General features: G+C 39.0%; 3 protein-coding genes and 4 long non-coding RNA genes across 8 annotated transcripts; 4 read left to right on the forward strand and 3 right to left on the reverse strand.

Moving 5' to 3' along the window:
- Positions 1-3,571: 3,571 nt before the first annotated feature.
- On the reverse strand, positions 3,572-38,863 carry slc39a13 (solute carrier family 39 member 13). Its single transcript, XM_064335728.1, has 10 exons — positions 38,680-38,863; positions 35,398-35,772; positions 29,426-29,533; positions 28,748-28,875; positions 19,597-19,743; positions 16,754-16,843; positions 15,667-15,717; positions 11,008-11,140; positions 5,686-5,785; positions 3,572-5,252 (listed from the first exon to the last, which is right to left on the reverse strand). The coding sequence occupies exons 2-10, from the start codon at positions 35,723-35,725 to the stop codon at positions 5,177-5,179; spliced, it is 1,161 nt and encodes a 386-aa protein (XP_064191798.1). The 5' UTR covers positions 35,726-35,772; positions 38,680-38,863; the 3' UTR covers positions 3,572-5,176.
- LOC135255042 (uncharacterized) lies at positions 36,646-152,937 on the forward strand. Its single transcript, XR_010330054.1, has 2 exons — positions 36,646-36,835; positions 151,070-152,937. It is a non-coding gene; the product is annotated as an uncharacterized LOC135255042 (long non-coding RNA).
- Positions 52,894-58,492, reverse strand: LOC135255036 (uncharacterized). Its single transcript, XR_010330052.1, has 5 exons — positions 57,722-58,492; positions 57,213-57,324; positions 56,944-57,051; positions 55,874-56,839; positions 52,894-55,752 (listed from the first exon to the last, which is right to left on the reverse strand). It is a non-coding gene; the product is annotated as an uncharacterized LOC135255036 (long non-coding RNA).
- On the forward strand, positions 97,478-101,798 carry LOC135255037 (uncharacterized). Its single transcript, XR_010330053.1, has 2 exons — positions 97,478-97,804; positions 100,250-101,798. It is a non-coding gene; the product is annotated as an uncharacterized LOC135255037 (long non-coding RNA).
- Positions 140,449-152,937, forward strand: LOC135255041 (transcription factor PU.1-like). 2 transcript variants are annotated; one of them, XM_064335730.1, is made up of 5 exons: positions 140,449-140,942; positions 141,551-141,644; positions 143,004-143,191; positions 149,599-149,755; positions 150,144-152,937. In XM_064335730.1, the coding sequence occupies exons 1-5, from the start codon at positions 140,901-140,903 to the stop codon at positions 150,494-150,496; spliced, it is 834 nt and encodes a 277-aa protein (XP_064191800.1). In that variant the 5' UTR covers positions 140,449-140,900; the 3' UTR covers positions 150,497-152,937. The 2 variants fall into 2 exon arrangements, with proteins under 2 accessions (XP_064191800.1, XP_064191801.1); XM_064335731.1 differs by having other exon boundaries at positions 140,453-140,942; positions 150,177-152,937.
- Positions 152,938-162,164: 9,227 nt separating this feature from the next.
- Positions 162,165-231,342, forward strand: mybpc3 (myosin binding protein C3). Its single transcript, XM_064335732.1, has 32 exons — positions 162,165-162,306; positions 171,049-171,318; positions 174,670-175,098; positions 175,534-175,620; positions 177,623-177,771; positions 178,022-178,139; positions 178,443-178,491; positions 183,356-183,400; positions 186,376-186,435; positions 189,356-189,546; positions 189,764-189,896; positions 190,332-190,334; positions 191,414-191,538; positions 192,152-192,257; positions 193,510-193,676; positions 196,971-197,136; positions 198,200-198,306; positions 198,479-198,508; positions 198,846-198,985; positions 204,654-204,728; positions 206,529-206,688; positions 209,870-209,974; positions 210,123-210,311; positions 217,359-217,493; positions 219,895-220,062; positions 221,989-222,077; positions 222,790-222,985; positions 225,449-225,588; positions 227,774-227,933; positions 228,337-228,473; positions 228,839-229,025; positions 230,916-231,342. The coding sequence occupies exons 1-32, from the start codon at positions 162,282-162,284 to the stop codon at positions 230,945-230,947; spliced, it is 4,173 nt and encodes a 1,390-aa protein (XP_064191802.1). The 5' UTR covers positions 162,165-162,281; the 3' UTR covers positions 230,948-231,342.
- A 16,702-nt stretch (positions 231,343-248,044) lies between these two features.
- LOC135256112 (uncharacterized) lies at positions 248,045-248,637 on the reverse strand. Its single transcript, XR_010330383.1, has 2 exons — positions 248,390-248,637; positions 248,045-248,339 (listed from the first exon to the last, which is right to left on the reverse strand). It is a non-coding gene; the product is annotated as an uncharacterized LOC135256112 (long non-coding RNA).
- Positions 248,638-253,803: the final 5,166 nt, after the last annotated feature.

Here is a 253,803-nt window from a genome sequence, read left to right on the forward strand (position 1 = left end):
CCACATCTGAAGACGCCAAATAACATGTGCACCGGGGAGGGCACTCCGAGCCTGACATTGCTTCGCTCAAGAGGGAATGCAGAAGAATGCCCATTGCTGCCATGAGGAGATGAATGCCAGCCATTTCTTATCTCAGTGCTAGTTGATAATGTTAAACCAGGAGGGCACTGAGGCTCTCCAAGTCTCAGCACTGACATCAGTGTGAATGCAACCTTTCACTTATCCCTTAAGCAAGCTCATAGCATTTTGCCTCTGTAAACAACCATTAAACTTAATGTATTTTCTTCTCTCACACTAAGTCTGTCCGAACTTTCTAGCAACAATAGTAGAGCGCATTAAATCACACTATTCTGAAACAATGTTTTCAGAACAGGCAATGACTCTCCTTGGGTTCACAGGAAAATAGTCATGTGGAAATGTCCGGAATAGAATGAGGCAAGTACCAGATGCTGTCTGAGCAAATAGTGCTACAATGGTCTTGACAATTTGTGAGAACAGCAAAGACTACTCACAAAAGGCAATGAGCTGAAGTGCTAGTGAAATTTGTTCAGCAGCAGAGAGCAGCGTCATCTCAGTCCTTTACAATATGAGATGAATTTAATGCTTTTTTCTTGGTCTGGAATGTAAATATTCTGTCGACTTCCTAACTGAACAGCATCCTGACACATTTATCTTTTTGAAATAAGAATCTCTGAGGTGATTTCTCTTCATGGCCTTTTAGAGGCATTACAATTACAGTGAGAGTAGTCACATCAAAAAGGAGTTCATAGACTACAGCAATAATGTCCAAATGAAAAGTAATAACACTTACAAAACATGAATATCAGGGATGATAGCAAATCTAACCATTTGCTATCATCTATATCTAAGCATGGCAAAAAGGAAGCAGTACAAAGCACACGAGTATAAAAGCTTTACATTTCTACATGTGGCTAAGTCAGTGGGTTTCAAACAGACCATTGCTGATGCGTTGTATTGAAATGTTAACCTTAATAAATATCCAGTGGAACCCAGATCATGCAAAAATAAGCGCTGTGAGGTGCCACAGCTGTGTCTAACGAGCAAATAAATACAAACATAAAGAATGAAAAATTAAATACATTTAGAATCTATATAACCTAAATTGTGGGGGAGATCAAAATCTCATTTTTCATGCACCGCTGTCATAGGACTTTGTGACCCCATAGTCGTGAATCATATCTTAATCACATTGTACATTTGTATGCAGATCTTTGCAGAAATAATTTAAAAATACTAATTTGCATAAGAATACCTGCAGGTGCTATATTTACTACCTAATACACTGCAAATCAGAAACTGCTTAAAGCTCATTGTTTTATTTGCTTATTTGCTGTTTACATGACCTGCTTGGTTCACAGAGGTGCTGTCCACTGAATCAAACCAGTCTTTATCTTGAGACAGTGTATGCTCCCATTACCATTTCTCTTGTCTGAAGTTCCCATAATTCCTATTATGTCTATGGGGTGCATGTGAAACGCAAGACAAACAAGCATAACAGAATTATAAAAGCAAAAATGACTCAAACTACATTTGATGGGGACAGATTTATCTACTGTTTATCCACTGACTAGGCGAGGACTACATGAGGGTTGGTTGTAGCCTAATATGTAAAACAATAAACCTGAAAGAGGGTGCACTTTCTCTTTCATATCACTGCGTGAGTACCACAATAAATGTAACATGTATTTAACAAAATGGGCCAAATTTGTCCTTAATATCTGAACAAAAATTAACCGCTTAAGTCGCAACGGCCTGTATTCGGGCCAGAGTGGGTTCATTTGCGTCAATTCAGTTTTGGTCACATGATACCCGATTTTAAAGTGTTAAAACCCACGGTTCTATTGCTATAATTTATTTTACAATTCCATTGTCACAACGGTTCCTTATTTTGTAATGTGTGGTGGCAGAATAAGCTTGGGGGCTCCTCCCTTTCTTTGCATTTTGGAAATCCACAAACGACACAAATCACAATAAAGTTGGTATGCTTGTTATGGTAAGAATCCAGCAAACAAAATCCAAAGTAATTTTTAGTCCCAAAAATCTGGCAACTTGGAGAAATCTTGGTAGAATGTCCATGGTTTACTTAAAAAATTCTCCAGAGGAGAATTGCTGTCTGTTTTGCCACTGGATGTATTGTGTGCAAAATTATGTTAATGCCGGTTTGTATAGATTCTCTGGAATAAAACAAGCCCACCTAATAGCTTCTTAGACCAGCACTGGCCAAGCAGTCCCTCAGTATATCTTATGGGACCTGATACGACTCAACATTAACAGTATAACTTGATGGCACAGAAGAATCTTAGATAATTAAATTATATTTCTAATTATGTATTGGTTGTTCAACTTGCATAAAAGGACACATAATTTTGCCAGCATAAACAAACCATAACTTTTTTAGTGGGCATACTTTGACATGTTGATGAGGGTATTTGACAAAGAATTAAATCAATGCACCTCAATCATTTGATTAGTAAACTAGACATCTAATGTATTTATTTGCTACAATCTTCCAGACCAGCATGTCTCCAATCAAAAAATAATGATCTTTTAGATAAGAAAAAACTTCCTCTTCTACAACTGTTTGAGCTTCTGTTACTTTGTTTCAGAACTATTTGGAGTATTCTAGGGAAAACAAACTCCCAAGGGTTACCGTTCAGAAGAGACCAGGATTATGCCTGTAGTCAGAAGGGTTCAAGAACAGTAACCATTTTATTTTGGGTGTCATTTTCCAGCTTGTGTTAAAAAAGGGTGTGCTACAGAACATGTTAAACAAATGGTTTACTTTTAAGGTGTGGAGGGGCATTATTAAAGGGAAAGCAGAGAGAGATATTAATTTGGGCCGCATCAGGTGTAGTCTACAGTAAGGACATCATGGGCTGTGCAGGTTACATGGACAACCCACAATATAGTGGGTTGCTCCAGAACAGATGACTAAGGAAGGCAACCTGCAGGGGAGTCGTTATGGCAACAGCAGGCTGCCAAGCCGACTGCATCGAAATTGGGCAAGTGTGAACCCACATTACATGCCCCCACTGGTTCCCATATGACATATCAGGTTTAAAATTCAGCTCTGGGAAATGTAGAATAAATGCATCTACTTTGTACGATACAACCGTGCAGTTCTTTTCCACTGTGGTCTGTTCCTTGAGAAAGGAAGAAGAAAAAAAACACTTTGCATTTTAAACATTATTTGAACAAGCAGCTGCAATTAAACAACACTATAAATGGCAATGAGCCAGTGAGAGGCTCCCAGAAAGTAATGACTGTACCACTGCTTTATTGCAATACAAAAAGGATACGGTAATCCTGCAAAGTTGCATATCTTTAATAGAAGCTGCTGTCTCTGCTATTTTTTGGATAGTTGTACTTGCAAAAAAGTAAGTTACATAGTCATTACAGTTAATCTTGGTAAAGTGAGGAATAAGCAAATAGTGTGAAGCACAGAATAAGCAGCCACAGATTAAGAACTGGTCATATAAACAAAAGAAGTGATCTAACACATCACAAAAGAAAATGACAATATAAAGTGAAATAATATCATCAGACATGGTAAGATCATGGAAACATAATTTATTAAAATGTACCTGTTCAAATCTTTGACATTTATTTCTACTCATGCTCATATAAAAATATGTCAAAGATAAACTGTATTTAAATATACATCTTTATTAACCAAACAGGATAAAGATGTGAAACAAATACATTTTTCATAATTTTAAGCATTTGTTGAGAAATAAAGAAAAGGAAATACAATTAAGGTGCAAACTTCCTTAGGTGAAATGTTTAAATGCCCACTCAGAAGAGAGTAAGGGCCAGGAGCAGCCATTAATATCCATTAAATAAACCATAAATATTGCTCCATGAATTGCTTATCAACAGAAAAATGAACCAAGTACCAAGAACTTTCACCTACATGAAAATCATTTATTGAAACCAGTGCTTTTCATATACTGTAGCGAGCGTTACTAGGATGATACAAAATCAATAACACAAGAAGGGTGTAACTGGGCATGTCAATCATACTTGCTGAGTTTTAAATCAAATGAAAGGAAATGTGTGCAAGGTATGCAATTTTGGAAATGTCAAACACATTCAAAAAAATAAACTGTAACAGGAATATGTCATTACAAATAGGACAAGCCAATAAGACTAGTTTACTTCACAAGATACACATTTAATTTGGTGTATACACATCATTACAAGAGATAACATTTTCTTGCGTATTGACCGTATGCTAAAGGCACATGATTTCCGATCTTGGTTGTCAAACATTTTAATAGATTGGACTGTATGCTATGATAGTTCCTTGTGCTATTCCTTTGAGGATACATGTGTTAAACCCAGGTAAGGACAATATGCCCATAACTGACAAAACAAAAAGATTGCAAAACAGCATAAGCTGCTGTTAATATTTGCAACTATATGACTGAATGCGATGGCAAAACTTGTACAAATGTGTTTGTTTTGTGCATATGTGTGTGCATGTATGTGCGTGAGAGTAAGAGAGCGAGTGAGCAAGCCAAAGAAAGATGGAAGGTAGGTCAAGGGAGAGTCAGACTGAAAAAGGAAGAGTAAGAGAGGCAAAAAAAGAAAACAGGAGCGACAGTGGCAGAAGAGAGGGAAACAGGGTGATAGAGACAGGAAGATAGAAATTTCATATAGAACCTTTGTGTACGTGTATGAGTGAAAGTACTATATGGAGACATAGATTAGTAGAGTGGTGGATCCTTTTTTCCTTTTTGTTTGCGCATTCAGAAGCTGCCCTGTGGGGCTATATGCCACGTTTCATTATTTCAAATTAGTGAGAGGAAATACAATGGCTTTTTGCATTTACCACATGCTACTTCCTCCATCTGGTGCCCCCCAGCCATTTTGTACAACTTGAAGGAGATGGGGCCTGAAATACTGCAGATTAGATCTGTGGAATGAACCAACAAGCCAGGCTCAGGTCCTCTTTCAGCCTCCGACTGTCAGTTCATTTCAATTTCGATGTTGCGGCTTCAACTGTTCCTGAGCCTGAAAGATCCACCCTGTAGTGGAATAACAGTTTCCAGAAACCACTGTCCTGTTGAAGTTATTAAAGCCAAGGATCCATTTTGTCCACAGTGGATGACCCTCAAATGGGAAGAGGTCGTCCCTTTGACCCTTTTTGAAGTTAATCCACAATTGCCGACATGAGGGCCATGACTGCAATTCCAGAACATAGCAGCAGGATCTGCAAGAGGGAGTGTCTGGAAACAAACAGCAAAAGCATTCCTGTAAAAAGAAACTAGGACAGTCCTCTGTCCTGAAATTCCAACAGTGTTTTATTCTCCTTGTGGCATTAGAGCAGGGGTGTCCAATCTTATCCAAAAAGGGCCAAGGTTTTTGTTCTAGCTCTGCACTATGACACCCGACTCAACTAATTAATTTATAGTCTTCAATCAACACCGTGATGAGTAGAATCAGGTGGCCTAAGGCTAGGCTATAACAAAAACATGCACCCACACTGGCCATTTTCAGATAGGTTCGGACACCCCTGTTTAATAAGACGTGGTGCATGCCTTAACCCTGGCAAAGATGGACTACAGTATGGTGCCATGCATACTTTCTGGAGGGCTGCTATATAGACACAATTATTTACGTTCAGACAAGTGTCAATATATGGCTGAAGTAGGCAGTTACCTGGGGTTGGTTTCCTCCAAAAGATCTGGAACAACACTGACCAGAGCAATATAGAGAAAGCCACCTGATGAGAATGGTAGGATCCAGGCAGTTGAATCTTCTGCAAGGATAAGGAAAGGAAACACAGTAACACCTGGGCACTGCATTGCTTGTTACTAGCCCTGTTATCTCTGCATGATTCATTGCATGCTACAAGCCTTTCTCCACTTCACTCCTAGACTGTATCATTGTCACTAGATGAGCATTACTGTTCACTCTGTGAATTTTAAAAATCTGATATGCCACTGCCACCACCCCTACCCCCAGAAGATTTTATTTTATTTATTGTCTGCCGGGACAGTACAAAAATTAAAAAGGCTCATTCTTCTATCTTAACTTCTAATAGTAAACATGCTGTCCCATATGATGCAATGTTGTCGCCTCCTCAAGTTCATTTGGGTGGGGGACAATTATCTGATGCCTAACTTTGGTAGTATGAATACCGTTAAAGGTCCAGAAAGCTAAAATGAGTGAATTCTTGAATCCTGATTGTCACATCAGTGCCCAACCTCACTAATGGTCTTCTGGCTGAATGGAAGAATCCCTGCAGCAATGCTCCAACATCCAGTATAAAGCCTTCCCAGAAGAGTGTAGTTTGATATAGCAGCAATAGGGTGGAAACTACATATTAATGGCCATCATTTTGGATGAGATGTTGGACATCAGGTGTCCACATACTTTTGGCCATGTAGTATATGTACACTGACTACAGGATATCATGCATATCTAAGTACTATTTATACTTTTCAGATTATTGTTAATTGTTAAACTTTATAACGCCTGCGATGACAAACAACACTGATGGAATGGTCTGTACATTCAGAGTACTAAAGTGCTTATATTAATTTAGAAACGTCAATGTTAAATACAGAATGTTGAAGCGCTGTAAATACACTTTTATTTACCCTTAGTTTATTTTTCAATTTTAATGACAAAATACAGGTATTGACTGAGATAATTGCAGATCCCTGCACCATGCTCCTGGTTTAACCTGAACACCAGCTTGCCTGTAACAAGCTGAAGTTGTGACATATTAGCAAAGAATGACAGAATGTTTAAAAATCCACCATGGAATTTTACATGACTTCTGGAAGGGCTGAATAGCACCAGCTAACAACATTACAGACCGGCGTGTAAAAGATGCCACAAGTGAGGCATCAGTGCAAGTTAACTATACCAAAAAATATTTAAAAATATATACATTAACCCCTTAGCGCACATGCCAAATCTTGCCAATCCTTGCCCATTTAGGGGGTACCCTATTTAAAGCTTTATAACTCCAGATGTGAACACCACAGAGACTTGAAAAATTGCTTAAATGAAGCAAGACATTTGTACAATTTACAATACTAATGCAGATTAGTTTATATTCATAATTTTGGAAGAAATAAAGTGCCACAAATGCATTTGTCTAGACAAAAAAAATCAAAAATGAATTTGCACTTTAGTTTGCAATGAAATACTGAGAGATTGCATATATACAGCATGTTAAACTATACACGGGCTGGATCAAAAACTTCTTGACCACAAGTTCATAAAATCTAAGGGTGGATATGTACAACTACTATAGATGTATGAAGCAAAAACTAAGCAGTGTACCCAGCGTCTCCACATCTATCCAAAATGTCTAAATTATGCATTGCTGTAAATCACAACATAGTCACGTATTTAACTACAAATCAACTGTTTTGACTCAAGAAACTCACTTCTGCATCATTTTCAAGTGGGAATTACTAGCTTTCAGTCAGTACAGTGGTCTAAAATATCTAGGGGTCCAGAAACATATCCAAAATCTCTCCAAAAATGAATAAAATGCTTTTTGTCCATTATAAAGCATACAAATGAGCCCCTTATGAAGGTGTAAGATGAAACATTGCTATCAGATTAAAAAATGTGGTACAGTATTACGGTATGTGTAATAATTAACTCTTGTATGTATTTCTATACTCTGTACTAGAGCCCGACCGATATATCGGTTTGGCCGATATATCGGCCATTATTTGACTTTAACGACATCGGGATCGGCAGTTATGCAGCCGATGTGTCCCGATTTTTAAATAAGTATAATAAACAAAAAAAAAACATTGATTATTTATCTGTACTTGTCTGTTCGAACGTTGTAATTGCTGTTTACTAGAATTATCCAGTAGAGGGAGCTCTAATACAAGTGTGAACTGCAGCAGCTGACGCGCTACTTCTGTAATAAGACGTTTGTCACTCGTGCCTCATCCAATATTCTCCACTGCAAGACTTGTCTGCACAGATTCGATTGCCGCAATAAAGTTATGTTTATTTAGTGAACGTTTTTAATTAAATGCGTCTATACGACCACTATGTTTATCAATCCTCATTATCAAGCGAGCGAGCTAGCTAACATATTTGGTTCACTTTAGCAAGCTAGCTGGCTACCAAGCCTTTATGAAGTGGCAGTGAGCACATATGCAGCGTAGGATCTACATTTCCAGAGGACATCGCTGTATTCTCAAATAAATGACCAGCCAAAATAAAATGGTGATTGAATGCATCACACGTTTGTTTTTTTATCTGAGATAATGATATTAGCTACTATATGATGCTGTGTCAATAGCCAACGCGTTATTGCAAGCGAGTGTGTCATCTAGTCACGCGTCATCGTAGCAAGCTAACCAGACAGTAAAAACGCAGATAAAACACTTCTAATGTGGATCATTTTAAGCCATGTTATCTAGCTTTGTCGTGATAACAGGAGAGAAGGATTGCTGTTGGAGAAGTGAATCAACCAACAGTTAGCGTGGGTAACCTGCACGAAAGCGCATTGTAGTTTTTTCCACCACCGAATTCTTATGGACAAGCCTCACATTACGTATTTCATCCAGTCAATTTAGTTTCATCTAACGTTACACTTGATTCACTCATTAGCTTCGCTAGATAAAGTCTTACTCTTTGAGATCATGTAGTAGGAATAAAATAAGAAAATATAATTCATTTAACTTACTGAGATTAAATAATAAGAAATAATGAGGCTATGTCAACAGCTAATGCGTTATTGCAAGTGAGTGTGTGTCATCTAGTCACGCGTCAGAGCGCAATGTAGTTTTTTTCACCGCCAAATTCTTATGGACAGCGAAGATAGATAAAGTCTTACTCTTTGAGATCATGTAGTAGGAATAAAATAAGAAAATATAATTCATTTAACTTACTGAGATTAAATAATAAGAAATAATGAGGCTATGTCAACAGCTAATGCGTTATTGCAAGTGAGTGTGTGTCATCTAGTCACGCGTCAGAGCGCAATGTAGTTTTTTTCACCGCCAAATTCTTATGGACAGGGAAGATAGATAAAGTTTTACTCTTTGAGATCATGTAGTAGGAATAAAATAAGAAAATATAATTCATTTACTGAGAACAGATACTAAGAAATAATAATAACAAATTAACAACAACAACAACAATAATAATAATATTCATAAAAATACATGTTTGAAACTGGAAAACTGATTTTTTTAAATTAATTTTTTTATAGATGGCTGGAAAAGAGAGGAATAAAAGCAACGTGTGGAGTTATTTTGAATTCACACCACTTGAAGATGGTGTTAATATATATATTTAATTTAATATCATCTTTTACATTTTTTTTATCTATCAAAAAGTTCTTTGTGTGTTTATTTTTATTTATTTGTTTGCTTATAAGTTAAATGTTCCCAAATATAGATAACCTTTGATAAAATATAAGTTTTTCAAATTGATTTGAAAATGTTGCACTTTGACAAAATATTGGTCAAAACATCGGTAATCGGTGGGCTAGGACTCTCCAAAATCGGGATCGGCATTGGACCCAAAACATCGGTCGGGCTCTACACTGTACTCTCGTATGTTTTCTTGTTTGGGGATGGGACGACATGAAAACAATTTTCAAACATCCACCACGTAATGTTCCAACTCTCACGTCATCACTGTTGCATGCTTCACAAAAACTATTACACTATTAACTAACGCTTACATTACAGTGTGAAATATCCACATTATATAATACCACTAACCTATTTAAAGACACTCAATTTCAAAAATAACGTATATAACCGAAATATTTTGAGCAGTAATACTTACATAGCAATGATTAAATCTTATCTATGTTCAGTAGATGGAAACAAAGACAGTAAATCAATGATACTGTTCTATTCACTTCTGTTTTGCTCCAGAAAATGATGTCAGCTAGGTCTATCAGCAAACATATGCCTTAGCTATGCCCAGAAGTCTTCAATAATATTAGTATAATATAGTATTTCCCAAGAAATTACGAAAAATTGTTGACCACGTTTCGTTAGGTGCAACATCTTTTACTGCTACCAAGAAGTGAATGCGTAAGTGAATGCGATAAGAAAATTTTCGGTTACGCGGACCTATAAAACGCTATTCCAAAAGCAAAATTAGATATGCTACACATCGTTAGAAAGCTTATACTCTCACCTACTGAATAAATGAATTGTCAATCATGCCAGCCTGTACTAAAAAGGGTGACAATGCCGTAAACAACACCTGTGGTATTACGCACAGCTATTGTGGAAGGTACCCAGGCGTCACAAATACGCATATATTTCACAAACAGATTGTCCAAAACAATATATGACCACTCAGACTCAAAAGCTACATCTCTATGCGTAAAACCAATGGTAAGGTTGTATATTTATTCAATATTTAGTCCCAGATATTGACTGTAGAATGACATGGTATCATTTTTAAAAACTTTTTTCTTGTTTAATAACAAAAATGTTAATAACTCCCAAGCACTTTGTGTTTGGACCCCTAATAAATAAATGGCCATTGATATTCATTGTACATAAACAAATCTACTAACTAGTGCAAGGAATGGTCCTTGCACTGCCAGAAGGTATTAGAGAGAGACATGGTATCAGCAAGGGAACACTGAAAGGGGACTAGCGGTTGGCCAACCACTACTTAAAATGCTCCTATTTATGTACAAATGCAGCTGCTAATGCAGTAAACAAGGTATAACATGCAACTCTTAAGGTGTCAAACACTGTGATTGTCGATTAACCCAGAGATGTACAAGTTAAAGGGGTTACACGTGATTCCTGCATAGCTGATCTTGCTTTGCGGAAATGCCTTTTTAAGCAAGCTAGGTTCAAGCTGGGGCCCAACCTGCAGTGGCATCTGTGGTGGCAAAGATGTACAAATTCTTCCTAAATGGGCCCTTTAACATGCTTTGCAAAATCAGATTAGGGGAAGAAAGGGCTGATGGGAAGGAAAGTAAGAACTGTGCAGCCCTCGTCTGCAATGGCTCACCTGCTCCTTTGGGCGACTGTGCGCAGAGGGCAAAGCAGGCACCCAGTACCCCGCCCAGGGCAGTGGACAGCTGCATTTTGGCAGCACTCCACCGGTCAAAGCCAGCCCTCAGTAGAATGGCAAAATCCCCGACCTGAAATCCAAAATAATTTGGATATGACACAAATACAGTGGATATGACAGGTTGGATAGTACCGTTACTAATACTATCAATGTTATTAAGCTACTCTTTGATTAAATAAAAAAATGTGGAGGACTGACAAGTTTTTCAGGGTTTGCAGCCATTGCCACTGAAGAAAATGCCTTTTTTACACACACTGTTATATTTTGCATACCTCCACCAGTACAGCTTTTAAGTCAATTTTGCTATACAAAAATTCCTATAGGGAAAACAAATCTACATTTTCACAGCGGTAAGCCTGGGGCATGCAGTTCAAATACAAGTACAACTTATGTGCTTCTCCCTTAATGCTCCTTTAAATTTCTAGTTCTTTCACTTCTGGCAATGTTAACACCAAATAGAACCTAAACTGAATAACAGAAGAATGTGCATAATTTTGTTAGACCTCTTATCAAGGTCAAGCTCAAAGCTTATTGGCCAGTTGTGATTAATAAATTGGAATTCTTGTAACAAATTTTCATTAAAAAAAAATATTCAAAAATATGTAAAGACGTAGTGAAATAAAGATATAGAGTCTGTAAATGTAACTTCAGAGTACAAGATTAAAATGAATAGATAAAAGTGCCATCAGTCATTAAAAAGACACACAGCATTTGGATAAAACTGTTTCTGAACCACCTTGACTGGGTTTTATGGCTGAGAGACAGAAGGGGTCTTTTTTTAAGAGCCTTACTGCAGCACCTGCTAGTATAAATATTCTACTGACTGCAAGCCAGCATCCCAGCTATCTTCTATGCTGTTCCAACAATCTTCTGAATAGCTTTACAGCCTGTGCAATTAAATTACTGCACTAGGCGGTGACGTATCCAGTCAATATGCGCTACTCTGCAATGATAAAGTAAAAAAAAATCTGGAGAAAGTTAAGAAGATGCCGTGCCTTAATTGCAATAGTCTAGTGTTAGGTGGGTAGACTGAACGATTAGTCAAGTTGGTGAGTGCTAAAATTCCACAGTTAAGGTTATGTAGGCTTGAGTGATGCTATGCTTGAGTGAAGCTAGGCTTCATAAAAAGAAGCAGTAGCTATCTTGTAGACTGGCACACATGGCAACAATACAACTGGTAGCCATTATGCGTAAAAAGAAAAATAATAATACAAACGTCGTTGCACACCCCCACTACTGTTTTGGGGCATCCCTTATATGAACATTTAAGATTGGTTGATGATCTCAATCACTACACCACTAATAATCATCCAGTCATAGGGGAATGATTGGCTCTATACTATGCATGATTGACTCTATCCCTGAAATCAATGATAATTTCATTGGTCTTGCGGCTGACATGAAGAGCAAGATTACTGACAGTGCACCACACATTTAAGTCACAAACCTACACACAAATGTTTAGCTACACTGTCATGAGTAAATGAGAGCATATTAACTAAGCACACAGCCCTGGGGGACACCGATTATAAATAAATAAATAAATAAATAAATAAATAAATAAACAAATAAACAAATAAATAAATAAATAATCAGTTCATTCATCATCTGCTTCCTGCTTGTTAAAACAAAAAAAATGCAAGTATAGTGACATGGCTGTATGACAGGTTTGTTGGTAACAGTGTTGACAGCAGGAACAATAATCAATTAATCACAAAAACTATGTTTTAGTGAAATGTTTGCTTTGCTGAAAGCCTCAAAAGACAGAAAAAAAAATTGATCAGTCATAACGATAACATCAGCAACCTCTCCATCAAGGTGAATCAGCACACATCATAGACAACTACTACAGCCCTGTATATAGCCGCGTTTCCACCAAAATTACCTGGAACTTTCAGTCCCAGGAACTACTTTACCAGGAACTAAAAGGTTCCTTCAGCCAATGGTTGTCTGCGTTTCCACCGGGGTCTAAAGTCCCGCGAAGATTAGGCAAATTAGCCCACTGACGTATGAAAAAGCGACGTTGTCGTCGGTCCATCTGTCATATGATTTCTTCTGTAACCCCATACTACCACCAAAGTAGCCTACATTATTTTCTAATAACCGGGACAGCCCGGAGGGGTTTATTCCACTTATATACAACGGGTTACCAACAATGACTATATATGGTTACTTTTGTATTTATTGATTTTTATCGATTTAATCACATGGAATTTAAATATTCTTCTGCAGCCGTTTGGGCATATTTTACCGTTGTCAAGCAAAACTGTCGTTGGTAGTTGAACTTGGACCGTTATGCAACAAATAGGATATAACAGACCAATAGTCAGATTGTAACTGTTTTATATATCCTCTCAAACACATTCATTATGTTTTTATGCGAACATTCGCTTTCATGTCTTGACATCCAAAGCGACAGAATGCATTCACATTTCCAATATAACTGGCAACAACAGCAGAAAACATGCACACGTTGTAAACAATTTGCTGTTTGATTACTTTCTCATCATCAATTCTATATAGGCTAATCGCAAAATGACAAGAATAGAACGAAAACTCGGACTTGCGTGAAAATTTAAATTAGTATTGGTACAGCCACCGTTTGTTTTCCTTCGAAGTTACTGCTAGCCGAGCAGCGAAGTGTGCCCTCCAGATGCGAACGATGCACCATAAATTAGTCCATAGTCTTCCTGGTCTTTTTGTGGAATTGAAGAATGGCAGAGTAAAATTACGGCAGTCTGAAAAAGCTAAAGGTACGATTACTAGAATTAACCTGTTATTTTACCCTGACAAAAAGTGCGGAAGGTGATTTCCAGTTTGCTTTTACTGTATCACCAATGTGAATTACGCAGAACTACCGCATACCTCACATAACTGTATCAAACGTTTAGAGTCAATTACAACGGGCTAACAAAGAAAATCCGGAAGAAAATATTCAGCAACCGAATTAATCCGTTTGAATGTTTTAGTACGTAATATGCTGTCCCAGCACGAATGCTTAGCATTTTATAAAACGAATACTAAAGCAAGAAGCAAGAACAGAAGAGCACACGTTATAATTCCAAGACGTTGGCAGGCTATAACCAAAAGTAGGCTACTGCGCCGCATAACATACAAGTTTGATTTGAAGTTATTATGAAAATAAATCGGTTTGCGCCTGCATATTTTTAAACATGGCGCCTGAAGATAGACACAAAAAAATGCTGCGAGTACTCGACCAGTCAGAAATGTTCAGCGCTGCAAGCTCCACCCAAAAGGTTCCTGTACTTTCGGAAAGTACTACCCCCTGAGCAGGAACCTTTTGGGGGGTAAAACAAAGCCCCCGGAACTAAATTTAGACCCTAGTTCCTGCGGTGGAAACGCACTGAGTTCCTCAAAAGGTTCCTAGTTCCGGGGTATAGTTCCTGCGGTGGAAAGTCTACTGTAGATCAATCAACATGTACTCACCTCTGGGTAGACTGCTTAAGACCAATTTAACACAATTTAAACATACAAAACAAATTGTGAAAGAGAATTTATTAGCCAATGTTCGTCGTTAGCGCTAGCTGCCCGTATCAAATTAGTTATGACAGCTAGCTAGCTAGGGATGATAGTTGCCACAAAGATCCTACTAAAAAGATAATGCTAGTCACCACAGCTGTAATTATTTAGATAACAGATAGCAAAGACAATGCAATACCTAAGATTAATAGAACTGGATAGATACATGGTTTCACTCTTGCTTTACTGGATCCGACACGTTATCATCGACTGCTTGCCACTTCAGACAGTCAGTGAATGACTGACTGCCCATCTGCTGTCTGTGTTCACTAGACATAACGGCCTCCTGTTGTTTTCATGTCATGTTCGTTTAGAACTTTTGAACAATAGAATTATTCAAATTACCTTTGTGTCTCCCCATGTTAAGTCTATCAACAATTCATTGTCAAAATTTTGAAATTTCGAAGTCTCATTCAAATTCAATAAAGTCTACAGCCATGGAAGTATAAAAAAACATGCAGGTCTCAAAATGATTGACAAAATAAGTGGTGCTGTGTCAGGATCTGCTGGATTTAAATTCAGCTATGTTTTCGCAAAATAGTTAATGGTGATTACTGTCCACCAGAGAACTGGCTACCGCGCTCAGTGTAATGAATAACATTCTTTAAATGTTCCAAACCAGTGTGTCGGGCCAAGAAAATAGTGTCATCAACAGATAAATTAGAATGGTAACTGATATGGACCTACAATTTCTGGAATGTTACATTTTAAGGCATTTCATTATTACATACGAGAGCCACTGGGTAGTAATCTTTTAAGCACATCGCCTTGGATTTCTTTGGCAGTGGCACAATGGAACCTTGGTAAATTTAGGAACAACAGACAAACTCAATGATATATTATCAGCAAAAACAGGTGCTAGTTGATCAGAGAATAATTACGAACATGGGCCACACCGTCTGGCCACACGCCAGTCCCTTTACGAGCTTTCCCCTTCTAAACGGCTTCACTCATGTCAGCCTCACAGTACCCAAACAAGAGTGTCCTCTGAATTGCGTCCAGGACATAAATGCAGTCTGTAGTTACCTTTCAAGAGACGTCCCGGCATTTACTCACCTCGTGAGGAATTTCGTGGAGGAGAATGGCAAAGGTTGTTAGGAAACCTACCTGGCAGGGTAAGATGGAGAGAAACCAAATCAGCGTCGATTTATATGGGATCTGTCCCAGCCAGACACAACGTTGCCATGGCAACAGTTGACGAAAGGGCAGACTCAAAGCGCGTCTCGTGTCCCAGTGAGTCTGTGTACTTAACCGTAACCAAGGGAAGGTGATGCATCAATCCCCCTCTTCTCCATGGTGCTGCACACTATTTCCAGCAACGGTGGCTGCCATGGCAAGTTTGTGTCCAACATTGATCAACACAACACCAACGTCAGGCCCCATCTGGTGCAACGCATATAAGATGGCAAATTATCTTTATTACCCATATAATGCATTCCCTGGGCATTTGTGCGGTTTGCCTGCAGCTTGAAAAAATAGCGTATCTCTACGTATCTCTATATTCACTGCTCAAGCGTCCAGCGTTACAGTCCTGCCGTAACTTTCCAGCCCCATTGCCACCATTGAATGAGAAGATAAAACAGCCCATTGATATTAATAAATAAGTCTGACCTCCAACATTTCACAACCCCAAGTCACTTATAGAACTTTGACCATGACTTGTTAGGTTAATAATAATCCCAACCCTAACTTATTCCCACCCCACTACACCACCACCATACATAATATCACCAATACCACCATAAGCTTATTCACATGCACACGTATGTAGGTGTATGTTGGCATATGAATATGTATATGTATGTATGTATGTGTGAATATATATATCTATGTATATGTGTACGCATGGATTATGTATATATGTATGTGCACTTAAGTATCTACATGTATTCCTTATTATGTTCTCTTTTTCAAAACAACACTTATTAGCCCCAAATGGGGGGAAATATTAAAATAAATGAATAAATAAAACCACTGGAATGAGAGAGCAGAGTGGAGGGCACAGATTTAAAAAAATAATAATAATTTTAAAAAAACAAATGAGCAGATAAGGTAGTGAGAACATGACTTGTGCTCAGCTTTCCATGAGCATGAGACTGATCCAAGCAGAGCCTGTTCTTTTACATCCTCCGGCATCACTTACTTTTCTGCTAACCAGGAAGCTGCCAGTCACTGCCAGTCCATGAGTGAAGTTGTCAATGCAGTTTGCCAGGAGGTTCAAATATCCACTGGTCTGCCAACATCAATCAATCATATCAGTCAACATTTACAAACATCTATGCATGTACATTTTTTTTTTTGTGAAGTTCTTTTTATTCACATTCTTATATTTCCATAAGAATACATAAACGTGGGAGTGGTTGGTGGGTGAAAAAAATAAATAGACAGCATCACACATGATCACTACAAAGCAGAAATATGGCAATGTTATAATGAAAAGCATCATTTTAAAAGGTTCCTATTAACATGCTTGCATGACATGTCGTTAATGTGTTAATACAAGCTTGGTGTAACATTGCTGTGCACTTCTCCAAGACGCACATATCTCAATAATAATGTAACAAAGCATATGTCCATGAAAACCCAGGGTCTACCCAACCCTTCAAGATTCTTGACAGCAGCCAATCCCACCAAAAAAGCATGCATTTTTTGTTTATTGCGTACAATATTCGAATCAACAATCCAGGAAACATAGGAATCTGCACATTCAGAATATCTGCAAGTGTCAATACCACATCATTTTTGAAAATTGTTTGTTGGTACACACTCCCACCATATATGTAGGTATGTACCAACTGCTCCTGATGAACAATTTTTACCAAGATATGTGTCCAATATTTTTATTCAAAATCTACGGTAGGGAGTAATATAGAATCTGTGCACCAACTTTAAATGAAACAATAAATTTGGTAAACCAGATTTTTGGAGGACTTAAAAATATTGCCTCAGATTGAACCCCAGTCTACAATAACACCCAAGTTCTCTGCTCCAAATAGAAGAAAAGGTTAGAGCATTAATGTCATGATTTACAAGCTTGTTATACCAGGATGAAACAAGGCCTGGAGTGGAATCTAGGGAATAAAGTTACTGTGGATGTGTTGGGAGGGTCCTATTCCATGGAACTCCACATGTATGGAGGGCTGCGGGGATCCCAAGATACAGAAAATATGAAAAATCTGGAATTTAGTAGATTTCCTTAGTATTCTGGAACATACCCAGACCTCATCAAAAATAGCACTCAATACATGCACGTTCCTGCTAATACATGGGGGTAAATATAAATAGGGGTGACCTATCTGCACCAGAGAGCTAATTTCCACACTTGTGTAAGTCATTCTATAAATTCTGGAATACAAAATTGGCCATTACATTGCATCTTCTTTTAAAGCATGGTTTCATCTTAAATGTACCCCCATTCTTTTCCTCTTAAAATGCACAAATTAGTTGTGATCTCATAAAAATAACAGTGTAGGATATGTGTAATGCTTAGATTTTGGCCTTAGAGAGGGAAACAGTGAATAAGAATGTGGCCTGGCCTCCCCATCACAAGCATCAAAGCAAATGTGATTGGGGCAATTTTAAATTCCACTGATACCCTAATCTAGGCTGACAATCTATGGGTCTCACCTCCTCAGAAGAGACAAACCATATGACACAGGACACCATATGGGGGGTTGGAGACCCTATATGCCTAACATTTCCCATTACTTTTAGTTTGAATGCAATCTTTAGGTAGGCCAGTCATTGCCATAAATTAATCTGACCCCCCTTCCCTTCTCTCCTAAACCTTAAGCCAGCATCACCCAATCAGGGCAAACATCCTCAAGTCATGCTGGGTAAGGTATTTAAGATGGCTATAGGAGAAAGTTGTGTGTTGTGTTTGGTTTCAGATCCTGGAAGAAGAAGAGTTATCCTCTTTTAATTTTGGTGGTGGTTCCTTGGTTGTGTGCTTGTAGCTGGTTTCCTTTCATCCTGTGGCGCTTATACTGGAAGTGGGTGATACTTTGGCAAGGTCTGGCTTATCCCTCTCTCTAGTGAACTTTGATTTCTTGGTGTATTGTTTTTTATGTGATGTAAGGTATGTAATATCAGTGGTGTGTTGTGTGTAGAAATAAAGGATGGATAAAAAAATTAAAAAAAAATTAAAAACTCTCTTTCTCTCTCTTATGCAGAGCGATGTACAACAAAGTGTATAAACATAACCAGGAACACAGTCCAGAAACACCTAGAGAAAGTTACCGCCAAGGTGGCAGGGTAACAGACCGCATAGATTCAACTTGGCCCTGAGCGTTCAACTGCATATATCTACTTAACCCATATACGAGAACAGCACAACGCAGTTATGCAAAAATAAAGCCAGGTTATTCTAGATCAGTTGTTTAATGTTTTGTAATTCTTCTGTTGTAATTTATAAGTGCCTCACATTCATAAGAGAATGCATGTTTTCAATTGCATTTATATAATTGACTGCTTCTATAGTTGAATTCAATTATTAATCTTAAAACCTGGCACAGGGCTGAATTTGATTGTTGGTTGATCACCACGTTCTTTCTTGAGACTGACCGATCAGCGAATGTTGACGAAATTTAATTGATAATTCTCATTTTCAAATAAAATGTATTAGATTAAAATAAGCATACAAATATATTTTACTTTAGGTTAAGTGGAGGGTTTCTGCTGACTGTCACAATGTTATGTATCAGAATCGATACTGAACATATTTAACAAGGCAGTTGACATGTAAACGCTAGAATTCGGAGAAAATAAACATATTCTTAATTAATCCTTACTTGCCCGACAACAGCACAAATAACAGCAACTGCTTTAGTCATATGTGAAGGCCAGCATGATCAACAATGCAAACTTTTTGTCATCTCAGGTTGGCAATTTTAAGATGCAGCAGGGTTGAACTTGAAAAATCTACTTTAATCAATATTTTGTTAACAGGGCAGGCTAATAAAATACACAATTATTCATTCTACTCACCTTAATTTTCCCCGTCTCTTGATGTGAAGGGATCTTTGGTTTTTCAGTCGAGTGACCATTGCTGCAGGCCAGCCACATCTCTTGAGGACTGCTCATCTGTCCACAGCTGGTCTTTGAATGTGTATTTACTACTGTGCATGCAGAGATCTAGGGGGTGGGATAGAGACAGGGAAAGATATCACCACATTTGCGTGAGCATTGGTTATACAATATTTTTGTCATGTTCATTTGCAATTTCAAACCAGTAGCTACTATTTGTAGCTTTTCAAATTTTATATTTAGGGTAATCTTCACCAAACTGTTAGCCAATGTAATAAAACCAACTGAATACATTCACAGCCAAATACTGTGCTACTAAACTGAGCTGTGAAAGTATGTTTACATTGTTTTTATATTGTTCAGAATTGCTTGCAGACCATAGCTAGGATAGCACAAAAAATGAATACACACAAAACTACACATACATGAACACAGCTGCGTAGATTTTAATGTAAAAACAGACCATTTTTGAATGTTGATGCAATTCATAGTATTAGTACATTGTAATGTGTACATATTACATTAATTTACCAAACATTCTTACAAAGAGCAAGTATACATGCAACATATGACACCGTCGTAGATGTTCATTAAAAACAAACTACCGTAGAAAATGCAACATCTACTTGCAGTTTGTAAATGCAGTTTCACACCCGTCAATAGAACAGTCAATCCATAACTGAGGTTTGAATCTCTGATGCTTTACAGTAAATTTACTTCAGCGTGACAAGTAATAGCTTATGTCATCTCAAGATTCTGCTACAGGAAAAAGATGATAACCAAAAGTTGCTTGATGATTATTTTTCTGTAAAAAGCAAATATGAAACATGTATTACTTTGATTTTTCAAACATGATGCCAGGGTATTCCAAATACTGAAGCTATGTATATTATTTTCATTTTTATATTTTAGGCATTTAGCAGATGTATGTACATCCACACAATCTGTACATACAATCCATGTTTAGTATTTACTGAAGGCTAAGTACCTTGCTCATAGGTACAACGGCAGTACCTTACCTGGGACCCAAAGCTATTTGTGCAAGGAGGCCAAAGTTTATGCTGCTGCTACTCCTTTGTTTCACTTTAAAGAATGACTCATGTACTCATGTACTTTGTCAATACAACTGACCAAAAAGATACAGATTGTTGTACTGCATTAAATATATACTAGATAAAATACTTATATAAGGTTATGTACTCATATAAAGTTATGTTTTTCAACTTAGTGAATATGTAATTGTACATACGTTTATGAGGCTGTATGCTCTTCTTTATGTTATCGTAATTATGGAAGATTTAATCAAACACAACATTCTACTGGTGACGGATTATTCCTGATAGAGAGAGCATCCTTGTCATTTACCCTGAAATACACAGAGACCTCATTGTCAATTCACACCTACTGTCAATTCTAAATACTTTTGATTCAACACAGTTGTGCCACTGTTAGATCTGAATTTAGACATCTTATGGTGATGTAGATGTCTCAAGATGAACAGAAATTTGCTTTAATAAATAAAAATGTAGATGATTCATTGTCATTAAAAAATGACATAGCCCAGGTGGGCACAGCTATTGCATCCTTGAGAAAGGCGTTTACTCTGAATTGCTTCAATAAATATCTATAAGTATAAATGACAGTATCTACAAAGAATGTAAGCCATACAAATTGCTCTGGATTACGAGCATCTTCTAAATGTCTAAAATGTAAATACAGACATGGTATAGAGGGTCCAAGAAACCACCTTCAAAGGCAAATGCATCCATTTCCTTTTCTCCAGTGGCACCAAGGCCACAGCATATGCTGAGAGCTGGGCTTTGTTTGTTCTCTACTGTAAACGATTACTTCTTTTACTTCTGTCCTTTTAGCTGTTTTTTTCTCGTGTAACACCTGAGAGTATAAGTTGGAACATTACCTTTATTATCATTAACAACAATTACAATTTATTAAAATCCAGTAAAATAACAGGAATACACACACACACACTCACGCACGGACACACGCACATGCACACACTGCATATATATGGTGAGTGCCATAGTGTCTAGGTTTGTAATCAAAATATTTATAATATGGTCAGAGTGTCATAATGTTTAGAACAAATAGCGTCACAGGTATTTCTGATGATTCAGGTGTGTTCAATTGCTTCCTTAGTACAGGTATAAGAGAACTTTCAGTATCTAGTCTTGATTCTAGGCTTTTGATTGCCTTTGGAGTCTGTTACTGGTGTTTGTCAACATAAAGACCAGTGATGTTCCAATGAAAGGCAAGGAAGCCATTACGAGACTGAGAAATAATGGTTTAAAAAAATTTAAATAAATTTTTAAAAAACAGTCGGAGACATGGGCTAAACCTTAGGCTTACCCAAATCAACTGTTTGGAATATTATTAAGAATAAAGAGAGCACTGGTGAGCTCAGAAATCATAGTAAGCCAAGGAAGACCTCTGCGGAGAATATAATGAATTTGAAGGCATTGGTTGAACTTCAGCAGATAAGATGCTTCAGTACACTTCAGAATTCATTCTGTTACTGCTGGTACATCAGGAGGTACATCATCAATTTGGCGCATTTTCAACTATTTTATCCAATGGTGAAAGCAGATGTTTGATGCTGTTTGTTTATTCCGCCACCTGGTGGTCACTGTTCAACATTTCATCACCACTAAAGACAAAAACAAAAAAGAAAAACTATAAAACAATTTTTTTTAAAACAACAACGCAAATATGTTGTCCTTCTTTTACTGAAACCCCCTCATTTACATATTGGACTGGTGATTATTATCCCCTCATGTTGCTCTTATTGTGGCTGAGAATTTATACACACACATGCATGTCTGCGAAATACTAATGGAAAATTGTTCACACAAATATGTCCTTTGACTTGAAAGCAATCACAGCAATTTATTCACACTTCCCATTCTCATGATTAAATCCTGCAGATAAATCCTGCAGTCTCGTTTAATTTAACCACAAAGAGATTTGCTCCGAGATAAAAATATGACTTGAGGAAGCATAATTTTATTTATCAGTAGCACTAGGAGTGAGTATACTCATTTTTGTACTTGTCTTAAATCAGTTGAGTAAGTACCAAAAGGTTAACAGTGTTTTTATTCAAATATACAGACATATAAAAATGCCTTTTAAAGCCATTTAACAGCAAGAGAAAGGCTGCTTTATATTTTAAAAGGCTGCTTTTTATTTTTGTATGACTTTGTAATACAGCAAGGAAAAAGGGGTTTATTCATGTGACTCAGAAATTCTGTATTAAGATGGGAAAAGGGGAAGTGCTACGATCCAGAAGGTTTGACATTTCTTTAAATAACTGGTCCAAGAATTACTCAGCCACATGATTATATGGATCAACAACTACAATCATTAAGGGCTGGACACAAACCAGAACCAGCTGGGATCACAACCACAAGGACCGCAGGTACCACACCTTCTACAGCACAAATCTTGAATGTCAAAGGGACAAACGCTCTTCAGTGGAGGCAAGACAGACTCCCCCGCCCCTAAAACATAATTTTCCTGAATGATCCAATGATTACAACACTACTGATAAGGTACAAACAATTTCATACTAAGCCATATGTTGCTCAATGCTGGCTGTATCTACATGCTTAATCATCCTGCATTCTAATGAATGTTACATAAAAAATGAACTGACAAGGGCACATTGGTTGCAGGAAGAGGGATGCACAAACAAACACTTCTTGTAGTGTTCCTTCAAGGAGAATACTATTTTCTGTAGGCTATTTATGTTTCCAGGGTAGCCCAGTCATGGCAAAAATAAAAAAAAATGAATAATAAGAAAACTCAGAGACAGTGCACAAGTATTTGCGATCGCATTTTGCAATACACACATGCACACAAACACATACGCGTACACATGCACACACACGTACGCATACACACACACAAACACACACACAGATGGCACAATACAGTTTCATGCGTATGAGCTAGATCACATGTCATTTTTGGAGGAGTGCCATCCTGAAAACATTATACATTTAAAATCATGTCTTAGCTACAACAGATTCATAAAATAACAATAAGGCATGTGTGGTTTGGACTTCCCAGATAAAGCACATACGCATAAATAGCATAAACAGGGCCGTTGCTTGGAATTCTGGGCCCCCTGAAAGAATATTGGTGTGGGCCCACGCCCCCCGCCTTTTCATCGCCAAAGATCAATTTTACACAACTTTTTTCTTATACTATGTATTACCATTTTTTCTTTATTTTTCTGTTCCTCTATGTTCTTGACAGTGCCTGATGCAATACACCCAATTAGTTTTCTTTTTCTCAATTAACCACTCAACAAAGAGTCACTGGGTATTATTATGTAAAAATCAAGCACCTGGTGCAACACACCCAAACTCACATTATACTGGCTCAAGATGCTCCACAGGGTGGAGCTGTTAGTACTCAAATCACCAAGGTAGGCAGCTATGTAACATCTCTATTAGAATGTCTTGCAAAATAAAAAGAGAGAACATAATAGGCTACTTTCTTGTAAAATGTATTGTCAAATCTGGCTTGACTGACAATTAATTTATTCAGTAAGTGAGAGTATAAGGTTATACACTTTGTTGTACGTCGCTATGGATAAGAGCGTCTGCCAAATGCCTGTAATGTAATGTAATGTATAAGCTTTCTAACAATGTATAACATGTCTAATTTTGCTTTTGGAATCACGTTTTTATATGGTCAGCGTAACCAAAACTTTTCTTATCATCGCATTCACTTACTCGCATTCACTCTGTGATAGCAGTAAAAGACACTGCACCTAACGAAACGTGGTCAACAATTTTTCGTAATTTCTTGGGAAATACTATTATTATTGAAGACTTCTGCTAAGTCTGCATAGCTAAGGCATAGGTTTGCTGATAGACCTAGCTGACATCGTTTTCTGGAACAAAACAGAAGCGAATAGAACAGTATCATTGATTTACTGTCTCTGTCTCCATCTACTGAACATAGATAAGACTTAATCACTGCTATCTAAGTATTACTGTTCAAAATATTTTGGTTATACACATTATTTTTGAAATTGAGAGTCTTTAAATAGGTTAGTGGTATTATATAATGTGTATATTTCACAATGTAATGTAAGCGTTAGTAGTGTAATCGTTTTTGTGATGCATTCAGCAGTGATGAGGAGAGTGTTGGAACATTGCCAAATCGCGGTGGACGGTTGAAAATTGTTTTCATATCGTTCCATTTCTATACAAGAAAACATATGAGAGTACATACAAGAGTTAATTATTACACATTTAGGTACTGTACAGCATTGTGTGACAATATTTTTGCATTATTTTTAAATCTTATATCAATGTTTCAACTTAAACCTTCACAAGGGGCTCATCTATATGCATTACAATGGACAAAAAGCATTACATTCCTTTTTGGAGAGATTTTGGGTATGTTTCTAGCTATTTTAGACCACCGTACTGACAGAAAGCTTGTAATTACCACTTGAAAATGATGCGACAGTTTCTTGAGTAAAAACGGTTGGCTAAGCCGTACCCACAGGGCACCTGTACAGCTAGCTTAATACTCTCACCTTTCTTCGGAAAAAAAAAAAAATATTCTGGGCTCCTGATCTGCTCCTGGCCTCTCTTTCCTTCTTCTCCACTCTTTTTCGGCGTCCCGATTTACGTTTCTGTTTCGGCAGTGCGCTTCTCTATTAATAACCTGTTGGCTGATGCTGCAGTTCAGGAGCAATAACGTTACGCGCAAATTCTCAGAAGAGGAGGGAACCATGGACCTAACCATTTTTTTAAAGAAGGGGGTTATTGCTCAGAAAACAGAAACTTTTTTCATCAATATTGCATGATCTTATGGCTTTGTTTTAACTCTTATGCATTAGTATGAATATTAGTTAGGTCTATGCATAATAATTTAGTCATAGAAAGGGGGGCCTACATAATAGGCTACTGGGGTTTTTGTGGGCCCCCCCAAGGGCTGTAGGCCCCTACAATTCTCATCACCATTCACCCCTAAATGACAGCCCTGAGCATAAAGTCAAAAGAACTGGGATAAGCTGTAATCTTAGGCCAAACATGGCTATTAAAATGTATGGCAAAAACAGATAGTGGGTGGAGTGGGTATTTTTCCAGATGTCAAATATTCATCGGGTTAAGTTGAGAACACAGGCCAGCCACTGACTTCGATCTGTCTATTGCAGCAGGAGCTTGAATACTGGCTCTATAAATAGCCCTCAAGGGTATGAATCTGGATGCCTATATTCATCAACACCTGGACACTGGTGCGAGACACAGGCTCATTTCACCATTCTATCGAAGCTAAGTTGCCTTTCAGTCGTTCAGGGCCTCTGATGGGAGCAGGCGAGATTTATGATGTTAGGCGTGAACATTTTTAAAGAAACACTATCCTTTTCAAACAAAGAGGTCACACAAGGTAAACATTGGGTTGTGACTGGTCCGTAACAAAGCACATCACTGTTGACAAACTACATTGCAGTGGGAGGGTCCAGAGATTTGTTAATATTTATCGCTGTGTTTGGTCTGGGAAGTTCAAACAAATTTGTTGTCAATTCCAGCAAACGGTAGCTCTTATTTTGCTTTTAGCCACCCACTTAATATATTGTTCTGTTTTAATCAGAGACACCAACAACATAATTTAGTCTGGTGAAGAACTATAAAAGAAGTTTGCCTGCTGTGGGAGCAGGTTTATTTTGGTTTCCTAAATTAACCTGCTCCCTTTAACCTATTTAGGTTTCCCCTTTGATACTTTGTTGGGAAAATGCCTCCCTGGCCCACCCGCCAAAAATAAAATAAACTACACTTCCTGCGTGCACACACTAATTCACTGGGCTTTTACAGATGCCTCTTTAATGGTCTAGCAAACATATATGGACACGGTGCAAAGCAGTGCTTCCATTTCCGTAAATGTTTTTATTTGGCAGCTGTAATCTTCAAAGTCTAAACTTAATATTCTAAACTAATATCCACTGCAAATCTCAGCTAATATAATATAACAAAATACAGCTTGCTGGTCTGTGAAAAAGAATGAGAGAGGTTTAGTATCCACGGAGGGAATTTGAAGGTACCCTAATCTAAAGTGTGTCTGACATGTAAAGATACTCCGAGCAAAGCCAAACAAGTCATGGCAGGCTGGTTTTTGAATGCACCACAAATAGCACATATTTCTTCATGCAAAACTCTGCCACCTCACTGAGTTTGTGCTACTTAATTGTAGGAGTGTACTTTACAGGTTGAACTCCTGGAGGGCAGAGTTTTTGAGTTACCAGAGAGATGTCTGGTTACACAGTCTCACTTTCAGAGATTTCAGACGATGAATGAGAAATGAACAAGGCAGGCAGGAAGGACACAGGCCAGCTGAACAGACGCCAAGGGAAAAATAGGTCATCTGGGCGGGAAGTCTTCACCAAGCATGTGGCTATATAAAAAACTCCAGCGCTACAACAAATACACTCCTGCACTGAGCAGACAGTACCACATTCCAAACAGTAGACCCTCCGTAGAAACTACAGATTTGAAATGAATTGACAGGGTGAGAAGAGCCAAAGACCCAGAACGATTCTCCCAACACTGAGAGGCAGACATGAAGGTACAAGAATTCTTAGACTTACATAGGATTCGGTACGGGGATGAACCCACAACCTTCCCATGAACTTCACAGAAACTTCACAGCCTACTGCAACCATATACTCAAATGCCAAAAGTAGAAGCATTCAGCTTCTCAGACAACCTCAAAAAGTTTCAAGTTTCATTTAAGAGCATAATGAGGAAAGTGAGGTCAAATCGCAATGGAAAATTGCTTTGGCCCTCCATGCAACTATGCCCGTCTTTCTTATTACCTGCCCAATATAAACTGTCCCAAATGATCCTGATTAAACAATATGCTTCGTATTGCCTTTAGGGTGAGGCTGCTTACTTGCATACAAGGAGGAGGTATGGGGCCTAAGGGTCCATTCATTGCCACCTTGCCTTCAGCGTTCCCCCCAAAAATGCCATTTCTGCCCTGACTATGCTAGCGTGCCACCCAGTGTAGGAGGCGAAAGGGAGGCGGTTTCCTTTTTTAAAGCTAGGTTGTGAATCACCATCCTGCAAAATGGACCAATATACTGAACCAGTATTCCCTGAATATTTGTCAGGAGTTTTTTGTTTAAAGGAAATTATTTACTGTGGCTCAAGAGGGGTGTAGTGATGGGCACTGTTAATTCTGCAAAGGCAAATCGATGGTGTACATTTAAAAAATGAAAACTATGTTATGCAACAACCCCTTATTCAGCTTATCAACATCAACCCATCCGAGTCAGCGATAAACAGACATGGGCAAGTCCTCACCAAGGTATTTTGACAACAGGATTCACTGTAGGTGAGCTCCTCATTTTGACAGATTGGCACAAAAGCAAATGTCAGAAATAATTTTGACAGCAAACAGATTTGAAAGCAAATATTTAGTGTCTTACGATTTATTGTGAATCAATTAGCAATATAATTAATATACCTGCAAGAGATTATACCACCTAATTTAACAGATAAAACAGCACATTAGAGTAATGTGTGGTATAACTCTTAAACCATGGACAACCCATTTCCATAGCAAAATGTGCAGGACGTCTGTCTGACATTTTTGGTCACATGGACAAATGCATAACTGATGAACCCATTTGTTATCTACAGGTTATATAAAATAAACATACTGATGTAATAAATAAATTAATGAAATAAGCCCACTACTCATGTGATATATCGGTCGGTCTCTAATTTCAACATCTCCAAAGGTGGCAAAAGTTCAGAATAGGCTGATGACATTCCTGATCTGGGACACACTTTCCACTCTGCACTGACAGTATGCTGTTAGACTTTTTGGGGATACAGATGTTCAGAAGCAAGCACGTTCCGAAGGCCTTGTTTGTGTGTACAAACATTCCTGAAGTCACCCCTCAAAAAAAATAAAAAAAGATTTTGAGAATCTTGTGAAGCGCCAACGTCTATAAGGTACCACCTAATTGTGAAGCAGGGTTTTTATGGCAATCTGCATTATACCGAATGACCACAAAATATATTTCCTTTCAACAGGCATAAAGATGATGGATTGCTGTAAGACTCACAGAGGAGCACTGGGTCCTGGCATCATCCTGGCGATCCTCATCTGGGAACATCTTCTCGAGAATTAGGAAGGACAGCATGCCCAGGATCACCCACAGACCTTGGGTCTTGTGATGCTGATGGCTCCCCCCTGACAGGCAGAGTCAGAAAAAAGTCCCTATAGCAGAGTCGATATCCTTCTACAAAACAGCTACAGCATAAAACATTTTCTGGGATGAATAACAGTCAGGAAAAATCTTCTTTTTCTTTTTTCAATAGAAAGAGATATCACAAATATGTGATATCCCAAGTGCTATATTTTCATTTCACTTTTTCTAAGAGCTGTGCAAAATAAAAGAAACGTACATATACATAGAATATAATAGAACGATAATAGACTACCAAAAGGAAGGTTTAATCAGTTATCAGATACCTGAATAAAGTTCACACATTAGTAAAATTGGCTACTAGTAAGGGTAATACATACCCTTCAAGGTCAATCAATGCAGTAACAGGGTTAAGCTGACAAGATTAAGCACAGAATACTGAACACACACAGCACTGTATGGACGTATGATTGTTTGAAATGTATAGTCAAACATCAAAAATGGATTTGTAAAGAATGGTCCAAAAAGCAAAAAATGAAAGAGTGATATAAATGAATGGATGGATTTCTATGTGAAGAAAAGATGGGCACAAACCTGGTTTGCAGGAGTAGGCCCAGGCCTCAGGAAGGAGGTGAAGGAAGACATCTCCCAGAAGACCACCAATGGCAAAACTCAGGAGCTGCTTCAACCTCCGGCACCCAGCTGGGGACGCACAAAACACTAATCAGCACAGTCGTGTCTTCTTTTGCCTCTTTGTATTCTAATTCAGTTGCTTTAATAATGTATTTGAAACCAACTCGCCCTGAATATCTTAGACTCCTGATAAGAATTTTGTCCAAGACTAAATTACTCATATGGACAAGATCATTCTTGGAACAGTCATTTTGGGGATTTTTAGGCCAATTTATGTCAGGGGCCTGTAAACATCCCCATGTCTAATTTTTTACAATGAACATAACACAATTAAAAGCTAGCATACGTTAAATGCTAGAGTAACTTAAATAGCCTCATAAGAGTAAAATATATTTTTAAACGCCTCGACTGTACTACTTGCATAGAAAGCAATCTGCAAATTTAAATTCAAGACTCAATAGTTGGAGTAAATTATTGATGGTGCCATTGTGAAAAAGGGTCTGTTCAGGCATGCAATACTAATTCTAGAATGAGATGTGCATTTAATGATAATTGAAGCACAAGCAAAAAATTCAGGAATTTCATCACATAGCTTCTGCACTTAAGTGACAAAAGGTATGCAAGTCCATACGGATGCACACAATAACCAACTCTGTTAGGGCAAGTCCACACGCACGTATACAGGTCGTCCATTCACATTTAAGACTAACGGTTCAGTCTCTTCTGCCATTAGATTCCTATTTTTGTACCCTAGGATGAGCACATTTAAGACAAATCTGACCTTTTCATACACTTCAGGTACAGGTAAAATTTAAAAACACTCCTGCAGATCCTTGAAATGAAATCAATATCAGCCATAAGTATGTCTCAAGTCTTAACTTCCAAATTATAATTCCAGGTAATATCAGGCAAGTCCCAAGTTACAGTACTCAGTGACAAACACATAGCCTATAATCCAAACCAAAGGAAAGGAAGCACTCAAAATAGCAGGGTCAGTTGGGGGTAGATGGCAGGATGCATGCATTCTTTCCAGTCCGGTTTGGTTAAAATGACAAAGTTTGACAGTCAACACCGGCAGATCTTTTTTCTTTTTTTTTTGAGTGGTACACATTTGCATTTCCTTTCTGGCCCCAACACATTCTCTGAAACTGAACCTGCATAAAAAGCGCTGCAATTTCTACATCGTAAAATCAAAATGCATAAAAAATACCCTTCATGAAAGCTGAGAACCTGCACTTGAATTGTTTGATTACAAGTTGAAAATTGTTGAGTACGAAAACAAATCAAGAAAAAAAGTTTTACAATATGGAGCTCGCTATTTTTGGCCTATTCACAGCTAATCAGCTCTTTTCACGGATTGGAGATGAAACATTTTGGGTTTTGGCAGATCTTACTGGAATTTCATGTTTAGTGCAGGATTACTTTGGCCTTTGTTGACTGGCAATCCATTGGGGCTCTGGCCTTACAAAAAAGCAGTAGTATTCTGTAAATGCTCAACTAGCATAGGATCTGGTTTAAGAAAATACTGATATATGGATTACATTGGTGTTACCACTGCAAAACTACTGATCTGTAGAGGGGGGTGTTGAAAATTTTAATGGTGCTCTTCACTGCAGGAAATAAATACTTTTACATGGAATGAAGATGATCACTCACTACTTTTCATTATGATGTCAATCTTCCATTTTAAAGGTATCAGTGCACTCAGTCCAAGTCAGGAAAATGTGCCACACATCATTTTGGAACTGCCAGAGCCATTGACTGCTGGAATACTACACCATTTCCATTTTATGTTCTCTACTGGTAGCTAATTAGCAAAACTTGTGAGCTACTGGACTGATGTAATGCAAAGCAACATAATTATTATTATTTTCAGGTAGTGAAAAAAGCTGTTTTGTATGCAGTATGAACAAGCAATAAGGAGTCAAATAAGCTGTGCATACACATTTAAAGTGTTTTAGTGTGTGAGTTTAAATTTTAATGGATGAAGAAAGGTTTCCCAAAATGTTTCAATTTAAACTCACTTCAATAGCAATTATTTTATAACAAAGTAGTGGACAGAACAAAACACAATGATTAAGGACACAGACAACATTTATTATCAAGTAGGCCTGGGCCATACAAGCCCTATAAAGACACAAAAAACCCCAAAATTTTACAAAGGTAGCTGGTTTCTGTTGATAATCACATCCATAGCAGACGCCTGCATGTCACACAATTTCGTCGGCACTCGCTCTCTTATTTTATGCAATTAAGTGGATTCTACTGTAGTTAATTTAGTGTGTCTAAGGTTGCATGTAAACTTGAAAGCAGTCAAAACTTTAAACTTAGTAACCCGTCACGCAAGACCAAATTTTACCTATAGATGCACAGACCATTTCTAATTGTTTTTTGTTTTTGTTTGTTTTTGCACAATTTCTCCGAAGGGCAGCTTAAAAAAACTTTTCGGCAGCCCGCCTAAGACATTTTAATGCAGGAAAAACCCCGACTTATAGACTTGTATGTGTGAGTAACCTGCCATTTTTGTATGTTGAAAACATGCTATTGTCGACATAAATATTACTGCAAGCCCTGTAAAGAACCCCCTCTGAGCTGTATCTTCCATTGAACACTACAGCCTACTCCCATGTGTAGCTATAGCTGGCCTGAACCAGGCCAGGGCAACAGATGGTCTGACCCCAAGAGGAATAAGAGGCACCTTCAATAAGAGCATGAGACGTATTAGGTTAGAGAGTATGTCTTTCAGAATAAATAAAAAAACACCATGCGTATTAAACAAATTATTAATCAGACATGTTATTCATTCTTAAGTACCTATTGGCTTGAATGACCATATGTGTTTGACACCTCCATTGTAAGCATATCAAAGTTATTCACAGTCCTTCCACTCAAAAGTACCTACAGTGAAGTGGATAACAACCTTTAAATCCATTTTGTGTGGTGAACTGACTTTAAAACCGTTCCACACCTCCAGTGCTGAAGCACTGAACTCCACCCCCCACCCCCTTTACAAGTCTTATTTACATAAAGTTATTGATGTTGGTTTGGATCCAATGTTTACTGTAGGTCAGCTGTGTATAGAATGCAGCAATCAACATTTAACATATTCAACACTCATAGCCACGCACCTTTAAATAGCTCAACTTAATAAGGCCTAGCAGTGAAGGAGGAACATTCTATTTGTGACATGCAGAGGCTGGAAAATATTTTGCAGCAATAACAAATGTGTGTCTGGGCAAATTATTTTGCCCTGATATTAAATCTGGTACAGAGCTTAAGGAAGTGAACTCTGGACATGAGATCTATACACTGATCAGACATTCACCATTATTCACCTCTGCTGAGGTTGTTAAAAGTAAGTGTTAAATTAACCCAGGTAAAGATTACAGTGTGATCTTTTCTCCCTCCTAAAGGATAATTACTGTGATCATAATCCTTTATCTTTTAAAGAGTAAACTGAGGTTAATGTAAAAGCGAATTGCACAATTTCATCAATTTTAATTATAATCTTCTCAACTCTGGTTGATGAAAAGGAAAACTCAAAAATTGAGTCAAACCATTATAGGTCTAAAAAACCAGCTGATAAGCGCAATATTTACCCAAAAAAAATCACACACTGCATCCAACCATCCATCCATACATTCATTTTGCCACATTTTCTACACAAAGTGCTACATGCACCCTTTGTGACTGAATGAGTGTGGGACTTTTTTTCTCTAGTTGTCAAAAGAAAGCAATTAGTGAAAAATAAATCAGTAACGCATTACATTTATTTTAGTATTCCTTTGATATCGGTAATAGATATGTTTTGGACAGCAGCCAACAAGGGGAACATAGCCTAATTTGTGTTGGAATCTAAACTGATTTAACATCTGGACTCATTGCCAATCTGAAAGCCAATGATTTGGATTACCAAGCCGTCTGGCAGTTTTGTAGGAGTAACTAAAATCTGTCATAAAACAAGTAAGACTGCTGCTATTTAATAAACTAAATTTGGTAGTCAATATGAATAAGCATTTTTTCAGCCCAAAATAATTAGCTAGCTGGGTTACCCAGTGGTCGCACCAAACGTCAGCTCTGACTGAATAAATTAGGCTAATACAACCGCAATGCTTACAACACAGCTGATGTAAGCTAGCAGAGTGGATGCACTAATTTCTTCAGTCAAATCTGAAGAGTGTATTCCTAGTTAGCAAAGTTGGGAAATGTACTTGTTTAATTACAGATGGTCATTTTGACAATATAAGATGCCTACTCTGCCTAAATTAAAGCTTATTTTTCCCTTGTCAACTGAGATCAACTTGACTTTACTCTTAATTTTACCTCTGGAAGTTGGTACAGTTTTGTCAAGCAGACGCCCTTACTAGCATCCAAGATAATGATGTAAACATCCTTTTAAAGCTTTAAAGTATTCTAATCTTAATAAATATAATTATGAACTGACCGTTATGAACAATATACTGTAAGCAATGCTAATATGATGTCATATTTTGACTGCACGAGAAAACAATCCGTATAACATTAACTGTTCCACCTTGTCCCACCATATATGAACAGAATGACCAAACCTCATTGCAAAACAAACAAACAAATATATAAATAAATATATTTATTAATTACTTAATTAATTAAAAGAGGTGAAACAACTTAAGAAGGGAACAGTATAATACTAAAACTTCTCTTAACCAAAATCGCAAGAAACACATTTTTTGTGGTCACTCCATCAATATTAAGAGATAAGTATCTAATCATAGAAATGCAGCCACACCGATCAGTATGTGTAACTGACCTCATTTCCAAAACTGTCATGAACAATGCAGTAAGCCTCTCAAGTTTCTGCATGTGGCAAGAACTAGCCTATATCAATTAAAAGAACATAACACTAACAAATGTTTCTGCAAATTAGCACTTTTTGTCATAATTAAGACATAGGATTTTCATTATTTTATGTAAATGTAATGTTATGTACGTAAATACCGGAACTTGAACTTTTTGACTCCAGGAGAGGTCAAAAATTAATAAATAAATAAAAAGATACAAGTAAAAGGTGATGTAGTCTATACTCAATTTTTACAGCTATTCATAGACAAAAAATGTTATTAGCCTAAGCGTATCTAATTTTGCTAAGGACAATATGCCTACACCTGTGAACTGCGTTCAGGACCAATTATTATTTATATTAATTGACCTGTGACAATTGTTTATTCCTCAAAACCAAGCAATCTGATTCAATCTCATGAAATGGCTACATCATCATCACATTGCAAGACATACAGAGCGTAAGACAGCTGAAAAATCAATAGTCAAGCTAAGAGTCACAAACACAAAAATGTGTTGTTGGTGGTGTACACTGCTATCTTCATAATACTTTACTGACAAAACTAATTAAAAGGTGGGCAGTATTGGACACAGTCTTAAAGCGGTTTGAGGTAACCAAATCCCCTAAAATAAGGATATCAGAGTGTAATGTTATGATGTTATGTCAGGGGGACAAAAACCTTACATTATTAAGTGCTGACTGGCTACGGCAAATGCAAGCTCATTTAAGTTTGCACCTGGTCTCATTGTATCAAGTCAGTTCACAGTTAATGTATAGTTCACTATACAGCTTTCAATCATGTTTTTACCCTTTCACCAAGCTTTTCAATTGAAAAGCATACTTGTCTAGCTCTGCCTAAAACAACCTGCACCCAGTCTACTTTTTCTCTCTCCTGATACACTTCTTGGCACTGTGCCACCCTCATGTAAGGTTCTGTTCAATGATATTACTGTTCTCTTAGTACAGGAACAAAGGGACTGCATTCCTTGTGTCTGATCATGAGGACTCAAAATCACTAAATGTATCTGGCCTCTGAAACCTCTGATCTGCTTGTACTGCATTTGACATAAAGGATGGAGAGCTAGGGAAGATGGAGCAGACGTTTGGACATTACCTTCTGTTTTCAGGGCAGCCCCAGCTTCGATGGGGATGACAAGCAGGGGGAAGATCCCACTGAGCCCCACGATGATGGAGCCTACGAGGGAGAAGAGCCAGATGTCGGCCCTCTCCCACACAAAGAGCTCTGAGAGCACCCGGAAGCTCAAAAGCTCTTCCGTGCACCAGGTCCCTGTTCTCGCTGCTGCGGCCTGCATCACAGTGGCCTGAGACATCTTTTTGGCGTTGGGTCTGTGGCTGGAAACCCCAGAGGACACATACAGCAGGGCCGTGCCACTGAGCAACACAGCTAAACCCCAACCGGGCCTCCAAGCTCGCACTCTCATCTCTCTTCCAGGCTGTGCAGAGATCGCAACCAAGGCAGGCCAGGACACTGTAGCATGGGAAAAGACCAGTAACAGTGTAAAGCAAAATAATAATAAGAATTATTATTATTATTATTATTATTATTATTATTAATAATAATGATAATAATAAGAATAAGAATAATAACAACTTTCATTTTTATCATTACTGCAATTAGCATTAATGTTTGCAGAAATACATGCATGTGGGAAATAGTTCACTTATCAGCTTGGCTCTGTGGTGGAAATTCTACCTACATCCACCAGCAGTGAGAAGAGTCAAAAGACTTGCACACAATATTCAATTCAAGCTTTACTGTTTGCAAACATAAGCTTATCCTGAGAAGACTCTTACCTAGTACTCTGAGGCACAGCCCAAAGACTTCCTTTTTTTATAGCATAACCAGCAACAGGCTGTCATTAAAAACTGATAAACAGGATACATGTGCATATTCAGTTATATTAATTTTCCAGCAATACATAGAAATTACATTTTGGTAGATGTGTGCGGAGGTGGCTTGTCTGTCTCTTGACGCAGACCTCTTTTGCACACCCACACTTGCCAAAATGTAGACATATGACACACATATCTTTTTACCAACACAGCTCCATAACCGGTTTCCAACCGAAGATAGATAACAAATGTTCATATAACATTTAATGAGCCTAATTCAACTTCATCTGTCTGTGCAAACTTCGGACATCAACCACTGAAACAAAATGGGAAGTGACAGGAAAAGAGAAACAGTTGTATGCTCCTGTTTTTCCACATGTTAGTTTGTCATTTTTGCTAACAAATTCCAGATGTCAGACTTGAGTTCTGACATATTGGAGGAGCAATTAAGTACCCTGTATCAGTGACAATCACGCTTTCATCACATGGAAAATGATATTGACGACATAGCTCAGGAGGCAAGACCGATTGTCTGGCAGTCGGAGGGTTGCCGGTTCAAACTCCGCCCTGGGCTTGTCGAAGTGTCCTTGAGCAAGACACCTAACCCCTAACTGCTCTGGCGAATGAGAGGCATCAATTGTAAAGCGCTTTGGATAAAAGCGCTATATAAATGCAGTCCATTTACCATTTACCATATTGTCCTGCTAGCTACCTGTGACTGCTTTTTGACTCAAGGACAAGTGCTCTTTGGATCAGATACATTACTGATATATTGAGGTGACAACACATGCTGAAAGTGATACGATAGTGTACTGATATTTGTAAAAAGTCTAGTTATATTGTTACATGTTCTAGCCTACTTTTTAATGAGCTGAATGGGCACACGTTGTAATGAATGGTGTGAGTGCAGTTTCATGTAATTGCTAAGCAATGGAAGTTCACTCACAAACATTACAATTATTACAATATCTGCATGTACACATTAATCCAAAGACAACACATTTTGTTATTTCAGCAAATACTAATGAGAAGAGTGCAGGAACTGCTGCCAATATGTGAAGTTTGAAACTGAACTGAACTACAGTGAGAGAGAAAAGGAAATGGTTGTGAGACTCACAAGTGATACTAAAATTGGAACAGCGGTCAGATTAGACTAGGCTATAGGCCTAAATCTTCTTTCTTGACTTGTACAGCAGTTACCCTATAATGGGCAGTAGGCCTAATGAAGGTTATTTAGAATTTAATTTTATTCTGGTGTTTTCTGTTTCCTTATCCTATCTGCTTATATTTTTATGAACATGTATGGTTAAATGCAACGAAGACCTTAAGATCATTTTTTTATAGGCGTGAGTACGTTTTGCAGAAAACAAAGCACTTATGGGGTAAAATATAGGCCTAGCCCTATTTATTTTTCATAAAACGTGCGATTTTGCTATCATGCGTATTATGATTCTGAGTATTATGATCATTATATGCTATTCAGTACATTTATACGATGGTCTATAGCCAGTATAGTCATTGAAATTTGCCGATATTCATATTCATGGAAACTTTCAGAATAATTGATGCTTGAAAGGGTAATCTATGCTAAAGCAACCATCGACTACAATGACGTCACAGGCGCGGCCGCGAAACTACACGAAGCACTGATTTAACCAGCTTGCTAGAAAAGAGCAGCTTAGGCTATTAGTTGCCCGAAGTTATAACAACATTGATTTCAACTGTGAGTTTAACGTTAGCTGGAGAATACCCATTTGGCAGGGTCAGTTAGGGCAGCACATCAAAGTCATACTGATAAGATCGTCTCGTTTTCCGTTAACTGTGCAGCTTGCTAGCTACACCGATCAAATGAGCCACATTGTAAGTAGGCTAACGATTCCTTCAGCGATTTAAATAAAAACTAGGCTATTTCGAAATATGAAATTGATCCAAGTCACTGGGCTCTAGCTCCTTAGGCAGCAAGTACATTTGCGTGAGAGCCTATTTTAGAAGGCAGTCAACACCGTAAAAAAATGCACAGTACAAGCGTTTAATGAGAACAGTAGCTAGAAAGTTAGAAAGTGGCTAGCTAACCCGCTAACAAGAGTGAGCTTCCACAATACAAGCTACGTTGTGCAGGAAGGGAATGGAGCGTTCGCTTGCATTAGTTACATTAACGTTGGGACGCTCCGAAAGCTCGAGAAAACGACGGTCCATTACGTGTTCTACACGAAGACACAGAAAGTAGTTTGCAGACACCTAATCAATAACGGTAGCACCACAATCACATCTAAAAGTAATCTGACAAAATCCAGACCAGAATACATAAGGAATACTTAAAAATGTCTCTCGCTAGTCAGCGTTTAGATATTAGGCATTCCAATTAGTAAGAATCACTACATGCGTCTTCAGTCGTTACGTCACTGGAGCTAGCTATTTCTACATAGCTCGCAAGAAATAATCCAAATCTAAACAGCTAGATAACTGACAAGTTAATTTCTTTTAATTTGCTAAAAGCTATAATTCGCCAAAGAAATATAAATACAAAAATCGTATAACTTACCCAGCGGAGATCCCTGCAGTTTTTACTCCAGACAGTCCCTGCCATCCAGCCCCGAGTTTCAGCGCAGCTGAGCTGGACGCTTCAGCTGATGCGGCAGAGAGGTTTTACACGTACATCCCACAGTGGCCACGTCTCACGTCTCATCGGCCGAAAGCGCATTAGGCTTGTTTGAGATGACTTTCGGTTCGCCTCGAAAACAGGCGAGAGTAGCCGATTGCAGTCGGGGGAGGAGTCAAAAAGTCGGACACTTCTCGGTTGACTAGCCTGCCCGCCTCGTCTAGCAATGGCAGATAATGCGTTCGCGTTTTGTTGCCGATTAAGTGGATGCAGTAGAAATTACATTACATTACATTACATTACAGGCATTTGGCAGACGCTCTTATCCAGAGCGACGTACAACAAACTGTATAACCATAACCAGGAACAAGTATGACGAAACGCCTAGAGAGAAGTACCGGTCCAAGTGCAGGGAACAACCGCATAGTTCAACTTGGACCCTGAAGGTTAAACTGATTAACACTAAACAACGAGAACGGCAACAACGCAGTCTATGGAAAAAATACAAGCAGTAGTTAAGACAGTTAATGCACCTAAGTCACCTACGAAACAGCTGCCTAGTTACAACCCTAAGCTTACAGTCATTTACAGGGGGGTAGGGAGGGATGGGGAGAGGTGCAGCCTGAAGAGGTGAGTCTTCAGTCGTCGTTTGAAATGGGTCAGTGTCTCAGCTGTTCTGACATTCCACCATCGTGGGGCCAGAACAGACAGGAGATGTGTTCTGGAAGTGCAGGTGTGAAGATGGGGGGGTGCTAGGCGTCCTGAGGTAGCAGAACGGAGGGATCTGGCTGGCATGTGGGGTTTGAATATCTTTTGGAGGTATGCTGGGGCTGATCCCTTGACTGCCTGGTATGCTAGGACCAATGTTTTAAATTTGATGCGAGCTATGACAGGCAGCCAGTGGAGGGTAGTGAGCAGGGGAGTGACGTGGGAGTGTCTGGGGAGGTTGAAGACCAGACGAGCCGCAGCATTTTGAATGAGTTGCAGGGGTCTGGTGGCAGATGCCGGTAGTCCAGCCAGAAGAGAGTTGCAGTAGTCCAGGCGGGATAGAACCATTGCTTGGACCAGGAGCTGGGTTGAGTAGGTGGTGAGAAAGGGGCAGATTCTGCGGATGTTATACAGGAAAAATCTGCCTGCCCGGCTTACTGCTGCGATGTTCTTGGGAGAAATCCCACTACTATTACATGAAGATGGGCATCTGGCAATTTCGGGACCATTGATAATGTTTGGCCAGCTAATTATTATTATGTGGGGGGTATATGAGAACAGCTAGAAATACAATAACACTCACTACAAATTGATGTGAATCAAGTCTTCATGTATTCTTCTTCTTCTTCTTCTTCTTCTTCTTCTTCTTCTTCTTCTTCTTCTTCTTCTTCTTCTTCTTCTTCTTCTTCTTCTTCTTCTTCTTCTTCTTCTTCTTCTTCTTCTTCTTCTTCTTCTTCTCCTTCTTTTCTTCTACTTCTTTTCTTCACTTTTTCTTTTCTTCTTTCCTTCTTCCTCTTCTTCTTCCTCTTCTTCTTCTTCTTCTTCTTTTCTTCTCTCTTCTCTCTTCTTATCCCTCTTTCTTCTTCATTTCTTTCTTTCCTTCTTCTTCTTGTGTTTCTTCTTTCTCTTTTTCTTCTTCTTTTCTTTCTTCTTCTTCTTCTTCTTCTTCTTCTTCTTCTTCTTCTTCTTCTTCTTCTTCTTCTTCTTCTTCTTCTTCTTCTTCTTCTTCTTCTTCTTCTTCTTCTTCTTTCTTCTTCTTCTGCTTCTTCTTCTTCTTCTTCTTCTTCTTCTTCTTCTTCTTCATTATTATTATTATTAGGGGTCCAAGCAGCGAAGCTGGTGGAACCCTATTGTATCTGTTAGGATTATTATTAGGGGCCCAGGTGGACATAAATTACCGCTTAATGTGTTTTTATATTTTTACTACATTACATTAAACAAAAATGCTTGTTCTGCCTTTTTGTCACTGGTGTTACCTATGTTTTAGATGAGAATTCAGGCTTTCTAGGATGTAATTTGACTGTTTAATTTGCATATATAATCAAAGACAGAAAAGGTTAATTATATTATTAAGAAATTGTTTTGATTAGTAATAATTTACTTTTAACATGTATGTGTAAAGTTCTATTGTGTGACATTTTTCCATTTCTACTATTCAGTTTTTTCTGTAACATTAGAGATAATGGATATTGAGTCATCAAAATTGAAATATCCTTAAAATGTTTACTAATGAATGTAGCAACAGTTAGATAGATACAAAAACCATATTCAATTAAATTGGGCAGCTCTGATGCCAGAATACCAATATGCCATATGGTAATACCAGTGACGCGCTGGAACACCAGTGACACAATGTGAAGGAAATGACAAAACATAAGATTGTTTCAAACAAATGTTATAAATTTATTAGTAATATTTTTCACTACAAATAATTTCAGGTTTTATGTGATATGTTGATTCAATATGAACAATAAAATGAAGGTTATTGGTCAAAGATTTAGACCAAAAGATGAAGCCTATTGACTAAAATGTGTCTTTCATAACACAACATTGTTATACAAACACATGAAATATGTCCACTAGAACATTAGAAACACTAACAATTGAACGCAAACTAAAACTGCCACTTTCACACAGTCAGGTGCTCCTCCAAGTACTTCCAGATACTGTGGCAAATTTGCACTGATCTTTTGTTCACTGGCAGCTGCTCTGGCATCAGACAAACAATCTGGTCATCCCCATACCAGTTAATATCAGCTCTTAGGCTTGGCCAGTAGAACTTGTTTACTCCATTTTTGTGCATGCACTTCACTTTGACATTATGTTCTTCGACCAGTATAATGCCAGGGTATGGTTGTTCGTCGTAGTTCAGGATGCACCACTGTCCACTGTGGTGAGACTCAATGACATCTGGACGAAGTGGAGCTGAGGTATCCAGGTTGATGACATCTGGTTGATGTGGAGGTGAGAGATCATGGCCATTAGCTGGCACTGTCAGGAGAGTGACTACTTGGAGTCCATAACATGGGCAATCCCACACGCCTTCTGCTGCTTGGCAGAGACAACTTATGTCTCTATATTTTAGGATGCCAGGTGTGTTATTTAAAACCTGGTGCATTCGCATGGTCCCTTTTATAGTTACCAGAGGTACCCCAGGCATCCTCTGTGCCTTTCTTTCCACCTCTTCCTCGCTGATATAATACAACTGTATTTGACTGCCAGAGTTCCTCAACTCCTGGTAGAAAGACATTGCATCTGTTATGTCTCTCCCGTGGCAGACCAAGAGGTCGGCTGACCTCTTTAATGAACCCCCCACTCCATCCGGAGCACCTTTTCCATGACTGGCCTCAAAAAAGTTCCACGTAGTCCCCTGGAAGCCCTTCTTGTAAGGTTCCGTGCAAACCATGTAAAAGTTGCCCTTCTGTTTATATTGTGAGGTAGGGCCATCACTGAAAAAATGAAGGTGTTGCACGGCAGGGTACTGGTGTTTTATCATGTCCAGGATGGGGTCCAGATGAGCCCATATGGCTGCTGGATCATGCCTTCTGCTGGGTGAGATAGTGCAGAAGGAGATGGGGGTCTCCTCTGCTACATAGAGGACACCAGTGTGGAGTGTCACTTGCTTGTGTGACCCCCCGAAGTGGACTGACTGTATCTCTGAAGCGTACTTGCAAGTGAAGTTCTCACTAAAGTCTATATGGATCAAGCAATCATTGGTCAGGTTTTCTCTAAGGGTCTTATAGATATTGCACTGCCATCTGATGTTGAACAGATGTCTCCTGAATTGAAAGAGTCTATCTTGAAATTGGGTCACCAGCTCTTCTTCTGTTATGGCTATATCCTTCTTCACAGTGATTAAGCTACTTTTCTCTTGTTCTTCATTTGCTTTGTTGGGCGCTATCTTCTCCAGGCACCACTGGGTGAGCAACACCTCTTTGTTGGTTTGCTGTCTGGTTGTTGGTACAGTGGAGTGTTCACATTCTTGGCATTCACCATAGGCACATGTCTTTAAATTGTTACAGACTGTGCCATCTGCCATCTCCTCAAGATTGCTGGAATGTGAAAGACCAAGGCTGCGTTTCCCAGAGTCTCCTTAGCGCTACGTGCGTCGTAAGGTATCCCTTAAGCTCTTCCTTTAGCTCTCGAGCTGTTTCCCAGCGTCTCCTTAGTTAAGGTATACCTTAATTAAGGTATACCTTTAAAAGGGTGGTCTGAGGCACTCGTAAGCTGTCCCTTAGCGATGCGCTCCACGGTTTCAGCCTTATTATGCCAACATTTTGCTTGTCAAATCGACAGTTGTACTACAGTGCGTATCTAGTAGCACATCTGCATGCGAAAATTACATAGATAGTTTAATATTAACTTTACGAAAATTAATTATCCTATCAACGTTTCTGTGCATAGCACGTCGTGAGAATGTTGTCGTTTTACCTGTCTATCCCCATCATGATGGTAATTAAGTATAGGGCCTATCCATGATACTAATCCAATTTGTGAAAAGAAAAAAAAGTTTTTTTTAATTTATACGTAGTGGCGCTAACTTAGGATATGGCTTTTCTGACTGCATACCCTGTAGAAATTAGTTCGTTTGTGTGTGAGTCAATGATCACACTGACTTGGAACAAACCGCCGGTCTATTAAGAATATAAAACCTGTGTGTGCAAAACAACGTTGAGTTAGTCTACTTGCATGACCGAACTAGAGCACGTTGATTGGCCTAGCCATAAACACACATACAGGTACAGTGGCTCATAATGGACAAACATAGCCAAATGATCTACATCCCCTTCCTTTAGCTCACACCTCCTATATATAACAAAATAGCACTGGGTAAATATCAACATTGCAGAACATTTTTCTTATCATGTTGTTTTACGATTTTTGGTAAACAACCCAATAATGATATTCTTGGTTAAACTTAAGATTATCCAACAGCAAATTAAGGTGGATGAACAAATCACTTTAACAGGTAGACCTATTCATAAGGCAAAATTCATCATGGTCAATTTCCACAGACGCGCTTTTGCCTTTCATCTACGATCATTTTTGCATTGCAGAGAAAAGTTCGCGGGAATCAGTGCAGTGCAGTGATATGCTGCTACAGTTGTCTATATATTGTGTGACAGAAACAAATTAACATTAGACCTTTGTTTCAATAAGAACAAAATAATTCACCCATATGTAGCCTATATCCTTTTCCCTGGTCTTCCACGAAGTCCCAGACTATGGCTTATATGTCCCGATTGATGCTTTTTTTATTTTATCCTTTGTAGCCTATATGTACGTATTTATTGAAACTATCACAACGTCTCGTCTTAACGGACTCTTAAAGAGATTAGCAGATGATCTCTAGTAGGCATAGCTTCCTCTTCTGCAATATTAGATTGATGTAAAATGATTATGACAACACTTGTTATATGAAAACGTCATTCACAAGCCTTTACAAGTGAGACAATCGATTCGCTTGGCATCGATTGATAAACTTTTCAGCACCACAGAGAAGGCCAGCTCCAACTTACGATGTATCTTTAAGCTGTCCCTTAAGAGTTGCCTTAAGGTATAGTCTGGGAAACACTCGTAAAAAAGCGGTTTCCCTTAAGAAGGTATACATTAAGAACCTTCGTAAAACGTTAAGGTACATCGAAACTCGGAAACGCAGCCCAAGTTTGTGCATTTTATCCAACATAAACTGTAAGTTCTCATGAGTCTCGCACTGGCAAGTTTCTCGGTCTCTCTCCTTCTGTGTCACCACCCAAAATGGTCTCTCCCTGCAGAAGAAGGCATATGAAATGTTTTGCCCATGCTCAGCAACAAATTTCCTGTGGAGGTTTTTCCAGGAATCACAAAGAAGCCTCCTCTGTTTCTTAATTTTTCTTAGTGTGATAGTGTTTTTCTTGCCAGGGGTTTGCCTGCTGACATCATCTCTTAGGTAGAACTGTCTTACAGCTCTCTTGTTTATTTTGGCCAAGCTTATTTGTCGAACTCTGTTTTGTGGCTTCCAGGCTTTGTATGAAAAACCAATGCTCTGCTCGCACAACTTTCTGAATTTGTATTTCTTTATCAGCTTTCCTGTCAGTATATTTACAAACCCCTGTTTGGCTTTGTCTGCTTTGGCTGATTTGTACTTTGCTCTTAGATCCCCCAAGAGAGCATAGTGGAAGTTTAGAGTTCTACTAATTGATGAAGAGGCAGGACAGCCTTGTAGAGTACTTCTTGTCTTCGTTCTTGGACTTTCAAGGTCTTTATTTTTACCCTGCAGACGTTGACAACGTTTTTTGTATTTGTGGTGTAGTCTTTTGTGCCTTTCCAAGTTCTCCTGCAACTCCTGACGTTTTCTTCGACCTATCTGTGCTTCTCTTCTGCGCACTCTCCGCCCTTGGATTTTTTGTCTGTAAAACAAAAAGATGTAATATAATGTACCATTGTATTAGATTTCTAGTGTAAGATACATGCAACATATTATGAAGATGAAATCCTACTCTGTCATGCCTATCCACAAAACTGCGTAGCTTGTTACAACAATATATATAAATTCTCGTGCCATGTGACAAATATTGTGTAGGCCTTCTTAAAGGGATAGTTCATCCAAATTACAAAATTACATATTGGTTTCTTTGCAGCGTAAGCAGTCTATGGACACGGTATGAAAGTGATCCATGCTTTGGTTTTGCGCCACGAATGCTAAAAAAATTGCATTTGAAACATTGGCCAGGTAAACAAAAGCATGGCTTGCTGTGGGTAAGCTATCCCTTTAAGTAACTCTGTAAATAAGAACTTACGTCTTCCTACAGACATATTGTCTTAATTCTGACCTTGTAGTTCTGAGTTCACTGTCTGGAGTGGATGGGGGGGTCAACACTGTCGTTCCTGCTCTCAATGTCTCTCTGTGTTTTGCCTGTCTGACCCGCCATTTCCTTCGCTCCTGTCTTTTTTCCCTTTCTGTGAGATCCTTCACTCTCTTTCTTTTTTGACTCTCTAAATCATTTAAGTAAGTTTGGTGTTTTTTCTTAAGGTAGGCTGCTCTGCGGTCTGGGTCAGCATCCCTGCGCTGTCTGTACAGTTTTTGCTTTTCAGCAGCACTTAATTTCGCCATATCTATCAAAAGGAAAGACATATTATGTGGTTACAATATTGACACAGTAATAAAATGCTAATAAGTCTGTTTTAATATAATTGTTGAAGCTTTTATGAAACCTTACTTTGGGGAAAAAGGTAGTGGTGTTATTGATTGTCACTAGTGTTATCCTCATGTCACTGGTGTTACCAACTGGAACAGTAACACCAGTGACGATAACACCAGTGACAAATCTGCAGACAAGATAGCATATCCAAAATGGTGGCCACTGTAGGTCAAACCACACTTCTTAAATTGTAAATAAATCACTTAATCATGCAATTTGATCAATTATTTTAATCAAATTTTCTTTCCCCTTACTATAAACTGTATAACACCAGTGACGCATCTTAAGTCCTCGCATGAAATTACTGATTTATGCATAAAATTGTTAATATATGAAGAGAAAGTGCACACTCACCTTGTGCTTTTCAAAACAGCCCCGCCTCCAATGAACCTTTGACCCAGGAAGAAGTTGGCAAGGATGTTGCATTTTTTCAAAGTGGTGGTTTTTAGAAATGGTAACACCAGTGACATGAAATCAAGGGACAGCTATTCCCTATAAATTATTTTTAATATTTAGTTGATATTTTAGTTTTTTAAGTAGTCTACTAAATAACTATAATACTTTCCTTTGTATTATGACATTTAAAGGGGGATAAAAACATATATTTTAGCTCAAAATATGTCACTAAACCATGACTCCTTACCCGAAGGACAAGCCAATTTCATGGCACTGACCATGCTCTACAGTATATTAAAAAAATGGTTTGCAATATAACTGTGAGGTGGTAGCACCTCTCTCTCTGATTTCTGTGGGTTAATTGACCCTGACGAGGGGCAGGTGTATGAGTTCTATGGTGAGGTGATAGCACCTCACAGGTATTTGTTTGAGCTAATTATCCCTGATGAGGGTCAGGTGTAGGAGGCCTATATGTAGCCCCTGATTTCGGGGGTTCAGCGCAGACTCATTGTTTGTCAGACTCTTAGTGTGTAGGGGTGTGAGAATCGGCAGAAGTTACGTGTTGATCCTATCTGCCTGTTTGATCACCGTTTAGTTCTTCTCGAGTTGTTATCTCTCTGCGCTGTGGAGGACATTTGCCCTCGTTCTTAGTTTTCTTTTGTTTTCTACCCGCCGGGCTGCGAATATCCTTTTCTTTTGTAAGTGACCCCACTCTGTTTTTTTCTAGTGGGGTTTTCTTTTTGGGCAGCTACGCTGCGGCGGTGTTTAATTTCTTTTAGTTTTCTGAGCCCGCTGACAGAAGTTTCAGTGAGTGGAGAGAGCGATTACTTCGCTCTTTATTATTTGGTTTTTCCCCTTCCCTTTCTATCGCTCAGCGATTTGGTGGTTATCCCTCAGGGTTAACTTTTAGATCCCCTTGGTCCGCAATTGCGTCCCACCCTCCTCAACCGTGACAATAACTGTCTTACATATGTTTTATTAACAACAAAACACTTAAATTAAAACAAAAAATGTATATTTTGTCTGACACTTTTGAGTGTTTTTCCTGGTGAATAAGGCCGGGACAGGAAAGCCACCATTTTCATAGAATGACCCAGGTAGCATGGATGGCGAGTTGCTATTTCATTTTTGCTACTAAAAGTTTGTTAGTAAAAGCTTTTTGAGAGGATGAATCATTACTGTTCTTTGGCATGGATCCATTTGAAGACAATATCGGGTGAGTTTGTTTAGTCTTTAAATCCGTCATTATGCTGAGAGAAATCGTATTCTCAATTTAATCTCTAAATTGACTGTAATCTTAGGGTTGTAACTAGGTAGCTGTTTCGTAGGTGACTTAATGCACTCTTCTTAACTATTGCTTGAATTTTTTGCATAGATTGCGTTGTTGCTGTTCTTGTTTGTGTTAGTGTTAATTAGTTTAACCTACAGGGTCCAAGTTGAACTAGCGGTTGTTCCCTGCACTTGGAACGGTATTTCTCTCTAGGGTTTTCGACACACTTGTTCCTGGTTATGGTTATACACTTTGTTGTGCGTCGCTCTGTATAAGAGCGTCTGCCAAATGCCTGTAATGTAATGTAATGTAATATTCCGTAGCAAGAAGATAAACCCGACATTAACCCTAAAATATGCTAATACAGCAGTGAAAACGCTGCTCACTGAATAACGAAATAAGCGAGGCTAAGTTTTTTTAAATTATACCATATCATTCTACAGTCAATATCTGGGACTAAACATTGAATAAATATACAATCTTACCACTGGTTTTATGTGTAGAGATGTCCCTTTTGCGACTGAGTGGTCATATATTGTCTTGGACAATATATGCGCATTGTGTGATCCCTGGGTAGGCTACCTTCAAAAATAGCTGTGCGTAATACCACACCTGTTGCTTACGGCGTTGTCGCCCTTTTTAGTACAGCCTGGCTTGATTGACAATTCATTCAGTAGGTGAGAGTATAAGCTTTCTAATGATGTATAACATGTCTGATTTTGCTTTTGGAATAGCGTTTTATCGGTCAGCGTAACGGAAAATTTTCTTATCATCGCATTCACTTACGCACTCACTGTGGCGTAGCATTAAAGACGATGCACCTAACGATTTTCATAATTTCTTGGAGAGTACTATTATTATTCAGGACTTCGGGGCATAGCTAAGCCATATCTTTGCTGACAGACCTATCTGACATCGTTTTCTGACGCAAAACAGAAGCGGATAGGACTTTGTCATTGATTTTCTGTCTCTATAGGCTACTACTAAACACAGATAAAATGTCATATTGCGATGTAAGTATTACTGCTCAAAATATTTCGGTTATATACGTTATTTATATAATGTGGATATTTCACACTGCAATGTAAGCGTTAGTGTAGTAGTTTTTGTGACGCATGGAACAGTGATGGCGAGTGTTGGAGGGTTGCTAAAACGTGGTGGACGGTTGAAAATTATTTTCGTCCCATCCCCATCCGTCATTATGCTGAGAAATAGATAAACCATTTTTATTGATATTAATTGAGTTTCTCTGCAAACGGGCGAAAACACGCTGGTATAATAAAACAATGACGGTAAATATCAAATCAAATCAAATCAAATTTTATTTATATAGCGTATTTTACAACAGTTGTCACAATACGCTTTACAGACAGCCCTAGCCTAAACCCCCACAGGAGCAAGCCTAAGGCAACAGTGGCAAGGAAAAACTCCCTGTGGCAGATGGGGAGAAACCTTGGAAGGAACCAGGCTCAAGGGGGAAACCCATCCTCCTCTGGTCGGCTCAGGGTGCCGACTGGTGACCAGCATGTCAGCCAGTTTATGCAGAAGATATGATAAGTGATGTGGCTCAGATGATGGGTGGGGCCAGGTGGCGGTGATGGGGAACAGCAGGTGGCGGCAGATGTGGGCAGGGTGGAGGCAATGACGAAGGAGGGGCTGGACCGCAGAGGTGGGGGAGACCAGACGACTCTCGAAGCACTCTCGAGGGTTGGGGCAAGAGCCCCGCCGGCAGCGTGGGGAAGAGGGTGGAAACAGCAGTTAAGGGATTTGCAATATACCAGACGGTGAGTAAGTGCCAGTGCTATGTATTGTGGGACGCCGCCAGGAGTAGAATATGGCTGCATATCTACTAGGACAGGGATGGAGAGCCCATGCAGTCATGAGGGGTAGACAACCATACCCGCCTATCAAGAGCCAGCCCATGTAAAGTCGGGTCACAGCTGATTGACAGGTGACAGTAAGGAAAGGATTGCCACCTAGAAAGCTCTATGACTACAGGCTTCTCGCACCCTGTCTCCAGACTATAACTGATTGTAAGCTTGAGCATAGAGGTGCGTTTTTAATCTAGATTTAAATATTGAGACTGTGTCTGACTCCTTTATAAATAATGGAAGCTGGTTCCACAGTAGTGGGGCCCTGTAGGAGAAAGCCCTACCACCTTTTAGGTTCTTGGAAATTCTTGGGACTACCAAGTAGCCTGCGTCTTGAGATCGGAGTGACCTTGTGGGCTTATAAGGTAGGAGCAGGTTCGATATGTACACAGGTGCACGTCCATGCAGAGCTTTAAAAGTCAGGAGCAAAACCTTGAAGTCTATCCTATACTTAATGGGTAGCCAGTGAAGCGACGCTAGTACTGGTGTAATGTGCTCATACTTCTTAGTTCTGCTCAGGATACGAGCAGCTGCATTCTGCACAAGCTGGAGACTCTTTAACGAGTTATTAGGGCAGCCAGAAAGCAGGGCGTTACAGTAGTCTAACCTAGACGTAACAAATGCATGGATCAATTTTTCAGCATCCTCGACTGACAGGAAATGTCTAATTTTAGCTATGTTGCGCAGCTGAAAGAAGGCAATTCTGGATGTGTTTTTTATATGGGTGTCAAAAGATAGATCAGGATCAATGGTGACACCAAGGTCTTTAACGACCATATTAGGTTCAGCCGAACAACCATCACAGTTTAAGGTGAGAGTAGACAATTTCTCCCTTAATATTTTGGGACCTAAAACCAACATTTCAGTCTTGTCTGAATTTAGGAGCAGAAAATTTGAAAGCATCCAAACCTTGATATCTACAATACAGGCCTCTAACCGTGAAAGCGGCAGTGCTTCGCCAGGTTTCATTGAAATATAAATCTGGGTATCGTCCGCATAACAGTGGAACTCTACGCCATGTCCCCGGATAATATTGCCAAGTGGTAGCATATATAGCGAGAAGAGTACTGGTCCTAGTACTGATCCTTGTGGAATACCGTATTTCATTATTGAGGAGCTGGACTCATCTTCTTTTAATTTGACAAACTGTTTCCTGTCACAGAGGTATGAACCAAACCATGCAAGTGCCTGTTCATGAAGTCCAACACAGGCCTGGAGTCTGTCCAGGAGTATTCCATGGTCAATTGTATCAAAAGCTGCACTCAGGTCGAGGAGCACAAGAACCGACACAGAGTTACGGTCGGCTGACAGTAGTAAATCATTTGTAACCTTGATAAGTGCGGTTTCTGTGCTGTGGTGGGGTCTAAACCCAGATTGGAATACCTCATGGATACCGTTAGAGCTAAGGTATGCACTTAGTTGCTTAGCAACAATTTTCTCCAATAATTTTGAAAGAAATGGAAGGTTTGAAATAGGTCTATAATTTTCCAATTTATCGGGTTCTAAGTTTGGTTTCTTCAATAATGGCTTAATGACTGCCACTTTTAGTGACTCAGGTACGTATCCTGTGACTAGGGATGTATTAACGATTTTTAGGATATGCTGGCCTAGTACTGGAAATAGTTCTTTAATCCAGTTTGAAGGAATAGGATCGAGTACACAAGTCGTCGGTTTTGAAGACATAACTAATTCGGATAACTCAATCATGCTAATGGGCATAAAACAGCTCAGTACTGCTGTCTGTAAATCTTCCTGTTGTAACCAGGTGCGGGGCTGTTTATTAGCAAGAACAGGAATAGTGCATGATGGAGACAGTTTGGAAATCTGGTCTCTAATAGCCTCAATTTTCTGATCGAAGAAGTTCATGAAGGCATTGCTGCTAAGGTTGGAAGGATAAGATGAAAACTCTGATGATTGTTTTTAGTTAATTTATCCACAGTGCTAAATAGGAATTTTGGGTTATGTCTATTTTGTTCAATAAGTTTTGAGAAAAAGGCAGATCTAGCAGAAGCAAGAGCTTGCTTATACTGAAGAAAGCTGTTTTTCCATGCAAGATGAAATACTTCTAGCTTTGTTGATCGCCATTTTCGCTCTAATTTTCTAGTAGACTGCTTCAGGGCCCGGGTGGTATCGTTATACCACGGAGTGTGCTTTTTCTGACTAGGGTTTCTTCTTTTAAGGGGGGCAACGGCATCAAGAGTGTTCCTGAGGGTAAAGGTTAGCTGGTTGGTCAATTGGTCCAGATCGGCTTCATCAGCATTTTCATCAGTCTTTTCTTCTATGGAGAGGAATGACTCCGGAAGCATATTTAAAAACTTTGGAATAACCTCAGGGTTTATTGAGCGGCTGTAGTAATATCTAGGCTGTGATACAGGAGGATTTGATGCCTTAATATTGAACGTAATAAGGAAATGATCTGACAGTATAGGGTTATGAGGTGCGATGGTAAGATTTACCACACTAATACCATGTGACAGAACTAAGTCTAAGGTATGGCCACGGTAGTGAGTAGGCTCACAAACATTCTGGACAAAACCAATGGAATCAATAATAGAGGCAAAAGCTGTTCCTAGGGGGTCACCATTTTTATCCACATGTATGTTGAAGTCACCAACAATTATGACCTTATCTGCTGAAATTGCAAGGTGTGATAAAACTCAGCGAATTCCCTTAAGAAATCAGAATAAGGCCCAGGTGGCCTGTAAACAGACACAAGAAAAAAGGACTGCCGGCTAGCACTTTCATTAGCTAGATCGGGCTGTACACAATTTGTAATAAGAGCTTCAAAAGAGGAGAACATATAGCCATGCTTAGGCGCTAGACTCAATAAGGACTGGTAAATAACTGCAACGCCTCCCCCTCTCCCTGATGGACGTGACACCTGAGTACCTATGAAACCCACAGGAGACGCTTCATTAATCGCAACATATTCATCAGGTCTTAGCCAAGTTTCAGTCAGACATAGTACACTCAGATTATGGTCTATTATCAATTCGTTGACAAGATCTGCTTTTGGAGTGAGTGATCTAACATTTAATAGTCCAATTTTTAAGGATGGTTCACTATGAATAATAGCAGCGTGCCGTGTTTTAATGACAATTAAGTTATCCTCATCAATTCCACGGTTAGCTTTATGTTTGGCATAGATGCGTGGAACAGACACAGTCTCAATATAACAGATATCAGATTCTAGTTTAAGAGTATTAATTAAAGGGGCTTTTGAAATACTATTTCTATGAACTAACTCTGAAACGCACCTTGCAGACAGAGGCGTGGGGCCATAAGTCTGGGACACAGGTATAAAGAAACGAGCAGGCAAAAACATAAGGTTAGAAGCCTGCGGCCTGGCCAAATATAGCCTATATATGAGTCAGGAGCAGCCCCGCGCTGCCTCCCGCCACCTAACAATGTTTTTTTTTTCCTCCAGGAACCCACCCACCACCAGGAGATCAGGACAAGGCAGGTAAAAGGGAAACTTTTATTTAATGGTTAATTCATAAAAACAGAGCACGCCACAATCTCGCACCAACCCCACCCTTCCTTCCTGCCCCCGGCTTCCTCTAGCACTCTCCCACTCTGGCCCTCCCCTTCCCTTCCACGAAGCCCCGACGCAGGTAGGAGCAACACCCCTCACACACCACACACTTTTAAGCCGCTGGGGTTCCCCTCACACGTGCCCACACTCAGCAGAAAAACAGTGTACCCACTCTGGCCCCCCTGCGCCTCAGCCCCGCTACCGGAGGGGGAAGACGTTATTGAAGTCCCACTGTTTGCCACACAGAGTCCCTGCTGCGCCCTGCAGCTGGAGAGCGAGTTGGCGCCGGCTCCGGTCCTGGTCCGTGCTGTAAAGTCTCACAGAGTGGGAGACTCGCTGTTCCTCCGCCCTCGTCAGGGCTTGTCTAGAGTCTCCCCTTGCGGCGTTGGTCCTTGCCGAAGTAGCGCAGTGTCCTTGCCACAGGGCCAGTGCGGCTCTGCTCAGCGCCGCTCCTCCCCGAATCCCACCACGTTTTCCACTTGGTCCGGGCGCAGCTCGCTCCTTGTGGCACCAGTGCAGCGTCCGGGACCGCCAGCCAGCCACCACCAGGACGGGAGACAGCTCATACAAAAGAAGGAAACAGAAATAACAATAGCAAAAGGAAAGCAAACCCAACCTCAACAAAAACTAAACTAACTTAAAACAAAAAAAGGACAAATCCTCATCTGAGGAACCCAACATTCATCCCTGGCGTCTCTCGCGTTCTCCCTCTCACCTGCCTCTTTAACCCTGCAAGCTTGTTAGGGCAAACACGAAACAGCTGCGCCACGCCCCCAACTCCCGCGACCGGTGAATCGGCTTACACCCCGATCTGCATGTGCACCCAGACTCCAATAATCCATCCCCCAGTGAATCCGGCACAGCTGTGTCAGGCTACCTCCTGCCATATGTAGTCTGCTTCATTCCGTTGCTACCATAATATAACAAACTTTCTTGTGTCTACAGCTGCAGTTTCTCGCTGCAATTACTATTGAATATAAACAAAAGACGCAAATGCTGTAGTCTGCCAATGTCAAAATAAATAATAAGGTACTCTTCGCGCAGCACGCATGCTAGCAGGGATGTCGAGTTGATATTTCGTTTTTTGTTTCATTTTTTTAAATGTCGTATTTATTAGGCTATATGAACTATGTATTATTATCCTATCTGTCTCTGAGGCGCTCTGAAATGTGCATTCTCTGCTAAACTGAGCAATGGATTGGAATATGTGTCTGACGTAGTGTTGCACGGTATACCGAAACTTCAGCACTTTTTTGGTATTTAAAAAAAAAAAAAGAAACGGTTCGGTATTAGAATTTTCTGACATTCGGTAGTTTTGTGTCAAATGTAAAAGCCAGGGAAATGTGTCTCCCGCATTACTGATTGAGAGGATGAAAAGTGTAATTTGTCAGAATCTTCGCTAGATGGCAGTAGCAACTAAGGTTGCCAAGTGAGTTGACTTACGCTTGTGCACTCACTCGTTGATACAGCGCAAGCGTCGACTCAGTTCACCTCAGTGGCAATAGGTGTTCCAATTTGGAAATATTTTATTATAGGAAGATGCTGTATTGTTATTAAAATATGCTATTTTTAGATCTATGTAAAACTGAAAGACCTGTATAAAGATTATTTAGTTTAAAACTGTTTAATTTTTTAAATATATTTAATATATTTTTCTATTGTTTAGTGTTGTAACACTATAGGCCTATGCTTATTAATATGTTGAACAGGTTTCAACTTAAAGGTTGTTAATAAACCAGGTTTTTAATAAACTATGAATTCGAAAATGAGGTCAACCCTTGTGGACATTACGTTTCTGATCTATTAAGGTAATTTCAGTATCATTATGTACCGAGTATTGAATCAGTATCGTTTCAGTATTGAGTATCGTGATACTAAACGTGGTATTGGTATCAAAGTCAAAATTTTGGTATCATGACAACACTAATCTGATGCTTTCTTTAGTTGCGGCATGGACGCGCTGCAGCTTTACATACACGCCAGGCCATCTAAGTGTTATGACATGCCATCTAAGTGTTACGACATAGTAAAGGCCTTTACGGGAAGCGACCAGGACACATCCATGGTGACGCAACCAAGTCATCCGACAGCGTCTCTTAGCACAAAATTGTCCATAAGTCATCAATATTTTACTATGTCAGACACATATTCCTATCCATTTCTCTTCATGATATTCAGCAGATATGTTGGGTGAAGGTATATGATCATGAGGACAAAGCCATTTAAAAATTGCTCCATGGGGACGCGATAGTGCCAATGCTTGGACCCCTCCCAACGCCGCTTGCGGCTTTAATTATTATTATTATTATTATTATTATTGGATAAAGGAGTTTGTGTACCTAGAGCTTCTACTAATTACTTTCTCATTATATTTTATTCAGGGGTTTTGATAGTTATTTCGATATGAACTCCATTGCAGAGATGTTTAGTAAGACAGCATTTATGAGTAATGTGTAAAGCATTCAACTGTGAATGTCAGTACTCTGATAAAAATCATTTGGTGTCTGTCTGACAGTTCATTAAGTTTATCTTGGAATAATGATGGATAAGATAGAAGTCTCATAACTTCCTTGTGGGTGGTGACAGCTTTTCTGAGCCAATAGGCACTTCGCTCAAACCAGAGCAAGTCGTTTCCCATCATGCATGAAGTTGTGCAGTCGGTGGAGAGCAACTGCGTCGCCTAGCCCTGAAAACTGCCACAAGACAACCTGCCTGCAGCAAGCTGGGGAATCTCCACCAGGAGAATCTCCACGGAGAGGACCGGAAGCACGTGACCTCCATGTAGAGGACCCAATGAAAAAGCAGAAGGACCGGAAATTGCGTAACCTCCACACCCCGAATCTACCAGGAGCATCTCCACCATCGATCTCTACGGAGAGGACAGGAAGCACGTGACCTCCATGTTAAGGACCCAATGAAGAAAGTGGAAGGACATGGAAATTGCGTAACCTGCACACCACGAATTCAAGTCACCTGACCTCCTTTATTTAGGAAACGAGTTGTTTTGTAAGATGTTACCACTTGTATATTCGAGTCGTTTTAATTAGCGGTCGATAAGTCTCTGGTTACAACGCAGCACTTAGCTCCGTTAACACCCTTAGTGCTCCGTACTAGGCTAATAATAAGCCGGGCATAATGCTGGCTTCATGTATAAATTATATATAATGCATATTTTAATTAGTTTATTTAAATGTACATGTATTCACTGTAGCCTTACAGTAGGCCTATAATTAGTTTTAGAAGTGTCTCGATATGCTATGACTATGATACCCTCGCATCTACGATACCATGTTTACCTTAAAAGGGAGTTGTCTCTTCTCTGGAGACACACCTGTTTATGTGCATTTATGAGTCTGGTGTTTCTCAGGGAATACAACTGATAACGTCTAATGATTAATCAGTTCATGAAAATTTAATTATTAATGTATAATGAGAATATTTTTGATTAAACTCATTTTAATCTTACCGAAGTCTCCCGAGTATAAATCTCACTCCTGGATTAGATGCACCAACGCTATTTAAATATACGCTTTCATGTCGCCGAAAAGCGGATGACGATTCACCATTCAAACATCGAGTCATAACTGTGGACACTTAAATCTCAGATGTAGTTGTACACCAAAGAATCATAATTCCTCAGGAAATTATGCAGCAATGAGACATGTCAAAATTTGAATAGGCTTAATAAAATGAGACAAAAACCACTTGTTACAATAGACTTTTCTTTAATCAAACATCCAAAATAAATACAATCAAGACTATCACATTTATTCAGCCTTTAATGGTGAAATCCGCTGGCCATGGCAAATTCTGCCCGATAGCAGCTGAAGCCCTCATTCTTTTTCAAGATCCTGATGATTACCTTTAAAACAGAAAACACAAGTCACTAGTCCCCTTTACACATCACTGTTATTGTTTGTCATGTAACCAATATCAGTCAGCAATAACTCAGCATTCACATCTTACCTCTTGAAGTATGACATCAAAGAGGTAGCCCATCATGTTGATTTCACCTCTGTCAATTTTTTCTTGCACACTGGTAGCAGATGCTATCAGCTTCATGAGCTTGACAGTCTAAAGATTTAATACATTTACATATTTAAACAATCTGACATAACTTATTTTGTATTGCACTTTTCAAAACCCTGGTCACAAGTGCTTTACATTTATATAATATTAAAGAGCATTGTCAAGCTTTTCAAGAACAGAGTAAAACAAATGCTGGATTAATTTACCTGACTACACAGAGTTTTTGGTGATTTGCTCTGAAAGTGGCGGAGGTAGGTATCTGCTCTGACAAGAGGATTGTCTCAGCTAACATGCAGGAAGGGGTCAGGTAGAAGCAAACTGCAAACACAGAATGCATATCAGGCCAGTGCCATATGTACCACAATTAAACCATCAGTGAAAGCCCAGGATATATGGGTATATTTATAAATCAATGACAAACTATGTTCTACAGCATATCCATCAATTTACCCACCCAGATATAATTTCTGGTTAACAATGTTGGACATTTTCAGCTCTCATAAAATGGCAATAGTACAGATTCTGATGTAGTCAGCTGAAAGGAACTTCTTAGCTTACAAAGGAGATGTACAGTAGAACGGGCACCAGTTTGAACAGACTAGGCAGAATTGGTGTCATTTCAAATAGACAGGAATATGGGTTTAACGTCAGCATATCTTTGAAATGCACAGCATTTTTTTGTATGTGATTTCACATGCCTCTGAATATTTGTCACCTTTGATGGTTCAAAGATTGGGCTCAGTGGGCAGTGGAATAAGCGTTGGCAGCACGTGTTGCATTCTTTCATTGATGGAGAGCCAGCATTCCAGAAGGATATATACACATCTAAAACAGATACAGATTAAAATTTTATTTCAAGTAACATTTATGTGTTCCAAATTGCAATTAAAAGGACAGTGGTCTTGATTTCACTTCACAGCAAGGGGTTAATAATTTGTTTAGATAGTAAAAATACACTTGCTAGCTTTAAGTTTGGATTAAAACCACTAATTCATAACCAGGGGTATATGCACCACCCAGCGACTACATATGATAATCAAATATATTGGGAAACTATTGCAGAATAAAGGATATTGCTTCCAACTAGTGTATCGCCAAACAATGGCACTGTGGTGCAACAAACATATAGCCAATGTAAACAAAAAAAAACGGTTTAAGGAAACAATATTTTGGCATCATAAATGGATGACCACTTATAAGGGCATTAAAGGTTTTCGGGGGAGAGGCTGCAAAATTCATATACAGAACATCTAGCTAACCTTATGATAGTCTTCAACATGTCATATATTCGCCCGCATTCAATAATAATTTGCGCAAGTGACACCGAGTAGCAATGACCAAGGCTAACACACGTAGCAAACATTTGCGTAAGTTTCTACAGACAGTATCCCCTCACCAAACCATTACAATAGCTTCCTTGTTAATAAGTTATATTTTAATTATTGAAAGTAATACAACACTGATATATCTCGGCTTTAGCTTCGTATGTTCAAGAAACCTACCTCCATCAATGTCGCTTTAAAAAGTTCTGTTGTTTACTCCGTTCTCTTCTCGTCGTAGCACTGAGATAACTTGACTCCAGCGAAATGTATGAGAACCAAGCGGCCAAAACCAGACTTCGTTTTTAAAACTCATTTCCTGGTGTTGTAGTTCCTGGTTGCTCACTAGCGCCACTACGGATGGCTCCAGTATAGGTGTTTTCATATCCGGTTTCCATGTAAGTCTACGGTACAAATGCGATCAAAATACAAAGTCAATAATTTTTTCTCACAAGAACAAATAGTCATAATAGGTGTATTTTATTCGTCTTATGACTGTCCATGGGTCGATTTCATGATTTATTGCATCATTTGGGCACAGTGCCAATATTTGTTCTGGACCAATGAGGTACAGCTTGCGTCACTTCCGGATTACTGCGGAGGACTGAGCTACAGTAGGGGCTACAATCTGTGGTCACTGGGGTGGGAGGTGGCGTCTCTTGGCCTTGACATTGCGGCTCCGACCACGGTCCACCTGTGCGAAGTCAGAAAATGCAGGCATCCCATTTTGTAGTGGTTTCATTATAGCGTGTGCTATTTACAGCTGCACTAGACGACCATAAAATAATCCTCCTCTGAAGTTTTGCGGTAGCCAAGTCATTTTTACTATTTCCTTTAGCCCACTTAACCAAATAATTAGTTGGCAGAATGCTTAATCAGCTAACGCTTATTTGCTATATGTGGTAGTCCAGTAGCCTATGCTAAAACAGTTCGCAACTTCGGCTACCAAGCCATTTGACTAGCTAGCTAACCCTAACCGGCAAATATTCCATCTGTCAAACGTGTTTGACGGCTTGTCAGTCGTGTACATCCCGTAAATGTCTACCTGGGCTATGCTGCAAGAATGTGACAAAGCTAGAAGCTAGCAAGAAAATAATAATAATTAGAAATTCAATGTACATTATTTTTGTCTTTATGCAACAGGTGGAAAACTTGCTCTTCAAAGTGCGTTGTCATATTTACACGCCTGTAAATCAGTTATTAAAATACTTGGTAGATTTGTTAATCACCGCTGACAGTGTTAATTTTTATTCGGTAAAAAGTGACTTGCGAACGATCGGTCAGCTAGCGTCACCCAGCAAGTAAACACCACAAACGGCGAAGGAGTAGTAGCAGTCAATGGCTCATTAACTGACTGTGGCGAAACCCTACGACGATAACTTGCTTGGTTAACAGCAGGTCTACCAGACAGTTATATGAAAATTAGCCTAGTCAAATCACCAGTAGTCTACACATCTCTGATTGATTGACCATCAGTGCAGTCGATATTCCTCCCCTGTAGTTCATATTGCTAATGCGTGAGCTAACCACGGATAGCTTACCTAGCTCACTAGCAAGCTGATATGCTAGCTAAGCATATTCGTTTTTCCGAGAAACATAAATTGAAGATAACTGAACATAATTGTATTATTAATGTCATACATACAACGTGATTACATGACACAGTACAGTCACGGATGGAAATTAAATTCCGTAAACATTTGATCATATATTTTAAAACATAACGGCAGACAGTCAGCTAGCCTCAAGTTCGTTCTGCAATCGTTCGTTCAGGTTGATGGGCTTTTCCGCACCGGACTGTCAATCACATTGTAAAAATCACAAGACCGCTTAACTCTATGGTTTTGGCTCCAAATCGAGAACATGGCCGCGCCCGCCATTGAGCTTCAAAACGTGTTTTACAGACCCACGGAGAGGCAATGGGTGACGTCACAGTAGCTTTGTCCATATTTTTTACAGTCTCTGATGAGAACACTTTATTTGGGTCACGTGAGTTCCGTTTGTGGCGTAGACATTACGCAATTTCCGGTCCTTCCACACTTTTTCATTGGGTCCGCTACATGGAGGTCACGTGCTCCCGGTCCTCTCCGGGGAGATTCTCCTGGTGGAGATTCCCCAGCTTGCTACAGGCAGACCCTTCTCAAAACTGCGAGCGCCTCGCTCCCGTGAGATTTCGCCGACTGGCGCAGTCGGATTTCCAGAGCAAATCGGACAACATTCTAACCGTCATACAATGCGTTTGGCAAGGCGGTGGTCAAAACTGCGCATGCCTAGCTAATCTGAAACAAGCCTATTGAGCTTGTAAATCAAATTGCCTCCAGGGGGCGTCTGGTTCGTGACGTCTCAGCACAATGTTAAAATCCTATTGACTTTTAAAAAATCATTGATTGTAAAATATCTATAGCGATTAAAAATAAAAAATTTCTCACGTTTTTTTGGGACCGTCATTCTCTGCCGTAGCACGTGCTTGGTTCTATTTATTTCAATCTCTGGAGGGAAAAATAACGGATTTATGTCGATTTACGAAGTGTTGGTGGTCCTGAACTACACTAAAATCAAAGTCGCACGATATACGTCACAACCACGTGTGCTTGTAAGTCTGCCCGCCAAGTGCGGTGCATTGGCTGCCCCTAACTGCTGGTCTGGGATCAGATTTCCCTTCCCAGGTCCTAACTTTAACCATTAGTAGGAGAAGAAAATAACTGACTCTGGACCAGCAGATAGGGCCAACTGCACCCAACACCGGTGGCTAGCTAGCTATACCCATGACAAATGTGGTGTCACTGGTTAGCTTAATGCATTTTTTCAATGGTCAGGACAATAATGTTAAGAAGGGAGAAAATCATTCCAAATCCAACCATGTAGAGCAGGTCATATACAGCCAGAGTAGATTAGCGGGTCTGTTAGTGCCAGCATGAAAGATATTGTTTATAAAGTTTCGGTTAGATAACGTTAACGTTAGGAATGACTGTATCAGCAGGTAGCTAGCTAGCTGTCAAAGTCAGGTTTATTTGTCATTTCATACCATATGCTGTACAGTACACGATGTAACGAAACTTCGTTTCGCAAGGCTTCGGTGTGACATAGACTCACAGCACTTACAAAGGAATACACACATTGTGAAAATCAGAATCACAGTGCACTTACACAAGACAGGCTTCCAGCTCGTAGGAGCGATGAGGTCTACAGTAGGCTATCTTCGCTAAATCTCTGGCTGTCGGAGTGGTGCTCATCTAGTGACATAGGCTTTATTAACAATTGGCCTGATTTCTGGGGAAGGCCTGGCCTATTGAAGAGAGACGGACTCCACCCGAGCTGGAGAGGTTCTCGTGTCCTATCGAACAACATAGCTGCTAGTCTTAATAAGGCCAGATCCTGACACTCCATCAGGGCACCGGCCAGGCCGCAAGCTTCTAACCTTATGTTTTTGCCTGCTCGTTTCTTTATACCTGTGTCCCAGACATATGGCCCTACGCCTCTGTCTGCAAGGTGTGTTTCAGAGCTAGCTAACAGAAATAGTATTTCAAAAGCCCCTTTAATTAATACTCTTAAACTAGAATCTGATATCTGCTATATTGAGACTGTGTCTGTTCCACACATCTATGCCAAACGTAAAGCTAACCGTGGAATTGATGTGGATAACTTAATTGTCATTAAAACACGGCACGCTGCTATTATTCATAGTGAACCATCCTTAAAAATTGGACTATTAAATGTTAGATCACTCACTCCAAAAGCAGATCTTGTCAACGAATTGATAATAGACCATAATCTCAGTGTATTATGTCTGACTGAAACTTGGCTAAGACCTGATGAATATGTTGCGATTAATGAAGCGTCTCCTGTGGGTTTCATAGGTACTCAGGTGTCACGTCCATCAGGCAGAGGGGGAGGCGTTGCAGCTATTTATCAGTCCTTATTGAGTCTAGCACCTAAGCATGGATATATGTTCTCCTCTTTTGAAGTTCTTATTACTAACTGTGTACAGCCCGATCTAGCTAATAAAAGTGCTAGCGGGCAGTCCTTTCTTCTTGTGTCTGTTTACAGGCCACCTGGGCCTTATTCTGATTTCTTAAGGGAATTTGCTGAGTTTTTATCACACCTTGCAGTTTCAGCAGATAAGGTCATAATTGTTGGTGATTTCAACATACATGTGGATAAAAATGGTGACCCCCTAGGAACAGCTTTTGCCTCTATTATTGATTCCATTGGTTTTGAACAGAATGTTTGTGAGCCTACTCACTACCGTGGCCATACCTTAGACTTAGTTTTGTCCCATGGTATTAGTGTGGTAAATCTTACCATCGCACCTCATAACCCTATACTATCAGATCATTTCCTTATTACATTCAATATTAAGGCATCAAATCCTCCTGTATCAGAGCCTAGACATTACTACAGCCGCTCAGTAAACCCTGAGGTTATTCCAAAAATTTTAAATATGCTTCCGGAGTCATTCCTCTCCACAGAAGAAAAGGCTGATGAAAATGCTGATGAAGCAGCTCTGGACCAATTGACTAACCAGCTAACCCTTACCCTCAGGAACACTCTTGATGTTGTTGCCCCCCTTAAAAGAAGAAACCCTAGTCAGAAAAAGCACACTCCATGGTATAACGATACCACCCGGGCCCTGAAGCAGTCTACTAGAAAATTAGAGCGAAAATGGCGGTCAACAAAGCTAGAAGTATTTCATCTTGCATGGAAAAACAGCTTTCTTCAGTATAAGCAAGCTCTTGCTTCGGCTAGATCTGCCTTTTTCTCAAAACTTATTGAACAAAATAGACATAACCCAAAATTTCTATTTAGCACTGTGGATAAATTAACTAAAAAACAATCATCAGAGTTTTCATCTTATCCCTCCAATCTTAGCAGCAATGACTTCATGAACTTCTTCGATCAGAAAATCGAGGCTATTAGAGACCAGATTTCCAAATTGTCTCCATCATCCACTATTTCTGTTCATGTTAATAAACAGCCCCGCACCTGGTTACAACAGGAAGATTTACAGACAGCGGTACTAAGCTGTTTTATGCCCATTAGCATGGTTGAGTTATCTGAATTAGTTATGTCTTCAAAACCGACGACCTGTATACTCGATCCTATTCCTTCAAACTGGATTAAAGAACTATTTCCAGTACTAAGCCAGCATATACTAAAAATTGTTAACACATCCCTAGTCACAGGATACGTACCTGAGTCACTAAAAATGGCAGTCATTAAGCCATTATTGAAGAAACCAAACCTAGAACCCGATAAATTGGAAAACTATAGACCTATTTCAAACCTTCCATTTCTTTCAAAATTATTGGAGAAAACTGTTGCTAAGCAACTAAGTGCATACCTTAGCTCTAACGGTATCCATGAAGTATTCCAATCTGGGTTTAGACCCCACCACAGCACAGAAACCGCACTTATCAAGGTTACAAATGATTTACTACTGTAACTCTGTGTCGGTTCTTGTGCTCCTTGACCTGAGTGCAGCTTTTGACACAACTGACCATGGAATTCTACTGGACAGACTCCAGGCCTGTGTTGGACTTCATGGACAGGCACTCGCATGGTTTGGATCATACCTATGTGACAGGAAACAGTTTGTCAAATTAAAAGAAGAAGAGTCCAGTTCCTCAATAATGAAATACGGTATTCCACAAGGATCAGTACTAGGACCAGTACTCTTCTCGCTATATATGCTACCACTTGGCAATATCATCCGGGCACATGGCGTAGAGTTCCACTGTTATGCGGACGATACCCAGATTTATATTTCAATGAAACCTGGCGAAGCACTGCCGCTTTCGCGGTTAGAGGCCTGTATTGTAGATATCAAGGTTTGGATGCTTTCAAATTGTCTGCTCCTAAATTCAGACAAGACTGAAATGTTGGTTTTAGGTCCCAAAATATTAAAGGAGAAATTGTCTACTCTCACCTTATACTGTGATGGTTGTTTGGCTAAACCTAATATGGTCGTTAAAGACCTTGGTGTCACCATTGATCCTGATCTATCTTTTGACACCCATATAAAAAACATATCCAGAATTGCCTTCTTTCAGCTGCACAACATAGCTAAAATTAGACATTTCCTGTCAGTCGGGGACGCTGAAAAATTGATCCATGCATTTGTTACGTCTAGGTTAGATTACTGTAATGCCCTGCTTTCTGGCTGCCCTAATAACTCGTTAAAGAGTCTCCAGCTTGTGCAGAATGCAGCTGCTCGTATCTTGACCAGAACTAAGAAGTATGAGCACATTACACCAGTACTACTGTCGCTTCACTGGCTACCCATTAAGCATAGGATAGACTTCAAGGTTTTGCTCCTGACTTTTAAAGCTCTGCATGGACGTGCACCTGTGTACATATCTAACCTGCTCCTACCTTATAAGCCCACAAGGTCACTCTGATCCCAAGACGCAGGCTACTTGGTAGTCCCAAGAATTTCCAAAAACCTAAAAGGTGATAGGGCTTTCTCCTACAGGGCCCCACTACTGTGGAACCAGCTTCCAAAATTTATAAAGGAGTCAGACACAGTCTCAATATTTAAATCTAGATTAAAAACGCACCTCTATGCTCAGGCTTACAATCAGTTGTAGTCTGGAGACAGGGTGCGAGAAGCCTGTAGTCATATAGCATTGTAGGTGGCAATCCTTTCCTTACTGTCACCTGTCAATCAGCTGTGACCCGACTTTACATGGGCTGGCTCTTGATAGGCGGGTATGGTTGTCTACCCCTCATGACTGCATGGGCTCTCCATCCCTGTCCTAGTAGATATGCAGCCATATTCTACTCCTGGCGGGGTCTCCTCAATACATTTCACTGGCACTTTACTCACTGTCTGTTATATTGCAAATTTCCTAATTGCCGTTTCCACCTTCTTCCCCACGCTGCCGGCGGGGCTCTTACCCCAACCCTCAAGAATGCTTTGAGAGTCGTCTGGTCTCCCCCACCTCTGCGGTCCAGCCCCTCCTTCGTCATTGCCTCCACCCTGCCCACATCTGCCGCCACCTGCTGTTCCCCATCACCGCCACCCGGCCCCACCCATCATCTGAGCCACATCACATATCATATCTTGTGCATAAACTGGCTGACATGCTGGTCACCAGTCGGCACCCTGAGCCGACCAGAGGAGGATGGGTTTCCCCCTTGAGCCTGGTTCCTTCCAAGGTTTCTCCCCATCTGCCACAGGGAATTTTTCCTTGCCACTGTTGCCTTAGGCTTGCTCCTGTGGGGGTTTGGGCTAGGGTTCTCTTTAAAGCGTATTGTGACAACTGTTGTAAAATACGCTATATAAATAAAAGTTGATTTGATTGAGGTGCAGTAGGCAAGAGATAGACAATTTCTAATAAATTGTTTTATTAAAACATAGTAAGTAGTAAATATATTGTCGGTAATTTATCGAAAACCATGCTGGCTAGCTATATTGCTGTTGTGTTGTGATAAAAATATATATGACGTTATATTCCATTTGAAATTACGTCTTAAATTAGTTATGTTATGTTGTACTCTTTTGTACGGTCTATGGTTGTACTTTATAGATCCCTGAAAGGAAATCTTGTTGTCATCACGACCGTACAATTATGATGTGAAATAAACAATATAACTTAATAGTAACAAATCTGTTATTTCCAGTAATTTTAAATTGAAATACGATATCAGTGACACTAGAAGTAGAAGGGCGCAAGCGTGTTCCAGCTGAGCCGTGACGATATAAGCGTGCGTCGTGAGCACAGTACCGGTATGTGTAGTTCCTAAGCGTACTAAACGTACACAACGTTGTACCTTGTACTTCTCATGGGTCAATCGTGCTGCTGATATTATATTTCATGAGTCATATATGTCATGAGTACCGCATACCAATAACTAACTGGTTCCCGACTTGTAACTAAAAATATCGCTTATTGAAAATTGCCCCATTCATTTTCCCATTGACAAATTTGCGGGAAAACGAGGGGAGTGGCTTGGTGACGTTTACACTTACAAGCTCCGTGAAGCTGGCAATTTTTGCTGGCAACTTTTGCTGACAACAACTGGAAACTTCCGGTTAGAGGATTTCAAACTAAAAGCTCGGTAAATGCAATGATTTCTTAAGTGCGATTTTGTCGTTTTTCTTTTTGTACAGTTGGATATAATTACACATTATATATTCATATACAGTCCTTAAACCCATACGCAGTCCTTTCTGAAAAATCATGTTCCCAGCAATTGTTGCTGGTGTTTAAGTGTAGCCCAGCCATGCATTTCTATACACTCTCAGTTCAGTACTGGCTCATTGTTTACCAGATTACTGCCAAAACTAAAAATTGTTACCAAATGAAAGGGGGTACACATTTATCTACAGATCCATATCTTCAAGATTATGCAATAATTCTTTTTGAAATCACATTCCCAGCAATTGTTGCTGGTGTTTTAGTATAGCCTGGCCATGCATTGCTATACACTGTCAGTTCAGTACTGGCTCATTTTCATACCAGTTTACTGCTAAAACTAAAAATTGTTACCAAATAAAAGGGGGTATATATTTACTCTACAGACCCATACCTATAACATTATGTAGTCATTTCTGTGAAATCATGTTCCCAGCAATTGTTGCTGGTGTTTTAGTGTAGCCCAGCCATGCATTTCTATACACTGTTAGTTCAGTACTGGCTCATTGTTTACCATATTACTGCTAAAACTAAAAATTGTTACCAAATGAAAGGGGGCATACATTGACTCAACAAACCCATACCTATAACATTATGTAGTCATTTCTGAGAAATCATGTTTCCAGCAATTGTTGCTGGTGTTTTAGTGTAACCCAGCCATGCATTTCTATACACTGTCAGTTAAGTACATTACATTCTGGAAGTTCCCTGAAGGCCAGGCCATTCAGGGGTGAAAGGAGAGAACAGTTAGGTGAGCAATTACAACATGTGAAGTCAAATTATTTAATTAATTATTGGGCAAGTCAAACCCAAATTGTTTAGTGGCATTTAACAGAACTGGTGTTGGCGCCAGTACACCTGTATGAAGAAAAATTAAATCAGAATATAAAAAGAAAGGCTTGGTAGATAAAGATGAAATTGCAGTACTACAAAAATTAAGAAAGAAATTTGAAATAGAAGATAATGCAAGCCCAAATTTAAAGGGATTTATTTGTGTCATTCAGGCAGTACCACTTAAGGTAATTTGTTTTACAGAGGGTGGGGTAAGACTGTGGCATGAACTAACGCGTAGTAGTCCAGCTTTTTGGGATGCCACTGGTGGATTTATTACATCACAACAAAACACCAAAAGGATTTTATTCTATGAAATCTCAGTATGTACACCGCCACCAGCCCAAATTTCTTGCCCAATTGCATTTATGATCAGTGAAGAGCACACCCAAAGTGCAGTTTAACAGCTACTCACTGCATTTAGAGATTATGAAAAAAAAATCACAATTTTTAATACTTTCAATACAATTAATTTGATTAGTGATCGGTCTTTAGTTCTCCTTCTGGCGTCCATGCGAATATTTCATTATGAAACCATGGAACGTTATTTGCAGCGCTGCTGATATCAAAGATGATAAAATCTGCATTATAAGGCTGTGTAAGTCGAATCTAATGAAACAGGCATGTGGAGTTTGCACAAAGCAATATAGTGGAAAAAATGAAAAATATAAATTGGCAATGTACATGTTTAGCCTTCTTGTGAATTCGCAAATGCTAGGAGATGGTCAATGGCATTTTTTATGATGTGTGCGTCATTTTAGGAAGTAAATTCAACACAGGTTTGCTTTAAAAATGTCTTGTTCAGATACAACAGAGAATAAAAAAGCTGAACAAAGATACAACAGGAGACGAGCAGATTGATGCATCAAATTCAAATGGCAGTCCACAAGATGATTACTTTGAAAGCATATCTACGGTTAAATCGCCCCTTTTTAACAAATTTTCAAAAAATTAAAGCAAATTCAATGTCAACAGGACAAATCTACAAAGACCTGTGTTGCAATGAATACTATAGCCCAATGTTATTAGATAAGCTATTAGATTACTTTGTCCCTGTAATTCCAGTGTGGTCCAATTTAATGACAGCATATTTGGATAAACAGAACAAACTAAATGTAATTCCTCATCTTCTTGATAAGACTATGTGAAGCCAGTTTTAAAAACACAAAAAAATACAGAATCAATGCATGTGTAGATAATGTAGAGTTCCTGCGGCGTTGCATGCGTGCGGTGCGCGTAGAGTTCCTGTGGCGTTGCATGCGTGCGGCGCACGTAGAGTCCCTGCAGCATCGCATGCGTGCGGCGCGCGTAGAGTTCCTGCGGCGTCGCATGCGTGCGGCGCACGTAGAGTTCCTGCTGCGTCACATGCGTGCGACGCGCGTAGAGTTCCTGCAGCGTTTCTCTCTGTCTGTCTACCCTTGTTTGTTTCCCCATGTTCTCTTTGTTTTGGGGACTGGTGTCCCCAGCTGGTGGTGGGGGTGTTACGTCCCTCCGCCTCAGGTGGGAGCGCTGGCCGTTTGGACACATGCGTTTGTCTTGTTACAGGAAATTGCGAGCACCTGTGGCGGTGCCCTTTTAAGAAGCCTGGAGTCGGCTTCTCAAGAGATGGGGGCTTTTTCTCCTCACCTCTCGACCACAGCCGGGTCTTGGTTTTATCTTGTGTTTTGCAGCTATTTTGGTATCTCTTATGTGTAGTTGAATAAAGTTATTAGTTGTTTTTGGGAAGCCTTGGTTTTAGCTTTGTTGTGTTTGCGGGGGCTTGAGAGCAACCGTAACAACATTGTATAAGGCTAGAGAGAGAGAACTTTGTGATATAGTAAGATTGAGTGTTCTAAAAGAGAAAAGAAAATTTCAACGACCAGAGGAACGGTGGAACAAAAAGAAAAGAAAGTGCTTATAACTTTCAGAAAGCACCAATTAAAAGTGACACAATGTTTTCACTAAATGAGGAGTCTCCAAAAAAACAATCAAAAGAACAATCGGCTTTAATGAATTGCAGTTCCAATTTTCCGCCTAATTTTGGCAAGTGTGGGACATCTGATGCAGTTGCATTTGCAAAAACTTAATGGAATGCATTGCTTCCAGAGCAAAAAAAATCATTTCAAAAAAATTTCTAAAGGAAAACACATCGACTATCAACAACATTCCCAGACAAATTCTGTCCGAGATACAATTTGCGCTTTTGAAAATGTACAGATGAACTGCTGGTTTAATGCCTCGATACAGTGTTTTCTGAACTTAAGCATTGTTAAAAGAACATCAGCAAAAAAAACGGAAACAATGTTACATTCCACTGCATCAATACCCATGTCATTGGCAAAATTACTGGTAACAGCAGTACAGAACCCTGGATGTGTTTTCAAAGCATCCAACATAAGGCCTCTTTTAAAAGAGTTGACTGCAGCCATACCCCAACTACCATTTGGTGAGAGAAATGACCCCATTGATTTCATTTTATCATTTATGTCTTGGTTGCACAGAGCAAACATACATGTCAATGTTCTGGTAACAAATACAGACACATGCGCAATAATAAATGTATATTTATATAGCGCTTTTCAAGAACTCAAAGATGCTTTACAATGAGTGGGACATACATATATACATACATACAATGAAACATACAATTCAGAGCCAAAAAAGGGGGGGGGGGGAGACAAACATCAAGGGAAAGCTAGGGAAAAGAGGTGGGTTTTAATACGTGATTTGAAGGAGGTGAGTGAGTCAGAGGTACGGATGTCAGGGGGGAGGGCATTCCAGAGTTTGGGGGAGGCAACTGAGAAGGCGTGGTCGCCAAAAGAATGGCGCTGAGAGGGGATGGTGGTGAGGAGGCCAGCAGTGGATGAACGTAACTGTCTGGGTGGCTGGTAGGGGAGCAGGAGATCAGAGAGGTAAGTGGGTGCGAGGCCATTTAGGGATTTGTAAACTAGGAGGAGGAGTTTGAATGTGATGCGTGATGTGATTGGGAGCCAGTGTAAATCTTTCAAGATAGGGGTGATGTAAGACCGGGAGGATGTGCGGGACAGTATTCTTGCGACCGAGTTCTGAACCAGTTGCAGTTTGTGTAGGAGACGGGAGGGAAGACCAGCGAGGAGTGCTCGGGATGGGTGAGAGAGGGTCTGAGTCTGGAGATATTGCGTAGGTGAAAAAATGAAACCTTGACAGTGTTGTTGATGTGCTTTTCAAAGGAAAGGGATGGATCGAGTATGACACTGAGGTTGCGGACCAGGGGGGAGGGGGAGACAGGGGTACCGTCAATGGTGAGGGAGAAGTTGTGTAGTTTTGTGAGCTGGGGTTTTGGTCCGATGAGAATGATTTCAGTTTTTTCACAGTTGAGTTTAAGAAAATTGTGTTGCATCCAGGATTTGACGTGTGTCAGACAGGTTTCAATGATGGCAGTGGGTGGCTGATTTGTGGATGTAGAGCTGATATAGATTTGGGTGTCATCTGCATAGAAGTGGAAATTGAGACCAAAGCTGCGGAGGATGGGGCCAAGAGGAAGCATATAGATGGTGAAAAGGAGCGGACCAAGAACAGAACCTTGTGGGACACCCTGTGTGACAGTAGCAAGATCGAAGGTGTGACGGATAGATATGAATTCTGACCTATTTGTGAGGTATGAGTGAAACCAGTTGAGAGATGGGCCAGTGATGCCTAGGTGAGACAGACGGGTGAGGAGGATGTTGTGGTTGACTGTGTCAAAAGCGGCAGAGAGATCCAGGAGGATGAGTATGCTATATGCACCAGAGTCAGAGGATAGGGGGAGGTCATTTACCACTTTGGTGAGGGCTGTTTCAGTACTGTGATGGGGTTGGAAGCTGGACTGAAGGGGCTCAAAGAGGTTATTGTCGGACATGTATGAATGGAGTTGGGAAGCAATAACTTTTTCCAGAAGTTTGGACTTGAATGGGAGGTTGGAGATGGGGCAGTAGTTGGAGAGGGTGTTTGGGTCCAGGCCAGGTTTTTTAAGGATTGGGGTTAGGGTTAGGGTTAGGGTTAGGGTAGCAGTCCTGAAGATGGAGGGGACAGCACAGTGGGTCAGGGACAGGTTAATGAGCTTGGTGAAGTAAGGGCAGAGAGTAGGGAGGCAGGCTTTAATCAGGGCAGTAGGGGCGGGATCTAACGAGCAGGTGGTGGATCTGGCAAAGGAAATGAGTTTGGTGAGTGAAGCACTGTCAATCTGGGTAAAGGTAAAACCAGGGGGGGGGAGAAGTTGTGGTGGCAACAGTAGTACAGAGTAGTTCATCTAAAGGGGGTGTGGATGAGGTGAGAGTTTGGTGTATGTTGGTGATTTTGGTGTGGAAGAACTCTAGGAAGGAGTTGCAGAGTGATGGGGAGCCATATGTAGTATTATTTACAGGGGGGTTGAGAAGTTTGTTAACAGTGGAGAAGAGGGTGCGGGGGTTTCCGTTGGAGTATTGGATTATGTTGGAATAGTGAGAGGATCGGGCAGCGATAAAGGCATTTCTGTATGTCTAAATGTGGAGTTGGTGGGCTTGGTCATGGACAGTGAGACCAGTTTTTTTGTGGAGGCGCTCCAGGCGACGACCGGTCTGTTTCATGGCACGGAGTTCGGGGGTAAACCAGGGGGATGGAGTGGCAAAAGTGACCAGCTTAGTTTTGAGGGGGGCAAAAGAGTTAAGGGTACTGGATAGTGTGATGGACAGCTGAATTGCGAACTCTTCAGGGGAGTGCGGTCAAGTGGTAGGGCAGATGTGATTGAAGCAGCAAAGTGGGCAGGGTTTATGGAGTTGGTGGTCCTGAAGGATATGGTTCGCGACTGTTTGGGCTGAGGGGCAGGGGTGGACAAGAGAAAATTAATCAGTCTGTGATCTGTGCTTCTACGAGAAGCAAGTGATCTTACATGGTACATCAGAGGAAAATCTAGAACAAATAAGGGAGGTGGAGGCCAATAAAAACCAACAATTGCCTGCACAATAGGTTTCTGGAAAATATGAATTAAATCAATCACAATTTAGTATTTTATTTTTCTTAGTGACAGCAAAGCAATTCAACTAGAAAGAGCTATTAAAAATCTTGACCAAAAAATATATGAACCCACTAGCATGCGACATACTGCTGTGGCTTCATTTTCAGAATTAGTTCAGTTAATCCACTTGTTTGTGAACTAAACAATGTGCACATGTTTCCTTGCAAAGGATCTGCTCTGCACTAAAGTAATATGCACTGTAATATGTAAATATGGAGAAATGCAAAAAACTAAGAATACAAAATTTATCACAATAAATTCATCTGATTTAATCCAAGAAGCAATAGAAAATGTGTTATATTCTGAATCTGGAAGTCAAATTAACAACTCATGCGAATGTGGAAATTCAGGTCACGATTTTGACCAACACTGAGTGATTGTTCATCTTCAAAAAACACTTTTTGTACCATGTAATCCAGTCCCGTCTGAGGTATATCCTAATGTTATCCTTAGATCTGCATTTAAAGAAAATAAGTATACTTTAGTAGCTATACTAATTGGATTAGATTCTTATCCATATTTGATTATATTTAAAAAGGAGACTAAATGGAAACGACACTGTGGGGCTTCTGAACAAATTGAGTACACTTTTGATTTAATAAAGAAAATAATTAAGAAGTCTTCATTTATCATATGTGTCTTTGACTGCATATCTTCAATAGAACAAACAGCACAATGTAAATTAGAGGTTGCTCACATACATTCTGCCCAATGTGTGTCTAAGCTTTCTTACCCTAATCAACGTATTAGCTTGAAAACAAATGTATCTATTAACTTTGAATCACAGGATGTAGTAATCCTTCAAAGACAAGATTGGCTAAACAATTAAATTATAGACACATACCTTTCATTTTTAACCTGCACAGTACCAGAAAAACACATTCTTACAGTACCCTCTATATTTGTTAGCCAAGAGTTGTATAGCTTGTATTGGGACAACATTGGAAATCTTGCCAAAATTACCCAATTTGAAACGAAATTGGTGGAAATTTAAAGCAATAATTGTTCCAGTAAATATACGTTCCTCACATTGGACCATGATTTCCATTACTATGGAGAATAGTAAAGTATTGGAGGGAAAAATATTTTTAAAAGCTCTATTGATGGATTCTTTAAAAAGCAAGGAACCTTCATTATTAAATGTTCTTGATCGGCTGTCATTGTATTTGTCCATGCAGTACTTTGAAATTACAGGCAAAGTACATCGAATTAATTTCCTTGTTGAATATGCTCACAAATGTCCGAATTTTCCTGCTCAGATAGATGGTAGCAGCTGTGGACTTTATGTATATTTGTTTTCTAAAACTATAATATTCAATAATAATTACTTAAATTACAGTCCAAACAAAATGCAAAAAGTTGTTCTAGTTGATTTACAAAATTAAGCAAAGGGAAACTAAATGTAGTTTCTATCCTGAGGTTGTGTGGGGGAAATATTAGGGGGTAAATATCCTAATCTGTTACCCCAAACATGAAAAATCACAACTGTGCCCCTGCTTATTTCCCACTGCTCTTCCCTATTTGCCTGGGGGTTACCCTTGTCTCCCTCATGCACTGGTGGGGCACCTGCCCTGAGTCCCAAGTGTTCTGTAGTGCTGAGACAACGGATCAGTACAACCCGCATATTGCCCTTGGACCGACACCTCCTGCACTTGCACTCAACCAGTCCTACACCCCTTCCATTCCAGCTACCAGATTATTCAGAATTTATTGTGGATGGTTTGATATGATGTGTTGCTCAGTGCCAGTCAGAAAAAGATGGGCTCCCTGGTTCCTCCTATGATTTATTCCTTCCCCACCTAGGAGTTTTTCCTTACCACCGTCGCCATATAATATAAAGTGTATTGTGATAAACTTCCTATGAATTGCACCAGAAAAAAAAAAGTAATTTTATGTAAATTAAATGTAATAAATAAATGTAAATTAAATAAATAATTTAAATAAAATTCAGGAATTGAAGGCATTTTTATTTGTATTTGGTTGAAGCCTGGGTCTATATATTACATGTACTGTATACCCCCTTTCATGGCAATGCATGGCCGGGCTGCACTAAAACACCAGCAACAATTGCTGGGAACATGATTTCACAGAAATGACTACATAATGTTATAGTGATGGGTCTGTAGAGTAAATGCATACCCCCCTTTCATTTGGTAACAATTTTTAGTTTTGGCAGTAATCTGGTAAACAATGAGCCAGTACTGAACTGAGAGTGTATAGAAATGCATGGCTGGTCTACACTAAAACACCAGCAACAATTGCTGGGAATGTGATTTCACAGAAATGACTAAATAATGTTATAGGTATGGGTCTGTGGAGTAAATGTATACCCCTTTCATTTGGTAACAATTTTTTAGTTTTAGCAGTAACCTGGCATGCAAATGAGCCAGTACTGAACTGAGAGTGTATGGCAATGCATGGCCGGGCTACACTAAAACACCAGCAACAATAGCTGGGAATGTGATTTCAAAGAAATTATTGCATAATAAAAAAATATATATACATACAAAGTAATATTCTAGGCTTAATTTAAACCATCCAAACAGCAATAGCTAGTAATTTATACCAGCCAAATAGCAAGGACGTAGCTAGTCATTTAAACCAGCCAAATAGCAAGCTAGAAGCTAGCTAGTGATTGTGTACAAATTGTATCTGAAATAAGGTAAGTCTCTATCAAAACTCAGAAACCGTGGTTACTGTAATGTTATTCTTCGTGACTAATTAACGCTATTAACGTTAATACTGTACTTGTATTTTGATGGAAACTCACTTGACCGGAAGTTACATACAGGAAGTCTAATTGTTGCTAGCTTCACGGACTCGGAGCGAGCTGAACTCATTTCGGTAACCCTAGGGACTGAATAAATTGGAAACACATATCCGGTGAAGAGAGCGCGTTTTGGAGTGGGATCAATTCTTCGTGTAAGCAGATTGTGTTTTCTGACTATTCAAATAGGCAGATGTAAATGTAAATAATTTGTTGCCTTCCCGAACTTTCGCTGTGTAAAGTCTGAGAGTAGCCCACCATCAGAAAAAAATAGCAGCTAAGCGATACTTGTAGCCTAGTCTGATACGGATAACATAACGCTCCCTTGTGCAACATGAAGCAATATTATCTGGTTAACTTCTTGCAATGCATTTGAGCAGGCAGCTGTAAAGTTTATGGAGACTAAATTAGGCATTGATTGCAGTGAACTTGCAGTGTACAACGCTGTCTTTAAAATTGTGGTTACACTTCTACGTGCACGTTTGTGTTTGTTTACTCTTGTACTGATTAGCATTTATAGTTGTTATTCATTATTTATTGGGATGGCAGGTATGCCATCCCGCCAAGTTACGCCTTGGCGGGGGCATGCCCCATACCTATACAGCACTGGCACTTTTCAGGGTTCCCCACAGAAATAACCACAACAGCCACAGACACTCAGCCCTTAAAAACATTAAATTCTGTACATTCTGACCCCATTTCAACAGACAGATTTCATAAACAACTTCACGTGTCCACACAATAAAGCCCCGAACTAAGGGGATTTTGCGTTTTCTCCTTCTTCTTCTCTTTCTTCTTCTTCTTCTTCTTCTTCTTCTTCTTCTTCTCATTCTTATTTTTCCTGCCGCCTATCCCACTAATAACATGTCTCCCCATTGGACATTTTACCGACACCCGCCAAATCTTCATCTACACGACCCAATGAAAAACTCGCATACACACGCAAAATACCCATACCTTTTTACTCTGAAACATTTTCCGTGCAAACAGCTAGTCCGCCTGTGGCCTAGTGGGTGAGGTTACAGTCTTGGGAACCCAGGGTCTGAGGTTCAAGCCCAGCTAGGAACGCGTTTCTTTAACCTGCTTTTACCCTCACTAATAATTGTCTACTACTTCTCAATTATTGCTTTTGCACCATATCTACCCGCCGTTCACCGAACGCATACACTGAATTATGACGTACCGTCTGCACGTTCAGTTATTAACCGGCTACAATATTGCAAAGCCATATGGATTCAATGGGAGCCCTTCTGTGCTTACTGGTCTGTGTTCTTTAAAACCACGGACAGGTTTGCTAATGATATTTCACGCATTGCATAGCTATGTCATGGTGCTGCACTAACAAAGTCACAGACTGGTAAACCTCCGGTTGAAGGATTGAATACCGCCTCGCCCTCAGGCAGATAGCTAATTCCCTCTTTTACACTAACATTTTCTTACGCTTTTATATTTTCTTTACCAAAACTCACTCACGGCCACCCATATGCATTTCATGACAGCAAATGTATTCCTTTTATTAAAAAGTTACACCAGTTCACCACCCAATCAAAAACTTGCATACACAGGCAAAATACCCATACTTTCTTACTCTGAAACATTTCCAATTTAAATAGCTAATCTGCTTGTGGCATAGTGGGTAAGGTTACAGTCTTGGGAACACGGGATCTTAGGTTCAAACCCAGCTAGGAACACGTTTCTTTAACCTGCTTTCACCCTCACTAATAATTGTCTACTACTTCTCAATTATTGCTTTTGCACCATATCTACCCGCCGTTCACCGAACGTATACGCTGAATTTTGACGTACCGTCTGCACGTTCAGTTATTAACCGGCTACAATATTGCAAAGCCATATGGATTCAACGGGAGCTCTTCTGTGCTTACTGGCCTGTGTTCTTTAAAACCACGGACAGGTTTGCTAATGATATTTCACGCATTGCATAGCTATGTCATGGTGCTGCACTAACAAAGTCACAGACTGGTAAACCTCCGGTTGAAGGATTGAATCCCGCCTCGTCCTCAGGCAGATAATTCCCTCTTTTACACTAACGTTCTCTTACGCTTATATTTGCTTTACCAAAACTCACTCATGGCCACCCATATGCATTTCATGACGACAAATGTATTCATTTTATTAAAAAGTTACACCAGTTCACAGCTGTGCCATTTCTACTAACTACATTTCTTCACTTGGCTACTGTACAAAACCTTCTTATCAGAAAACGCCACGTTTCTACATTCATGTTACTTCGCCCTGTTCTCTATCTAGCCACATACAAACAATTACTACGTATGTACGTTCTGCAACTCCCCATTAAAACATTACATTTAAAAACATGATTCACTCATAATTATAACTACTAGTACTGAACATGAAAAAAACAGCAGTGCAATGGATTTCACACGTTACTTACCCCTCCACTTTAATAGCTAGCACTTCATAGCGACTGTTATATATACCGTTCGATAAGGAATATAAGCTCGCTCATGGTCACTCCATTTACTTCGCACTATACTCCCTGATCATGTCAATGTTCACCTACATGCCCATTCTGCTAAAAACATATTGTTTCAACTACGCAATTTCATAATTTCATCCTAATTTCTCTCACACTGTTGCTATTTTCTCATATGCAAAGCCTGCTGGGACATATGCGTCTGCTCCTATTCTCCACTATCATGTTTTCCGGTTCTAGTTTAGCAAAACAGCGAAGAGGATTCCTACCTGAAGATAAGCCTATCAAAATGCCTTACAAACCTTACAAACACTAAAAGTGCATCTCCACGAAATAACAGACAACGGAGCAGGACAGAAGGCTACACAAGTTGCGACCTAGGGAGTTACAATTCTACGGGCTTGCTGATTCTTTTGTCAGTCAAGGCTCGTTGGATGGACGTCAAATCCGTGAGTACATACACTGGCCATATTTCATATGCGTTTCTGATACGTTTTACATTTATACGCCACCGCACCCTTTGTCACAGCCACTGTTTTACATATATAGCAAACCGAAACTGCTAAACAGTACACGCTCATCAGACTGTACAAATTCACACAAGGATAGCCATAATCCACAACCGTTTCTTACAGGGTCACTTCGCATTTCTCACTCTCATAATAAAATGCTTTGCAAAAAGAAATGATATCTCATAAAAAATACGTTTTCAACATACAAAAATGCCAAGTTACTCAAAAGTATTGATATCAAAATTACGCCAAGTTACGGTACTACAAACAATATAGGCTATCTTGCCTCACCGAAATGACATAAGCTGTATTTCAAAGCAATGCTACCCAATATTTCCTCAATTCTTTCAAGTCACTTGGCCCTGTGTTTTGTAATCTTACCATTTAACAATATCATGCAAACTTTGTGTCAGATCAAAGAGTCAAATATTTCGAATTGCCTCATGGAACACATTGAAATTAATGTACAAAACTGCTGCTGAGTAACTACAGGAAGCATATTTCTCCAGAAAACATGTTTGTACTTGCTTCTGAACTGAATTTGAGTACATGTGCAAGTTATTGTATAGTTGCTACGTACAATAAATACTGCATGCAAAATACATATTGTACATACATACATAGAGAACTTCTTCATCCCCATGGGGACATTTCCCTCGCAGCATGTTACATTCACATTTACGAACACACACTTATACCAAGAAACATACTATCATTCACGCAACAGAAAGGCTGGGCAGCGAAATACATACATACCAATACAAATTGGACATATACACGCCTATTCAACCAATCTTGACTGTGAGAGAGCCATCCACACATATGTTTGGCCTGTCCATGTAGTGCATGCTTATACACACAGGGCCAAGTGACTTGAAAGAATTGAGGAAATATTGGGTAGCATTGCTTTGAAATACATCTTATGTCATTTCGGTGAGGCAAGATAGCCTATATTGTTTGTAGTACCGTAACTTGGCGTCATTTTGATATCAATACTTTTGAGTAACTTGGCATTTTTGTACGTTGAAAACTTGTTTTTTATGAGATAATTACTTACGTTTCACAAGTCTTGAATACAATCTCGTTTAAGACACCCATAGTGCAAGCATGAGAAATGTCTGTACACACACACAAAGAAAATCCCTGGAAAATGATCTAAAATTTTTAAATATCTCCATTCTGTTTTTGGCTGTGTTTGAAACTATACTAGCACACCTACTATGTGGCTACATCCTACGTTAGTATGTATGACAGTACATACTAAGACCGTATGAATAGCTGGTACGTGTATGTTTTGCTTACTTAACCGCGCCACGGACGTGCGGGCATCAGTAGCATATTTAGAATACGTTTAAACACCTTTTTAGATTTACAACAATTCCCTAAATATTTGTGAATTTATTCATTTGTGTATTTTTTTTATGTATGACCAGAATTAGTGAAAATAATGATATTGTGGTGAAACTGCTTCATGCACCATCCGTTGGCTGGCTAGTGCCTTTAGCACTACATTTATGTTAGGCCTACAGTATGAACCACTGGATAATTTTCTATTTAATGTCATTGCTCTCAGTCTTTGTCTAAACATTCCACTTTTGGTCATTAGTGCCTTCATTAATGTATATTTTTTTAATGTAATGTAAGAGTACCAAGATGGAGTTAGATTTTTGGTTTGCAGGTGCACGAATAGCTTACCAAGTCAATAAGTTATTTAAAATCAATTTGACCTTATTATGGGCATTTAAATAAGTCTATCCCCAAATAATTACAACCCCCCTCCCCCCCCCCAGAAATGGTCTTGGATTCTCCCAGCTCCGATTTGCAATTCCGGGTCTAAAACAGGAACGGTAAAGTGCGGGAGACAGAGAGGTAACAAACATTGCTCATTTTGATTGTACAACATACTGTCAATAAATAACTCTAGAAAAATATTTATTATTTAATTAATTATTTCTCTCTCATTTGTTTTAAATGTGACAATCACAAAATGAATAAATATGCCTTGTGCACTGCTAGATCGCTTGCAAATGATGATTTTGCACTTTTAAAATCGGTAGACCTCCCGACCAAACAATAGTCTGCAGGGATTGACAATCAATAGTGGTTCGTGCTTAGTCATTTACCCTATACACGAAAGCAATTAGCAAACATTTCCTTATGCCAGCATGATATTATAAGTAGAAATGAATACCAATGCCGGTGTGTATGAAGGTTCGTGCATCTTACTCTACAGGGCACGGTGTAGCCCCGTGACATTTCCCCCTCCCTCTGGAGACGACACCTGTGGCGTCCTGGAGAGGTAGTCTGCTGTACAGTTCTCTTTCCCTTTCTTATACAGGACCTCGAAGTCGAAAGGTTGCATGGCGAGGAACCACCTTGTGATTCGGGAGTTGGTGTCTCTCATGTTCCCCAGCCAGGACAGTGCCCGATGGTCCGTCTCCAGGGTGAATTTCCTTTCCAACGGGTAGTACCGCAGAGAGTCCAGTGCCCACTTAATGGCAAGACACTCCTTCTCCACGATGGAATACCTGACTTCATGAGAGTTGAGTTTCCTGCTGATGTAAGCAATGGGCTGGAGGTTTCCTAGTTTCCCTTGCAACAAGGCTGCTCCAATACCCAGATCCAATGCATCCGTTTGGACTGTGAATGACTGCTCAAAATCAGGGCTCTTCAGAAGAGGCTCATTGCACAGTGAGGTTTTCAAACCCTGGAAGACTTCTTCACACTCCTCAGTCCACTGCACCTTGTTGGGCTCGTTCTTCCTTGTGAGGTTTGTGAGAGGCACAGAAACAGTTTAGAAATTGGGCATGAAACGCCTGTACCAGCCAACTAAACCCAGGAAGGACTTGACCTGAGTCTTGGTCGTGGGTCTCTCAGCTGACTTGATAGCTTCGACCTTCCCCACCTGTAGCCGGATCACCCCCTTTCCTAACACAAAACCCAAGTACATGGACTCCTGCTTAGCCAGAGAGCACTTGTCAGGGCGAATGGTCAGGCCTGCTCCCTTGATCCTTTGCAAGACCTCCTTGAGATGATCCCGATGATCTTCCCAGCTGTTGCTGAACACTATTATGTCATCCAGGTAAGCAGCGACAAAAGACTCTGTGCCTGTCAAGACCTTATCCATCATCCTTTGGAATGTTGCCGGTGCTCCATGGAGGCCAAAAGGAAGGACTGTGAACTGGAAATGCCCGAAGGGGGTTCGGAAAGCAGTCATCTCTTTGCTCTCAGCCGTTTGTTTGAATATATGAATATAGGAAAGACTTTGGTAAATACTAAGGTTGTAGCTTTCAGTATTTTGTGCCCGCATTCAGAATTTGTGGTTTGTTTGATTTTTTAACGTTTTGTTCGTGAGTTATTGAAGCTGGAATCCGAATATCCCAATATAAAACTAGCCTTACTAATAGAATTAAATACAAAAGCTCCCCTACCTCAGACATCTAGCTTCCTAACATAATTAGTTAGCTAAAAGTATCGTTGCTTACAGGTCCAACAGAAAACAGGCCTACTCTGCATAGCTTTTCATCCCCTTGGTGAACTTCAGCTGATGCCGCCAAGGAAAAGCAATCCCAAGTTATTGAGCAAGCCCTGTCAGCTTGTCTTTTTGCTTCACTGTATCTAGGTTTTTAGCATCCGTCATTTCAGCAGCTAATAAGGAACAAACACAGGCTCTGTAGCCACACCCACCCACACACTCAGAAACATCCCAAACACATTTTAGAATAACAAATACAGGTGAAAGGTGCAGGAATTTGGTGAAACGAAGTAAAGACATAGATTGCCAGTGTGTCATGGATATGCGTTAGCATGGTTATTTTATAATATTTTCAAGTAAAAAATCCTGCATAGTCTGCCTTTAAGTTTGTTGACTGTGTGGAAACCATGCTGAACTGGTTAGCCAGTGGCACTCCTCATGAAATTCATGTTCTTGCTGGCATCTTTTCCACCTCAGAATTTTCAGTTTACAGTGTCATTTTTCTGATTTTTAGAGTTAGTTGTGCCCCTGATTCCACAAACATGCTATGTCCATTATACCGTTCAAGTTTGTGATTATGCATACGTGTGAATTGCTAATAACAGGTGATTCATCGCTCTTATTAACAGGCTACCTGATGTATCAATTCATATGTTCATTTTGAGAATTAATACTATGATCAAACTGGTGTCTGACTGCATATAATGATCTACTAATATGTTTTGTTTGTCACTAATGTTAAAAGAGCCTGTTGAGCAGATGCCAAATCTGGCTATTCCTCGCCCATTTAGGTAGTTCTATTTAAGGCTTTATAACTGTGTACGTGAGCATTACAGAGACTTGGCTTAAATGAAGCAAGACACTTGTACCATTTACAATACTACCATTTACTAAATGAAAACTAGATTAGAATATATTCATGATTTAGGTAGAAATAACATGCTGCAAGAGCAATTAATTTTGTGAAAATGCAAAAATGTAGTTCTTCTTCAGTTGTAAATGAAATACTGAGAGATCACGTATATGTATCCTGGATCATACAGTCCTTGTCCACAAAATCTGAGGGTAATATGCAGAACTACTAAGGATCTATGAAGCAAAATGTAAACACTCTGGTGTAGGGCGACATGCAGAACTACTAAGCATCTATGAAGCAAAATGTAAACACCCTGGTGTCCATTAGTGTCTCCAAATCTATCCAACACTTCTAAATTGTGCATTGCTGTAAATCATGACAATCATATCGAATGAAGATGCTTCCATACAGGTGTACTGCATGATAAAATTTACATCCTATCATGCTCTGTGGCATGAATAAAAATGCTAAGCAGGCCAAGTTGACCTTGATTTTGGATGAAGATGGCAAGAGAAAAAGATCTATAAGTGACTTTGAAAGAGGGTTCATTATTGGGGCTCGGATGACAGGAGCTTTAGTCACAAAGACTGCTCATCTGGCTTAGAAAAGTGACTAAACAGTGACTACAGAATTTAGATCTGAATTTAGATCTATGGGAAATACATTCAATGACTGTGAAGCTTATGCATTAGAGCAGTATGTAAGGAAAAATAGAAGATCAACTCTTCCTCTGGTGACTGAGAAGGTCAATGGGGGATGTGATCAGATTTTCAGCAAGAACAGTCCATCAACAACTACATAGAGAGGGATATTATAATAGAGTTGCAGTGTATAAACCCTCATTACAAATATGAATGCACATTTGAGTGTTGAGTGGTGCAAAAATCATAGGCACTGGTCTACAGAGATGTGGAAAAGGTGATATGGTCAGATGAGTCATCCTTCTCGACAAGTGGGTGAGTACATGCGTGGCGTATTCCAAGAGAATGGTATAAGCCTGAATAATTGACCCCTATAGTGAGGGGATCCAGCAGCTATGTTATGCTGTTGGGGGCATTTTCCTGGCATGGTTTGGGTCCACTTGTCCCCTTAGATGGAAGGGTCACTGCAAATCAGTACAATCAGTTATTCTGAATGGTCACGTGAATCCTATGATGAAACATTTCTGTTCTGATGGGAGTGGTCTCTTTGAGGATAACAACACCCCATCCACTGCACGAGGGGTCGCTGAAAGGTTTAATGAGTATGAAAATGATACAACTATGGGAGATTTTGGACTGACGTGACAGCACTCTCCACCACCATCATCAAAACACCAAATAGGGAATATCTTTTGGAAGAATGGTGCTCTATCCCACCTGTGGAATTCCAGAGACTATGCCAAGGTGCATTGAAGCTGTTCTGGTGGCTCGTGGTCGCCCAACACCTTACTAAGACACTTTATGTTGGTTTTTCCTTTGTCACCCGTCTGTATATAGGCTTTGTGTTGTAATACTTACTTAATATTTTTCAGGAATTAAAAATGTAGGCCATATCAAATGAAACATAAGTCAGTTTTAGCATGTACTCAATGATGGGAATATGAACATGTCACTCAGGACTCGAGATTAGCTGAAAATCAGCAGATATGCAACTCTACTGCACATTGCAATTATGTTTTCCTAAACTTAATAAATCCACATTAGAACTCAGTGATTAAAAAAACAGTGTAACTAAATACTGCAACTCTGTAGAAATAGGTGTGAAATAGCTCTGTAATCATCCATTGGGCTTCTGCCCTAAAATATACAGTGTACAAAAAATACAACTACTTTCTAGTCTCCTCAAGGGGGCAGCAAGTCATTTAGAGGTTTTTGCGATTGGGCTTAAAAGACAATGTACAACTGAAAAATAGAAGCTACAACCAAGTCAGGAGCTACAACCAATAGATGGAGCTGTGAATGACCTAAAAAAAACAAAAAAAAACAAGCAGTGAAATATATCAGATCACCTAGACTGAATATGAAGAGCAGTGTGCCCTGAAAATAAGGCTGCAGCAACCAATATTCTTTTCAAGCAAGATCCACGCAGTCAGTCTATGAGAATTAACATCATTAATTTGCATCATAATTAACCCTGATTGGCTATGCACCTGAGGTATAGGATCACATGGACTGAAAGTGTGAAATCTCAGGCTTATTAGGTGATTTTTCTGTTGCTTTGGGACATACCCATTGCATTGTACACACCCTGCTATTGTATTATGTCATCCTGTTTATTTCTGAAATTAAGATTTGAAGAGAAATATAACATTCCCTGCCTCCTGCCAATCACACACTACCTCAGTGAAATACAACTCACTATGTCACCTTGGTAAAATAATGGGCACATAAACTGAATGTCTCTGCTACTAGTCCTCTACCACAGCAGGTTTTCTATTATAGTTATCTTGCTCCAGCCACATATACTTCAGTTATTCCTTCTGGAGGACTGGGAGTAGAAGATTCAGGCTGAGAGGGCCCAGTAGGGGAAGAGCCAAGTTGAGAGGGCACAGTAGGGGAAGAGCCAGGTTGAGAGGGGCCGGGAGGGGAAGAGTCAAGCTGAGAGGGGCCGGGAGGGGAAGAGCCAGGCTGAGAGGGGCTGGGAGGGGAAGAGACAAGCTGAGAGGGGCCGGGAGGGGAAGAGCCAGGCTGAGAGGGGCTGGGAGGGGAAGAGCCAGGCTGAGAGGGCCCAGTAGGGGAAGAGCCAGGCTGAGAGGGCCCAGTAGGGGAAGAGCCAGGCTGAGAGGAGCCTGGAGGGGAAGAGCCAGGCTGAGAGGAGCCGCGAGGGGAAGAGCCAGACTGAGAGGAGCCTGGAGGGGAAGAGCCAGGTTGAGAGGGGCCGGGAGGGGAAGAGCCAGGCTGAGAGGAGCCGAGAGGGGAAGAGCCAGACTGAGAGGAGCCTGGAGGGGAAGAGCCAGGTTGAGAGGAGCCTGGAGGGGAAGAGCCAGGTTGAGAGGGGCCAGGAGGGGAAGAGCCAGACTGAGAAGATTAAGCCACCATCTGGACATGCAGTGGGAATTTTTCCACAAAAATACATCAACTCCACTGCCATGTGATTTGTTATTGATGTGCCAGTAATGCCTTTCTATTTCTTCTACTTCCGGTTCCCCTAGAATGTTATTTACAGTGTTTCAATGGTGCAGCCCACATCATCATGGAAAACATAACAACATTGGTTTATAATTTGTTGATATATTACCTAGAAAAGTCAAAATTTTGAGGCAATAACACTTTAGGAGTATTGTGTGTGTGTGTGTGTGTGTGTGTGTGTGTGTGTGTGTGTGAGAGAGAGCGAGAGAGAGAGACAGACAGACAGACAGACAGGAACAGAGAGAGATCGTTTTGACAAGCCAATGAACAGGGAGCGTTAATTGAGCAACATTTATCTCCATGCTGGCCCAGGGCTGTCTAAAGGCCTGCATACCTCTCCAACTCCCCCTTCCCACTGATCCAGGCCTACAGCCCCCTCTCCCATCTTTGCCAGCCCTCTACTGTTCCCGCTCTTGTGGGTCCTGTGGCTGGGCAAGGGCAGGAAGTGTGCTTTGTTTGATAAAGGCCTGCAGCCGAGCCAGACCCACGAACTGTTAAACAACACAGGTCGACCTGCACCACACCACGTTTGATGTGGTCAGTCTCGTGTGTCTGGGGCTGCTGAGGCAAAGTGTGCATGCGAGCAAATGTGTGTACGTGTGTGTGTGATGTGTGAGTGTATGTGCCAGTGTGTTTGTGCCTGTGTGTGTGTTTATCAGACATTTATAGTGCCGTATAATATGGGTTTTCATTGCAGCACATGCAGCACATTCTGGTTTCAAAATATTGCTCCATTATTGAACCACTGCTCCAGTAGAATTTTCTTGTTCTTTCTCCATCGCTTTTGAAATAACAGCATGTTGTGAATAATGGTTTCCCAGTTTATATGAATGTCTTGATTAACTGCTAAATGATAACATGGGGAGACAATAAACAGTATAGAGTGATAATGCCCAGCTTCTTGTGTCTGTGAAATGTTATGTCAAAGAAAAAAAGGAATTCTTTGAGGACCTGTTGGGTGTAACAGCACGCAAAACTTACACAAGAAATAGGAGAGGATGAGTAAGGCCATAAAAGAGATTATAACAAAAAGGGGGATTGATCTGAAGTCAGTGGTCTCCATCACCACAGATGGTGCTCCAGATATGATAGGAAGTGAGAAGGGAGTGGTTACACGTATCGCCGTATCATCCACCAGTCTGTTTTGTGTGCTAGTCTGGGAAAGGAGTATGCTGAAATAATGGCAACAATGATGAAACTGATCTCAGCCCTTCAGCACCGTCTACTAGGAGAGCTTCTGAAAGAAGTCAATGCTAATGCAGACCATTTACTGCTCCATTACAATGGAAGATGGCGGAGCAAAGGCGATGCTTTTAGGCCATTCGGGAAGAAATCAAGCTTTTCGAGCAGAACAAAAGAGTCAGAAGGCAACTCTGCTCACAATGTTTTAGCAAAGTGAGAATTGTTGCTTTTTTGGCAGACATTACTTCACATCTTTATGCCAAGTTGCTGGGAAAGAACAACTCAGTGTGTGATTTGATAACTGTTGTCCATGCTTTGTAAAAGAAATAGGAAATTTCAAGGTTGATCTTCAGGGAGAATGTGTGCACTTCCCAAAACTAAAACAACAATTCCAGGGACAGAAAGATATCTCTCACCAGGCTGACTTCATACAGAAGCTGGTTGACAACTTCAAGGCCCATTTTGACAACTTCACCCTTGGAAAGCAACTTATCCTGTTCATTCAGAATCCACTCCTCATCAAAACTGTTTTTAGAGGAAGCCAAACAGACCTTCAAGTGGGTAAATGTTGTATTCTTCCAGATGGACTTGATTAATCTGTAAGCAAATATGGCATTAAAAGAGCAGATTGGAGTTTGTGACCAATTTAGTTTCTGGATACATCAAGTTCCTGAAATTGGTTTGCTTGCTCTTACAAAAGTGGCGATATATATTCTGACCATGTTTGGCTCCACGTACAACTGCAATTAGCGTTCTCAACAATGAACATCATCAAGTATTGTCATACTAGGCTCACCAATGATCGCCTGCAAATTTTTGGAGTCAGTGGAATTCAAAATATTGGCAGGACAAAGAAAGTCTTTCTCCCATTAAACGGGAGAGGGAAAGTTAAAGAGAGAAAGGGATTTTGAGGAAAAGGCATCACATCAGAATATGTGCCTTTTAATTTTTTAATTATTATTTTATTGAGACTATTAGAGAAAACTTTGTTCAATAGACTAATTCCAAATTGTGACTTTTATGTTTTTGCGAAGAGAAACCATTTCTTTTTGAAATACTTATTGTTGTGGCAATTTCTTTTTGAATAGAAAGTTCATAATTCATTGAAACATATTTAACTGGTTTCATTTAATTCTTCTAATATCCAACGTATTATTAATAATATGGATAATTGTAAATGTATTAAAAAGTCAATAATCTGGATCTTTGTTATTTATTAAATTTGTGTGATTGGACCATCTCAAATTCTAGTTGAATACCCCTTTATGGTGTCAAAAGATGCAGAAAGATTCTAGTTTACTGAAATGCTTCAGAGAAGGGCACTCTCAGTGGACTGACCATCCTTGAAGCCAGACTGTAAGTGGTTGGAAACTAGTATTTTCTGTTTGACATTGTTATTTAAGATGTTTATTGATGTTTATTGATCAATGTACATTTTCTTATGGAATAACATAATAAACCATAATACCATACTATAAAAATATTGAAATATTCTGTGAATATTATATTGAAATAAGAAGTAAGAGGTGGTAAGATGCTGCATGTTCCAGGGTTTTGAAAATAAATTACTAAATGTGCCACAGTGGCCTTATTCATCTCATCATTTGCTTTATGGATTGTTTGAAAATTCACTCTGTGTACTTTCAGCAGAGAAAGACTGAACAGTGCTGCAAAAAAAGCATTTAAATGGCCGCTTTAGAGAAAGTTCCACACAGGAGACATCTTGGTCATTCCAATCTACTCACAGCCAGTGTTTGCAACTGCTCATTTCTGTGCTTCATTTTGAGTTGTGTTCTGCACCCCACTTGCCTTTTCTACTTTCCTTGCTACTTCTCAAAACTACCAAACCCAAAAATGCAGGGCTCACAACAAATCAGTTATTGTTATCGTGTCTATCATACACTCAATAAAATCCAAAAATAAAAAGAAGTCCCATGCTTGCATTAGCTTTCTTTCATATTGATCACCGCTGGCCACTATCCTCACAAAAATGTGCTTTTTGGGTGGCAAATATTTGTATGAATAATCAGAAACATGGGAAATTAGCATATGCTATAGATCCTGTGATACGTTGCATTGGATATGTTTGACAATAATCTATGTTTAAATGTATCTGTCCCTATCAAATAAACATTAAATAAATAAATACAGTACTGGCTTAATCGAAGTTTCAACCTTAATTTGTATAAATTCTACAAATTCACAACTCAGTGAGATCTCTAGCTGTTGAATGAAATCTGCTTTGGAGTGAAAACCTACAGGACAGTGGATCTCCAGGAACAGGGTTGGACAGCCCCAAATTATACAGAACTTCAGACATTTTAAACAGTACTAGATCTTTTTATACTTTACCTTTATCTTGTTTGTAAAATATTTTTCAATTGCCCCAATCTGTTTGTAATAAATGTTTCAAAATGAAATTCTTGAAAAGATTTTTTAGTTCTGAATGTTAAGCCAGTGTTTGGTTAGAGCATATCAGACACTGCAGATCACAAGGTCACTGTATAAAATCTGGGTAAGATGTTGAATTTTAAATATATTCAATTTAATGACAGAACTGTGTCTGTAATGTTTTTGAGCAGACATATTTGGCTCACTGAAGGCTTTGCTTGTGATTGGAGCTCATGATCTTTGCTCACAGCAATATCATTTAAATGATCATTCAATTCCAACACCAGCCACAAGGTGGCAGAGTTGATCATAAAACACAATGCTGTTCTCACTCAAATAATTTGTCATGCTGAGGCAGAGTGTGCTACTGAATTAACCTTTTCAAGTCCATCAAAAGTATGTGTGTCAGACTTGGGGAGGTAATTAGCATGATATACACTCAAAGGCCTATATCTTTACTTTGCAGAGAAAGCACTCTGTAGAGCTGCACAATTACACATCCATGAATGGACAGGGTTGAATAGAAAATTGTTCAGATTGACATATGACCCAACCTACAAGCCAAAGTCCTCCTTTTTGTGTCTGCCTTTTTTGCTGTTGATAACATTCATAGACTGCAACAATGTGACACAGCTTGGTTTGGAAATCTTTGCCTAGTATAGGTGGTGCAGGGGTTAAAACAATGCACAAACAAGACAAAAAACTGGCTAATGTGAGTCATCTTCAGACTGACTTAGGCAATGAATATAGAAAAGGGAACTTCTGGTCAGGAGCTGAAGGGACACATGGACTTCAGAGAATGTTCTCGTGTGTGTGTGTGTGTGTGTGGGTGGGCGTGTGTGTTTGTGTGTCCATATCCCTTTAGATCAATGCCTGAGCCTGTTTGACCAGGACTGAATAAATATTGTAGGGGGGCTTAAACTTAACTTGTGAGGGACTTAATTTGTTCCAGGGCTGTCAATAAGCCAAACTGCAGTTTTCACATGAGTTTAACCTCAATGCTGACAGAACAAGTATGAAAACAGTTAATACTGCAACTGTCATGCTTACAAAGGATTATGGAACGAGCACACAGTTTCCTGCTATCGGGTGGTTACAATTTTTCTTTGTGTTAAGGAGCTGCTGATGGATCCTGGGGTTAATGAATTTATTTCTATTGCATGTACTTGTGTACCACATCATTAATGCCAGAGCCCACAAAAAACTTAATAAATGAATAAAATAACGAATAATAATAACGCATTAGCTTCAATTTGCAACTGAACGTCAAACAAAAACTATGAGTAGATTGATCTCATTCAAGACCTCAGTCCTGAGAGATGCTTTGTACATGTGTTAAGCATAATGTTTTTGAAACTGCACAGATTGCAAAGTAAGCAAAATCCCATTTCCTCTTGGATGTCCATGACATAACGTAGAAATGGTTTAATTTACATCTCCAATTCAGTTTCCCAGCACTTTTAACAATTGCTTTGCCTTCAGGCACTGGTTTAAATTTCTGAAATGTATTTTGTCAGGAATAAATACCTCCAACCAATGTGTTTACAAGGGAATCTGTTTCATCATTGTCAGTCTAGCTTTTATGACCCCCCCACCTTGAGAACTTGGTATCATGTGACCACAGTGTTTTTTTGATCACCTCAGAGCCAGCGCACCTCAAAGCCACAGCCCACAACCTGACTGTAGGCTTTTGTATGGGCAGCGACACTATTCCCTTGTTTTCTGCTTGTCTTCTAGTGTTGATAAAACACAGCTGAAGTCTAATTTACAAAAGGTTGCCATACTAAAGTGTGGTGAAATTCCTTGAAAGATAATGGCCAGGATACAGTTCAGTTGTTATCCATATGTAATTTGGCTCTGGGGACGACTATATCTCTGTAAATATGCTGTAGGTGTAAAGCAATCTTCTCCACCTCTTCCTCTGTGGTGCAAGCCAACACATTACAATCATTTTTTTCTTCCGTTTTAAGCAATCCACAGTCTGAGTCATAGCAGCATAATGTTTGGTCCTTGTTTGTTTTCTGTTGCATCTCCTTGCAATTCAAAACAATTCTTGTCTCTTATAGCTTAGTTGCAAGTACTTAGGTTTAAATTCCAGACAGTGTACACATGAAATGAGCTATTTCACCAATTTTAAAATATTCAGAGGATAAATTATAAAATATAAACAAAAAAACGTATCACCCCTGAAGGAATGTGTCATATTTTCAAATAAAAGTATATACAACTGAATTTACATGAAAACAGTATGAAACTGAACACTACTAGCCTAACTGCCTGACAATGACAGAATTAAGTGGTATTTATCCTTGTGTACACTGTCACTATGAGCTTGTCAGACTACTGGAAATTCCCTTGGGTCAAGCATGTGACAAACCTTGTTCTCTTGTATATTGTGTGTGCACGCCTGTTTGTGTGTGGGTTGGGGTGGCTTGAGAAACCAAAGCAGCTGTCACTCAGAGAGTGGACCTTGTCCAAACTTTTCTGGCCTGGCAGCTGAGTAGTACTCAGAGATATAGAGACAGCTGTTAGTGGTGTTTTGGACAGGCTGTGTTTGAAGGCTATATAGCCATATTTTGGATGCTTGTGAAATATGATGCTGCTTGTCCTGTTGTGACACATGAGCATCCTGCCACGTTTGTCCATGCCTGCTAGCACTGTTCAAAACTGATGTCTGGCAAACTTTGCTTCTGCCATTTTGGTTACTAATCATTCTCTTGCCAGCTTGAGGTCGATCATGAGTGATGCGCAAAAAAAAGCTTCAAGTGGGAGAGATGTCCCTCATCAGATTCCCCCGACCTCTTGCAAGTGAAAGAAACAGGGAAGCTGCACTACCAAAGATGGTGATTCAGACATACAAAAGAGTTGTTTTGTCTATATGACCAAAAATGGGTTCACGCTAATTTGTCTCAGCATTTAACCTTCTTCAGAATGGACTGACCAAATAGAAAATAGCCCAAAAAATAAAAATAAACCAAGGACTTTATTTTAGTCAGTAATACAAAGTAAATTCAAGTAGGATTCAAGGAGTTTAGAACAGCAAGTTTATTGAATCAAAGTTAAAAACTGAAGAGTTCTGAGGATGAAAAAAAAAACATTCTACAACTAGATAGGGCACACAATAACAACAGAATAAGCAATTCCAGAGTTGCACATTTTCTAGAGGCATTATGGTTTTAATTTTGTACCTGATTAAAAAGTTTTAAAACACCATTTTATTTCAATTTTTTAAATACATTTAGTGATACAAGTGAATCTTGGTTTCATCTGTCCAGATCTTTTTCCAAAATTCTGCAGGCTCATTTAGGTACTTCTTGGCAAACTGTAACCTGGCCATCCTGTTTTCGCAGTTTACTAGTCATTTGCGTCTTGATGTGTAGCCTCTGTAGTTCTGCTCTTGAAGGACAATAGTCACTGACACATCCATGCCTGCCACCTGAAGAGTGTTTCTTATCTGTCAGACAGGTGTTTGAGAATTTTTCTTCTTATGATGAGAATTCTTCGTACATCAGCTGTAGAGCTCTTCTGTGGTCTACCAGGCTCTTTGCGATAACTCTGATGATATTCCGAACAGTTGATTTTCTTAAGCTCAATGTTTGGCTTATGCCTCTAATTTTCTTTCTTATTCTCAGCCTAATAATGGCTTCCTTTACTTTCATAGGCACAACTCTGGTACTTATGTTGACAAACGCCAGTAACAAGCAATGAAAGGCAGAAAGGCAATCAAAAGTCTAGAACCAAGGCTAGATACTAAAAGATGTCTTATACCTGCACTAAGGAAGCAAGTGAACACACCTGAATCGCCAGTAAAGCCATTTGTCCCTTATATTAAGTGCCCTGAAATGGGGGTAATATGTATAATCAGTGCTGTAATTTCTATTGGGTATAACCAAAATGTATAAAAATACCTTTAAATAAAAGCAGAGAATTTGCACTTTAATCGCATTTGAGTCCAGAGCCAAATCAAGAAAAATGTCTTTGTCCAAACAGTGGATGGATCTCACAGTATATATAGGGATTTTAAGCTAGTTTAAGATGGTTCAAGCTGCATTTTTTACTTTTAGCTGGTCATAGCTGGTTTGTGTCTGGTCAAAGATGGTGTGTAGCTAGAGAGAGATGATTTTGAAGTCAATTGAACAGGGAGCGTTAATTGGGCAACATTTATCTCCATGCTGGCCCAGGGCTGTCTAAAGGCCTGCATACCTCTCCACCTTCCCACTGATCCAGGCCAACAACCCCCTCTCCCATCTTTGCCAGCCCTCTACTGTTCCCGTTCTTGCGGGTCCTGTGGCTGGGCAAGGGCAGGAAGTGTGCTCTGTTTGATAAAGGCCTGCAGCCGAGCCAGACCCACGAACTGTTAAACAACACAGGTCGACCTGCACCACACCACATTTGATGTGGTCAGTCTCGTGTCTCTGGGGCTGCTGAGGCAAAGTGTGCGTGCAAGCAAATGTGTGTACGTGTGTGTGCGTGTGTGTGCGTGTGTGTGTGTCCATGCCTGTGTGTGTGCCCGTGCCTGTGTGTGCCTGTGTGTATGTGTGTGTGTATTTGCTTTCACAATAGCCATGTGTAACGTGTACATTTCAATATGGATTCAAAAAAATATTGAACTGCAGTATTAAATTACAAATGATTAACTGTTTCTTATTACATCCATCACCAATTTATTGCTAGCTATTCTTGTGTAGCACCACAATCCTGTAGTTGAGTTTTCAGTTCTTTAAAAGAAGACAGGAAATGTTAGTCAATCCTAAAACTGATACTGTTGCATAAAATATGGAGTTTTCATCATTGGCTAAATGTATCTTTCAGTTTACAATAATTTGGGTGCCCATCACAAGGTATGTAATAATTGTATATGTAAAAAGTGGTGTTATAAGTAAGGAATTAGTCCAAGCTGGACATCTGAGCTTATGTGGGTTCCCCTGTAGGTCAAACTGGCTAAAAGTAAACTACTGAATTCACAAAATAGAAAATTGTCATAATTATAGAACCATTTTAAAGTTTTCCAGCAAGTCTTCTGCTTTTAACTAAAACAGTTGCCTTTGCAGGTTTACCAAAATCCTTACCTTAAACTATCTAACCTAACATACAGCTTGCTAGCTGGCAAGGTTATTTTAAGATTGGCTGCTGCCATATTGAAATGTAAGTTTTTTCAGTCTCCTCAGATAGGCTAGTGCAACTATCAGTCTACAAATTACACTGCAGATGAATACCATTTCAATATTTCCTATTCCGAAAACATCACCTGCATAATCATACTTTCCACTCAAGTATAACATTGTTATCTTACAAAGTAATAATATTAGTTTAAAGGACAGGAAGAATAGCATTTAAAATTATGCTTCACAATGTCTGATCATCCTATGGAGATGTCATCCAGGTCAGTGGTTTGGAGATTTTCTCAATACATTTTGGGACAGATTTGCACATGGCAATCAGATTTACCTTGGAAACACAATCAGTTTTACTTCTGTGCAAAACATCCACAATAAGTATCATGAAAAGTGGTGTCATGCCCGACATTTTGTAGCCAGTGACCATTTAATAATTCACAGATGACAATGGACAACATGTTTTGCAAATGATAAATGATATAATTTTATAAAAATGTATTTTTTATGAGCACAGTGCAAAACTATTTCCATTTGGTATGGCACACAAAACTGGGAATCAACATTATAAAGCTGCATAAATGTAAATCTAATGAAAAAGTAGCTACTATTGAACATCCTCACAATAGGCATAGGTAGGTGCATACGTGTTTCTCCTCTCTACTGTGAGATCAGTCTACAGCAGAAGCAGAAAAGGAGAAGGGAATGGGCCACTCTGAATCACGAAGCCATCTCATCAACACCTGTCTGACAAGTTCAGTTCTTTACCTGGATCTGATCTTCAATGGTCAGTGGGATGTTCTGAAGCCCACGCCGAAATACATGTTGAATAGGACAAAATGAGGAATCGGGAATAAGAAGTGAGAAGTTTGGATCCCCAGAAGATGTTTTTTCAGACACCTATCTGTGTCATTGTGAAAGAGACAGATTGCCACAGAAACCTACCATAAGCCAATATGCAGGAAACAAGAACCTTCTCTGTGGGTGTAAGCCTTTGTTTTCAAACCCATGATATTCCCGACAGACTTGGGATTTGAGAGTTCTGGTGATCTAGTTATATATCTGACAGGACTGAATTTACTGTCCTTAATCATATGTGTATAACTGTGTGTACATATAAATGTACAAATTTAAAATGTCCATCAACAAATATGTTTTGTTGAATGCACCACAACTGCATACCAGTCCTGTCTTGCTTTATTGTGTGATGTTGAATGAATGTTATATAAAATTTTACACATTTTTTACAATTGATCAGTTTCAAAAATTATGTCCTGCATATCACAGCTAAAAAAAGCATTGTATTGCTATTAGTCAACTTTTGTAACTTGTGGAGTTTTCCTGTTCTCCTAGTGTCTGTGTGGGTTTCCTCCAGGCACTCTGGTTTCCTCCCAAAGGCCAAAGACATGCAGGTAGACTAACTGGAGACTCTAAATTAACCATACAGTAGGTATGAGTGTGTGAGTGAATGGTGAGTGAATGGTGTGTGGCCTGCAATAGACTGGCAACCTGTCCAGGGTGTATTCCTGCCTCTTGCCCAATGCACGCTGGGATAGGCCCCAGCACCCCCCGCAACTCTGACCAGGATAAGCAGGTATACAGTAGATAATGGATGGATAATATTATTTATTTACATTTGTTTTCATGTATTACAGTTAGATGTTCTATTTATCCTGAATGAATGGATATGCTAATGTGAATCTAATACAGATAACACTAATTCCTATAGATAATCCTCTTGGCGGTGACCTGCATACTGAAGAATGTGCTTGCTTTGTCAGAAATCCTTAATATTGCACTTCAATTTTTAAATATTTATAGTGCATTATTGTTCTCTTTCCTATTATTTTATATACTCTGTCTGCTCAAAGCTCATCTATAACAGAGATATATAATCTCAGAGTGACTTGCTGAATAAATAAATGATAAATAAAATAAATAAATACTGCTACTGTATTAATGGCAAAAACAGGTGTACAACCACACATCTTTGGACCCCAGGCCATTGAAAATTGCCGTAGAAATAATAGCTGCCCCCTATCCGATATTTTCAATCTAACTGAAATAAGTAAAACAATCCCTAAAATATGGTAGTCAGCCTATGTTCTTCCCCTAATGGGGAGAACCCTGCATACTAAAATAGCTGTTTCCAAATTTGTCCACTCTTGCTTAGGTTTTTGAGAACCTGACGAACCCTCAGTTAAAGGTTTATTTAAATAGTAACATTTTCCTTCAGCTACATAAATGTCATAAATGACACTGCGTATGCATTAGTCAAGAAACAGCATTGTCTGCCTGTTCATTGACTTTTTGGTGAAGCAGCACCTTGATAATCTAGTTAAAATATTCAATTAAAGTTACATTTTCTTTCAAAATAAGCATATATTATTATATATAATATATATATTTCACCAGGATTGGGCCCTCACAACCTTGGATCTTTATTGAAAACTAGATAAATTGGTTTCTGTCAATGTATTAAAAAACCAGTTAAATGGTAATTTTGTGGAAGAATGCAAGTGTTTCTCAGATTTTTCCCACTTTGAATTTAATATTTAGATTTTTTATTTCCTTTACAACATGCATTGCTTTGTTGTGTAAACTGATATATGCTGTGCAAACTGTATTTCTCCATGTCTTTCCAGGTCTCTTTTCTGAAATATTTTAATCTCAACAACCTGGTTAAATAGTTTAGATAAAAATTACACACACGCATGTACACATAGATAGAGATTCACACACACACAGACAAACAATAAATCTAAAAGCATTAATGGAAATCAAATGTCAGAAAATCAGGGAGTAAAGAGTTGGCCCCATTTGCAAGGGATAAGAGTTGTGAACTGAACCTTTTCATCAAGGTCTTGGCCTAGTTCTCCATATTGTATCAGCTTGTATACTCCTAACCAAAAACTTTATTTCTTGCATGAGACGTGCAGCGAGTTCTAGTGTATCTGTTTTGTGCAATCTGTTACTTGGTGCTCCCTAATAAATTACCCTTGCTCACTTCAGCCAATCACAACAATTAAACAGTTAATATTGGCCCCATTACAATTTATTAAATATGGATCAATTATATTGTTTGAATTTGGTTCAATTTTTCTAGGTTAGCAAAATTCAAAAAGTGGCCCAAAACTACACAACACAACACGACTCTAAACCCCTCTGACTCAGTTCATATCACCGTGATTCCTTCCCTTCCGTCTGCCGTAAATCAATGTGCACTTTTGGGGAAGTCTGTGAGTTATGGTCTGGTTCCTATCAACGAAGAAGAAAACCTTCTAATACCAACCAGAAAGAGTAAATAAAGGAAGTTTTAGGTTGATTTACGACGGCCCTGATTTGCTTCTCTGTTGCAACTTGGCTTAAAGAGGTTGTCTCAGCCCAGCTTAGAGGATGTTGAGCTTGTCTCCCGCACGCTGTGTGTGAGGTACCTGATCTCTGGGCTGAATTGTGTGCTGTGTGTCCCTGTGAGTAAATATGCTTGAAATTGGAGAAAGATCTAGCCTTTTGCATGGCTACATGTCGCACAGAACATGGAACTACAGCAACCTGAAAATGAGAGAGCCATTTTAAAATGCAACACTGAATCAGGAAGTGTTGACTTGAAGAATGGAATGGAGTGACATCACTGGGGTATCCCAGTCACATTTGGAAGGTAAGCTTACATATAAAAGGAAATAATAAACAAACAAAAATTATTTGGCACGCAAGACCATTGATTTACCTGACTTGACCTAGACAAAACGGGATTCTGCATTGAAACTCATTTGTATTTTTTAAATTACTTGTCATGTTTATCTGTTTTGATCTAATGGCTGTAAATGCAAAGCTGGAAAACATTCATTTTGCACATAATAAAAAAACTAAGCAGTCTGTGAATGTTACTGATATTAGGTTATGTTCTGTGGAATCCATAAATTAACCATAAGATGTTCTCTGGTCATTTTGAATTGAGACTTTTGAGATGACATGAGACATCATTTTGACATCAATCTGCAATAGCACGGTTTTTTTTTTTTTTTTTTAAACAGGCAAAAATGTGCAAGGTTTCCTGTTGAGGTTCTTTCTGTTTCCTGTTTTCTCCTGTGGGTGGGCACACTGGCCAGAGCTTGCAACTGTGCTTTAGATGTGAGAGGTGTCTCAATGTGACACAGCCAGAGGGTCAGCCTCATGACTATCTTGTGAAAGGCACAATGAATAATTTGGATGTGCCATTTTCATGTGTACAAACTCAGTCGGGAGGATTATGAATAACTAGGGGCGACTGCTGAGCTGAAAAACAAGGGGGCAAAAAACTTCCCCTTAAACTGATTATTGGTTGTGGCAAGTTTCCCAATGATCTGAATAGTCCACTGGCAAGTAAACACACAGCTTCTTTCTTCACGCCATGTTAAGGAGATTAAATAGTAAATTCAATTTATAAAAATCTATTTTATTCACTAAGTACACTTTAAAAAAGAGAAACGACTCAGTTAACTACCTTGTGAGTGTTCAGCGCAACCTGAAATAAATGCTAACTTGCACATCAACATCATTTACTGTAAATGAAAAAATATGCATATTGCTGATCTTTGCCATGAATATTCTTGTATCCACACATATCCAAAATTTTTAATAATGTCAATTGAAATGTGCACAAAGGGTTTTATTTTGAGAACTAGTTATATCTGATGGTATTGAATATTCTGTGACTTAATCATTGTACTGTTAATCAAGGAGAATGACTTAAAGCAGGCCGAGACCAGTTAATGAACCCTTGCAATATAAATACTTTTTCTATCAAAATTGAGATACATGTGGCACATAGTTGTTTGACACCCTCCTTTCATAATAAAGTTGTCTCGCAGGGGGCAAAAATGCTGTTTTGCCCTTTTTTTAAACTTTCAAAATTCCACTCGCGTGGAAGAACCGTTTATATCCAACACTGAAAATGGAGGACAGAGCAGCGCGTCTGTCCATGTCCGACATTAACCGGCTTAATGTAGGCAAAAAAATAAAATAATTATTAAGGACTGGAAGGATCACCAGCGGAAGACTGCAGGGGACGCATGGATACCCTACATGAAAAGAAAAGGCGAAGATAAGCTGGGGGGAAAAGCCCCTAAAGATGTATGTTGTGGTTTGTGGAAGAACAGTATGTAACGCAACGTCGTTATATTAAGTACATAGTCAGACAGCTGCAGCTTACGTAACGGTAATGTTACGTTTACGTGAAGAAAATGAACTGTAATGTGAATCTGTACTGTGCCGTTTAGATGCCCACTTCACTGTTTTGAAGACTGGTCAGCATAACGTAAGCTAGCTAGCTAACGTTAACTAAAGTAGGGTAAGCTAAAGCTCCGGTTGATAACAACCTGGTGTATCGTGCCTGCTATTAGTGAATGCTAACATTGTTTTACATTATCGATAACGTTAACGTCAGCTGTTATTGACTGTCTTGACATTAGCTACTTATGTTGTCAATACGTTAGCTCACAGATCTGTTTCATTCTGTTTTGTTGACAAGGGGAAAGCATGTACCGGTTCATGAAAGAAAGATTGCAGCAATATCACGGAGGAGAGGAAACTGCAGTTCTTCACCGAGTTTTATGCGGTGTTTCATGGAGATGTACTGTTCTTCCACATTATAGAAATTAAAACATCAATAAAAATGTTTTAAAAATTAAATCAAAAGAAATAATCAATGTAATAAACATTAGGCAATACCTAAATATGTTTCAACTGTGGATTCAATTAATAATCAGTCTAAGAGGAAGTTTTCTGCCTCGTCAATTTTTAGCTCAGTAACTGTCACTGCGAATGACCACTCCTCATTTGCTTTTTAACCATTCTGTACAGCTCCACAAACAACAGTGAAAAATCACCTGAAAATCAACAGAACCGTGAATAGACATGTTTGTGTTGTGTACAATTCCTTATTGTTAGCTTCAGTTAATCATCGCCTTGAATGATAGTGTGCAGGTTAATAGTGATAAATAAATAATGTGATGATATGTACTAATAAGAAAAGGACACGTTGATGTCATGTAATATGGATCTGAATTAACTAGTATTTATCATCCTTGCATTCTGCTAGTTTCTCACAGTTATCTTCATGCAGGACCCTGAACGGATGGGAGGTTTGCTCCGGGGGGTACTTCCTGTCAATGGGGTCAGGTGGCTGACGGGGGAGTAGAAGCACTTCCTGTACATGCATGAGGGCCTCTTCTCCAAGACTGTGAAATAGAAACAGGTGCATTTTGGGTTATGAATAACCATTGATTTTAAAAATAAATGAATATAGACTTTATCAGCTGTTTAAAGTGTCCTTCAGCAATCTTTCCTATGTTAAATAAATACAGTTAACTAACACAACTGATCTGTGTATATTGAGCAGGATGTATGTTTAAAGTTGTTTGCATTGTCATTGTTACTTAGAAGTAATTTGTGTAAGAATGTTCATGGCACTGTGGAGGTCATCTCTGTTGCAGCTTTAATTTAATGTTCTGCCCAAGACACTCCAAATACCAATCGTGTGTGCAATTAAAAACATGAAAATCTACACACAGTTAATACTGTAATGGAACCTTTTTACAAAATAAATAGATTAATGCAATTCTGTTCATGGCACTTCAGTTTTGAATTTTGTAGACTTGATTGTATTTAATTATAATAGTTAATTTGAAGGTTAAAGTGGAAAATGATTAGAATCAGTGAATTGGTACTGGCATAAATGTGAATATCATCTTTGCAAGTACTTGCTGACAAACAACATGTTCCAAACATTAGACATTTTTGTCTTTATTTAGGTATATTGTTCATAAAAATAAATCCTCTGAGAGGAAATACCATTGCTGAGAACTGAGTTAATAAATATCTTGCATATTAGCAGTTGTATTTACTGAAGACTACATTTAATATATCATGTTGATCTGAAAACAAGCGCGATACAAAAATATAATAATGTAATTACACAATTTGGAGAGCACATGCACACACACACACAGACACACTCTTGCACACACCCACACAGACACACACACACTGCACTAGTGTACACAATGCAACAGAGAGGCACACAAAAAATGGGGAACTAGGAAACTCTCTTTCAGATTCAGTTCCCCATCGGGGGCCTGTGAATGACTGTTGTGGGTCTGTGCACTTGACACGAATATTAGGCCTTGCCAAGCACAGAGACGCCATGGGGAGGGGAGAGGGTTCGCCTAGCTTCCCAGAGAAAATAACAGATCTTCTTCAGAGAACAGGGAGGAAAACGCTTTGGTCAGCACCACACATAACTGTCCTTTACCCAGACAGGAGCAAAACACTGATATAGTCGCTGGGGCCTAGTGGACTGAGAAACACGTGTGTGTTTACAACAGAAGCAATCTAAGAGATAAATGAAGGAGAAAGTAATTTTAAAAATATCTCGAAACCACCTGAAACAGGATACAGATTCATGTTTTTGTGTTTTCTTTTCCAGTTTTGGATTTTGAAATAGTTTTTAAGCTCATTATGTTTAATATACTGTTTCCACAGTAGAATTATTGTAGTCTTGCGGGCTGATTCTTTTAGAAATAAAAAAATGGACAGAATGTACAGTGCTTGAGCACTTTTTAATATCCTACTTTACAATATTAAATAAAATTATTTTGAATTAGAAAATCAAATGTTTGTCCTCTTGTTCTTTTTTACAGATAGCATTGTTTGTACATGACACAGCATCAATATTAAAAGAACATTCAATGCTGGTTAATCACACACCCCTTAGGAGGAAGCACTGCATGCACTGCAGTAGCAAATAATGCAAGAACATACAATAATGGATCCCACTACTGCACACACTGCTCCAGAGCATTCGAGAGGTGCTTTGCTGAGGATACTGATTGGATTACACACACGGCCCCAACCAGGAAAGTCTGATTGCACATTCCTGATTCTCAGCACAAATATGAGAGCACTACTTGCACAACTTATGGCATCTGTGGGTGTATTGTGGTGCAGTCATGAGATTAACGCTGTCTTCTGTCATGCTGTGCTTTAACGTCCACCCTTTGTGAAGTCCATAGTATAACACCTAAACCCATGAATGAGCCATCCTCTCTCGCAAAGTGGATAGCATTTCTTCCAGGGATTGATTGCTAAACATACAGTAGCAATACCTCAATTTGTGACCGGCCAGTTTTGTTGGAATTTCTGTGTGCTCAGGCACAACATCATTAGCACCACAAATTGTTTATTAATTCTTCACAAACCTCATATACATATTCAACTCTCATGTGCCTTCTGTCCTCTCTTCAGAACAGTAGATTTGGTTGGTGACAGAGGTTATCAATACACAACATTCATCGCCACAATATTGTCCTTGGTTATGCACCTTTTCAGAAGTTTTGGATTAAGTGGTAGATAGGCCAAACCCAATGCTAGAAATGTATAGCTGCTATCTGATGTATCTAAAGTTTTAACTCTAAACCAATGACAGAATGCCCTGATACCACTGAATGTGAGTTAGTCCATGGGGTAGTTAGTAATGTGAGTGTCTATGGGGATAAAAAGGGGTCTCTGTAGCAATTTGGTGATCAAGCTGTTTTGACAGAACATCTCAATTTGCTCTGGGATTTTGCTCTGGGATGGTTGTTATCAGTCTACAGAGGACAAAATGGTGTCTGGCAGGTTTGGACATTGGCCATTTCTAAACTCATTCATCCACTTCCTTTCTATCTTGTCACAACCACAGTCTTATAAATTCTTGCTTTTTTCATACAAATAGCCTTATCCAATAAAATTCTATAGAATCCAGGACCTGCAATTATTTAAAGACTAGTCCCATTAAATTTTATTAAAACAAAAATTAAACAAAGACTAATTTTCACATAATCAGAAAATACACTACACGGACAAAAGTATGTGGACACCTGACATCCCACAACACATTAAACATTATGGGCATTAATATGAAGTTGGTCCACTCTTAGCTGCTATAACAAACTCTCTTCTGGGTAGACTTTATACTCAGTGTTGCTGTAGGGATTTGCTTCCATTCAGCCAGAAGAGCATTAGTGAGGTTGGGCACTCATTTGGTGATTAGGCCTGGCTTGTTGGTTTTCCAATTGATACCAAAGGTGCTGGATGGGCTTGAGGTCGGGGCTCTGTGCAGGGCAGTGAAGTTCTTCCACACCGTACCAAAATCATTTCTATATGGACCTCACTGTGAGCCCGGGGACATTGTCATGCTGAATCAGGCCTTCCCCAAACTGTTGATGAAGCACAGAATCTTCTAGAATGTGATTTTATACTGTTTTTTATGCATAAACATTTGCCTTCAATAGAACTAATGAGCCTAGCTCTAACCATGAAAAACCCCAGGCGTGGGGTGTCCAGATACCTTTGGTCATAGTGTATATTACTTGGGCATAAAGGCATTCTGCACTATAGCATGGCCATTGTGTCACCAGAGGGAGGGTGTGTGTTAGCAGGCAACAGTGCCTCCTCTGGTTCATAGGGCACATACGATCTGCCCGTGGCAGCTGTGCGTATGAGGCCCATCCCCCGACACAATGGCTGCTCAAGTGGAAAGAAGCAGCAGCTGGCTACGTGCATTTTGGAGAGTGTGCATTTATACTCTCATTGATTGAGACATTTGCAGAGTGATGGGATAGGCCAGCAAATATTATTAGGCATTCCAAATTTGGAGAAAAATGGGAGCTGAAAGGATCACAAAAAAAACAAGAAAATAAAGCATTTTTTTGCTTATTTAATTTGATCTCGCTTTTTGGTGAGAGAATTCATTCCTTGCAACAGGCCAGTAATTTAGCTTTCAGAGATAATATGGGATGAATTGAATTGGCAGCAAGAGCGGCTGGTTTTATATGAAAAGGCAGTCATCTGAGCAAAAGAGAAAGTGGTTCCAACATGCTTTGTAGAGGGGAGAGTTATTGCAAACTTAATGCTATATGTAATGTGTGCCTATTCTCGCATTTTCCCAACAGTGTGTTGCAGTGTCTTTCCTGTCACCTCAGGAAGTCCGTTACATCTGCAGATGCACTGTCTCTTACACAACTGCTCATAGGACCTTTTGAGCTTCAACTGCCTCAGCTAAATCCATTCTAGTAGCAAAGCATGTTACACAGATGGTAGAAATGTTATCCATTTATTGATTTCTGAAAATGGTTTTCCAAAAAACACAGCATAATATTAACCAGTCTTTAGTCTTTAGCTGACAACTTCTCACAAAAAATACTGGAATGGAATTCATGTTAATTCATGTTGCGACATGGGGATAATTGGGTTTAACACTTCAACTTTCAGGCATAGAACAGAACAGAACAGAACAGAATGGAATATAACATTTTTCCGAGGGGGAACTTCAAGCATTAACACAAAAAATCAAATACACAACATAAATATAAATAAACTGCATTAAGAAATAAAATGTTAAAAATAACATTTAGAGATTCTTAAAGTTACAATCTCGAAGTTTTCAGTTTCGTTCTCTTTGGCGGTACCAATGGCGAGAAGTGGTAATTGCAGGTGTGTTTTTGGACCTCACTTCCCATAGATCCAACCGGATCCAACCAGTGTCGCCTGTGTGACGTAAAAAATGGTTGTTATACAAGTAACATTATGTACATACCAGAGACTGTAAAAAATATGGACAAAGCTACTGTGACGTCACCCATTGCCTCTCCGTGGGTCTGTAAAACACGTTTTGAAGCTCAATGGCGGGCGCGGCCATGTTCTCGATTTGGAGCCAAAACCATAGAGTTAAGCGGTCTTGTGATTTTTACAATGTGATTGACAGTCCGGTGCGGAAAAGCCCATCAACCTGAACGAACGATTGCAGAACGAACTTGAGGCTAGCTGACTGTCTGCCGTTATGTTTTAAAATATATGATCAAATGTTTACGGAGTTTAATTTCCATCCGTGACTGTACTGTGTCATGTAATCACGTTATATGTATGACATTAATAATACAATTATGTTCAGTTATCTTCAATTTATGTTTCTCGGCAAAACGAATATGCTTAGCTAGCATATCAGCTTGCCAGTGAGCTAGGTAAGCTATCCGTGGTTAGCTCACGCATTAGCAATATGAACTACAGGGGAACATCGACTGCACTGATGGTCAATCAATCAGAGATGTGTAGACTACTGGTGATTTGACTAGGCTAATTTTTATATAACTGTCTGGTAGACCTGCTGTTAACCAAGCAAGTTATCGTCGTAGGTTTTCGCCATAGTCAGTCAATGAGCCATTAACTGCTACTACTCCATCGCCGTTTGTGGTGTTTACTTGCTGGGTGACGCTAGCTGACCGATCGTTCGCAAGTCACTTTTTACCGAATAAAAATTAACACTGTCAGCTCTGATTAACAAATCTACCAAGTATTTTAATAACTGATTTACAGGCGTGTAAATATGACAACGCACTTTGAAGAGCAAGTTTTCCACCTGTTGCATAAAGACAAAAATAATGTACATTGAATTTCTAATTATTATTATTTTCTTGCTAGCTTCTAGCTTTGTCACATTCGTGCAGCATAGCCCAGGTAGACATTTACGGAATGTACACGACTGACAAGCCGTCAAACACGTTTGACAGATGGAATATTTGCCGGTTAGGGTTAGCTAGCTAGTCAAATGGCTTGGTAGCCGAAGTTGCGAACTGTTTTAGCATAGGCTACTGGACTACCACATATAGCAAATAAGCGTTAGCTGATTACGCTTTCTGCCAACTAATTATTTGGTTAAGTAGGCTAAAGGAAATAGTAAAATGACTCGGCTACCGAAAAACTTAGAGGAGGATTATTTTATGGTCGTCTAGTGCAGCTGTAAATAGCACACGCCATAATGAAATCACCACGAAATGGGATGCCTGCATTTTCTGACTTCGCACAGGTGGACCGTGGCCGGAGCCGCAATGTCAAGGCCAAGAAGCGCCACCGCCCACCCCAGTGACCATAGACTGTTGCCCCTACTGTAGCTCAGTCCGCCGCAGTAATACGGAAGTGACGCAAGCTGTACCTCATTGGTCCAGAACAAATATTGGCACTGTGCCCAAATGACGCAATAAATCATGAAATCGACCCATGGACAGTCATAAGACGAATAAAATACACCTATTATGACTATTTGTTCTTGTGAGAAAAAATTATTGACTTTGTATTTTGATCGCATTTGTACCGTAGACTTACATGGAAACCGGATATGAAAACACCTATACTGGAGCCATCCGTAGTGGCGCTAGTGAGCAACCAGGAACTACAACACCAGGAAATGAGCTTCAAAAACGAAGTCTGGTTTTGGCCGCTTGGTACATACTCATTCATTGTTTAACATAAGGCTAACTTAAGCTGTCTTTACACTGCCGAGCCAGGTTAAAATGCTGTAGCAGACCTGGGGTAGAATTAATGATGATCAATTTCCACAAACGTTTTTTATCCACCTTTTGCTCGGTATGAACATCTTTACAGTGCAGAGAAGAATTTGCGGGATTCGCTGTGGCTCGTGCAATGATGTATCTCGTGCATCATCATCGTGAATGATTGTTGTGTGATATTTTTGAAACAACTGCCTTGTTTCTGGTTTTGCTAGCTAAACTGTTCGAGAATAAAGCTGAGCTGGGTGTTAAATTAGCAATCATAATAAGAAGAATAAAACGAAAACAAAGGAGATTTCATCAAAAAAGGGCATTAAGGCTGAAGGAACATATGAGGAAGCGTAATAAAATAATAACAACGCTAATCCATACTGCCGTATTCTTTTATTTAGTTTTCTCTGGCTTGACACGTTTACACAGAAATCAGACCCGGCTCTGCTCCACCTATACCCCGGCTTATATATTGATGAACTCGATAGCAATGTAAATAACGGTAACGTTAAGGCCAGTTAAGATCAATGATTCGCAACGAGACGAAACGGTTTTAGAATGTTGCAGAGAAAATTGCAGCGGTGTGAACTGGTTAGTTGCAGAGCCTCTGAAGCCGTTGCCGTTGTCAAATCGCCAAGTGCAGTTTTAGAACGTTTACAATCAGACGTCTTGGAATTTTGCAAGTTGCACCCAGTCTCGTTGCGAATCATTTATCTGAACTGGCCTTTAGTTAGCTACATTGCAACAAGGTAGCATTGCATTCAAGAGACGGTTTGCGAGGTCGGTACCGGTCGGTAGTGTTAGCTAGCGTTTTTTCTAATTGTTAGCTGACATTAGATTGTGTTAATTACATTAGCTAGCTAGCTAACGCAACGTTACCTGATATGAGAGATGGATACTGTGCGCAACGTTGTCTAAACTAATGTTGCCTTTATTGACATGGTCCGGTAGCTAGCGTTAGCTGTGCAAATAGCTATGTAATTTAGTAACGTTACATTGTCATCAAATGTAATACGAAATCTACATCAACAAATTCAGGATATGTGAGAGGAAGGACCATTACTGTATGTGTTCTCCTTTCTTCACTGTCCACTCCTCATGAGTTGTTTCATGGTGCTTTGTAGTCTCCCTATGATCTTACTGCTCAGTTTGTCAGACGTTATTTAGAGAGTCAAACTATGCTGTTAGGCTGAAGGCCAATGCTGATTCAATGAAGCAGGTGTAAAATGCTGCTTGACAACTGACTGACAATCAATTTTCTGAGTTTGCAAAGGAAGAACAGTCTTGATTGACATTTGGCATAAAGTTGATGACAGTTGGCTCCAAAGGCTAGTTTATCTTCAATAATGATGCCCAGATATTTAAATTGCTGAACTATTTCTATTTTTTTTTACATCGTATGGTATGGTATGTTGGAGGGACAATGTTCTTCTGAAGTCCATCACCATGTCCTTTGTCTAAAAATCACACCATTATTAGAACTGGTTGATAGTAGTTTGGAGCATTTCCCCAAAGTTGGAGGTGTCCACTGTGTCATCTGAATACACAGAATAGATTAATCATGTTGAATGCACTACAGAAATCAAACACCAATCTGTAGTAATGTAGTAATGTTAATGTAGTAGTAAGGCATGATGGAGAATTCCCCACATATTGTTCCTTTATGTTGTTTAGTGCTTCTGCCAATTAATGAAAGTGTCACAACTATCTGTGGAAGTCTTTTTAGAAACTTATGCTGGCAATTAGTTATGGAGTCTCACTCTTGGAGTCTGGGTTTTAACATGACATAAACATGGTCTGGGACTGGACATAAATCGTGGTCTTGCCACTCAAAATCTTGAACTGGATCTCAGAGTATGGCCACAGACAAAATTATTATTAACTATATTCCACCCATAGTCTGCACCCTAATGTTGCCACCATGGAAAATTCACGGTTTACAATGCTCACATCTTTCAACTGTGGAATACTGATATGAGCTTGTCAACTTACAACAAGTGCATTTATCATGGAATGTGAATACCACTGGATCCACACTCAAATCAGAGCAATGTTTAAGTTCATTCCTCAATACTTTTCATCTTTCTTGTGGAGGTTACCACGTAGCAAGTTCTCCTAAGCAAGGTAACCTTACTTACAGGTCCAACAGAAAACAAATTCTCATATGTCCTTTGCCTTATGACCATCAGTCCTAAGGATGCCAAATGCAAATTTTGGACCGAAATTCAAATTTTCAAATTATTTGACAGGTGTGATTTGTGGTCCTGACCAGACAATATAAATGTCCAGTCTGAACAATTGATTAAAATGAACACAAAGCAATATGTAATGCTGGCCATCAGTTAGGTTAGTATTTTCTGTAAAGACAAGTTTTATTCATGTCTATTGCATCTTTTAAGGTAGTGGGATGTTGTCTTGTCTTTAATAAATGGTAAATATAAAATGGCATTTAAAATATTAATTGATAATCAGGGTTCATACACTTTTTCATCAATGATTTTCAATGAGTTTTCCATGACTTCTCCACAACCTTTAACTGAATTTCCATGACCAAAACAAATGACTTTATCTCAGCGGGACGATTTAAAATTATTTATAAAAAGCTCCAACTACCCTGTACCCTCCAACAGACCCTGAATGGTCTTGATATCTGGGTAGAGGAGCACAAAATGAAACTCAACCCAAAGAAATGTAAAGTTTTACATGTCACCCACATGAGGCATCCACCCGCCCTGCCGACTCTCTCCATTGACCAGAACATCCTGGAAGTCTGTGACACTGTCAAGGTCCTAGGGGTCACCATCCAGAGTAATTTGTGTTGGGACAGTCAGATGGACCACATGCTGACCTCAGTGAACAGGAAGCTTTTTGCTCTGCATCGCCTGAAGAAATTTGGTGTCCGAGACCCAGAACTGGTTTCCATCTACACAGGCTACGTACGCCCGGTGCTGGAGTATGCAGTCCCCGTCAGGCACAGTTCCCTGACTACAGACCAGGCTAAAAGGCTGGAAAGCATGCAGAAACGGGCTTGTAAAATCATACTAGGCCAGAGATACTCAGGGTACCCAGAGGCTCTCTGCACTCTCGGATTGTGCACTCTATCAGAGAGACGCACTAAACTGTGTCTCGGCTTTGCCAGAAAGCTGCTAAAGTCCAACTCAGTGACTGGCTATCCCCCCTCAGGGAGGAGCTCACAGGTCATCAGACAAGGAACTCAAAGAAACTGGCCATCCAAAGATGTCGAACTGAGAGATACAGGAGATCACCAATCCCCTATATGTGCAGACTCCTAAATGACAGCGGATTTTAAATTTAAATTTGGGATCCGAGATTAGATCTCAGCTTAGATAATTGCAATATTTAAAATTTTTTGTCTACTTAGTATTGATGTTCTATTGTAACAGCAAAATAATTCAGTGTTTTCAATGACAACTGTCTTTATGAACCTGTAATAATGCTGAAAGGTCAATAAATAAATAAATAACACTAAGTAAAATTAGGTCTGCATCTGAAACATATGGTGCCTCTCTAAAACAAATAAACACCAGACAGACACACTTAGATACATTCTCTCATATTTTAATTCGAATAGTTTAACATTTTTGTCAATGTCTCAAACAGGGCTCGAAATTGCGACCATTTTGGTCGCATATGCTCCCGAAATTTAATCTGTGCGACCTCGAAATATAATTGGGAGCATTTGTGCGAGTGCAAATAATTGTTCTGGTGCGACCTTTTTTTTCTTCTTCTTTTTCCAGTCGAACGTCTCTTTCTCTGTACATTCGCTAGTTAGTACACTCAGCATGTCCCTTGTGAGCTGACGGTGACCCTTCTAACCAATCGCGAGCTTGACATTCTTACCTTTAATGCTTATTTTAAATTGGTTATTATTAGCCTTCAATCACTCCCTTTCGCTGCACTCCACTGTCACGCGACACAGAGAGCTAACGCGTTAACTAATGTTACCTGAAGACAAAAGTTTATGTTCAACTTATTAGCGTTATCGAAAGCTGAAAAGTTGAAGCGGACGTTTTGTGTAGCGACCCGGTTGGAACAGCTAATTTCTCCGATGCAGTTTACTGGCGGTTGATTTAATTAGCGGTATTAATGTGACGAGAAGCGCTTTGTCGTTTGAATGCATAACACGCAATTCCCTGAAGAGTTGACACATTTTATGCCTGACAGTTTAACTGTTTCTTGTAAACCATACTGTTATATTGTCGTTTTTTATCAATAAAATATCTATTGCATATATTGTTGGTGCTCCTTACATTTCGGTGGGTGATCCTAAGTTTTTGAAGTTGGGAGCACCAGTGCTACCAAGTAAAAAAGTTAATTTCGAGCCCTGATATATTATTGAAGCTGCACTTCCCTGGCATATTGTCGGCACAGTAGGGCCTACGTTTACTAACTGCTACATCAGCAGAGGCGTGCCTGTAAACAGACTGAGCCGGACCGAATTAACTTCTCACACCACCAAAATACCACGAAGATTACGTGCCAATTTACGTTTATTACTATACATACTATTTTTACGATTGGATTAATTAGTAATTATATTTGATGCAACTTTAGCTATATTTCCATTACTTTTCCAAAACTTTTCAAAAAATATTATTTTCCATAACTTTTCCAGGGCCTGGAAATTGCATTTTAAATTTCAATGACTTTTCCAGGTTTTTCATGACCGTACGAACCCTGGATAATTCATCAGTTAAATCTTCACTTTTAGGGCACAAAACAGGAGTTTATCCAAGATTATTGGTTGGATTAAAATATAGTCATTGAACTGCAAATGAAAAACTTTAAGACTATTCTTTAGTTTAGTTTAATATTAAGGCATCAAATCCTCCTGTACCAGAGCCTAGACATTACTACAGCCGATCAGTAAACCCTGAGGTTATTCCAAAGTTTTTAAATATGCTTCCGGAGTCATTCCTCTCCACAGAAGAAAAGGCTGATGAAAATGCTGATGAAGCTGCACTGGGCCAATTGACTAACCAGCTAACCCTTACCCTCAGGAACACTCTTGATGTTGTTGCCCCCCTTAAAAGAAGAAACCCCAGTCGGAAAAAGCACACTCCATGGTACAACGATACCACCCGGGCCCTGAAGCAGTCTACTAGAAAATTAGAGCGAAAATGGCGGTCAACAAAGCTAGAAGTATTTCATCTTGCATGGAAAAACAGCTTTCTTCAGTATAAGCAAGCTCTTGCTTCTGCTAGATCTGCCTTTTTCTCAAAACTAATTGAACAAAACAGACATAACCCAAAATTTCTATTTAGTACTGTGGATAAAGTAACTAAAAAACAATCATCAGAGTTTTCAACTTATCCCTCCAATCTTAGCAGCATTGACTTCATGAACTTTTTTGATCAGAAAATTGAGGCTATTAGAGACCAGATTTCCAAACTGTCTCCATCACGCACTCTTTCTGTTCATGTTAATAATCAGCCCTGCACCTGGTTAAAACAGGTAGATTTACAGACAGCGGTACTAAACTGTTTTACGCCCATTAGCATGGTCGAGTTATCCGAGTTAGTTATGTCTTCAAAACCGACAACCTGTCTACTCAATCCTATTCCTTCAAATAGGATTAAAGAACTATTTCCAGTACTAGGCCAGCATATACTAAAAATCATTAACACATCCCTAGTCACAGGATACGTACCTGAGTCACTAAAAGTGGCAGTCATTAAGCCATTATTGAAGAAACCAAACCTAGAACCTGATAAATTGGAAAATTATAGACCTATTTCAAACCATCCATTTTTATCAAAATTATTGGAGAAAACTGTTGCTAAGCAACTAAGTGCATACCTTAGCTCTAACGGTATCCATGAAGTATTCCAATCTGGGTTTATACCCCACCACAGCACAGAAACCGCACTTATCAAGGTTACAAATGATTTACTACTGTAACTCTGTATCGGTTCTTGTGCTCCTTGACCTGAGTGCTGCTTTTGACACAACTGACCATGGAATTCTACTGGACAGACTCCAGGGCTGTGTTGGACTTCATGGACAGGCACTCGCATGGTTTGGATCATACCTATGTGACAGGAAACAGTTTGTCAAATTAAAAGAAGAAGAGTCCAGTTCCTCAATAATGAAATACGGTATTCCACAAGGATCAGTACTAGGACAAGTACTCTTCTCGCTATATATGCTACCACTTGGCAATATCATCCGGGCACATGGCGTAGAGTTCCACTGTTATGCGGACGATACCCAGATTTATATTTCAATGAAACCTGGCGAAGCACTGCCGCTTTCGCGGTTAGAGGCCTGTATTGTAGATATCAAGGTTTGGATGCTTTCAAATTGTCTGCTCCTAAATTCAGACAAAACTGAAATGTTGGTTTTAGGTCCCAAAATATTAAGGGAGAAATTGTCTACTCTCACCTTAAACTGTGATGGTTGTTTGGCTAAACCTAATATGGTCGTTAAAGACCTTGGTGTCACCATTGATCCTGATCTATCTTTTGACACCCATATAAAAAACATATCCAGAATTGCCTTCTTTCAGCTGCACAACATAGCTAAAATGAGACATTTCCTGTCAGTCGGGGACGCTGAAAAATTGATCCATGCATTTGTTACGTCTTGGTTAGATTACTGTAACGCCCTGCTTTCTGGCTGCCCTAATAACTTGTTAAAGAGTCTCCAGCTTGTGCAGAATGCAGCTGCTCGTATCTTGACCAGAACTAAGAAGTATGAGCACATTACACCAGTACTACCGTCGCTTCACTGGCTACCCATTAAGCATAAGATAGACTTCAAGGTTTTGCTCCTGACTTTTAAAGCTCTGCATGGACGTGCACCTGTGTACATATCTAACCTGCTCCTACCTTATAAACCCACAAGGTCACTCTGATCCCAAGACGCAGGCTACTTGGTAGTCCCAAGAATTTCCAAAAACCTAAAAGGTGGTAGGGCTTTCTCCTACAGGGCCCCACTACTGTGGAACCAGCTTCCAAAATTTATAAAGGAGTCAGACATAGTCTCAATATTTAAATCTAGATTAAAAACGCACCTCTATGCTCAGGCTTACAATCAGTTGTAGTCTGGAGACAGGGTGCGAGAAGCCTGTAGTCATAGAGCTTTGTCGGTGGCAATCCTTTCCTTACTGTCACCTGTCAATCAGCTGTGACCCGACTTTACATGGGCTGGCTCTTGATAGGCGGGTATGGTTGTCTACCCCTCATGACTGCATGGGTTCTCCATCCCTATCCTAGTAGATATGCAGCCATATTCTACTCCTGGCGGGGTCCCCCCAATACATACCACTGCCACCTTACTCACTGTCTGCTATATTGCAATTTCCCTAATTGCCTTTCTACCCTCTTCCCCACGCTGCTGGCGGGGCTCTTGCCCCAACCCTCGAGAGTGCTTTGAGAGTCGTCTGGTCTCCCCCACCTCTGCGGTCCAGCCCCCCCCTTCGTCATTGCCTCCACCCTGCCCACATCTGTCGCCACCTGCTGTTCCCCATCACCGCCACCCAGCCCCACCCATCATCTGAGCCACATCACATATCTTATAAAACTGGCTGACATGCTGGTCACCAGTCAGCACCCTGAGCCGACCAGAGGAGGATGGGTTTCCCCTTTGAGCCTGGTTCCTTCCAAGGTTTCTGCCCATCTGCCACAGGGAGTTTTTCCTTGCCACTGTTGCCTTAGGCTTGCTCCTGTGGGGGTTTAGGCCAGGGTTGTCTATAAAGCGTATTGTGACAACTGCTGTCAAATACGCTATACAAATGAAATTTGATTTGATTTGATTTGATATTCTGATTAGCAACATAAAACGCAACAAGATGGGAGGTTTACAGTAAATAATTCTGTAAATCCTCAATGAAAATGATAATTTATGCTAAAACACTAGTTAATAACATAGAAAATGAAGCGTATATTAGTGGGAGTTTGTGTAGATTGCAATGTGTAGTATTATATGGCAGTATTCAAGGGGCCATTGTTAACTTTTGGCATGAAGAGGAACCATGGACGGTTCTATGCAAAAATCTGTTCCAAGGAAATGGTGGTCTCTTGTCAAAATTATTTTTCTTTGTTGTCTTGTTAAGAAGCTTTGCCCCCACTGGCAAAAGCTCAGACAAGTACATGAGGCAAAGGTTGCTGAAGTACACTATCCAGGTGGAATCATGACAATCAATCTGAAAAGAGACTACAACTCAGCACAACACTGTTACTGTCAGCTTAGTGCAAAGACAAAATGTGTCTTTCTGTAAGTGAATGGGTTGAGGGAGTTGGCTGTTATCTATGAGCAAACCCCATAGGAAAGCAAAATCCAAGAAGAGATCTCACAGTTGTTTCTTTCATTTCTCCTAGACACAAATGAGCTATTTTTAATACTAAGGTGAGACCAAAGGCTTTTTCTCCTACTTCTCAAATTCAACTCAGGAGAAACAACCACATATAATCTCATTTATGTCTTACTCTGATCAAAACAAGATCTAAATGATCTTAAATAAGTCTAATGTAAGTCTCCTGAACATGGGACCAAAGATCAGAGAAAGAGCTCAAAGAAAACTCAGCTATGGCTCCTAGGATCTCATGACAAATGTCTCATTTGTGTCTCAGTTTTCTTATTTGTGTCTCAGTTTTCTTATAGTGACCTCATGAGAAACAACCGCATCTCAATTCAATATCCATTCGTCTTACTGAAATCTCAAATCCATCCTCTCATTACCTCATCTTTTCTCCTGGGGGTTTTAGGAGCAAAAATTCAGATTGAAGTGATCTTAAAAAGATGTACAACTGAGATCTTACTACTTTCTTAAGAGTTAAAGAAAATACTATTCTGAGCAAAAGATTTTTCCTCTGGGAACCTCCTGTCAACCCCCCAGCTGGAGTTCTATTACCTGGAGGGGGGAACCTTTTCATGTGGCAGATGGCTGACTCAGGAACAACTAGCATAAGACTGTCCCACAGATCGATTAAAGGGAGTGCTTTTTGACACAATTCGCATCCTTCAGCTTCAACAGGTTAAACAGCCCATAGTATTTTAAAGGCAAACTATGCTGGTTTTTTTTTTTTTGCCTTGTTGTGGTCCTGTGTATAAACTCAAAGTCCTCCTCTCTGTCTTCAATCCCGCCCACTCCCCCTGAGTACCTAATTTTGGTCATCTAGCTACCGAACATAGCTAGGTAGACAGCTAGAGGTAACTTGTCTGACAGAAAACAGGCCAACTCCACACCACTATTCACCCCCTTGGCAAACGTCAGCTGATGCCACTGAGGAAAAGCAATTCCATGGTTAACTCTAATTCTTGAACGAGCCCTGTTGGCTTGTCTTGGGCTTTGTCACCTCCGCCATTGCAGCAGCTAGTTAGCTAGCTAGCAACAAATACTCTGCTGAAATCTGATCCCAAACCGTGGGCTCCCTGCATAGAAAACAGTGCCATGCCCAGAAACGTCCCTTACACATTTTATAATAATAAACACAGATAAAAGCATAAATTTGGCGATCATGCATAAACCCAGAGATTGCCAGTGCATCACAGATATACCTTAACATGGTTATTTTATCATATATTCAAGCTAAAAAATCCTGCATAGCATGCCTTTAAACTGCTTGGTCCCATCACCATCACCACCAGTCGTCATTAGCTGAGGTAATATGTGGAGCTCTTTGGAGGTGTATAAATGTATGGTAGTTGCTTTGAAAGGCTCTGACTGCTCTTGAAGGAAATTTACTGTTTCTCCTTCTTTTCTGTCTTTCCTTCAAGGGGTATGTATTTGTTAGTCTTGAATAGTCTGAATAATTGTAATTCATTGATTCAATCCTTGTCTAATTTCTCCAAACATTGCCACTGCTAAAGGCGGTTTGAATCACTGATGCTGATGTTTGTTGATTTTGTAGTGTTATGTTGACGCAACTCCTCAATGATTAAAGTCAATCTTAGTCGTGGATGCCCTTACTCTTATTCTACAATAAAAGTTGTAATGACTGCAGTATCTGAATGTTGGGGATTTTCCTGTGTAACTTGAGTTTACCTATTTATGGATGCAGCTAATGTTCCAAAAAGTTCATGTATTTTCAGGGTACCAGAATTGGTGAGTTCAGATGTTTCAAGGCCTTGCCTCCTATATGGTTGTTGGAGAGAGTAGGGGCAAGTTCAAATTCAAATTATTCAAACCCCCAATCGACAAATGTATACTTTAATCTCATAAAAAACACGTTTTCAACGTACAAAAATGCCAAGTTACTCACGCATACAAGACATACACCGTCTATAACTCATTCATTCAGACTGCCAAAATCCAGGCCTGCCATTAAAAGTATTGATATCAAAATGACGCCAAGTTACGGTACTACAAACAATATAGGCTATCTTGCCTCACCGAAATTAAATAAGATGTATTCCAAAGCAATGCTACCCAATATTTCCTAAATTCTTTCAAGTCACTTGGCCCTGTGTGTATAAGCATGCAGTACATGGACAGGCCAAACATATGTGTGGATGGCTTTCTCACAGTCAAGGTTGATTGAATATGCGTCTATATGAGCAATTTGTATTGGTATATATGTATTTTGCTGCCCAGCCTTTCTGTTGCATGAATGATTGTATGTTTCTTGGTATAAATGTCTGTTCGTAAATGTGAAGGTAACACGCTGCGAGGGAAATGTCCCCATGGGGATAAAGAAGTTGTCTATGTATGTATGTACAATATGTATTTTACATGCAGTATTTATTGTACGTAGCAAATATACAAGAACTTGTACATGTACTGAAATTCAGTTCAGAAGCAAGTATAAAAATATGTTTTCTGGAGAAACATGCTTCCTGTAGTTACTGACCAGCAGTTTTCTACATGAATTTCAATGTGTTCCATGAGGCAATTCGAAATATTTGACACTTTGATCTGACACAAAGTTTGCATGACATTGTAAAATGGTAAGATTACAAAACACAGGGCCAAGTGACTTGAAAGAATTTAGGAAATATTGGGTAGCATTGCTTTGGAATACATCTTATTTAATTTCGGTGAGGCAAGATAGCCTATATTGTTTGTAGTACCGTAACTTGGCGTCATTTTGATATCAATACTTTTAATGGCAGGCCTGGATTTTGGCTGTCTGAATGAATGAGTTATAGATGGTGTATGTCTTGTATGCGTGAGTAACTTGGCATTTTTGTACATTGAAAATGTGTTGTTTATGAGATATCATTTCTTTTTGCAAAGCGTTTTATTATGAGTGAGAAATGCGAAGTGACCCTGTAAGAAATGGTTGTGGATTATGGCTATCCTTGTGTGACATTGTACAGTCCGATGAGCATGTACCATTTAGCAGTTTCGGTTTGCTATATATGTAAAACAGTGGCTGTGAGAAAGGGTGCGATGGCGTAGGTGTAAACGCATCAGAAACGCAGGTGAAATATGGCCAGTGTATGTACTCACAGATTTGACGGCCATCCAACGAGCCTTGATTGACAAAAGAATCAGCAAGCCCGTAGAATTAGAGCTCCCTAGGTCGCAACTTGTGTACCCTTCTGTCCTACTCCGTTGTCTGTTATTTCGTGGAGATGCACTTTTAGTGTTTGTAAGGTTTATAAGGCATTTTGATAGAATTATCTGCAGGTAGGAATCCTCTTCGCTGTTCTGCTAAGCTAGAACCGGAAAACTTGATAGTGGAGAATAGGAGCAGACGCATATGTCCCAGCAGGCTTTGCATATGAGAAAATAACAACAGTGTGAGACAAATGAGGAGAAATGATAAAATTGCATAGTTGAAACAATGTTTTTAGCAGAATGGGCATGTAGATGAAGGTTGACATGATCACAGACTATAGTGCGAAGTAAATGAAGCGACCATGAGCGAACTTAGTTTCCTTATCGAACGGTATATATAACAGTCTGTATAAAGCATTAGTTGTTAAAATGGAGGGTTAAGTAACGTGTGAAATCTATTGCACTGATATGCTTTTCTCATGTTCGCAGGAGTAGTTATAATTATGAGTGAGTCATGATTTAAAATGTAATGTTTTAATGGGGAGTTGCAGAACATACATACGTAGTAATTGTTTGTATGTGGCTAGATAGAGAACAGGGCGAGGTAACATGAATGTAGAAACGTGGCGTTTGCTGATAAGAAGGTTTTGTACGGTAGCCAAGTGAAGAAATATAGTTAGTAGAAATGGCACAGTGGTGAACTGGTGTAACCTTTTAATAAAAGGAATACATTTGCCGTCTCGAAATGCATATAGGTGGCCATGAGTGAGTTTTGGTAAAGCAAATATAAGCGTAAGAAAACGTTAGTGTAAAAGAGGAAAATTATCTGCCTGAGGGCGAGGCGGGATTCAATCCTTCAACCGGAGGTTTACCAGTCTGTGACTTTGTTAGTGCAGCACCATGACATAGCTATGCAATGCATGAAATATCATTAGCAAACCTGTCCGTGGTTTTAAAGAACACAGGCCAGTAAGCACAGAAGAGCTCCCGTTGAATCCATATGGCTTTGCAATATTGTAGCCGGTTAATAACTGAACGTGCAGACGGTACGTCATAATGCAGTGTATACGTTCGGTGAACGGCGGATAGATATGGTGCAAAAGCAATAATTGAGAGGTAGTAGACAATTATTAGTGAGGGTAAAAGCAGGTTAAAGAAACGTGTTCCTAGCTGGGCTTGATTCTAAGACCCCATGTTCTGAAGACTGCAACCTTGCCCACTAGGCCACAGGCAGGCTAGCTGTTTAAACTGGAAATGTTTCAGAGTAAAAAGGTATGGGTATTTTGTATGTAAGTTTTTGATTGGGTCGTCTAGGTGAAGATTTGGCTGGTGTCGGTAAAATGTCCAATGGGGAGACATGTTGTTAGTGGGATAGGCGGCAGGAAAAATAAGAATGAGAAGAAGAAGAAGGAGAAAACGCAAAATCCCCTTAGTTTGGGGCTTTATTGTGTGGACATGTGAAGTTGTTTATGAAATCTGTCTGTTGAAATGGGGTCAGAATGTACAGAATTTAATGTTGTTAAGGGCTGAGTGTCTGTGGCTGTTGTGGTTATTTCTGTGGGGAACCCTGAAAAGTGCCAAACTCTCGGTGCTGTATAGGTATGGGGCATGCCCCCGCCAAGGCGTAACTTGGCGGGGGCATACCCAAGAATCATATTTCGACATTATGGCCAATCACAGGATTTGATATACTGTCAAAATCTGTCTTGGCCATTTTATTCCATACATAAGAATGTGATAACTGCTTATCAATTGAAGCCATTCAACACATTGATAATGATAAGCTTTTTTGTAACACTTTTAGCATAGCCTGCACTATAAAATCCCTCATTGTAGGTTTAATTGTCTAGGTAGCTATCTTGCAAACATTATTAAACATATTACTATGGCATTATTAAAGTAAAAAAAACCTATAATGATCAACTTTACAACATTAATGATTAGTTCTCTGTGTATTTTAAGCATTTTTTGCATATCTTAGGGCCTCTCTAAACTGAGGACAAGCAATCTGCTCACTTAGTCTAAATACAAATGGATATGGTTCAAGTCACCTTTGTCTGTTCCAGTTTAATTCAGTTTCCTGTGGCCCTTTGCCTGGAGAAAACAACTCCCTTTTCTGTAGCTCTATTCATTAAAAGGCAGAAGTGAAAGTCATCTCTTTTTTATGGGTGCACACAATGTTGCTTGTTTTTGGGCCCTGACCGTTCCACAGCCACTGTGGACGAATGCTTATGTAGGGCTTACTGATTACCCTGGATCAGGGATTTCTTCCCTAGCAACCTGCAGCAGCTATAACAGCTTCATCCTCAAGAGATCAGGGGAAAAATTCCCATCCCAATGCAATTCCTACCTTAAGCCAATTTTAGGAGGTGCCTGTCAAAAAAGATGAGCAAGTACTAGCAGGAAAGAGTGCGGAGGTGAAGGTTGTAAATAATAAGTCAGAAGTAATCTAGCATGATACTCTCTGATGGTGGAGCCCTCGATGTTCAAGAATCAACATTTTCCTTAAATTTGGCATTAAAGCTTCTTTACATAAATATTATGATTTTTTAAATGTAAATGCCGATTAAACCTTTTTCAATTCTATTGTTAGTTCACTAATAGTGTATGCATCCACCTAATAATCTTATAAAGACATTTCCAAATGCACATAAACATTGCTATTAACATTCAGAAAGTAAAAAACTCAAAACCCTTGCGTGATTAATGTGACTAATTTGAATACAAAATCACCAGCAAACACACTGAGAGATTTTTAATGATTACATTTGTGCAGAGTGGAAACATATTGTAGTCTAGTTTTACATCTCATTCCATAGATGGTATAAAGCCTAGCATTCTGTACAAGTCCTTTCATCCTGATGAAGACCTACATGAGGGCACAACACATTGGTGTTGCTTTTTAATTTTTTTCAACGCAATTCATTAAAGGCCTTTTTACTTTCAAAAAAAGAAGTGCCTTGGACTCGTTTCTTTTTAATGTATTGAAATATAATTTGAACTCCAGGAAATCTGCCTGTTCTGTGATAAACAGCAGTTTTCCAGAAGAGACGGTCAAAAAATGTGGCCCTGTTTCTTGCTTTGCTTTAAATAGAAAACTCTGCTGAGGCGCGTAAAACACTTGCTGTATAAATACACTCGGAAAACATTAAATGTCATCAGTTTTGCCTGTGCACAGACAGCTATGATTAACACAGCAGCCGCAATGCAAACCATGTGGTTTCATATCAGCACTTGCATTAAAATGGTGTTGGGCATTCACAGCTCAATAAATGCTTCAGCTCAAAACTGCTGGGCAATTTATGACTTGGGGTGATGGTATGAAAGTTCTCACTAATCATTTACTGCCAAAACACATCAAAAGGTCATGAAGACTGAACACCCAATCGTCATTACAAATTACATGGAATACATGGTCTGTATTCATAAAAAAGCAAAAATTCAGAAAAGGTTCTTGTGAACTGGATACATTTCCCAGAATGAGCCTTGTTCTTTAAAAATGTAAATATATGTCTTTGAGTTATGGCTTCCTGGAATTCAGCATGCAGACAAAAGGCAAAGGGAACATGGGAAGAATTAAAAATGATGTAGTACGTTTGTGAAGTCATGTACACTTTATCACCATTTATTCATATTTCTCATTAAAGTACAAATCTCAAGACACTAACAGAAAAGCATTCAGAATAAGTAAAACAGATTACCAATGGGCCTTTAGTTTATAGATTACCCTGTCTGTGTCTATGTTTTTGTTGTCTTTCTGTTTGGCTGTGTGTTTCCAGTGTGAGTATAGGGCATATGATGTGATAGATAGGGCAAATACCTCTTTGCCTCCTCTATGTTCCTGAAATTTGGGTGCAAATCCATGTGCATAAACACAGAACATATTTATCCAAATGGATATTATAACCTGCTGCACAGTGTCGTAAAGAAAACAATATGGATGGTGGAACATGTGCCCTAATTCCCTGCTATTAAAAAGACACTTCACAAAGCTTTTTTCTGACTCTGCTGCATCTGGGTGGGGCAGGCCCAGTGGCTCAGGCAGTGGTACGGTGTCAGGTGGAGCCATCATGCAGAGTAATGATTAGGGAAAAGAGACACCCAAAATGAAAGGGAGCAGTTCAGTGCTAGTAAACAAGTAAATAATTCAGTTTCTCAGAGGAACCATCTCAAGTCTGGGAACTTGAAACTTGAAAAATTAAAAGAAGAAAGGTTTAAGGCTGGAGGGTTGAGGAGAGCTGAAAAAGTGGCAGTACTCTAACCAGGTCTCTCCTTCAGACACAACAGCCTGCACCTTTATAACAGGTATGAAGTTACAGTTACAATCTCGAAGATTTCTGTTTCGTTCTCTTTGGCGGTACCAATGGCGAAAAGCAGTAATTGCAGGTGTGTTTTTGGACCTCACTTCCCAGAGATCCAACCGGATCCAACCAGTGTCACCTGTGTGACGTCAATCAGTTGGCACCTGGGCCACGCCAACTATAACACTTACTATTTACTGAATAAAAAATGGTTGTTAGAAAAGTAACGTTATGTACACACTCATTCATTGTCTAACGTTAGGCTAACTTAAGCTGCCTTTACACTGCCAAGCTGTAGCAGACCTGGGGTAGAATGATTGTTGTGTGATATTTTTGAAACAACGGCCTTGCAAAAATGTTACCACTGGTGTTTCTGGTTTTGCTAGCAAACTGTTCGAGAATAAAGCGGAGCTGGGTGTTAAATTAGCAATCAGAACAAGAATAATAAAACAAAAACAAAGGATATTTCATCAAAAAAGGGCAAGGCTGAAGGACCATATGAGGAAGCGTAATAAAATAATAACGCTAATCCATACTGCTGTATTCTTTTATTTAGTTTTCCCCGGTTTGACATCTTTACACTGAAACCAGACCCGGCTCTGCTCCACCTATACCCCTGGTTAATGCTCTGTGTAAAGACGGCTTTATTCCGATCATTATAATATATTGATTAACTTGATGGCAATGTAAATAACGGTAACGTTAAGGCCAATTCAGATCGATTCGCAACGAGACGAAACGGTTTTAGAATGTTGCAGAGAAAATTGCAGCGGTGTGAACTGGTTAGTTGCAGAGTGTCTGAAGCCGTTGCCTGGGGTCTCAAAAGACCCACCTTGTCAAATCGCCAAGTGCAGTTAGAACGTTTACAATCAGACGTCTTGGAATTTTACAAGTTGCATCCATTGTCGTTGCAAATCACTGATCTGAACTGATCTTTAGTTAGCTACATTGCAACGTTGCAACAAGGTAGCATTGCATTCGAGAGACGTTTTGCGAGGTTGGTACCAGTCGGCAGCATTAGCTAGCGTTTTTTCTCATTGTTAGCTGACATTAAATTGTGTTAATTACATTAGCTAGCTAGCTAGCTAACGCAACATTACCTGATATGAGAGATGGATACTGTGCACGACGTTGTCTAAACTAATGTTGCCTTTCTTGACATGGTCCGGTAGCTAGCGTTAGCTGTGCAAATAGCTAGGCTATGTAATTTAGTAACGTTACATTATCATCAAATGTAATACGAAATCTACATCAACAAATAATATGAGCTCTCATGTTACACAAAAACTTTTTAGGGTTCCATAACCCCCCCCCCCGTAAAAAACAGTACACCACACACACAAGTGAGTTGAAGAGCGAGCCTGTTGCGTTAGCTCCGTCTACCCTCTCTGCCGGACCAACCACTGATGGGTGATGGAAAACGCGTCACTAACTATGCGCTGCTTGTGATTTTTTCCGGGAATGTCGCCACAGACACCCGGTTCTTTAATCATAAATTATTATATTAATAATAATATAAATTAATATAATAATAGGCTCAATCACCATTGTGTTACCTAATTCGGCGATAGATAGTGACTTAACAGACATTTATTTTAATGAAAATCTTCGAGATTATTACTTTAATAGGCAACACGTGAACAGACTGCTCATTCGCCTCAGGTGAGTAATGAAGATGCAGAGAGGAGGTCCCTAGCACCATGGAAAAGATCATCATAGTTAGAACTGGTGGACCTACAATGAGGTGTGTTGATGTCAGGCAGCCCAAGGCATAGAGGGGGGCTGGAAGGCCCACTAAATAGTGACAAGGAGACCCTTGGCAGACCTGGCAGTGAGGTGATCCTGACAGGCCTTCTGAGTAAAGGTCAAGGTGACTCACAGCAGGCCTTTTGGTTAAGGTGGCGAGGCCCCATCTGGGAGGCTCGCAGAAATGAGACAGTGCTGACCCGCATGTCAGACAAGCATAGCTGCATCGGGACAGCCAGAGGTGGCAGGTAGCATGATGTGCTATGTAGCTGGCTTGCAGAGGCAGGCAGTGAATGGGGCTTCTGGCTGGTTGTCTGGACTGAAGAACAAGACGTCACATTCACAGGCATTTTAGATGACAACAAAAGTGTTGCAATGAAATATCTTCAAAATAGCTATTTATATGTTCAGTCAAGTACACAGAGAGTTTAGAAACGACGGTCCTTTCCTGTCTCATCTATAATGCATGTCTATCTGTCTTTTTTTGTGACTTAAAATATGTATTTTTAAATTGCCCATCCATCTGGTGCTGTGCACCGCCCTCCAAACGTATAGGAATAGTAGAATTACTTCTTTTTTTTTGCTATGTACTTCAGGCATTTGTATTTTAAATCAAAAAAAGAACATGAGAAAAAAGTACAAACAATCAGCTTTTATTTCATGATTTACACGTGTATACATGTTTTACCATATTACAGAATGTGCTGTTTTTGTGTTGAGCAACCATCTTTAGCTGTGCAAAAGTAAGGTTCAACTGAAACCCAGAGACAACCACAAAGGAACTGGTGAAGGTGTTGGAGGCATCAGGGACCAAAGTATCTACATCCACCATTCACAGAATCCAACGTCGCCATGGCCTGAAAGGCAGTCGCGCAAGGAAGAAGCCCCTACTCCAAGACCAGCATAAAAAAACCAGAATGAATTTGGCAGGTGATCACCAGGACGAAGATCTAGCGTTTTGGAGTAGTGTTATCTAGTCAGATGAAACAGAAATTGAACTGTTTGGTCATAGTGATCAGCGCTATGTATGGAGGAACAAGGATATTTCTTTTAATCTGAAGAACATCATCCCAACTTTGAAGCATGGGGGTAGCAGCATCATGTTATGGGGGTATTTTGCTGGAAAACGGATTGGTGCACTTCAGAAAATAGATGTCATCATGAGGAAGGAGGATTATCTAGAAATACTGAAGCAACACCTCAAGACATCAGCTAGAAAGTTGGTCGCAACTGGGAGGCCCACAACCAGCAGGACAATGATCCAAAGCATACCTCCAAAGTTGTAAAAAAATGGCTTAAAGACAACAAAGTGAAAGTACTGGAGTCGCCATCACAAAGCCCTGACCTGAATCTCATAGAAAAGTGTGTCCGAGCAAGGAGGCCCACAAACCTGACTGAGTTACACCAGTTTGGTCAGTTGGAATGGGAAAACATTCTGGCAAAGTATTGTGAGAAGCTTGTGGAAGGCTACCCCAAGCATGTGATTTAAGTTAATCAATTATGCCACCAAATTCTAACAAAGTGTATGTAAACTTTTGACCCATTTATAATCTGATATAGCACATAAAAGCTGAAATAAATCTGTCTCTTAGTTATTAATTTGAAATGACCTCTTATGGAAATAAAGTAGATACCCTAATTGACTTAACACAGAAAATGTATGGTAACATGAAATGTGTGGAGTTGTGAAAATTGAGTTTTAATATCTTTAGCCTATGTGTATGTTAACTTTTCACCTCAACTGTAACTACCATTATGCTGCAAACCACCTCTCTATTATAAAACGGGTGGCTCAAATCAAGCAATCTGATTGGTTCATAGCTGTGGTATATTAACCATATACCACAGCTATGATGTCTAATTCCTTTGCACAATTCAGTATCACTCCGCGTCTGGGAAAAAAAAACGTTAGTGTGTACATTGCATAGCAACTGCCTCACACTATGTGCAGGCAGCCAGGAGGGCCTATTTTATTTTTAACATTATTATTTATTAATAAAAACTATTTAAATTGGAGTGTGTCTATTACTTTCATATTGCCATACTTGGTGACCATTTTATAAAAGCAATAGCTCACTTCAGGCTGTGATATATGGTTATTATATCACAGCTAAGAGGCTGTCGGCCCTCCGTGAACGCCCCTTAACGGTGATAAAATAACCATATACCACGGCCTGTCGTGAGCTATTGCTTAATTATACAACAGCTCGGCTGAATACTCAATTCTGATTGGTCCAAGGGTGGGCATTAATTCTCAGTAAAGGGACACCTCAGCCTTTTAACAGTTCTAAAATCAATGCGCAGCATAATCCAGCATTCTAAAGCAGTTAGAACAGCAAGATTATTCTTTCTATTTTGAATTGTTGTTATATCCCTGTCCCTTTTCAATGTCCAATTTCACAATTGATGGCAACGTTCAATCACGGTTCTAGTTACTGTAGCTGGCTTCATTTAGGGTCACCAACCATCCCGCAAAATACGGAATTGTCCCTTATTTGGTCAGTAGGCTATAATAGGTGTTCCGTATTTAACTCCTGGCTACGGGACACATTTTCTTGTGTATCTTTGTGAACGATTGCGTTTATAGTAACCACTGTTTCTGAATATGATTCAGTAGTTAGCTAGCTAGCTAGCTGGGATAACAAGCATGCCGTGAGACCATTTTGACCTAAAACTCTGCTAAATTTTACTATTGGCTAGGACAGGTGATAATCATAATGCTAGCTGGCATTCAAACCCGGTTTCAGAGGGTCTTGGACCACACCATTTTAAAAAGCAAGACAGAGCTAGGGAGATGAATTTTATTGAGTGTCATGCAGTTTTCTTAAATAATGTAATGACAAAAATGACCAAAATTGGTGCTAATTGCATGGTATAAAACAAGAAGGAACTATTTTTTCCTGATAGAATAATTGTTTTCATAGAATTAACGGCCAGAGGTTTTCGCTTAACAACGGTGCAAATAGTACTACCAACGAGAGTTTTGCTTGGCAACGGTAAAGTAATATGCCCAAACGGCCACGGAAGAATATTTCACTTTCAGCTGATTAAAGGTACAGTGTGTAGGATTTAGTGGCATCTAACGGTGAGGTTGCAGATTGCAACCAACTGATTGCCCACCCCTCCCTTTCCAACGATGTAGGAGAAGCTACGGTGGCCTGTAAGTTCCAAAAATTATGTCATCATCTACAACAGCATCAAGTAGCCAAGTGTCAAGTGAAGAGGTTGCTTGATAGATTTATAAATTGTATTTAGGCTAGTTATTTAGTCTGTAAAACTGTAGGTCATAGCTTACAAGTATGATAGCGATTATGATTGTTAATTGTTCTGCATTGTGGTAGCGTTTTATTGCTAACGTTAGCTGCTTTGCATGGTAAATCATAGAAAGACATGATGCATCACAAACTATTACACTACTAACTACGCTTACATTACAGTGTGAAATATCCTCATTATATAATACCACTAACCTATTTAAAGACACTCAATTTCAAAAATAACGTATATAACCGAAATATTTTGAGCAGTAAGACTTACATAGCAATGATGAAATCTTATCTGTTTTCAATAGATAGAGACAGTAAATCAATGATAGCCTATATTTCTATCCACTCTGTCTTACACCAGAAAACGATGTCAGCTAGGTCTATCAGCAAACATATGGCTTAGCTATGCCCAGAAGTCCTCAATAATAATAGTATTTTCCAAGAAATTGTGAAAAAACGTTGACAATGTTGACAAACGTCTTTTACTGCTGCCACAGAGTGAATGCTTAAGCGAATGCGATGATAACAAAACTTTCGATTACGCTGACCTATAAAACGCTATTCTAAAACAAAATTAGACATGATACATCGTTAGAAAGCTTATACTCTCACCTACTGAATAAATGGATTGTCAATCATGCCAGACTGTACTAAAAAGGGCGACAACGCCGTAAACAACATGTGTGGTATTACGCACAGCTATTTTGGAAGATACCCAGGCATCACAAATGCGTGTGTATTTCACAAACGGATTATCCAAGATAATATATGACCACTCAGTCTCTTCTTTCTTCTTCTTCGTCTTCCAACTGGTGCAATTCGGTGCATTAAAAATGCGAGAGAAAAAAACACAAAAGGCCCTCTCTAGAGTTGTTTGTCCATTCTGGGCTACTGTAGAAACATGGCGGTGCAACATGGCGGCCTCTGTAGAAGAGGACCCACTCCCTATGTAGATATAAAAAGGGCTCATTCTAAGGTAACGAAAACACAACGATTCTTATTTTCATGGGAATATACACTAATTAAAACATACTTATGAATATTATATTCCATTTCTGCCAAGTCCGTTCCGCTAGATGCCACTAATGTCATGGTTCTGTAAGTGTATAATTCGTCCAGGTGCGTAGAACTGCCGAAATCCGTCCTGCTAGAGTGGATAAGTATCTGCGTTCATTCACTAATTACATACCGCGTTAGATTTTTTTTCCCTGTGTGGAAACTGGTCTTTGTTTTTAGGTTGCGTTAGGTGTCTTTGTTTTTAGGTTGCGTTAGGTGTCTTTCTTTTTAGGTTGTTGGGCTTCACTTTGATTCTTAGAATTGATAGATTGCGATTATTGCACTATCACAAACTGTTAACCTCTGTAATCAGTGCGTTATTCGACTCAGCTTTTCAGCTGCTAATTAGGTACACTCGGAGCGACGCTTGCGTCGCTCCCTGCTAGTTTATGAGCCAGTTCCCCATTCCAGTCTGTGCTCTCCCCCTCAGAAGGCGCTTCCAGCGACGTGGTCCCCCTCGACAATGGAACCCCTCTAACCTCTGCTACCCCCCGCTGACCCCCTGTGAGAACTTCACGGTCACAGGGGGACTATGGAACTGCCAGTCTGCTACGCGCAAGGCAGACTTCATTTCCGCCTATGCCTCCCTCCAATCCCTGCAGTTCCTTGCCCTCACAGAGACCTGGATCACACCAGACAACTCTGCCACTCCTGCTGCCCTCTCATTCTCCTACTCCTTCTCCCACACCCCCCGGCGATCTGGCCATGGTGGTGGTACTGGTCTACTGATCCCCCACCTGGAAATTCTCTGTTCTCCCCCTCCCTGACCTGTCCATATCCACTTTTGAATTCCATCCTGTCTCTATCACCTACCCTGCTAACCTTTATATTATTGTTATTTATCGCCCCCCGGGGCCCCTGGGAAGCTTCCTGGATGAGCTAGACACCCTTCTCAGCTCCTTCCCTGAGGACGGCACCCCGCTGATCCTCCTGGGAGATTTTAACATCCACCTAGAGGCCTCCCAGTCTGCTGCCTTCCTACCACTACTTCACTCCTTTGACCTCTCCCTACAACACTCTCCTCCAACCCACAAGGCAGGCAACCTCCTAGACCTGATCTTCCTGAGGACCTGCTCCAGCTCCAATCTTACGGTTACCCCCCTGCATACGTCTGACCATCATTTCATCTCCTTCTCCCTCCCCCTCTCTCCACACCCTCCCTCTCCCCCTCCCATCCCCACTGTCACTGTCCGCCGTAACCTCCGCTCCCTATCACCCTCTTCTCTTGCTCCCAGAGTGACTGCTTCCCTCCCCCCTCTTCAATCATTTCCCAAGCTCCCCACTAACTCTGCATCCTCCACCCTGACGTCATCTCTCTCCTCAGCACTCGACTCCCTATGCCCGTTCGTCCCTAGGCCAGCACGTTCATCCCCTCCCAGTCCATGGATGTCTGACATCCTACGCACCTCCCGGGCCACCCTCCGTGCTGCTGAGAGGAAGTGGGCCAAATCCAGGTCCATCTGACCTCTCAGCCTATCAGTCTCTCCTGACAGAGTTCTCTTCTTCTGTCACTGCCGCTAAGGCAAAATTCTACCAAACCAAAATTCATAACTCCATTTCTAACCCTCGTCAACTTTTCTCTATTTTCTCTTCTCTCCTCAGCGTGCCACCTCCTCCACCCCAGTCTTCCTTCACTGCAGATGACTTTGCAGCATTCTTTGACGAAAGGATTGCAGACATCCGCAGCTCCTTTGCCCCCTCTGCGTCCTCCGCCTCCTGTTTCTCCACATTTTCTCTCCTCTCAGACACTGAAGTCTCCCAGCTTCTGCTCACCCACCGCCCTACCACCTGCGCCCTCGACCCTATCCCCTCATCTCTCCTTCAAGCAATCACACCAGACATCCTCCCTTTTGTCGCCTCCCTCGTGAACTCATCCCTATCTTCTGGATGTTTCCCCTCATCCTTCAAGAAGGCCCACATCACCCCGCTGCTGAAGAAACCCACACTAGATCCTTCAGTCATTCAGAACTACCGCCCGGTATCTCTCCTCCCTTTCCTATCCAAAACACTTGAACGTGCTGCATCTAACCAGCTCTCTGCTTTCTTCTCTGAGAACAACCTGCTTGATCCCCACCAGTCTGGCTTCAGGCCTGGCCACTCGACTGAGACTGCACTCCTCTCGGTCAGTGAGTCACTCCATGCCGCACGAGCAGCCTCCCTCTCCTCTGTCCTGATTCTTCTAGACCTCTCCGCTGCATTTGACACTGTGGACCACTCTACCCTCCTGTCCTCCCTGGCAGCAACAGGGATCCGCGGCACAGTCCTTGACTGGATTGAGTCCTACCTCTCTGACCGCTCCTTCCAGGTTGCCTGGGCGGGTAAGGTATCACCACCCCGTCCCCTCACCACCGGAGTTCCCCAGGGCTCAGTCCTTGGTCCCCTTCTCTTCTCCATGTACACCAGATCCCTTGACCCTGTAATATCTGCCCATGGCTTGTCCTATCATTCCTATGCCGACGACATGCAACTCTTTCTCTCCTTCTCCCCATCGGACACACAGGTCCCTGCCCGCATCTCCGCTTGCCTGAGGGACATACAGAGCTGGATGGACAATCACCACCTGAAGCTCAACCCGGGAAAGATGGAGCTAATCTTTATTCCTGCTCTATCCTCTCCCCTCCTCGACTTTTCCATTTCCTTAGGGGACACCGTAGTGACATCATCACCCTGCGCCAAGAATCTCGGAGTGATGATGGACAACAGGCTGTCCCTCTCCAACAACATTGCAGCAGTAACCCGGGCATGCAGATTTTTCCTATACAACATCCGCCTGGACTACTGCAACTCTCTTCTGGCTGGACTACCGGCATCTGCCACCAGACCCCTGCAGCTCATTCAGAATGCTGCGGCTCGTCTGGTCTTCAACCTCCCCAGACACTCCCACGTAACTCCCCTGCTCACTACCCTCCACTGGCTGCCTGTTATAGCTCGCATCAAATTCAAAACATTGGTCCTAGCATACCAGGCAGTCAAGGGATCAGCCCCAGCATACCTTCACAAGATATTCAAACCCTACATGCCAGCCAGATCCCTCCGTTCTGCTACCTCAGGACGCCTAGCACCTCCCCCTCTTCGCACCTGCACTTCCAGAACACGTCTCCTGTCTGTTCTGGCCCCACGATGGTGGAATGACCTCCCTGTGGAGGTCAGAACAGCTGAGACTGTGACCCATTTCAAACGACGACTGAAGACCCACCTCTTCAGGCTGCACCTCTCCCCATCCCTCCCTTCCCCCCTGTAAATGACTAAAACTTAGGGTTGTAACTAGGCAGCTGTTTCATAGGTGACTTAGTTGATGCGCCTGTCTTAACGACTACTTGTATTTTTATTTATTTTTATTTTTCCATAGATTGCGTTGTTGCCGTTCTCGTTGTTAGTGTTAATCAGTTTAACCATCAGGGTCCAAGTTGAACTATGCGGTTGTTCCCTGTACTTGGACCGGTACTTCTCTCTAGGGGTTTCGTCATACTTGTTCCTGGTTATGGTTATACACTTTGTTGTACGTCGCTCTGGATAAGAGCGCCTGCCAAATGCCTGTAATGTAATGTAATGGTTCTGGGGTGTAGTGGCCTTGTGCTGCCACTAGAAGGCACCTGGCCTTTGAGAATTTCTTAATTTGTTCCAGGTGTCTGATTTCCCAATTATTTTCACCTGGGGAGGTGCCTTTATAAGCACTGACAGAACAGCCATCTGCGCTTCTGTGTAAAATCCTGTTAACACAAAGCCAGTACGGTAGAGGTATAGGTGCTCGGTGGACGGTTTACTGAACTGTGTTCGTGGTTGGTTCTGTGTCCTCTTAACCCCTTAGCGCACAAGCCAAATCTTGCCAATCCTTGCGCATTTAGGGGGTACCCTATTTAAAGCTTTATAACTCCAGATGTGAACACCACAGCGACGTGAAAAATGGCTTAAATGAAGCAAGACATTTGTACAATTTATAATACTAACACAGATTAGTTTATATTCATCATTTTTGAAGAAATAAAGTGCCACAAATGCAATTGTCTAGACAAAAAATCAAAAATGAATTTGCACTGTTTTAGTTTGCAATGAAATACTGCATATATACAGCAGGTTAAACTATACATGTGCTGGATCAAAAACCTCTTGACCTCTTGACCACAAGTTCATAAAATCTAAGGGTGGATATGTAGAACTACTATAGATGTATGAAGCAAAAACTAAGCACTGTACCCAGCATCTCCAAATCTATCCAACATGTCTAAATTATGCATTGCTGTAAATCACGACATATTCACATATTTCACTACAAATCGACTGTTTTGATTCAAGAAACTCACTGTTGCATCATTTTCAAGTGGGAATTACAAGCTTTCCATAAGTACAGTGGTCTAAAATATGTAGGGGTCCAGAAACCACATCCAAAACCTCAAAAATAAATTAAATGCTTTTTGTCCATTATAAAGCATATAAATGAGTCCCTTATGAAGGTTTAAGCTGATACATAGCTATCAGATTAAAAAAGTAATGCAGAGATATTGTCACATAATGCAGTACAGTATCTAAATGTGTAATAATTAACTATTGTATGTATTTCTATATTCTGTACTCTTGTATGTTTTCTTGTATGGGGATGGGACGACATGAAAACAATTTTCAACCGTCCACCACGTTTTGGCAATGTTCCAACTCTCAAGTCATCACTGTTGCATGCTTCACAAGAGTTACACTAATGCTTACATTACAGTGTGAAATATCCACATTATATAATACCACTAACCTATTTAAAGACACTCAATTTAAAAAATAACGTATATAACCGAAATATTTTGAGCAGTAATACTTACATAGCAATGATGAAATCGTGTCTATGTCCAATAGATGGAGACAGAGACAGTAAATCAATGATCTGTTCTATTCGCTTCTGTTTTGCTCCAGAAAACAATGTCAGCTAGGTTTATCAGCAAACACATGGCTTAGCTATGCCCAGAAGTCCTCAATAATAATAGTATTTTCCAAGAAATTACAAAAAAAAAAAAAATCTTTGACCACATTGCGTTAGGTGCAGTGTCTTTTTCTGCTACCACGGAGTGGATGCGCAAGTGAATGCAATGATAAGAAGAATTTCAGTTACGCTGACTTATAAAACGCTATTCCAAAAGCAAAATTAGACATGATATACATCGTTAGAAAGCTTATACTCTCACCTACTGAATGAATGAATTGGAAAATGCTGCTCACTAATCAACATGAACCCCTTTCCCCCATGAACCTCAAAATGGACTATTCCATTTTACAAGCCTAGTGAGGGAGAAAACAAAAGTACCTCTTTTCATGATTGATTGATTGATTTTATTTGGTATCAAAAACAAACATTAACAATGCATCACACAACATTTCTTAACTTTACATTTAAAATAATTCAAGTTATTTGTACTCTTGATATCGTTTGGCAAGCCATGCATAAACTTGTATTCTAAAAGTATTTTTGTGTAGGTGGTATTTTAATAAAACCTTTTGTCCCCAACATTGTGTTGATTAATAAATGGAAGCTAGAAGAGTATTTCCTCAAGATCAGATGTAAAAATCCTGTTCTCTAACTTCTAAATGTCTCTGGCTTTCTCTTTATTTCTGCAGCTGAAGATTACCCTGTTTTTGCGGCATGAAACTGGTCTTAATTTAGAGGCTGAGCTCAAACAGCTGGTACTGGCAGTTCTGTGGAAAAAAATAAGATAAAATATAGCCTCAGGCAGCAATCACAGGTTTCCAAGCAAAAATAGACAGAGAAAACCGTATGGAACACTGAGAAGATAGATGGACTAATTAGCAAACTTTTGTCAAGACTGGAAAGGGAGTTTGCAAGTTATGGTTAATTTTGTGTTAGGTCATAACCTCTTGACATGTATCTAAATGAAGAACATCAAAAACCTGCTTTTTTCCACCAGTGGAAACATAACAATTGAATTTACATGTGTGGGGTCGTAAAAATCAGACAGCTTCTTGGTAGCAAACTGTTATATCCAGGTGATGGCAGCTTGGGATTTGAACTGACAGCCATGCGAGTCAAAGGCCTGATGCTTATCTTCTTGGCTACTGCCCTGTCACGACACTCCAAGCTATGTTGAAAGCCTCATGAACAATATTAAATCTTTATTAATCCCTTCCATCAGTCAATTTAAACATGGATTTGCAGACATCATGAGAGTCCAGACATCATGAATATTTATCAAACTATATTGAACCTTTCTCATTGTCAGTTCATCTGACCAATTATATCTGTGAATTTTGGTCTAATGTACTCCCATTTTTCAATATATCATTATACTTATTTTGTATATGCTAATGTGTGTATGAGGATTTCAAAAATTATGTTGGTTTTTATCTGTAACCTATTGTTTAAGGGGATACTGTTGTAGGATCACAGTCAGTTTTTGCTATTAACAGAGTGGATCAACTTCAGAATTAGTGACTGTGGTCTTTTTCCTGTTTATATTGTATTCTATGGTATGCAACTCATTTCAGCAATTGATGGTACACGTCATACATGCTTTTGTATGAGCCTGGCTAATACAAGATTTGGGCAGGCTGTATACAGATTTGAAAATCTCACTGTATTTCAAGACACCTTCACTCTATCAGACACAGACGCAGTCTCTTCCTCCTTTACAAAAATGAACATTGTCTGGGTAGCTTGCCCTAATGAATATGTACATTTCAGAGGTGAACAGCAGTTTGTAAAATCTTCTCTCTGGCTCTCTGTAATCTCATGAACAAATTACCCAAATTACACAATGCCTTAAGTCACAGCTCCAGAAAGGCCATCGATAAAAGCATGTGCCATGACCTGAACCCTACAGTCACACATTTGAGTCTCAGCATTGTCATTAGCTGACAATCATTGTATTTGGCAGGCAACTTACAGAGGGTGCATTTAACATGTCCTGAAAACTATAAAGATAGAGTAAAAGAGACAAGGACATTTACAGTCAAATTAGTGCCAGGAGCTTGTATCTTCATGTGACAGCTGGACTGACGGCACCATGGGTAGCCATTCCTGATGGCTGCTGTGGTGGCTCGCTGGATGCACCGGTAAAGGTGCATATGGAGAGAGAGAATGTTCTTACTTTCTTAAGAGTTAGTCTTTTTCAAATCTTGGAAGAGAAAATAAGATACCTGCTATAGAGTCATGCCATACTTCATTTGATGGAGGAGATCAAAGCCATGCCATTCCGGCCCCTCCCAAACTCCTTGCCACCCTTCACTTCTTGAGCTCACGTTTGTTTCAGTACTCTATGAATATTTTGGACTATGTAATGCAAAGTGCCTTATCAATAATGTTGTGGCCAAATACCCTGGTTCTGCACACTGCAATTGTGCATTCTGCACAACAGTGCAATACACAGTAGATTTGTGAGAGTGAGAGTTTGAGAGAGTGGTGATGGGCATGGAGGACCACATGGACCCGATGAAGACAAGCAGCAAACCTACAGCAGTACACGGATGGTAGACTGACAAGAATTGGTATCATTATAACCAGTAAGTTTGGTGTTCAATACAAATACAAGAGCATTTCTGAATATTTGTTAATGCTTTAGGTTTTTCAGTTGTTAATCCAGTTGGGCCTTTCCTTATTCCCATGCATCATGGCTCAGGTTTCTATTTATTTCCAATTAGTACAACACTGTCTTTGGCCTGCTTGGATTAAAATCTCATGTCTTCTATAGGCTACTGCAGCTTTGCTAGAGGAGAATGCAGGATACATCATTGAATACAAGGTACCTGGAATTTAAAATGTATGACAAACTTGACTGTACATTGACGGTTCATTTTGCATACAGGCATGAACACAATTTAGGCTAATGAGGAAAAAATCCAAAACAATTATGCTAATACAGTCATCAGCCCCATTACAATTGTAAATAAAATGATTCAGTGATACTATGGGACCTTTGCTTCACCATGTAGGGACGCATTTCTGTCTTGTGACTTTCTGACAGGGTGGATAAGCATTGTGAGGATCTCGCTGTCATGAAGACTGCTACTGTTGTTGCCATGTTTGACAGTTCATTAACAACTGCCAAAAAAAAACTTCTAAAAATTTCATTCTGCATTTTCAGCAGTTCATTTTGAGTATGCATCTCCTGTGGTGGCTGCTGCTCTATCTCTGAATGGCAGGGCTGGGGAGGCTGTCTAGGACAGGCGGCTGCTGAAGTGTCTGGCTATAGCGGTGCTGGTCAAGCGGTAGGTTCTGGAGATGCCTGCACCAGCTCCACTCATGTACTACTCAAACAAAAAACAAAAGTTTCACGCCCTTCTCAGTTTGCTGATACTTATGCATGTCTCAGCACCATTGAACAAGTTTGTGCCTAATTGTCAGGACAATGGTGTGGGTGTGAGGTGTGTGTGGTTTCTCATCTGTTTATATTGCACCTTCACAGGTGTCAAAGGTAACCATCCCATCCACACCTGTCACCTGCGTCTCTGTCAGGGTCCCCTGCACTCGTTACAAGGGAGAAAATGGATCTTCTTCCGCTGGTAGCTTGCGCAGAAGTTTTATTTGTGGCAAGTTTGGCTTTTGTCTATCTCCTAATATCTTAGCACTTCTTTACCTCCACAAAGTCACACTAATGGTGCCCAACTACATTTACTTTTTTTGCAATGTTATTCTAATTAGGGGTAAAAAATTTATTTTTTAAATTGCACCATTTTTTAAAATTCTTTTTTCTTCTGAAGCGAATGCTTAATTTAAAATTATTTGAGAAATATTTCAGTACAAGAATTCTACTGTCGAGAAAAAAATGACAATTTAATTCAGCTAACATGGTAAACTGGCTGACAATAAAAGGGTCTCACCACTGTAAGCAGAGAACTATTTTACTGTGCGGGCTTGTGGTTTCATTAACTTGCATTGACACCTGTTTGTGGTACCTCGCTGGTACTGTCACAGGAGGCTGAATGAGCAAAGCACATGTTAAAAATGGCAACACAAGCTGCTCTGGGGACCAGGGTGTGTCTTTAGTCAAACAGGGCAGTGCAAAGAACATATTCAGTCAAAACTTCAATGACGTTTTATATTTCTTTTTGTGATTTTTTATTGTGTGTGTGTGTGTGTGTGTATATATACATATATATATATAGTGCAAGAACATACTGGTGAGCTCAGCGCAAGATCAAGAACAATCTCCAAGATGTAGGCATAGATGGGTCAAAGACTACCATAAAGAGAAGACTACAACTGCATAACCTCACAGATAACCACCACAAGATACAATTCACTGGTAAGCCTGAAGAACAAAATGGCCACCAGGTTGGAGTCTGCAAACAAAGCTTAATGGGCAGATGAGATGAGCATTAACCTGTACCAAAGTGATGGAAAGAGAGAAAAAGAAAGAAAGAAACTTCTCAACCAAAGCACATCCCCCACCGCTCCCCCCCCCCCCCACCCCCCCAGGGTCAACGACTGTACTCAGCTATTCAACAGAGCTGTGCCCCACCTGAGAATTCAACCTTCAGCATCTCCGTTATAATCCCAGTTCCCTAACCATTATACAACATTGCTGGCCCCATAACACAACCTGCAATCAAAACGAAGCAAACTGAAATGTTTCCTTTTTAAAATGACAAAATAAACAATGTTTTAATATCTTGTCTGTTCTATAACCTCCCCAGGCTAAGTCATGTCATGCCCCGACTCATCTCCCTAAACTGGCTCGCTAGATCAGCTTGAATCAGATTCAATTGGGCAACAAAAAGGGGCAGCTCCCTTGCATCTTAAAGATCATCAGACCCCACACACCAACCAGATTCCTCCATTCTGCAACCTCTGAGTATCTGGCCCCTCCCTGTCACATGCCTGCACTTCTAGGTCGCTTCTGTCTGTTCTGGCCCCCAGTGGTGAAATGTGCTTCCCACTAAGGTTAGGACAGCAGAAACCCTGCCCATATTTTGATGGAGACTGAAGACCCACATCTTCAGATTGCTCTATGGCTCCCCTGACCTCCTCCAACTATCCTTTCTTTATTTGGACGCCCTTTATGGATAATGTTAAAGGTATAGATAAAGATAATGTTATAACTGTGTAAATATGGGCTACCTGTCTAGACATATTTACTTACTAGACGTATATACTAGGCCTACAATACAAACTTTTAGTTTGTTAGCTTAGCATTACACTGATTTGTTAAGAATGGGCTCTCTAAAACCTCTTGCACTATTGTACTCCTTTTGTATTCCAGAGACTATCACTGATGTTCTCCACTTCTTTAAGTCACTGTGGATAAGAGTGTCTGCTATGTGATTGTAATGTAACATCATAATTGGTCTAACTGTTGATTTCAAATGATGTCACCTGTGTTTGTCAACAGGTGAGGTAGTGAGGACTTGCTATATATCATCTAATTTTGCATCCACTTGCTTGGGGGTTGGAATTAGTCGCATGGGAAAAGCCTGTGAATACCTGAAAAAAAAGTATGTTCTCTACAAATACTTACATGCGTTTAAATAAAATTAATTCAGAGCTTGACTGAACAATTAACAATTTGTTCATTTTTCTTTTTCTTCCCAGTTTGGATTTGCCTGTGACAAATTCTCTGAGCAGTTGAGCTGCATGGACTCTACACACAGATACAGTCCACACAGTACAGTACTTCAGCAGGGAGCAAGCACTCCTATTCATAGTGTCCCACTAACAAAAACGGGTGGCCTGTAAGCACCTGAGACATCTGAAAGAATTCATAGTTATCAGTTCAACACACACAAACATTGGGAATCATTGTGAAAGGATCACTGTGCCTTTATCAGCAGTAACACACTTTGCACTTTGTCAGCCTTTAAGTGGTGCCATTTTCAACTTGAAGAATTTTATTTTACATTTTTTCTTGTGTTAATTGAAATGTGGTATCCATTTTTCATTGTTGTCTATTTACTAGAAGCTTTGTAATGTATGTTTCTTTTGAAGTGTTTTATTTTAAACATCACTGTTTCAGTATTTTTACTCTCTGGAGGCCAGCTGAGAGATTGCTCAAAGGAAGTACTGCAATCTTGCTAACCATCTTATCTCCGTGGCCTTCTGTCAACAGAGGACTAAAACAGGAGTCCAGTTGAGCACCTAACCATCATTCAAAAAAGTCCTCCTCCTCTCTCTCTCTCTGTCTCTCTCTCTCTCCAGCATTTGTTAGTGGACATGGGTGTACTAAATTCAACGAAGAGATGTCTTGCGTATAGATATATTACTATCCTGCATCACTCCTTCTTGTTTACAATAATGAACATCTTATCCTCCACCCCCTGCCCCAAATACCTATATTTACAAAGTCACTTTTGTGTGAGTTTTTGTCCTAAGATAATATCATATCATATATTCTTTTTGATTATATCATATAATTTCCAATATTTTAAAATACCATTTTGCTTACCATATCTGAAAAAGAATGTAGTATAGATACACTTTCATATCTTGATATCATTATTAAACCAGTTTAGCAGACCGTAACCTAACCCTTTTAAACTGAATAAAGAAAAGACTGATGCTATTTATCCACGCATTTACTGAGCATGGATTGTTTCCCACCTGAACCATTCAGAAATGACTTCCTCAAAACTAATGTCACAAAGCCAGGCTTTGATTGAAAAGGGAACAAACCTTTCTCATAACTTCACTTTAGGTTTTAAATATGATAATCTTGTTCTGCAGCTATCACAGTACATTTTCACACTGAAAATAATTGCTTGTTACAAAGTTCTCTGTAATACAGAATTATCGTCCTACTGCCCATCTATAATGTCTATTATTTGAACTATTGTGTGCGTAATGAAGTGTTAAATTGCATTTATGTATGAATGATAATAAATCTTCACATATATTGCAAACTGGGGCCAAAAAGTTTCCTACTCACTTCAATTAAGAATGCTTGAAACATGAATTAAAGAACGGGAACTTAACATTACAAATGAAAACTGAAGAAAAAAAAAACTTTTTTCCACTGCTCTGTGTACCTATTAATCTACAGTATGACTATTTTAAGACAGCTGGAAGGTTCAGCCATGCATTTGTATACCAGCTAGTCATGCATAACCAAATAGACCATATTTAGTATAAAAAACGGTGCTTGGCGAAGGCATTCAAAATGTGTGTAAGAGGGCGCAGACAGACATAATCCATTTTTATTAAATAAGTACCAATGAATATATTGAATAAGTAACAATGAATATATGGAAACGTACAAGAAAAGACTGGCTAAGTAGAACAATGAGCTTTGATGTGATTGGTCGCTGTTAGATCTGAGGAGTCATGCTGTACTGTATCTCCACCTGACAAATCACACACAATCAGGAACTTTCAGCACAAAAAAAAGAAGTAAATTTAAAAGGCCGTCTTTCACCACTGCCACTGTGTTCCTAATACACATGTAGTCTGTTGAAGGTATGTTGGAGCTCTGTGTTTTGGTAGTCCAGTGGTGAGCAGTCTGCAATAGGATAACGTGGCAAAGGAGACCCCTCAAGGTTCATTTGTAGAGGAAATTTTCTTAGTTATGCAATGGCCTTGGCAAAGTTTTGAAAGACTGAGAAGCCCTGCAAGCACAGTATATTTGGCAGAGAGGACTTAATGCTCCATGCATACAGGATGGAGGGGTACCTCATTCCACCTGTGAGTATATAATAAATGTATTCCTACACAGCTCTGTATTTTAAATGCATTTCAGAAGGCCTTACTGACAGCTATGGATTATGTAAAACAAATATTCAACTCATTATGTGGTGGATATTGTTTACCAAATGTTTTTCTTTTACGAATTTAGCATTGAAAGTGAAATTTGAGTGCTGTATAAGGAGAGTTAAATCTAAAGGTGAACAAAATGAAAGGGGAAAACTATTTCCTCTAGATTTGCGTCCTAGAACCTACATTCAAATTGTTTTACAAAATAGTATGCACTCTTTGCCTGTGTACTGTACCTGAATTCATACTTCAGTTGAATTTGCAATTACAGTTACTTAAAAATGTTTCTATTAAACTTTTTATTTAGATTTTCTGATGAAAATGTGTGTTTTTTTAACATAAACAGTTATGTATTTGTATAACTATACTATTTCTGAATTCCAAAGAATATACTGGTCACTTCCAAAATGAAAATGACGATATAGTATTCAGTACAAAAGCTGAATCTGTTATTATAAATTCATAATTATGTAATGTAAACATGTATATTGCCACATATTGTCATTTTCTCTCTAATATCCCCTTCTGTTGTTTTAAAGCCATTAGAAGAAATGATTGCCTATGATCCAGACATCTATAGACCACCCTTAGAATATTACCCATACTCTAATAGTGATGGAGAAAGTCATGGAGGTAAGTTCAAGATTTGACAAAATGACAAAAACATTATTATTATTATTATTATTATTATTATTATTATTATTATTATTATTATTATTATTATTATTATTAGTATTAGTATTACTGTATGTACAATTCCTGTTTTCAGAGTTGTTTTTGTAATTGTAGAGAAGAATTGTAGAGTGGCAGGATTACTACGAATATAGTTGTCATAATGCTCAGGAAAATATGGTATCCTGACCGATGTCTTCACATTTATTACAGTCGTATTTTGCCCTGGTAAGATAAAGTAATTTTATTTTGATTTATTTTGATTGCCAATAACATAATAGTAAGTGGATAAGTTCTGAAGTATAATTTAAGAAGAAACAGAGACCCAGAAGAAATCAAATAAAAAAATGAATTAATTGCTGGCATTGTTCTACAGATTCTTTGAGTACAGGGTTACAGTACATGTTCAGTGTTAAATATACAGTACTACAATAAAAGTGATCTCTATTTGACTCAAATTAAGTATATTATAGTGTAATTAACACTGCAGATTTTACTGTGTAGGTGTAATAATAATAATAATATATAACTTTTTTTATTTATTTCTGTATTCACTGAATGTGCAATTACAGGTGGCATCCAAGGCCCTATTTTAAGAACATTTTTTAATTTTAGTTTTTAACTGACTTTTTAACTTGAATGTGTAAACTGTTCCTAGACCCTATTGGTATGCAAAAGTTAATTTGAACTCTATGGCACTATATCCATGTGAATAAATTGGAGGATATAGGAATATGTTTTAAAAATAATATATGTGTTGTTTCTGAACTTGTTTTTAATTGTAAGCCTTGAGAACCCTTCAAACCTATGTTGTAAGGACAGTGGTGTGTGGAATATAAGTGAACCACATGCCCGTGCTTATGGATTGATTGGCTAATTGTTTTATCTTTCACTGCTTTAATAATTTGTCAATAGGAAATTAACTAAGAAATATGTTCTTCTTCTTGGAAATAGTATTTTACATCTCAAGCAATGCTAAAATTAGCTTAAAGCTCATTTTAAAAAGCTAAAAAAAAAGTTTTTAAAAAATCCATCAACTAAATCAAATGAAAAAGGTAACACTTAGGTGTGTTACTGAAAGTGAATGATGGAGCACTTTGCAGCTTCTTTAAAAATTGTCATAAAAATAGGAACACTTCTGGCACCTCTGTCTAGCCTGTATGTGGTACAATGTAATAACTATACAGTGTGGCAAGGTTGTTTTAACTCGTTCATATCAGTCAGGTTAAAGTCACACTGCTGCCAAATTTTATAACAAGAAATACTAGTGGTCAACATGAAATATGTTTTGAGATTTGCAATTACTCTGCTCCACTGTAGATTATGGTTGGGACCCCCATCACATCCACCATGGTGAATTTGAGAACCCCCAGCCAACCCACTTCACAGAGTTGCAAAGTGTACAACCCCTACACATTACCAACTTGCACCGATATACAGAAATGGAGCCCATGCACTCCACTCTAGATCCTGGCCTTGGACCACATCACCTGGCAATCCCCCAACAGGTAATTCTGCAATTCCTCTTTTTGCCCCCTCCGCGCTCCCCACACAAACCTGCCCAGCAGCAGACATGCGTTCAATTTGTACAGCTGTGGATATGATGTGGAGTAGCATGACTTCAGGGGGATTTAATCTTGCAACAAAACTATGCTCTTGGTGTGCTTGGATATTTTTGTTTGTTTTGCTTTCCGCGTTTAGCTTATAACCATGCCTGGGCTATGTACCTTACATTGCAATTTATGATGGCCCACCCCTACAGAATTATTTCTAACATAATTTCCAAAGGTTTCCTTCTTAACAATTATTCCAATCTATCCCAACCTGGTCAACATCTCAATATGGCTTATCTAGACTATAAGTCTCCTCATTGCAAGAGATATAATCATATTCAAAAGTTGTTTTGCAGTCAAAGGCTTTCATGTTTAATTCGAAAAACATTTCGTAATTAAAAATCAAAGCTATGGCATGATGGAGTTTTAAACACAACATGCCATCTTCCTTTGTTTTATTCTAATGTATTTTATGTTTAGCTAGGCCTTTAAATATAAGAATCTTAATTAAAAATAAATATGTATTTAAATTAGATGTTTGCTTTTTGCATAGATTTTGTATCTTGCCCTTTCATGAAAAAAAATCCTATTTATTCTATTTAAATTCACATTTTACTTGTATTTATCTCAAAGGTTTATGCTAATTTACAATTAGCATAGTTAAGCTTGTATGTATGGCAACAGTTTGAAACTATATTCTTTATGCAGAATTATTTGGAGTTGCTTCACCTATTTTTATTTTTCTCTGAAACACCACCAGTCTATAATACATATATATTTCAACAGGTGCATTTGGAGAAATTTCAAACAAAAATGAAAATATCGTAAATATAGTTGTCATTGCTCAGCTAATGAAACAGGTTTTATTCAGGAATTTCAGAATTTCTCAGATGTGGAATTAGATTAAGACCAAACTGCCTCAGTTTGCTGTGTACGTTCAGGCTAGTAGGCCTAGCACTGGTCACGGATGGTTTCACACCACCCACAGAATACGAAAGTTGCTTATTACCTAAATCTTTTTTTGTTTTAAGTGAATTTGTTTGTTTGTTTTAAGTGAATTTAATACTCCTTGCACTTGAGTCACATCTTTTTTCACACATGTAAATACTATTTAAGTATTAGCAAAATTTGTTATTATTTAAATATTATTTTTTATTATTATAAAAAAGTATCATAAAGACAAGTATTATATACTTTGTATAATGAACTTGTCTGTATCTGAATAATGGCTTTCCCAGGTTAATTTTGCAATTAATTTTGCATTTAGTATGTGATCCTAGGATATCAAAATAATAATTTCACATTTTAATATTTCACATTAATGATGAATATTATTTGGTGTTAGTTATTAATCTAAACAGTTTCCTGTAGGTTATACACAGCAGCATTGCACGACCTCAGACAAACTCATAATATTTATTTTTATGAGAACAATGTCATTTATCTCAATGTTCATATCAAATTTGGAATTTGATTGATATGAAAATAATTACAATATGTGATTAAAAAAAATAAATAAATAAAGATTGATTGATTTAAGATTTTGAAACATTAATTAGGTTACCAATCAATTAGAACAACATTACTCGAAAGCAGCAGCATTATTATTTATTAAATTGGACAAGTTTTTGGGTAGCAAACCATGCCATCAATCCCCAATATAAAATATGTGAATGCGTGTTTTTATCTCAATACAACACTGAGAACGTGGATCTTATTCTACACAGTGTAAAGACCATGTCCAGCAGCATTTCCCAACCTTTTTCTTTCCAAATGTATGGAATCTCAAGGCACACCACTCTCAAAAGCAAGCAATGTACTGACGTTGATGTGACGTGTCAACAGTAGGCCTAACAGTAGGGTTTGATTAAGCACTATGCATTTTAATTACATATATTTTGGCTTTTGTGAATGAGATTTGTTCATTTAAGTTTTTTATTTCATTTGAACCTTTAAATTTCAAATGAGTACCGTGGCACACCGGTAGGGCCCAAGCAGTTCAATTAATCTATTTCAGTTATTTGTTCACAGCTATTCGTCAACTTTAAATATATCAGGTAACTCTTGGTTACCTGATATATCCTCGCACATATGAATTGCTGTAACTAACACTGACCATGGAAAATCAGTTTCATATGGCATAATATTGGAAGCGCAATAATAATAATTTGTGGTATTCATAGCATGTAAGTTGTGATTCATGACTGAGTCAGACAGCATTGGGAAAATAAGGCCAGGCTGCATTGTGTAACTCAGTTTATTCAAAAGCAAGTTTAATTTTTGAAAGTTTAACTTTCATGTATCATGTTGCGTGTATTTATTTTGTATTGAACACCTTTATTTCATATGATTACTTCATACAAAAGTAAAGCTATGGATACAATATAGGCCCTCATCAGTCTATTCCAGACAGCATAAAAGTATACAGGAGACCACTGTGAAATGGAACTTAAAAAAATGTTCCTCCCATGTATTTACCCATTTGTGTCTAAATATATATACAATGGTCACTTTATTTGGTACGCCTATCTTGTACTGGGTAGGACCCATTTTGCCTCCAGATCTGCCTGAATTCTTCGCAGAATGGATTTAATAATTTCCAAGTGCTGAAAACATTTCTTAGGCGTTTTAGTCAGTATTGACTCGATAGCTTCCTGTAGACTTTTTTGACCATGCATTCATGTTGAGAACCTCCTCTTCCACCTCATTCCAATGGTGCTCTCTTGAATTGAGATCTTTGTATACCAAAGTCACTGTCATGTTTGTGGAACCAGCTTGAGATGATGCATACTTTGTGACATAGCGCATTATCCTTCTTGAAGTATCCATTTGAAAATGCTATGGCCAAAAAGGGAAAACATGGTCAGCAGCAATGCTTAGCTATGCTGCGGCATTCAAATGATGCTAAATTGGTATTAACAGGCCTAATGTATGCCAATAAAACATTCACCACACCATTACACCATCACCATATGCCTGCACTGTTGACACAAACTAGGATGGATCCATGGATTTGGCTACACCAAATTCTGACCCTACGATATGCATGTCACAGCAGAAATCAAGATTTGTCATACAAGGCAGCGTTTTTCTAATCTCAAAAAATCCAGTTTTAGTGATCACATGACTAATGGAGACTCATCTTCTTAGTCTTAGCTGACAGGAGTGGACCTGATATAGTCTTCTGCTGCTGTAGCCCATCCACTTCACATATATAATATATATCAATACCAATTACCTAACATGGAAAAGGACCACTCTTTGCCTTCATAACAGTTTCAATTCTTCTTGGAAAGCTCTCATGAGTTCTGAATTATGTATATTGGGATAGGAAAGGAAGGAAGGGCAACTTCCAGTTCTTTGAGGGATGAAGGAGGTGGAAAATCTATTTCACACACTGTGCTCCAGATCTGGTGATTGTGGAGGCCATGGAAGGCATGTAATTTCTTCCACTCTTGAATTTGTTTAGAATTATGTATGGGTGTGCTGTCATCTTTATATGTGGACATCATGAGGGAACAGGGTATGTAGCACAAATGGCTTCTTATTTTTTTGCTGTTATATGACCATGCCATGCAGAACAATGACCAATGACTGCCAAGAGGTGGCTGGCTATACCATCACAGATCCAACACCATGGTTTAGTTGGCAACAAACATACATTGCGGATTGAAGCCTTTCTGAGGCCGTAGTTTTGGGGTGTTTTGAAACTATCCAGTTAAATGCCTGTCTGTCCTTGTCAGTAAGCTTCAACGTGCAACCACTGTTCCTCTTTACCAGTGCAGTTTGTTTATGTTTGGCATATGTCATCATTTTCAACAGCGTTCCCCTTGCCACATTAAATATTTTTGCAGCTTTGTGACTGATGCACCTGCAATTTGGGCACTGACTATTTGGCCTCTTTGGAACTCCATTAGTTTCCTCTTGTTGCTTTGTAAACTCACATAGCATGATGCTAATTGTCAGACCTCTTTTATAGCTGACATATACATATCTCGTTTCTCACTTCAACACTCATATCCATGTGACTGTTATTGAATAAAGAGTGCAGCTTCTGTAGTTGCAAAACTCCAAATGATGGTACTTCTAAAGATTTTCAGTCGAATCTGTTGATGTGGCCAGTTTTTTAAATCATGAAGCATACATTTAAAGCAACAATTTAAGCTACCTAAAAAAATTAACATTCCGTAAAGAAACACCATAAAATATATTAACGTCTTGACTTTCATACAAACAAAAAAGCTTCACTTTGAGAATTTCACTTTCTTTGAAAACAGTGAGTTTTCAGTACTGACACTCTCGTGTGAGTTTTGTCTTTGCACATTGATAAATATAAATTTATCAAAGTGAAAGAGAGGAGGTTGGAAGAGCCTTTTCTTTGCCTTGTTCCAAGAGAAACTAGCATTCATATCAGCTGCTGTCTTGGTCCCATTTACTGTCTGAAATTATGGAAAGGCCTGCCAGACAATCTAACACAGAGGGTCATACATTTACAAATATAAAGAGAGAGTGCGGCAATAAAAATAAAACCTTTACTAACAGACGATCAAAAAGCAGATACTGCAGGAAGTACAGTGGGAGGGTCTCAGAAAGTGTCAAAAGAGCTGCGCTTGTGTGTGGGCTAGGGGGCCGTGTCTGTGCAAGGCGGATTGCTCAATGCAGACTTTTCCTGACTGTGGACAGAGGCTGCTACGCATCATATGGGGACACGGCAAAATTGTGCAGAATCACCAACCGCTGGCCTGTGGACTCACCTCATTTACCCAATTTAACTGCTCCTTATTGGGACATAATCGCCACGAGACAGAGAGTAGAGGTTGGTTGCAGGTGGCGACCAGAAAGAAAGAGACATAAGGCTAACTAAATCTACAGAGAAAAACTCTCAAACGACAATTCACGTTGTTGAGAGTTGCTCTTTTCCTTCATGTGCACTTGGATCATTAATTCTGGAAAATGAAAGCAGCCAGTGCTGAAGATATAATTTATAACCTCACATAACTTCAAGGGAACTACAGTCATAATGAGCCTGTGGAAAAATATAATCTCTAAATGTAATCTCTATTTGTGAAGGCTTTTTCATTGTTTGTTGCACAAAAATATTGAAGACTATTCAAACTATTCAAGCTGCCTTCATTGATTAATTAATTGTTTGGTGTTCGTAGCTATGCCAAAATCGTCTGGATTTAAATACAAAATTTAGGAAATCTATTTTAATATTACTATGAACTCTCTATGAGATATGAGATATGTACATATGCAACAATAAATTAAAATAAGCAGAAACCTGTCTCTGTTCTGAAAGTGCGAATACTTATTTTATACAAATACCAGGCTGATAGACGATGAAGTCTCTAATACAGTGATAGCTCTGACCATGCCATCTTGGGTTTGACACCAAAGACTGCAACCATTTCTAACCAGTATTGCAAAACTCGAGGTTTTCTCTAAACAGTTTGCACATTGTCTGTGGTTCACACAGAATTCATTTCACATTGCAAAAACGTGGAACAAATTACTGGTCCATGTTATGATGTAAGCCCAGCAATGGGTAGTGTTTTGGAACATTATATTTATTGTTTGAATATTTTATTTGAAATTCCTGCACTGCATGATTTAGAGCATATATGCTAGTATTTGAAACTCAAAAAGTAATTTGAAAAATGAAGAAGTACATGATGGCATGCATATATAAATACTGTACACAATAACAAGTGTTTGCAAGTGAAAAGTTATCATGTACAGTATTTACACATGCATTACATTACATTAATTATTTGCTTAGAATTTTTTATTATGAGTGATGTTTATGGCCAATGGAGTGTTTATTGAAGGAATTCATGATCTAGTTGTTTAACTGAATTGCATTAGTTGTAGTTTATTTCTGCTTCTCATTTCTCGCATATATAGTTAGGGTTTTGCTAATTTAGTGTTACCCACAATGTTTTTTGTATTCATTTTTCACAGCATGTCCATGCATAGCAATGGACTTCCTCTTTCAGCACATAGCATGCTTGTGGTCTCCAAAGTCACACATTTCAGTATTTTAAGATATGTTCACAAAGCGTTATTTTGTCCTACTGTTTGGCAAATCTGAAAAAGTCACCAGAAGACAAGCAAATGAGCAAATCTACTTGAGAGAAACATGTACCAAATCTTATAAATTCACAGATGGTGCTGTTTCATGCAAAGCCAAGGTATGCTTGAATGATTAAGAGAATATGCGTGTATGTGAGTCCATCACAAAAACAAGATGTTATGTCAGTGTTTCATGATGAGGGCAGACAGGAGAGCTAAAGGAGAACAGTAGGAAATTGGGGCTGGATGGAATATAAATATTAGATTTTGATGTGCACATTTTCCAGATGTCATATTTCCCTCGGAACCTGTGTTACCCACACCCCTCCCCAGCCCAACGGAGCTCAGATGAAGAGGACCCAGGGGGCCGTAGCCCCCCCTTCGAGGTTTCAGATGGAGAAGAGCATGTGGACCATATCCCCTGTACCTCTGGTATAGAGTCAGGTAGGAAAACCCTGACTGCCCCCATATATCACAGCTTACTACAAGTGTGAGAACCACTGAAAGACTATTAATTTATTTCCATATATCTATTTTCTCCTACATTTTGAACATCATTCATTTAATTTTGTTATATAAATCAGTAGCTGGCAGAACTATTCTGGGAAATAGGCCTATATTGAAAGCAAAAATAAGATAAAGTAGAGTGAATTTATGATACCATAATGTGTAAAAAGACTGGGCCACTCATTTGTTACATGGGAGGCATTAGAGCATCATTTTCTTCACGAAGCACACACAAAATTCATAACTTAGAGTGTTACAAATATCAATTATATTTATAGAGATCTACGGAGATTAGGCATCCATGTGCTTTTTCCGGTTTTTCCAGTGATGATAACAGGCAGCACCCCTATCTGCCTAGGCAACAAGAAGAAAATCCGTCTGTACCAGTTCCTGCTGGACCTGCTGAGGAACGGAGACATGAAGGACAGCATCTGGTGGGTGGACAAAGACAAGGGAACCTTCCAGTTCTCCTCCAAGCACAAGGAAGCCCTGGCCAACCGCTGGGGCGTGCAGAAAGGCAACCGCAAGAAGATGACCTACCAGAAAATGGCCCGGGCCCTGCGGAACTACGGCAAGACAGGTGAGGTGAAGAAGGTGAAGAAGAAGCTGACCTATCAGTTCAGCGGAGAAGTGCTGGGGAAAGTGGCCACTGAGAGGAAGATTTACCCTCACTTATAGGGCAGGAGGAGTGTCCACACAGGCTCATTACTGTCTGTGGAGAGGACAGAAACATCAGAAAAAGTATTTTTTTCGAAGGAAATGATAGCAGCACTTTTAAATCCTTGGCTGCAAATTCCTAGTTATTGAACCACCCCAGTGATCATTAGCAGAATTGGCAGGCATTATTTCAAAGTGTTACTGATCAAATATTTTTGTGCTACCATTTGTTAAGCAATATTTTCTTTTCTTATGTTAAAATATTGTAAATAGCATTAATTTTGTGATGTCTGGTACTCCTTGTGTGTGTAGCTTATAGTAAACGAAAAATAATTAAAGAGCCATGGATAGTCTCAGAATTAGATTTAGCAATATATCATGGAAAATGGCTGGAACTGAAAAGAGAAGTGAAAATAAATGACACAGCCTCACACAAAACTCATGGTTCAGCATGCCACAGCCAGATAGATATTCATCCTTATACTGCCCCCACATGGTTAAAAAAATTATGGTCCATGGTACAATTGTGTAGTCCTATGAATTTCAGCACTGAATTTTCACTAAGCTACATTTGGTATTATTTTTTGCCAAAAGCATTTTGGAGTGTGGTTATATGTGAAAATGAAAAGGAAGGATTCAGAGAATTTCCCCAAACATTACTCAATGAAAATGAAACAGACAGGAGTCAAGACTACTGTCTCAACTTCTTCATAGTTTTGAAATGGACTTGTTTATTGATACATTATCCAAAATATCAGTACAAAATTTTCTTTTATGCACACTGTAGCACTGGCGAAAACAGACATATTAAGGAGTTCATATATTTTCAGTGCCCTCCAAAATGATTTGAACCCTTGACAATGATGAGCAATGAAGGCAGTATAATAATAATAATAATCATCATCATCATCATCATCATCATCATCATCATCATCATCATAATTATTATTATTATTATTATTTATTTTATTTTTTTTAGATATTTGTGTCACAAATATTCACACCCTGAATAATTATTTTAAATAATCCAACTAAAATAAGTACACATTAACATACTACAGTTTTCAAGTCAAAAGGAACCAAGACTTCACTGAAGTATAAGAAATGAGATAATATACTTAAAATGCGTCATTCATCGCTATGGGAAAAGACATAGAAAACAGGGAAAGGGCCATATTTTAACAGTCAATGCACAATTGTCAAGTCCTAGCCCTAATATGAGATGCAAATGAAGGCGTGTCCAATTCAATTTCTGTAATAATGTGACACCAGGCTGTAGTGTTACTAATGCACAGCTGCAAAAGTTTCAAAAGGCAAAACTTGAATTGGTGTGATGGGGATTTGGTTTCATTATTGCCAATCAGCCCAATTTTTTTCCATTTAAAAACACCACAGTCAACTGTTAATTTCATCATGGCCAAAAGGCAAGGGCTTTACAAGCTTCTCTATATGAACTATTTCTCGTGATATCAAAACTAAGGTGAGATTGCATAGTTTTCATTTTCATAGTTATTTACCCCTCAAACAAAATTAATTTTCAATTTAAATGCCAGTGCTTGTTTCTTTGTTATATATTATTTCTCTATAGCATCACTATTTCAAATAAAAAAATAAAAATAATTGTTAATTTCTGACATGCACTTGCATTATGTAAGGACATGCCTCCTGTTATGGCACCCAACCCATGTTGACACAAATGGGTTTACAGCAGACCACAAAACTACCAAACCTGACATAGGTGACACTTCCATTTGCGTGAGATGCAACTACCAATTCCACTTATGCCCAGATGGTATTGCTCTTCCATTGCCACCAAAATAAGACCCAGAGAGTTGTTGACTGTATAGACGAATGGTCAAGGATACAATTCATAAAGAACTATAATAGATGACCCAATAGTCTTATTTTTGCCAAGGCAGGGTGAAAAAAGTACTGAAAACAGGGGTGTGAATGTTTGCAACACATACAGTCCTGGGAAATAAATTTATCATTTGAGAAGTGTTCTTTTGGTTCATTTTATTGAATTGTTATTGAATTATTATATTTTCCATATTTTAGAATTAAAATATACCTCAATACTTGTATTATTTTAAACAGTCTTTTTTGTTCATCTGAATTAAGGGAAGGAATCATTTTGTAGGGCTCTGTATCCCTATTATATCCACTGCCATATAGACAACTTTACACTAAGGTGTTGATGACAGTGCATTTTCGTAGCAATGAAGGTATTTAAGAACATTTTGACAAAAATATAAGTTAAAGTTTTAACTGAATAATGTTCTTGGTATAATATCTCTCTATACTAATTATTTTATCTAATGATGCACCAGTTTACTTAAGATGATTGCTCGTATTAAGGCAAACTGTGGATGAAATAAATCCTATGTAATAATGTTCCTTGGACTGTAATTCATGAATTATTTATTAAATAAAAAATCTTTACATTAAAATGTGACTTATAACCTTGGAGTGTGTCTAGTTTGGGGTATAACTGTACATTAATTTCTACAACACTGTTCAGCATGGGATTTTCAGTTTGTTTGGGGACTTTCAGTTTTGTACGTGCTGAAATCAGAACAATTACAGTCTTGCTTTGATGCATGTGCAGAACTTTTTTTGTACTGATCTTAAAATCTAAACTCTGAGTTCCCACCGATGACTTAACATTTGCAAAGGGCTGAATGTTGTTACTTTGGCCAAGCTTAATCAATATGGCATTTTCAAATGTGAAGCCAGAGCTTCAGGACACTGCCTTATCATTCAGCATTGTTCAACTAAAATCAGGAATGTTACTGGCAATACGTCAAACATGCTAATTAGTTTGGTATGCCATCCCCCAAAAGTGCCTTTTACTGGAGCGAGTAATCTGCAACCATACTCAGTTGTAGAGAGTGGCAGTTTTAAATGTCAACCTGCATATGCTTCCACACTTGAAAATTGCAGGACTTTTGGTCATGTGACCTAAATTTAAACTGTGCGACTTCAAACTTAAATTGGGAGTACCGGTGTGACTGCAGAGCGGCACGGTGGTGCACTGGATAGCACTGTCCCCTCACAGCAAGAAGGTCATGAGTTTGAATCTTGGCTTGGGTCCTTTTTGTGTGGAGTTAGCATGTTGTCTGCATGGGTTTCCACCGGGTACTCCGGTTTCCTCCCACAGTCCAAAGACATGCAGGTAGGCCGATTGGAGACCCTAAATTGCCCATAGGTGTGAATGGTGTGTGTTCCCTGTGATAGATTGGCGGCCTGTCCAGGGTGTATTCCTGCCTCTTGCCTAATGCATGCTGGGATAGGCTCCAGCGACCCTGCTCAGGATAAGTGGGTATAGATAATGGATGGATGGATGGTGTGACTGCAAACAATTGTCCTGTTTTTTAAAAATAATGCAAGCTGCCTACTGCAATCAGACAAACTACCATGTTTATTTTCCTTATGACCATTTTAACCAAACAAACGTCAGCCTCTCTTTACTTATCACCAGTCTTGACTTTCCTCCATGCTGGCTAAAATCAGTGGCAGCAGTCCTTTGACAGATAACATTCTCAATACCTAAGCATGTGTGCTAACTGAATCAGTTTTTTCACTCAAGGCTAATAAAATGAAATGAACAATCATCATTTTTCCCTAAAAAATGGAGTAAACATTAGTATTGTTTGAAATTTGAGATTATGTTGCTTTGTTTCAGTAATATTTAGAATAATTCTTCAAAACAGAATCTATCAAATAACTTCATCGCCATCTACGTCCACATTTTTCCACGGCACTATTTGTTGCTGCACCTTGGGCCACTTATTTTGGTTATAGTAGTTATGATTTGTGAAATCATACAACTTTGAGTGGACAGAAACTGAAACAATCAACTTCTCTTTCATCTTCTCTATTTACATCAGAAGCAAACAGCAGAATCAAGGCCTGCCTTTATTTTCATGCAATTGGACAGAGGAGAAAAGAACGACAGTGATGTACAGCACTTTTTTCACAGAGTGCTTCAAAATAGGATCATTTTCGGCATCATGGCCACCTACAAACAGCCAGGTGCTTCAAACTCATTGAAAATAATTACAAAAAAGGCAGATTCTTGTGCATCACTGTTGAGCTCCTGTGCCACGCAAGTTCAGCTTTTTGACTTCTTCAATGCAAAGTGCTTCCTTACTTTGGAATACTTGAGTTGCACACAACTTTCCACCAGCAGAGCTGCCACCTCCATCTCCATCATCTTTCAAATGCATTTCCATTCTCTCAAGGAAGTAACGTAGTGACTATGCAGTCAGTGTGAAAGTGTAACCTGTGTTCTACCAGACCAGCGCAATTTGGTCTATTACGCTCTAAATAGGACACAGCTATACAATTTGGAACACATTGGAACACAGCCCTACTAAACTTTACAAAATTAGATCCAACTAATCGATAAATAAATTTGGTGCCAACAAATTTTTATTGTCGGTTTTGTCAACATCATCGATTAGTTGTTGTAGCCCTAGATAAAACTATAAATTATCTCACATTCTTGAGAGTATTGTGTAAAGATACAGTTTTGGTGGATGTATAGAGACAGTTACACCCCACAACTTGGGATATTTTACTATACTATATACTATTTACATTTTACTCCAACCCACACTACTCCTATTCTAGATTGGATTATTTTTCATCCCCACTGGCTGTATACTGGCGAAAACATGCTAAATTGGCCCTGTTGTACTGTACACGGTTCAGTGTATTTAGACATTGATTTCAATATAGTAATTCCAAAATCAAATTATTGTAATTATGCATTCTGCTCCTCTTTTAGAGAGAATATATGTCAATATTGGCAAGATATCCAAAACTCACCTGTTTCATCTGCCACTAAGTGGGAGGTTGCTAAGGCTACATTGTGTGGCTACCTTATTGCCTCTGCCTCTTTACAGAAAAGGATAGACCTGGAGGCTGAAGTAAGACAGAACAGCAACATAACAATTTCCAACTAAAACTAATTGGAACTGCAAGAAGAAAAAGCAGTTCCAATTAGCAATATTAAAGGGCCATAAACATTATAATTGAAAAAAGGATACACCACAATGGAACTCCTTTCTTGAATCAGTATGCCTACATGCTGCAAAGTTAATAAAGTGTCTTCAAACTACCCAGGTTTTAAACTATCAAAATATGCGAGAATGTACAACCATTTTATTAGAAAGTGTTTTTTTTATTTTTATTACCAGATGCACAAAATTCAATTTCTCCTAGAGGTAGGCTTTAGTGTTGGGATGAGTGAAGTTTCACAAACCCATTAATGCAGAGGTGGGCAAGAAGGGCCTTAACTATTTCTGCATTTCATGCCAACTTCTGATCTCAATGATTTAATTAGCCATGACATTTTTGCCATCTGAAATTTTAGCTACATTTCTTTACAAGCACATGAATGAAAGCAAAAGACTGTTCTTGTCCCCATATATGAACAATTTTACTGTGATCTAATCTAAAGTGAAACACTGTTCATGTATACAGCCAGTTAGTTCATTTAGCCAGGGTAATTGGTGAAAACAAAAAACCTGCATACACACCAGCCCACCAGGACTGGATTTATCTACCCCTACCTTAATGGGTGGAGCTACAATGAGTTCCATCTGCTCCATTTCACAAATCTGCTGATGAGTGGAGCTACAATGAGCTGTCAACTGATTTGTTCTATCAGTAATAATCAACTAGTCACCAATTTCACAGCTCCACCCATTTTATATTTCATGAAGGCTTATTCTGCCATCATTAATTCAAGGCTCAGTGTCAATTTTTACCATTGTTCAGAAAACATCTCCATGCTCCTCTTTGTCTTAGAAACCAGATAGTCACATTTCAAAAGATAACAAGACACTTACTATTTGAGAACAGCAAAAACCATGGTAGTTAACATAATGCCAGAGACATTCTAGCATAAACACTGGTTAGATTCTCAGAGGGTGCTTTGTGGGAATGTTTTTGGTTTTAAATATTGCTTTCAACTTTCATTAATCTTCACTGAGTTAATTTCACTAATTAGAACACACCTGTTACATCTCTAATACTGGGTTATCATTTGGAACTGTACTAGTTTAGCCAGCCAACACAGTCAATGCAAACACTGTACCAATAGGGGTATAATGGCTTGTCAACCGGGCAGTACCTCAACGGTATGCCTTTGTCCCCTTTACCCTTTTCTATTAGTATTCTAAGGTACAAATCTGACCCGGTGAGGCAACATTGTGCCTTGAGAGAACAAAAATGGACTCCTTCCCGCTTTTTCTGACAGTGTAGCACGCAAATCTAGCTCCTACCAGCACAGTAGGAGGATTCTGTATAAATACCACTAGAGGTCTACAGAGTCAATATTGTCCCTTATTCCTCTCTCATTTAAAAAAAATAATAATAATAAATTTAAAAAATATCAGGCACAAAATAGTGTCATTTTCCTTTGAAGATGAACTGTGGTTTTTGCAAAGATGTCACAAAATGCTTCATCCGGTTAGTGTTTCCAGAGTGAATTTAAAAAGCCACACATATACTGTACACCCAAGCTATTTCTGATATGATGGGAAGATGTGTGCCTTGGAATTCTTTCCTGTGAACCAAAATATAACGTAGAAAAAGAATATGTCAAAGAGCTTTCTTTAATTATAACATGGCTTTATCAGCACATTTCTGACCCTGGTTTTCATACATTTTCTTTAGATTTTGAAGGTCAATTGTATTGTTTGGAAGGTCCATCTTACTGATGCAACATTCTCTGTCTGTTTCGAGAGCAGCCTCTCATTTGAAGTATATGCTTCCTGCAGTGCTTTGTGTCACTGCTTTCCTCCTGCTGAGTCAGAGAGTGATTACATGTGTGATGTGTCTGATACTTTTTGTGACATTTGCAATAGTCTTTAATGGGGCTAATGCAATTCTCAGAAGATAATTTTAATCACTCCTCCCAGCAGAATGTCTCTAACTCTTTCAGATTTCTTGATCTTTGCTTGTGAACTGCCTTCTTGAGTTCAGACCACAAGTTATCCATCATGTCGAGGTTTGGATATTTATTAACCAAAATGTGCATATATTTTAATCCATATTTTCTTTAATTTTTATAAGAGATAACAGGACCGTGAAGGCTTTTTACTTGTTATCTGATTCAATAAGCAATTAGAAAACATTTTCTTGCTAGATAATGTTGTTAACCTTATCATTTATATTTGTTAGCTAGCACACACCTAACTATAGTACTGTACATTTTTTATTTTATGGTCCATTTGCTTCCTTTATGTTTCACTTACAACAGGCTCACTGGAAAGAAATCAGCTGATCTGATTAGACATTATGAAACCAAACCCCTACTACACCCACAGGTCATTTATTCCTCTTAAACCAGCTTCTTTCACAACTGCACTACAGCTGCGCTATAGTCTCTAGGTACAAAATTACCAAAATTGAGTTGGAAATGCCTTAATCTGCCACAACCATGAGTTACCATTAGAGAGTGACAATTGTGACTCAATGTGACTCTTATGTTCCAAGTCTTATAACAAGGGCCAGGGCCAGGGCCAGGGCCTATCTTGGCCTCAGAGTCTGTTTTGATCATGAACAAAGGAAGAAGTGAGAAGCAGAGCTCAGAGATGAGTGTTTCCTGTGAGCTTTGTCCAAATATCCGTAAGTGCTGATTGGCTCAAGTTGAGCAGAAAACGCATCCCACAAACATCAACTCTGGACTCTACAGTGGTCTGAAACTCTGGACATTAAACCAAAACATAGAAAGGCTTTGATACATTACATTACATTACATTATAGGCATTTAGCAGATGCTCTTATCCAGAGCGACGTACAACAAGTGCATAGGTTTCATGATGTAGAGGCGCAAAAGAAACACTAGAGTGAAGTAAGGATCGTAGTGCCAGAAGTGACCACATCGATCAGGACTCCAACCCTGTAGAGTAAGCTTGTTCAGCAAGCAAGAATCCTGATACCATATGCCTAGGTTTGAAAACTATTTAATATTGGTAGCTAATGCTAGGCCTACTTGCTGATCCACCATGTGTTGGTTCACGAAGAAAATAGCCACTGAAAATTCAGGGCGAAAATGGCCATTGCAAATATTAACAATAAGGGTTGCTACAATGTTGCAGTGCCTGTGGGCTCCTGAAATAAAAACCATGTCTTGCAGGTCATTTCATTTTTGGGAAAATAATATAGTATATTGCTTTCTCTGCATCCAGAGAAGGTGCAATGCTTAGGCATTTTAAACTTAGCTTGCCTAGCCCACACAAAACAGTGGCAAGAGCTTTATTTATGTAGTACAGTACATGTAGGAAGGATTTCACCCGGCTTAGCATTATTGTTAACCTTGCCCACTGAAAACCTGCCATTTAGCCAAGAGAGAAAGCAAGCCAATTACGGCCTAGGCTTTTACACGTTTTTTTGTTTGTTTGTTTGTTTGTTTGTTTTTTTGCCAGAATCATTTAAAAATATTTTTGAGCTTCTTGCAAAAAATGCAAAAAGATATTAAAACAACACATAAGCAAACAATTCACAACCTTTAAAGTCTTGATTGAAGACTGTGATTAGTTAATTTGTTGAATCATTAATTCTTTTTTGTGGTCAATCGCCGTCTGTGCTTAGTTAGAGGCAATTACTTTGTCAAATTACTGAGAAGGGGCTTGGCAAAGAGGCTACTGTGACCTTTAGCTGGCGATGGACTGAAGCACTATGTGAGAAAACAAGGGAAAACAAAATGGTGGCCCTACCTATACCTGTGACACAAGTTAAACAGCAGCTCATTGGTCACATGACTAGGGCATATTCCAACATTTAGAATGTTTTCCTCTTTTCTGACAGTGCATTAAATTGCTTTGCAATCACATTTTGGCCTAATTAGAAAAACACTGTATTTACAAAATATACTTCACAGAGAAGGTAAATGTCTTATCATCAAGAGTGTCATGATGTCCTGACATCACTTTTTTTAGCTGATATGAAATAACCAAAAATTTGGACCTATTTGGTCGTCCCAGATGCAGTGTCCAGGTAAGTAATACAAGTCCTTGATGTTTGGATATGTTGCTGGATATGAGATGGGGCATTCCTTACCTCATCAGCTAAATAGAGCACCTCTGGTTGATTGGACACCTGTGGACTATGTAGGTTAGCTGCAATAATGGTGCATGGTGTTGGATTTGAAGGATCCACATGATGGACTGTAACAAACCTCCCAAATTATCGCATTTCTATGATGGTACCAACCCACACTTATGATTGAAAATGTACAAATAAAGGGATAAAATGGGTGAAAAAGATATTAAGTCTGGGATCACAACTTCCTAGGTAATTAGGATTCAAAATTCACATTTTCCTGGACAGGGCCGGCACGTGGCAGAAACGCTCTATGCGGTTGTTTAGGGCCACAACTGCTAGGGGGGGGGCACATGATCCAATGTTTATCTAAGGTAAATACCGTTATTTTCGTAATTACGTTATTCATCCCCTATCGCGGAACTAGCGGTTTAAATTTTAAATGGAATGGCAACAGAACATTTCATAACAATGTAATGTAAGAAGGAACCCTCCCTGCTCACAGAAACCACAAAAGTGGTGCATTCTCTGTGGATTTGATGTGTAAAAGAAGAGACACTATGTGTGGGGAAGGGAGAGGCATACTCAAATCATTAAGAATTAATATTTTTTAAATATTACACATATTTCTTTAAGCACGTTTTCCATTTTGTATTTTGTCATGTTTTGCTAATTTTAACACTTTTATCAGTGTGCCTTTACATAGTGATACATTGGTCTCTTAGCCAATATAACAAAACCGCAATATTTCAGAAATAAAATGTTGAACTTGATTCATTTCTGCCTTTTATTTCAAGGAAATAGTTTTGCAATGTATGTTTTCATAATCTTTATGAAATTAGAACCTTGCTAGTGTTAACAGGCATAACAGTTGCAATGCACAGTACCTTGTACAGCAGGTTACATTTATAGACAGCAGTTATTTTCAGTGACGGAGCGCCTCAAGAAAGCTCAAACATGCTTGCTTCCCAACATAGTGCAAAAGTTTGTTCACTGCATGAGTTGAGGTACCACCCCATGAATCCATCTTACTGTAGATGACTGTATTTGTCACTTTGTGGTGTTAATGTGCCACTTGGATCAGTCTGACTCATCACACCATGGCCCTGCATTATGATTTAGGAAAATTTCCAACAATTCATGTGTGCCAACACAGGCCCTAAATGACAAAATATAGACATTAAGATGGCTTTGTTGTTTATAGGACCCCCACAGCCTCCCAAAAAGCTCTATTACTGTTTTGCAATGGCTGGTATGCTGCTGTGAAATCCACAACACAAAGCCTCCATAAACACTGGATGGTGATAGTTCCCTGTGACAGGGTTATGTGGGTGAGATGTCTGCTATGGCAGACACAGGAATTGAAACCTTGCTCAGCACTAGCGAATTAGCACAGAGAAAAAAACAGCAAATGTCTTTGGCCAGGGATGAGCTTGGGGACAGGGGGGACACACATGAGCAAGGTAGAACAGGACACAATGCTCTGTGGACCTGGGAAGAATGCGGGATGGAGAGAGGCCCAGCTGTGTAAACTCAGTGACACGGTCAGCTTGCTGAAGAGCAGCTGATAAGTCCCCCTCTCAACCTGGAGAGATACCTTCAGGAGTTTTGGGAGGGCTACACTCACAGTAACTACAGTAAACATTCTCTTTAACTTTTACTCCAACTTTTCTGTCATATTCTCACTGCAGTGGGCTAGCCAGCCAGGGGACTAAAGTTGCTGATATACAATGCTGGCTAGGGCACTGATTCCCAGACAATGGGTCAGGACTGGTATTGTCACAGGATACGTGTGAAAAATGACTTGTTATACATTTGTTTTGTTAGATATTATCTATACACATTCACACAAATACACATTCAGAGTCAAATTTAATACTGTACTATATAGATCATGCTAGTTGCAGAGTATGTGCAGTTGTTTCGCCATGTGTTTTAAACATTTTAATTATGTACTGTATATGAGCGTATCTTTCCTTTTTATAAGAAAAGGTAAGTCACAGTAAATGTACTGGCTTATTCAATGGATTAGGAATCAGAAAGTTTGGGAACCACTGAGCTAGGGTTGATTAAACCCACTGTGAACACAAAATAAGAGCTGTCACTAGTTGTCACCATTGTTTTTGCAGTGAAAGGCCAGCATTGTTGTTATTTTGGCTTCTTTATTACCTTATTGCCAAGGGATAGTCAGTAATTCAGCAGCACATGCACAATCACAGCAGTTGGAAAGTTATTTTTTGAGGCTGTGAGCCCAGAAGAAAATGTTAGGGTGCCCCCTTTTACCCACACCATAAAAGTATTCCTGGAAGTACTCAAGCAGTGGCGGGAATTTGGTTTTAGTGCCCAGCTGATAAAGGGAATGTTTGGCCAGTGGTAGGGAAGTATTCATTCTCTTCACCACTTTCTTGTCAAGCTTGATGGGTGGAGGGTGGGTGGAGGTGGATAGTCAGGATGGGGGTAGGGGTCAAATCTGAAGAGTGTGAGCGACTTTGTCATTGTCATTTGCTAAATATAACTCCCCTCATCCTGGGATCTGTCATGTGGGTGAAGTGCCTGGGAAAGGATATTGCTGAAATATGGTTGTGTGCAGCCAGCCAGGGTGGATGTGCAGTATCACATTGTTGAAAATAAAAAGGAGTGGGAGGATACTCCAGCCTCACTCTGGGAGAGGGGTCGAGAGGTTTATTAACGCCACAGAGCGTGGGTTGTAAAGTCTGTCTTTCAAGACACAGAAGGACACTCAATCAACATGCCAGAGCCAGTCAAAAAACCAGGTAAGCATATCTCATTGGATTAGCTTTAATTTATGAGGGTGTGTCACCTTTGGTTCTGCAAACCGAGTGGCATAAAAGGATATGCATTTTTTTAGATGATGGAATTGCTTTTTCATTTACCTGAACTTCCAAGGATTTAGATACCGGAAACATACACTCTTGACCTGGAAATCTTCCGTATTACTCCTATGCTGTCCTCCAATGTCTGGGCTCTACACAGTAAAATGTCCAGTGCTAATACAACTCTAACGGCGTTAATTCAACTCTTACCAGATAACATTTGGTCCCACATTCCAGAGTGGGAACAAATGTTATTTGTTAATAGTTGAATTGACACTAGACATTATACTGTGTACTCAGTACCTCCTTAATCTGAGGGAAGAACTTTGCTAGGAACTCTATGAAGCCTATGAATCATGTGGACTTTTTCCGATTATCTACTTTGAACCATTTTATCAGTGCTTTGACTTGATACTGACAGAAGCAAAAAGTGATAACCATCACAGATATTGTGCTAGTATCCTCTGGAAATGTTCTTGAATTTTTCAAAAAATCAGTTTTTAGTTAAGGTTTGTGACATTTTCCAGAACTGTAGAGTGCATAACCTTACCTTGGAAACTAAATGAAAAAGACATCAACTTCATGTGTCTTTTAAGGGGTCGAATGCTTTATTTGTAACACTTTCATTTTACAAAAATGCTTCAACGGTAATGTCAGAAATGTCATTACCCTGCCTTTATGTATGCAGTGATCAGTTTGAATCTAATATTTAGAATATTTTCTGTAAAATTGGCTAATTAATATTTATGAATAATTAATAATAATATAATTAATAATTTATCTAGTGTTTGAAAATTGCCATAAGCTATATTATGCTAGTTATTGCTCTGTCAGCACTATGTAGGCTTTATGAGATTACATGCATTTAAAGTATGACACAACACCGCAACCCAAATATGTAATAATAATTAGTTAAGTCTCTCTCTCTCTCTCTCTCTCATTGGTTGCTGTCCACTTTTTATTTTCAAAGGAAAGTGCAGTCTGTCCAGGACTAAAGAGTAAACCGCAGCTCAGGTTACTCAATGTACTTTGTCAGCTGCACATTTAAAGCCCAATATCCTTGCTAGCATGTTGCTGTAGCACTATCTGTGGTATGCCTAAATGTTTCAGCATTCAAGTAGATTAATTTTTCAGTTGAGGGGTTTCTCATGAGAGCTGTCATCAATGAGACATATGTAGAATATTGTTTGTCAGGTCTGAGAGTGTATTTAATAAACTAGAGTAACAGGGTGCCCTGGATGGGCCATGCTTTCCTAAAAGGATCAGATGTCATTGACCTATACTTGTTTGAATGTTGAACTGGAAAATAAACAGCTCTTTTAAATATTCACATTCTGTTCAGTGCTAAAGCAAACATTTTCATCAGCTGCATTGTAATCCAGCCTTAACACTTTGTCACATTGGCAGTGCAGGAGGGTGTGCAAAGTGTGACTCATTTCTGTACAACGTGGGCCTTTGCGCCAGTAATGAAAAGGAGCTTGATAAAGTGTAATTTCATATGCTATTCTGCTGTCTGTTTGACCAGTAAGTCCATAACTTTGAGCTCTGTAGAAGGAATTACATTTGATTGTTTTTTTCTGCCTGGAGGAAGTTAGTTTATTAGGCAGACTTGGGAGCTTCGACATAGCAGTTGTAGGGGAGAGGAAATAACTGTTTTAGAAAGGAAATAACGGTTTTTGTATTTGGCTCAATTCTGAAAATATCACTACAGATAGATTAATCATTTTTAATACAAACAATCTACATCCCTTGGCTATGATTACACACCAAAATTACATTTCTGAGACATTCCTTTCACTAGCAATCTGACCAAAAGTACAGAGTAAAATGTTACATTTAACCCCGATGCTGGGGTAAAAACTAACGCAGCAGGGGGTACACCTAACAGTCTTAATAGTTTTAAAAGTTAACACAAAGTAAGGCAATTAAATACAATTCCAAGTTGCATGATGCAAACAGTCTTTAATCAATTTTTTAAAATTATATTTATATGTTTTTCATGGCCTACCTACTGTATATCAGTAAAAATCTATCACAAGACTGTACATAATTTTCCAGTTCTTGTCTAATGCCTATTCAATCCAAACAGCTGTATCAGTCAATGTGACATGTCACCACGTGCCTGAAGTTAAAGTTCAGTGAAATAAATGTATGAAGATTTGTTCAACTTCAGTCTGAGTTGAACAAATCCTATAAATCGGTTAATTAATGGTCTACTGACAATAAGCTAACAGCCCTGTTTGGTTTAACCCCGCAGGAGGGGTTATAAAGTGATGGTAATTCTGCTTGTTTGACCTGAAATATGTTGTTCAAGCTCAATGCATCTACCTAAAAGGTCTGTGTTACATTTTACCCCATGTTAGGCTTTACCCTGCTCTCCCGTAATTATTGCTAGAAAGAGGCCCTGTTACCACTAAACATTACGAATTTGAATGGAACAGCTATTTTATATTTAAACTTCACTCCTAGAGATGTGCAGTGGAAAAAAATCACAAGGAAAAATCTATAGTTACAGATGCTAAATATTGGATTTTTTTAATGGTCTGCACAAACCTGCCGACAGAATGGTAGCGTACCCATGTTATGTGCCCTTGCTTTTGCTCAAAGTTTATATTGGAGGTGACACAGTCCATATTTTCCACTCTCCTGGTTGACATTCTGATCCCAGTTGGTCTTATCATCGTGTACTGAAGGGGAGCTTTTATTAGTGTCTGCAATACTGATGTGTCCGTTTACATAATCACGTTTTGTAAATGCCCAGCTAAACTAACAACTGTATTTCTACACTAAAATTTGTGGCACTCTTAGGATATTTTTTCACTTACAGCTAAATCAAACATACTCAGAACACATGTACCCAATGGTTCATTTGTGAAATGAACAGAAATGAACAAAACAAGATCACCTGAAGAGATGACCCGCATCTTTTTAAAACAGACCCAAAATAATCTTTGTTTGGAAGGTGTTCTGCGTGAATACAAAGAGTTATTTTCACGTAGGCAGTGAAAATACCTTTGGTGGACTCTGTGTCACAAGCTTTAAATAGTATGGTGGCAAGCTAACCAGCTGTTTTTTATAGATTTTCCGAGCACCTAAAATTCAGACACATTGTCAGTTGTACCAAGTGGATTTATACTTCTTAATCAAAATATACGGACCAAGCACCAGTGCATTGGCTCTAGTCCATATACCAAAATATCAAAATATATGGACTAGCGCCAGTGAGGTTGGCTTTCAGCCACCCGTCTTTCAGCCACCCGTTTCAATGTTTGTTAATGGTACCAATGGTCCAAATACAAAGTCGCTATTTTTTTACTCTCAATAGGTGTTTTTTCTTTATCTAATGCCTCCCCATGTATTTATTAAGTTATTGTGCCATTTGGACAGAGGGGGTCATTTAATAAAATGATTCTTTTAATGTTCATGATTAACACATTTTATTTAGACAACCATATGTAGTAATCTAGCATTTCTACCAGTAAAACTTTAGGAAAGTCTGCAGAAGTGAACCATTCTTCCTATGTGCCATGCAATGGAAAGAGAGATCAGATGATCCCTTGCCATTACCTGTGTTGCAGTCACTTCCATATTAATCTGGGCACCGTAGGTGTTTATTGAAGGGTATGTACATATTCTATATTTACCCTCATTCATGAGGCACATAGCAACATTTTACCTTGGGGGATATTTATGTGGAGGTCATGTATGCAAGATGTTGCTGACATAAAAAGTCAACAAAGCAAGTGAACATAAAGTCTCATATATTTTATCTTTGTAATTAGATTTTATTTCTGTAGAATGTAAGACCTTTATCATTATTTATCTTTTTCAGAATACTAAGCAATGAATACAGTATTATTTTATAGTAACACATGTAAAGTGAATATACAGGTTGCAAATACTGTTTCAAATTTAAACCATGGAAATTATAACTCACTTTCCAAGTAACCACCCCCTAAATCCTAGTACAACTGCTATGAACTTTAAGTGCACTCTGAAATAATCTGACACACATTATGGGTGGAGTTCTGTAGAATAAAGCAACCAAACCGCATAGCGTTTGAAATTGAGAAACCATCCTGTGGCACCATCACGGGACTTGGCAACACTTTCAGAGCAGTACTCTCCTTCCATGAGTTACCAATGCTTCCCAGCAGTGCTACCCTCTAAGGTCACAAAGCACTGCACCACAACTGAGAGATTCACAATGCCAGTTACTGTTGTCACATTGTTCAGCCATGTATTTTCATTTCTATGGTGGATGCATTGATTGTAGAGATAGATGTGTTGCTGAAAGATTAAATAATCTTTATAGCTCTTGCACAATATCAATAAATACCTCCTCTTGAATCTGTCCTTTTTTGCTTGTGTCTGGTTCCTTGCATTTTGAATGGATATTAATTATACAGCTTAAACAGCTGATTATTTTAAACATCTAAAAAAAAAAAAAAATGTATAGTTGGTTTCTAAATTTGTGAAATACCAGATCTGTGGTGTTTTGCGCAACATGACTTCTAGCAATAGAACATCCTTACATGTCCCATCTCATTTCAAGTAATTCATGTTAGGCAATATGTAGTCTAATAAAAACACAAACGTTGTGTTCCAAACAAAAGTGGTATCATTCAGGGAAGGATGTTTTCTGTCCACACGATTTCCTTTCCTTACACCAAAGCAACTATTCTGTTTAGTTAGGCTCTTGCCTCTGCTAACTACACAAGATTAACTGTCACAATGACTGCATAGCTCAGCTGGTGGCAGCTTGCAAAATGCATTTTCTATGTTAGTCTCTGCTCTGTCAAATAAATGTTTTAAAAAAGGTTTGAAGAGAATCAAGGGTAATTTTCTCAGAACATACATCTACAGATAATCCAATGAGTCTCATAGTTATTGCAAGATCATATTTAAATTAAACAGACGGTCAACACAATATGGATATGCATACAACAGGATATCATAGCATATTTGCCTTAAAAGACATACGTATGCAATGTTTATGAGAGTTGAATATCTGCAGACCTATGATCTCATGCAGCAGTCTGAGCACAGTTAACATATTATAGTGGTGCATACTGTAGGGGTCCACTGATAAGGGATAGCCTTCATGTGTGTGTATGTTTTAATATAAAAAAGAAAATATTTGGAGGACTGTAAGCTCATATGTGCATGACTTGCAATTCACACCATAATGTTGTATTAATCCCTCCACCTCTCAATGGGCCTCAAATTATTCTTACTTTTGTTCTTAAAAATGTCCCTACAAAAAACGATATTGAATGCATGACACCGACACATGTACAGATCTTTGTTTTTGTGCATATCTCACGTGTATGAAATGATGAATGCTGGCTGTTTGTAAATTTTATGTGTAATCCTGTTCATGTGATTTTTATAAGGAAACAGTCATTAACAAATACAGATAAGAAAAAAATTATGAATGTTCTTAGAAACGTTCTTACACTATATGCAGTTTCCAATCAAATGTGATTGTACACCAGTGTTTCCTATTAATTACCTAGACTGTGGCAGCCCGCCATTTCTATGTAAGAATTACTGCTGAAAATATTTCGGTTATATACGTTATAACGTTGAAATTGAGTGTCTTTAAATAGGTTAGTGGTATTATATATTGTGGATATTTCACACTGTAATGTAAGCGTTAGTCAGTAGTGTAATAGTTTTTGTGAAGCAGTGATGACGTGAGAGTTGGAACATTGCCAAAACGTGCCGGACGGTTGAAAATTGAATCCCATCCCCATACAAGAAAACATACGAGAGTACAGAGTATAGAAATACATACAATAGTTAATTATTACACATTTAGGTACTGTACCGCTTTGTCTGACAACATTTTTGCATTATTTTTTAATCTGATAGCAATGTTTCAACCTTCATAAGGGGCTCATTTATATCCCTTATAATGGACAAAAAGCATTTCATTCATTTTTGGAGAGGTACAATACAAACGTCAGCTACAAAAGGCAATGAGAGTTGATGAATACCATGTCCTCTACCTATAAGATAAATCATAAATCTGTATTAAAGGCCCCCACGCATGAAATATGGACTTTTGTGTTTATGTGTTGAACAATGTGTTTATGATTAAATTGCTTACTAGAGCACAAAATTGTTTACAAGAGCACAAAGTTCTTCATAGATCTAGCCTCTTAATTTTGCTCTCAAAGTGCACCAGATTGATGCATTTAACTTTAAAATGTACAAAATTTTCTTCCAGGGGAGCATACTCCGGACCCCCCTAGAGGGTCCAAGGTCCACCCACCATAGTCTCACAAAATCCTGTGGGAAACACTGGTACAAGTTTCATGAATGAGGCCCAATGGATGTACTGGACCTATACACCTGTTTGTAAGAAGCTGTTCATTGGCAGACAAGGATGAAATACGTATCTAAAATATCAGTGTATTTTCATTTTGATTCATACTAACACTATAATTTCCCATTCACATGGTTAATTTATAATTTATCCAAATTAAAATGACGTCACACCCAGAGCTGGCTGCTGGCATAAACCCTCTATGCAGTCATTTAGAGCCACAACCATCCCTGGGCCACACAATTCAAGTTCAATTCAGTTGTACAATAATTTACATGTCTGCAGCTATCAATTCTATAGCACATGATCCCCCGCCCCCATCCGCTATTGGTCCTGACATCATTCTTGTTTAGGGCCACCACAATCCTAGAGCTGGCTCTGTGTACTCCCCAGATTGATTGTTTACAGTCACATTTTTCAACTGGGGTACTCCATTTGACATCTCGCCCCCAAGGTTAGGCAACGCTGAGGAACTGTTAAGAGATGTTGCTGTTGTAATAATAGCCAAGAGAAATGTGACCAGTATTAAAACACAAGTGTTCAACAAAATGTGAGGATGCAGCATGTCACTTGCTAGTCACAACACCAGCCATGATCTAAAGCTCTTTTATGGACTGGTAGTCAGGAGTTGTATACAGCATTACAGAGAATATGTAAAACTGGTAGATGCTGACTGTATCAAATGTGGAATAGGAACTACAGGTTGAGCAAGTAGGTTTCTTGGGTGTAAATGATGTAGCATTCATGCAAGTGTTACAGTAGTGAACTATTTGTTCATGTTAGGAAATATTTATTTTAGTATTTCCTGTCAGTACATAACATAACACAATGACGAGAACAAGCCATTCAGCCCAACAATGCTCGCCATGAAAATGAAAAACGGATGAAAATGTGTCCTGTAGCCATGAGTTAAATATGGAACACCTATTCTACTGTCCAAATAAGGGACAATTCCGTATTTTGTGGGATGGTTGACAACCCTAAATAAAGCTTGCAACAGTAACTAGAAATGTGATTCAATGTTGCCATCAGTTGTGAACTTGGACATTGAAAAGGGGAGGGGATGTAACAACAATTCAAAATCGAAAGAATAATGTTGCTGTTTTAACTGCTACAAAATCCAGCATTCTAAAGCAGTTAAAACAGCAACATTATTCTTATGATTTTGAATTGTTGTTACATCCCCTCCCCTTTTCAATGTCGAATTTCACAGCTGATGGCAACATTGAATCACACTTCTGGTTACTGTTGCAAGCTTTATTTAGGGTTGTCAACCATCCCACAAAATACGGAATTGTCCCTTATTTGGACAGTAGAATAGGTGTTCCATATTTAACTCATGGCTACAGGACACATTTTCATCCGTATCTTTGTGAACGATTGCGTTTGTAGTAACCACTCTTCAATAGTTTTTTTAATTCAATAGTTAGTTAGCTAGCTAGCTAGCTAGTCGGGATAACAAGCATGCCGTGAGACCATTCTGACCTAAAACACAGAATTTTAATATTGGCTAGGTGACAAGTGCTAGCTGGCATTCAAACCCAGTTTCACTGCGCGACCACACCATTTTAAAAAGCAAGACAGTGCTAGAGAGATTAATTTGATTGAGTTATGGTTTCGTGCAGATTTATTAAATAATGTAATGACAAAAATGACCAAAATTGGTGCTAATTGTATGGTGTAAAATAAGAAGGAACTATATCAAGGAATTTTTTCTTGATATAATCATTGTTTTCATAGAATTAACGACCAGAGGTTTTTGCTTAACAGCGGTGCAAATAGGACTGCTAACCAGAGTTTTTGAATAACAACGGTCAAAATAGAACTACTACTAGTTTTGCTTGACAGTGGTAAAATAATATGCCCAAATGCCTGCGGAAGGATATTTCACTTTCAGCTGATTAAGTCGATAAAAATCAATAAATATAAAATTAACCATATATAGTCATTGTTGTTAACCCATTGTATAAGTGGAATAAACCCCTCCGGGCTGTCCCGTTATTGGAAAATAATGTAGGCTACTTCGGGAGTGGTTAAGCGGGCCTCAGCTTCGCCTTGGCTGCATCACCACCCCGTCGTACATTATTTTCCAATAACGGGACAGCCCTTCATGATTTATTCCTTACATATATATAGTCATAGCATTCACTGACTCTTACAGACTGGAAACTTGTAGACATTACATAAACACTTGTATTAGCACTGCATTAAGCTTTTAAGGAAAGGAAATGGAACCATACATTTCCAGATGTGTTACTGTTTCAATACTGTATAAACAGACCAAACAAATGTATGTAAGTATGACTGAGTGAGCTGTGGTTAAGTAGCTTGCCTGCCTATGTCCACAGTCTCTGCCTTCAAAAAGAAACCTAAGACTACAGAAGCTGTAATCGGAGGAGATGCAGTGTTCAAGGCAGAGACAGAGAAGCCAGCTGCCAAGGTGAAATGGCAACGGGACTCCACAGAAATCACAGATAGTGATAAATATGTCATCACCACAGACGGGAATAAGCACTCACTCACCATCAAAAATATCACTAAAGAAGACGGTGCAGTCTACGCTGTGATTGCCGGGAGTTCAAAGGTCAAATTTGAGCTCAAGGTGAAGGAACAAGGAGGTAAGTGTTTAAGTCAGTGATTGGCTATATTTTCTTTGACAGCAGACAAATGTCACCAACACTAAAGTATGCACTTAAGACTATCACAGGCATTCAGACTGTTGAAAAAGCCTGATAACAGCTTATTGTGCTCCAGAATGGACTGGAGTGGGGAAAATAGGCTAATATAAACCTGGCAGCATGACCTTGAGTGAGTGTTCTTGTACATTGCATCATTCTGTTAACATCGACACATAATTAAGGTTAGCTGAGTTAATGTGATGTTGTGAAGTGCTTATCCTAGTATTTGTGGTCATGATTCAGGGTTAGCTGTTATATCAAGAGTAACTGATTTCCTGGGACTATTGATTAAGGTATCAACTAACTGGGACCAAGCCTTAAATAATGTCCTAGTGAGCATTATAAAAAATACAAAATACAACACAAATAAATATTTTTTTTTAATTCTGTAATTATACATACATTTGAATGGCTTCATGCTATGTTTCAACCCACCAAATTAAGCAGAATGATGCACACCGGGGATGTATCAGTACGTGTAACAATGCATCTGACAGTGCATTTGGGGCTGTCAGATGCATTGACAGTCCTAAATGTATTTAAGTGTTGAGAAACTGCTGTCCACACATAAAATTATAACATGTAAAAAGCACCATTTCGGCTTTGAAGGCAATACAGCAGTGGCAGCTGGTGACTCCAAAAATTGGGGAGGACAGGAAGAAAACCAACCCACGGCGTCATGTTATTTTACACTAGTTGGCTACTTATCTCTACTTTTTATGTTCAAGTTATGTTATGTTATTATGTTCAAATGTAGCAATAATCCAACTAGCAACCTAATGCAAACTTACTATACAACTAAGGTAAGTAATGCACTCGAAGTTTATCCCCATCTTCCAAGGAACAAATATCATATTATCATTTATACAACGGCTTGGCTGAATACTCGATTCTGATTGGTCCAAGGGTGGGCATTATTTCTCAGTAAAGGGACACCTCGGCCTTTTAACAGTTCTAAAATCAATGCGCTACAAAATCCAGCATTCTAAAGCAGTTTAAACAGCAACATTATTCTTTTGCTTTTGAATTGTTGTTACATCCCCTCCCCTTTCCAATGTCCAATTGCACACATTTCTAGTTACTGTTGCTAGCTTTATTTACGGTTGCCAGCCATCGCGCAAATCGGAATCGTCCCTTATTTGGATAGGCGTTCCGCATTTAACTCATGCTAGGGGACGCATTTTCATCCGTATGTTTGTGAACGATTGTGTTTATAGTAACCGCTGTTTTGATTACAATTCAATAGTTAGCTAGCTAGCTAGCCCGGATAACAAGCATGCCGTGAGACCATTCTGACCTAAAACCAAGAATTTTAATATTGGCTAGGTGACAAGTGACGGCGAACCTGTCATAAAACTAGCTGGCATTCAAAACCCGTTTCAGAGGGTCTTAGAAAAACCTTATGTCCAGCGTGACCACACCATTTTAAAAAGTAAGACAGTGCTAGGGAGATGAATTTGATTGACTTATGGTTTCATGCAGTTTTATTAAATAATGTAATGACAAAAATTAGCAAAATTGGTGCTAACTGTATGGTAAAACGAGAAGGAACTATTTTTTCTTGATAGAATTATTGTTTTCATAGAATTAACGAGTTTTTTGCTTAATAATGGTACAAATGAAACTACCAACCAGTTTTGTTTGACAACGGTAAAAATAATATGCCCAAATGCCCGCGGAAGAATATTTCACTTTCAGCTGATTAAATCGATAAAATCAATTAATATAAAAGTAACCGTATTGTTGGTAACTCATTGTATAAGTGGAATAAACCCCTCCGGGCTGTCCCGTTATTGGAAAAATAGTGTAGCCTACTTCGGGGCTGGTTAAGCGACCCTACATTATTTTCCAATAGCGGGACCCGTCATGGTTTATTCCTTACATATCATATTACAACACAAAGGATGAATATAAAAAAGGGGCCAGGTGAACGAGAGGGAAAGACACATCTAATCAGTGCGGGCTCTGGATGGCAATGAACTTCTTGTGTGCATAATGTGTCACTAGAATTAGCATTTTCAATCATGGTTATCTGTGGAGCTGGTCGTCCAGCAGTCTTGATCCCAGAGACTGTAAAAACTTGATCCTCACCTGCTGCGTAATCCAAACTGTGGAATGGCTCTGACAACAAATAATCCACAAGATGTTCTTCCCCATCCCACTCTCTGCATCTGCGTCCATGCCCCTCTGTGACCCCCTCACTCACGCTGCCGTTAATTGCCTCGTTAGCAAATAGCCGCACCACTCTCCTCAAAATCCATTCTCGCCGCGTTAGCTCAGTCCTTCAGGGTTGCTACAACAAGCTGTTGCGTTGGCTAACGCAAGTAGCTAGCTACTGCTCGATAAAAAAGGGAAACGTAAATCTGAAAAAAGGAAATTTGGAAAACCTCCTCTGACTCTATGGACCAGCCTCCTCTGGTTGAAAAGGCTTAAATAAAATGTAATTTTTTATTGATGTGTTTTAAAAGTAGTTCGCAATTTGCACGTTGTAATACAATACAGTGGTAGAGAATTGAAGATAAAATTTGGAAATTATCATTGGACCAACACAATGTCAATATTGTATTCTAGTTGTTGATTGGTTAGGGAGGACGTCCTCTCTTGGAGCATCATTTTATGTGTTTTGGCCAACAACAGATGAAAAATGAAATGAAAAATGAAAAAAAAATTAAGTAGGCCCACATTAAATTGATATGAGATCCCACCCTAAGGAGGACAGCAGGAGCCCGTCCTTCTCTGCCCCCCACCACCACTTCACACAGACTGCCCTTTCCCCTCTTGCCTGCTGCCCTGCAGGTGTTGCTGTTGAAGCATTTTAATCAGAATTTCAATAATGGATTTTTACCAAAGACGAGATAAAAAATATTTTAGAAATGATACTGAGATTTGGTAATGGTTTATTTAAACCAATTACTCTTTTTTATATTTTGATCTCCCTCTTGCCTCTCAAAAATAGAGGACCAGCCTCCTCTGCAATACAGTATATGGTCATTAAGACTTATAAGTATCTGGAATGAAGGTTCATGTAACTTACTAGGAAATATTTTCAGAACATTTAATACATTAATGTATTTAATTTATATTTGTGTTACGATGGAGCAGTCTTAATTGACATCATATACAAGTTTTCTAGTAAATGTAGGATTGAGTTTAGGTGTAAGATGTGTACACCTTCAGGAATTACAAGAAGTATATCAGATTCTGTTCTTCAGAGGTTCAAGGTAAAATTATGGAACTACAAAATTATCATTTTAATTAGCTGTAAAATGTCACTGTTCACACTGTTTACAGAGCAAATTGAGAATGGCTCCAGTGGGACTCAAGATCCACCACCTGCTTCTGCAGAAGAGCAAGCTCCATCTCCTGCTTCTGCTGAAGAACCTGCTGCTCCAGCAACACCAGCTCCTGCTGAAGAACCTGCTGCTCCATCTCCTGCTCCTGCTGAAGAACCTGCTGCTCCAGCAACACCAGCTCCTGCTGAAGAACATGCTGCTCCATCTCCTGCTCCTGCTGAAAAATCTGCTGCTCCAGCAACACCAGCTCCTGCTGAAGAACCTGCTGCTCCATCTCCTGCTCCTGCTGAAAAACCTGCTGCTCCATCAACACCAGCTTCTGCTGAAGAACCTGATGCTCCAGCAACACCAGCTCCTGCTGAAGAATCTGCTGCTCCAGCACCCACAGTTCCAGCTGAGGGGCAGCAGGAGAGTGCAGCACCTGAACGTGAGTAAACATATTACATTCTGGTACATTCTATGCTCACATCATTACTCTCTCAACAATAGGCTCACATTCTTCTGTCTTCCATGCTCAGCGTTGTTTCAAATAAGTCACTGAGAGCTGATAGCTTGTTTGATGTGACAGATTACAGTTTTAAAGGAAACATCAATTGTCATTTTTCACTGAAAATTATCAGGTATCTGCATGTGGTTTGCAAATTTTTCCAGAATTTCAAATAGACATTTACATCTGGTGAGAATCTCATTGGACTTAATGTTTGGACATTTCTTGCAAAATGACCAAAACAAAGAAATAAAGTAAGAGAAGTAGGTGTGATTGGTGGTTAAACCATTTTTGGTTAACCATTTTTGTTCCACTGGCAGTCTATTTTATGTGATGGTGTTGCATTGCTCATCCAGTTTCTTCCATCTTCCCCAGATTTGTCAGAGAACCAGCTGCCAGACACAAGGCAGGACCTTACTGGACTCTTCATGGAGAAACCACAAAGTGGGGAGGTGAATGTAGGTAAGGAGGACCTACAGAGTGGAGAGGTGATGATAGATAAGGAGGACCTGTAGGGTGTGGAGGTGACTGTAGGTAAGGGTACTTGTATAGTGGGGAGGTGACTGTAGGTAAGGAGGACCTGTAGAGTGCAGAGGTGACCGTAAGAAAGGAGGACCTGGAGAGTGGGCAGGTCACTGTAAGAAAGGAGGACCTGCAGAGTTGGGAGGTGACTGTTGGTAAGGAGGACGTGTAGAGTAGGGTGGTGAATGTAGGTCAGAAAGCAAGGCATTGCAGGGAATTTAAAATTGAGACACTGCATGAGACAGATTTACCTCAACAAAACTGTTAGCGGTGGAAAAAATGAACACTTTCATTTAACTGTCAGACAGATGATGATTTAATCTAGCCCATTTATTAATCCAAAATTAGTTGCTATTTCATAATCTGAACTGATTGAAGTGCTCCTTTATGGAAGCTGATGCATTTTGATCACAGGGTTCTGTGTAAAGAGCACACATTCACAGTATTGTATCATCCATTTAAAAGGCTCTGAAAGTCCTTTTGCTTCTGGAGGAGATGACCAGCCCAGAGCAATCCGAGAGTACCCTTCAGTATTTACAAACATAAAGACTGTGTTCTGCATGCTATTCCACACTATTGTGGAAGTAGAAAATAACCAAGAAATGCAGTAACTATTTTACCCCTTAAAGGAGAAGCATGTTTAGCTATGCATTGAAATGCCTATGCCAAAAAGAAAAACAAATCAAACATATTGTATATATAAAATATATAGAGAATGCAAAATATGAGAAGGTATATAGGCATAACAGTTTGATATCAAAAGGGTTTCTTTAATATATGGGAAATACTTGCTGATTGAATGGTAATTATAATATATTATATTTTTATTATTTTGTATACAGTATGTCACACAACAATATATTAAAGATTCATCACAATGCATATTGCATATTAAATTTCATGAAGAAGAATATAATATACAGTATTCCCTGGAAAAGTTCATATTTGCAAAATGTAATATTTTTTAGCCTGAGTGCTAAATAAACATCCATTTTGAAAGAAAGTTTTGAAATTTCAGGATATGCCAAAGTACCAGTGTAACACCCTGCCACCCTTTGACTTCACTGAGAGGGAACCTGAAGTGACTGTTACCAGCAGGCTTTTTTGGAGTCCCCAACAATGATACGGCCTCTGTCTAACTGAATGTTGGAATGATGTCTGGTGTCCAACTAAAAAGGAACATTTTACACTTCAGCATTTAGCAGATCCTCTTACACACAGCCACCCCAGATTTTCTAAATTAGCAAAACATAGCATTGATTCTAGGTTGTGTTTCATGTGATAGTGAGCTGACCCTTCAATCTGCTTACCTATCAAAACTTTGCTCATATATTTTACCCTTCCATACTTACAGTTAAAATGCCTATTCAACCAATTCAAGTATAATAACCTGCAAAGAAACAGAAAAGCAGGGGTTCATACACATCATCAACAGTTCAGTCATATTTGAAACAGTTGGAAAAGGAAGAAAGGTCAGATGAACAGATAAACAGATAAACATCAACCAGATGGCTGTTTGCACTATGGAGAGAATGTGATTGCTACAAATGCTTACTGGCTGTCAGGTGAGACTGTACAAGGTCTGTGAATTAACACTTTGGTAAATTCATATAAATAAACTACCCAGCTGCTCATCTCCTTCAAGCAGTTCAGTTTGATTGCCCGGCAAGCGGTCAGAAAATGGTTTTCCATGTTATTACTAGTTGGCTACTAGTCACTCGTTGATATTTTTTCTGATTCTTAAAATCTTCTGGAAAATGTACACTGTGAAGAATTTTGTGACAGTCTGTTTGTAAATGGAATGACTGAATGATTGATTGATCCCAAATAACATGTATAGTAGCCTGAGCAGGATGGTAGAACAAGTTGCGAGCTTCTTCACACAGTTGGTGTAATTGACAGACCTGATGCCGAGATTAATTTCTGTTCTCACCATACCTAGGTGGAAACATCACATTCACAGCCAAGGTGTGTTCCTCCACCCTCCTGAAGAAGCCCACTATCAGGTGGTTCAAGGGGAAGTGGATGGATCTGGCCAGCAAGGCAGGGAAACACCTGCAGCTGAAGGAACTGTATGACCGAAACACCAAAGTAAATCCTGGGATTCACACATACACACACACATGCACGCACACACGCACACGCACACGCACACGCACACACACACGAACACAGTGTACAACTTGACTTCCCAATCAATTTTTTTTCAGGCTTAAAATTGTAGGCCCGTATAACCACAGGCATTTCATGCAGATTCCAATGTTCAGAGACACTGTAGTTAGAACCTGCCACCTGCCATAAGACTCATGAGTACTGTGTGAGATCTGCTGTTGTCTTACAGGTGTACACCTTTGAGATGCAGATCATCGGTGCCAAGCCCAACTATGCTGGTGGATATCGATGCGAAGTGTCCTCCAGAGATAAATTCGATAGCTGCAACTTTGAACTCACTGTGCATGGTGTGTAGTCTCAATGCTCAATGCACTGCCCAATACCTAAAGTGCTGCAGTTGGATATGTTTTTATCTATGCTTCACAGAGTACTGCAGCTATACAAAAATCTATTTGAGACATTTAATTCATGCCAAAAACATCATGAGCTAAACCTTTGTCATTTAAGTAATCTAAATACCTTTAAATACACATTCAAACATTATATTTTAAATATTGTATGAATATACTAAACTCGTTATAAAATTGTCAGTTTGTCTATTTTCAAGTGAAACTGCAATTATGTCCTGCTTTTTTCTTTTCATTTAACAGATGCCCCATCTGTTGGAGAGGTTGATATCCGTGCAGCATTCAGACGCACGTAAGTTCTTCAGCCGCATGTTTCATGTGCAGTGCAGTATTTGAGATATATTGACAGGGCATTTATTGTTTCAATACAATTTTAAAAAGTGTAAGAGCAAGTGACCCCTCAGCTCATATCAGAAAAATACATTTTTCATCAATAGAATTGATAACACAGGGAATTGGACTTGACTCTGGATCCCAATGATCCATTGTTGAAAGAATCCCAAAACTGGATAAATAATTCATTCATTGAACAGCTGGTGAGCTGACCAGCTTTGTTCACTTCAAGTAAACACTTGAAGTTACTAGACTGCTTATAAAAGTATTTAGTACTGTGTGTAATGGCATTCCTTCCACACAGTATAATGGAAAGTATTCTACTTTAATATTATTTATGTGGGTCCAAAGGGATTTAATACACTCTGACTAAAATCTACTCAATCAGATTTAACACTGAACATTTTACTATGTAAAATGCTCATTTTACATTTTGTATTGATCAGTCCCTATCAAGAAACCTAACCTAACCTGGTTTGTATTGGCTACAGACCTATATCTATAGGTAGTGAACCAAAAACAGATTGAATAATAGTATTAAAGCCGCAAGCGACGTTGGGAGGGGTCCAAGCATTGGCACAATTGCGCCCCCTATGGAGCGGTTTTTAAATGGTTTTGTCCTCATGATCATATACCTTCACCCAACATATCTACTGCATCGCCATGGATGTCTCCTAGCCGCTAGGCGCAAAGGCCTTTACTATGTCGTAACACTAAAGGCTGTTTTATACTTCTGCATAGTACACGTAAAAATGGGTCTGTGTAGGGGTTGTGTGCAATGTGCGGCATGTGCGGCGGTTGCAAACCACGGCCACGTTGAAGATGCAGACCTCCTCAAGAAATTAAAAGCACATAGACTGCTGACATGAGGTCACTGGCATACAATTTTTACTAACAGGTTATAACAGTTGATTCACAAAACCGATAGGCAACGTTAAATATGCGACCAAAAGCGCTTTTGTCAGGTGAATGTCTTCGTTGCAACAAGTTACATCTAGCTGAGCATTTTTGCTGTCACTGGTGCAGTATATTGCAGGTTTGGAAATATGAATGAAGGTGTTGTCTTTTGAACTATAACGGTCAGTAACAAAATCTAATTACGTGGCCTGCGCAACCTGTGCAATATGCCGCACAAATGATTTGGCCCATCGCGAGTGCCTCACACAACGGAAACTATGCAGACTACGTAAAATTATAAAACAGCATTTAGATGGTCCAGCGTGTATGTAGAGCTGCAGCGCTTCCGTGCCGCAACTAAAATAGGCGTCAGACACATATTCCAATCCATTGCTCAACTTAGCAGAGAATGCACATTTCAGACCGCCTCAGAGACAGATAGAATAATAACACATAAATACACATTTCAAATAATAAATACGACATTGAGAAAAAAACTAAACAAAAGACGAAATATCAACTCGCGACACGCGTGCTGCGCGCAGAGTAGCCTACCGTATTATTTATTTAGACATTGGCAGATAAGCAAATTTTCGGTTATGCTGACCTATAAAACGCTATTTCAAAAGCAGTCCCAGATATTGACTGTAGAATGACATGGTATAATTTTTAAAAAACTTTGTCTCGTTTATTTCGTTATTCAGTGAGCAGCGTTTTCACTGCTGTATTGGCATATTTTATGGCTAATGTCGGGTTTATCTTGTTCCTAAGGAATATTACATTACATTACATTACATTACAGGCATTTGGCAGACGCTCTTATCCAGAGCGACGTACAACAAATTGTATAACCATAACCAGGAACAAGTGTGTCGAAAACCCTAGAGAGAAATACCATTCCAAGTGCAGGGAACAACCGCTAGTTCAACTTGGACCCTGTAGGTTAAACTGATTAACACTAGCACAAACAAGAACAGCAACAACGCAGTCTATGCAAAAATTCTAGCAATAGTTAAGGCGAGTGCATCAAGTCACCTACGAAACAGCTACCTAGTTACAACCCTAAGCTTACAGTCAATTTAGAGATTAAATTGAGAATACGATTTCTCTCAGCATAATGACGGATTCAAAGACTAAACGAACTCACCCGATATTGTCTTCAAATGGATCCATGCCGAAGAAAAGTAATGATTCATCCTCTCAAAAAGCTTTTACTAACAAACTTTTAGTAGCCTAGCATGCACTCTGGCAGGCACTATCTTCCATTGCTTCCCCGGCGTTCAGATCCTCCCCTCACTGATAAAAACTAGATCCTACGGTGTCGGATTACTTGAGTCGCCATGGATGTCTTCTAGCCGCCTGCCGTAAAGAAGTTTACTAGATGTCCTAACACTTTAGATTTGGAGCTACAGCTCTTCCGCACCCCAACTAATAAAAAAGTCCAAATGGCGGGTAAACAATATGGCGGACATAGGTGGTCCTAATAGCAAAGTTGTAGAGCACATTCAGGTGCATCGATGAAGTTTTGTGTTGATCTGACTTATGGTGTGTGGGAGTTATGGCCTTTTACGCATGACCCTTTGTTATAGCGCCACCATCTGGCCGACATAGGTGATTTGTAGTGCCTGAGTAGTGGGGGGCCATAGGAACCCACCTACAAAATTTGGTTGCTCTAGGACTTATGGTTGCTGAGCCTCAGACACTTTTAGCGGAGAAAAATAGTAATAATAATAATAATAATAATAATAATAATAATAATAATAATAATAATCCACCAGCTTCGCTGCTTGGACCCCTAAATATAATTTCAGATATAATCACCACAGGTGACCAGTAGGCCTACAGTCCATACACACTGTCGCATAGTGTCTTTCAGTATCAACAGAAGGACTATGATACCATTCTTCCAGGAGGAAGTGTGGTAAAGATCATGCTTAGTTGATTGATCTGGGTCATTCCAGAATATCCTGTAAATCCATGATTGGGTATAAATAGAGCCCACACTATCACGGAACCATCAGAACCGGTGTGTTTCCATTTTTTACTTAGTACCTGAATTAATCCCTTGATTAAATTGGAAATGTTCACCCATCTATTCCAATCAAAATCACATTGAAAAACGATATTACCAACTAAATATTATTGACACTTGTAAAGGCTTGTTTGGTCTCTTTTTCACTTTAGTTAGCATTTAGTTTTTTATTTTAGTTTATGTTAGTGGTCATGTTTTGGCATTCATCTATGAAACTGGGTGGGTCTTGCTGAAAATGTAGTTTCAGTTCTTATCCGCAACAACCAGTGAATATGTGTCCTCTTCCACTTTCCATAGAGAACCATCCTGATCTGTGGCTATCAGATAACAGTTTTATTTGTGTCCCCAAAAGTTGTTTATAGACAAGGATTGTAGACCCCTAACTATGTATGTTTTGCTGGAAGACATCAGCAGAGACTGTCACCTAAATTTAACTAAACACATACATGATTAAACCAAACAAGACTTAACTTTAAAGTCAAACTAATGTAGTTATTTGCCACGTTGTCATTAATTCTATGTAATGATAAAAAAAATTATGATAGAGATAAACTTTAGAAAAGGTTTAAAACTGTTTCTCGACAGTTTATTGCTAATAAATGAATAAATAAATAAATAAATATGTTAAGCTATTTATGTGTTCAGAGTATTTCACTCAATGAAATATTAATATTTCAAGTATATGGTGGAAATCTATATTATCATGCATTTATTGATCCCTAAGGTGTTCATAATGCACATAATACAGTCATCCAAAGACTCTAGCAGTCTCATGGTTAAAATGGCTTGCATTGCAACATCTTAAAATCTGTTTTTTCGTGTTTTCTGTTGAACGGTGCTTTCTGTCATTCCTTCATTGGATATCAGTTTTGCATGCTTCTCATTTGCCAGCCTAGTTCTGTGAAAAAGAAGACATACAGCACGCCCTAATATCAGTTGAATGATTTGTTTGCATTTTGCATTAAAGAAAAGAAGTTATCTTGCCAAACATGTTTCAGTTATGGGCTATTGTACAGCATTGTCAAGCAGCAACCTCTCCATATACAATAATCTACCCAGTTAAATTGTAAAAGCAGCAGGTTTAGATAAACCAGTAGATGACCACTACTATTTTGTTGATTCTAATGAAGTTACCATTTTAGTACATGAGTCATACAGACATCTACTGACATTGACTGTTGACTTTCACATGACTAGATCCATATTTGAACAATAATGATTATATTATCTTATTATATGCTATTATGAGCTATATTGCATGAAAATATGGTTAATGTCAGACGATTGACAGTTGAGCTGTGCACTAAAATGGCATTATGTTAATTAGATTTGAAGAAAATAGCTTTCCACTCTAATTTGATTTACAGGAAATGCATCAGGACAGTTTGTTCTGGTATGTTTGAATTGCATATGGCCTTAAAGAGTTTGAGTCCCTTTTATTGCATCCCCTATGCCCCAAACAGCAAGAAACACCGATCCGGCCCAGAGTCACTTGCTATCTAGGGTGTTGTTATCAGTTATTCATTATTTTCTATTACATTTTTATGGTATTATTCATTTATATATTTGTGCAATGAGTGTGTTGAATGTACAATGCTTTATAAATAATGGTGCTATTATTTATTTTCTCAATTATGTACCATTTTTAACCAGCAGGTATCTGCAATAATCAGGTAGTAATGTGTGCGAGATGAACGTATGACTTACGACATAACATGTTTTAGAGCTTTATGCTGCCACTATGTGTGTATGTGTGTGTGTGTGTATGTGTACGTGTGTGTGCATGTATGGGGCATAGTGTGTGTGTGTGTGCGTGCGTGCGTGTATGTGTGTGTGTGTAGGGGGTATTATGATGATTAATCCTGAATCCTGTCCTGACATGCCAATCTGCTAGGAGCATTTGCGCGGGAGGAAAAAAGAAGAGTGGAGCAGGTGGAAGGTAGTCATGTGTTTGCTGCAGTGTCAGGGCAATATTCACGGAGGCAAAATCAACAGCACAGTGGCTGCAAAAAGTGCTTTGACTCTTCCTGAGGAATGAATCAAGCACTATACGCCCAGTTTCAGCTTTGCTCTAAAGGATAACAGAAACTCTCTGTTTCCTTGCGTGAATATGACACTGCCTTAAAAATGTTTTGGAAATACAGTGGTAATAATATTGAAGGGAAATATATTACAACATTTAACAAGGGTAGGTGAATTCAGCCCTCCAAGAAAAGGACCTGGGAATCAATATTTGCCAAAAATAGCAGGAATTTTACTATAGCTGCAGATCCAAAAAATCCCATTCATCTGAGAACTCAAATTCAGTCTTATGGAATCTTCTGTATTCTTGAACTTGATCAGCCAAGCAAATGCTGAATTTAACAAAGATGTCATGTAAGAACTGGGAAAAACATTAAACCATGATGAAATTTGTTTTTCAAAGACAAATGCAGTACAATCTGGAGCGGAATGAGAGAATGAAAATGTAAGTCCTCCTAGCCTTCAAGGACTGAAAGGGCAACGATATACTTCCCTTCTCTAAATCACCACTGTAGCTTTTCAAAACACTGGAGCCAGCTGCACAAACAGGCCCCTCTCAGAGTGGCTTTTGCTTCTGGTTGGTTGTAAATCACCGGATGTGCAAAGACGTGAGCTTTCAGTGCCACCCCATTCTGGGAGGGTTGTGAGTGATCTTTCAGAAGTAGCCCTTCGACCTAATCCCCTTTAAGAACTTTCACAGATACAGGGCGCTCATTTAATCCCAATCGTGTCATGGAGAATAGGTGCCAGAGCTCAGTGTGAGATTAATGGGAAAGTTTTCTGTCTCCCTTGATTAGTTGTCTTTGTGTCTACCTTGACATATCTCCATCCATTATTGCAGATTATTGACTGCTCCAATGTCCTTTACACTTTTTACATGCCATATTACAGCAGTCATTATTCAGTGTTTATACACTATGATGTCACAGCTTTCACAAAAATGTACATTTTTTCATGCTGTTAGTTCCATACCTTTCTTTTTCTATGGCATGTTTGAAGGATAGCATGTTTCAGAATTTCCACTTACTACCAAAGCTATTTTAATACATTAAGGTTTATTTAAACCTTTAGGTTTGTGGGTGACCGTTGAGTACTAGTCACAATTCATTGTTGAGTTATCGCTTTGTGAAAAAAAATAAGCTTCATGAATTGTTGTTCATATTGAACATTTATATTCTGTTCATTTTAAGACACCAGAGGCAGAAGTTGAGTCAGATGAATTTCCATAATTTAGCATATCATAGTCATACAAACATGGTATCGAACATACGTGAGTCTGGCAGCATGGGTCAGTTGCAGTTTTCAACAGCACTGTTGAAAATTGCAGCTAAGACCAGCTGGGATTCTAAGCCGGTTTAATTAATTTATTTATTTATTTATTTAGGATCCTCATTAGCAATACATAGTGTGCAGCTAATCTTCCTGGGGTCCGAAAAATATGTTTTAAGCTGTGTTTTCGATACTTATAGCTGGTCTGTGGGTGGTCAATGCTGGTATCTAGCTGGACTGAACTGGTCAAAGCTGTTTTAGCTGGTTGAGTAAGCTGGTGGTCGAACTGGTGGACTAGCTGACTATACAGGCTAGTCAGCTGGTGAACAGTTAGTTGACCCACTAAAAGTGTCGAAACACATCTTAACCAGCTTGACCATCTCAGGCTGGTGTAAGATTAATTTTTTAGCAGAGAGGAACTCAACAGAATAGCATTTTTACAGATTTTCCTGAAATTACCTACTTTGATAGAGCTTGATTGCAAACAAGAATAGTTAGCTAGAATACAAAGGGTTTGGATCAGAGCTACGCCTGCTTACAGATAAAAAATAAAATGCGATTGTTAGAAAACCATGTTTATATTTGTTTGCAAAGCATTAGGCTTCAGTTTTGTTGGCAGAACCCTTTTAAAAGCAAATAATAAATAATTATGGCAAACATTAGGTTACATTAACAAGTTAAAAGTTAAAAATACAAGTACCCAAATTCAAACCACATGTTTAACCAGCTGATATGAACTAGCTCACATTATACACCCAGTCTAGCATTGCAAAGTGTGTTTGCATCCACCTGAACAAGGAATGATGTCTTCAGCAAATTGGCTAATTAGTTGATTAGCCAGCAATTTACAGGTGCTCTTGGCTAACCCTGTTTGGTATTATTGAGATAGTTTGAAGTCCTTGCAGAGGCGTGCTGTGACAGTTTCAGTAGTTACAAATGAAACTGTTGAGGACTAGAGGAGCCACAAAGACCACAAGAATTTTTGAAAAATGTTAATTATATGATTTTTTAAAAGATCTCCCTAAAAACTACCATGCATTGCCTCTAGCAGCTACATCGCAGCTTATCTTTCCTGAACTGTGACCTCTCCATGACAACGTCCTTGACAGCGGTAGATGCCAGTTAACTGCTGTTTACATTCATCTGCAGTAGGCTAGCTAGCTAGCCTAGGAGGCTCCCAGAAAGTAAATCAAATAACTAACATCACAATATTTTGATGTACTACTATAAGGAGACTAGCTTTCATTCATTTGCTATACACCAATGCTAAGGACTGAACTGTATGAAAATGATATTGCTTTATTTATTAAAAAATTACTCCTAACTCCAGTTGACTTATGTTTGTCAGACTCATGTATGATGATACAAAGACTGAATAAAGGCAGTTTTACTAACACTGATGCTCAAATGTGAAATTTTCATCTGACTCAACTTTGTCTGAGTGATACAACTTGCACATCTAAAATGAACACCGTACATTTAATATACACTGCATTATTGATAATTTACAATAACAGTACAGAGCATTAGCATCCCATAGTGTTATCTTTGGCATAAGCAGTTTGATCATGCACTACATCATGGGTGGCCTGATTGTCTGCGTGCTGCAATTTCTCACTGCAGTAGCATTGATGGTGGTGAGGAGGCTGGAGAGCTGGACTTCAGTGCTCTACTGAAGAAAAGGTAAAGCTGTATATGAAAAACATTCTTTGCAGGAATATATATATGACTTGTATTTTTAAATGTGTTCAATAATAAATTGATGATAGAATTTCAGGCAGTTGTAATAATAAATATCGGTTAATAATAAATATCAGTGAATACAACAGCAATGGCCACAGTGATTCATTTTGCTGTAAACATTTGTAGTATTTCATATCATTGTAGGATTACACACAGTTTTAGCAAATTATTATTATTATGATTGTTACTTTCCCTTTACCCTGAGCTGTAAATTGTAGTGCAAATAGCTAGACATTGTTTATAAAAAGTAAGGGATAAAGTAAGGGGTGCTAATTGTTTTCACAAATACATTCAATGGCTGATAGCTCCTTTCCTTTTCATTGGCTGGCCTCATTTTGCTGAACCACATTGACTCTGCTGGTGTTCTTATTTCCCTCGGCAGAGAGTAAGTACCCAGCTAACAGGGTATCCAGATGCCTGGCTGCATGGTCCATTTACTGACCCAGTCTCATCAACCTCATGTCCCTCAGTATCCCTGCTAGAGGTTCCTCTGCACAATACCTGGTTCTCATCTGCAGTGCTGCATGTGTGTGGAACTCATTGCATTTGTGTAATGAGGTTGTGATTGACTCATCATTCCCCATGTTAGTCTTTCAGCTGTCACCAGTGTTTCTTTGTCTCACAGCTGGGTCGACAATCCATTTCTATTTTTTTTTTTAAACTTATATTGTTGTACATAAAACAAAGTAAATGGCTGTGATTAAATTATGATTCATGATAATGAGATATACACTTGAATGAACAAATTTGGTGCAATTCAACAAATAATCATGTTAACTGAATGGATTTGCCCAGAAAATAGCAGCAATTTGCAAAACAATAATTTATCATGAACAACCATGTACAGACATTTACACAAACATTTTACACAAACAAAAAATTTTAATGGCTACTTTCAAAGCATATCATTCCATTTACAAATGATCTAGTTTGCTAAATGCTAACTGCAGATGTAATGCCAGTAAATGCCAGTAATGCCAGTGAATGCTTATGGACTCCTTCGAAATGTTTATAATTTAAAAGCAACAATACACAACTTGTAAGAATCTGAACATTTTTCATTTACATGTAAATAGTATTCATTGATGTGATATACATTGATGTAGGTCTATTTTACTATTAGACTGTATTTGTTCTCATCAAACCAGAAGTAGTCAAGATCTCATTGATCTCATTTTCACAGACCCATTATCCTTAGCCTGTTTTTTTTTTTTTTTTTTGGTGTCAAATGTTTTGTGACACACTGTAGAAATCTATACACCATACAAACAATTGGCTATTTATAATTTAGATTTTCTTATTTAAATTATTTAAATGCTTTGTGATTAACTGTTCTCAGGAGTCACCAGGATTTGTTAAGAGGGATTCTAAAAAAGGCCTATATCCACTGCATATCACTGGTTCCTGGTAACCACAATGATGAAAAAAGCACTGAAAAAAATCTATAAATGTGCGCAATCCAGCCACAGCTGTTCACATTGACTGATCCAACTCCAGTTCTGTGTACACTCGCAGTTTTTCTCTGACACCTTATCCATATATACTTTCAGAAGGATGGGTTCCAAAAAGCTCCTCTGTCTCCATAGAGCAATGGTTCTCAAACTCAGTCCTGGGGGACCACTGTGTATACTGGTTTTCATTCCAACCTCATCTGAAATCCCAGAATTTTAAAGCTGTTTTTCTTGGATTATACTAATCAAGGTGCTTAGCAAAGACTTTAGTGGTTGATTAGTAGAATCAGATGTGTGCACCCACACTGGCCTTTTCTGGATAAGACTGGGGATCCCAGCTCTAAATTTTAGTCATGTTAAAAAAAATAAAAAATAATATTAGAGATCATTATATACTTTAGTTCAAAAGTCAGTCACAGACCCTAAAGCTTGGTTTGTGATGTTGCTGTCACCCATGGAATGCTCCACACCCACCCTGGATTCTAATACACTGTAGCATATCCTCACCCCATCTGCAATCTTACTGTACACCTCACCTCATTTGTCAGAACACCAGTTATATTGCAAACATGTACTGTTTTATAGTGTTGTTTATGATTTCCTAACGTAAGGATATGCCTTAAAATTGTTCAGTATCCTGCATTGAATTGTGAAGTCCATAATGGATCTTTGACCGCAGTCAATGAAAGAAATTATATTTTGAGTGCCACAGAAGTTTTTCTCGTTTTGTTTTAAATGATCTTTCAAGAAGTTAGTGGGTGCTTATTCTTAACTGGGTGCATGTTATGTGCTGTAAATACTAAATTAGTCTGTCCCTCAGGGTACATCTACAGCTGCTGACCGTGTTTGATTGAGTTGTGTGCATATTAACAAGTTCTGGTTTGTCTTGTCATGCCTGCCTTGGGTGCTGCCTCTGAATGAGTACAGCAGTTTTTTAAAAGCATCACCGAGGTAAGGAACTCTCCCATGGCTAATTATGCTTTAGTATGTTTTGTGAACGTAGCAATTATCCCCTGCATTGTCACTAGATTATTGTTTAACATATCTTTATTGTTTAATTATAAATATACTGTTTCATTGTAAACAGTTTTTCCTTCTACTATGAAATGGTCATTTTAAATTGATTTTGTGTCTTTGAATTAACCATTTGTTGTTGTTTTTTTAAGTTTGCATACTGTCTGTTAAAGTATATTTTTCATGTGCAGACTGGAAATGAGCATGTACATTGTATTTGTAGATCTCATTCTCAATGAAATTTTCTCATTGTCAATGAAGCCATTTATTCAGATATTCAGACAGAAAAGAGATAAGGAATGTTTTGGCCTTTCTGTAAAGAGCAGAGGTAGATCTGCTATTGTATATCAGGTCTCTGTGAACTCAGTTCCCTGTTTAAGCTTGTCTACTGGAAGACACGCCCTTTCTCTGTGCTGGTCCAGATCTGTCCAGGTCAACACAGGGCCTGAAGTGGATGTCTGGGAGATCCTTCAGAATGCGCCAGCCTCAGAGTATGAGAAGATTGCCTTCCAGTATGGCATCACTGACCTACGTGGTATGCTGAAAAGATTGAAGAAGATGAAGAAGGAGGAGAAGAAGAGTGCAGGTGAGTGTTTCCTGACTGAAGAAATCTACCTATGGTATATTCCTATCCCACATATATTATAATTAGCATGTTTGATCAAATTGATTTGTATGTAAATGGTCCTAACTACATGTGTCGGCCAAAAGCACATAAAAATACGACAGGTTATTTCCTTGGTATATTCCACTGAGCATCAATATATTACATCAATATATTACTTGTGCTTTTAAAATGTCAGCATTTCTGAAGAAGCTGGAGCCAGCCTACCAAGTAGAGAAGGGTCACAAAATCAAACTTACCATTGAAGTGGCCAACCCGGATGCAGAGGTGAAATGGTTGAAGAATGGTCAGGAAATCCATCCAAGTGGGAGGTACATATGAGTGTATTCATCATTTTTCTAATTTCTGCCTGTACAAGCTGAAAACTTTATTTTGTAATTTTCTTTGATTCAGCGTCCAATTTAGACCTTGAAAACGGGACATTGGACTCTTTAGCCAAAGACTTAAATCTTTGGTACTTTAACACAGAGCAAAAACGAGAAGACACTTTGCAACTCCAGGACTGGACTTTAAATTAAAAAACACTGGCAACTGGTTCTGTACTTCATTTTTCCTGATCACTTGTATGACAGGCTGAATGAGCAAAAAGATGAATCGAAAGAACAATTACCACAGGAAGACACAAGCCTCTTATTCAATTGTACTGTTTTACAAACAGCAGTTTAATTTGTTTCCTTTTTTATTTCCCCCTTCCACCCAATAAATGATTGATTGACTGCACTGAACTCATTGGCTTTCATCCACAGCAAGTAAGTAGCTATAATGCAGACAATAATTATGAATGTCCCTGTAGCTATCATAAGAAAGAGATGAAGGGTATGTTTTTACTGCCAAGGGCTAATTATAAGCTAGTTTTGTATGTGTTGTAGTTCCTGCTTTGAAGCTGTCATTTTGTAATGTCAGAGAGAGTTATATTGAGATGGCAGCTGTTACCCTGACCTTATATTGGCATTTAATACAAAGCATACAAGTACACAAAAGATTGTTATGGTCAACAATGCTGTACTACCCTCTAATGATAAGTGGGTTTAGGGGTAGAGAGCACCTTGCAATTAATTATTTCCCCCCCAAAAAACGCACCTGCCTTATCTGCCCTTCTAAAGAGTTGTGAGTGAAGATAATGATGCTATTTGTTCAAGCAGTGGTTACATGCAGTATCCCATTAGGTGAATGGGTATTTTTCTGCATTTCTTAACTAAAATGATAAAATAATCAGACCTTAAATCCAGGTACCTTAAAAAGACTTAAAAAGGTTTTGAGTTCCATATGGCAATTTTGAGATTCTAATATTTTACTTCTATTACTGCCATGGTTTCATAAAATGTACATAAATAATTATCATAAATAGTTATGTTAGGTGGTTATTTATCACCTCCACTATCTACATAAAGCACAAAATAATCTTTAACAGCCATTTTCTCAAAAGGACATATTCCCCATACAGGGGTATCACAGTGGGGGAGAATAGTGGAACCGACTACCCAGGCCTCCAAGGCAGGACTAAGAAGTTTGTTTTGGCCTACAGTTTTAAGTGGGCCCACAGAGGCTGCATATGGACAGGGCACACAGTTTCATGCTACACCCCTGCCCCATATGTTGGACAGGTTATCTCAACTTTAAAGGTCATTACAGCCACAAAAGTTAATGTACAGCTTTAGTGTATATTCTACTAGCAAAATTTATTCTGATAAAACAGGGATTTTTTCCTTTTTCCTCTTACTCCCCTGTAGCTACAGGACAATTCTTCGTTCATAGACTATACTCTGAAAAGTTTGAGTGTTCTGTGTAAGTTTATATGTCTTACCATATTTTCTCTTTGTTTCTCAAGGTACATATTTGAAAGCATTGGCAACAAGCGGCTACTCACTATTAATCACTGTTCATTGGCTGATGATGCTGCTTACACCTGTGTGATCGGAGATGAGAAGTGTTTCACAGAGCTATTTGTCAAAGGTAGCCTTTCAAACCCTGAGACCACAAAAGTGAGGAATTACAAGTGCCTGTTAGTACAGCAGTGAAAAAAAGTTCAGAGAAAATACAAATATCTCCTGGAATCTTCCTGGTTTGCACACATAGTATCCTCTATCATTGCTAAATTTGCTGATTTTAGTTGGAGTTCTTAACAACTGTTTGTTAAAGTAATGACTATTGCCTGGCTGAGTTTAATAAGCAGAATATAATGTAGAGTGAAGAGTTGCTGGCTGGGATGGAATGAACTTAGCCTAAATCTGTGGTGTTCCGAAGTAAATCCAAAGTAATTGTGAAATGAAATTCTAAGACTTCCTCATTTCAAGCATACTACCATGTACCTTTTTTTAAACTGGATTTGCTTTTCCATAATGTGTGTTGTTTTGCCAATACAGTTAGGCTAATTCAGCAACTGGCAAAACTATCTTCCCAAGCTGTTTGTGAGGAAAACATTTATTCTCAAGTGAAAGCTAAGAACAGATGTTGATCAAATTCAGGCCTCACATTCAGTGAGGAGCCCCGTGTACAGAGCCCTGCATTACAGAATTACTGTGTTCTTCTGTCCGCCCCCCCCCCCCCCTTTCCCCTGTGTTTATAGAGCCCCCCGTCCTCATCTTGCATAACCTGGAGGATCAGATGGTGATGAAGGGAGAACGTGTGGAGTTTGAGTGCGAGGTGTCTGAGGAGGGAAGCCCTGTCAAGTGGTAAGAAATCATCCCAGGTCTCAATAAGCCAGTTTAAAGGACTGACATATCCTTCCCCTGAACCCAAGTCTCAATGCGTAGGTTTAAGATACAGTTACATATCAATTGGACAGCAAATCTGTGGTATGATGCCCCATTTGACAGCAGGGATGTTATAACAAGCAGATTCAAATAAACTAGCAACATAGTGGGAAAAACTCCAACATACATAAAACGCAGCAATTATGATTCATGTAATAAAACTGCATTAAATTTACAATAACCATGGCCCTTAGTTATTAAATTATTGCATAAACTGCACTGCATGTATTACAACACTATTTAATAAAAAAAAAACACTTCTGGCATGTTGTGGGGGTGTGTTTTGTGGGTCTTATGAAAAATACATTACAGCATGATGAGATTACCTGATCTTGGGGAAACCTTGTCTGAGGTTTTATCAGAAAATAAACATTTATATGTATGTGTCATTAATTATTTATTGTTGTATGCATGCTATACAGTGAACACCTTTCAAAATTCCCATGAACAACATTATCAAAATTCCCATGAACAACATTATCTCTGTCTTTTTATACAGCCTTTTATCAGCTCCAAGATATTCTCACTGACAGATCTACTTGCCAGTGGCCATGGTCTTATTTCTAGCCTCTCATAATTCTGTGAGGAGCAGCCACACAAGCCATTTAACATTTCTGAGTTGCTGTCCTTTATTCAAGCAAGAATGTCAAAATGAATTATGACAGTACAGATGTAAACCAGGCCAGGCTTGTATAAAAGGACCAACAGGACATAAGGCACGCATAGCTGTCATATGTTCAAGATTAAATTTTGAATAGCTTCACCTCTGAGATAAAATGTTTAGCTGATTTTCACTATGCATATCTTATTGTCATCATGATGTAAAGTTTAGCCCTATATATATATATATATATATATATATATATATATATATATATATATATATATATATATATAAACACAATTAATTTTGACATTTTCTCATTATGTGCAAAGTGTATGCAAGGAACTGAATTAAAGGGATGTAATCACAGTGTGAGTTACATGACACATTCCATCTTTTCTATCCTTCATGTATTTGGGTAAAAGTAAAACAAGAAAAATCCACATTTGCTCCAGTTTACCCTAAGTCGCATGCTCATGCTTTGTTTATGAATAGATAGCTGTCCAGAAAAAATTGTCCAAAGATGACTTTAAAAAAAATGATAAAAAATGTTATTTGTGAAATCAGGGAAAAGGATGGTGTCGAACTGACAAGGGATGAGGCATTCAAGTATCGTTTCAAAAAGGACGGAAGGAAGCACGTGCTGATCATCAATGAGGCCACCAAAGAGGACTGTGGCCACTACAAGGTGAAGACCAATGGGGGAGAGTCCACAGCAGAACTGCTGGTGCAAGGTAAGTGCATACGGTGGACAGTGAAGACTAGGGGAACATTTTCACCGAAGGACTGCAAAAGGATTGTTGAAGATCCAAAAGCTGTAAAATGATTCTCAAAGCAGGGAAGAAACAGTAGTATTACATTGGAACTTTGTAGTCTTAATTTAAAAAAAATCTATTTAAGCCCTATTCGTACAGGATGTCTGTAATGCAATTTTTACTCATCATGTGGGGAATTGCAGGGGAGCATTTGAACTGGATGAAATATTCCCTGCTTTTTCACCATAGCTACTCACTGTGTCACAGATATGAATGGGATGTAATAGCATACAGATAGCCAGAATGTGATTTTTCCTGCTTTAAATATAAAAAGAAGTAAAACCCTGATCACTGCACCTCAGTGCTCCTATTTGTTGAACTATATGTTACAAACATAATTTTGACCCTCTGGACTTCACCTGACCTGATGAAGACCCGAGGGTTGAAACGTTGTTTGTAACTTAGTTCAATGAACGGGAGCAACGAAGAACATTGTGCAGCGTTTTCCTTCTTTTTACATATGAATTCTCCCATAACCTCAGCACCTCCTGAAAAACTGGCTTGTACATGGTTTCCTACCTTGGTACATGATTTTTCCAGCTTTACCAGAAATTCCTGCCTTTTGGACACAACATTCCCATTTATTTCTAATAGAAATTCCTGTACATTATGTAGCAAGCAGTCTTACTACAGAAAATTTGACAACACATGAAATCCATTTCATGTATTTTCCTCTGAGAGCTTAGATTTGTTGTCCTTTAAATTGGTGTTCATGCTGAGGTGGTTGAGCACCTGGAATTTTAAAAACTATGAAATTTATTCTGCAGTGTCTCCACAACAGGCTCCATATTTCTGGCAAGGAGAATTTTTCACTTAAATGAAAAATTGCTTGCACAGAGATCTCTATTTGTACTAAATTAGTATGATCTAAGGACCTGAGTTTGACATGAAAACAGTAGGCAATTTGGGCTGGAATTTTTACTATCCTGATCTATAAAAATGACAGACATGTATGACTCGTATGGGATTAAAATCTCAAGAGTAATAGGTAATAAATACTGTACAATTACAGAACATCCTCGGATTGAATCTGACCCATGCCAGTGCCGAATGTGACCGGCTGCTCCACAGGAAACATGATCACTTATAGGCTATTGTTATTGTGTCAAGGTTACTAAGCAAATAAAACTTCGGGGCCAGATGTAGTTAGAAGATATGGCTGTGATATTTTTTCTTTGACAGTGAACTTGGCAGATGCACCTATATTATATTACCACCTGCTCCTGTTTCTCCACAGGGTTTTATATCCTTTATCAATGGCAAATTTACATTTTTACACTGCTATAAATAAATTAATCCCTGTATTGTAATTAAATTACAGGATTTTGTTGCTGTAGTGTACATTGTATTGTTGGCAATACACATTAATGTTGTTCATAAGGTAACAACAGCCATCACATATTCTCTTAGCATTGTTGGCACTGTGGTGAGACCTAGACCTAGGGGGTATACTATGAAGGAAGCTTAACACACACATTGTTTCTTTGCTTAGCTGGCTTCACAAAACATAACAACCGCACTCTGGATTAACTGGTATCACAAAGGTGGTTACTAATTTATTTAGTGAACATGGGTTTTTTTTATCAAGCTCAGTGCACGTTCCCATAAGAGTGGCCGTGTTGGCAAAAATGAGCCTATAGCAGTACAACATGGACCATACTCGAGCAGCGTATTTACACAACAATTAAGCAAGGGGCAAAAAATACCTTTACCTTACTGCTTACTAAAGAATAAACCTACACGCTCAATAATTGTCCTACAGTTTATTTCTAATGTGACAACTGCTCATTCTCGAGCTCCTAAACCTTACACTTGATGCAGCTTATTTATAATATTGCCTGAAGCAATCACACTTCATAAACTCAAGAATTATGGGCCTCAGGTGACTGTCCCATAATTAAGGAAAACAGCTATGAATGCGTACTGATCAGGAAGCTTGCAAATGTATTGTATTCCCTCTGTTGAGAATGTAGTTTATGTCTTTGTGTAGTGTATTCATGGGAAAAGCCAGTGGATTAATTTGGTCTCTGAATAATCTCCAATCCAATAGTATGGACATAACCTGCCCCAGACCAGATTAGCCATGCAGCAAAAAATTACCATAGTGATATAACCTGATTTAAAGTGAGTCAGCTTTGTGATATGGAAAACCCAAAGTCAAATCTTAAATTAGCTAGCTAACCCTGTAGTCTCGCTTCGTTGTACACCCCTATGATAGCTGGGGATTACTTTGCTTATTTTGTATACAAAGACATTTTCTCATTTGAATATATTTACAGCTGATCAGGTCATTGTGCCAAGTACATGTCAGTGTTTTCTTTGCATGCAGTTCTTATTCAGGAATTCTGTTTTTTTTATATACAGAGATATGCCATTCAATATACCAGTTGTGTTATTTGATAAATACGTTTTTCTTTTTTAAAGAAAACAGTTGTTTGTTCTTCATGTGAGTTTACTACATACACTCACCGGCCACTTCATTAGATACTTGCTAGTACCAGGTATGGTCTTCTGCTGCTATAGCCCATCTGCTCAAGGTTCGACGTGTTGTGTGCAGACATGCTCTTCTGCATACCTCGGTTGTAATGAGTGGTTATTTGAGTTACAGTTGCCTTTCTGTCAGCTCAAACCAGTCTGGCCATTCTCCTCTGACCTCTGCCATCAACAAGGCATTTTTGTCCAGAGAACTGCCGCTCACTGGATATTTTTTCTTTTTCAGACCATTCTCTGTAAACCCTAGAGATGGCTGTGCGTGAAGATCCCAGTAGATCAGCAGTTTCTGAAATACTCAAACCAGCCCGTCTGACACCAACAACCATGCCACGTTCAAAGTCACTTAAATCACCTTTCTTCCCCATTCTGATGCTTGGTTTAAACTTCAGCAGATTGTCTTGACCATGTATACATGCCTAAATGCATTGAGTTGCTGCCACGTGATTGGCTGATTAGATATTTGCATTAACGAGCATTTGAACAGTTGTACCTAATGAAGTGGCCGGTGAGTGTATATAAATGTGAAGTTTAATGATCACTGCTCTGAAGGAAATTAACATTTGATATACCTCAAGGGCTGTATATATTAGTTTAAGTGCCTGAATGGAATACAGTCTAGCATCGTGACCCTGATAAACATATTGCATTTCATCTCTTGGAGTAGAGATACCTGCATGTGCAGTATAGCTTCTTACAGCTACTGTGTCATCTGACTGACAGAGAAACAGCTGGAGGTTTATCAGAGCATTGCAGATCTGACGGTGAAGGCCAAAGAAGAGGCAGTATTCAAGTGTGAGGTTTCGGATGAAAACGTGAAGGGCATCTGGTACAAAAATGGCGTGGAGGTGAAACCTGATGCAAGGACTCACATCACGCATATCGGCAGGTAAGCAGGATAGGTCAACAAGACCTGTGGAAAGTAAATAAGGTTCAATACAGGATCCAGTCTTAACTTTAAGACAATTATTTTGTGATAAGAAAACTTTTTTTATTAGAGTTGGTTGGCTTTTATCTTTTGGTAAGAAACATGACTGCTTTGAGTCAATACAGCTAGCCTATTTTGGCTCTTTTATATGTGGTAATTGAATGTCTAGCTTACCATAAGGACATGTAACGTTTCTTTTTAAGAATATCCTATTTTAAAGTTATTAAAAGATTGCCGTATTACAATATGATAATCACAAGGCAGCAAAATATGTATATTTCAGTTGTATTCTTCTGCCAATTGAGAAAATGTCAATAAAGGCAAATAGATTCTTAACCAAATACTGGAATTACAACAGTTATAATGCTTTCAAACTTTAAAATTTAATCACGAAAATACCTTAAATCAGTGAATCAAACAAAAAGAAACATGTATGTACTGTATATCCCCATGCTATTTGTAGCATGGGGAAATACAGTATTACAAATCTTAAATTAACACCTAATTCCTCGTTACCTTTTTAATGAATTGACATGCAACTTTAATGCATTTGTCCTTTGGACTTGAAAGGTTGTCACAAGAAGCTTGATACCTAAAAAATAAAAAAATAAAAAAATAAAAAAAAAAACTGCTAAAGTAAGCTACTCAAGGCAGCCTCAAAATGTATCCATACTTGGTGTAAAACAATTAAGCTTTCTGTAAATTACAGAAAAATATCAAATGTTATTTCTTGACCCTTATGTTTTACTCAGGTCAGCCTCAAAATGCAGGCCACCTATAGTAGGACTTCTTTGTGGTTCAACTTTTGTACAGCTTTGAAATGAAACCATTAAACTTCATAAACATTTGTGTGATCTTTGTAGATTAATATTTTTTTCTTATTGTCTTCTCTCTTGGCCCCTGCTTGGTTATTTTTGTTCTGTGCACCTTACAGTTGTTTGACTTTTGTTTGCATGGTGACAGTACTCATATAGTCACTCATATACCCATACAGCACTGAAAGAGTGTAATAATCTCTTTGCAGGATCCATAAGTTGGCCATTGATGATGTCAAACCTGAGGATGAGGGAGACTACACGTTTGTTCCTGAGGGATATGCATTTAACCTCTCAGCTAAACTCAACTTTCTGGGTATTGTTAAACTCTTATTTCAAAAATTTAAGCTTTCAAAGTGACAATGGCAAACTTTTATGGGGGCATTGGATAGCAATGACCATAACCAAAAGTAGACAGATAAAGTACACATTTTATATGTTCTAGTGTATATTGGCTTCAGTGGTAACTATTTAATACATTTTTGCAGAGGTCAAGATTGACTTTGTTCCTCGGCAAGGTAAGCTGTACCTCTGTATCTATATAAGTATCAATGTCTTTCATTTAATATAGTTTTACACCAGTGTTTTCGTGTTGGTTGCTGTTCGGTAATAGTCTAGTTTGAATGTTTTGTACAGACTATAGGAAGATCAACGGCAGCAACAGCTAATGATCCAAATAAATATAAACAAACAAATATATGATCTATTTTATCTCTAAAATGCAATTACATTCCTATTATTTTTAAGAATCATACTATAATTACAACCATTTTTGTGCAACTATACACCAGTTTCCATTTAAAATTAAGCCAGGCCAAACAAATAATAATGTAACCATTTTGTATATCTTGGAAGATCCGCCAAAAATCCACATGGACTGTGTCGGCCACATAGCCGAGTCTACCATAGTGGTGGTGGCAGGAAACAAGCTACGGCTAGATGTGCCCATAACCGGAGACCCGGCCCCCACTGTGGTCTGGACTAAGTCTGAGAAGGTAGGGCACTTAATGAACTCATCAACGCAGTGGATCGGTTATAATGGAACGCCTAGGCCAATCAGAGGAGCACAGGTGTCTGGTGAGAAATATTTCCAGGCTCTATGTCTTTATCATTGTTCAAAGTCTGGACAAAAAGAAGACTTGATTCTCTGTCATACAATAAATGGACATACTCAAACCTACAGTAAGGACAGCAGTTATAAAATGTACAATAGATGCAGTAGTGGCCATTTCTGGGTCAATAACTAAGTCTCGTGCTAAAATCTAAAACTGCTTACATGAGTCCAATAGGGGCCAACATTTCCCAAACTGTTGGGTGGTGTATTCTTCCCTAGGATTAAGTTTCAAGATATCAACATTGGAGAGGCCATTGAGCACATATGATATAAAGCATTAACATCAGCATGTATATTATTTCTATCCTGTTATGTATTGTAAATAAATGGAAAGGAACTTTTTCCAGAGGAGCACAATTATTGATATCAGTGAGGCTCTTCGCTGAAGCAAAATCAGCAAACAATTCAAGGCCACTAAGACTAGCTTTGAGGACCTTGTAGCTTTTCTTTGAAAACAATAATCCAACCTAAAAAAATCCCATTACCAATAAAATATATCACTACAAAGGTCTGGACAAAGACCATATGGTAAGAGAATCAAGTCTATCACTTCCATGCAGGTAAGGATTTTCCATTTTCTCTTCTTATTCCTGACTGGTGTTATGTTCAGAATTAATGGTACCGTGCTAATTGATTAGAATTGTTTAGTCTGCTGTGCAACTACCAAAATATCTAAAATATAATATGTACATTCCTTAATAATACTAAATCATTTATTGTAGTTTTGTAGATATTTCTTCTGGTTTTCGGATCTTAAAAGGTTGTTTGCAATGGAAGTAGGAGTAATAAAGTACATAAAAACATATAGTTTACTTAGGCAGGATAAGGAGCCTGAGGGTGTTTTCCTCCCCAACCTCTTTCGAACATTCACAAAAAGATTTTGAAGAGTAACATTACTCAAATTGAGCCTCAGGGCTCTATTATTCAGAATGAATGTTGCACAGAGCAAATGTGTTAAGAATTCCAATAAAACTGTTTATTATGGACCAGATTTTATTTCCCATTAAACCTGAAGCTAAATAGCTTAAACATGCTATTCCATAACTAAGAAATAATGACAACAGCATCTTGAAGTTTTAATAAACAAAATAAAACCACGGAAGAGCATAACATGGCAGTGATCCCATTCACTGCAGTAAAATGACTTAGTTTGCTCAAACTAAAGAAAAAGATATGCACAATTCCATCATTAAGTCACAACAATGGCATGGTTTACTTAAACTAAACTGAACTGTGCGATGTAACGTTCTCCTTGGTTATTATTTTGTCTTCACGGATAGCATGACCCACATATGAACTTTATTTTAAGGCTACCAAACAATATACCCTCCAGTCAAAACAATAAAATGCCTTGTTATTTTTCCGTCTCCTTGATGCTATGAGGTGATGTTAAAGTACAGTAGCTTGGGAGTCGAAACCTAATGCAGTTAATGCATGTAGCTTGTCTATACAGTAATGGCACAAATAATGGAAAAACTGCTTAAAGAAGTTTAGTTCTCTTAGCACTTTTATCAGTGCCCTTCCTTCTGTTGTTGTTTCGCAGAGCCATTTTAGTCTGTAAAATTATCAGTAACAGTTATCTTCTTGACCACAAGTGGTGATAACATTCTGGAATCATAAGTAATTTGAAATAAAGTATACAAGCCAAAAAACGACAAAGAAAAACACTATGACGAAAAGTATCTGGACACCCCTTGTCTGGGGCTGTTTTTCTTGGTTTGGGCTAGGCCCCTTAGTTCCAGTGAAGGCAAATCTCCAATCACATTCTAGACAATTATGTGCTTCCCCAATGGTTTTGGGAAGGCCCTTTCCTGTTTCAGAATGTCAATGCCCTCGGTCACACGGTGAGGTCCATATAAAAACAGTATTGTTTGAACAGTGTGGAAGAACTTGACTGGCCTGCACAGAGCCCTGAACTCAAGTCCATCCAACACCTTTGGGATCAATTGGAAAGCCAACTGTGAGCCAGGCCTAATTGACAAATCAGTGCCCAACCTCACTAATGCTCTTCTGGCTGAATGGAAGCAAATCCCTGCAGCAATTCTCCAACAACTAGTATAAAGCCTTCCAAGACGAGTGTAGTTTCTTATAGCAAAGGGTGGACCAACTACATATTAATGCCCATAATTTTGGATAAGATGTTGGATGTCAGGTGTCCACATACTTTTTGTACCATTTGTAGTGTAGTGTATATGTGTATAGTGTAGAAGTGTAATGTACATTCGGCTGCACAATTATGTTGGTATGACCTAATACTTATAGGAAAGTGTAATGGTTTTTACTTGTTTAACACAAATGCTAATTATTTCTTAATTTTTGTTTTGTTTATTACATTTATTGCATATTACATTTGTGGCTTGTTCAAAATGACAGCAAAACATATTTTGAGTTTTATACACTACTATACGACAAGTTGGCTAGGCTCCAAACGATACAAACAAACTCCGGTGCTGGCTTGTCATCTTACGTTTAAAAACCATATTTTTACTCAGAATTTCACATTAAGACATACAAATTATGAAAGCCATAACATTTCTCAAGTAAAATCAGATGAAACCCAGTAGCCTGTAGTCCCAAAAGCGGCTGATGTGATTGTGTGACAGGTGACAAGCAGGCTAGCTTACAAGAAACTTGGGTGCTAGCTTATCACCAGATTTAAAAGCTTTGAAACTATATTTTTGCTCTGAATTTCGCATATAGACATACAGATTATGAAAGCCTACAAAAAAAGATGAAATTAACATTTTTGACATAAACATCAATTTATGTTAAATTGGCCCTAGCAACTTCTGACTCATTATGATAAAAAAAGTAAGATTTATTATGCCAAAAAGAGAAATTATTACAAAATATTGCATTAATCATCAAACATTTATAAATGCAGTCTATCCAAGTTGTGCCTGTACTGCAGCTTATTTTAACTACAATCACTTAATTAAAATGAAAGGATTGTTCAAGTTATTTTTATTGTCATTCTTCTCATTGAAGACAGGTAAAAGAAAAACAAATACAGTACCCCAGGGACTATAGTGCAGTATAAGAACAGCCATTAACAATTAAAACAGGAATAAATACAGGAATTTAAATGACATAAAAAGACAATTAACAATATGTGCAAAGGATGCATTTTTCCTAATTGTGGGATGTATATCAATGTCAAATAGGACAGCATATGATCCATGATAACGATGGCTCGGTTTTCAATAGGCTCTGATCATGTGAGCATTGCATGGGAAAGCCCACAAATTAGAAATCCGCCCAATGCTGGGCTGTGACTTGCACCATAGACATGGTCTGATCAGATGGGCAGCCAGGGCGCAAATTGCAGACTTGACTGACATCAAAATTGTAATGATCTGCTCAGTCTTGACTGACATACCCCCAAGCATCAGCTATCCTCCCACTTCAGCACATGGCGAAATTACCAAATGACTCAGGCACGTCAAAATCCATGATGAAAACACCATTTCACCAGTATGACGGCTCACATTACACCATGCGCCAGCCAGAAAATAGAGCCGTTATTGTTTCTCAGATACATTACCATGAAATGGTATTTGCCACTTTCCTGATTTTCTCTATTATTGCATATTCGTCACATTGAAGGGTTTAAGATCTTTAGACAAAATATTATGTCATATTAGACAAAGGGAAACGGAGTAAAAACAAAACACATTTAAAAATGGATTTAATTTATTTAATGGAAAAAGTTATCAAATCAACATCATATCAAATTAACGGTTAATTGATTGAACACAGCCAGTCTTGATTGCAGCCAGCCCTGTTGAATCTAAACTTCATATTGAACCTTACCATCAGAGTGAAGTCATCACAAAGCTTCTACAAGCACACTATGCCACAGTCTAAGGACATTCCAGAAGAGATGAGAGTGTGGTCTATAAAGTGATACAAAGCCATTTCCAAGACTCTGGGACTCCACCAAACCATTCTCCAAATGGAGAACACATGGTACAGTGATGAATCTTCCCAGGTTTGGCCAGCTTGCCAACATTTCTACAAGGCCACAATGACAACTCATCCAAGAAGCCACAAAAAATACCAGAAGAACATACAAACAACTGCACGCTGCTCTTGCCTCGGCTAGAGAAACATCAAGGCTTGTCTGATATTTGGATGAAAGCACCTGGAGGATCCCAAGCCTTTTTGGATAATGTTCTGTGTACAGATGAGTCAGAAGTGAAACCTTTTGGAAGACATGGATCCCATTATCTCTGGCAAATACAGCATTTTACAGTGAGAACATGGTGGTAGGGTGATGGTGCGGAGATGCTTTGCTGCCTCAGGAGCTGGACGACTTCCCATTATTGAAGGAAGCGGTCATCTGTCTGTTAACTGAAGCTAACACATAATTGGAGAATGCAGCAAGACAATTATCAGAAACATAAAATCCACATCTGAATGACTGAAAAGAAACAACATTCAAGTTTTGGAGAGGCCTAGTCATAGTCCTGACTTGAAGCCAGTCAAGATTCCGTGGCAGAACCTGAAACAAGCAGTTCATGCTCAATAACCGACCAATTTGTCTGAATTAAATCAGTTCTCCAAAGAAGAGTGGGCTTAAATTCCGCCACAGTGATGTGAAAGACTGATATCAAGTTATAAGAAGCATTTGGTTGCATTTACTGTGGTTAAAGGTGGTGCAGCCAATTTTTAAGTTTAAAGGGGTAATTACTTTTTCCATATGGGTCATGTGGGTGTTTTTTTTCATCAAATAAATGGAATAATAATTGTTTTAATGTTTTTTTGGTTACCCAGTTTCCCTTTGTCTGATATTACATTTGTTTAAAGATCTGAAACCATTCAGTGTAAAAATGTGCAATATTAGAGGAAATCAGGAAGGGGACAAAAACTTTTTTGTAGCACTGTAGCACATGCTAAAAATGTTAAACTTGTGCATTCAATTCTGAAGGCATAATAATGCCTTACCAGCAGGGCCTTATTTTTTATTTGTAGTGTTACAGGTGACTGGACCTCTCTGTGTTACAGTATGCTTATTAGTATTATGATGTTAGTAAACATATTAATCTTAGAATAAAAGAAGGAATTCCACATACAAATGCCAGACAAGCGGAACAGTAATGGGAAATCTTAATAGCTTAAATTTGTAACACTTTTAATGAAAATCTAATAATCTTTGTAAGCCATAACAACAAAAATGGAAAGCATTATAATGGCTTGTCATTTGGCTTGGACGAATGGATACGCCTAGGCTTTTTATGTTGTGCAGCTACATGCAGTACTCTCCTAATTTAATCTCTTGTCCTTTCCTAGAGCTGACAAAGTCACAGAAGTGTATATGAAATTAAATGTATTAATGTAATAATGAATTAAAATGCAACATTCAAAGTTAGGCACAAATGCCAGTGTGGCATAGACATCCTTGGTTCCCTTGGTTAAGAACAGAAGAAGCCATGCAGTGGAGGATCTGGGTGGAATAAGGGTTTGTATGGGAATGAGGGAGTGGCCCCTCATCTCCTCTCAGAGGGGCCACAGCTCTCCTGCTTCACAGATCTGCTTTGCTCATGTAGGGCATATCTAGTAAGCCGAGGAGCGACCAGTCCGCAGACGTGGAGTTCATTGCCAAACTGATGAAAGACGGGGAAGTAAGTTTTTTCATGAAAACAACGTAGGTTCTGCATGATATATGCATGATATGCTTCTGTAGCCTGCAGCAGGAGTTGCACAGCATTTCATGGGAATGAGGTAATTATCTGTCAAATATGCAAATCTGCTGTGCATGTCGCACATGTATCAGTTAGACCAAAGGTTTGACGTTGCAATATTGGAAAATACCATTTTTATTCTAGCAGCGAACATTGACATACTCCCGATTTGCAGTTGTATATACAAGTATTGATACAAATTTTGACAATACAGCTCATGGCTGTCAAAATTTCATAGTTTAAAAATGTTCTTCTATTGCATTTCTTGGGTGTGCATGTGTTTCCACATCAAATGGTCTAATTTTTATCTCACCATTATGGTCATGGATGGCTGAAAGGTAGTATTGTTTCCTTTTACTTTTTATGTTCCCATAGAAAGTAATATATATATATCTGTTATAAAAATAAGAAATCAGAATAAATATCTTGTCCAAGGCAATAAAATTATTTACTCTATTATAAAGAGGAAAATCCTATTCTGTATCATGAGGCGAGAGGCATGGCTGTTTTCAAAGGCCTCATTAAGCTGATTAAAATGATTGTTGGTTCAATCCAGAAAGATGGGACAGTAACTGAAGTGTACATTTATGTTTCTGAGATTAAAAAAAAAAAAAACAGCAGTCATAAATACAACACAATATCATTACATGTATGTAAATTTATGAATTTGTTTCACTCCTGACAAACTACTATACTATTACTATACATACTATTACTGTACATAACTTTATTTTTAAAGGCATACTATGCAGGATTTGTTAGCCTGTATTTACAATGAAAGAAGTCTCCTCCTCCATCTTCAACCCCATCCATTCACACCGAGTAAGTTACCTCACCTAATGTAGCTAGCTGGATAGCTAGTAGTAACGTTAGTACCATGAAATGAGCAACCATGAGTCACAGTGAGAAGACAGACTTGATTGTAGCTAAATAAATTCCAGTATGTTGAACGTAATAGTGGTTTTATCTTTGGCACTTTAAATTAGAAAATTTCAGACCCTCGTGAAAGTTGCCAGCTTCACACTGCCGGTAACGTTACTTACTTGTCCAACAGAAAACAACCCAACTCTGCGTAGCTTTTAATCCCCTTGGTGAAATTCAGCTGACACCTCTGAGGAAACTCAATTCTAAGGTTAAAAAGCACCACACCCAGAAATATTCTGAACACAATTTAGAAAAACAAATACAGGTAAATGTGCATAAAGACAGAGATTGTCAGTGCAACATGGTTGTGCCTAACATGATTATTTTGTAATTTTTACAAGGTAGAAATCCTGCATAGTATGGCTTTAATCCAGGAGGATACTTTAAGTGTATTTAGCTTGGACAAAGTATTTATTTATTTATTTATTTATTTATTTATTTATTTATTTATTTATTTATTCATTTTAATTTATGGGAAACCCATCTATCATGTTATGTTTTGTCCTATGAGAAGTACCAGTAATATATATATATTATCTCACTATTCCTTAAGCAAAATGCTTCAGAACCTTATGGAAGGTGTGATAAACTGGTCATAATTTTTACTGGCTCTAATATTGAGGATTACACCCACTGTTTGGAGTTGGTGAAGCTATTATGAAGATACACATCAAGTTAAGTGTTGTGTGTTTGTATAGGTTTCAAAGGAGCCACCAAAATGGCCCAGTGGAGCCAGCCGTGCCCTGTAACCTTCTAATGAATGTCTCATGGGTCAGATGATCGTGATTCTGTTCTAACCTGCATCTCATGGGTCAGGTAATCACAAACGCTGACGGACGGATCCACGTGGAGAGCACAAAGGGCCACTGCGTTTTCACCATTGAGGGGGCGGAGCGGCAGGATGAGGGCACCTACTCTGTCATTGTCCGGAATCCAGCGGGAGAAGACACTGCTGACATCACCGTGAAAGTAGTTGGTGAGGTCACACGTTCCACGGTCTAAACCACAATACAAGAGAATGTGAGAGACAAGACGGAACACAATTCCACCCACAACTGTAATTTTCATCTAATTTAATTTAAGTTAAGTTAAGCGATAAAACATCCTTACAATGTTCACTGGGATGGTTTTGTAGAGCAGTGCTACTGAACTCCATATCCTGCGGGCTGCAGTGTCTGTAGTATTTGCTCCAGCTATGCAGTACACCATCTGATTTCATTAATTATTTTACCACCTCGGTTCAGCAGCAGCTACTGAGCTGAAATCTGATGGGGTGGACAACATCCTCTTAAACTGATTATTGGTCTCGATCTTTTTTCAGTCATTTCCCTTGATTAACAATACAACGATTAAATACTAAATACCATTAGATACAGCCAGTTATCCTGAATTAGGCTATTAGGAGAGTAATACATTATTTTTATTTGTCACAAAATTGTGCACATTTTATCAATATTATTTTAAATTGTGGATACATGTACTCTTTGTTCTCCGCACACGCAGAGAATATTCATAACAAAGATCAAGTTTCATAGTCCTTGTTGAAGGTTGTGCTGAAAGCAAACGTGGTACTTAACAGAGTCGGTATCTTTTTTCCTTACATATACTTAGTGATTACAAGTAATATTCCTAAATTTAATCTCTCTAGCATGATGTGAAGAAAGATGCTGTGTGTTTACCTGCCAATGGATTATTCATATTGTTGCCACACTTGTTAATCAGTGAAAATGAATTAAAACAGTTTGAGACCAATGATCAGTTTAAAGGAAGGTTTCTGCTGCATCTATTTTCAGCTCAGCAACTCCCACTCTCAGGAAATAAGCCGAAATAAGGTGGTGTAGTGCATGTTTGGAGCAAACACTGTGGCCTGCAGGACCTTCGTTTGAGCAGCGCTGCTGTTGAGTCATACCGTGTGGAATGGTTTCAGTCAGCATCCCCATTTTATTACTCATTAAGGCCTTCTCTTTTCAACTGGGCCCCTATTCCCTTACTACTCAGCTGGTGGACTTCAGAGACTCCTTTAAAAGAAACAGTCTGGCTGCGTGTGCTTTGGATGATTTGCATGCTAATGCTTACCCTCCTGATTCAACAAAGGATGTTATCAAAGAGGATGGGCCTGAAGTTCTATGTGGACTGTTCAATAGCTGCATTTATTAATAGTCAATCAAATGACCTCTTTTCATTCCCTTTAAGAGCTGTGTGTGCTGCCAATTTCTATAGTTGACCACTGCATGGATAATGTTTCAAGGATAATGATCTAGCAATGATCTAATCAGATGTTCTTTTGCGGAAGGTGCAGAGTTGGGCTGTGACTTTTTTTTTCCTTTTTTGGGGGGAATTTAGGTTGAAGGAATCTCATAGATAAGAGAAATTTATTTGAATTTGTTCAAATTTTCTTCTGTCAGAATGAGAAAATTGCTTAAATAAATATTAGCCTAACCTGTTGCTAAATAGCTTAAATGCTTCATGATATTACTAAGAAATAATGACAACAGTATTTTGAAGTTTTGTTAGAGGTTGTAAGAAAAAGAGCGAAATACGGGACCACAATTATTTATAAAAACAGCTATAAACAATTAAAAATAGAAATAAATAAAGGAATTAAAATTATCAAAAAGGAATGAAGACAATGAACAATAAATAGATTTTTCTTATTTCTGGGATTTATATCAAAGTCAAATTGGACAGCATATGATCCACAAAACCATTTCTTGCCTTTTGCATAGAATATGAAACATGTGGGTATTGCATGGTAAGCCCCAAAATCACTAATCTGCCTGACAATGCCCTGCGCCATACACCACAGACGTGTTCTGGACAGGGTGTTGTCTGGGTGGCAAATGGATCAAATGACAGACTGGTATGATCCGAAAATTCCAATGAGCTGCCAAAATTGCACTGCGCCATGCAATATTGACACCCCCAACAGCGGCTTCCCTTCCACTAATGCGCACGGCGAGTCATGAAATTACCAAACCGCTCAGGCACATCAAAATTTACAGCAAAAATACCATTTCGCCAGTGCAACGGCTTGCAACACGCCTTGCGCCAGCCAGAAAACAGAGCCCAAAGTAGACATCCTCCAGGTTTAATAATAGAAAACAAGTACAGGTTACCCTACTATATGCAGAATGTACACTACTCTAGAGCAGTTCCAATAATTACATTACATTACATTTATTTATCAGACACTTTTATCCAAAGCGACGTACAAAAGTACATATCAAGGTCATTGGATGTGATGTGCCTGCGTTGAATAGATGAGAAAATAAATATACAAGTGCCCTGCTGGTTCTTGTTTTAAACAAGTTTTAATGAGGCAATTTTGAAAAAACACTGGTTTGAATTAAATCAAAATATCAAATCCATTAATTCTATAGTTTTTACTTTAAATTAAATACTAGCAGAAACATTTTGCCTTCACAACCTTTTTTGGGGTTTTAATTTAGTGATTGCTGTTCTTGCCAAAAATGAAATGCCTGAATTTAATTGTGAGTCAAGGGTAAGGACAGATTTCGATTGAATTCATACCATTGTTTGCTTACCAATTTCTTAAAGGAGCTGACACTCAATTTCAAAGGCAGGAAAGGCTGTGTCTGAAATGTCCCAGAGGGACATTACCACTACATATCAGTATACAGTGCAGACTCCAAACAGTCATGCCAAAGGACACCTTGACCCAGTGCTGCATATTGTTACGTTTTACGACCACCTTTACTCTGCATCTATGGCATGCCTTGGTCTTTTATAGATCACCACATGTCAAGTTACGAAGTACACATTGCCTTTGCCACAAGCCAGCTGATAGTAATTCTTTCAACACCTGCCCTGACTGAGATTTCTGATCAAAAGCACCTGTTGGTCTGTTAATGGATTCAGAGGTTCCTTTGGGAAAAAAAATCACCTCATGACCTTCAAACTGGTCCATATTGTCATCCATATTTTCACAAAATTATTAATTATTCAACTGATGTGTTAAATTTCAAGCCACGTGTGATGTCTGATGCTTCAAGTGATGAAATAATCTAATTTATAGAACAAAACTGAAGGTTCACAGAATATAGACTACAAAGTAGCAAATGGAACATAGCTTAATTTCTGCAATATTGACCAAGCCCTTTTAATTGTGTACTGCTTGTTTTATTGTGTTTCTTCAGATGTACCTGATCCTCCCCAGGCGCCTAAAATCCTCAGTGTTGGTGAGGATTCTTGTGTAGTGACATGGGAGCCCCCACTGTTTGATGGTGGCCAACCAGTCCTGGGTTAGTATACCTGACATTGAAAAATATAATCTGACAGCATTTATGTAATTTATGCATTATTTTGTCCATTTGCTGAGAAAATGAATGGGGAGGGGGTAGCATACAAATGTTTTTTTTTTTGTATATTTTACACCATTCTTTCAATTAGGCTATGTTCTGGAGAGGAAGAAGAAGAAGAGCTATCGCTGGATGAGGCTGAACTATGATTTATTCAAGGAGCTGACCTATGAGGCCAAGAGGATGATTGAGGGCGTGGAATACGAGATGAGGGTCTATGCAGTGAATACTATTGGCATGTCTGGACACAGTCCTGCCTCCCAGCCATTTGTGCCAATTGGTGAGTTTCTTTTTCACTGATCTCCCTTCATCTTCACAAAAGTGTCGCAACAAAAACCTAAAAGCATAGCCCACTCAACATTGGGGTGAACTGAATGTTGGTACCAGTAACGTTAAAGGTGAATTTCTGGAGGATGACCAGTAGACATCAGCACCATTTTAAAAGTATTGCTGTAGCATTGTATTGGCAAAATCTAAATTATACCAATCCTTAGAGTTTTCCAGTCATTGAGAAGTCATGAAAGATTAGAAAACTGTCCAGTTATAATATTTTATAATATTTTAACCTTATAGTTTAGCATTATAGGCTAAAACAACAACAATGAATTTGAGGTTAAAGTGCAGACTGCCAGGGTATTTTAGGTTATTTCGTATATCCATATTGGATGATCCATGTAGATACAGTATTACAGCTCTTTTTATATATATTCCCCCTGTTTTAGGGGGAAAGTAATTGGGCAATTTGCAGCTCAGATGTTTCTTGGCCAGCTGTGTGCCTTTATATTGTTAGTTCATGCACAATAAAGCTAAGTTCTAGATTTCATTATAGGTGTGGAAGTTGCTTTTGGAATCTGTTGCTGTTGTCTCACGAGGACCAAAGAAGTGTCAGATAAATACTAGTAAAGCACAACATCCTGAGGCCATGAAGATCAAAATAAATTGATCAAGGGCAAAGCCAAAACATTGGGTGTGTTAAAAATCATATTTCTGATACATTGTTAGGAAGCAAGAAAACAATGGTGAGCTCAGCGATAGCAAAAAACCTGGTAGACCTGGATCACACATCCAGAGTTTCAACTTGCTATGGCATTGTGCATTATGCATTATGCAGTTATGTAGTTATAAGAGATCACAAGCTTGTGGTCTCTTATAAGCTAAATGTTTTTTAAAAAGGAAACAATAATGTAAAATAAAGCAAAAATGTACATATAATTAAAAAATAATAAAATGACATTAAGCACAGCACAAACTGACACAATTATGAAACAAGTTATACATTATTTGTTGATTTTTGCTATTTATTGGGACAGCAACAATCATTACAATCATTAATAAAATGAATTTTATTTCTATTTTGTAATAATTGTCATTGAATTCAGTATAATAATGTAAAAATATTCTGTATTCGGAATTTGCAAGGCTGTATGCTTACAGTAGCTTACTTAGTAGCTCAGATGAACATTTTAAAAACAGTATCTTATTTATTTGAGACAGAACTACTCAATGGTCACAGTTCAATAGTCGATGTTAAATAGGGCCTTGGCTAGTTTTTTATTTTGAAGAACCTGACATGTGTTTTGTTGTATTCTCCAGCCCTGTAGTAACCCCTGTCAGTTTGCATATTTCTTACAATCAGGCAGTAATAATGTTTTTTAAATATTTTTACTGCCAGTAAGCGCAGAAGATTTGTAACATAACTCTTTTCGCCTGAAAATGCTGTTCAAAACATCAGCCTTTTAGCTTTTCAAGACTCTTTTCAGTGTGCTGTCTTTACAGCAGTAAGCTGAGAGATGACTTCAGTAGAAACCAAGCTGGGTGGTCTTGTGGTCGGGGTTCCTCTCTCTCGCCTTCTCTCCCTCCCTCCCTGATTCCTGGCCCAATGGGTGCGGATACTGAAGCATCCAAACTAGCTGGTCTCTAATATGGAAGACGCTGGTGTCACACCGGCAGCTGATTAGGAAACTATCCCCAGCATTTCTCTCTATATATAATCGCATATTAGTGTGCAGAGAGGCTTGGACCAGCTGCAGCGAGGGAGAGGATAGCGGCTACTGTTGGAGCTACGGGAGGACACTGACACCACTGCTGTTGACAGAAAGCCCCTGGGGAACTGATAGATTGAGGGACGTGGAGCAAAGGCAGGAAAAGAGACAGTGAAATACAGTGAAGTCCGACAACAGCTTGCAGATGACGAAGCCCAAGCTTCCGAAAACCGCAGAGAAAAAACCGGCGGCAGCTGAGAAGCCAGAAGACCAGCATGAGCAGCCCGAGGCGGCCCAGGGAAAGAGTCCCAAGGGGCCCGACGGGGAAGTGTCGTTACCTCCTGCAGAGAAAATGGCCATCCAAGAAGATACCCCTCCTCTGAAGGACTCCGCACCCCCTGTTGCTGAAATTGCAGGCCCTGCCACGGAAGCCGCACTCCCTGTCGCTGAAGCTGCACCCCTTGCTGTGGATGCAGCACCCCCAGCTGAAGAGGGGGCTGCCCCCATCTCACAGCTCACCGTCCCTGGGGAGGAGGCCCTCGCTCCGGAGGCCCCTGCTCCGGCAGAGGCCATCTCAGAACCAGAGCCAATAGGCAGTAGGCTTCCATTTTAAGTGTTTGTTTGTTCCAGGGTAAATTCCTGTGTTGTCATCAGAGAAATATCTTTGCTCATGATGATATTCACATATGTGGGTATATTAACACAGACAAAGGTTTTTGTACAATATATTCGGATCTACCCGATGGGTGTTTGTCATCTGTCTTTATATCAGTGCTGTCAGTGCTACAAACCTGTATAATGCTTTTTCTCTTGTGCCGCTAGATTGTGGATATATTAAGTAGCTATATGGTTATCGTCAAATTCATAAGGATGATGACAAAATCACTTTGAAAATTAAATCATACAATGGATTACATATTTCTGTATCTTTTAAGTAAATTAGGCTATTAAATATGTATCCATTTAGATTAATTTAAATTTAATGAAAACTGTTTTTTCTCCTCTAATTTATTATCTTATTCCAAAGCACTTACATTCTTTCTATTTTTAATTATTTATCTCCTTAGACAAAGGTACATTTTCTCCTTGACTGGAATCTTTCACCAACCATGTTTGTAACTTTCTGTCAATAGTATAATGCAAATCTGAATAATTTTAGTTATGTTGTTCTTGTCACTTAAAAGCAAAATTAGGCTCATTTAGCCTCCTTGATTCTTAAAGTTGTTAAAGTAATAATCTCGAAGATTTTCATTAAAATAAATGTCTTTTAAGTCACTATCTATCGCTGCATTGGGTAACACAATGGTGATTGAGCCTATTTTATATTAATTTATACTATTATTATTATCATAATTCATGATTAAAAAACTTGGAGTCTGTGACGACATTCCCGGGAAAAAATCACAAGCGGCGCACAGTTAGTGACGCGTTTTTCTTCACCCATCAGTGGTTGGTCCGCCAGAGAGGGTAGGCGGAACTAACGCAACAGGCTCGCTCTTCAACTCGCTTGTGTGTGAGCGGCGTACTGTTTTTTCCGGTGTCTGTATGCGTTATAATAACAGAGAAAGGGGGGGTTGGGGGAGTTATGGAACCCTAAAAAGTTTTTGTGTAACATGAGAGATCATATTATTTGTTGATGTAGATTTAGTATTACATTTAATGACAGTGTAACTTTACTAAATTACATAGCTATTTGCACAGCTAACGCTAGCTACCGGACCATGTCAAGAAAGACAACATTAGTTTAGACAACGTTGCGCACAGTATCCATCTCTCATATCTTGTAACGTTGTGTTAGCTAGCTAGCTAATGTAATTAACACAATCTAATGTCGGCTAACAATTAGAAAAAAAACGCTAGCTAACGCTACCGACCGGTACCGACCTCGCAAACCGTCTCTCGAATGCAATGCTACCTTGTTGCAACGTTGCAGTGTAGCTAACTTAAGGCCAGTTCAGATCAATGATTCGCAACGAGACTGGGTGCAACTTGCAAAATTCCAAGACATCTGATTGTAAACGTTCTAAAACTGCACTTGGCGATTTGACAAGGACGGTCTTTTAAAACCTCAGGGCAGGCAACGGCTCTGCTACTAGCCAGTTCACACCGCTGCAATCTCTGCAACATTCTAAAACCGTTTCGCCTCGTTGCGAATCGTTGATCTGAACTGGCCTTAACGTTACCGTTATTTAGCCTACATTGCCATCGAGTTCATCAATATATTATAATGATCGGAATAAAGCCGGGGTATGTGGAGCAGAGCCGGATCTGATTTCTGAAGACGTCATGCAGGAGAAAACTAAATAAAATAATACGGCAGTATCGATTAGCATTGTTATTATTTTATTACGCTTCCTCATATGTTCCTTCAGTCTTTATGCCCTTTTTGATGAAATTTTGATGTTTTTGTTTTATTCTTCTTGTTCTGATTGCTTATTTAACACCCAGCTCAGCTTTATTCTTGAACTAGCTAGCAAAACCAGAAACACCAGGGGTAACATTTTGCAAGGCAGTTGTTTAAAAAATACCACACAACAATCATTCACGAAAAAGACTGCTTATTGTGCACGAGATACATAATTCCACGATCCACAGCGAATCCCGCAAATTCTTCTCTGCAGTGTAAAAAAGGTGGATAAAAAACATTTGCAGAAATTGATCATCACTAATTCTACCCCAGGTTTGCTACGGCATTTTAACCTGGCTCGGCAGTGTAAAGACATCTTGAGTTAGCCTAATGTTAGACAAGGAATGAGTATGTACATAACGTTACTTTTATAGTAAGTGTTATAGGTGGCGTGCCAACTGACTGAAATCAAACAGGCGACACTGGTTGGATCCGGTTGGATCTATGGGAAGTGAGGTCCAAAAACACACCTGCAATTACCGCTTCTCGCCATTGGCACCGCCATAGAGAACGAAACTGAAATCTTCGAGATTGTCACTTTAAACATTTAAATAAGTTAGGAGTAAACGCGATTTTGTGCACAGTGATCAATTGTATGTTTTACTGTTCAATAGAGTGGTCTAGCCCTCTATTGCAAAACATTATTGATATCCTTCTATATCAACAACAATAACAAGCTATGGCTTTGTAAATGAAGGTACTAGCCTGCAAAATGAAATTTCAAATATAATTTTGTGCAAATTCTTGCTCAGGGTTATTAAGGCTAAAAGTAAGTAGTTTAAGGATACAAGGAGACTTTATATGGTGGTACGTAGTTTCCATTTAACTTTCATTGCAGTAGTTGGCTGAATTGCAGACTTGATTTCAGGATAGCAGCGCCTGGGGGCAGTAAATCCTAGCAGGTATCATTTTTTTAATCTACCCCTGGGATGACAATGCCCTCCTCCTGTCTTTGATAGACTTTGCTCAGGAAGGGCATCACACACATCAAAATTCCATACCTTAAATACTGTAAGATCCCTTGGGCTGTCAGTGACAGGGATGAGTGTGGTTCAAATCCAGTGTAAGTGTGGGTCTTGTTTCTATGGGTTATCTTTTAGTTTAGTCTCTATGATTGATAGAGTGGATCAGTCGATCAGTGAGACCCACAAGCTGCTTGTTGAGAGATGTTCTCAGGCATCTTGTTATGTCCGGCTCAGTCGCACACAGAACATTTGACAGAAGGGCATTTAAAGTGGGCCTCTCAGCAGTCTTTGAATAAGAGTCTCATCATCAGTCAGACCTCATTCCATGTCAAATGCAAGTCATTCTTTGAGATTCATGTATGACATTCCATTTAGTAGGTCGTGGTTTTACAAGCTGACAGCTTCAATCTCTGTTTAAAAGTATCCATGGCAGCATTTTGTCTGAGGAAAACAAGGAGCAGTCCTTGTACAGGTGCTTTCTTTGGAAGACCATTATTTATGCAAGGTTTCTAGCTCTATACTCCACAATCTTCTATACTTCACAGTTTATATTAAAGGGTATTTACAGTATATACATTTTGGTTTCACCATGTAGAACTGACAGCACTTTTTAGACATAGTCCAAACCCATTTCCCTACTTAAGCACGGTATCTCCAGAATTCCGCTTATAATATGCGATTTTGGGCTTGTTTTTTTTCTAATTCGCTTGACAAAATGGGAAGCCCTGGGCTACGTTTTTTATTGGCTTTTTTGTTTATTTGGAAATGTAACGACCGACCAGTTTTTTCACATTCATGGTTGCTATTGTACTACTATTGTTACTATTTCTATACACTTATTCAAGCTTGTATATGGCAGTGAGGTTGCATTTGTCTCCCAAAAGTTGGCAAAACTGGGTATCACAGTAGCCAATTTACATTTGCAAAAGCATGTAAAAGTTTGTTCAGACCTTGGATTTTACTTTTCTGTCACTTGCATAATTTAGTTTAGACTAGCCTGTCTATAATTTCCATCCATCCTGTGTGGTTTTTTGTGCTTAAAATGTAAACCCGACCTGATCTGAGCCCAATATAAAATGACAGAATTAGGACCCGAATTGACCTGGTTATATCAGGCCTGGGTGAAAATTACAGACTCTACCATGGGCATTCCATAGCTTTCTTTTGATATGTTCATCACAAATGCTTACTAACATTAGCTACCATTCCTTGAAAATGGGAGACGATGGGAGATAGCAAGCATAGCACCGAAAACTCAAAATTGCTTTTATACACCTGCTTCTCTTTTTCCCATGTTTGTTTTGTATTTCAGTTTTACACATGTAAGTTACAAGGGGTAATAATAATAATAATAATAATAATAAGAAGAAGAAGAAGAATTCCTTACATTTATATGACGCTTTTTGTGAAACTCAAAACGCTTTTCACAGTCACGAAGGGAAAACTCACCTCAGACACCAATGTGTAGCACCCACTTGGGGGATGCACAGCAGCCATTTTGAGCCAGAACACTTAGTACACAAGCTGTAGTGGAGGAGGAGAGAACTATTTTTTGCCAATTATGCAAGTGAAAATTAGTGTTTTCAGAGTATAATTGGAAAACTATTGCTCTCTCCGCCTCCACTACAGCTTATGTGTGGTGAGTGTTCTGGCACAAAATGGAACAACGGATTTAGTGCGTATATATTTTGAGTATTTCTTTCAGCTCATCAGGATTTGTAATAATGTGTGAAATGTACTTAGAGAGTACTGATATTAAATTTAATTGATGATTGCCAATCTTAAATTGTGTTTTTTGTGTCTTAGACTTTCGAAGCTACTGTATAGTATCTTACAATAATTTTGCTGGAAAATTGTCTGCTTATATAGTATTATATTTGTTGTTTGTGGTGGGATGAGAATGTTGCATATTTGCCTGCATTTTGTCTTGTAATCTTGCTGGCTAACATTCTGTTTGTCCCCCCTGCTTCCAGCTCCTACCAGCGAACCCACTGGCCTGAGTGTGGATGACATCAGTGACACCACTATTTCCCTAAAGTGGAGAGCCCCAGAGCGTATGGGGTCCGCTCCCTTCGATGGCTATGGGGTTGAGTACTGCAAGGAAGGCAGTGAGTCTCCATGTTGATTAAAAATATTTAATATCTATTGAATTCATTCAATAGACACACAGTGTCCCTCTCACTATTATAATGCCATGTGTTTTTTTGAGAAGACAACAGGACTGAGTCCTACCGAACCACCAACACCATGTCCCAGGAGTTCAGCAGTGTCTAGAATGACCTTGACAGGAAGCTCCATGCAGCATTACAAACTGGCACAATTCCATGGTGCAGTTTCAGTCTGTTACAGCAGCTCAGTTGTTGCATCCCTTTAATGTAACAGCTGTTTAATTCTTTTAAAAGCTCTTAAAGAGTCCCTTTTAAAAAAAACCACCTCACTGTGCAAGAATGACTCTTCCAGTACCTGTGGTCTGCCTGCACCAGTGACATCAGTAGTGCTGACCTTCTGCAGAATGACTGTGCAACTCAGCTGGTGGGCTGAAGAGTGAAAAGATGCAGCAGTTGCAGACATGTGCACGTCTGCAGTTCTGTTGAAGCAATGCAATGGAACTACAAATGTAGCTGAATATTCCAAATTGATAGAAAATAAAAAATGTGTAAGAAGTGGCAACATGCCAAATTCTTGTCTTGTAAAATTGACTGGGCTAGCAATACCTGGGCCTTAATCAACAAAAATAAAATTCAGGTCCAAGATTACCCTACAGAATGCCATTCCCTGTGCCAGTGATCTATTGCTACTAAGTTAATATTACATAGCTAATGGACATGAGTATATATTACCTTTCACACTGAAACAAGCATCAAGACCAATAGCTGCAGCTACACACATTGATCCAAGGCAACTGAGTAGATGGCTTTGGTAAGTAAACTGCTTAAATAGATATAGAATGATTTGAGAATCAATTTACAATTTATAGGTTGATCAGTTAGCGAAAGCATCATACAAAAGTGCATTTAACATGGTAAATTAATCCCACTTGAGCTAGAGATAGGTAAAGGTTATGAAATAAGTACTTCAATGTGCATGCTTCAAGATCTGTGTAATAAAGAGAGAGAAGGGCTTTTAGAAATATTTAAAAGGGTGCAGCTTGAAAAGGCATTTGTTTCAACGGTTAGCTGAAACAGTCAGTGAGCCTGCCTTCTTGACTGATTGTTCCACGATTGCGGACCAAGAGAAGAGCTGAGGTTGTGAGGAGTAGCAGTCGAAATGGGACAGCCAACTGGCGAGAGGAGTCTACACAGAGAGGCTTGGTTGGAATGCATGCTCTAATCTGACGAGAGGAGACAGAACAGAGAGAGGTTTGGTTGGAATGCATGGTGTAATCTGAAGATAAGATATGGCAGTAACATTCACAGCTTGGGATGCCAGTGTGAGTGACTTGTGTGATTTGAACGTGGGCAGCTACCAGAAGCTAGTGAAAGGTGTGGCATGAGTGATTTTAGGGAGATTGAAGACCTGCCAGGCAGTGGCATTCTGATGGCGTAGGCAAGTTAGTCAGCCAGAAAGGCTTTGCAATAGTGCATCTGTGAAGTAACTGTCTAGCCTCCTGGGTGAGGAAGTGGAATCTCCTGATGTTGTGAGGAAACAGCTTGCATTACCTGGTGGTTGTCTCAATGTATCCCAAGAAGCTCAGCTGGGCCATCTTGAGTCACACTAAGGTTCCTAGAGCAGGTGAGAGACACTGATGAGATGTTGACAGTGATTAAAAGATCAATTAGTGGTAATATTTTGCCTGGAGGAACAAGAGCTCTATCATATACAGGCCTGGTGGACAACCAGGTTGCAATGCTAGGCAGGAGATACAAGCCTGAATTTGTGTGTCAGAGAGAGAAATTGAGAAAGAGTTGACTGTCACCAGAATAGCAAATGATATTACATGCTGTGTGCAAAGAACTGGGCCAAATTATTTTGTGTAAAGAGAGAAGAGAAAAGGACAGGTATTAAGCCCTGTGGGCTTAATCTGCTCCAGGCCACCTGGTAGGATTGATCAGCAAAGTATGGAGGTTGGATGGAGCCTGAGATACCCATCTTTACAAGGGATGAGTGAGGGATCTGGTGGAGGACGGTGTCAAATTCAGCTGATAAGTCAAGGAGAATGAGAATGGGGCTGAGTGAGTTAGCTCTTGCCAAGGTAAGAGCCTCTGTGACTGCAAGTAGAGCTGCCTCAGTGAAGCAGACAGACTGCATGCTCAATCGTTCTGAATAAAAATGAGCGGAGTCATACAGGTCAGTAGTTATGCACATCTGCTAGGTTCAATGAGGGTTTCATGAGGAGAGTAGTGACACGGGCCCTCTCAAGACTGTGTTTGTTGATTGAGAGGTGGTGATAAGAGAGGAGATGAAAGGAATGGTGTCCACAGAGATGGACTGAAGGAGTGGGGTGGATTAGAGTCAAGAGAACAGGCTTGAGGATCTTTTGAGATGATTTCACATTCTCTTGGGTTGCAGCGGATGAGTGGGTCCCGGCCTTCGAAGGTTTGATAGATCGCAACTCGGTCATCATCCGCGACCTCCCGACGGGTGAGAAGATGCAGTTCCGCGTGCGGGCCTACAACCTGGCTGGCCCCAGTGAACCTGCCACTCTTGCTCAGGCTGTCACCATCCAGGAAATCATGCGTGAGTGTCCATGTACACTTGTACCATGTGGTTGCCGAGTAAGGGTCAGATAACAAAGGCATATGAATATCTCTGTGTTTTGTGCACAGTTGAACAGGAAATATCTATTAACTTGTGACATATAGTGAGTTAATTATTGACTCATGAGACAAGTAAGTTCTTGTTTGCTGTTCTCATTCATTTACTTGATAAAATGGAGATTGAGAGACTTGATTTTAATGTGGACAAGGTGCAAACTTCTGCTGTAGAGTACAATTACTCGGCTAGAGTATTTTCTGTCCACTTCCATAAAACTTTTCTTCAAGATGCAAATTGAAGAACCAGAATGTACTGTTAGGAATAGCCTCAGAACAAAAGCCTCAACATTCAGTAATCTCAATACATTCATCAAGGCATCTCATAGACATTAAATGTTCAGATTTTCTATTTATCACTCACCCAGGCATTGTGAGATACAGTATAATACATTGTCAACAGATATCATGACAAGCATTGGCAAACCTCACTGGGAAATACATCTCTGATGTTGACAACTTACAATAACTGACTAATAACACAAGACTTCAGACCAGCTTATTAAACAATGTTCCATCAGATCACTCTGGGCAAATGAAATGTAAATACATCACCCTATAGTTTACACATTTAGCATTCCTTCAGCTTGTGTTGGACAGGTTGGGGTAAACATATAATTTTGTAATGCATACACGGGGGTAAACCAGGAAATATAATAAGATTAATTTTGTGAACGTAAAATTTTTTTAATTCAATTATAGTAAAGTAATTCCTTGCTGGGGGAGGACTGGCAACATGCCCCGTTGGAAGGTAAAATTAGATCTTGTGGCTTCTGTCATCAGCCTTCATTGCAAATACCTTTCTCTCAATGGGGAGAGCAAAGGAGGACAATATCTGAACCAAAAGTCAAGGACTAGGGTAGCTTACAGTGGCGGCGGTGTCAGTTCATCATCTGGCAGCCCACCTGTCACAGAGTGGCATCTATGGAACCTATTCCATTCGGCTCCATAAAACGTCAGAGGCACAGACAGCTGGCACAGAAGGTGAGGGCCATTCAGTTCATTAGGGTAAACTGTCTCCCACACGCTAACATGGAGGACCTGCCCAGCCAATGGCTGAGTGGCATGCAGGAGCTTTCCTCTGGTGCATGGGGCAGGTACTGCCATTCACAGCCAATATGTTTACACAAGCTCCACCAGTCTTAATACTCATCAAAGCACATAATCAAGCGAAAGGTTTTTTTGATGTGGCATATTGGAATATATTTTTTCTAATAATATAATTGACTTTGACATTCTAATGCATACTGTGTGGGGCTTTCTCTTTAAATAAGCATATATTGGCCAATACAGAGGTTGCTGGCTGGTATTGAAAGCAGTTAAATAGGCAGGAAAACAAATATACATATGACATGAGACAAGAACATGAGATATGATGCCTGTGAGTGAGAACATTCCAAATTGACTAGACGATTTCTGTAGTTCATATTTGTTAATTCTTAAATGTATTATTTTGCACATGGTACAAAATTATAAGAGGGACTAATTATTAAAACTGTGACTTTTATACATTTGATTACTTTGGGTTTGCATAATGTAGCTTTCACCGTAACAAGGTCCTGGATATTTCTATTTTCAGCCCTCTCAGTATAGATTAGTTTGAAGTGGTATATCGAGGGCTTCAAAATACAATCAAGCCCATATATTTTTTTTCTGTTGACAAGTTGATATAATTTTAAGAGCCCATATGGCAGCCATAGAAAAGCTCTCCACTTTCCTTTACCAGTCTAAACAAATTGAACAATCGTGAGTTTGCATAAATCAAGCTCTGAAAGGCATGTGTCTTTACAGAGAGCTTTATGTGTTGAACAACTTCAGATCACTTATGGTGTTCCACTGTTTTTTTTTTCAGAGCGCCCCAAAATCTGGATGCCTCGAAATCTGCGTCAGACTTTGGTGAAGAAGGTCGGAGAAACAATAAATATAGTGATCCCCTTCCAGGTAGGCACAGCCTTGAATCAGGCATTATGTAGTTATGTCATCATTACCCAGACTATGTGATGTCAGATGGGAACACTTCATTGATGAAAGTGGGGAAACAAAGACACATTTCATGCAATGCATCATTGGAAAGGGTCTCATGATCCACCTCTGTAAGAATCTGTCTGTGTAATGTAATTCCAAGCCACTGAAACTGATGCCTTGACAAACATTTTGGTTGGAGTTCAGTGTGAATACAGGTTATCATAATTTTGCATTCATGCACAAACATTTTACATATTTCTTTGTTGGAGAGATCCAGGTTCTATTCATGTTTCAAAATCTGTCAATTCCCACTTCCCTCTTTGATTATTGTTTCAGCTCAGTTGCCAACTATTAAAGGGTTTCAGTACCTTTTATTTTAAACTGCTGCATATAAGCATAGAAAATTCTGAAGAGGAAACAAGTAAAAGTAACCACAACTTTTCTTTCACACACTCAAATCAGATTTCGGTCTGAATGGCTCCTCTTGTGATACAATTTACCCCTAGACTTTCTTTCCATCTGAATAAAGTTGAAACTGCCATTTTAACATGTTGCAAAATGACATGCCTGCCATGCAAACAGTTGTATTGGTTAATCGGCCCCATTGGCTTGCCTCATTTGGACATTGTCAATATGATCTCAGGACCCAGGTCAGTACAGTAAACTTCCTGTTTGTCCCCTTGCTCAGGGAAAACCTCGGCCTAAGGTTACCTGGACTAAAGATGGGGAGCCTCTGGACCCTAAGAAGGTCAGCATCCGGAACAGCGACACAGACTCCATCCTGTTTATTCGCACGTCCGACCACAAAGACACAGGGGGGTATGAAGTGAATGTGCAGATTGAAAATGTGGAGGACAAGGCCAATGTCACCATTCAGATCGTGGGTGAGACAATTTTATTTATTTTCCTTCATTGGCTTTTATTTTCATTCAGGATAATGGTCACGTATCTGCCAGGTTTTACAGTATACCTTTTAATGTTGATGTCAATGTAAAACAAAAGGTATTTTTTTGTGCAAATTTCTAATCGCTCATAGGAGAGGGTGCCTTGGGATTTCTAAATTGAATAAATACACATAGTCAACGCTGGAAAAAGCATTTTGTTCTGGTATCTAATGACATAGCCCAAGACATGCTAGCCCATTTTTTCATACCAATGTTTTCTGTTTTAACCTGCTCCTAGATTCATAATTCATAATTAGGGCCACCAGTTTATCACCGCTATGTGACCTGCAGGAATTTGAACTTGTATTTCTTGTTATCCGCCAGGTGTCCTCAAAGGCACTTCGAAGACACAAAGTTTCTAATTGAGACAAACAATTAGTTAGTCTAATATGGGGAGAATCAGGAAGGAAAGTGAACATGGGCATGGGCTGGTGGCCTTCATTGTTACTCGAATAGAACTTGAATAGTACAGCAATTGATCAGTTAAAGCCGATGATTACACAGTTAATTGAGGTCACCTGGTTTCTTGGGTCTGAATCAGTCGCTGATCTTAAAGAAAAATAAATTTTAAAAAAAAAACAGCAGAATCTGTGGCTCTCCAGGACCAGGATTGAGTATTACTGCATTAAAAAGAAAAATTCATCCATATGTAGCAGGGGTGTCCAATCTTATCCCAAAACGGCTGGTGAAGCTGCAGGTTTTACATTTTAGCCCAGCACTAATGGACATATGTACTAAGCATGCCTGAAATTACTGTTATTGCCGCAAAACCCTGCATCGCTGCATGTTTACAATTCAGCAGGGTATTTACTAAGACTGCTTATGCAAATGAGCACAGCCGCAGTGAGTTCATTTAAATGCACTGCCAGTATTTAAGATGTGTCTTGCGCATGGCAGGAAAGCAACATTGTTGAACTGCTCCATCTCTGGTGAAGTCAGGTTTTGGACAGATGTCAGGATCCATGGATGCAATGGATAGGCACTGTCACCTTTTAATGTTAACACCTTCTATTGTCTCATTAGTAAAGAAAATCAGAACAGTTTTAATATTTTAATTGTTTAATTCCAATTCCATACCCAATAGCCAACCATCTCCAGAGTCACTGTCTCTCTACTTCTCTAACATGCAACAGTTCCTTAAGATTTCAAAAGATTCTCTCCTTTTGCAAACATAGGGAAGAGTCACCATACATGTAACACTTGATACATGTTACACAGTCAACAACTTAATGTATAATGTGGCTACCATAGCCATTTCAGGTTTGTATGCGCAATTCAGTCCTCTACCACCTCCCAAAGGATCGGGCAATGTGATAACCTTTCCGAGAAATATTTCCAAAGAACAGGTTTTCAGCAAGCTAAGTAAAAAACTGTTCCGGAAATCATTTTCAGATATAAGCCTTTTTATCTGCAATAAATCAAATCATGCATCATTTAAAAAGTTATTTGTTCTTGAAAAGTTAGTTAAGCTGGATGCTAAGTAACAAATAAAACATGACCTTGTCTATATAAATGTAACAGCTGTTACAGTTATGTTATGGCTATAACAAACAACATGATTTTTTGTTGTTATAGTTTACAGAATGCCATCTGAAGAGAAAATGAGAGGGTTGTTACCCAGGGAGGTCATTGAAAAAGCTTCAGATTTGGAGATTAGGGATGCTAGATGGTGCTGAAAACCATCTACATGTAGTGTCCTTTTGTGGAGACTTTAGGTATTTTAAATAGTGTTTAATATTTATTAAATAAATTAATTTAACTCTTCAACATGTTTGACAAGTTAGTTCACTTTTTAATGTTTTCAGCTAAGTTGCTTGCTGTGTTAACATAGCCTTTTTCTAGATTCTCTAAGTGATTCATGGAAAAGAAAGTCAGTCACAGACATTTATAATAAACACACACCGAATCTTACAAAAAGGCTACCTGTACAACATTTTAAACTGCAGCATGTCTATGGTAGTAAGTAATTGAACTGAATTTAATGTGTGTCGCTGGTAAACATCGCTGTCAATCATCATCTGTGCTTAATTATTGGCATTTACTTTATCCACTTAGATTTTTGAGGTGATGCAAATGGGATCATTGTTTAACAAGGGGCTTGACAAATAGGCTATCGTGACCTGTAGCTGGAACTGAAGGAGAATTGAAGTACAATACGAGAAAGCAAGCCGAGACAACCAGTAGGGCTGTCCATAATACCTTAATAGGCCACACAAAATCATTCAATTGGCAAATTGTATTCCAACAATCAAATCTTTTTTTACAACTGTATAGAAGCAAGCTATTGAATATGAACCATGAACAACAAATGAATCTTTTATTTCCTTTGGAAGAGTATCATGATGTACTAAAAAAGATACTAAAATAACATGGTATAAACTTCATTTTCTCTGCACTTCTCAGACGTGCCAGGCCCACCTCAGAACCTAAAAATTCAGGATGTGTGGGGCTTCAACGTTGCTCTGGAGTGGAAACCACCAAAAAACAATGGGAACTGTGATATCACTGGCTACACCATCCAGAAAGCTGACAAAAAGACCATGGTAAGTATGGATGCTTGATCTCAACTAATTTTCAAGGCTGGCGGTGGTCATTTGACCACAGACCTTTTCCCTCAAAAAATATATATTATATATTAGAATTAATTTTGATTACTCACAATTATCTTTATACCCGGGATGTAATTTTTTTTCTCATTTAACAACAAAGTAATGACTAATATAGATGCACCAGTACCCCTTTCCTTGCCTGATTTCAGTGGTTAGTACTGTCTGAGAGAATGGTACAATACTGCTCATCAATGGTGATGTTTTTAAAAGAAATAGGCAGAGTTTTGCATAATGTTTTATGAAAATCCACTATCAATACTTTATACAACATCTGTACAAGAAGTGTCTTTTACTAGCATGACACACTGGTGCATGAATATTAAGCTAATGAACATTTCAATAACAAAATCTAGTCACAAAGAATAAAGTGGGTAGGAGACAGTTGTGTTTGGGTTTTTTGGATGTGGAAATATATTTCTGTTCGGCCAGGCCGATCAAGCTAGCTAGCTATCCGAGCCTGTTTAGTTAGCTTGTTAGTTAGCTAGGCTATCTAGCCAGCCGGCTGGCTTGCTGACCATGCTGTCTATAGCTAGCTAGCTGACTGAGTATAACAATACCACAACGATAACTTTTAGTAAAGCCAAATTTTATTGCAGGCATTGCAGAGTGTTTTCTTTCATAGCAGTGCAATATTCATTCCATTCCTTCAATGAAAGACAATATAGCACTTACCCATCGGTGGATCCAGATATGGATCACAGAATTCATACGAACCCCCTCCCAAAAGATTGATTCATTCATAGTAGGTTTGCAGTGAGTTCAGTACAGACTGATAGAAAATGCTGGCATAAGTGAAAGTGCAGCATTATGAGCATTATGTGCACTAAGCAGCAAACAGAGAAATCTGCATTAAATCATTACTAGCAAAGTATACTGTACTATGTATTCGCAAGAAGTCTCACTATGGTTGCATTGCTTCTCGCACAATGAAGCACTCTTCAGTATTTTAGTGTAGCTCAGTGGTCTGAATTCAGTCTCGTAACATATTTACCATTTTCCAAATTAAGTAAATTAAGTGCAGGCCTATTACTTTTTGACATAGCAGACCAGTTAACAAGAGAACTATCTCCATTTGAACAGAACACCAACATAACAATGTCCATTTCACAGCACGCTTTCCTCCATTAATTCTCACAAGGGAACATGTTAATAATTCCCTGGCTCGCACCTGAGATGTTGGAACGTCACGTTACTGCAAGGCATCCACACTGAAGCAAAGCAGCAAAGCCCTAAAACGTGCATCTATAATTGAATGGACTATGTACACTATGCTATGGGATGCACCATGTGTTAGCCAGGGATATCTTTATCTCCCTCGTGACTGCATGGGCTCTCGGCCCGTCCTGTTGAACAATGCGCTTTGTAGAGGGAGTGGATGCCATTCCAGCTGGGCCTTTGTGGCATGGCTCCAAGACCTTCAACAGGCGAGCAGCCTGCGATCTCAGCTCCCGGCCTTGGGCTGATTTACGAGCCTTCAGCACACCGAGCACTCTCATTCCACTTTAAAGCAGCAAGGTTAACGGCTAATAATCTCTGCCCATTTTATGAGAACGGCATGGAGCGTTTTGATTTGGTTGCAGTGCAACACGCTACTAGCTCTAATTCCCATTTCCGTCCAAAGAATGCCAAATAGCTATGCGCCTATCACAATTAAAATTACAATGAGCCGATTAGAGACTTCAGATACCCTGCAGATAAATATAGTTCCTGTTGCTGCTGCTATGATTAGCTGTTGTATGGCATTCTGGGAATTATCACTCTGCATTAAGACCAGGTATTGTGAGAATTTATATTCTCTAAAATGGTTTTTAAGATTTCAAGTCCTATGGAGTCCACTGATGTTCATGCTTGAATGTTGAATTTTGGTCTTAATGTTTTAGTATTGAAATTACAAGGATGTTCATGAGATCTGAGGTGTGGGTGCCAAATCCACTATGAGGATTTTAGATGTACATTGTTAAAACACTACTTTCATGTGCTGTAAATGAAAGACCACTGAAATGATATAATTCAACAGCCTTACTGTCATATTGCAATTATTTATTAAAATGACTGTAACTCACTAAGCACAGGTATATTTGTATTGGTTGTGCGGCTGATTTGAAATGTCTATCCATAGGAGTGGTTCAATGTGTATGAGCATTACCGACGCACTAACTGCGTGGTGTCTGACCTCATTATGGGCAATGACTACGTCTTCCGTGTCTACGCCGCCAACATGGTGGGCCTGAGTCCGGAGCCCTGCTTCTCCAAGGATAGCGCCTACATCCAGAAGACAGGTATATTCCCTTCAGGGGCATGGCCAAGTTAGACCTAGGTCAGATAGCTCATTTAAAATACTTTAACTCTCTATACACTGGTTAAAATACTGCAGATTACAAACTCATTTAAATGAATCATCTGTTCACATATATCCATAAATATTCAGTATTTAATTTCTGAATGTTTTGGTTAGTAACATGTTTCCTTAAAAATGTCATGAATGCACATGAATTTAAAGTCTAGTATATCAGAATTCCATCAATCCAAACAACAGTAAATCGATCCAATTCATCAGCCCATTTCCTGTTAAATATAAATAATCTGTCCTAGGATCTATTCTGCATATGTGGTTTTTCTCTGGTGTTTATGAAAGAAATACATGTCCACTCTTGTTGAGTGTAAGTGCTGTTTGTGTCTCAGGAATAGTTTACAAGCCACCGGTCTACAAAGAGCACAACTTCTCAGAGGCCCCAAAATTCACTCACCCATTGGTGAACCGTTCAGTGATAGCAGGGTACAACGCCACCTTGAGCTGCTCAGTGAGGGGAATTCCAAAGGTAAATGCAATCTCTTTGCTTCTGCACCAGGCCATAATAAGTAGCGCATGGGTGCTATTTGCAAACTGTGTACTATATATGTTCTGTATTGTAGGCACTGCGCAGTGGAACAATAGTCCTGAATGACATGTCTAAATTAATTTTGCAATAGTTTTGCAAGCATTGTAATTCAGTTTGCATTAAATGTAAGCAGATGAGCATTAGTTTACAGAGGGGTCATAATTAAGGGAAATAGCTATTTGCACGCAAATGGAATGCAATACATGTAATAATACATGTAAGGTGCTCCTATATTATGAAATTAAAAAGTATGACGTCATAAATGATTCACAAATTTGAGGATTTCCCCTTTACGAAAATCTCAGCCCAAAGTGATCTGGTACAAGAACAAAGTGGACATTTCCAATGAAGCCAAGTATAGGATGTTCAGCAAGCAGGGGGTCCTGACTCTGGAAATTCGGAAGCCCTGCCCCTTTGACGGAGGCGTGTACACGTGCAAAGCCATCAACGACTCTGGGGAAGACATCGTAGAGTGTAAACTAGAAGTCCGATGTAAGTGTGTCTCGCTACCTGGTGCCAGGACAAGGAGCCTGGGGTAATTTCTCTGGGATAACTGATAGGAATGTCCTACCTTGGCTAATGCCAGTCCTGGTGGATAGGGATAGTAGGCAGATTGCAGCAGCAGATGAGTATATCCTGAGCTATTGTATGGATGACTATGTTTCCCTAATGATATTTTTAATACTCAAAGCCAACTCTGAACACAACTGTAGTTATGAAGTGATTTGTCTATTAAATTATCTTCCCTCCCCCCCTCCTCCCCCTGCATGCAATGCTGCATACTGCACCATGTACTGTTACTATGCAAAACGGTATCATGTGCATGCGTGCCATATGCTGCATATTTGAAGCAGTTTAAGTCCTGTGTGTATATTAATATTCCACAGGGTTTCTGTTCTACGGTTAAAAGGGTGACTGGATCATGCCATAGATATTCTATTTTCAAGCCAGATGGTCTAATTCTAAAAGGTTCTATTTGACAGCAGAAGCTTTTGGTGCTGTCAGCTGTATCGTCATTAACGTACTCTATAAGCCAGAAAATTAGAACACTTTTACAAAGCAGAGACAGAACATTTATTGTTAATAATAACGGGGATGTCCATCTGGCCAATATATAGACAGTCTGTGCTGATTCGTCAATGGTCCGTAACTCCTAATGTGGTTGTGTCTGTGTAACACTGCTGTCTGTTCCACGTGCCGCCGTTTTTTACTCTTCTTTCCCAGCTCCTCTGTAATCAGACCTTAAGTGTGAATAACCAAAAGGTAAGCTCCCCCATTCACCTTCATTAACCTTACAGGCATACCTTTATTCCACCCCTTATTTTATAAATTACTTAATAAAAACATTCCCTCTTCCTTTTACGCAAAGCGTAATACAGTATTATTTTATTGGGTGCCCCTAGCTTTGAAATGGCTAAAATCAGCATTGGGTACAATATATAACTTCCTGTGTGAGCTTACGAGTTTTATACCTGTGAAATTATGTATTCTTACAGAATGCATTTTCTGTAACCCTTTGTAGATGGACATTCATGTGCTACCGGTAACATTTTCATTACTTATCCAATACTGATGCACTACAGTAATTCCCACCACTGTTTAACATCCCATATCACCAACATTCAGTAGGAGAGCACATCCCAGCCAAGGCAGGGACAGAGACAATGTTGAGCTTCAGGAATCACATGCTATTGCTTCACTCCTCCATCATGCCTGCAGTCATATGTTTTATGGCTGATTTATAGTCCAGTGACAGGGTGTCGCTGCAACCGAAGATGTTCAATGGCTGTTGCAGGTCGCAGCAACATTTGGTTGCAGTCCCGGCAACTGTCACCCTGGGGTCGCTGCGACGGATGCTGAGGATGTCACTGTTGTTGGACTATAAACTAGCCTTTATGCTGTAACTTGTGAACTTTGAGGTTACTTCTTGCACTACACCAAAACATAAGTATATTTTAAAAATTTCCCTTCTAACAAATGGACAGTCATTTGTATAATATACTTGGGTCTCCATGGCTTTATTTTAAGCATCGTTGAAAGAAACAGTTCAATATACTATCTTACCAGAAACAGTAATGAGGTTGGTGACCATGCAAACAAGGAATTTCATGGCCAATCCAACTGGCTACTTCACTTACAAGGACAATTAATTAGTTAAAGGTAAAAGGAATGGAATCTGATGGAATTGCTAACAAGAATTTACAGACTCAAAAGACGGACAACACAAGAGTACCCAAAAACAGCAAGACCCAAACATTTAATGTTTATTGATTTGTGAAAGTAATGTAATTAAATAATGTGATTTCATTATTTATCTCTGTTCTAGCATGCACTGATGGTTTCTTAGTGAATAAAATGACACAACAGGACTTTGTATTGTAGCTCAAGTCACCAAAGAAGATATGAAGAAATGAGCGAGGATGCAGTTTCCTAGGCAACAGTGGCTGCCAAAGTCACTGGGGAATCCCGGGCAAGCTCACGCAGGACGACCGTGATCTTTCAGAAGAGTATTTTATCGGAATTCATTCATGTTCATTCATTCACACTACGCCGTATTGCAGTTTGTGTTCTTGTGTGTCATAGGACCCCCAGTAGTGAGATGGCATGATCTCGTTGAGAGAATTAGTTCTTTGAGTAATGTAGCACATGAAGCTAAAATGGTGACATAACTTGCAGTTGTTCAACCACTGATCCATCTTTCTGAGAAAGTGGAGCAACCACAGCATTTCATTTTATGTTAATGTTTCTGAGCACCTTCGGATATATGTATTCCTGCTTAATTTATGAAATAAACCTGGCGCTCATTGACTGCAAGTGTACTGGTTTTTTTTTAATTTGCTGAACTGTAATCAAACAGGCTGTTTGGTTTTTCTATGATCAGATGCACCGAAAACACTAGAACACATCCTTTTGTGCTTGCACTGTATTTTCCTTGCTTTCAGCTAGAAAGGTCTGCCTTACTCAGCTGCAGTAAGTGTGATGTCAAAAGGGCCAAACCAGCGCAAGAACCAGTCAGGAATAATCACTGGCCTGAAATTGTCAGTCTGGGATGGGTGCGGGGTGAAACAAGAGGCCTGGCTGCATGGAACACATCGGAATGTGAAGCCGTCTCGTGGCTTTGGCACGTCCCATTTTTCCACTGCAGCACGGAAATAAGTTAAAATTATTCCACACCGAGCATCCCTGGCTGCAGAGATTCCAGATGAGACTAACTAGGAAGCACCATGCTCTCACATTCTCATACAGCTGGAATTCTTGGGCAGGAGTGACCAACCTCAACATATCATGGCAAAATGTCATGTCTATTTCCTGAAACAGCCAATTCTCTGCATAACAATAAGCAGTATTTTTTACTTTCCATAATTGTAACCAGATTTGTTCATAATTTGGTATATACAACCAAAATATAATATTTTATGTTTTTTTTCTGACCATATAAAATGTTCTCTGCTCAGGCCATTCTGTTGGGACTTCAGAATCATACGTTTTTAAAAACAGAAACTCCCATTTATGAAATTTTGTACAGATTGAGTTTTACTGTAGGATACATTCAAACATACAACTGTAGCATGACATGATTGGAACTAACGCCCCCCCATGTTACCACAGGAAAATAAATCCTTTGAATTTGCCCACTTGTAGATTTTGAAAGGGCATTGACATTACACACAGGTGGTTTTGGTGGCATCAGTCAGAATACTTCTCTCCTCTGTAGCTAAGATTTTTCATTTGAGCACCTGATCCTTGAGAGAAATATATTTTCAGGAATGCTGTTCCATCATTGACCTGAAGATTAACAAGACAACGTAACAGTTGCAATGCATATGGTATTATTCATCCCAACATCAGCATAAGACACATGTGCTGCTGGGAATAAACATTGCACATGCTCTATTAAATAACACTTCCAGTTTATTCCTTCAACATATGATTACAAACTAAAGAAGTCAATGATTAATGAATACAAGTTACGTTGCATAAGTTAACTACCATATACAAGAAATATCAACTGCATTTATACAATGTTCCATCTATGCCTAATCAGATTCTTTACTGTTCTAACTTACATATTTTAATTACCTATTGAATTCATCAAGTTAAACATTTCTAGAGGTTGTCTGCAAGCATTTACTTTCCTGGACAGGAAATAAATATGGATAAGAAGAGTATTCTCATCACTTCTAGTACAGTGAATCAAATGACAGATTTAACTACCTGGATGAGAGAAACCTAAAACAATGATTTAGTCAGTGTCATGCGTGACCCAAGAAGGCCACCACAGGACCCTGCTAGCATGTGAGCTAACCACATGAGATACACTCAGACACATGGGTGATATCATGGCTGTTTCTCAATACGCATTCTTGTCTGTACTTGTGTTCTTGTGTCCTTGTGAAATGTCATCTTTTGCGGCCCAAGTACTGTCCAAATACTCAAGTTCACATTTCGCCAAGAAGGATTAAAATTACCAGAAGTGTTCTTGACACACCCATTTTACCGAGGATGCATCGGTTGGTAACTTGTATTAACTTGACAACAAAAATATCCCAGCATTCATTGCGCAATGGCAGATGAGACCACTGAACTGTCACACTTTTTTGTCTCACTAATATATCTCACATCTCACTAATAAATGTTATGAAAATCCTTCTAAGAATGAAAATGATGCGAGAAATATGTTATAATAACTGAATTTCAGCTCATTTTAACCATACAACATATAACTAAAAACATTTCATTCGGCTCTAATTCAGTTTAATCTGTTACCTTAGAGACTAACTCATAGCCAGAGGATAGTAGCCTATTACGTGTTAACCGAGCCTAATTAAACTTTTTTAGTTTTCATTTCACTAATAAATCTGACTAAAATTTTCCACAAACAAAAATGAGGCGAGAAATAGCTGTTAAAATAGCTGCATTTTAACTCATTTTAAATACAGCTTCTGTGAATAAGTATCGGCTCGTAGCCAGTACTAGCCTCTGTTGTAGGGGGTGCATCAACAGAGGCAAGCGGAGTTGTGTGCTGTAGCAAACGCTGACTTGAAGTTGTTGATACAGAGCAATTTTAAATGATCGGAATGACTTGGCTAACTTGTTGATGCTTAGTTGGCTGCTTCGGTTTATCCAAGCCTGCCCTTGTTGCTGAAAGTGCTAGGTAGATTTTTGTCGGTATAGAAAGCAATTGTGAATTAAGCAACCGACATGTATTAACTAGCTAGAGAACAGAGGATAAAAGAGACGTTTTGTTCACTTTGATATTTTAAGTAGCCTACAAATAACGCTAGTTTACAATTTAAATAAAACTATACCCCAAAACAATGTAAAGCAGCCTTTGAAAGAAACTAGAATACACAGAGGACACTGTCAGATAGTGTAACCACACGTCACAAGCACGCATAGTATCTCGAATACATATAACAGCGTTCTCTGTCCTTGTGAGCTTGCCGAGTTCATTCTTCCAAGAACAACTAGCAAGAACGTTATCCCCAAGAACACAAGTCCGTTTTTTGCATTCTTGGTATTGAGAAACACTCCATGACTATCCTTGACTGATCTATCCTTCATACTATCTGCAAAGCTATTTTTCATCATTAAATCTGCCACAGCACCTAATCCTGTGAGCCGGGAGAGGAATTCCATTACGCGCTGCTCCTCGTGCAGGCCTCAAGGAAGAAGACCATATATAGGCCAAGCTTCAGGACTGAAGCAGGCGTGGGGTTTGATGTGGGTAGCCTGCCCTGTTAAGTGGCCCAGCAGTCGGCGAGGTGATATCTGACGCACACAGTAAATGAAGGCCTCTGACAGCCCTGAAAATACGACACTGTCATATCATGGCTTTAATAGGTGACAAGAAATGAAAGCGTGTTTGTGTGTATGTGGGCGAGGGGCGTGGTTCTGTGCTTGGCAGATAAGGAAACCAAGACCAACTTCTAGCCCAAACAGAATGGCAATACAGTAAAAAAAAAAAGCCAAACAACAGAACTCCAAACAGAGCTACAAACATTCTTAGAAGCATTCAATTAAAAAGCTCACAAACATTTGACACAACAGTTGAGGCAAAAGAAATACTTCCTTTGACAAAAAATGGAACTGTAGGTCACACACTATTTGCTGCATTTAACAAGTAACATCAACATTTGGTTTCAGTTTCCGTTGATGCACTTGGCTCCTAGAATGTCTGTTGTAAGTGATAGTCCATGGAAAGTTAACCACATATCCTCCTGAATAAATCCTCCTAATGCCAGCAAGGGGCTTTCTGTGTTAACTGAGCTTGTCTGACCATATTTTTTTAACAAGGTTAGAACATTTTGCTGTTGCAAGATATAGAATTTCTTCAGCAGCAGGATAGTTCTCTCGTCCTCTAGCATTTCTCCCAATGGTTAACAAGACAAAGTGTTCCCAGGCTTCAGGCTGTAAAAATATTAATCACTCTTAATACTGGAATCACAGTATGCTTTTATGCCCTCAATTAAAATCTAAGACCAAATCTTAACTTTTCTAATGCAGTATTAATAAGAGATTCAGTTTGCCCTATTACTGCTGAAGCTCCTAACTGCTTCACATTCTAGGAACGTGCTGCTGCAAGTCAGTCATTTTGACACACATACTTGAATTTATATCGTCATGGATCGATTATGGACTGAATCCTATAAGGTAATAACACTCAAATAGACATAATACCAAGGCATGGTGCATGACTTGAAAAACATGATCAAGACAGAAAGCATGCTGCACAAATGAGATCACTTAGTTAAAATAGGCAGATTATTAAATAGATCACCTCAGCATTGAAACGCACAAAGCCTCACCTTAATGACAAAAAGGCGAACACCTGAGGCTACTAATACTGGGTACCCTGTTATCTCATGCAATGACAGGGGAATATTCAACAAATTATGTCTGCCTTAATCCAAAGAATTTTGCTGGGACTAATCAGTGGAATCATAAAGCTTTGAAAGGATATTAAAATCATATTCAGTCCTGATACAATGGCAACTTTTTTCACCACTGTAACTATAGCAACAGTCGAGGAACAAGCTAGTCACAGGAAAATAGTCAAATTTTGAACTATTGTTATAATACAGGTCCTTCACCAGATAACTATATGACTGGCTTCAGAAAGAATAGAACAACAAATCAAATGAACAATAGAAATAGAATAGTAAACCAAATCAAAGGAACATTTATAAAAATAATTATCCAATAATAGAGGAAAAAAGAAAAGAAAGAAAAGAAAATACAGAAAGACAGTAACTTTTCATTTTCAAAAGTTTGAAATGGTCATTTTGAATCATATTTTTATTATTCCAACTATAATTAAGGTGGCTCAGATACTGGATAAATCAACCATGTTTGACATTGGCACTTAGTCGCTAGAAAATTGCCATAAAATCAAACTCCCACATTGATACCACAACTTCTCTCAGCAGTTTGTTAATTTACTTGAGTGAGTGCTTGAGTGCTCAAGGTAGATTGGCGAAGTGCATGTTCCCCTTCTTCTTCCATAAAAGATTGGACCAAAGAGTGTGGAGCTGCTATCTGCAGCAACTGTCAGATTCATGTAGATGCATTTGTCCAGGGGTACACAACCACTGGAAGGCCAGTATGTTTGCTGATTTTGTTCAATCCAGCATTTCTGAATTTTTTAGACATTTGTATAGGTCAGTGCTGTTTCACTAGTATATTGGACCACAGTTAAATAGCTACTCATGTCCTTAATTGGGCTAATCATTAAGAGCCAGAGCTGGCCCATGATGCATGGCTATGGCCCCAAATGACCCCATACTGTTTAAGCCAGTGGCCAGCTTGGCTGTGTTAAAAGCAGAAGTTTACATGAAATCTTGAAGCAGACTGGCCCTTGCTGGGACTTCCTGTATTTGTCTAAAGTCTGAGGAGGAACACCGATGCTGGAGCAACCCTTTTACCAAAGTCACTGAAGCCACTAAATGTGCCCATTGGTTTGGGCCCCTCACCACTACTCTAAATACAGCTGTAACATTAGCGGGATACAGCCATTGGTTACATGTGGAAAGATGTTTCCTTTGTGATCACAACTTTGATATAGTGAGGCCCGTTTCCCCTAAAGTTGTGTGGTAATTTAATTTCCCAGAAGACTGCTAAAACAAATGGCTGATGAAAAGTTCCCTCTGACTGTCTTCAACAGCACTGCCAACCCACACCTCTTGCCTGCCCATATTTATACTAACACTTCCACACATATATGTCATGGCTTCAGTCAGAAATTTAGACCCTTAAGGTTGTAAAATCTGTTATGTACACCCTACTGTATAGCTGATATATTTGTATTGAATTTTTATGAAAGTCCCTAGCTCAATGCTGCCCCCTAGAGGTATTTACTGATACATTCTTGAGGCACTTGCTCTATGTATTTGAAATTGTCATTCTAGAACCTACAGAAACAGTACATTGTGTTAAATACAAAAAAGTATGAGAGAAAATATATCAGATGCTTTTTTTTGTTGTGTTAGGCAAAGGACCAGAGCTTGTGATTTAAAATTTTTTTTTTTTTTTTACAGTATGTGTCGAACACAAGTGCAAGTCCCTTTAATATTGTTATTTTATTTATGAACCTTAAAAGAATTCATACGTTTTTATTTTTTTATTTTTCTTGAGCTACAAAATAACAGTACTGAGGGAAACTGTCAGAGTGTGACTGGTATTGACTCCAAACTGAGCCATGCTGACTGTGGCCAGCAGCTCCTTAAGCAGATGCACAACAGGCCATAGCAGCACCCAGGGAAGGAGGGAGAGAGGGAGGGAGGTATAACCGTGTCTCATCGCTGTCCAGCTACCCTTGCTGGTCAATTGAACACCCGCAGTTTGCTTGCTGATCCGGTCTGTGCCCTCCTGTACTGACAGCAGAAACTGCAGCAATGAGTGTGGCTGATGAATATGATTGCCTATTTCATATTGGTGTTCAACGAATTAGGTTAATTGTTCATCAAAGCAGCTTTAACCACCTGAACTGTTAACCAGTTTGCTCAGCTTACAGAGGTTGTAAGCTGCTGCTACAGTTCATGTCTGACTATAGAATGTTTTGCAAAGATTTTATTTACTAAAATGAGCGATGCGCATGGAAGCTCAGTCAGGAAACTCTCGCTGCAGCCGGCCATTGGTTGGCCTCAGCAATGGCATACTCATGTGATTCCATAATCAACCAATCACACACAACACATTTTCTCATACCCATCCAATCCACACACCACAAATGGAGCACATTTTTTAAACCAAGTCTCCAGCACTGCGGATTGCCTGCACTGCTTTTGCATGCTTTGCTTGCGACTGCTCAGAATTGTGCTCACCCTCCACCATACCAGCTACCACCTGTTGTTTGGATCTGCTTCTAGGTACTGGGGAGGGTTCTGGTATTCCTCCTGTTTAGTAGGGGTGATGCATCATGCTTCGTTAGATAGGGTACTGCACACTTGTGCGTGCACAGTAGTACCTGAAGCAGATACATTCCGCGTCAAACCAAAAAATGTACTTACATGCTCATTAAAATATCTAATCTAAATATGTGAGTTGTCCTTACTGAACTAATTATAAAATTTATTTTAAGCACCTGACAGATAGAAAGCATCAATGACGCTCACGTCAATGACATGCGTCGAGTGAGGCCACTTGTTCACATCGAAGGCGGGAGAATTTGAAGCATCAAAGTGTCAACAGAGGAGATCACAATGGATATGTATGCAGAATTTTTTTGTCCTACACTTTTTTCTAATTATTTTTTGGTCTGCAGAATCCTGCTGTGTGCTACAAGCTATAAAATACAGTTGTTTAACCATGGTGCCATAGCCGAAGTCCCGGTTGTTCGTTATAGCTAGCTATCAGCTAACATTCACTGACTAGCTATCGTAAAAGAAAAAAAAAACAAGTTACAGCAAAGATATCAGATTAGTGGTTAGTTTGGGCAAACGTCGTATTCTAGTAAACTAGTAAATTACAAGTTTAGCACTCATCAATGCCGGGCTGTCATATACACATTGTATTTTGGTGGTCTGTGCCCCGCGTCGACGCTCCAAAATAGAACCGAGCTCTGAAAGGCGCGTCAACAGGTTTTGACACGCCCACTTGACGCCTCCAGTTTGTCTACAGCCGTTGAGAACAATGGGTGCGTTTGTAGACGCGAGCGTCTGATGCTTTGTATCTGTCAGGCCCTTTAGGCATCATAAGTTTTTCATTAATATTTATTTCCCACCAAATTGGATCAATTTTAAATCAAAATTCAATAAAACAGATACACTAGCACACATAGGGCATGGTGTGAGCATGATGTCACAGCCTATGCAGTAATATTTAATCCTGATTGGCAGGCTGTTTGCTATGAACCTTGTACAGCAGAATAAGCCTGTTTGTAAACACACACCTTGGCTTTTGATGTCCGCTGCCCCTTGTGAGTGAGCCCTCATAGAAAGGTGGCCTGAGTGTTATCCATCATCTAAGAATATCCCCCAGCTCCCGGTGTCAGGTCACGGCAGATGGCAGGCATGATGGGCAACCGTGACAGCTGGCAACAAACACCGCGGCAGGGAGCCATTTTCTAACATCCCGCTCCCTGCCAGAGGGTGCGAAGTGACAAACCTCTGCTCTCCATGAATGACACTCATGGACTGTGTTCACGCGCCAAGCCGCTGTAAAGTCATGCTACAGCTTTCCATTGAAGACCGCAGTCATGTCCACAGCACATTGTCAAGTACAGTACTTGTATGTGCATTAAATAAATCTAATATTATTATCTGAGAAATGCATTCTTTATTTTCAGTGCTGGCACACTCAGTTTAAAGCAGGGGTCTGCAACCCTGGTCCTGAGAGCCACATAATCTGCTGGGGTTTTTTTTTTTGGTTACTCAATGCATTAGAGCAGTTGATAACAGCTAACTCACTTCATCTAGTCACTTGGATCTTTACATTACATTACATTTATTTGGCAGACGCTTTTATCGAAAGCAACGTACAAAAAGTGCATTTCATGGTCATGGACAACTACAAAACACAGGTTCAATAAGATACAATACTTATTTTGTACAGCTATTTCTAGCCAGGAACACAGTTTAGTTCACACAGTGAGCACTATTCTGCCCTAACCTCTGCAAAGCCAACTAGGCAGAAGAAGGGGGGGGGGGGGGGTGGATTTAGAATGAAATATACAGAGTGGTGGTAGTTAGTCCAGGTATAGTCTGAAGAGATGAGTCTTTAGACCACGGTGGAAGATGGGTAGTGAGGGAGAGGTTCGAAGGGCGACAGGGAGTTCATTCCACCACTGGGGAGTTCGGGTGGGAGGGGGTACAAGGCGCCCTGCTGCTGCAGAGCGGAGTGGTCGAGCAGGCGTATAGGATCGAATCATGTCCTGCAAGTAGATAGGGGCTGTCCTGTTGGCTGCAGTGTAGGCAAGGGTCAGGGCTTTGAACCGGATCCTGGCAGCGACTGGTAGCCAGTGGAGTGATCGCAGGGAAGGTTGTAGATGAGTCGGGCAGCGGCATTTTGTATCATCTGTAGTGGCTGTATGCCAGGACCAAGGTTGTAGACCCATGGGTTAAAGGAATAGTTCAATTCTGGGTTTCTTTCCCCCCAGTTTTAATGTTTTTGACTGGCACAAACACGTGCAACAAAAGTTATCGCAGATATGTGGAGAGGTTTCCGACCACCTGCAGGCTTTAAAATAGCTGGTATAGGGCGTTTGGGTGTATGTGGTCTAAAGCAAGACAATAGGCAACACTTCAAGAAAATCCAAAGCAGCTTGGTTTATCTTTTTTTTCCTCTGAGTCAATGTGTAAAAGAATCATACTTAACCTCTTAGCGCAAAGCCCCTAGTGATCGGCACGCCGGCGTGCTGAGATTACTGAACTCAGACATTCAGTGCTACTGTAACCAAAGTATGAGTTAAAAGCAGAAACGCGTTGTTTTAGTTTCATTAGTAGACGATACACGGCAACTATGCCGAATACGGAGTTTCGCAGCCCCACCATTGTCGCTCAGGTGGTTCATTTAACACGCACCCCCTCCCTGCAGTCTCACCTGCAACTACACCCCCCACACATGACATAATGGACAACACTGTCTATCTGGGCATTCATAAAAATATTCTTTCACCACTCAAAAATCGTATTCCGTCAGGATAAACCCGACAATAGCCCTAAGATATGCCAATACAGCAGTGAAAACGCTGCTCATTTAATAACGAAATAAATGAGACAAAGTTTTAAAAAATGATATTATGTCATTCTACAATCAATATCTGGGACTAAATCGCATCGCATTCACTTACGCATTCACTCTGTGGTAGCAGTAAAATACGCTGCACCTAACGAAACCTTGTCAACGATTTTTCGTAATTTCTTGGAAAATATTATTATTATTGAGGACTTCTGGGCATAGCTAAGCCATATGTTTGCTGATAGACCTAGCTGACATCGTTTTCTGGTGTTAGACAGAAGCGGATATAACTTTATCATTGATTTACTCTGTCTCTGTCTATTGAAAACAGATAAGATTTCATCATTGCTATGGAAGTATTAGGCCTCCTACTAAAAATATTTCGGTTATATACGTTATTTTTGAAATTGAGTGTCTTTAAATAGGTTAGTGGTATTTTATAATGAGGATATTTCACACTGTAATGTAAGCGTTCATTGGTAGTCTAGTAGTTTTTGTGATGCGTGCAACAGTGATGAGGAGAGTGTTGGAACATTGCCAAAACGTGGTGGAAAGTTGAAAATTGTTTTCATGTCAACCCATCTCCAAACAAGAAAACATACTTGAGTACAGAGTATAGAAATACATACAAGAGTTAATTATTACACATTTAGGTACTGTACAGCATTGTGTGACAATATTTTTGCATTATTTTTTAAATCGGATATCAATGTTTCATCTTAAACCTTCATAAGGGGCTCATCTATATGCTTTACAATGGACAAAAAGCATTATATTCCTTTTTGGAGAGATTTTGGTTATGTTTCTGGACCCCTTGCTATTTTAGACCACTGTATTGACGGAAAGCTTGTAATTCCCACTTGAAAATGATGCAACAGTGAGTTTCTTGAGTAAAGACAGTTGATTTGTAGTGAAATATGTGAATATGTTGTGATTTACAGCAATGTATAATTTAGACATTTTGGGTAGATTTGGAGAAGCTGGGTACACTGCTTAGTTTTTGCTCATAGATCTTTAGTAGTTCTACATATCCACCCTTAGATTTTATGTACTTGTGGTCAAGAAGTTTTTGATCCAGGACAAGTATAGTTTAACCTGCTGTATGTGCAATCTCTCAGTATTTCATTGCGAACTAAAAAAGAGCCAATTCATTTTATAGATTTTTTGCCTAAACAATTGCATTTGTAGCACTTTATTTCTTCCAAAATTATGAATATAAAGTAATCTAAGCTAGTATTGTAAATGGTACAAATGTCCTGCTTCGTTTTAGACATTTTTCTAGTCTGTGGTGTTCACATCTGGAGTTATAAAGCTTTAAATACGGTACCCCCTAAATGGGCAAGGATTGACCAGATTTGGCATGTGCACTAAGGGGTTAAAACATACAAAACAATCGCCTGTGGTTTTTTTAAAAAAGATTCTGCAACCTTATTTGCCCATCATCTGACACTATGTCAGAATGAAAAACACTCATACATTCTCAATGACCAGACCGATGAACCTTTAGGGGTCTTTGAGGTGCATCACTTCATTTCAGTGGGGTTACATCTCCCTCCATTGGTCAAAGAATGCTAGTGCAAACACTAAGTGCTCAATCCACATCAAAACACACCCTGAGAAATAATTAGGATCAGTACCAGCAGTCCTTTGGCACATTCATACGATACAGAGATACAATACATCAGGAAAACGTGAGCCTGAAACAGCTTACTTTCCTATTACTGAGTATACAAGTTGAACTTTTATACTCAATAGTAGGCAAGTAAGCAGTTTTGGATGAAGCCCAGTAGTACTGCTTGTTTTCTTTTCTACCTACCTAGGTAATTGGTCGATTCATGCCAAAGAAATTAAGGGTGGCTGGTGATGTTTTTTGGGCTTATTTTTGAGAACGTGGTGCTGCATTCAGGAAACCAAACCCTGTAAAATTTAAAAGGTTACAAATGGAAATGCATAACGTAGACAGTTTACTAGAGTTTACACGTATTGGAACATGATTCAAGGCCATGGTACCATGCTTAAAGATTGGATTGGTACGCTTATTGCAGTTATGTAACGTTATTATTGTTCTTCCAGATAATTGTAATGAAAATTGTATATTTCTGAGTACAAACATAAGATAAAACATAAGCAGTACTTCATATGACACATGCCAATCCCAAAGGTATCAGGGTTTACAATTTTGGTGCATACTCATGGATTCATGAAGAATTGAAAATCATTTTTTCAAAGGAAATTCCAATTCTAAATGTGATAGATACTCCAGATTATATTACTATATTAAGTTATTTTTTTTTTTTGTTTTTAGCATTATCTCCCAGGTATGTCTAAGAGTAGAGACTGCTCATGATCAAACATCTTTCCAACGACACTTTTCTTTCACAAAGGTCGAACAGCATCCATACCTGTCAAATTAAGTCTGCACAGAATTCCATCAATAGTGCAGCTAAGCCATTCTAATTAGGAGCTCAGGTTGAAAGAAAACAGGCATACTCAGCATTGCTCAAGCACCAGGGTTGAAAAATACTTCAGGAAAACAATGGTGTCCACTGGATTTCCATGGGTGTTTGGTCCTCCTTCTTATACACAGTTTACATTTGCAGTTTTTCTTTACTTTGCCTTTAAGATCAACTGTGGTCTGTAAATTGGGACTACACTGGTCTTATTGACCAGAGGTCACTGATCAAGATGACCAGGGGTAAAATCATAGCCAGACTAACACCTGAACAATACTGAGCCACAGAATGTAGAAGCTTGTGAAAAAGCTACATCTCATTCTTTGAACACAATGCAGGTTCAGCTTGTAGGCATTTGTCAGCAGCCATACCACCATGCACTCTGCTCCTGCCGAATGGCTGAAGCTAAGCAAGTGTGGGCTTGGTTAGTACTTGGAGGGGAGACCACCAGGGAATACCGAGATGCTGCTGGAAGTGGTGTTGGTGGGCCAGCAGGGGGCAATCTACGTCTCTGGTCAAATAAACCCCAATGCCCCAGTGCAGTGATGGGGACACTGTGCTGTAGGAGATGCCGTGTTTCGGATGATACGTTAAACCGAGGTCCTGACTCACTGTGGTCATTAAAGATCCCATGACACTTATCGCAAAGAGTAGGGGGTTCCCCGGTGTCCTTGCTAAATCCCAGATCTGGCTCTCGCAAACTTGCCACTTAACCATCCCCTGATTTAATTGGCTAAACAATGTTCTCCCCCTCTCCACATTTGCTAATGTGTGGTGAGTGTTCTGGCGCAAATTGGCTGCTGTGCATCACCCAGGTGGGTGCTACACATTGGTGGTGGGTGAGGTGAGTTCCCCTTCATCACTGTAAAGCACTTTGAGCGTTCGGAAAAGTGCTATATATATATGATTCATTCATTTTCTTTGACTCTTCATTTTGAATCTTAAATTTGGCATAGTTTAAAAATGAAAACAAAATGACATGCTTTATAAAGAAATAATTTACTGTACGGAAAGTGAAAGCATTAATTTGGTAATTTGGCTTTAAGTGATTAAAACAGCCTTCAACAGACATTAGAATTGTCTATATGAGAGCAATGAACACCTCATTACAATTCAGAGGTTGCAATTATCGTTAGAATGGAAGTCAGCACACAGTGAGCCTACAGGACTAAGATAGAGAGCTCTTTCTATAGATATTGCCAAATACATATATACACACACACACACTCACCGGTCACTTTATTAGGTACACCTTGCTAGTACCGGGTTGGTCTTCTGCTGCTGTAGCCCATCTGCTTCAAGGTTCGAAATATTGTGCGTTCAGACATGCTCTTCTGCATACCTCGGTTGTAACGAGTAGAGCCCGACCGATGCCAGATTTTTGGGTCCGATGCCGATCCCGATTTTGGAGAGTCCTAGCCCACCGATTACCGATGTTTTCACCGATATTTTGTCAAAAAGTGCAACATTTTCAAATCAATTTGAAAAACTTATATTTTATTAAAGTTTCTATATTTAAGAACATTTAACTTATAAGCAAACAAATAAAAATAAACACACAAAGAACTTTTTAGATTAAAAAATGTAAAAGATTATATTAAATTATATATATATATATATATATATATATATATATATATATATATATATATATATATAAACATCATCTTTAAGTGTGTGAAATAAAAATAACTCCACACCTTGCTTTTACTCCTTTCTTTTCCAGCCATCTATAAAAAATTAGTTTTCCAGTTTCAAACATATTTTTATAAATATTATTATTGTTGTTGTTATTCATTTGTTTGTTATTATTTCTTAGTATCTATTCTCAGTAAATTAATTATATTTTCTATTTATTCTACTGATCTCAAGTACTTATCTAGGCTAAATTGGTGTGAATCATTATAATGACATTAGATTGACAGATACTAAATATTCGTATAGTATATTTCTATTATTCTACTATGTCAAGTAAGCTTATCTAGAGTATGAGTGAATCAAGTGTAACGTTAGATGAAATTAAATTGACTGGATGAAATACGTGAAAAAAACTACAATGCGCTTTCGTGCAGGTTACCCGCACTAACTGTTGGTTGATTCACTTCTCCAACAGCAATCCTTCTCTCATGTTATCACGACAAAGCTAGATAGCATGGCTTAAAATGATCCACGTTAAAACTGTTTTATCAGCGTTTTTACTGTCTGGTTAGCTTGCTACGATGACGCGTGACTAGATGACACACTCGCTTGCAATAACGCGTTGGCTATTGACACAGCATCATATAGTAGCTAATATCATCTCAGATAAAAAAAACAAATGTGTGATGCATTCAATCACCATTTTATTTTGGCTGGTTATTTATTTGAAAATACAGCGATGTCCTCTGGAAATGTAGATCCTACGCTGCTTGTTATGTGCTCACTGCCACTTCATAAAGGCTTGCTAGCCAGCTAGCTTGCTAAAGCGAACCAAATATGTTAGCTAGCTCGCTCGCTTGATAATGAGGATTGATAAACATAGTGGTCGTAAAAACACATTTAATTAAAAACTTTCACTAAATATACATACCTTTATTGTGGCAATCGAATCTGTGCAGACAAGACTTGCAGTGGAGAATATTGGATCTCATAAAAAACACGTTTTCAATGTTCAAACATGCCAAGTTACTCACACATACAACACATACAGCGTCTATAACTCATTCATTCAGACTACCAAAATCCAGCCCTGCCATTAAAAGTATTGATATCAAAATGACGCCAAGTTACGGTACTACAAACAATATAGGCTATCTTGCCTCATCGAAATTAAATAAGATGTATTCCAAAGCAATGCTACCCAATATTTCCTCAATTCTTTCAAGTCACTTGGCCCTGTGTTTTGTAATCTTACCATTTTACAATGTCATGCAAACATTGTGTCAGATCAAAGAGTCACATATTTCGAATTGCCTCATGGAACACACTGAAATTCATGTAGAAAACTGCTGGTGAGTAACTACAGGAAGCATATTTCTCCAGGAAACATAAACTTGTACTTGCTTCTGAACTGAATTTGAGTAAATGTACACGTTATTGTAGGTAAACGTCCCTATTAAGCCCACCAAATCCGCTTTTCAGACATTTTTAATGTATACTGCCCCAATTTAAGTGAGAACATTTTAGTTAAAATGAAAGTCTAATCTCTCATTTGAAGTATCAATAATTCATTTATACCAATTTCTAATGTTTTTATTGTTTAATTTGTCAAAATATGTCAAAAGTCTGGCATGGGCTTAATGGGTACCTAACGTACCCTTTAAGCCCATGGGTGTTCCAAATAAGCCCACTTCATGATTTGTTGATAAATAAATAAATATTTAAAAAATCTTAACAATACAAACTTGTTCTATTCAAATCTGTAATCTCAATAGCTATTTTCATTTTGTCTCCACTCCTATCCTATGGCCTGTAAATGGCATTTGAAATAGGCATGACCAGCCTTTCTGCTGTGTTGTCAACACAGAAAAAGCTAAACTTACAACATGTCTTCTGTGGAATGTAGCCAAAAAACTATTTACGAACAAAATCAAAACTATAGTGGAAATTACTCTTCAATACTTCATCTTTCAATATGTGTAGTCATTTTGTCTGTATCTCTATCCTATGGTGTGGCATTTGAAATTGGCCAAAATTTCTGGTCCAGTCAGCCGGTTGAAAGTGCAGGTGTTTTTATGAAGATTTCTGAAGACCGACTGACTGAACGAAAAACAATTTCAGGTTCAATACTAATGTTCTAAGGATAGTAAATAAGTCAATTTCAGGATTTACAATTAAACAGTAACTTTTCAAATGTTAATCACATTTAGGATAGTAGTTTGAAAACATTGTAAAAACACATTTTAAAACCATTCAGTTCATTGTGGAGTAACATTAAAACATATAGTTCATTATGAGGAGACATCAGTCATAGCATATTGAAGCTCATGTATCATTAGCCTATAACTTAAACAAAATAAACAAGAAAGATGTCAACATTTCTGCAATTTCTACTTTCTCCTAGACTAAACGTAGGCCTATGCTCTTTGAGGTGATTGTATCGTTTTAGTAAGGCTATCATTTGCTCCATGCTCCATCTTAGTAGTGTAACATAACATAGGTTATAGGGTGGTCTAAGCTTTATTTTATTTGTTTGTTTCAATCTTTTGCCCACATTGTGGTTGTCTTTGTCTTACGCTAACAAGTCGTTCATGGCTTTCATCTTGTTTTTGTAGATTTTCAACGACCTCATGATTGCGCAAATAGAATGGTCCAGGTCCCTACAGCCCTGCTTTGCAGAGGATGAACTTGCGCTTCTATCATGCGTGGGCATGAACTGTAGTTCTTTTGTGTTTTAGTCATCTTAAACTAAAACTCATCTGAAAAGTAAAGATTAAAAAATTATTGCTAATGTTAAGATAGAACACAGGCTTATCCAGAATGAATTTACCTATGCAATATCACTGATATTTAAATGTGGGTATTAATTATCTGAATTATGGAGCTGATTCATCAGGTGAGGTCAAAATTAGGGAGGAAAATGGTTCAAAGGTCAAAAGGGAGAAAATCCCCATTGAAACACAGTAAAGTGGGCTTAATGGGAACAGGTGGGCTTAAAGGGAACATCAGTGAATTTATGATTAAAAGACAGAATATTTTATTCTACTCACATGACATTAAAAAACAACTATATGAAATAAATCATATATATGGTGCACTAACATAATATGAAAAGTATAAATTGATCATGTAGAGAAGTAATTCGCTATACTCATTTACATCCACCTCAGTCAGTGTGATTTTTTTGCTAGAGTCCCCTTTAAGCCCACCAGGTAAAAATGTTGATTAAAAAATAAATAAAGATAAACATACACATTTATTGTCTATTTAACAGTATAATAATATAAACTGCATACAAAAATATAAACTATACATGCTTATCATGCTTTATGTCATTGCAATGAACCATACTATGTAGCTACTGTATTGATGCAGCATGTGGTCTGTTTGCTAGCGTGCTAAAACTCATATTTTGATTTCAAAAGACACAATATTTCTAATTCAGGTAATATTCTAACATATGTCTCATTCAAAACACTAATCACTTAAATTTTGATAACAAGTGAGTACTTTCCAAAAACAGGAGTAGAAATATACCCTCATTTTGGTACCCTCAGAAATGTTATTTTCTGAGGGTACGAAAATCACCTAAGTTTTTTTGCAACTTCTTCTGGGATCAGCAGGCACATGCCACACATGTGCTTCGATAACTCAATATCGATAAATGTGATTGACTTACAATAAAAAGTGTCATTTACGTAACAAGCAGCTTCATTTGAAAAAACATCACACAGCAAAAAATGATGATGTAGTTTTTTTTGATTTGACTCAGAAGTTGCAAGTGGGCTTATATGGTACGTGGGCTTAATAGGGACGTTTACCCTATTTGCTACGTACAATAAATGCTGCATGTCAAATACATATTGTACATACATAGCCTACATAGAGAACTTCTTTATCCCCATGGGGACATTTCCCTCGCAGCATGTTACATTCACATGAGAAACATACAATCATTCAGGCAACAGAAATGCTGGGCAGCGAAATACATACATACCAATACAAATTGGACATAAATAGACGCCTATTCAATCAATCTTGACTGTGAGAAAGCCATCCACACATATGTTTGGCCTGTCCATGTAGTGCATGCTTATATTATACACACAGGGCCAAGTGACTTGAAAGAATTGAGGAAATATTGGGTAGCATTGCTTTGGAATACATTTTATTTAATTTCGGTGAGGCAAGATAGCCTATATTGTTTGTAGTACCGTAACTTGGCGTCATTTTGATATCAATACTTTTAATGGCAGGCCTGGATTTTGACAGTCTGAATGAATGAGTTATAGACGGTGTATGTCTTGTACGTGTGAGTAACTTGGCATTTTTGTACGTTGAAAACGTGTTTTTGATGAGATTATTTTTTACCGGTAAAGGGGTTGATGAAGCTGAAGCACAACCATCCTCTCATGCTGAGCCAGGAAAACAAGGTGTGTAAATGTCATATGAGTTCCAAGTTACGTGAACACGATATGAGCAGAGGATAAGTTATGTAAGGAATAAACCACGACGGGCTGTCCCGTTATTGGAAAATAATGTAGCCTACGACGGAGGTGGTGATGCGACCGAGGCGAAGCCGAGGGTCACTTAACCAGCCCCGAAGTAGGCTCAGGGCTCGAAATTGCGACCATTTTGGTCGCATATGCTCCCGAAATGTAATCTGTGCGACCTCGAAATATAATTGGGAGCATTTGTGCGAGTGCAAATAATTGTTCTGGTGCGACCTTTTTCTTTTTCCAGTCGAACGTCTCTTTCTGTGTACATTCGCTAGTTAGTACACTCAGTAGGCTATGTGCCTTGTAAGCTGAGTGACCCTTCTAACCAATCGTGAGCTTGACATTCTTACCTTTAATGTTGATTTTAAATTGGTTAATATTAGCCTTCAATCACTCCCTTTCGCTGCACTCCACTGTCACTCGACACAGAGAGCTAACGCGTTAACTAATGTTACCTGAAGACAAAAGTTTGTTCAATTTATTAGCGTCATCGAAAGCTGAAAAGTTGAAGCGAACGATTACGGCATTTTTTTTTTTAGAAACGTGTAGCGACCCGGTTGAAACAGCTAATTTCTCCGATGCAGTTTACTGGTGGTTGATTTAACTAGCGGTATTAATGTGATGAGAAGCGCTTTGTCGTTTGAATGCATAACACGCAATTCCTTGAAGAGTCGACACATTTTAAGCGTGACAGTTTAACTGTTACTTATAAAGCGTACTGTTATATTGTCGTTTTTTATCAATAAAAAATCTATTGAATATATTGTTGGTGCTCCTTACATTTTGGTGGGTGCTCCTAACTTTTTGAAGTTGTGAGCACCAGTGCTACCAAGTAAAAAAGTTAATTTCGAGCCCTGCAGGCTACAGGTTCAGTTTCAGAATGTCACAACCCCTTCCATCCATTCTCCCTCTCTAACTCATGCCCTCACGCATACAGTTACACACTAAGCACACATTCAATACATTATCCTCATATAACATAAACATTAAACGCCAACTCTATCTTCACTTCCATTCATTATGGAGTAGCTTATATAGCCTACTTTTATGGATTGGAAATTAGACTATTTATCAAACTAAAAAATAACATTGATTGGCAATGTAGTACATTAAATATCAGCTACCATACGGTCTTGGGTTTTGTTTGTAATTAGTTCCCAGATTATGGGCTTCCCTCCCTTTATCTAAAATTTGAAAGAATCCCTGATTATTGATAATTTTGATCATTATAAAAATGTGATTGTTTTTTCTGGCAAACTTACTAAGAAATATTAATCAATAGACTGTTCTTTTCACTTACTTGCAAGCACTGTTCATTAGCTTCAGAGAACACGGTTCTATTTCTTTCTTAATTTCTAATTGCAAATAAATCCAGTCATTTCATTTAATCTTAACCCTGCCTGTTTCCCTTCTTACATTGCAGCTTGAGTCATAACAATACTGAAGTAGGCTAAATTTAACCAGATAATATAATTTAAAAAAGACAGAATTCAGTCATTGTCTTCATTTTTCCGCAGGTAACAATATTTTCTCATGTTTTACTACCTGTACCATTGACGTGAGAATTGTGGTTCATATCGAGTAGGTCCATCAGCAATGATTTTGCAACCAAATTATGAAAGTTTACTCAGTCACTTTGAGTAGTTAGCCGTTTTAAACTCTCATTCATGAAATTGCCATTGTATTATGGGTTTTCCATCATGTAGGCCTAGTAATAATGGTAGTAGGTATCCGATATAACACTCATTTTGGTTTGAGACATTCGAGTGGCTGGAATATTCATGTTCAGATTATATGGTAAATCAAATCCAAACCCTTCCTTTCTTCTCCGATTTTCACATTTTTTAAGCAATGCGTAGCCCTCACATGCAAGAAAAAAATGCATGGAAACAGTCTATTTAGAAGTACGTTTTAAGTGTTTTGGAGAACAATTTGGGCTCAGCCCCTGATGGTTAACAGTCCAGGCAACGCCCCTGACATGAATGTAGAAACGTGGCGTTGCTGATAAGAAGGTTTTGTACGGTAGCCAAGTGAAGAAATATAGTTAGTAGAAATGGCACAGTGGTGAAGTGGTGTAACTTTTTAATAAAAGGAATACATTTGCCGTCATGAAATGCATATGGGTGGCCGTGAGTGAGTTTTGGTAAAGAAAATACAAGCGTAAGAAAACGTTAGTGTAAAAGAGGAAATTATCTGCCGGAGGGCGAGACGGGATTCAATCCTTCAACCGGAGGTTTACCAGTCTGTGACTTTGTTAGTGCAGCACCATGACATAGCTATGCAATGCGTGAAATATCATTAGCAAACCTGTCCGTGGTTTTAAAGAACCAGGCCAGTAAGCACAGAAGAGCTCCCGTTGAATCCATATGGCTTTGCAATATTGTAGCCGGTTAATAACTGAACGTGCAGACGGTACGTCATAATGCAGTGTATACGTTCGGTGAACGGCGGGTAGATATGGTGCAAAAGCAATAATTGAGTAGTAGACAAATATTAGTGAGGGTAAAAGCAGGTTAAAGAAACATGTTCCTAGCTGGGCTTGAACCTAGGACCCCATGTCCCCAAGACTGTAGCCTTGCCCACTAGGCCACAGGCAGAATAGCGGTTTAAACTGGAAATGTTTCAGAGAAAAAGGTATGGGTATTTTGCGTGTGTATGCGAGTTTTTGATTGGGTCGTGTAGGTGAAGATTTGGCTGGTGTGGGTAAAATGTCCAATGGAGAGACATGTTGTTAGTGGGATAGGCAGCAGGAAAAATAAGAATGAGAAGAAGAAGGAGAAGAAGAAGAAGAAGAAAACAATGCAAAATCCCCTTAGTTTGGGGCTTTATTGTGTGGACATGTGAAGTTGTTTATGAAATCTGTCTGTTGAAATAGGGTCAGAATGTACAGAATTTAATGTTTTTAAGGGCTGAGTGTCTGTGGCTGTTGTGGTCATTTCTGTGGGAAACCCTGAAAAGTGCCAAACTCTCGGTGCTGTATATGTATGGGGCATGCCCCCGCCGAGGCGTAACTTGGCGGGACGGCATACCTGCCATCCCAATGAGGCACGAGTGACAAACGTCTTATTACAGAAGTAGCGCGTCAGCTACTGCAGTTCACACTTGTATTAGAGCTCCCTCTACTGGATAATTCTAGTAAATAGCAATTACAACGTTCGAACAGACAAGTACAGATAAATAATCAATTGACTGATTAGATATTTGCGTTAACGAGCAGTTGAACAGGTGTACCTAATGAAGTGGCCAGTGAGTATATATATATATATATATATATATATATATATATATATATATTTTATGCGCTATTTCTAGGTCAGCAATCAAATTTAAGCAAATTTATACTTATACTGTTATACTACTATTTATACAAATACTTTGTATAAATAGTAGTAGATTTCCTTGAGTTGTATCCCTTCCATTGAAGCATGCGTTCAGATGACAGGTGGATTTGATCTACTCATCAGAGGCTCGTTCAAGTAACTCAACTTGCAGCCAGTGTTCACCTGTTATAAATATGGCTGTGCCTCAAGTTTCCAGCAAATCATTGCTTACTAAGTAGCATTGTGATAGTGGGAAACATGAAAGTGTCAGAAGTCAAATTGTTATTCTAAGCAAAGTGGGGCTTTCTCAGCGTCAAATCATGGCTAGACTAAAGGTTTCTAAGAGGGCAGTGCATGGAACTCTAAAACACTTTGCAGAAACTGGATCAGTTGTATCCAAAAAACGATCAGGAAGACCAAAAATGACCACACCATCAGAAGATCAATACATCAAGCTTAGTTCCCTGAAAGATAGAAAAGCAACTTCATCACAGATACAAAATTTGCTAAATAAAGAACGCAAGACTCCAATCAGCAAAAGTACTGTCAAAAGAAGGCTGTCTTGTAGTGGTCTCAGAGGACGAGTAGCAGTTTCTAAACCACTTCTCAGGAGGGGAAACAGGGCCAAATGCTTGGGGTGGGCTAATAAATACCAGAATTTCACAGTGGATGACTGGAAAAAAGTCCTATTTACTGATGAATCCAAGTTTGAGATTTATGGCAGTAACAGAAGGGTGTATGTAAGGAGATGAACAGGAGAGAGAATGATACCACAGTGTATCAAACTCACAGTGAAACATGGTGGTGGGAATATTCAAGTCTGGGGGTGTTTTGCCTACTCTGGAGTTGGACACCTGCACCGAATTGACTACACCCTGACCAAGGAGAAGTACCACTCCATTCTTCAGAGACATGCTATACCCTCTGGTTTGCATCTTTGTGGAGAAGGATTCATACTGCAGCAGGATAATGACCCCAAACACACCTCAAAGCTTTGCAAGAACTACTTGAAGACCAAAGAAGTCCAAGGAGTCCTGACTGTCATGGACTTTCCTCCACAGTCATCTGACCTCAACCCCATTGAACATTTGTGGGGGCACTTGAAGACTGAGAAAGCCACGCATTCTGTGACATCACAAGAAGCTCTTTGGAACATTGTCAAATCATGCTGGGATAACATGGG

This window comes from Anguilla rostrata, chromosome 5, assembly GCF_018555375.3.
Source record: "Anguilla rostrata isolate EN2019 chromosome 5, ASM1855537v3, whole genome shotgun sequence".
Taxonomy (NCBI): Eukaryota; Metazoa; Chordata; class Actinopteri; order Anguilliformes; family Anguillidae; genus Anguilla; species Anguilla rostrata.

Coding starts and splice junctions, on each gene's coding strand:
- slc39a13 (XM_064335728.1), bottom strand. CDS start 35,725: ATGAGAGTGCGAGCTTGGAGGCCCGGTTGGGGTTTAGCTGTGTTGCTC. Junction 11,141..15,666: donor TCCACGAAATTCCTCACGAG/GTGAGTAAATGC, acceptor TTTGGATTTCAG/GTCGGGGATTTTGCCATTCT. Junction 5,253..5,685: donor TTGGAGGAAACCAACCCCAG/GTAACTGCCTAC, acceptor GTTTGTTTCCAG/ACACTCCCTCTTGCAGATCC.
- LOC135255041 (XM_064335730.1), top strand. CDS start 140,901: ATGCTCCATGCATACAGGATGGAGGGGTACCTCATTCCACCT. Junction 143,192..149,598: donor ACCTGGCAATCCCCCAACAG/GTAATTCTGCAA, acceptor CACATTTTCCAG/ATGTCATATTTCCCTCGGAA. Junction 149,756..150,143: donor TACCTCTGGTATAGAGTCAG/GTAGGAAAACCC, acceptor CGGTTTTTCCAG/TGATGATAACAGGCAGCACC.
- mybpc3 (XM_064335732.1), top strand. CDS start 162,282: ATGCCAGAGCCAGTCAAAAAACCAG. Junction 175,621..177,622: donor AAGTGGGGAGGTGAATGTAG/GTAAGGAGGACC, acceptor CACCATACCTAG/GTGGAAACATCACATTCACA. Junction 227,934..228,336: donor CGCCTACATCCAGAAGACAG/GTATATTCCCTT, acceptor TTTGTGTCTCAG/GAATAGTTTACAAGCCACCG.